Genomic DNA, 288,358 nt, shown 5'->3' on the forward strand with positions numbered 1-288,358 from the left:
CCATAGGATTGCAACTGTAGGATTCAAAACTGTACATATATCCCTTGCTCCCCTGAATCTTTAGTGCCGCAGAACCCACCTGAGTCTGTAACTTTATGCAACCAGAGGCATCTTTGCAAGCTCCTGAAGTTCAGCCTCTTTGCAGCCACACCTGCTTCTTTGTCCCTGGTGTTGCTATGGTGACTTCTCAGGTGGCAGCCATGGAATGAGGCCCCTGGGTACCTCGAGATGATAAAGAGCACAACACTTTCAGCAACAACGACACTGGTGTTGTTGTCTTTCCTTCTGGTCCTGAGTGCTTTTTAAAGATATATAGATAAACTTTTACATGCAAGGAAGGAGAAATAATAGTTGAAGACCATCTTCTCTAGACCTGGCTTATAGATTTCCTGGGATTCCCTCTGGGGCCAGCAACTACGAAATGGCGCCACGTACGGTGTGTCTCCCTTTGAAAGGGTAGGCTGAAAATCTGAGTCTAGGCATTTTCACTCTTGCAGGGATGGATCCAGAAAATCTGCATGGACTGCCTGTGAGTACAGCATGACAATTACACAGCGGGGGGTGCTATAATCAACCCAGGGCTATGTCATCTCTCAAATAAATATGTAAATAATCTGCACCAAGAAAGCCATGTTTCTACATTTTCCCCATGTAATTTATTCTGCTTTTCCTATTCATGGGGAGGGAGAATTAAGTTCTGCAGGGCTTTAATGCTTCTCATTCAGCCAATGAACGTTCTAATTGCTCTGTTCCTTTAGCTCCAGAGATTTCACCAGGCATTGCCCACACACTTTACCTGAAGGTGTGAGGGCTGTAAACTTTCTTGCTTTTTACAATCAATGCCAGATTCTATGGCTGTTTTGCACTGCGAAGCACTGTAGAGTACACACACAAGGCACTGAATATGCTATCACCATCACTTCCTCAATCTGTCTGTGATAAGTGTGTATACAGGAGGCATGACATGGAATGACATGGAATCCGTGCTTTGTATTTGAATGTGACAAGTAGGTATGTCTTTTGAATGCAGTGCATCATGAAAAAATAAATAAACATGCCTAAGTTGTAGGTATGGCAGATGGGAAAGGATGGAACACAACACAATGGAAGAGTGAAATCCTGTCTCCAGAGAAGGTGACGATGAATTTGTTGGGCAGGGGGGATATTCCAAAGAAATCAAAGGCTACTATTCACTACTGTGTGACTACAAAAGGAAAGGTATATCAGCTAGCTGATTTATATGGTGCTATAAGCAAAATAAACTATCAAAGGGAGTGGGGAGTTCAACAGCAAGCAGATCCCTGCTTCAAAGACCTTACAATCAAATTTTCAGCAAGTGAGAGACATGAAGGAAGGGAAAGCAAAGCAGCAGGGATGAACCAGAGAGGAGCAATTAATTGTTTTTAGGCTTTGTTTTAAGTTGCAGGTGAGGCCAAGGTTAAGGGGTGAGTGAGGAAAGATTTGAAAAAAGAGAGGAAGAGTCATCCTAAAAATAGTCCTGTGTATAAGAGCTCAAATGCAGAGCATTATACACAAAACTGAACGTCAATGTTGAATGAATTGCCTCCTTATTTGCATTCTGTTGCTAGGCTGGGTTTTCTAAGAAGGACTTGTTTTCAAATTCATATATCCCAAGACAATAACTTCCTCACCCACTATTCCCTTGCTCTTGACTAGAAGTTTACAGAAGCTGAAGCCATATTAAAATGAGGGTTGTTGCTCTGGGAGTTTCATAGAGCAACCTGGAATGCCTTTATTGCTTTGCTTCTTTGCTTCTTCAAGTTAACTGTACACAAAATACTGCACCTCTATATCCTGCAACAGGGCCTCCAGCTGAAATAGCTTCTCGGGGTCTGTCAGTTGTATATACGAGATATCTTCAAAATATTTGAAATGTTGCTATCCAGCTCCTCCTTCTGCTAGGCAATATTCTTCCATTCTGCATATCTCAAGTTTGTTGACCTTCCGCACAAAAAGTTTCAAAGAGATTCTCTGAAAAGTATGATTGATAAAAGCCAATAATAATCTTCCCCCAGTCCAACATAACAGCTTGGCCTCCAATATTGAGAAACAAGACATCCTTTATCTTTATTCCCTCAGGGGACTCTTCACGGTGGTCATATACCGAGACAGTAATCCATAACTGCTTATTGTTTATTCATTAATTCACATTGAAGTCCATATCTTCCAATTCCATTTCCTGTTGCTCATGGTTTTCCATCCTTTTTTTTAAAATTGGTTCCCATTTTCTCTTCTTCCATCCTTTTTTCATGAATGTTGTCAGAGACTTAGTAGCTTTGCCCTCTAATTTAACTCCAAATTCTATGCAGCTCTGTCTCTGCCGGCTCAGGATAATTAGTAATTTCTCTGCTCGTGGTTTCCTTCTCCTCCAACATCATAACTCCACCTGTCAGAGCTGCTTGAAGATCCTAGCTCACGGAGGATCACGCTAGCCAGCGATCATTAAGTAAAAGTCTTTATTGAATTACAGTTTCCATTCTCACGCTGCTGCTCGCAACTCTACGCCTAGTAGCTAGGTCGGCGAAGCTCCGTCTGAGTCTCCGCCCCGTGTGCACCAACTTAATATCCTAGCCTTGCTCCACCTTTTCCGCCTGACTGTCCTCCTCTGGGTCCCTCTACCCCCCGGGGCTTCTTCCTTCCGGGATTCTTCTGACGCTGACCCGGACCCTCCTGCCTCCTTGCGCCGGGCTTTAGGACCTGGTTCCCTTTCGGGGCTGCTTACTGCGCCGCCTTCCTCTGCATTTGAACTTGGCGCGCGCGCCCAACCTTCCACTTTCCTCTTAACCGTTTCTTCGCTCCCCGATGGAGGTGTGGCCACTCCTGACTCATGCCCTCCCTCCTGTGGTGAGCTGCCAGCGCTTCCCCCCTGGCTCCCTTCCTCTTCCCTGCTTCCTGGCGGTGACGCTGGTCCCGATTTCCAGCTGCTCCCCCCTGAGTCCCCTCTGGCTCTATCTTCCTGGGGTGCCCCCCTAGACTCCCCCCTTGCCCTGGCCACTGGTGCTCCTTTCTGTGAATCCTCTGATTCACTGGAAAGACTAGGAGATCTCGGGTCGTCGTCATCACTCATCTTTTCTTCTGCCTCCTCCCCTTCGCTCTCTGTTTCCTCCCTTGCCCGTGCCTCTGCTCCTAAACCCCTGACATCCATCCCCCCCTCGAAGCCCCCCATTCCCCCCTCCCCTCCTTCCGGTGCTGGAGCTGGGGGCTGCTGTTGCAAAGTGACGAACGTCGGATATCGGTCGCTTCCCGTGGCGGGCCTCCATCTGAACTCTCCCGGGTCTTCCTCCCTGCTCTCGTCGACGACGGTCACCTCCGCTTCCATCTCTGTGCCGCCGTGCTCGAAACCAGGGTCGTCCCCGAAAATGTCCATGTCCGTCTCTCCCTCACTTCCTCCTGGCGGCGTTGCTCGTCCTGAGCATTCCAGCCACTTTCTGCGGAACTGCTCCTCTGGCCTATCGTCCCACCAATACGAGGGTTCTGAGGCAGATCCCGAGGGTGACCCCTCCGGGGAACGGACGTCTCGTGTCGGTTCCTCGTCCGAGTCGAACCCCCGGAACGTGCTGGCCGAAAGCGTGGGCGTGAAAAGCCAGTCGTCGAAAAAGTCTGCTGGCATAGGTCTATGTGGGAAGAGGGCATGAAACTCGTCTTTGAGCAGAGGTTCGTCTAAGGCGTAGCCCGGCACCCAGCTGTTCGCACTGGCCGGGGTGCCCTCCTTGGCGAGAAAGTATTCTACCCCCTCTTCCCCCCATCTGGAGTCCAAAATCTCCGTGACTTCGTTGATGCGCTCCTTCTGTGCCACTCCCGCGTGCCCTGTTCTGTCTCTGGCCGGACTCGGCGCCGTTCCGGGTTCCTGGAACCTGTGCGGTGCCTTGTAGGGAGTGAGCACCGATCTGTGGAATACCGGATGCATTCTGGAACCCTCCGGAAGTGCCAGTCTGAAAGCTACCGGGTTGACCTGCTCTTCGACTTGGTAGGGCCCCAGTTGTTTATGCCCTAGTTTCTTCTTGGCCAACGACCTGGCCGGCACTGCGTGGGCTGCTAACCAAACCCAGTCTCCCACGTGGAGCTCTTCTCCAACCCTTCTGTGCTTGTCTGCTTGTACCTTGTATGCGTGCTTGGCCAGCTCCAGGTGGCGCCTCAGCTGATCGTGGACTTCCTGCAGCTCCGACGCGAACGCATCTGCTGTCTGCGGCTCCCCCTCCCCCATTCTTTCCAGTCCCGGGAAGGTTCTGGGGTGCCTCCCGTTGTTGGCGAAGAACGGCGTGACCCCCGTGGACACGTGCTTCGTGTTGTTGTAGGCGAACTCGGCAAGCGGCAGGTAATCCACCCACGTCGCAGGCTGTTGATTTGCATAACATCTCAGGTACTGCTGCATGATGGCATTGACCCGTTCCGCTTGCCCGTTGGTCTGCGGGTGTCTCGCCGACGCCAGGTTGATCTTGACGTTCAGGAAGCCCATCAGCTTCTGCCAGAAATTCGAGATGAACTGCCGCCCCCGGTCGGACAGAATAGACCGTGGCAGACCGTGAACCTTGAACACGTGGTCTATGAACAGTTTGGCGGTTTGCTCCGCCGTGGCCACCTTAGCACACGGAATGAAATGCGCCATCTTGGAAAACAGGTCCACCACCACCAGCACTGCCGTCTTGCCCCTTGAGCTGGGCAGATCCGTGACAAAGTCCAGGGCCACCCTTTCCCAAGGTTCGACCGGAGTTTGCAGCGGTTCCAACAGTCCGGCCGGCGGTTTGTGCACTGGTTTGGCCCTCTGGCAGGTGTCACACCTCGCCACGTAGTCTGCGACCTCCCCTCTCATTCCAGGCCACCAGAAATCCCTGGCTACTAATTCCACCGTCTTCTCCTTGCCAAAGTGCCCGGCCGTGGGCGCGTCGTGCAGCTGCTGCAGCACCTTGGCTCGAAGTTCGTCTCCCGGCACGTAGATGGCCCCTTTACGGATGAGCAATCCATCTCTTAGCTGGAAACCGTCGGCCGCTGCCTTGCCCCTTTGCACCTCTGCCATCTTTGCTTGTGCGAAGGAGTCCCCCTGCAACGCTCGTCGCACCGCCTCTAGGTCCACGGTCGCCGCGGCGCACGCCCACACTGTTGGTGCGAAGATGTGCATGGCGGCCGCTGGTGTTGCGTCCTCCAGATACTGTGGCTTACGGGAGAGAGCGTCTGCCATGATGTTGGTGTCCCCCGGGACATACTCTATTCGGAAGTCGAAGTTCGCAAAGAACTCAGCCCAACGTATCTGCCTCTGGTTCAGGAACTGTGCCGTGCGCCAGTGCTCTAGATTCTTGTGGTCCGTGCAAACCTGCACCGTGTGCTTGGCGCCGATCAGAAAGTGCCTCCACGCCTTGAACGCTGCGTGAATGGCCAGCAACTCCCTGTCCCATATGGTGTAGTTCTGCTCGGACTTGCTGAGCTTCCTGGAGTAAAACGCTCCCGGTCGCCACACCCCCTGCGGGTCTTTCTGCAGCAGGACCGCCCCCACGGCTCTGTCCGAGGCGTCTGTCTCCACCCTCATCGGCTTGCTGGGGTTGACATGAAGCAGCTGCTCTTCCGACGCGAAGAGACGCTTGAGTGCCTGAAAGGACTGCTCCGCCTGCTCTGTCCAAATGAACTTCTTTTTCTTGGAGCTAAGCGTGTCAGTGATGGCCGCCGTCTGCATCGCGAAGCCCTTGATAAACTTGCGATAGAAGTTCGCAAAGCCGACAAACCGTTGGACCTCCTTCCGGTTGCGCGGGCTCTTCCAATCCAACACCGCTCGAACCTTGGCGCTGTCCATGGCGAGCCCCTTGTCAGACAGCTTGTAGCCCAGAAAATCCACCTCCGGCACGTCAAATTGGCACTTCTCCAGCTTGGCGTAGAGCCTATGTTGCTTTAGCCTGCTCAGCACTTCCTTGACGTGTTTGTCATGCTCCTGCTGCGACTCCGAAAAGATCAGGATGTCATCTAAGAAACAGACGCACGTCTTGTAGAGAAGTCCCGCCAACACGTGATGCATAAATGCTTGAAAAACGTGGGAGCCATTTTGCAATCCAAAAGGCATAACTCTATATTCGTAGGTCCCCAGTGGCGTGAACATGGCTGTCTTCCACTCATCACCCTCCCGCATGCGAATGAGGTTGTACGCCCCCCGCAGGTCCAACTTGGTGAACACTCTGCCCTTCCGTACCTTTGCGAGGAGGTCGTCAATTCGGGGCATGGGGAAGTCCGATGGCCTAGTCACACTGTTCAAAATCCTGTAATCCACTACGAGTCTCTTTTGGGGCGTGTCCCGCTTCTTAACAAAGAATACGGGACTGCCCCCCACTGCCCTGGACTCCCGGATGAAGCCGCGCTGCAAATTATGATCAATGAACTCCTTGAGTTCTTGCAGTACGTCCTCTGACATGGAATACAGTTTCCCTTTAGGCAGCGCCGCCCCCGGCAGCAGGTCAATTTTGCAGTCATATGGTCTGTGAGGGGGTAGCCTGTCTGCCTCCTTCTCGCAGAAAACTTCCAAAAATTCAGCGTACTTGTGGGGAATCGCTTGCAGCGTGCCTAGCAGCAGCTGTGACTCCTCTTCCTCTCCTTCCTGCCTGGGCACGATGCAGTGTTCAGCACAAAAGGAAGAGCCGAAGGTCAGCTGCCTCTGGTACCAAGCCATCGTTGGGCTGTGCTTGTCCAGCCAACTCATGCCCAATACAATGGGCGTGTCAGATAGTTGAGTGACGTTGAAGCTGATGATTTCTCTGTGATTCCCAAGTCGCATCACCATTGGTGGCGTCTGCTTCACCACTTGCCCCCCGAGCAGCTCCCTGCCATCCACCGTGACAACCTGCAGGGGCAGTGTGGCCGGCAGCAACTGCACAGCGTGCCTGTCGACAAAGTCCTGCCCTATAAAGTCCGCATTGCTGCCTGAGTCAATGGTGATTGGCACGTCCATGGTGATTCCATTGGGCAGCTGGAGAGATGCTGTGAGCCTCACTACTGGTTTGGGCGGGAGGGGGTTCACGGGCTGTAAAATCTCTGGGGACTGCGTCACTAACACGTCTGGCTGGGCCCCAGTGCCTCTTCCTCCAGCCAGACAGCGTCGTTTCCCTGCTGTGGTCCTCCTTGCTGCGTTGCTGCAGTCACCATTGCTGAGGCTGCAGTGAGCTTGTGGGGCCTCTGGGGACACTCTTTTGCCATATGCCCTGGCTCCTCACAGACGTAACACTTCCTGTTCCCTCTAGGAGGCTTCGCTTTCACTGCTGCCGGTGCTAGGGCTCTGGTTGCTGACTGAGCCCTTGCACCTCCAACCTCCATAGGTTCGGCTCCTCCTCCTGGCGGAGGCGTGGATTGCGCCCGCGCTGTTTCTCTGGGAAGGAAGGAGGGGCCCCCGGCTGGTTCGCGCCCTCCACGCCCTTCGTCCCTGCTCCACGGACGTCCTTCCAGCCTCACCCCCACTGCCAGTGCCCTCTGAACGACCTCCTGGGTGGTTCGGGGTCTCTCCCCCCTCGCAATCTCATCTTTAATCGAGTTGTGCAGCCCCTCCCAAAAGAGGTCTCTTACAGGAGCCGAATCTCTGTCCCATTCCAGGGCACTGACCAAGGCGAAAAAGCGGGCATGATACTGCCTGACGCTGGCCCTCCCTTGTCTCAGCCCATGCACCTCCTTCCGTGCAAGATCCACGTCAATACTTGATAAAAAACACCCATCCATCGCTTTAATAAAGGCATCTGCATTCTGGAGCGCCGGATCCTTATCTCTCCATAAATTGCGTAGCCAGGCTTTCGCATCCCCATGCAAATGGGACATGATGAACCCCACTCTCTCTTGTTCATCTCTAAAGTCTTTATGCAGCAGTTGCAGTGCGCACAGTACGTCGGCTCTAAAGTTGGGATACTGTTGCAGGTTCCCATCGAAGTGAGAGACCAGCCCGCCTGTCCGTCCCGCCAACCCAATTCCCTCCTGCCGGGGTGTCTGCTTTGTCAGCACGTCTAACCTGACCTGGAGATCCCTGCAGGCGGCAGCTGCTTCCTCCTCTCTCTTCCTGGATGCGAGAGCCTCGGCGTTCAGTTGTGCCACTGCGTTTCTGAGTTCCTCTATCTGCTGCTCAGCCGTCATGTCGTCTGCCGTTCGTGAGCTCGCTAGTAGGCACCTGTTTCTCTCCCCTCCTCGAGGCTGTAGATGCCCACAAGAGCGAGACGGAGCTTACTGTCAGAGCTGCTTGAAGATCCTAGCTCACGGAGGATCACGCTAGCCAGCGATCATTAAGTAAAAGTCTTTATTGAATTACAGTTTCCATTCTCACGCTGCTGCTCGCAACTCTACGCCTAGTAGCTAGGTCGGCGAAGCTCCGTCTGAGTCTCCGCCCCGTGTGCACCAACTTAATATCCTAGCCTTGCTCCACCTTTTCCGCCTGACTGTCCTCCTCTGGGTCCCTCTACCCCCCGGGGCTTCTTCCTTCCGGGATTCTTCTGACGCTGACCCGGACCCTCCTGCCTCCTTGCGCCGGGCTTTAGGACCTGGTTCCCTTTCGGGGCTGCTTACTGCGCCGCCTTCCTCTGCATTTGAACTTGGCGCGCGCGCCCAACCTTCCACTTTCCTCTTAACCGTTTCTTCGCTCCCCGATGGAGGTGTGGCCACTCCTGACTCATGCCCTCCCTCCTGTGGTGAGCTGCCAGCGCTTCCCCCCTGGCTCCCTTCCTCTTCCCTGCTTCCTGGCGGTGACGCTGGTCCCGATTTCCAGCTGCTCCCCCCTGAGTCCCCTCTGGCTCTATCTTCCTGGGGTGCCCCCCTAGACTCCCCCCTTGCCCTGGCCACTGGTGCTCCTTTCTGTGAATCCTCTGATTCACTGGAAAGACTAGGAGATCTCGGGTCGTCGTCATCACTCATCTTTTCTTCTGCCTCCTCCCCTTCGCTCTCTGTTTCCTCCCTTGCCCGTGCCTCTGCTCCTAAACCCCTGACACCACCATTTGACTGTTTCACTCCTCCAGACACCTATGTGGAAGACCTCTCAATTTCATCATCTATTGCCTCCAGCTTTACCATTCCATTCGCACGTTCTGGCAATCCTCCATTAGTATTTTCCCCCAAGTACTCTTTCCCCCTCAGTCCATTTTTATTCACTGTTCTGTGCATTTCCATTCTAAGTTCTTCCAATTGATCATTCAGTAGTTGTCGCATGATACCAGCAATCAGTGGGGTGTTTTTCCAGTATTTTCACCATACTGAGTGTCCCCCCCCCCCGAGATCCACACAGTCCTTGCTTACATTCCTAACATTCAACTCTCACAGTGAGCAGCCATGTAGTTTCACATTACAGTCAGCACATTCATCAGTGAATAGGAAGATTTAAAATAAGACAAAAGAAAGTGAAAATTTCTCCTACTTGGGGAATCTCCTGTCTGTTTATAAAGTTTCTTTGCTATTTTTTTACTGGAGCTCACTTTTTGCTAGTTTTGCTTTCAGCCCCTTAATGGTTTCTCCTCTTAAGCCAGCAGCCTGGTCATATTGCAGACGGACATTTTAGCCAGCAGAGAGATGGCCTTGGTCATAATTTATAGAAGTTTTGGAAATAATTGTAGAAAGGGAAGTTAGCTTATATTTATCATAAGGACTAACCCCCAGGATGGTTATGCAGTGTTCAGGAATGATTACGGTTCTTCCACTATTGGTTGCTCACTCCATCCGTTCAGGTCCTTTGAAGATTTCTTGTTCCTGCAGCATGGGAGCAGCCCTTTTAGAGCACTGGAAGTTAATCCCCGTTATCCCTGTTCTTTAGAGGTCACTGTTTTACATGCTGCAGGTCCTTTTGTGCCATTAGAAGCACAAAGCATCAGATACTGAACAGCCCTTGATGGAGATCATTGCAGTAAGCGCTACGGCAGTGAGTCGCTCCCCTTCCTAGCTATGCCATTTTGAGAAATCGAACTGGCTTGCATTCCAGTGACCTTCTCCCAGTCTTTTTCTCGTATGTAGAACTGCACTTTGATAGGTTTGCACCCGCAAAGTTACTGAGAAGCCCCCTTCACGGCAAACACGTGTATATAAATTGGAAGTAGAGGTGGTGGGGATGTGGACGTTGAGGTTCTGCATGCAACCACCACCTACTTCTAATATGGCTTATATCTCTTCCAGTTTGTTTGTTTGTTTGTTTTGTTTTAAACTCCCTCAAGTTCCCTGTGGGAAATTCTTAGCATAGGTAAGAACTAATCTTTGTTTATGTGGGGCTGAAATGACTCTTTACTGGTTTCCAGATACATTTAAGCTGCAATCCTTAGCTATATATTTTTGGGGAGAAAGCACCGGTGTACACAGTGGAACATGTTTCCAAATCAACATGTAAAGAAATGAGTTACAAATCTGCTGCATTTTCTTTGACCTGAAAATATTGTGGCCCTTTAAAGTCAGAGAAGTTTTTCTTTAACCCCTACATACGATGGGGGGAAAATTCCTCCCAATGTCCCCAGGAGCACCAGAAACTGTCTGAAACATGGGGCTTGTGCACCATGAAGATGTGCCCAATTAAATGTTATTGGGGTTTTCGCATAATTGGGAGTTTAATTTGCTGTATTCGGGTTCAAAATAGAATTTCCCCAGGTCAGATTTGCAAGGGTGAAGCACCAACCATCTTGCATAGTATATTTTTAAATTTAAAGTCACTGCTGCATTTTTTGATTTACAGAGCAAGAATGAATACTCAGAATCTTTTTTTAAAAAATAATAAGTGATCCAGAGTATCTATAAGAACATCAGAAGAACATTTCAGCATTAGGCCCAGGTCCACTTAGCTCTGCACTTAGATCCACTTGGATCATTTCAAGGAATACTGGGAACAAGCAGGTACAGTGGTACCTCGGGTTAAGAACTTAATTCGTTCTGGAGGTCCGTTCTTAACCTGAAACTGTTCTTAACCTGAGGTACCACTTTAGCTAATGGGGGCCTTCCTCTGCTGCTGCGTGATTTCTGTTCTCATCCTGAAGCAAAGTTCTTAACCCGAGGTACTATTTCTGGGTTAGCGGAATCTGTAACTGGAAGCGTCTGTAACCTGAAGCGTCTGTAACCCGAGGTACCACTGTAATTGGTGGTCCACCAGAAATTGGCCAGTGGAACATTATGAACCTTCATCTTCTTTCTGACCACTTCTGGATTAAAATGTGGTTTAGAAGAACATGACATATATTTCATGACATACATAATTTCTGCATTGCAGAGGGTTGGACACTAAATGATCCTCAGGGCATCTTCCAACTCTACAACTCTATGATTTATAAAAGTATGAACAACGAGGAGAGAGGAGTTCCCCCTTCTCGTAAATTAGGACTTGGAGATCCCACAGTCAAGCTGATTGACAGTAGGCAAAAAAATGTACTCCTTCATATAGTCCATAATTGACTTATCCGGTTCACTAAGACAAGGTCTGGGAATGACAAGTGGCTTAGATGGCTTTTAGAAAGGATTAGACACATTCACAAAGGATAGGACTTCCAGGAGCTATTAGGTAGGCTAAGCAAACATAACTTCTGTGGGGGGAGTTGCAAATGAAAAGATGTGTATATGTGGGGAGGAAGAGAACCCCAAGCAGACAAGAGGGTCAGGGCTTTGTGGCTATCAGGACCAACGGAATTTTGAGAACAGGTGAGGATCAGCTGCAGGGATGGGGGTAGGATTGTCAAGCACAACCAACACCAACAAAGTTATAAGTACAGTAGAGAGGCCAAACTCCTCTCTCTGCATTATACATGGAGGCTTCAGGAAAGATATTATCTCTCCCCTCCTCCCCCTTGCTTCTTCCCCAACTTTCGCCATGTAGTAGGTTCTTGCTTCAAGGTGGCAGGAGCAAGGAACTGGAGCACCTTTCTTAGGGGGCGTAATATAGCAGGTCCCTCCTTCTGACTACCAAATGTAGTCAGGGGAGAAACGAAAAGGGGCGGCATTCACTCCAGTGCCCTGCTGTTGAGTACGAAGGGGCATCTGACTAGATGAGATGACCTGATCCATCAAATTGGCAGATACAGCAAATCGGTTCTTATGTTCTTAGGGGGCTGGGAGTTGTGTCTTGCAGTCCATGGCCTGGCTTGAATAATCTCAAGTTATTTGTTCCATAAGACGCTTTCTGCAGGGCACCTGCACTCTGTTGCATTATACTGCTTAATCTGAGCCCCGTCCGTCTCACTCCTCTCATATAACTGCTAATCGCTGCAGTTGCTGCCCGTATCACGTGTCTCCATGGCTTATGGGCAGGAAGACATTGAGTCCCCTTTCTTGAATTTGTCACCGGAGGCTTCTTTCAGTAACTTTCTTTGAACTTTCCTCCAGGTTATCAACAACTACCTGGATGGGGCTCAAACAGGTTCCACGGAAAGGCTCACACCTGGAGGGATGCACTTCCGAGACAGCAAGAGGAAAGTGGACTATGTTTTAGCTTATCACTATCGGAAATCTACCTCGCAGTCCAGTGGTGGTTCTCCAAGCCTCTCGCAGAGACCTCCTTCTTTGGCTATCATTTCTAATGGGGAGACGGCCAAAAGTCAATCTGAACAGCAGCCACAAGGCCAGGGAGCAGCTTCTCCAGATGCTGAGGTCATCGATCTGGGGCCATTGGAGGCTCTGGAGGAAGCGAAACACGAGCAGAGGAAAGAGTTTGAAAGCAACCTGATGGAAGCTGGTCTGGAGATAGAAAAAGATGCAGAGGTAAGAACTGCCAACAGACAGGTAGGAAAGATCTGATGGGCGAGGCCAGAAATCAGGCTGGACTGTTAGCTTTCATTTTGCAAACAAAGTAAGTACCTAAGGCAGTCATGTCCAGAGTCCGGCCTGTGTGGCAGTCAACAACAACAATTTCAATCCTAAAAAAGGTCAAAAAAAGGTCAACAACATTGGTCGGCCCTCACACATGTTCACTTCATCAAATCTGGCCCACTTTGAAAAAAAATTGGGCGCCCCCGGGCTCTTGCTCAAAAGTTGTCAGACAAAATGCGTGCTCCTCCCCCAGCCCCAAACATCAATGAAATGGGCTGCCCTGGTTGGTAGTCCCTGCCATACGGGGTTTTAGCCAGTTAAGTTAAATCAAAGCTGTGATGGGCAAGTCCCATTTTGAATATTACACAAGAGCTAGTGATTTCTAGAGCTCCCTTTTCTGCTTCGGTCTCATTGTTGCCCAATCCAAACTTTGCATGTGGGTAATAGTAGTGCCCATGTGCATGGCAGTAACTCTCCGCGGCCCATCCACTTCCTCCTCTCTCTGTGTCCTTCCAGGCATGCACATTCAACAATTTCATGGCTGATAATAAGTGTACATGCGACTTTAAATTATCGTTATTTTTGCAAAAAAAAAAAAGGATGTTATAGATTTTATCTATCAACTATTTTTGGAGAGAAATATAAAAGTGTACATTCAGTTTATGATGTCATTAAAATGTGTTGTACTTCCTTCTCAATGTTTGAATATTTTTATTTATTAGACTTATACCTCTACACCTTCTTCCAAAGGAGTCTAGAGCTATAGGAACTTTAATTTTTCCTGGGTTTATAAACAGGACAGCTTGGCCTGTTTTGAATCTGGTTTTGGTCAGCTTCCTATGCTCACTTTTCTGTGAGTTAGGCTGCAATCCTAATCCTATTTATCTGGGAGTAAACCCCATTGAGTTTAGCAGGATTTATTTTTCAGTAAATGTGGTGTGTATGTGTAGTTTTACTTACAACCTGTGAGAGTTGGTTCAGTCACCAAAGCACATGGCATGCTTACAGTATTGTGTGTGTTTGGTTTTTTTTGCCAGAGTTGGCAAGCTTTTCTCTTTCTGTTTGATATAGCTCTTGCTGTACAATAACATGGCAGTTGAAGCAAAAGCACAGTGTCCCTTTTGCAGCGATTTTATACCTCCTGCGCCTTCACAACAGCCATGTGAGATAAGTTTAGATGAAAGTTGGGGGCTAGTCCAATGAAGTGAGCACAACAATGATGAATTAAGTGACTTTTATATGTTTAAACCGTACGTTTTCAGAGAATGTATGTGCGTACCTGTACCTGCGTATCTAGTTATCAAGGCTGGAAAACTGGTTTTGCTTTTTGCCTGCTATGAAAAATGAGGAGTGGAGGGTGGGAGGTTGCCTGTTTTCCTAGGTTTGCTTGTGTTTTTATTTCCAGCGTTTCATCACCTTTTTATTCCAAATTATAAGGTTGTAGAAGTTAGTTTTTAATATATTAAGTTGCTCGGATGTTTTGGTCCTCTTGTTTTTACAATGTGGAACAGGGGAATGCTGGCGTAGAGAGAAATGTGCTTTACTTTAGGGAGTGTAGTTGTTATCCAATCTCTTGGAAAGTGTATTTCTTCTAGGGCAGGGATAGGCAAGCTAAGGCCCGGGGGCCGGATCCGGTCCAATCACCTTCTAAATCCGGCCTGTGAATGGTCCGGGAATGAGCGTGTTTTTATATGAGTAGAATGTGTGCTTTTACTTAAAATGCATCTCTGGGTTATTTGTGGGGCACAGGAATTTGTTCATTTTTTTTTTTCAAAATATAGTCCGGCCCCCCACAAGGTCTGAGGGACAGTTGACCAGCCCCCTGCTGAAAAAGTTTGCTGACCCCTGGAAATGCAGCAGTCAGATGGCGCATGGAGCGGGGGATGTTCGTTAAGTTGATTGTGACACCAATTGGCAGGAAGAGGTGATTAGCTGCTTTCCCATCCATGGGAGGAACATGGGGTTCTTAGGAGTGCGTTGGTGCTGCTGGAATAAAAACTTAAATGAATTGTTATTCAGAGAGCTTGAGGTGATGTCCATGGCTCTTTTCCTTTCCATTTTATCCTCACAAGATCCACGGAAACCAAGTGAGCTTCATGGCTGAGTGGGTATTGCAAATCCTCCGTGCTCAGAAGATCTTAAATCTTCACTGTATTCAGCATGAGCATCTGAACAGAGTCGCTGTAACTCTCAAATCGCTTTTGACCCTCCCTCTGTAAGAAATGCCATGCGCAAGATCAGCAGGTGAAAGACTGACAATAACATAACCCCTTGGCAGCTCATGAAACTTGATGTTGTGTAGGACTGCCATACGTCTGGAATTTCCCGGACACAGCCGGTATTCAGCTGTTGAAAACAGCGCATGGGTGGAAAACGATTAAATGTCCAGGAAAATCCGGACCTATGGGAACCCCTCTCAACAACTTTGGCCAAAAAAACCCTTAACACCTTTTGTGTCCAGATTTTCACTTTTTGAAATATGGCAACCCTAATGTTGTCCCTGCTGCCCTGTCCTGGTTTGGGGGTGGCATTGGAGAAGAGCAGGGTTCTCGTGCCTTAAACAGCTATACGACAAGCAGATATTAAACACAGTAAGCAGCAGAGAACTACAATTACAGTAGTGCCTGGCAAGACGAAATTAATCCGTTCCACGAGCCTCTTCATCTAGCGGTTTTTTCGTCTTGCGAAACAACCCTATTAGCGGATTAGCGGATTAGCGCTATTAGCGGTTTAGCGGCTATTAAAGGCTTAGCGGCTATTAAAGGCTTAGCGGCTATTAAAGGCTTAGCGGATTAGCGGCTAAAAGGCTATTAGCGGCTATTAAAGGCTTAGTGGATTAGCGGCTAAAAGGCTATTAGCGGCTATTAAAGGCTTAGTGGATTCGCGGCTAAAAGGCTATTAGCGGCTTAGCGGCTTAGCGGCTTAGAAAAAGGGGGGGAGCGAAAAAAAATCAGAACACTTGCAAGACGTTTTCGTCTTGCAAAGCAAGCCCATAGGGAAAATTGTCTTGCGAAGCATTAAAAACGGAAAACCCTTTCGTCTAGCGGGTTTTCCGTCTTGCGAGGCATTCGTCTTGCGGGGCACCACTGTTCATTGGTACATTACTTTTGTCTCTCTATCCTCACCTGCAAAAGAGGACACAACTTTCCTAGAAGCATAGAATTGTAGGGCTGGTTCTCTTGCATGCATGCATGCATGCACACACACACTGAGCAACATCTCTCTGACCCACCCCCCAACAATCAATTAAGCCCCTTTATATAGCTGACGGCCTCTGAGCATTGGCATCAGTCCCAGGGCACCATGGGCTCTCCTGAGGTCATGAGCGCTCAGCCAGTGCCCCACCAAGCCAGCCACTGCCCATAGCTGTCAACCGTCCCTTATTTGGTGGGAAAGTCTCTTATCCCAGTGCCGTGTCCCGCTGCTGTCCCTTATTGATGATGTCCCTTAAATTTCCTGGGTTTCAAAGGAAGCAGCTCCTCTCCCTCCCTCCCTGCCAGCCAGGGAGGAGGGAGGCTCCAACTGTGTTGCTTGGCTGCGTTGCTCACCCAATAAGGAGTCTAAGAACGACTGGGGGGTGGAGCTTGCATGCTTTGTGCCGATCAAATCGGCTGCGTTGCCTGGGGACTCGCCTTTGCTCAGCGCTTCCCAGCGGAGAGGTGACGGTGGTTTTCTTTACTGCATCCCCTTTGCCGGGTTGCTGCGCTGTGGGAACCACCGCGTGAGGCTTTGTTTGGCTGCCGATTGACTAAAATCCCTTATGTTGGCTGCTGATCCCTTATTTTTGAGGCTGCTGGTCCCTTATTTTCAAATCTGTAAGTTGACAGCCATGCCACTGCCCATGATTCTGATGTTCACGCCCATGATGCAGTCATAAGAAGTGCCTTGCTCTATCAGACCAAGGCCCACCTACCCCACATTCGCAGTCTCTACCCCTGCTCTACATGGACCATCAGTAGTTAAATGAAGCTTCAGTTGCGCTGCTCTTTAATAACCACAAATGGATCCTTTGCTGTATTCATTCATTATAGTATATGTCAAAGCCATAATAGGGCAGTCATTTGAGATGAGCTTTGGCACCTGGACAAAAAAGATTGCCTTGCAGGCTGTTGTGAATGAAATGCGGATTGAAAGGCACAAAGCATTTAGGAGATGAAGGCTATTTTTTTTTTAAAGCAGCCATTTTTTGATTCTTCTTCTAAAGGCAAGTAACCTTGCACCTCTTAGGACTTGGTCCCATAAACCCAGAGTTGTATACAACCCAGGACATCTTTTAGGCAAAACATCCCCGGTAAAGAAAGCTGAAAGGTGTCTGGTGCCTAGATGAAGATATATGGCATCAGTTTATGTTTCCTTGCTTAAAGATAGAGATGTTCTTATATTGCGATTTTACGTTGTGAATTGCCCTGAGACCTGCATGTATAGGGTGGTATATTATAATAATAATAATAATAATAATAATAATAATAATAATAATAATAATGCTCCTACTTAATCCAGGTCCATCTAATCATAAATGCTCCTCACCTCTGCCAATTTTGGCTCATTTATTGAAGAAAACTACTTGGTGAAAAGTGGAGGCAACAGGTTCCTGCACATTTATTTCCCGTAAGAAGTTGGATGCCAAATTAGAGGAAATTCTTAGATATATATTTCAGATTCTGAGATCAACAAGTCAGCTGGCATTAAGTTTCTTCAGAAATATGTCACTATTTACAAAAACAGTGTGTGGGGTTCAGCGCTGGTCCTTCTCAGAGCAGATCCATTGAAGTTAATGGACATGATTAACTTGGGGTCATGGATTTCAATGGGTCTGCTCTGCACAGGATTTAGCTGAATGCAACCCATTATGAATAGGGATAATTGATAATCTGGGATAATCTGCTAAAGAATGAATGGGACTATGAACGCCCTATTCCCACACCCCCTGGGGTGCCTTGGAGATGACCCTTTGTTGTTGTTTAGTTGTTTAGTCATGTCCGACTCTTCGTGACCCCCTGGACCAGAGCACGCCAGGCACTCCTGTCTTCCACTGCCTCCCACAGTTTGGTCAAACTCATGCTGATAGCTTCGAGAACACTGTCCAACCATCTGTCGTCCCCTTCTCCTTGTGCCCTCCATCTTTCCCAACATCAGGGTCTTTCCCAGGGAGTCTTCTCTTCTCATGAGGTGGCCAAAGTATTGGAGTCTCAGCTTCACAATCTGTCCTTCCAGTGAGCACTCAGGGCTGATTTCCTTCAGAATGGAGAGGTTTGATCTTCTTGCAGTCCATGGGACTCTCAAGAGTCTCCTCCAGCACCATAATTCAAAAGCATCAATTCTTTGGCGATCAGCCTTCTTTATGGTCCAGCTCTCACTTCCATACATCACTACTGGGAAAACCATAGCTTTTACTATACGGACCTTTGTTGGCAAGGTGATGTCTCTACTTAGGGTCCCTCTACAATTCTAGGATTCTGTGGGTTGGGTATATGGCTGGCAGGAGGAAGGAGGGGCCAAGACTAGAATAGAGACTTCATGTGATAACTGAGTGAAAGCATCACCAGAAGTACAAGGGGCTACACTACTAACCCCAAGCATAAAAGCCACATCTGGAAAACTAGCAGAATCTAGCAGACATTCCGTGTTCATTTCTATGAGATTTGCACCGGGGAAAATCTGTTTGAAGCTTTGTTAACCTAGGAAATCAGGGGGATTTTGAGCTGTAATTTCATGTGAAGAAATTTCAGGTAGTATTATGGCATACAGATATTTCCCCCTGTCATTTGAAATTTAATGCAACATGGCAGTATATCGAGTAAAAAAAAGTTACAGTTCCATAACACAACAGGTAATGCAACGTAAAAGGAAGGTTAGAATCCGGGACAGAAGTGCTAGCGTTAGAATCAGGAAAATGAACATAGCAATCTCCACTTCTGCACATCTCTCATTGCTGGTTCTTAATGGCAGCTTTCTGATGGTGCCATAGAGGCAGGATTCTAATGTCCTGTTAGCCTGTGATAGCTGTGCAGCTCAGCTTCCACCCTGCTGTCCTTCCATTAGTGATCTTTCAGCAGAGTCATCATCCATTCAAACCATTCACTCATAGGATTACAGTACATAATTAGGAAATTAAAGACAGCAGTAGCAACAGAAAAGGTGTCAGCGCTAGGGTTGCCACTCATCCTGCAATAATACAGGATTGTCCCGTACTTGGAAGAGGAAGAAACAAAGTGAGGTTTGGCCGAGGGGGTCGGCCACTTTCCCTTGGGCTTCGCCCAAACCCCAGCCGGCCATCCATTGTCCTCCCAGGCTGGGGGTGGGACGATAGCCACCCTAACCCAGGTGGGAGGCACCAGACCAGGTAAGCCCTCTCGGTGTTGCAAACCTGTTGGGAAGGGAGGGCGGAAATTCTCTTCACTCTCTCTCCTCATCCCACCCCCACAGAGGAACAAACCAGGGCAAGGCTTTCATGTTGCCGCTTCCATTCCAAGACGAAAATGTCTTGCGAGTTCCTGCGGGGGTTTTTTCCTCCCCCCCCCTTTTCTAAGCCACTAAGCCACTTATCAGCTGATCTGATAAGCTGATAAGCCGCTAAAAGCCGCTAAAAGCTGCTAATAGCGCTAATAGCACTAATCCTCTAATCCGTCAATGGGCTTGCTTCGCAAGACGAAGAAAACGCTAGACGAAGAGAATCACGGAACGGATTATTTTCGTCTTGCGAGGCACCACTGTATCAGCTTATCGGATCAGTTGATAAGCGGCTTAGCGGCTTAGAAAAAGGGGGGGCAAAGGGAAAAAACCCCGCAGGAACTCGCAAGACATTTTCGTCTTGCGAAGCAAGCCCATAGGAGATTCGTTTTGCGAAGCACCTCCAAAATGGAAAACTCTTTTGTCTAGCGAGTTTTCCGTCTTGCGAGGCATTCGTCTTGCGGGGCACCACTGTATACAACTGTAGAGGCACAGCACAATGTAAAATACTTAGCTCAATACTTCACACAGTACATTCTGCTTGACTTGTAAGAATGCAGAACCACAGAACAGAGGTTCTGAGAGAGACAGACAGACAAACAGACAGATCTGGACTCTGAATTAGCCGGTTTCAAGTAAATAAAATACTGAACCACACTTTATAAGGGAATCTGAGACCAGTAAAAGTCAGACCCTTGATAGACACAGACTGCTGTTTGGTGTGCTGATGAATTGTACTTCATATCTGAAGTCGGTGACCTCCGTAGCCCTTGAAAAATGTTGTGTTCACCTCCTTAATTACACTTTACTAACCTTACAGAAAGACTAGCCTCAACTACCTGAGATATTGTAAATAAAAGAATTAGTCTCAGAATGCATATTGGGAATAAGAGACAGGACATCAGTCAGTCACAGGCTTGAGATGATTGCAGACCTCCATGCTCAGTGCATGGGCATTGTGGAAAAGGGTCAAAATACTGCTTGACTTGCACTTGAGGAAATCCCTTCCGTGATTCATGCGCAAGCAGGAGGTTAGATATCAGGGCCTGTGGGAGCCAGTGCTGCCCACAGGATTTACAGACCCGAGAACATAGAGGAGAGAAAGAGTGAGCTGTCTCCAGAGAGCGTAGACGAAGAGACACTACAATCCAGGGAATGCTGTTTAAATGCTTTTGTAATGTTCTTAAGTGGGTCCCTTGTGCATCTACGCACATGGTCAGATTGTCAACCGAGCACCACAGCAAGATCCAAGAGAACAGCAGAACAGTGGCTTTACTAACTAAACACATGATAACAGGATTAGCCCTGAGAGCAGCTTACAAAGAACTGCCTTGGTACAGGGCCAAAACACACACACACACACAAACACGTCATAAATCTTGCCAAGTCATAGGAAGAACTATGGTTTCAGTGTTCCCAAACAGTTCTTTAGAATAGACGACCATGCCACTAGACCCCAAGATAATAATAATTAGGTAAGTAGGGCTCAAGCTTTAAAAGAACCAGGTAGGCAAGATTTGCCCCAAATTCCCTTCCTGCCATTCTTAGACAAAATGGCTTTCCAAATCTCCCTGCCTACAGAAGGGTGAATCTGTATGTTTCGGTTCTCTCAGTTTCTCATTTTTCTAATCTTAAATTCAGTTCTCCACATTTATGCAACAACTGAACACTTGGTAGCTCAGTAGGCAGAGCATGAGACTCTTCATTTCAAGATCATGGCTTTGAGCCCCGTCTTGGGCATTGCAGGGGTTCAGACTAGAAAACACTTGTGGTTCCTTCCAACTCTAGACTTCTATGATTCTCTATGAAATGCATTTTTAAAAAATCCTTTGAAAATTCACCAGCACAGGACAATTGGGGGGCTTGTTGGGAATTTGTGGATTTAAAACTTTATTATACTTTGAGCGTTTTTGCTTAGTGCTGTGGAATCAGGAAAAGAGACAGGATCATTAGTCCAGCAGAGAAAATATTTCTCCATTGATTTGTTTTGCATGCAGTTGTAGTAAAAGAGCTTAACAGACATCAGTGGATATTCATTGCTCAGCCCAGGAAAGCCCTTTGTAATTATCAATGACTTTGTTTTTAGCAGAAACTGATCTTTAAATCAAACCCAGTGGGAAAGTCAAGGCAGGAACTGGTGGATGCCTCTAGGGAACACTTAGCAGTACATAAAATACTAGAAGCAACATGCGCATAGAATCTCATGGGAAGTAGTGATTGGTGGTTGATTTGGAGTGACAAAGGTTGGTGGGGAAATGCTTAAGCGCAACTGCTTTTCAACTCAAAATAGCCCACCTCCCAATGCTTCTTTGCTTTAAGAAAAAACAGAACTCACCAACAATATAAAAAAAATCCTTCCAGTAGCACCTTAAAGACCAACTAAGTTAGTTCTTGGTATGAGCTTTCGTGTGCATGCACACTTCTTCAGATACACTGAAACAGAAGTTGCCAGATCCTTCTATATAGTGAGAAGGTGGGGAGGGGTATTACTCAGAAGGGTGGTGGGAATGGGAGATTGGCAGATAGCTGAGATGAGCCTGTTGACGACTCTTAACGACTGCAATAGGTCTTACAGGAAAAGGCAAGGGGTGAGAAGGTGAAAAGGCACCACACCAACAATATGAATATTGCAATAATCAATATGGGGAAATAAGAAGGGAATAAAGGAAAACATTGGTTGACTCTGTAGGGCAGATTTTAGAAGCATCAGTTAATTGAAACTGCCAAGACTCAACAACAGAATATGAAAACAGAAACCCTTGCATTGCAGGGGGTTGGACTAGATGATTCTTGGGGTCCCTTCCAACTCTGCAATTCTATGATTCTGTACCTGAGGTGAACAAAACGGCCATATTAGCAAGAAAAAGAGATAATGATGTTGAGCAGCAATGCAAAGCCACAAAGAAAAACGGAAGTTCAATTTTAGCACTGTAAAATTTGAGAGAATGCGTTTATGGCCTACTCTAATCGGATTATTATGAATTAAACATGTCAGATCATAGGGTCACACACTCCTTATCCCCATCTCATGCAGAAGAGCTGGATAGCAGCACTTCTTTGGAGAAAATAATAAGAACCCTTCCGAAATAGACCAAGGACCTTCATAGCCTAACACCCTGATGCCCACAGTAGTTAACTAGATGCCTCTAGGAAGCTCACAATAAGGTCATGAGGACAATAGCCTTGTCCTCGATCTTCCACCATCCAACTTCACCGGCTGATCCTTGGGAGGAGGAAAAAGGTTCCTCTCACTACTTTCTCCACACCACGCAAAATTTTCTAAACATCTCTTATATAACCTCTTACCCATCTATTGTTTCAAGGAACCTATGGGATTATCATTTGGCTAAGATTTGGGGGAAGTCAGTAGGGTTGTGGGCCCAGGTGCCTTGAGGCCGTGAGCAGCCAGGGGCTTACATGGGAAGATGGAAGAATCATGGGAGAATTGCTTTGGGATAAAATAGGTCATGATTTTATGGATTACAGATGTAAGTAGGTCTTGGCATAGGCATTGTAACCTGAATCACCCAGGGATAGCTCAGTCAGTAGAGTATGAGACTCTTAATCTCAGGATTGAGTCCCATGTTGGGCAAAAGATTCCTGCAATGCAGGGGATTGGATAAGATAACCCTAGTGGTCTCTTCCAACTCTACAATAATAATATTCTATGATATTATTCTGTGATTCTAAGTGTTAATTCCAGGTTAAGGATCATCTCAAATGTATATCGCTAGGGAGGGAGATGTCGTCGTGCCACTCCTTGGTGTGTGGAGTGCTGCAGGGCACAATCCTCTCCCCGATGCTTTTTAACATCTTCATGCACCCCCTTGCCCAGATTGCCCGGAGCTTTGGGCTGGGCTGTCACCGATATGCTGATGACACTCAGCTCTATCTGCTGATGGGTGGCCACACCGACTCGGCCCCGAACACACTGACCAGATGCTTGGAAGCTGGGGCTGGATGGTTTCGTGGGAGCCGATTGAAACTAAATCCTTCAAAGACAGAGGTCCTCTGGCTGGGTCGGGATGGTATGGGGATGAGGGACCAACTCCCTTCTCTTGCGGGGGCCCAATTGGTGTCCCCATTAAGAGTTTGGGTGTAATCCTTGATGCTTTCCTTTCCATGGAGGCGCAGGTTACAGCAACAGCCAAGGCGACATTTTTCCACCTTCGCCACATTAAGCAGTTGGTCCCTTACTTCTCCCGCCCCAATCTGGCCACAGTGTCCATCTTTTCACTAACCCTCAAGCAGAACCTCAAGCAGAAAATGAAGGGTGGCTGGCTGGGTTTGCCGAGTGCCAGCTGAGCTCCAGGCAGGAGGTGTGGCCTGGCTTTATAGTTTTCCTTTAGGTCCGCTCCAAAGCCACAGCCACCATGTCGCCCATGATCAGTCAGAATCCAGGACAAACCACCAGAGGTCTGTGCAACCACTGGGGGAAGAAATGGCATTATCCCCGGCTGTGTGGGAACACAGCGCCTGCCACCCGCCCCTGGGGCCGCTCACCGGGAGAATAGTAAACGGTTTTTTGTGAACTTCCTTTTCTTTCAAGCAGTGACTTCAAGGAACCAAACCCTCCTTTGCCCATGTTTAAGTTGGTCTTGGGAGGTGAGGTAAAAAGGTAAAGGGACCCCTGACCGTTAGGTCCAGTCACGGACAACTCTGGGGTTGCAATATAGTAAAAATAAATGACTGTTTTCCTGTTCATTTTTAAAACATAATACTTTAGGACAACACCTGTTTTCGTGTTTGGTCCCACTTTTATAATCCTTGCCGCATCTAACAAATGAATTCTATTCCCAGAGTGACAGTTAGCGTGCAATGATGTTCTGGCACAAACAATCGTGTTTTGTCCTGACAGATACTCTTAGAAGTGGAAAGATTTTGTTGTGGAAAGGCTGTGGAGCTGGTGCTGGAAAGAATGCAGAAGAGAAGCGTTCATCTTCATAAGCAGAAAGCAAACTCCTCCTCCTCCATTACTTCTAGAATTTTCTATACAAGCTGTTTTTAAAAAGCTCTGACAAAGCTGAGGATGAACATTTGTTCACTTTTATCCCTTCTTTCTTTTTCAAAAGGATTTTTCCCTGGGGTGGGCGATGAATTCAGAAGGACATTATTAAAACACACGAAAATAAATCTTTAACCAGTTGTACAAATACATAATAAAGCAATAATATACAGTACATTAAATGCAATTTAAATGGACTTAGCAGTTACATTCAACTGCCTTTCTTCACAGCTATAGGGTGTTAAAATTGAATATTATTTTCTATGGTTTTTAAACAATCTTCTCCGTCAGTTCTGATACCAGTTTTTGGGTCTATATTTTCTTTGCACAGCTTTACAGACAATATGCACACATACATATTCTCCCACACTTAACAGCCTCAAATAGATCTAAACTTTATGTCTTGGCAATAACAGGCTTCTTTTCCATTCTTTTTTAGCAGAGTACTGCTGATCAAGTTCAATGCTGTGATTATAACACTCTGGTTTGGGCAGGATTGCTTTTCCCTAAACTTTTTTGATCAGTGATCCTGTCCCTTTTTTGTGCTGTTATCACCCGTCATTTAACTGTAAAATGTATTTCCTCTGAAACAGTGATTGTAACACCAGCAGTAGTTGAAGAGTAAGGTAAGGTAAAGGGACTTCTGACCATTAGGTCCAGTCGTGACCGACTCTGGGGTTGCAGCGCTCATCTCGCTTTATTGGCCGAGGGAGCCGGCGTACATCTTCCGGGTCATGTGGCCAGCATGACTAAGCCGTTTCTGGCGAACCAGAGCAGCGCACGGAAACGCTGTTCACCTTCCCGCCGGAGCAGTACCTATTTATTTACTTGCACTTTGACGTGCTTTTGAACTGCTAGGTTGGCAGGAGCAGGGACTGAGCAACGGGAGCTCACCCCGTCGCAGGGATTCAAACTGCCAACCTTCTGATTGGCAAGTCCTAGGCTCTGTGGTTTAGACCACAGCGCCACCAGAGTACCTTGTAAAAAAAATGCATGCTAATTTTGCAGCAGTCTGTTTCAGCAGTATGTGCCTCTCCATAATCTGTACACTAGGAAAAAGAGGTGGCTAACTTTGTCCAATATCCTGTTGGCAGACTGTCTGTTCACTGCATGCTAGCGGTCATCTACATTCTCTGCTCATCTATATTCCCTTTCTTCCTTTCCATCCCAGGCCCACAGGATTTATAGGCATTATCTGGGCACGAGAGGGACAATTTCTGGGCACCCCGCTCAGCTCCTGGAAATAACAGTGATCTTCTGTGATATTATCCCAGTAATACGCTTAGCAAGCAACACTCCCATTTGAGTACAAAACAAGAACACCACTTAGGGCACAAAGACAGGCTAATGTTTGGCTCTGGGGAAATGAAATAGTTTGGGGGATAAAAGAGGGAAATCCCCAGTTCACAATGCCATGCAAAATGCAATGTTCTGTACAGGCACTCACCAGCTAAAATGCCCCTTTGCTGCCCTGCCTGTGCCTGTTTGTCATTTCCGCTGCATGTCACCTTTGCACAAGCTTAATATTTTGTCACCTGCATTTCATAAAATACATGGCAGCTCTGCCTGATCTTGGTGTTTGGGAAGACATCAATTCTTCTGTGCTGAAGATTTCACTGTTTGCCGGTCTGCTACCTTTAACCACGGCCTGTCATCAAGTCTCTGTTTATATACCCCCAGGGGTATTGTAATTTTCCTGTTTTGTGGTGTCTTGAAGTCATCCAAGGAAGTGATGGCAGTGGCAGGAAGGTAGGGAATGACGAGGACCGAGAGTTAGTACTTTCTTTTACTATTTGAGCCTAGGACTTGCTGATCAGAAGGTTGGCGGTTCGAATCCCCTTGACGGGGTGAGCTCCCGTTATTCGGTCCCTGCTCCTGCCCAGTTTGAAAGCATGTCAAAATGCAAGTAGATAAATAGGTACTACTCCGGCGGGAAGGAAAACGGCATTTCCGTGTGCTGCTCTGGTTCGCCAGAAGCGGCTTAGTCATGCTGGCCACATGACCCGGAAGCTGTATGCCGGCTCCCTCAGCCAGTAAAGCAAGATGAGCTCTACAACACCAGAGTTGTCCGTGACTGGACCTAATGGTCAGGGGTCCCCTTTACCCTTTGACCTTTACTATTTGACTATTTTTATTTTCATTATTTTTTTAAAAAAAATATTTTTATTGAATAAATTTTAACATAATCAAACATTCAAATTACCATTTACAATTTCAATTAACACCCCGCCCCCGCGCGGCTCCCCCCAACTTCCTTCCCTGGTTTATAACTTTTTAAAAAAATGTTTTCACTGTATTTTATAATTGGTGTTAGCCACCCTGAGCCGGGTCTTGGCCTGGGAGGGGTATAAATAATAGTATTATTATTATTATTACTATTATTATTATTACTACTACTATTATTATTATTATTTCTTATATTTTTATATAGCTTATGTATATTTTTACTTCATATTTTTATTTTTTATTTGCACATGTCCATTGTAAGTGTATTATTCAAATCCTGACTATTTGACTACAGTGGAACCTCGGGTTAAGAACTTAATTCGTTCTGGAGGTCCATTCTTAACCTGAAACTGTTCTTAACCTGAGGTACCGCTTTAGCTAATGGGGCTCCCGCTGCTGCTGCACAATTTCTGTTCTCATCCTGAAACAAAGTTCTTAACCTGAGGTACTATTTCTGGGTTAGCAGTGTCTGTAACCTGAAGCGTCTGCAACCTGAGGTACCACTGTATTTTTAAAGTTGATCCATTCATCAATTCTCAGTTGTGTCCTTAGCCCTAGCTGTTTTTTGTTCACTGTTTTGGTGCTGCTGACAAGTCTAACTTGTCTGTAATTGTTCAAAGGATCTGTAAAGTTTACTTTCTCTTTGAAGAAGGAGAATTCATCTTGGCCATAACTCTGCGGATTAATACTAGCTAGAAGTAGTAGCAGCAACAATATCATTTGTTTAGCTTTAAGCCATAACAAAGAAAAAATACTGTGAGGGTTGAGCCACAAATTTCCTGGCAGCCAATGGAAATAGAGAAATGTGCAAACTGACATAATTTTCTTTGTCCAGCAACAGAAAGCACACAAACTCACTTGAAACAATCATGCTGATGAACTCAGACATATATTTTTCATAAGGATCTTTATATTAAGGATAGTGAGTATGTCAGGAACCTCCAAGGGTACCATAATTTCTTATAACTCACCATAAAGGTAGAGGATAGAACACAATTCTGTAAAAGCAATTCTACGAGAAGCCAATGTTGTTTTTGGTTAGTCGTTTAGTCATGTCTGACTCTTTGTGACCCCCTGGACCAGAGCGCATCAGGCACTCCTGTCTTCCACTGCCTCCCGCAGTTTGGTCAAACTCATGTTTGTAGCTTCAAGAACACTGTCCAACCATCTCGTCCTCTGTCGTCCCCTTCTCCTTGTGCCCTCCATCTTTCCCAACATCAGGGTCTTTACCAGGGAGTCGTCTCTTCTCATGAGGTGGCCAAAGTCTTGGAGCCTCAGCTTCAGGATCTGTCCTTCCAGTGAGCACTCAGGGCTGATTTCCTTCCGAATGGACAGATTTGATCTTCTTGCAGTCCATGGGACTCTCAAGAGTCTCCTCCAGCACCATAATTCAAAAGCATCAGTTCTTTGGCCATCAGCCTTCTTTATGGTCCAGCTCTCACTTCCATACATCACGACTGGGAAAACCATAGCTTTAACTATACGGACCTTTATTGGCAAGGTGATGTATCTTCTTTTAAAAAAAGGGAAAAAAAGCCAATGTAATTACCGTTAATTCCAAGGAGTCAGTTTTCCCAATAAGGTGGGACAAATCATAGCAATGATCCTTGGAAGAATAGAAATTTCAAAAACCAGCTTGCTCTTCACACAGAATACAGTTGAAGGAGACCTACATCTTATTCTACATCTTATTAAGTAAAAAAAGTGGCATATATTTTAGAAGAGATAGCCAACAAACTGATGGACTTCTTATTCTGCAGAAAAGTGCATTTAAAAAAAAAAAAAAATAGGATAAACAACAGAAGAAGTGAACACATAAAATGGAAATTAAAACAATAAAACAATTTATTTAAAGTAAACATTTCTACAATAATGTACTCTATACGATACATCCCCATTTTTCAAAGAAACATTTCCTTTAACAAATACTGTATTTTTTGCTCTATAAGACTCACTTTTCCCTCCTAAAAAGTAAGGGGAAATGTGTGTACGTCTTATGGAGCGAATGCAGGCTGTGCAGCTATTCCAGAAGCCAGAACAGCAAGAGGGATTGCTGCTTTCACTGCGCAGCGATCCCTCTTGCTGTTCTGGCTTCTGAGGTTCAGAATATTTTTTTTCTTGTTTTCCTCCTACAAAAACTAGGTGCGTCTTATGGTCTGGTGCGTCTTATAGAGCGAAAAATACGGTAATTCTGGTTTTTTTAAGCTACTTCCTCAAAAAGAATGATTAATAATGCCTTCAGTAAGATTTACATTTTGAATAAAAGCTTACCGTATTTTTCGCCCTATAGGATGCACTTTTTCCCCTCCAAAAATGAAGGGGAAATGTGTGTGCGTCCTATGGGGCAAATGCAGGCCTTCGCTGAAGCCTGGAGAGCGAGAGGGGTCTGTGCGCACAGACCCCTCTCGCTCTCCAGGCTTCAGGAGAGCCCCAGCGCCAGCCCCACAAGGTCGGGGGACAGAGGGAGGCGGAACGCCGCCATCCCGCTGTCTCCCGATGTGGTTTGGAGGCTGACGGCGGGGAGATGCGTGCTTCTCCCTGCCGCCAGCCCCGCAAGCTCCGGGGACAGCGGGGAGGCGCAGCGCGTCTTCCCGATGTCCCCGGACCTGGTCTGAAGGTCGGCGGTGGGGAGAAGAGCGCTTCTCCCTGCTGCCTGCCCCGCAAGCTCTGGGGACAGCGGGGAGGCGCAGCGCATCTTCCGGCTGTCCCCGGACCTGGTCTGAAGGCGGGCTGCCCGGAGAAGAGCGCTTCTCCCCGCTGCTGGCCCCACAAGCGCCTGGGGGGGGGGAATAAAAATTGTTTTTCTTTATTTCCCCTCCAAAAAACTTGGTGCGTCCTATGGGCCGGTGCGTCCTATGGGGCGAAAAATACGGTACTTCTCCAAACCTTTATTAGACATTACAAGAATAGGCCCTCGTAAAACATCATAAAACATCCATGTATAAAAATTTAAAATATATACAAATAAACAGCCGTGTGAAATATAGTTTTTCATTGGGATTCTCAGCCAGCCTTGCAGTTACTTCCGGGTTAATGTCAGAGAGATAGAATCTGATATTTTCATTGTGCTGTGGTGTTAGACTACCCATAAAAATAGCATGCATTTTCGTAGCTGGTTGTACAATGGACAGTAGAAAAGAATATGTTCTATGATGTCCGGCACATTCAAAGAGCATCCAAAATGTCTATCATATCTGGGAATGTTTAAATATCTGCCTTGACCAAAGCTGATGGGGAAACATTCAGTCGTGCTCACATAAATGTCCGGTGTTGGACTAGAATTATGAATTTTGAGATATAAGTGACCCTGTTATCTGTTGCATTTAAACCATAGAACTTGGGGGAGCAAATTTTATTTACAGCTGACCCGTTGTTTTGTTTTTCAATGTCCCTGAATCTGGTTTGAATATTGCAATAGATATATTGCTCACTTGAATTATACAAGAGTTCCAAGTCAATACCGATAGATCTGATTTTGCTATGTAAGACTTGGAACCATCTGGATTTATAAGAGTCCTTAAGTATGTCGGAGAGCAGGCTCGAAGGTTGGCAACGAAAATGGCAAAGCAACCAGTGTTTTATAGTGCTAGTCCACACCCAATATTCCTTCGTGTGTATATCTAGTTCTGCACACATCGTCTCATACTTGATTTAACTTGGGAGCCCCAGGATACGTCTCAAGAAACTTGAGTTTTTAAATGAAAACATAAACTGTCAGTTCTTTGAATTTCCATCTTCTCCTCAGTGGAAAAAAGCCTGCATTTTTTTCCTCTTTGTATGAGAAATAAATGAAAAACATGATATTAAGAAGACTAAATAAAACTTGTGTAATTCACCATGACCTCAGTTTTCTTTATAAAGCTGCTCCTAGTGCCATTAAGCATCATTACCTTTTCTGCACCCTAACCACTTGCAATCCTGTCATGCAATGGGGAGGAGAGCTATATACCGGTAGGTAGGAGACAGGGTTTGGGAACATACAAATGCCTGTTAATGGCTACTGTCATCACTTCAATAAGTGATTCCCAAGAGTTCTTGCAAATATATATTTCAGTATTCAGAGCTGACAATGAACTGCATTGCACAATTATAATGGCCTGGTTCAAAAAGTTGCTAGTTGTGTTTTGTTACCTTTTCGCTGCTGCCACTAAATATCACTAATACTTGCATGAAAGCCCAATCAGCGTATAAGGTAAAGGGACCCCTGACCATTAGGTCCAGTTGTGACCGACTCTGGGGTTGCAGCACTCATCTTGCTTTATTGGCCGAGGGAGCTGGCCAGCATGACTAAGCCGCTTCTGGCGAACCAAAGCAGCGCACGGAAACGCCGTTTACCTTCCCGCCAGAGCGGTACCTATTTATCGACTTGCATTTTGACGTGCTTTCAAACTGCTAGGTTGGCAGGAGCAGGGACTGAGCAACGGGAGCTCACCCCGTCACGGGGATTCGAACCGCCAACCTTCTGATTGGCAAGTCCTAGGCTCTGTGGTTTAGACCACAGCGCCACCCACATCCCAATCAGCGTATAAATCATTGCAAATGAGAGAACAGGACTCAGCTTGCTTTGAGGTTCGACTGTTTCAAAACTCATAACCCTACTGTGGAGTGGAGTGGATTAGGTGGGGAGGAGGGAGAGAGCTCAATCCCAGCTGTTGGGGTGAAGGTCTGTCATCTTGCAGAGAAGGCCCACCTAAATGATCAAGGATCTGGAAACCATATCTTATGAGGAGCTGTTGAGCAAGTTGGGTATGTTTAGCCTGGAAAAGAGGCTGTCCCATGGAAGATGGAGCAAGCTTGTTTTCTCCTGCTCTGGAGGTTAGGACCTCCTGTGGTGCAATGGGTCAGTGCGTCTGGCTGTTAACCAGAAGGTTCGTGGTTTGAGCCCACCCAGGGATGGCTTTGGGCAGAATTCTGGCATTGCAGGGGGTTGGATTATCAGGCTCCCTCAAACTCGGCCCTCCAGATGTTTTGAGACTACAATTCCCATCATCCCTGACCACTGGTCCTGCTAGCTAACTCATGGGAGTTTTAGGCCAAAAACATCTGGCAGGCCGAGTTTGAGGAAGCCTGGACTAGATGATTCTTGGAGTCCCTTCCAGCCCTAGAATTCTATAATTCTTTGACCCAAATCAATGGCTTCAAGTTACAAGAAAGGAGATCCCGACTAAATGTTCAGGAAGAACATTAGTAAGAGCTGGTCGACAGTGTTCAGAAAGTGGTGGGCTCTCCTTCTCTGGAGGTTTTTAAACAAAGGCCATCTGTCAGGGATTGCTATGATCGCAGGGGCTAGAACTAAATAATCCTTGAGGTCTCTTCTAACCCCAAATTTCTATGATTCTGCAACATGCTATGGCTTAGCTCAAAGTAGCGGGAGAACTGGGGAAGGAGCAAAATGGCTTCTATCTCCTTTTCAGGAACCCTTGCATTTGCAGAAAGCCGTGATTTGGCTCAGTGTTCCATGTGAACCTGATCACAGAAATGGAGCCAGGAAAAAATGTTGATAAAATGTTTTTTGCTTATGTTTTAATGTAACAACATAAACATTATTATTCAATGGAATAATGATGGAGTTGTGGGGGAGGCACCAGAAATCTAAACTGAGCCCATCTGAAAATGACTCAAGCAAACTGTTATTTCAACAGCTCAAATGTCTTAGCAGCTACTAACAGGTAGGACCAGATAGTTCGAGAGATCATGAATTAATATGCGCAGGGGCATGATGAGCACAGTCTGATTGTTAATATAAGAAGCATTTTCCCCAAGCTATTAGTTCATTTCTGAATGTTCAGCCCGTGTAGAAAACTGTTTTAATGGGGTTGAACCAGAATGGGTAATCCATGATGAAAGATTATATATTTCTGCATCTTTCAACGATAGAATCATTCGTTGTCAGCTATTTTTCTAACCAAGTAAACAAATGCTGGGTTTCAGCTCTTCTGGACACATTAATTAAATTTTGCATCTTTCAACAAGGGAATATAACAATACAAAGGTTATTCAATAAACTGAAATTAAACACTGTGCCATTGTTATTGCATGCAAAAAAAATCAGGCGGGAAATATTATAAATATATTTTATTGTTCCTAACATACTTAGTGTTTTAACAAGTGGGACCTACAGTAAAACGTTGCAAACTCCCCTCACCCCTTTATAGGCATGCTCCTGTTTAGCGCGCCAGCCAGTTATGTTGTCCTTCAGGGTGGCGCTGTGGTTTAACTGAGCCTCTTGGGCTTGCCGATCAGAAGGTTGCCGGTTCAAATCTGCACAATGGGGTGAGTTCCCGTTGCTCAGTCCCAGTTCCTGCCAACCAAGCAGTTCGAAAGCACGCCAGTGCAAGTAGATAAATAGGTACCGCTATGACAGGAAGGTAAACGGCATTTCCATGCACTATGGTTTCTGTCACGGTGTTCTGTTGCACCAGAAGCGGTTTAGTCCTGCTGGCCACATGACCCAGAAAGCTGTCTGTGGACAAACACTGGCTTCCTCAGCCTGAAAGCGAGATGAGCGCTGCAACTCCATATTTGCCTTTGACTGAACTTAACCGTCCAGGGGTCTTTTACATTTACTTTACTTTATTTTACTTTAGTGGGACGCAGGTTGCGCTGTGGTCTAAACCACTGAGCCTAGGGCTTGCTGATCGGAAGGTCAGCGGTTCGAATCCCCGTGACAGGCACTGGCGGAGGAAGAGGAGTGTGGGACGAGCACACCACCCCTGGCAGCATGATCCCATTGGGGTGCTATTGTGGTTGCCCCCCACCTGCACTGGGCGCCACACCCCCAGGATGCGCACCAGCCCTGCCCCCCCTGCTCTCCGCCCCAGAGCATGAAGCACCGCCACTGGCAATGGGGTGAGCTCCTGTTGCCAGTCCCTGCTCCTGCCAACCAAGCAGTTCGAAAGCACGTCAAAGTGCAAGTAGATAAATAGGTACCACTCTGGCAGGAAGGTAAACGGTGTTTCCGTGCGCTGCTCTGGTTCGCCAGAAGCAGCTTAGTCATGCTGGCCACATGACCCGGAAAAACTGTCTGCGGACAAACGTCGGCTCCCTTGGCCAGTAAAGCGAGATGAGCACTGCAATCCCAGAGTCGTCCTCGACTGGACTTAACTGTCAGGGGTCCTTTACCTTTACCTTTATATTAAGGTGATGTTATCCTCTGAATTTTTTAACTCTTCCCCCACAATAATACTTTTACATCTCAATATTTTTTCCAAAAAATTGCTAACACTGAACTGGAATTCCTCTCAAAATGTAGATTAATCTGGGAATAATATTCATCTTGAGAGGATTAACCCTTCCCCATAGGGTACTCCCATCTATCAATATCTAAAGAAACCTCATTAATTGCAAATATTCCTATATTACTGGAAGCTATCAGTCATTATTTTTCAACCAATAAGGACACCTACATAGAGATTTCTTTTCAACGCAGTGACCCGGAATCAGGCTTTGCAGTGCAATTCCCATTAATGTTAAAATGAATTATATGATTCAAATCCCATACACAAACATGGAAAATCTGTATCTTGATGTTTGTTAATTCAATGCACATTGTGAATTGCATGGTAGCTCCCTGGGACTAGTGACGAAGCAATTTGTGTAAGCAGAGGCAGTGCCAAGTGACCCAGAAGGATTCTGTAAATACCCTAGACACCACCTCTGGGCGATAGCTGGTCTCACTTTACATCAGAACTGCAATAAATCAGCAAAAAAAAAAAAAAAAAACCCCATTTCCTTGGCTTGATCTTTTGGAGATGTATTTTTACACAACGAACAGGAGCAGTTTTATTTACAGTTTCACTTGATTACAAAGCAGCTGTGTTACCTAACTCTGTCAAATGTAGTTAACAGCTACACAGAGCCCCAGAGTGCGCTGGGTGCCTTGAGAAAAGTGCATAATAGAGCATGAGAACATAGGAAAAGACATTTCCCCTTTCCCGGGGAGATGACGTTGGAGGCTGGGAGCAAGCCCTCCCCACGCGCACAGGGCGGGATCACCCCTGCACCATTGGATGGTACTCAGCCACAGCATCCTTAGGCCTGTGGCGTTCATACGGAGCCCCCGGTTGTCTCACGGACTATTGACCCATACACCACTAATCCGCTGCCACCAACCAGGTCCTGCCTGGTAAAATCACTTCAGTCTCAGTCAGCTTTTCCATTGATAAAGAAGAATGTATTTTATTTCAGACAGAAACAAAACTTTTACGGTATTCCAAACGTTGTTGCTCTTTACTTTCTTAGTCTTATTTTCCTCACTCTATCTCTTCTACGCGTAGCGTGGGGGGTGCAGGGGGGGCCAGCCGCACCGGGCGCAACATCTGGGGGTTAGGGTTAGGGGGTGCAAATCCACAGGTTAGGGGGCGCAAATCCACAGGTTAGGGGGCGCAAATTACTTGCCTTGCCCCGGGTGCTGACAACCCACGCTACGCCACTGCCCACACTCAAGAACCCACGGTCCTAACTGTCTCTCTATTACCAACTGCCTTTCCCAACCAGCCAACCCACAATATCCAACCAACTACCCACCAACAACTCCCAACGAACTCCTCCCCAAACTCCTCCCAGAACTGGTTTTATAGTCCCACTGACTCCACCCCCTGGGTCCTGACTGTGCAACCCGTTTAACTATTTCCCCGCCAGCACTCTTTCATATATGTTAACGTCACAAGGCCGTCCAATCCAGAGGTGGATCCAGGGGTGTGGTGCAGGCTATCCGTGGCCGAGGACTTGCCCCAGGGTTTTTCTCCCTGCTCGGTCAGTTCTCCCACCCTCCCTCCCTTAGGTTAGGCTCTTCTGTTTCTTGACCTTGCTATGGACCTTGGTTGTCCAAGGGGCCTGGTAGAAATTTTTCCACTTGGCAAATTGGCACCGGCCATTTGGATTTTTCACCTAGCTTGTAGCAAATCGTTACAACTTTGTAAGGTTTAGCAGTTAGGCATCAGAGTATTAGGTTGAAGGTGAAGGGAGGTAGTGGCCATCACCTACCCCTCCTAATTTAAGGGTATTCTGTTAAAGGAATCCAGTGGGCGTGGTCTCCATCCAAAGCCCCAGAGGGGGGGCTGGGGCCGTGGCCGACCCCTAGCAGTGACCCTGGGGGAGTTTCTGGTTGATGTGCATCAGCAGGGCTCGCCCTACTGGTGGTTAACCCTTCCAAGACTCCTGCAGACAGGCAGGAGTCAGATATAGTCAAGTGGTTTCCAATGCCTAAGCCAATACCACTCACATTCTGTAACCAATACAGTTGTGGCCTTTTTTGCCCATTAACCTAAAATACTGTTCCATGTGTCTTTATTCCACATCTCAGGTTTGGGACCTTGCCACACAACTCCTTCACAATGAGTAACATGATTAATCTACGTAGCCCAAGTGTCATTTTTTCTAGCAAGATATGACATGTCACCATCCATACCAATACTAGGACTATTTAAAGTGTTGTTGTAGCGTTGATCGAAGGACAAGAATGTAGCATCGCTTGTGTTCATGTTGCATTACAGAAATAGCATAAACAAAATATGGGTCCCTGACTTGCAGGTCTCGTTATGTAAATTAAGGATAGTTATAATCTTAAATGAAGAAAAAAAAAACCCCACCCAGTCAGAGCATCTCTAACTGATTTCTATATTGCCCAAAGATTAAAAAACAACAACTCAACTCTAGTTACTATCTCTGTACGTATTTTTAAAGGAAAGAATAGGAAGGATATTTGTTGTATCATAATTATACATTGTGATTTTTTTTTTCATTTTTTCATGCAGTGTAGATACCAGTTCTCTTATTTAAGGCACTATCTCAACCACCTTCTTTGTGGTTCGGGCCATATTGATATATTGATATTGATATGCAGGCAGGAAAGTGAGGTTGAAGATGGCTTTTCCAAGATACCCAATGGAACTCCAGCTCAAGCTAAATGAGACGTGAACCCAGGATGCTTCATGCCTTTAACCCTCAAACACTTTATCCACTATAATTACTATGTTATCACTGAAACAACACTATATAAGTGTGCTCTGTTGTGAAATCGGAAAATACAAGTTAAAGGGCATTACTTTTATATAGCTTGCACCTTCTTTATCAGCTGCCCCTTTATTTTGTATGTTGCGCCTTTAGTTCCTCTAATTTAATTTGTAATTTAATTTGTATTTCAAGAAAATATGTCCTCTTTTCACCTTTCAGAATAAGACACAAGGACTGAGTTTTGTCCGGATACATGCACCATGGAATGTACTTAGCCGAGAAGCAGAGTTTCTTAAAATAAAAATGCCCACTAAAAGGGTAAGTAGTACTCAGTTCTGTTTTAATTATTTTGAAACTTGCAGAACATTACAGAGGAAAGGCAGGGAAGGCTGGTTATTTCTAATCTCTGAGTATGGCAAGGAAGAAGCCCCCCTCCCCAGTGACTACCTAGGCTATGCTCCCCTCCACTTATAAAGTTGTTGTTGTTTAGTTGTTTATTCGTGTCCGACTCTTCATGACCCCATGGACCAGAGCACGCAAGGCACTCCTGTCTTCCGCTGCCTCCCACAGTTTGGTCAAATGCATGTTAGTAGCTTCGAGAACACTGTCCAACCATCTCGTCCTCTGTCGTCCCCTTCTTCTTGTGCCCTCCATCTTTCCCAACATCAGGGTCTGTACCAGAGAGTCTTCTCTTCTCATGAGGTGGCCAAAGTATTGGAGCCTCAGCTTCAGGATCTGTCCTTCCAGTGAGCACTCAGGGCTGATTTCCTTCAGAATGGAGAGGTTTGATCTTCTTGCAGTCCATGGAATTCTCAAGAGTCTCCTCCAGCACCAGAATTCAAAAGCATCCATTCTTCATCGACCGGCCTTCTTGATGGTCCAGCTCTCACTTCCATACATCACTACTGGGAAAACCATAGCTTTAGAAGGAAATCGGCATGACACATGTTTCAACATGTTAGTTGTTTAATGGAATTGTAGTGTTGGGGGGGACCTGAAGAGTCATATAGTCCAACCCCCTGCAATGCAAGAATCACAGCTAAAGAGGCCCCAACAGATGGCCACCGAACCTCTGTTAGGAAATGTCGACTATCTGAGGTTGGGGATGCAGGTGGCGCTGTGGTGTAAACCACTGAGCTTCTTGGGCTTGCCGATCAGAAGGTTGGCGGTTCGAATCCCCGTGACGGAGTGAGCTCCCGTTGCTCGGTCCCTGCTCCTGCCAACCTAGCAGTTCTAAAGCACATCAAAGTGCAAGTAGATAAATAGGTACCGCTCCGGCGGGAAGGTAAACGGCATTTCTGTGCGCTGCTCTGGTTTGCCAGAAGCGTCTTAGTCATGCTGGCCACATGACCCGAAAGTTGTCTGTGGACAAACACCGGCTCCCTTGGCCTATAGAGCGAGATGAGTGTGCAACCACAGAGTCATCCGCGACTGGACCAAACGACCAGGGGTACCTTTACCTTTACCATCTGATGTGGTTTGTTCCATCATCAAGGAACTCTTAACCCCCAGACAGTTCTACCCAATGCTTAGTCCTTTCTTGTAATCTCTTGATTTGTAGCAGCATCCACTGGTTTGAACCATCTTCCCATCAACAGCTGATACCTTGATATTTTCCTTGTTTGATTGTTAGGTTTCTTTTCTTTCAGAACTTCTCTCCACTAGGATTGCCTTGAAATATTTCAAGCTTCTCCCTTCCTTTTCACTTGGTGCTACCTAAGCCAATGTATTGCTGTTCTGGGGGCGGGGGGGGGGGAGAATATAAACTAACCTGATGAGGAATGATTGCTTCAGCCTGCCTCTTAAAATAGATCCCTTCACATTCAAGCATTCTGTATCCTGTGCTGCGTGGGACATGGGTGACACTGTGGGTTGAACCACAGAGCCTAGGACTTGCCGATCAGAAGGTCAGCGGTTCGAATCCCCACGACGGGATGAGCTCCCATTGCTCGGTCCCAGCTCCTGCCCACCTAGCAGTTTGAAAGCATGTCAAAGTGCAAGTAGTTAAATAGGTACCGCTCTGGCGGGAAGGTAAATGGTGTTTCTGTGCGCTGCACTGGTTCGCCATAAGCGGCTTAGTCATGCTGGCCACATGACCCGGAAGCTGTATGCCGGCTCCCTCAGCCAATAAAGCCGCCACAACCCCAGAGTCGGCCACAACTGGACCTAATGGTCAGGGGTCCCTTTACCTTTATCCTGTGCTGCAGATCAGCTGAACGAATGATGGCTGAGAAACACTATTGAATGTTTATACGTTAGTAAAGCCAAAGGCAGAGACGTAATCTTTTTGTAAACCACTTTGAGGTTTTATAAAAGCAGTATATAGATAGGACCAGCCCAAAACATTTTTGCACCTGAGGCGAACCACAGAATGGTGCCTCTTCACCACCAGCGAAGAAGGGGTGAGTAAAGACCTATATCAAGAATGGGGGGGGGATAAAGATCTACTTTGGCATCTGCTGCCCCTGTGAATCCTACTGCCCAAGGCAGTTGCCTCACCTTGCCTCATGGGTGGGCCGGCCCTGACACAAATGTTGTGAAATGATAAGATAAAATAAATATTCCTAGCTAGCAGTTCAAATATTCCCAGGGTCTATTCATACACTGCAGACAACCACTTCTTTAAACAGGAGCTCATTTTCTGGAACCAAAACTGGTGGTGGAACAATACTCAGTAATTCTCCTTCAATATTGGTGCTTCACTAACTTTTCTTGGATATGGGCTCTGGGAACACTGCTGGTGAAAAGATGCCGTTTAATTATTCTAAACAAATTAATATTTGGGAAGCCACCTGCTCATTCATGCTCTCTTTGTTTCTCCAGACGTATGAAATAACAGAAGAAACGGGAATTGTCAATAAATTGTCTGAAATATGGCAGAAGTTTACAAAACCTTTGCAGCCCAAAGTGCCACAGCAAAATACCACCAGAATGAAGCATTTATCTTACCCTTTCTCCAGAGAAAAACTCTATTTGTGAGTACTTAACAAGGTGCACAGTATAATTCCCTGAGAAATATAATTCATTGAGGAATGTTGTGGTGATTGAGACTGCACATAACTTCCCATCGTATACAGTCTTCATGGGACTGTACTATTTAAGAAAACAGTTGAAATGGTTACATCTTTGAGTGCCCTCACCTACCATGTATGGTGTCAGGGATCTCAAACTGAGGATTGTAGCATCAGTGCCTACCTTACTTTCTGTGATGCTAGAGGAAGTTGACAGACACTTCCTTTTAGCTCTGCAGAAATCAGAAGATGCAAATAGATGCTTACAGAATTTGATTTCTGTGAACCCTGATGTGAACTGACCTAATCCTCTCTAAAGTTGGTATGCAGATCAGAGCGTGCTAATACATCAGATTTCTCACTTATTCTAATTTTTCTTGTGTGTGTGTGTGTGTGTGTGTGTGTGTGTGTAAAGGTGTGTGCATACATATATATTTGTTAAGTATTGTTGTTTAAAGTTGCAGATGCAATAAATCCTGTATTTTATCTTGGCTGTGTTTTTTTTTAAAAAAACCACCAGCTAGGTTTTGAATGTATAGTGTTAAGTTGTGAGTGAACATATCAGACGACACAGCAATTCTTCAAACAGCTCTTGTTTATTCAGAGGCCAGAATAGAACTGAACTGAGGAGCTCAGTCAGCCTGCTTATATAGAGCTCCAGAACAACATAACTGTTGCAACTTTCTAAAACTATCCAATCACTGAATGTCACTTTCGATCCTTCATTTGCATAACTATCTACAGTATCCCCCTGCTGGCCCAGGGTGAGAACTTCAGTACATAACATATAGATTCTTATTCCTCTTATACGAATTATGATAATGAAAAATTATGATAATGAAAAAGAAATTGTGCAGCTCAGCAGGTAGAGCATGAGACTCATGCTCTCAGAGTCTGGGTTTGAGCCCCACATTGGGCCCAAAGTCCACCACTGAGGAGTGTTTATCCCACAGCCATGCTGCAGAAACTAATGCAACATTTCTCTGTTCGGGCAAACATTTTGTCACCAGGAAGCAGTGGGGGATTTATTTATATTCAAATACGCATTGTATGATTTGTTTCTTAATGTTCTTACGCTGCCCTCAGACTTTGGCATAGGATAAGTTAATATCCAGAAACATTTTCCCAGGTGAATTTTAAAAAATCATGGGTTTAAACCTGTAAATTACATTATTGAATAGGGTTCCCTTCTCTTGAAAGCAGGGAGTGCAAGGACGTTTTGAGAGAAGGAAAACCCTGTGATTCTTACCTAACTCTACATTTGCGTGTCAAGGTCCCCAGGGCCACCCCAATAACTCACACACCACACAGAATTTTTTTGTTTAAGATTTTTGGCATAATTTTGGCCACAACTTTATTGAAATACAAATTTGTGAGTGGTTGCGTAGGCATGGGTTGCGACTATCTGCCCCCACCATGGGGGACAGACTGACATTCCGCACGATGCGAAAGTCAGAATAGGGGAATATACTTGGGGTAGCGACGGAGCAGGGAACCTGCCCTCACCCCAAATGCAACCAGGAGCTCATTGCTATGGCCCAAGCCCCCTTGACAGAGTGGACAAGCAATAGTTAACTCCCAATTCCTTTAACGGAATCCCTTGCAGCAGCAGCATTAGAGGGGCAGGCACAGCCAATCCATGCCCCTCAACCAACCAAACCATAAACCAATGCCTAACTGCGAACCTTACAAGTTGTGATGATTTGCTACGCAGTAGGCAAAAACCAAATGGCCCAGCCAATCAGCCAGATGGACAAAATTCCTACCAGGCCCCCGCTTCAAAGCAGACGACCCCATGACAGGCATAGCAAGGTCAAAGCGAACAACCCTATTCTAGGGAGGGAGGGACGGGCAATCCGATGCACGGGCGAAAAGAGGAAGCCCTGGCCTCGTGCAAGGAGTTTTAGCATTTCTGGCTGTCAATCAACAAATGGCAACATTAACTTCTTCCCAACAACAAGGGAAGCCCCTATCGCATCAGTGGCCAACGAACAATTAGCCTGCCCCCAACTTTGGCGTGTCCTGGCGACCCCCACTGCAACACGTGCTCTCCATGAAGGAGAACACGCTTTCTAGAAATTACCCTGTTAAACTTGTCAAGCAGAATCATATAAGCTGGCTAACTTTTTGAAACAAAATCTGTCACCTTTTATTTATACAATCCTTTACAGGTTTCCTCAGAGGTAAGCTCCACTACGTTTAAGGGCCTTACTCTCAGGGAAGTATCCATAGGACTGGCCTTTTTTTGCTCTTCTGGGAATTGCATAAGGCACATTTTAACTGATCTTGTCTATCACTGTTTCTCAAGGTACAACATTCAAGATAAAGACACGTTTTTTGACAATGCTACCCGCAGTCGAATAGTAAGTCAGCTGAGGGGGTGTGACACATGAGGGAACCCCCCTGTGTTTAACTGCATTCACTGTTATTGCTGATAATCACATATTTTTAAAAAAATCTATAGAAATGTTCGTGGCTCTCTACAAGTGGGAGAGGGAGTTAATGGTTTGTGGGGTTTTTGGTCCTTGTTTTTATCATGTATTTTGTGCCTTTATATTGTATTTTTACATTGTGAACCACTTGAGATCTGCAAAGGAAGGGTGGTATTCAAATTTTATCACCCTCATCATGGGTCCCTGGTTGCGTGGTGATTTATAGTCACTGAATAAGGCAGAGGCTACAAACCCTGATTATTTCCACTGCTTTTTTCTGGGGAGAGGCAGGGGGATGCATACTCCTAAACATTTTGGGAATCTTTGTACTTTTGTCCATTTACTGTATTTAGTTTTCTCGATTTGAACTATAAAATGGTGATTTTCTGGAGTCAAAATGAGAGTACCCCCTAATCATTTTTTTAGAAAAAAGCACTGCTTATTTCCATTATTTTCTGTTGGGGGGTGTATCTTATTTAATTTTTATATACTGTACGTTGTTTGAATCTTATCAAACCCTTGATGGGGGAAGCCATGACGGTCAAAGAGGAGATGGGTTCAAATATAGCCTTCTCTCTGATATGATAGTTTGCTATATACACGGGCTGTTATTGTTGTTACCGTATATAGGAGCTTCCAGTTGCTTGAGCCTTCACCTGCAGTTTGACGTAGCACAGGACTATGAAATACTGGATGAAGAAAGCTTTTTTATTTAAATATAGTTAAAAAAATATGGTATGGTGAATATCATCTTTACGTCTTACTGGCTTCATGCAGAACATCTATTTCTTGGAAAGAAGTTATCTGTTAGTTACACCATGTTTGTGTGTTTTGATGCAGGTACACGAAATTTTGAAGCGTACATATACTACAAAAGCCAAAAACAGCATGGGTAAGAAATAATTCGCTTTTTAAAAAATGTTATTTCGGAAGCTGCTTTTTAATATTCTTGAATTCTTGTTCTAAATTTCTCAGATGCTTGTTAAGATATGTTCACAGTGCATTCTGCTGTGTCTTAATAGATTAGGGCAAATCCTGGATAATCAAATAAAAAGACATGTTTCTGAATCCTGCTCTGTTGGACATCATGGAAAATAAACTATTCAAAATCGTAGATATATATATATATATATTGACAGAATAAATTGTCTAAAACCAAAGGTTAACAATCTGCATAATTTATACAGGTTACATAATTAGTTTTTGTTGGAAGAGAATGTAAAGGTTTTGTTAAATCACAGATTCCACACAGTCCTTTGAATTTTCCATTCAAAGAAAAGCATTTTCCTTGAGCCAGTATGAACAACACCTAACATTAGGGTGCAAACTGTTCTGGAAACATTCTGTAGCTGGGTGAATTCAGAATGAATTCCCTGCAAGAAAATAATATTGCTTGATTTATTTATTTTTAAAAAATGGCTAATATTGAGCCTTCAGCTTTATTGGCCTTGCCTTGAATATAATTGGAAACTTCCCTTCCCTCTTCTCCCAAATTCTCTTCTGCAGCTTCTGTTAGACGGGATAATCTCTAGTTCTACAAATATTCAGTGCATATGTTCTACAAATATTCAGTGTTGAACGTCAACACTTCATATACGATTATTTTTCAGTAGCACTCACAGCTTCAGCACTTTTTGTTAGGTATTGAAGTTCTCACCCTGGGCCAGCAGGGGGATACTGTAGATAGTTATGCAAATAAAGGATCGAAAGTGACGTTCAGTGATTGGATAGTTTGTATGCAAATGAAGGATCGAAAGTGACGTTCAGTGATTGGATAGTTTTAGAAAGTTGCTACAGTTACATTGTTCTGGAGCTCTATGTAAGCAGGCTGACTGAGCTCCTCAGTTCAGTTCTGTTCTGGCCTTTGAATAAACAAGAGCTGTTTGAAGAATCGCTGTGTCGTCTGATATGTTCGCCCACAACTTAACACTTTTGATTGGAGTGGCAGCAATATGTGAGCAGGTGACATCAAATCTTGGTCAAAATTGGTGAATGGAGATACTGCAATCCGAAAGCTAATTCGGATGTGACAAAACAAACCAGCTAGATTTCAGATTCAGATGCCAAGTTTTGATTGCAGAGTTCAAATCATTTTAAATTGCCGTATTTTTCAGTCTATAAGACGCCCCCATGTACAAGATGCCCCCTATTTTGGGGGGGACTCCGATTTAAGAAAATGGGGGGAGATGGCCCCTGTGTGTAAAACGCCCCCAAATTTTGAACATTATTTTTTAGGGGAAAAGCCTAGTCTTGTACACAGGAAAATACGGTAATTTTAATTTACTTGTGAAATGTAGATCCCACCCTGAAACATAATATTTCCACTAATCAGATTTTAACATTACATTCATAAACTGAAATATAATAATAATAATAATAATAATAATAATAATAATAATAATAATAATAATAATAATAATATATTATTATTTGTCTCCCCAGCCACTCTGGGCGGCTTCTACAAAGACAAAAAATACACTAAGATGTCACACATTAAAAACTTCCCTGAATACACATTGATTTAAGGTGGCACTGGGGGAAGAGAAGGAAGGAGTTCCATTGTGCTAGTGGTATCGCATTCTTTGGCCGAAAAGCAAATATATATGTCTGTTTAAAAATAACTATTGCTATCTTTATTTTTCTTTAGGTATTAACACATTAATAGCAAACAATGTTTATGAAGCAGCCTTTCCCCTCCATGATGTAGGTATACACTTTCTTGTCAATTTCCTAAGAACCTTGTTAAAAGTGAAAGAATGCTTAATTGATGCTACATATGAGATTCCGCTGGAGTGCAGACTTCCTGTTAAGAAGCAGTATCCTTCAAATAAATAAGGGATATTCAGTGTTATGTTGGAGGGGATGCCAGGAAACAGGGAATTATGTTCACATGTGGTGGGGGTGTAAATATGTACAAATTTTTTGGCAAAGGGTGTTTAAGGAGATAACAGAAATCACTGGGTTAAAGCTGACCAAAAGTCCAGTGGTAGCATTATTATCAATTTACAATGGGGTGGAAGGTTCACAGACTATGAAGGACTTGCTCACAATTTTTTTGACAGCTGCACGAATCATTATAGCTAGGAAGGGGAAGGGGCAAGCACAATATAAAATGGGAGAATGGTACAAAGAGGTTTGGGATATAGCTATTAATGATAAATTAACATGTGCCATTAAGGTAAGATGGGGAATATGTAGGAGAAATGATTATGAAGAAACATGGAGTGTGTTCATAGAATTTGTGCTGTTAAAACGGAAAGGGGTTAAACCAGCACAAGAAGTGATGAAATGTTGGGAGGTTGGATAGTTATAATAGAATGGTGGTGGGGCGCACATTTTTATGCTTATTTATGTATGATTAATTATTAATTTAATAATAATAATAAAGCAGTATCCTAGTTTTAGGCTTATACATAGGACTCCTTCACACAAGAAAGAAGATTCCACCTAAACATTAGGAAGAACTTCCTGACAGTAAGAGCTGTTCAACAGTGGAATTTGCTGCCAAGGAGTGTGGTGGAGTCTCTTTCTTTGGAGGTCTTTAAGCAGAGGCTTGACAACCATATGTCAGGAGTGCTCTGATGGTGTTTCCTGCTTGGCAGGGGGTTGGACTCGATGGCCCTTGTGGTCTCTTCCAACTCTATGATTCTATGATTCTCGTGGGATTTCTTGTTGGTCCATTGGTTTCAGTGGGCCAACTCCAAACACGATTTAGTTGATGACCACCCCTGGTCTTCAACATTGAATTGCATTCTAGCAGGCAGGGGAGGTCAATATTATATTTATCACCATCACCATCCTGCTTTAGCTGAGATTCCTGCATTTCAGGGGGTTGGACTAGATGACTCTTGTGTCCTTCCAAGGCTATGATGCTATGATTATATATAGCAAGGATGGGAAAACTGTGGTCCTCCAGCTGTTGTTGGAATCCAGGTCCTGGCATGGGCAGGGGTGATGGTGGATGGTAGATGCAATGTCTGGAGCACCCCAGGTGTCCCACTGTTGGTAGTGGTTAAGAGCAGTGGACTTGTAATCTGGCGAACCGGGTTCGATTCCCCGCTCCTCCACATGCAGCTGCTGGGTGACCTTTGGCTAGTCACACTTCTCTGAAGTTTCTCAGCCTCACTCACCTCACAGAGTGTTTGTTGTGGGGGAGGAAGGGAAAGGAGAATCTTAGCCACTTTGAGACTCCTTAGGGTAGTGATAAAGCGGGATATCAAATCCAAACTCCTCCTCCTCCTCCTCCTCCTCCTCCTCCTCCTCCTCCTCCTCCTCCTCCTCTTCTTCTTCTTCTTCTTCTTCTTCTTCTTCTTCTTCTTCTTCGCTGGACAGCCTCAGTGAGTTTTCAGTTTAAGGCATGGTAGTGGGGTAGAGATGGGGTTTACAGAGATGAGCAGGAGTAAAAGGAATTTTAGAAGTACAATGGTACCTCGTGTTACAAACACCTCAGATTATAAACACTTCAGGTTACAGACTCTGCTAACCCGGAAGTAGTACCTTGGGTTAAGAACTTTACCTCAGGATGGGAACAGAAATCGCCCAGCGGTGGCAGCAGGAGACCCCATTAGCTAAAGTGGTACCTCAGGTTAAAAACAGTTTCAGGTTAAGAACGGACCTCCAGAATGAATTAAGTTCGTAACCAGAGGTACCACGGTACTTAGATTTTGTGGCAGTTAGAAATGACTAGTTTCTAAAACCTCTAGGGGTTTCCTCTGAATGACAGGGAAGGCATTGATGTGGATTGTATTGACCATGTTTGGCTTAAAGCACCTTAATACTAAAAATTGTTGCTGCTGCTACTGCTGCTGTTCTTGCTACCTGCCCTTTGCTAGCAGGTGACTCCTGCTCCCTACAATATTTCTTACCAATAGCATTGTCTTTTCAGGGTGAATATGACGGCGAAAACAAAGAAATGAATGAAAGAAAGGTAAAATAATTTACATCTTCAGTTTGGTTGGCATTGGGTTTGAATGTGACGATCTGTTCATGGCAATCAAGCCTTTGTGCTGAAAATATACTGCAAACTGGGCACAGTCCAGTCTGAAGCTCTCCTGCTCTGTCACAGCTCCTGTTAATTTCAGCAGTGTTTGCACAGAGGAATTTTCCATTGGATTTGTTGCCCGCCACCCCAGTCTCCAAGCGGTGCAAGATTCCAGGGGTTCCAGGCACTTACCCAGGGTTCAGTGTCCTTGAAACAAGATACAGCCGAGATTGTGGCAGAAATTTCAGGATACGTGGCTTGTTTACACACATATTCAACCTGAGCCTACAGTGGAGGTACTCACAGCATTAACACACCAAGAGGGTCTCCCATTTGTGGTTGTTTAGTCATTTAGTCGTGTCCGACTCTTTGTGACCCCATGGACCAGAGCACGCCAGGCATTCCTGTCTTCCACTGCCTCCCGCAGTTTGGTCAAACTCATGCTGGTAGCTTCAAGAACACTGTCCAACCATCTCGTCCTCTGTCGTCCCCTTCTCCTTGTGTCCTCCATCTTTCCCAACATCAGGGTCTTTTCCAGGGAGTCTTCTCTTCTCATGAGGTGGCCAAAGTATTGGAGCCTCAGCTTCAGGATCTGTCCTTCCAGTGAGCACTCAGGGCTGATTTCCTTCAGAATGGAGAGGTTTGATCTTCTTGCAGTCCATGGGACTCTCAAGAGTCTCCTCCAGCATCATAATTCAAAAGCATCAATTCTTCGGTGATCAGCCTTCTTTATGGTCCAGCTTTCACTTCCATACATCACTACTGGGAAAACCATAGCTTTAACTATACGGACCTTCTCCCATAGTCACAGCCTGGTATTCCTGCAGAAATCAAGCATGGCTCTCCCTCTCTGGCTTCTGCCTACTTCTAGCCCAGCTCACACACATTCCACACTTGCTTTTGTCTTCCTTACTACCAGCCATGTGAGGGAGGGGGGTCATCTTCCACAGAGCATCTTCCATTCTTATACTAGCCGTACTTAGGGCCTTTAACTCAGCAAGAAACTTACCTGGCTAATTCAACAATGGAATCCTCCAGGACCCCAAGCATAGCTGTCAACCGTCCCTTATTTGGCGGGAAAGTCCCTTATCCCAGTGCCATGTCCTGCTGCTGTCCCTTATTGATGATGTCCCTTAAATTTCCCAGTTTCAAAGGAAGCAGCTCCTCTCCCTCCTTACCTCCCTGCCGGCCAGGGAGGAGGGAGGCTCCAACTGTGTTGCTTGGCTGCATTGCTCACCCAATAAGGAGTCTAAGAATGACTGGGGGGTGGAGCTTGCATGCCTTGTGCCAATCAAATCTGCTGCGTTGCCTGGGGACTCGCCTTTGCTCAGCGCTTCCCAGCGGAGAGGTGACGGTGGTTTTCCTTGCTGCATCCCCTTTGCTGGGTTGCTGCACTGTGGGAACCACCACTTGAGGCTTCATTTGGCTGCTGGCTGGGCTTTCTGCCTTTGGCTTGGAGGGGCTCAGAAGCTGAACATACCTGTGCTCTGAAAATCCCTTATTTTGGCTGCTGATCCCTTATTTCCGAGGCTACTGGTCCCTTATTTTTAAATCCGTTAGTTGACAGCTATGACCCCAAGAATTACAGGGAACGCAGGCATCATGCAGGGTGAAGCCCCCAAACTCACAACAATATTGTGTTGCTAAGACCTCTGTGCTATTCTTCCGCCAGGTGTCTTCAGTATAACTGTTTCAGAAATGGTCAAATAGATATAATTTATGAAAGCTGCCTGTAAAAAAATGAATCTCTCATAGCTAGCTTTCAGCATTATATCCCATGCTAATAAAGAAACAAAAGCAGAACTACTCGTTTGATACTTGGAGAGGAAAGGGAGTGATGCATTGATTTCAGAAGAAAGAAGAAGGGGGGTTATTGGTCATTTATATGATGCTTCTCTGACTGAGCCCAGGCCATTTAGAGAAGATGAAGTATTTGAAACAGTCTGGACAATGCCCCCAGTGCAGAAAATTGCTACTGAAAATTCCCTTAGTTGTTTACAGCAAGCACTTTGGGGGGAAGATAGCAGGGGAAGGGAGTTCAAGATGAAGCTGCCATAGTTTTAATATTTATTTGTTTTTTAACCACCCCCCCCCTATGTTTTTACCTGTACTTATTTTATATGTAAGCTGTCTTGAATCCCTGTCAGGGGAAAAGGCAGGATATAAATGAAAATATAATAATAGGGCCCTTTATCCAGATTGGGAGCATATTCCAGATCAGAGTCCCACATATGCCCCCTCCCTTAAAACCACATTAAGTACCTAAAAAAAAAACATGAACAACCTAATTTATACTTTGGCTCTCATTTTCCTCAGCTAAATGCTTTAACTTTTCCTAATATAGGAGATGGCCAATAATTTTGGATGGTCTTCTTTTAGTCTATAACATCTTACTTGAAATGGGATGGCCAGCCCCACATCTGCATATATATTTTCTAAATGTGGCCACAAGCAGTGCTTTTTTCGGGGCGGGCGGGGTAAATGTACTTTTGTCCATTTACTGTATTTATTTTTCCCAATTTGAACCATAAAATGTTGGTTCTCTTGAGTCAAAATGAGAGTACCCCTAAACATTTTTTTAGGGGGGGAAGCACTGACCACAACTATAGATTGATATAGCAACATTAGCATGCTCACTGCCATCTACTTTCCTAATAATTCCTAGCGGTCCATTTGCTTTTTTTCACTCGGGTGAAAATGCTCCACATTTCTTCGGATTGAACTTCCTCAGCAAAAGAAGCTAGGTTAGCCAGGCCACTGATTCATGTTTTAGCTGCCTTTCTGAAGTCTCAGAGCTCTTGCTTATCACTGCACCATACCATGCTATGAGTCTTCCCCTTCTTAGCCTTGCTTTCCATCCTATCTCTATTGGACTGGTGAAAGATTGCCAGTTTCCCTTAAATACTGAAAGTGCTAAATATGCCAAAGCACAGGAAAGTTTCCTGGTGGGATTGCCCCCCAAAGGAGAGTTTGGCAAGACAGCATCTGGCCACTAAGGGGTGCTGAAAATCCACAAATGGGTAACACGTTGTCAGAGATGCATAAGTCATCAGTAAATGGAGGTGCATAAAGCCTGAATAAATGGAGCGTCATTTTTATCTGTATCCGCCCCAAGGAGAGGTAGCCGAAACTTTCTTCTGGAGGGCAAAATGCTGACATAGCAGCTAATCTTGCAAGGACTCACTGGATATCACAGCAAAAAGTGGAAACGCTACTTTAAAAAGACTTAGTGCCTGGAAAAATATTCACCCCAGACGTTGGGCTGCCCTTCTCCTTAACCTGCCCATTTAGGCCCTCTTATGAAGTGTTAAGTATTAAAAACATAAAAGGTTCTTTCCAGAAATACTGCAATGATTGCTCACACATGTTCCTATGGCCCAGCCATAAGACTTGACTATAGAATTTCTACGTATAACATCATCTGTTTTCTATCTGAACCTGAATAGTTTCAGTGTTTAATTTCCTGAAATGCCCTGATCAGGTTTAAAGTGAAGGGAGACATTTTTAAAAAACGGCTTTCAGCCCTTTTGATGGTGTTTCCTTTAAGGTACATAATGCAGCTTCCATTTCCTTGCAGTGTGTGGCCCTCAGACAAAGGTAGACTGACACTAACTGGGTTTTATTTTCTTGTAAGCAAGCCTCCTTGATTAAGATTTATGTACCAACTCATAATTTTGAATTATGGTGCTGGAGGAGACTCTTGAGAGTCCCATGGACTGCAAGAAGATCAAACCTCTCCATTCTGAAGGAAATCAGCCCTGAGTGCTCACTGGAAGGACAGATCCTGAAGCTGAGACTCCAGTACTTTGGCCACCTCATGAGAAGAGAAGACTCCCTGGAAAAGACCCTGATGTTGGGAAAGATGGAGGGCACAAGGAGAAGGGGACGACAGAGGACGAGATGGTAAGATAGTGTTCTTGAAGCTACCAGCATGACTTTGACCAAACTGCGGGAGGCAGTGGAAGACAGGAGTGCCTGGTCCATGGGGTCACGAAGAGTCGGACATGACTAAACGACTAAACAACAACAAACCAAATCATAAAGCAAAGGCCAGTCCTAATCAACCACCTTCAGGTTCTTCTTGTGGGGAAAAACAAATGATGCAAATGTTCATAGAATTGTGGAGTTGGAACGGACCCTGAGGGTTATCTAGTCCAACTCCCTCCATTCATGACAGATGGTCCTCAAGCTCTGCTTGAAAACCTCCAAAGATACAGAATCCACCACCTTTCCACTGTCAAACAGATCTTGCTGTCAACAAGTTCTTCCTGATCTTTAGTCTCCTTTCTTGCAATTTGAGTCCGTTGGTTCAGGTCCTACGCTCTGTGTGAAATGACACTCCGAATTCAAGAAAACCAGTGATTTTATGAAACTTTGGTTCAGCCTCAATGGGGATATTTCCTGAAAAATGTTTTAATAGTGAGAACATTCTTATTTAATCCGTCTTGGTGCTCTTGCTCTCACTAATACTGGTTCAGATTTCTTGTTTTCTCCTGATGCCAGCAAACTAGTGAGTGTGATGGATCACAAAGATGCATGGCCAGTTAGATTTTTCTGGGTGATGATGTGCCTGAGGAGAACAATTCCCATATTAGCTGGCTGGGTGATCTCAAAAAATAAGGAATCCCATCAATGAATGCAATTCAGTTTTGGCTACATGGCCACACCATGGATAGCAAAGGAAGCCAGTTGAAAAAGAGACCGAGAGGGGAAAATATAATAATAATAATAATAATAATAATAATAATAATAATAATAATTATTATTATTATTATTATTATTATTATTATTATTATTATTATTTATTATTTGTAGCCCGCCCATCTGGCTGGGTTTCCCCAGCCACTCTGGGCGGCTTCCGTAGAAACCAAAAATACAGTAAAATATCACAGATTAAAAACTTCCCTGAACATTTTCACAGTCACTGCCAAAATAATGACAAAAGAGGCAAGCACTTTTCAACATTGCAATAATATCCCTTAAAAAGAAGAGGTAGTGAGTCATTTTCTCTCAACAATTCTCATAATAAATATACTTTAGAAAAGCTGCAACTCAAATATTTTCAGCAACATTTCCCATCTTGATAGGCGGCTATGCAGACAGCCCCCAAAAGAAACTGTTTATTACACTGGTCAACAACAAATTTGTTGTCTGCGTTTTTTCAGTTGATTTAGGATGAATCTGATGCGCTGAATCCAAAAATCACATTGGTTTTGCTCAATCAGGTCAAGTTTTTGAGCTATGGCCACATGTCAGTTTTTTTACGTTTTTGTTCACATGTACGCTTGTGTGGAGCATTTTAGAAGAAGTTGGTGGGGGTAAAATGCCATGTCGAATAATTGTTTTGATTGGAAATGATTATTTTAATGACAGGAAGTATTCAGGTCCGATAGTTCTGGGTGATTATGTCAAAAAGGGATCAGTTTGAAGTCATAAAACCTCGAAATCTTCCATAAATTGGTGCGGCAAAGCATAAAGTTGCTTACCATGCTTATTCTGGTATTAAACTTGGTGACCAGGATAAAGCTTGGGCGCCACACATGGTGTGCAAGGCATGCACCAAGACTCTACGTGGATGGACCAATGGCAAGAGGAGTCTGAACTATGGAATTCCCATGGTTTGGAGGGAACCGACAAACCATGTCACTGACTGCTACTTCTGCGCTGTTGATGTGACTGGGATCAACAGAAAGAACCGGAGCAGCCTCAAGTATCCTGATCTTCAATCAGCACGTCGTCCTGTGGCTCATTGTGATGAAATTCCAGTGCCTATCTTCAGAGAACTTCCTGACATTAGTGACAAAGATGCCTCCAGTGTTGAAGGACATGAAGAAGAAGAAGTGGTTCTTGAAGATGATGCTCCACATCCATTTTCCCAAAAGGAGTTGAATGATCTAGTTTGTGACCTCAGCTTGTCAAAGGACTCTGCCAAACTGTTGGCATCCAGATTGAAGGAAAAAAACCTCCTCTCTGACAGTGCTCGCATCAGCTTCTTCCGCAACAGACATCAAGAGTACCTCCGTTTTTTCTCGGAAGAGAAGGACTTGGTGTACTGTGCAGATATTGCGCAGCTTCTGCTCAAGCTTGGAGTGCCACAGTATGAACCCAAAGATTGGAGACTGTTCATTGACAGCAGCAAGCGATCACTGAAATGTGTTCTGCTACACAACGGCAACCAGTTCGCCTCTATACCCCTGGGTCACTCGAGTACACCGAAGGAGAACTATGAAGCGGTGAAGTATGTGCTGGAGAAAATTGGTTATGATCAGCATAAGTGGTTTACTTGTGTTGACCTGAAGATGGTGAACTTTTTGTTGGGACAACAGTCTGGCTTCACCAAGTACCCATGTTTTCTGTGCATGTGGGATAGTAGGGACCGTGCTCAGCATTACACGAAGAAGGACTGGCCTGTGCGGGAGGAATTGGTGCCTTGCAGAGAAAGAAACGTCATCAACGGCCCTCTGGTGGACAGAGACAGAATACTCTTCCCACCGCTGCACATCAAGCTCGGCTTAATCAAGCAGTTCACCAAGGCTCTGGACAAGGATCGTGACTGCTTCACTTACTTGTGCCAGGCTTTTCCAGGATTGACCATGGAGAAGTTGAAAGCTGGCATCTTTGACGGTCCTCAGATCCGTCAGCTCATCAGAGATCCAGAGTTCGGAAACTCAATGAACGAAGTGGAACTGGAAGCGTGGAAGGCATTTGTTCTGGTAGTGAAGAACTTTCTTGGCAACAATAAGGCCAGAAGCTACGCAGAACTTGTCAACAACATGCTGACTGCTTTCAGAAACCTGGGCTGCAACATGAGCGTCAAGATACACTACCTATTTTCACATATGGACTGGTTTCCTGAGAACCTGGGTTCAATGAGTGACGAGCAGGGGGAGAGATTCCATCAGGACATGAAAGAGATGGAGACCAGGTATCAGGGTCGCTGGGATGCAGTCATGATGGCTGAGTACTGTTGGACTCTGAAGAGAGACCTCCCTGCCGCTGAGCATTCCAGGAGTTCCAAGAAACGGAAGTTCAAGCCCTGAAGTTTGAAAAATGGTGAAGCAACATGCAATTTGCGTGTACTTACCTTTATCAATGCCCACCATTCAGTTTACAGTAATCGATGTTTCTATCAGGTAATCAATATATGTTGTTGGGAAAACATTTTTTTCTATTAAAAACATATTTAGGATGATATGTTTTGACAAAAATCAGCTGATAATGCCGCAAAAATGTAATTGATTTTGTCACAAGATCTTATTTTTTTTCAAATCAACATAGCGCAAAAACCTGACCTGATGGAGAGAAACGGATGCCATTTCCTGATTTAGCAGTGCAAAAATACCCTAAAGCAGTTGTAGAAATCTAGACAACATTCAAAAAGTAAAAAATTGTTGCCCAGTGTTATTTGTTTTAATATATACTAGAAATACATAATTATCTCACAATATATTATCATTCTTAGAGGTCAATAATGAACCTTACTCATTGCAGTGTGCAAAATAGTGGGCATTTGATTTGCTTTTCAGTGCAATTCTATCCATGTTTGCTGTGATGTAAGTTCCCCTGGTAATCATGTTTAAGATTGGACAAGGTTGCATCTTACTAAGAGTAGAGTAAACTCATTGAAATCCCTGCCTTGTTCATTGATTCTAGTGGATCATCTCTGGATATGACTTAGCTGGATACAGTGGCGTAGCGTGGGTTGTCAGCACCCAGGGCAAGGCAAGTAATTTGCGCCCCCTAACCCGTGGATTTTAGCAGGGGGCAGAGAGCTGCGAGTGCGAGCGCGCCCCCCCAGATGTTGCGCCCGGTGCGGCCGGCCCCCCCTGCACCCCCACGCTACGCCACTGGCTGAATATATCCCTTAGCCTGTACATAGTTGTTTTAAAGACGATATCCTGGAAAGGTCATTGAGGAGTAATGATGTGTGAGGAACAGTTGCCAGGAAACTGGAACACACATGGTACATAGGGGTGCAGCGTTCATTCAGAACTTCCACTGACACCTTGTCTGAATTTACTGTAAACCCTATTCAGTTATAGTTGTGTCCAGGGCATACAGCCCAATTCGATAATGTTTATTTGGAATGCAAGCCCCACTGCTTTCAGTTGGGTAAAAAAAAGGTAAAGGTAAAGGACCCCTGACAGTTAAGTCCAGTCGCGAATGACTCTGGGGTTGCGGCGCTCATCTCGCTTTACTGGCCGAGGGAGCTAGCGTTTGTCCACAGACAGTTTTTCCAGGTCATGTGGCCAACAGGACTAAGCCGCTTCTGACGAAACCAGAGCAGCGCATGGAAACACCATTTACCTTCCTGCCGGAGCAGTACCTATTTATCTACTTGCACTTTGACGTGTTTTTGAACTGCTAGGTTGGCAGGAGCTGGGACCAAACAACAGGAGCTCACCCCATCATGGGGATTAGAACCGCCGACCTTCCGATCGACAAGCCCTAGGCTCAGTGGTTTAGACCACAGCGCCACCTGTGTAAACTACTAGATTAATGCACATTATTTATCTAGTCCCTACTCTACCCCTTCCTGTTTAGGCCTTTTGGGTTTATTTGCTTAGATTACAACCCAAGATTGTATTGTGTAGACTTGGAATTATTTTAAGCACACTAAGTGGTAAAAAACCCCATTGCAAGACAGATGCTATAGGTCACCCCCAACCCCTGTCAAGGGCAAGGGCAAATAACCAGAACACCACACGTTGAAACAGACCAGAACTTTATTGACTGTAGAAAAGTACCGTATTTTTTGCTCTATAACACGCACCCGACCATAACACGCATGTAGTTTTTAGAGGAGGAAAATCCGTAGGCATGCCACCCGTAGGCATTCCCTCCATAACACGCACAGACATTTCCCCTTACTTTCTAGGAGGAAAAAAGTGAGTGTTATGCTGCAAAAAATACGGTAAGCAGAGTTGGTGTGGCACTGAGATAAGGCTCTGTTTTGCCAACAGACTGATCATGGGTATGTGATGAAGAGGGTGAATCAGATCAGCGTAAAATAAATTTCCTCCCCATTTCAGTGATGGAAACCTTACTGCCAGCTGACTAGCTTTGTTTGATACAACCCTCAGTGGTTAATTTTGAAAGAGGGGTGTTGGGCCTTCTTCCTCCATGTAGCAAGCATCTTCTTCCTCAGATAATCTGCATTTTAATCCAGCTGTTCATATATGTGCTACATGATACACTTTTTGTTATTATTTTGCATGTTCTGCAGCATGTTCAGGTTTCAAACTTGAGCTCACATCTCATGGGACTCAGTCATGGCTCCATTTAAGCCCCGAAACTTTATTTTATTTTATTTTTTGTCATTTAAATGCAGTATGTCAACAGTATATCTATTTTCCCCACACAGCTGCTGTATCAAGAATGGGCGCGATATGGATCGTTTTACAAGTTTCAGCCTATTGATCTTGTAAGGTAATTAATTGCACAGCAACAGCTTCTTGGCAAAATTGTAAAGTTCCTTCTTTGGCAAAACTGGCAAAGTTGCACTGATTTGCCCTAGGGGAAGATTCTGGTCAGCGGGGCCTTGCATCGAGAGGTGGGCAGTTAGCTTCTCCCTTTCCATCATACTCAATCACAGGTTTTATTGCAGAAGATTTAATGAAAGATAATATTAATGAAAGGTGATGTACCTTTCCAAAATGTCATTTAGTAGTGTTCGAAGGTTCTGAGCTAGATTCTGAGAGGCAAAGTCATTGAGAGGCTTTTGCATCTCCGTCAAATGAATTTCCTCTTTCTGTTTAGGAATTTCCCCTTTCTGTTTAGGAAAATATTTACCATCCAGTACATTAACTGCTCATTTCCATACCCTCCCACATTCCTCAGATGAAAATAGGAACATTTCTCACTTCCTTGCAACTGATCCTCCTCAACCTCCCGTCTTTTGTGACCCTGTTATTTCCACTACCACTATATCAATGGGACCAGCACACACGTCCTCCACTGTCCTGAGAAAACCCCTTAATCCTGATTTGATTTGATTCTTTGGTAGATTGAAAAACACACATCAATAAATAAATTTTAGAAAGTGGGGAAATTAGACTCAGGTGCACAAAGCATTTTTAAAAAAAAAATCAAAAGAAGAAGAAGAAGAAGAGGAGGAGGAGGAGGAGGAGGAGGAGGAGGAGTTTGGATTTGATATCCCGCCTTTCACTCCCTTTAAGGAGTCTCAAAGCGACTAACATTCTCCTTTCCCTTCCTCCCCCACAACAAACACTCTGTGAGGTGAGTGGGGCTGAGAGACTTCAAAGAAGTGTGTGACTGGCCCAAGGTCACCCAGCCGCTGCATGTGGAGGAGCGGAGACGCGAACCCAGTTCCCCAGATTACGAGACTACCGCTCTTAACCACTACACCACACTGGCTCTATGCTCCCCCTTTCTTCCCGCCCAGGAAGAAGAGCCAGTGTGCTGTAGTGGTTATGAGCAGTGGACTCGTAATCCGGTGAACCGGGTTCGATTCCCCACTCCTCCACATGCAGCTGCTGGGTGACCTTGGGTAGTCACACTTCTCTGAAGTCTCTCAGCCTCACCCACCTCACAAAGTGTTTGTTGTGGAGAAGGAAGGGAAAGGAGATTGTTAGCTGCTTTGAGACTCCTTAGGGTAGTGCTAAAGTGGGATATCAAATCCAAACTCTTCTTCTTCAGGGCATCCCTATCCTCTGCCTGCCCCTCAGAGCCAGCCCATCACACAAGACTGGGCCTTAGAAGCCATAGCCTCTCCTTCTCCTCACCTGCTCTCCAATAGCTGCTTGCTACGAGCTGCCCAAGAGAGGCGACCAGCAGCAGCAGCCATGGAGAGGCAACAGAATGTTCTCTCACAGCCACCACAGCCATCAACATCATCATCATCTTTCAAGATAAGTGCAGGCTCATCCTCCTCCATGAGCTCAGCAGCAGCAGCAACACTGGTGGGGCAAATAGGGACATTCCAGGATCAAATCAGAAACCAGGGCTGTTGTAATTTCTGGGCTGTCCCTGGAGGGTATACAGTTCATGTTGAACTCAGGTGCCAGTCTTGCGTAAGCCAGTTCCAGTTCATGGAGTGTGAGCCTTCGACATGCAACACCATTCTTGTGGAATGCCAAATAAGCAATTGCTCTTCATGCAACCATCGACATGTTTAAATAGTGTGTCAAAAGAACTTCCATGAATTCAGATGTTTGGTTATATAATCTAGAGTTGCATAACCTTTTACAAAACTGTGGGCCACAGTCCCTGTGTGCAGTGAACAGGACCAAAGGCAAACATGGAAGAGGCAGCCCCCACACCAGCCACAAACATCCATACACCCCACCTTCATACTCATCCATCCCCCCTGCCCTATTCATACACAACCCATGTTCCCCTTTCTCAGCGCTGAGCAGGGAATTGCAGGGAATGGCCAATGGAGGAAAAGAGCAATCTCTCGTTCCATCAGCTGTTCACTTCCATGCTGTAGGATCATCAGGCCTAGCTAGCAAGTTGTTGAGACTGACAGTGTAGCCTAGAACATCAATCAGTGGTGCATCATGCAGGAAGCAGAGCATCTGCAAACAGGTCAATGTGGAAAGGGTTCCCTGCAAATTGAAAGTTTGAAAAGCACAATGCGGAGGCATGCATCTCTAAGTGGAGTGAAGTTAGGAGACAGAAATTGGATTCTTCCTCCTGTGCTCAAAAACTGCTCCTGCCAGAGCTTTTTGGTTACCTTTTTGCCAGGTGTTGCAACAGATATGACTTCTGCTTGCCATTCTGTTGTGTAAGAGAGATAAGTAGCTGCACATCATATGACTCATGGTTGCGTGGATGTGGGAGATTTAGAGAGAGAGGCCGGGATGCAAGAAACCAAATAGGCATCCCAGATAAGTGACTCAGCAACATTTAGTATATTTTGTTTATCTTGCCCCTTTCTGTCCTAAAGGCATTTCAAATTCTTTCCAGTCTATGTCACACATCAAAATGCTGTTCCAGATAGCCCAGGCATGTAAAATGCACCCCCCCACATACACTTTTTATACTTCAACTCCTTCTTTATTTACATTTGGGTTACCATTCCAGTCCATCAACCCTTTCACCACTTTGCTCAACACCTCTAGGAAACTCCCCGGCAGAGTGTGCGGTCTAACCCTCTAACCCTTCCAACTCTATGATTCTATTCTATTCTAACCCTCCGCCCACGGTTTCCAACTCTATGATTCTATTCTATTCTAACCCTCCGCCCACGGTTGTCTCCAGCAATTACTATCCAATGGCATACTGCCTCCAACCTTGGATGTTAAACTTGGCTATCTTGATTTGCATGTTCAGACCCAGAAACCTCCCCCCTAAATAAATTCACACTTGACTCAAATTTTTGGTTTGGTTTTTGGCAGTATTAGGCCACAACTTGATTGATTACAGAAAGTGACTGGTTGCATAGGCTCTGGTTCGACTAGCTCCCTACACCCTTGCAGGTAGTGCTGACCCAGGACACCAGCATAGGTCAACCAAGGGTGAACACCTGGATAAGCGGAAAGCCGGGAATGGGCCAACTCCACTACCCAAATGTCCCCCTGGACTCAGGCACGGGCACAACCCCCTCTCAGAGGTTGACCAAACCACTGAGTCCCTTTAATAGAATTCCTTTAATGGAATACCCTTCACATAGGGATGGCGAGAGCGTTCTCCCATCCCTATCACCTGAACCAGTGCCTATCTGCAACCTTACAAGTTGTGATGATTTGCTACGCGGCAGGCGAAACCCAAATGGCAACAGCCAATCAGCCAAGTGGGGAAAATTCCTTCCGTGCCCCTGTCCCGACAACAGGCAACACACGACGGCATAGCAAGGTCAAGCGCAAAACCCTAAAAGTAGGGGGAGGTGGGCAGGTGTTCCGAATGCATGCGCCAAAAGAGGAAGCTCTGGGTCACGTGAAGGGGCATAAATAGGTCCCTCAAACCATTTGGACTGTGTCCCATTGGCCAGATTGCACCCAGCTTCGAGGGACCTACCAATTGGGTGTTGTGGCTGACCAATGTACCCACCCACAACACAGGGTGTCGGTTGTCCAGGTCTCACCGCAATACGTTCCCTCTTTAAGGGAGGACCCGATTAACAGGCATTGCTAGACATCTCCATGAATTTGCCTAATCCTCTTTTAAATCCAGCTACATCGCAAGAAAGCAAATTTCCTAAATTAATTATTGGTTGTATGAAGAAGCATTTCCCTTTGGTTTTCCTGAATCTATGGCCTATCAACTTAATTAAGTGACACTGAGTTCTAATGTTATGGGGAAACAAGAGCATTTTGCTCTGTATATCTTTGTAACTTTGATGCACACTGTGCCCGACTCAATTCCAACGGGTCATACATAGGAGAATTTATTATGGATTGAGCCTTAATTAACTCTCGGTAAGTATTTATACCTTCTTAAAAAACCACTTCTGACAGGATTGGGGTGTTAAAATGCTCTGCAAGTAAACTCAGCGGACTGTACTTTTGAATATATATAAGTAGGATTTTGCTGCTGATCTCCTAAAGATCTTTCCATGTTCTGTACATCTTTTTTCTGTCTCTCTGACAAATCATCTTAAATATTAATTTAAATTCTAGACAACATTGCTTGGGCTCAGAAGAGGCAGTTGCCTCCAAAATACCTTGGAACTCTTGATTTAGAAACAAAACCAATTTAACTTTATGCCACCTTTTGACATCTTTGCTCTTTTCCCTTCTGAGACTTCCTCAAAGTCCAATTTTATTTGCTTTAAAAAAAAACCAAACCAGATGTACACATTTACAGGGGAAAAGAACTCGTTGAGAGTACAAGGCACAATGATCGGAATCATGCAAATGAAAGAGAATATCTAATCCTGAGCTTTAAAAAAGAAAAGGGAAAAAAGGATGTATTGATTCTTACTGAGCTCACTCTTACAGTTTTATAAAGGTCTCTTTAGTTTTAACTTTGTGATACAGGAGGAAAAGAAATAAATGAGACAATTAATGTCCAATACATTGCAAATGAGGTGAAAATTGCTAGGGTTTAATTGTCATCCATCGTTTCTTGAGAGTAAGCATGAACTATCTAGATGATTAGCAACTAGATGCACTTGTCACTTTTTATGGCTTTATCTATGTTATCTCTCTCTCTTTCTCTGTCTGCTTCTCCATTCATGCTCATCGCTCATTCTTTTGTCTAATGCAGATTTTAAGCCTTTATTATCTGTCTGTTCTGGTTAATCTTGTATGACTAAGTGATACGTTGACAACATAACAATGTTAACAATTATGATGCTGTGTTTAATAATACATAAACATGTCCTATTTTTCCCCTCCTAAATATTTAAAGGAACTTGATTGTTTCAAACTTCTGTGTCTATAAATTTACTGCTCACTGAACAGCTGAATGTAACCTTTCCGGCAAACTCTCAGAGAAGATACTTGGCAATTGCAAAAAATAAAAAATAAATGCCAGCAATTGTGTATTGCCAAAAGGTAATAAGCAGGGCTGGCCAACTTATTTTTGCTATCCCAGGCTGCTGCATGGCATGAAATACCCTTGAACTTCCCTTGATCTTATAGTAAAGCGTTCCAGCAATGGGGGCTGAAGGATGTGCTGCCCATTTACACCAGGAAAAGAGATGATAGTCTGAGAATTAAGTCGGTAGGTCACCCATGAGAGGGTAGTGCTGGTGTAGATTTCCTTTATTGATCTGATATCTAGATGTCTACCCTGCCTTAATCGAGACCACTCAACTATAGACCCTTTTGGGTTTGGTGCAGAAGCTAAGGAGATACTACTAGATGAGGGGCAATTCCATGGTGTAGTGTTTGTGTAGCCCAGTGCATGATGTTGTCAGGAGTTCAGCCTACACTCGAGTAGGACCCTGGTAGAGAGACATGCCCAACTGGCATGTTCCCTCCCTCCTGGTTGATTGTTCGGGAGCTTCATAACCTTTCTTCAGCCCAAACATCACAGCAACCGATGCCAACCAACACTGGCACACTTAGGGATCCGCAGAGTCTGCACAGTTCGTGTGACAGACCTCAGCAACTCAGCATTTTGGCTAATCTACTTTATTTACATATAAACACACATGGAGCACTGCAACATGGCTCCCCCTCTCTCTAGCGTCAGACAGCAAAGAGAAAAAGAACAAACTATGCAGAAATAGACAAACTAACAGGAAGGATCTGAGACCGGCGCGACCAGAGGTTTACCGAAGACTAGACTAAATTTACTGAGTATTTGAAAAGTATTTGTGATGATCAGATTACGTTTGTAAGACTCCAAGAAGTTCTGTGAGGAGTAACTTAAGAAATATTGTAAAAATGAAAAGGGAGAGATGATTTGTTAGAAAAGGTAAAGGCAATATTAAGTTAAGAATTGCAGGAGAAATAATCAAGAGGGAAGGCTATCAGAGATGCTGAAGGAAGTCCAAACAAGGACATATGTATAATAATTTGTGTGGTATGTCTTATTTTTTTTTGTAAAAATAATAAAAAAATATTATAAAAAATAAAAAAGAACAAAGGCAATAGTCCCACTTCATGGAACACAGTAACACAAACATCCTGTCTTCGTCACTTCTCACTCTGTGGAGTCAAAACATATACCATCATGTGAAAGACAACAATCCCATGACTGCAATCAGGGAGCAGGAATTCTAAGATGGTAGATGAGTCCATAGCAAAAGGGAAGTTCACTTTCTTTTCATATCTTGCACATCAAAGCAGTTTTACTTATCTGTTTTACAATGGGTGGTTAACTGTACTGTTTGTAAAATACGTTGATACGGTTGAGGAAACCCTAGAAGGACTGTGACTAATCTTTTGAAATTTACATTATGTTTTCTTTCTTTAGAAAGTATTTTGGAGAAAAAATTGGAATGTATTTTGCCTGGCTGGGCTTATACACAGAGTTCCTTATTCCGTCTTCGGTAGTTGGAATCATTGTGTTCCTGTACGGATGCTTAACCATTGAAAGTGACGTTCCTAGGTAAGACTGCACATCCACAATGTGGTTTGATATCTAAGATGATGTGCTGCTCAGGTGCATTGTCGATGACTTTGTGCTGCAAAGCATCCATTTACAGAGCTGGTAAGCTGAAAAAGAATGAGGATGAGATTTTTTTTTACTCCTCCAGTTTCTTTTAAATGCTTGTCTGTCCTCCATTCATTAAAAGTACATTGCCCTGCTTGCTACCATTGCAGTGTTCTGCCATACAAGCATCTGCCCAGCACCTTCCATTGGTATGTTTTTAATAGGTATTAAAAACCAAAATTTCTGTTCTGGCATTCTCAAATATATCTCCATCCTCTGCCTTTCCCCCCCTTACTCCCCTGTCTTCATATGCCTAATCTCTGAGGGCCAAACTACCAATTAGCTTCAGTCATGTGTATTGGTTTGCTTCAACATTGACTTCTCCCTCTCCACCCCAGCAAATGCAACCATATCGGCTGCAATCGATAGTGGAAGATCAGGGAGTGTGTTTGGGTGCTTTTAACAGAGAGAATGTATACAGAAGTTGGTGCCATGCCCCTTAGATTGTAAATATGAAGGTAGGATTTGTGACTCTTTATGTCACAAATAATGGGGCACGGGTGGCGCTGTGGTCTAAACCACAGAGCCTAGGGCTTGCCAATCAGAAGGTTGGTGGTTCAAATCCCCGCGACGGGGTGAGCTCCCGTTGCTCGGTCCCTGCTCCTGCCAACCTAGCAGTTCAAAAGCACCTCAAAGTGCAAGTAGATAAATAGGTACCACTTCGGCAGGAAGGTAAACGGCGTTTCCGTGCGCTGCTCTGGTTCGCTAGAAGTGGCTTAGTCATGCTGGCCACATGACCCGGAAGCTGTACGCCGGCTCCCTTGGCAAATAAAACGAGATGAGCGCTGCAACCCCAGAGTTGTCCGCGACTAGACCTAACGGACAGGGGTCCCTTTACCTTTACCTATGTCACAAATAAAGACGCGGGTGGTGCTGTGGTCTAAACCACATAGCCTAGGGCTTGCCAATCAGAAGTTTCGTGGTTTGAATCCCTGCGACAGGGTGAGCTCCTGTTGTTCGGTCCCAGCTCCTGCCCACCTAACAGTTCCAAAGCACACCCGTGCAAGAAGATAAATAGGTACCGCTCCGGCGGGAAGGTAAACGGCGTTTCCATGCACTGCTCTGGTTTGCCAGAAGTGGCTTAGTCATGCTGGCCACATGACCCGGAAGCTGTCTGCGGACAAATGCCTGCTCCCTCGGCCTATAGAGCAAGATGAGCGCCACAACCCCAGAATCGTCTGCGACTGGACCTAATTTTCTGGGGTACCTTTACTTTTACTTTATGTTCTGTGAACAATGCCTAGCTACTGTAAGCCAAAATGATTGTGATCACAATTATTACTATTAAATAAATATCGCAGTGATTTTGCATTCTTCGTTAAAGACAAACAAACATATCAGAAGCTGTGCAGTTTCCCAGTGACACTATAAATGTGACTTCTGTTCTGTCCATTAACTCCGTATTATACATTCTGAAACTGTGCTATCATTGGGTGAGGTGTACTGAAAGTAACATTACCGTGAGTACAAAAAAGGTCCCACCTTTCCAACAAGAATGTAATTTCCTTGTCCTACAAAAATACTCTCTTATAATATCTAAAGTGGTGGAGTTTATGGCAAAACTGTATCTGTAGCACCCTCTGCTGTCTCTCTGCCATAAGAATGTGATTTTTGTATTTTAAAAGAGGGGTGATGAACTTTGGCCCTCCAGGTGTGGCCAAACTAGGTATATTGAGAGTTGTCATTCCAGAGTACGGTATTTTGAAGTCCAAGGCTTCCCCACCCTGTTTTAAAAGGTTCAATGCTAATTTTACGTTTTAAGGAGAAACCTGCTTTTATGCTCACTATATTTCAACTGCTCATGCTGTGTCAGTCTCTTTGCATTTTGCTGAGCTTCTTGTAAGTCCTGCTCAGAGAAATTGAATATCACTGGTAGATTTCTGATAGCTCAGAATGCAAAGGTCATGTTGTTCCATGGATGCAAATGGCTTCTTGGTGCAGGATGTTCTGAACAGGAAAAACCGTTCAGAGAAAGGGCTGAGGATATTTGTGAAAAGAAGCACTAGAAACTAAGTTTGAGGTGGCAAATATGATAATCGGCTGAGAGGAAGTGGAGAAACGGAGAAGGCTTGCCAGATTGTGGAGGCTTTGTAAAGGAACAGCATCTCTTTCCCCGGAATTAAGCTGTGCCTTCACCTATGTCTACCCTTTTATATTTGCAAATAAACCCAATATTCTTGAAATATCAAAATGACCTCTTTCCAATGGAAACGGCAGCTAGGTAAGCATTCCACCTAGAACCCATCACTCAGAGATGTAAAGTGTGCATAACAGTCCTATTATGGCCAAAGTGAGTGTTCATTAGAGTGGGAAGAAATAAATGATAGACAAAGGAAAAGTGCTTAGCCCTTCCCCTGCCCGTCGCTTCTTCTCCACACTAATAAATAATAATAATAATAATAAATTATTTATATCCCGCCCTCCCCAGCCGAAGCCGGGCTCAGGGCGGCTAACAACAATAAAATAGTACCACATTCTAAAATCATTCATTCTAAAATTAATTCAAAACAAATTGATGGCAGGCATTGGGCTGGAGTTCTGTGAAGATTGCCAAAGGAGGGAGTCAGGCTGTGCCCTGACCAAAGGCCTGGTGGAACAGCTCGGTCTTGCAGGCCCTAACTGCACCCCCGCAAGAGATGGGAGTTGCCCCCCCCCCCAATCCCATATCGTCCCGTCCCAGCCAAAGGACCTGTGTCTTTGAAGGATTTAACTTCAACCGGCTCCCACGTAACCATCCAGCCACAGCTTCCAAACATCGGATCAGTGTGTCTAGGGCTGAGTCAGGATGGCCATCCATCAACAGATAGAGTTGGGTGTCATCAGCATACTGGTGGCAGCCCAACCCAAAACTCCGGACAAGCTGTTTTTCTTCCACTTGCAGCAACCACTTGGATGGGAGAAATGGCTGGGGAGGGGGAGGCGGAGGGCAAGGAAAATGGTGAGCGGGGGAAGGCTCAAGCCACCTTCTCCTGCATATTTCTTGGTGCCACTAAATAGCACCCTCCTCTTAGCATTTTGTCAAGTTCCCACACCTAGAGGAGGATTCTATTTCAATTTCATTTGGCATTAAGCCCGAAGAAATGCTTCTTAGTGGTTCTTAGTGCTTTTTAAAAATTTTATTGCCTTACTGGAGCCATTTTTCATTTTCTTTTTGTAATTAAATTGTATTGATTGATTCTGCAAAGAAGTGGATAAGATCTTGGTTATCTATTGTTCCTACTGCCGCTTGTCGTCGTTTTCATTTGTAAGTCACCACGAATATTTTTTTTTAAATAGAAACATGGCCTGCAGATATTTCAAATAGATAAATAAGAAGGAAAACAACCAATGAATTTAAATAAATACTCCCTTCTCTTAGCCACCATCTGGATGTCTGAACTTCTGTTCTTGCTGAATGAAAGTCTGTGACTGTTCTGTAGCAGAAAGCAACTTCCCTCACAGATTATATGTTATTCTGACCTTTTGGATTTTGCTCTTCATAGCAAGGAGATGTGCGACCAACGTAATGCCTTCACCATGTGCCCTCTGTGTGACAAGACATGTGACTACTGGAACCTTAGTAGTGCTTGTGGCACAGCACGCGCCAGCCACTTATTTGACAACCCTGCCACCGTCTTTTTCTCCGTTTTCATGGCACTTTGGGGTAAGTTTTGCTTTGAATGTTATATGCCTCAGTTAGATAGGGCAACATTCATAAGATGATGCTCAATGGCAAAACGATGGGTTCGTTCCAGGTTTACAAAACACCACAAAAGTAGTATCAGTAAGGAAACAAGTGCCTATTGGTAGGTTAAGAGGCAAACATGTAAAGGGGTTAACTGGTGTCTTAACTAGTATGGGGAAATTATAGAATCATAGAATTGTAGACTTGACTAGATTTGTTATTGATGTAGTCTTGTTTTGGTTTATTGGGTTATACCACCACAGGTGCGGGAACTGTTGTTAGAATCCCCCACTCAATTAGTCCTAACAAGACAAGCATATTAACCTTGATGCCAGATAGTTCCCTTCTTAAGCAGTCCAAGCTCTGATTTTTTTTTCCATTAGTTTGGGCATTAAGGAGACAATGGTCTCAGAGGTAGTCATACAAATGTGCAAATCTTTCTCACTCTGCCCTATCAGTTCCTTTGGCTGTGGACTGAGCCTGTTGATTAGGGGTAGAGCTTGTGTATTCATGTTGTTATGATCCACATGTGTAATACAGTGGTACCTTGGGTTACATACGCTTCAGGTTATAGACGCTTCAGGTTATAGACTCCGCTAACCCACAAATAGTACCTCAGGTTAAGAACTTTGCTTCAGGATGAGAACAGAAATCGTGCTCCGGTAGCGCGGTGGCAGCAGGAGGCCCCATTAGCTAAAGTGGTGCTTCAGGTTAAGAACAGTTTCAGGTTAAGAACGGACCTCCGGAAAGAATTAAGTACGTAACCAGAGGTACCACTGTATAAGAATTTTCACATACTAGTGCTGGATCAGGAGACCAGTTACCCAGCTGTTCTTGGCAATGGCGGAGGAAGAGGCGTGCACCATCCCCAGCAGCACAATCCGGGCGGTGTGCCATTGCAGCTGCTCCCCTGCCCGCGCTGGGCACCACGCCCCTACGGGTGGCACACCACGCCCCCAGGGCATGCGCCACGCCCCCGGGATGTGTGGCAGCCCCGCCCCCAACTGCTCTCCGCCCCCCCAGTTCCGGAGCATGAAGATCTGCCACTGGTTCTGGTTGGAGGAGATTTGCCAACCTTCTGTTTGTTGGTTATGGTCATTAATGCTCTTTAAGGATGCAAGAGTCAATGACTCTTGGGAAGGGCCAGTGGGGTTAGCCCTTAGGGTATCTTCAGTAGCTATATGGCAGCAGTCTAGGATGGTCTTTTGTAGGAGAGGCTGGGCTGTTTTGTAGGAGAGGCTGCTCTGCTTCCTCTCCTGGGCTCTAGTTAGCACCATGGTGGATTTATTGCACGTTCATAGAATTGTAGAGTTCGAAGGGACCCCCAAAGCCAACCCTCTGCAATACAATGAAAGCATCCGTGGCAGTTGGCCACCCAACCTCTGCTTAAAAACCTTCAAGGAAGGAGAGTCCACCCAGTGGCGTAGCGTGGGGGGTGCAGGGGGGGCCAGCCACACCAGGCGCAACATCTGGGGGGGGGTGCGCTCGCACTCTCAGCTCTCTGCCCCTACCTGGCTCACTCACTCTCACTGCAGTGCTGGCTGTGCGAATCCGATCCAAGCCGCCGGGTCGCCGCCCACTGTGGAGGGGGTGGGTGCCAGGCGTGCGGTGTGGAGAGAGAGCGAGGGACTATCTGGGGGAGGGACAGTGCAGCGGCCGCCCAGCGCAGCGCTGAGCACGGGAGAGAACCACACCAGACCAGACCAGGCAGCAGCAAGAAGAAGCTGGCAGCGGCGGCAGGTTCGGGGTTAGGGGGCGCAAATTACTTGCCTTGCCCCGGGTGCTGACAACCCACGCTACGCCACTGAGTCCACCGCCTTCCTAGGGAGTCCGTTCTACTCTTAAACAGCTCCTACTGTCAGAAGGTTCTTCCTGCAATCTCCTTTCTTCCACTTAACAGGATCCAGCTGTGCAGCTGACCCTGGTTTCCATGCATCTGTCCACAGGGATGTACATGGAAGCATGGCAGCTCCCACTGAGTTCTATAAGGCAAAGTAAATCACACAGTTGGAAGGACCAGAACTGCTTCTCACATCCTGGGCCCTGGGGTCACCAGACTCAGTTAATTCCTCAGTCGCAGTGGTGTTCTGGTGGTTGCCATTCCCTTCTGTTATGTTGGGCTCCCACTAGTGGGTGGGTGGGCACCTACGGTGGGCAGGGTTATTTATTTATTTATTCATTTATTACCCAGTCTTCACCCTAAGGTCCCGGGTGAGGGAACAACAATTTAAAACACAGCATTAAAAAACAGTTTTTAAAAGTACAGAAAATGCACTCAAAGAAAATAGGGTGGATCCTGAAAATACAGACTTTCAAGTGTCAAGCACCAGGGTGAAGAGGCACATCTTCATCATAATAGAGTTCCTGCAAGGGCTCTATGATTTTTCCAGGGGTCTTTGCAAAATAAACCACCCAGACACAACTTGTCATAGCGATACTATTTGCTAGTAGAGTGTGATAGCATAGCTATAGGCCGTTTTTTAAAAAAATACAATTGTTCAGTTTTTCCTATACCCACCCAAATCAGACTGGCAGAATAAATTAAGAGAGTATGTTGAATTAGCGAGAATATCAGCAAGGCTATGAGACGTTACAGGCGATAAATTTACCAGAGAGGGAGATATTTACAGAGTTTATGTAAAAGAACATTGTCAAAATATTAATCCGTCGGCAGGCCTTGATTGAGTTTCTGCAGGTAATCGGTCAACTTTATAAATTTAAAGTAATTAGAATAACGAGGAGAAAATAAAGCCAAGTGTGTAATTAAGGTATTCCGTTTGGGAACATAATGGACCGGAGGTCATTTCAAATTCATTACAAAATGATGTACAAAACAGGTATCAATTAAGGAATGAACGTTTGTTTGTTTTTATTATTTCTTTAGCACCTGTTTAATATTTTGTTATATAGTTTTAAAACCAATCAAGCATTTTTAAAAACAAAAAACAAACAAACCTTGTTATATGTGGACTAATACACAGACATTTTCAGATATTTGGGCATTGGATATTGCACATGTGTAGCCAGTGGAAATGATTAGGGTGGTGAACGACTGTTCTTCCTGTTGTCACCCTGGTGAGGTGGGTGCAGACCCACAACCGTACAAGTGAATAGTCCTGATCTCCTTTTCTCTAGTTGCGTGTGTAGGTCCCCAGGCCACCCCTCAAATAACTTCACACATAACACGTAATTTTAGTTTTGGTTTTTGGGCACTATTTTGGCCACAACTTTATTAAAATACAAAATCAGTGAGTGGTTGTTTAGACATTGGTTATGACTATCTGTCCCCCCGCCTGGGACAGAACTGACATCCCGAGGTCCGATCGGTAGCCAGTAGAAGAGAAAGTCAAACTTGGGGGTCATTTGAGCTAAGCGTCGGTCCCACGCCGCTCACCCCAGCAGCTCCCCGAAAGCTTGCCTGCCCGGTCCTATAACAAGGATTCCCATAACAGGGATTGGGCGGCCCTGGTCCCATGACAGGGATTGGACGAAATCGTGGCAAGCCCCAGGATTCCTTTAACGGAATTCCCTTCAGCGCAATAGGAGGGGCAGGCACGGCCTAACCTGACCCCTCCACCACCAGCATATTATAACCAATGCCTAACCGCAACCTTACAAGTTGTGACGAATTGCTGAGTAGTAGGCAAAAACCAAATGGCACAGCCAATCACCAAATGGCAAAATTCCTTCTAGGCCCCTGCTCCAAAGCAGACGACCCCATGACAGGCAAAGCAAGGTCAACCGGAAAGAAGGCGGGCGGGCGGGTGATCCGATGCACTCTGCAAAGAGAAAGAGAAACCAGAGTGCACCAATATTTAAAGACTATGGTCCAACCCACCCAATTTGCAGCATACAATTTGCCCCATTACCCAATCATGATGCCAGGCAACAACTATTAACCTGCCTGGCAACAAGAGGCCTGGCCTGGTGGCCCACACAGCAACACGTGCTCTCATTTATTGGAGAACACGCTTTACCAGTCCTGACATTTTAGAAAGACTCCCTTGACTGCAATAAGGCCAATAGGTTATCATTCATGAAGACCGTACAGACTAATATTCAGTAATTTGAAGTTGGATTATCATAAATTCTACCCAAATTATTAATGTTAGCGTTTCAAGACTGAATGAGATCTGGTGTTCTATTCAAGGTATGGGAAAATATAACCTCTGGAAAGCATGTTATAAGTTTTCTCTAAAATTATATGCTGTGTTAGAATTTTAAGGTCATGCAATGAAACTGTTTGGCAACAAGTTCAAGTCAGGCAAAAAGTAGTGCTTCATTTCAGAAAAGTTCCCTGTATTGCTGATTATACTCTACCTATTCTAGGCTCTGATTTGCTGCATATCTATATTAGGAGGGTTTGAATATTCAGCATACTGGTAATCAGAATAATCAATTTTGACTCTGAAGCCCTCTTCTGATTAAAATTGGATTTTCTTTCTCAGCCACCATGTTCCTTGAAAACTGGAAGCGTTTGCAGATGAGACTAAGTTATTTCTGGGACCTAACCGGCTTGGAGGAGGAAGAAGTAAGGGTTTTTTATTATTACTTTTTTAAATAGTCCAAATAGTTTCCAATAAAAATAACATCAGGTGGAGACTTGCTATTATAAATCCATAGAGTGTGGCTGGATATGACACTGGGACAAAAAGAGGTTAAATCTAAAGTAAAATAAAGGTAAAGGACCCCGGACGGTTAAGTCCAGCCAAAGGCGACTATGGGGTGCGGCGCTCATCTCGCTTCAGGCCGAGGGAATCGGCGTTTGTCCACAGACAGCTTTCCAGGTCACGTGGCCAGCATGACTAAACTGCTTCTGGCGCAACGGGACACCGTGACAGAAACCAGAGCGCACAGAAACACCATTTACCTTCCTGCTGCAGCGGTACCTATTTATCTACTTGCACTGGAATGCTTTTGAACTGCTAGGTTGGCAGGAGCTGGGACAGAGCAATGGGAGCTCACCCCGTTGCAGGGATTTGAACCACCGACCTTCTGATTGGCAAGTCCTAGGCTCTGTGGTTTAGACCACAGTGTCAACTGTGTTTACCTTACCTCAGACTAGAATGAGATGATTGCTGTCACAGGAACAGAGAGGTATAGTAAGAGTGGATTCAGTACCAAATAAAGTCGGATTTGGTGGGAACCATCCAGCCATTCATTTGTTTAGTAATATAATATTAATAGCAAGCATAACATGGCACTGAGATTTTAAGTTTTCTTTAAACAACTTCCGTTTCTGTTATATGCTGTTGGTGGAAAATTGTTTCATAGGAAAAAGAGATAAATCGCTCAAGCCTTTTCAGCTGAGTTTATCTTTGGACTATAGTAACTCTGTCTAGAATAATATTTGGAGGAAGGTTCTCTTTTCTGTTGCTGAGCCCAGTTATCTGCAATGAAAATCTTAACGTTTTCTTGTATCCATCCCTGGTTTATCACTGACCTATATTCCGTTATTCTACCTTTTCAATATGCTTTTTTTAAGAAGGGTTAACATGATTTGCAGCCTTCTAGATTTCAACCCCTTTCCCCTTTTTCTAGTAGCTACATGTCAGAATGAGAGGTGGACAATGTAGATGAATTGTAAGATTCTGCAGATGTTGAGTGGGGAGGGAGACAGGGGAAGAGTCAGAAAGTTAATAAATGATATAAATGTGAAGATTAAATGGATAGGAAAGATGGTTAGCCTTAATCAAAAAATTAGAAAGATTACTGGAAAGAAGAAAAAGAAATAACTTGAGATTGACACAGTGAACTACCATTAGGGCAACTGAGAAAATGAAGGGAATCAGAACTGAACATTAGAGCAGGGATAAAAAGACTCCTGCATTAGCTCTGTTTCTGTCTTGGATGTTAGTCATTGATGGAATTCTTTTTCTCAGTACAGTGGTGCCCCGCAAGACGAATGCCTTTTCCGTTTTTTGAGTCGTTCCGCAAGACGAATTTCCCTATGGGCTTGCTTCGCAAGATGAAACGTCTTGCGAGTTCTTGCGAGTTTGTTTCCTTTTTCTTAAAGCCGCTAAGCCGTTAATAGCCGTTAAGCCGTTAATAGCCGCTAAGCCGCTAATAGCCGCTAAGCCGCTAATAGCCGTGCTTCGCAAGATGAAAAAACCGCAAGACGAAGAGACTCGCGGAACGGATTAATTTCGTTCAGAACCCAGTATAATTATGGTCGTTGTTTAAGATAGGGAAGGCTGTTTGATGTAGGAAAATTCTCCAGTCTCCAGACCAGGGTTGAACCTTTAATCTATCCAACTGTTAGTTATATGTAGGGGGGAAAGTATATTGTTTCAAACAGAAAACATATCAAGGGATGTCAGAACTGTTAAAAAACAAAACAGATATCCAAGTCATTTTAAAATTCCCATAGGTAACTTCCATAGTGTAAACAGTATATTTGAGTCTATTCCTTGGTCACAGAAAAGTCCTATTGACGTCAACAAAGCGTTTGCAAAAGTACAAAATTCAGGATTTTGCTTTTTGTTTCCAAGATGGGAAGTCTCAGTTTCATTTGGAGCAATTATTTTGTCTTTAGCTTGGCTCACATGGTTTTCAATAAGTGTCTGGCAGCTGGACTGGCTTGGTTCCAGCATTAGTGGATGTGTGTGATGTGGATATATATATATATTCTCCGTACATGGATATTTAGACTTCCTCAACACATCAGAGTCATTTACAATATTGTTCCAAGTCAAACCGCCTTCCCTCCCTTAAACAAAGATCTTAATTCCACTGGCTTCTGCACCGGTGTGACTCCAATAATTTCAGCTAAACCACACTGGTGAAAATAAGTTCAGAATTAAACCCAAAGATCAAAAACTTGTAAGCTTAAAGCTGTCTTTGGGTGTTTTTCATTTGAGTTAAATCAAGAAAGGGGCACAAAGATCATCGCACTACCTCTGTCCCTTTTGCTGATCTCCCCAGACTTCAAAGTTGAAAACTTTCTATGCTCACGGAGTCTCCACATATGTTTCAGAAACCTGATTCTCCAGGTTTTTTACACAAATGAGGAGACGCAATGAGCATTCTAGGTGACCAAAATGGTAGCAGGGCAGAGCTGGTGCATTCATCTGTACTCACCCCGCTTTCAAGTATCCTTATTACTCTATAGACCAGGGGTCAGCAAACCTTTTCAGCAGGGGGCCAGTCCACTGTCCCTCAGACCTTGTAGGGGGCCGGAGTATATTTTTGGGGGGAGAATGAACAAATTCCTATGCCCAGCGGCGTAGCGTGAGTTGTCAGCACCCGGGGCAAGGCAAGTAATTTGCGCCCCCTAACCCGGGGCAAGGCAAGTAATTTGCGCCCCCCCAGCCCCTAACCTGCCGATCTGAGGCGAGTTGCCGTTGGTGCTGCCGCCCAAACGACGCCGCTTGCCTGGAGGAGGAGGGGGGCAGAGAGGCGAGAAAAATGCAACATGGCCCAGCAGCTGCAGCAGCAGCGGCGGAGGCAGGGCTGTGAGGAGGGGCTGCCTGGCGCGTCCTCCGCGGCCCTGATGCGCGGGGACCGCGGCGAGCGCTGAGAGCCGCTGCCTGCCGGACACCTTCAGCCCGGGCGCGCGCACAGCTCGTCGGTTCCGTGAAACATGGGGCTCTGCTACAGCCTGTGCCGGAGGCTCTTCGGCGACTCCAGAGGCAGCGAGCGCGCCCCCAGATGTTGCGCCCGGTGCGGCCGGGCCCCCTTGCACCCCCCAAGCTACGCCACTGCCTATGCCCCACAAATGACCCAGAGATGCATTTTAAATAAAAGGGCACATGCCTGCCCATGCTATAGACGAACAACGAAAGACAACTAAACTCTCTGGTTGTGACCTATAGACCAAAACAATACACACAAAGAGTGGGTTTTCTTTTTTCCCCCTGGCAGAATCCTCAGGTATGAGTGTCATCCATTTGTTCTGGCCATGTTTGCCTGTGCTGGGGAGTCTGAAAAGAAAAAGGTGGGGAAGGAGGAGTGACAAGGATATCTCCACATGCTCAGGCCACTGCTAACTGCTGGCCAGGTGGATCTGGCAGGGTCCAGGACTGCTTCTTTTGCCCCATGCTGGGCTTGTTTTTTTTAAAGGTAAGCTAGCGAAGCAAGGAGGGGCGTGGGTGGCGCTGTGGGTTAAACCACAGAGCTTAGGGCTTGCCGTTCGAATCCCCGCGACGGGGGTGATCTCCCGTTGCTCGGTCCCTGCCCCTGCCAACCTAGCAGTTTGTTTTTTATAAGATATTTATTAAAAATTTTAAGATATTACAGTAAAAATGAAAAAATACAAGAAAAAATACAAAATAAAAACAGTTAAAAACACCTTAATTTTCCGTTGCATATTTTTCTTACACTTATTTCCCCGGACCTCCTCATACCTCCCTTTTTCGTATTCCACTTCAATTTGTTAGTTCAGCAAATCCTTACCATTAAGCTTTTACCCATTTATAAACCTTTTTTTCATGTCTCTTAAAGCATTGCAGCTGGAAACCACTTAATTTCTATCCAACATCATTCTAACATTCATTAATTTTACAATATTTCTGTAAATAATCTTTGAATTTCTTCCAATCTTCTTTCACCGACTCTTCTCCCTGGTCTCGGATTCTGCCAGTCATTTCTGCCAATTCCATGTACCAACCTAGCAGTTTGAAAGCATGTCAAAGTGCAAGTAGATAAATAGGTACCACTCTGGCGGGAAGGTAAACGGCGTTTCTGTGCGCTGCTCTGGTTCACCAGAAGCGGCTTAGTCATGCTGGTCACATGACCCGGAAGCTGTACGCCGGCTCCCTCGGCCAATAAAGCGAGATGAGCGCCGCAACTCCAGAGGCGGTCACAACTGGACCTAATGGTCAGGGGTCCCTTTACCTTTAGGGAAGCAAGGAAGGAGTTGAGGTATATTTGCAGACTCATGCCTCTGCCTCCCATCAGCTAGATGGAGTTGACGGCGAGTGCTTCCTTTGCCCCGTGGAGGGTTTTTTTCTGAATGCCTCCATATAGAACGTGTGAGAGAGATTCAGAGGTGATTTGTCTGAGAGACAACATGTATTTGTGATGTGGGAGCAGTGCTTTTTTCTGGGGGGGGGGGACCCAGGGATACGCATACCCCTAATCATTTTGTGAATCTTTGTACTTTTGTCCATTTATTGTGTCTATTTTTCCCGATTTGAACTTTAAAATGGTGGTTTTCTTGAGTCAAAATGAGAGTACCCCTAGGGGGGGAAGCACTGTGTGGGAGGGAGAGAGGGATATCATTGTGTTCTCTGTGTGTAAAAGGAAAAGGGAGGTGTATTTTATTTTATTTTATTTTATTTTATTTTATTTTATTTTATTTTATTTTATTTTATTTTATTTTATTTTATTTTATTTTATTTTATTTTATTTTATTTATTACATTTATATCCCACCTTTCCTTTAAAGAACTCAGTCTCCCCTCCCCTTTTAATTGTGAGGTAAGCTTAGGACAGGCTTCCCCAACCTCCGCCCTCTGAATGTTTTTGGCCTACAACTCCCATGATCCCTAGCTAGCAGGACCAATGGTCAGGGATGATGGGAATTGTAGTCTCAAAACATCTGGAGGACTGAGGTTAGGGAAGCCTGGCTTAGGATGAGAGACAGTGACTGGCCCAAGTTCACCCAGTGACCTTTCCAATCCCTCGCTTTATGGCTGAAGCTCCCAGGTCCTAATTCAACAGTCTAGCCTCTATACCACACTGACTCTCTGACATATGTGTGGTTGGGGAAAGATGCGCTTGGGCCGAGAGGGAGAGATCTTGGGCGAGAGAGAAAGCGAGGGAGAGAGGGATCTCCCTATCATATATTTAGTATATTGCATCAGGTATTCGTTATTGTATCAGTGGTCTGAATACTCCACATAATTTAGATTTCTGGAAAACGTTAAACCTGCTGAACTATAAATATTTATCATATTTTACATTCAGCGAAAAATTTCAAATATGGTTCGGCACCACAATGGCCATAGCTGTCAACTTACAGATTTGAAAATAAGGGACCAGCAGCCTCGAAAATAAAGGATCAGTAGCCAAAATAAGGGATTTTGCTATTGTAAAGGGTTACTTACATTGGTACGATTGACAGATGCTGTCAATCTGGCATGAGGTGGTTGAGGCGCCGTGGTGGCCGCTGAAGCACCGCCCTTCTGCGTCCCTCTCCATCCCCTCCTCTTCCTCCTCCCTCAGACCACCTCCTCAGCTGCCACCACCGCTGCCACCTCCGGGCTCGCGGGCGGGAGTCTCTCTCCCTCCCCCCCTCTCTCGGGCGGGGAAGGGCCGATGGAACTCCTTGTGCCAGGATGACGGCGCCAGCGCACGCTTTCTCTCGTGGCAGAGGACCCCGAGCTGCTGCTTCCCTCCCGAGCTGGGCGAGCATGAAACCTGGGAAATTTAAGGGACATCATCAATAAGGGACAGCAGCGGGACACGGCGCTGGGATAAGGGACGCCAAATAAGGGACAGTTGACAGCTATGCACAATGACACCCCAAATGATGTAATTGCTTCAGATGCTTTGTGTTTAAAAAGAAAGCTGGTCCTCTAAGCTGAGCATGGCCCATGAATAGCCCATCTACTGCTTGATTAGTCTCCTGTTTTTGCTGCCTGTGTTGGTTTGCACAGTATCGGAGAAGCTGTCAGGCAAAGGACACTTGGGCTTCAGCCACCGGCCACAGGATCAAGGTCTGATGCGAAGCTGCACCGCTTCTATTCAAGCAAGAACACCAGAAAGGAAGTACGAGCCTTCCTGAACTGGTTATACAATCCTGTTTACAACTCACTGCTTTGTTCTAGCACTGTCTGACTGATCTCCCTCATCTCCTCCTGCTCATTGTCATTTTAGTTTGTAAGCCTCAGGACAGGGTTTGTGGTTCATTTTCGTTTGTGAAAAGTGCCTGCCACTATAGTTTTCTACTTGATGTGAGCTGCTCCGAGAGATAATTGTTTGAGTGAGATTGAAATATAATAAATAAATAAATAAAATATACATTTGCCGGGCAGGATTTGATTTGGTTCATGAGTTGTGTAGGTCTCATCAATGTATACAGTGGTGCCCCGCAAGACGAAATTAATTCGTTCCGCAAGTTTTGTCGTCTAGCGAATTTTTCGTCTTGCGAATCACGAAATCCCATAGGAATGCATTGAAAATCAATTAATGCGTTCCTATGGTCAAAAAAAGTCCAAACAAAGCCAAATTTGGTACAACAACAGTTTATTAACTGCTCTTTAAAGTCACACATACTGTAAAGAGCAGTTCAAAAATTGAAGGGAAAATAAATTAACTTTATAAACAAAACATGTCTTTGTTTTTAGACAAAGGAAACAAAGTCGCGAGACGTTTTCATCTTGCGAAGCAAGCCCATAGGGAAATTCGTCTTGCGAGGCAAATCGAAAACGGAAAAACCTTTCGTCTAGCGAGTTTTTTGTCTTGCGAGGCATTCGTCTTGCGAGGTACCACTGTATTCATTTGAAACCAGACAACAGGCAAAGTGTGTTCTCCCTCATGGAGAGCACGTGTTGCGGTCAGGGCTGACAAGACACCTCACTGTTGCTAGGCAAAAGGTTTGGCCATTCTTTTAAGCAGGGGTGGGCTGTTACTGGAGAAATTTATATGTTGCCATTTGTTGATTGACAGCCCTATTTTTTAAATACATTGCACGCAGTGACAAACTTCCTCTTTTCGCTGCGTGCTTCGGATCACCCGCCCTCCCTTCCCTAATTTTAGGCTGTTTGCTTGACCTTGCTATGCCTGTCATGGGGTCGTCTGCTCTTGGGGCAGGGGCCCGGTAGGAATTGTGTCCATTTGGCTGATTGGCTGGTGCCATTTGGTTTTTGCCTACTGCGTAGCAAATCGTCACAACTTGTAAGGTTGCGGTTAGGCATTGGTTTGAGAATTGGTTGGTGGAGGGGTATGGATTTGGCTGTGCCTGCCCCTCCAAAATGCTGCTGCTGCTTCAAGGGTTTTCTGTTAAAGGAACCCAGGGGCTCGCCATGCTTTTGTCCGAAACCCCCTGGCAAGGGGCTAGGGCCACGCAAGCCCCTGGGAGCATTCTGGGGAGAGGTGAGGCATGGTTCCCAGTCCTGTCTCTCTCCCCAGGTGACTTACCCTTGCTGACTTCGTGGGGGGTGCGAATGTCAGAGCTGTCCCCGTGTGGGGTCAGTTAGCGCTACCAATGCCTAAGCAACCACTCACATTGCTGTAATTTGAATAAAGTTGTGGCCAAAATTATGCCAAAAACCTTAAACAAAAATTAAGTGTCATTGTGTTTTTATTTGGGGTGTCTTGGGGACCTCGACGCGCAGATGCCACATCTTATTTCAAAACCAATTATAAGGTCCAGTGCGACTATTTTAATTCAATTGTTTATTTAGTAAGTATTGCAAGGTGTTGGTTCTAAATGTGTTCTCCCTTCCTCTCCCCTGCCAAAAACGTCCCAAGGAACTAGTCAAGGTTAGACTTCTTTTTCCATTTTGATAACCATATCAGTGTTACAGTGTAACCAGATAAGTGTTTCTTATCTGATTGGTGTGTTTCTTAATTGTGAGCTACTGAATCGTGTATCAATGTGCTTTTATTCCATTTGATTATCTACGAATTTTCTGATGTTAAATTTGCCCCACATTTTTACATTTTTCTTTAGGAACATCCCAGACCAGAATATGAAACCAAATTGCTACAGAAGAAATCCCAAACCGAAAAATGCAAAAATACATGTCAAGATGAGGTATGACATTTCAGTTTTACTGTAAAACAAAATGACTGCCTTGGTTTCTTCCATCTGTCTGTCTGGTTGTTTTAACTGTATCTAGTTTTGAAATTGTTTTGTGGGTCTTTGGACTGCAATAAAGTTTTGCTTTCATTTGATTTTTACTGTATTTTTGCCTTCCATTTCTTTTCAACATGTATATTATGTTTTTCTTAAGGCCGTAACCTTTAATTGATTAAAGCCTTGGTTGAATAAACCAGGTTTTGCTCCAAAAGAGAAGTTCTTGCTTATTTTGGGGTGGGTAGGTAGGGTGCTATTTTGATTTTGTTGTGTTCCTACAATTGAAAATGAAACAGATAATTTTCCATTGATGAATGGCAGTGTTTTTTTTTAATAACTGATCCTTAAGTATTAAAAAAGACTCATTTTCATAAGATACACATTGACTGATATTTATTTCAAGTGAATTGCTTGGTTAACCAACAGCTTTGGACAATTCAGTGTTTCTGCTGCCACTGCCTAGACTCTGCAGAGTGGGACAGTCACTGCCACATCAGCAACCCGGCCATTTATGGTGGCAGTAGGAGAAGGTAGGGGAACAAGCAGATGGAGTCTGATGCCAGCCAGTGTTGGCTGTAAGAGCATCTTGAGATCTAGCAGATTCTAGGCTGGCTTCGCTCATTTCGAGACTTTCTGCTGGTAGGGATATCACAGATGTACCTTCTGGTTTCCCTCATATTCAGGAAGCAGAAGAGGTGGGTCTGTACCAATAGGAGGTCAGCTGAATAGTCCAGAGCAGGGGTGTCAACTCCTGGGGGCCCAGCCCTCCCCCACCCCAAATTTTTAAAGGAATGCCTGGGCCAGGGGTCTGCAACCCGCGGCTCTGGAGCCGCATGTGGCTCTTTTACACCTTTGCCGCGGCTCCGGGGCGGATACTAGCGAGGGGAGGAGGCGCATTGTGCGCCCGATACTCCCCACTGTGGCGGGCGCTGTACTGGCTGTGACGTCGCATGGGGGCGGTGCGTGCATTGGTCACGCACCGTCCCGACGTCACCTTCCCGCCCACCCGCTACATTGTAAAGGGCATGTACGCTGGTCACTGCATTGAAAGAGGGCATGTACGCTGGTCAGTGCATTGAAAGGGGGCATGTACGCTGGTCACTGCATTGAAAGAGGGCATGTACGCTGGTCACTGCATTGAAAGGGGGCATGTACGCTGGTCACTGCATTGAAAGGGGGCATGTACGCTGGTCACTGCATTGAAAGGGGGCATGTACGCTGGTCACTGCATTGAAAGGGGGCATGTACGCTGGTCACTGCATTGAAAGGGGGCATGTACGCTGGTCACTGCATTGAAAGGGGGCATGTACGCTGGTCACTGCATTGAAAGGGGGCATGTACGCTGGTCACTGTTTTGAAGGGGAGTGAAGAACACACACACACACACAAAGGTACCGTATTTCTTGCACCATAACACTCACTTTTTTCCTCCTAAAAAGTAAGGGGAAATGTCTGTGCGTGTTATGGAGGGAATGCCTACGGGTGGCGTGCCTACGGATTTTCCTCCTCTAAAAACTACGTGTGTGTTATGGTCGGGTGCGTGTTATAGAGCGAAAAATACGATAACTTGTTAATTTAACATTTATTTCTATGAGGAGGAGTAATTCTGAGGGGTCAAACAAAGAAATAATTTTAAAAAGTGACAAAAAAGTTATTTTTATAATGACGAGTTTTGCGGCTCCCAGTTGTTTTTTCTTTGGAAACGGGTCCAAGTGGCTCTTTTTGTCTTAAAGGTTGCAGACCCCTGGCCCTGGGCTCTTTCCTCAGAGCAAGGTGTTCTGGGCAAGGTGGCCCATGAGAGTTTCTATGCCACTGTGGCATTGTCGTGGCAGCTAAAGTTTATTTTCTGGATTTTTTTTTTAAAAAGTTAATAGTTAAACAGCTAAATTTAAAAGGGAATTTCTAACTACGATGGCAAAATCACAGCAGCACAGGCACTCCCTTTGACCACCAATTTGCCTCTTCCTAGAGCTTGCCTAGGAACGTGGGTGGCGCTGTGGTCTAAACCACAGAGCCTAGGACTCGCCGATCAGAAGGTCGGCGGTTCGAATCCCCACGACGGGGTGAGCTCCCGTTGCTCGGTCCCTGCTCCTGCCAACCTAGCAGTTCGAAAGCACACCAGTGCGAGTAGATAAATAGGTACCGCTCCGGCGGGAAGGTAAACGGCGTTTCCATGCGCTGCTCTGGTTCTCCAGAAGCAACTTAGTCATGCTGGCCACATGACCCGGAAGCTGTACGCCGGCTCCCTCAGCCAATAAAGCGAGATGAGCGCCGCAACCCCAGAGTCAGCCACGACTGGACCTAACGGTCAGGGGTCCCTTTACCTTTAGAGCTTGCCTGGATGACAGTGCTGGGTTTATGTATAAGCTAAACAAGCTATAGCTTAGGGCCCTACTCTCTTGGGGGCCCCCAAAAAATTAAAGGGAAAGAAAACTGGATGTACATTTCCAAAATATAAGATAAAAAACAAGTAAAATAAAACCTACATACAGCAACAGTGGTTTGTGTTGTGTAGGCGCCTATGATATAAGTAATGGGCCTCGTCTGCTCCCTAAAATATCACTGGTTTGCTCATTTTTATATACAGTGGTACCTTTGTTTTCAAACTGAATCCGTTCCAGAAGTCTGTTCCAAAAGCAAAGTGTTCTAAAACCAAGGCACGCTTTCCCATTGAAAGTAATTTGTTGTTGACAAAGGACAGCTGGACATATACCTTCAGTTGCTTAGGGCCTCATCAAATCTAAATCTGGCCCTGCTGGATAGTAAAGCCCAATAGGCTGGTTAGTCCCCTATATCTAACTATCTTCAAGAGAAGCGCTAAGTTTCAATGCAACCAGAACTTCTCAAGGTGTTTTCTCCACCCACCCAGTTCATCAAAGTTTACCATACTGAGATAAACCATCTGAATTTCAGCAGAAGCCAAAACAGTTTCAAAGACGTGTTCAATTTCTTGCAGGGAGGGTTTTACACAACTCAACAAAAACCACAGTGCACTTCATAGTGTCATAAATTAAGATACTATAATGGCTGCGTTTCATAACTGCTTTGGAGTAATAATTCTCCATATTCTAGTAATGCGGCTTTCATCCCAAAATGAGCATGACTTTCTCACCAGGCTGAAGTTTCCCCATAAAAGGCAAGGAACTGCAACTGAGCAAAGACTGTAGACGATAATATTAGTTCTTCCATTGCCCAGACTATCATGGTGCATTAAAATGTATGCACTGGGATAATTGTTTCCATTAATATCAGTGGCTGTCATGCATGCATAAACCCTGACAGGATAATGAGGATACGGATAAGCTTTCTGTCTTCTACAAAGCGGATGTTTTGTCCGTTTGATAGAGCTGCCAAGTTAGGAAAGTTTTAACAATATCCATATTCATCAGAGATTCGCTTTGCACGACGCTCGCTCTGCTTTGTTAAGGGGAGGTTGTAGGACAGATGTATGCATTGTGTTAACCTTTTGTGTGGACTTTGCTTTGGTCAAAACGGTGTTTGGGCTTGTTCAATGGTGTAGCTCCCATAGGAAAGCTAGTGCCAGAAACTAGAGTTTTCCTTAATTTTCACCAATATGTATTTATATGTAGACACAGAAACAAACTTGTGTACCGAGAAGAGTTTGTTGCCAGTGCTTACTGCTGTTTTCCCCTTTCCTGTATAAAGCTACCGTATTTTTCGCCCTATAGGATGCACTTTTTCCCCTCCAAAAATGAAGGGGAAATCTGGGTGCGTCCTATGGGGCGAATGCAGGCTTTTGCTGAAGCTTGGAGAGCGAGAGGGGTCGGTGCGCACCGACCCCTCTCACTCTCCAGGCTTCAGACAGACATCCACAGCGTGGGGAGCCTTGCAGGAGTTCCCCGCAAGGCTCCCCACGCTGCGGATAGCAGCCTGCTACCCAGCGCGAGGGGCGCCCTGAAGCAGAGCGCCCCCCAGGCCAGGCAGACATCCGCAGCGTGGGGAGCCTTGCAGGAGTTCCCCGCAGGGCTCCCCACGCTGCGGATAGCAGCCTGCCGCCCCGCGGGGGGGGGGGGCGCCCTGATGCAGAGCGCCCCTCGCGCAGGGCAGACATCGGCCAGCCCCACAAGCTTGGGGGACAGCAGGGAGGCGCAGCGCCGCCATCCCGCTGTTTCTCAACCTGATTCTGTTTCCCCAACCTGCTTCTGAGGGGGAAATAAAGGGAATTTTCCCCCCTTTATTTCCCCCCAAAAAAACTAGGTGCGTACTATGGGACGGAGCGTCCTATGGGATGAAAAATACGGTACCTTTGTGGAGGGAGAAAGAGAGAGAAGAGAGAAAAATAAATATGGGTGATAATAGATGCTGATGCTGGAGTCTGATGGTTTCTTGAACTCACCATATTTATGGAGCCCCCCTCCAATAGAATATTCAAATGCATTGCAATGCGCTTGTCTAATGGGTGGAACTGTGCGATTGTTAAAGCTTCCTTTTTTTAAAATACCATATATACTCAAATCTAATGCTCACCTTTTTTGGCCAAATTATGTTGTGAAAAGTAATGTGCACTTTAGATTTGCTTACACATTTACATTCGGCAGCAAATACTTTTTTTGGCTTCAAGGTTCTGGAAACTGAGGTGCGCATTAGATTCAATGGCACATGAGACTCGAATAAATATGGTACAGGTTTATTGATTTTTGAGAATGTACCAAATCAAAGGAGAATAAAAAGCCATAACTGTAGCTGTGACTGAGTGAAGTACACAGGTTGTTCATATTTTCTTCTTCTTCTTCTTCTTCTTCTTCTTCTTCTTCTTCTTCTTCTTCTTCTTCTTCTCCTTCTCCTTCTCCTTCTCCTTCTCCTTCTCCTTCTCCTTCTCCTTCTCCTTCTCCTTCTCCTTCTCCTTCTTCAATATTAATAAATAAATATGGAGGAGTGGCTCAGAATTTACATTAGAATGAAATCAGATTAAAAGCTATAAAAAGTTGGATGTTTAGCCTGGAAAAGAGATTGAGAGGAGATATGATAGACATCTTCAAATATCTAAAAGGCTGTCACGTGGCACATATAGCAAGCTTGTTTTCTCCAGCTCTGGAGGGTGGGGTTCAAGCCTCTTACAAGAAAGGAGGTTCTGGCTGACCATCAGGAATAACTTTCTGATAGTGGAATGGACTCCCTTGGGACTCTCCTTCCGTGGATGTTTTTAAGCAGAGTTTGGATGGCCACCTATCATGGATGCTTTAGCTAAGATTCCAGACTGGATGACTGGACTGTACAATTCTACGATTCGAGGCAAAAGAGGGATAGGATCAAATGGTTGGGGAAAGGGAACAGTCTCAAACATGTCAAGGCCAGGCAAAAGGAGAATCTGTTAGAGGGGAGGGGAGTCTGATGTGTGAGTCATTGGAGGTTTATATAATACACTATTTTTGGTTATAGATGTTATAAATGGAAACCATGTGACTTCAAGCCTGGCAGTGGCCAAAAGCAAAGCCCCCAAGTCCTTATGTCCTGCAGTGGCATTACAGGCAATTATTATTATTATTATTATCATCATCATCATCATCATTATTATTATTATTATTATTATTATTAATAATAATAATTTATACCCCGCCCACCTGGCCACTCTGGGCGGCTTCCAACAAAATATTGAAATACAATGGTCTGTTAAACATTAAAAGCTTCCCTAAACAGGGCTGCTTTCAGATGTCTTCTAAAAGTCTGGTAGTTCTTATCTTTGACATCTGGTGGGAGGGCGTTCCACAGGGCGGATGCCACTACCGAGAAGGCCCTCTGCCTGGTTCCCTGTAACTTGGCTTCTCGCAGCAAGGGAACTGCCAAAAGGCCCTTGGCACTGAATCCCAGTTCTGGGCTGAATGATGGGGGTGGAGACGCTCCTTCAGGTTTACTGGACTGAGGCCGTTTAGGGCTTTAAAGGTCAGCACCAACACTTTGAATTGTGCTCGGAAACATACTATGAAAGCTATGTGTTTGTGCTGTTTATGCAATATGGGAAGTCGAGTCATTTCTCATGTGGTATACAAGGGCACCTTTGTGCTCACAATGGGAATATGTCAACCCAAGCATTCGGCATTTTGGTTTGGTTTTGGTTTTCTCACCATACTTAACTCCATTTTATAAAGGCGTGTTCCACAAAATCAATAATTTATCTCCTGGGGATTATGTTGCAGTTATTAGAGGTTTTTTATTCTGTTGTAGTAGTGTTTCTGAGCATGACACATTTTGCCATCGAGGTCTCCGTGATGCAGTAAATATTTTATCTGTTAGATTGAAAGTGGGGGAAAGAGCTTGTCAGGAGTGGAACAGATACACAAGGTTGATTTATCACTCTAACAATGCCCTAAAGGTGCTAGTATTTCAAAAGGAAGCTGAAAAGGCTGGAACATTTATAATGAATGCCTAAGGTTAAGCAGCGGAACAAACAGTGAATAATTAAAAATAATTACATGCACCTGAAAACAGATGATGACAAGTTCTTTTTTTAAAAAAGTGATCCGAAAAGGCTTCGATGAGAGTCCTCACCATATTGCGTGTGAGTTATTTTATCATTGGGATACTTCTTTTTCAAAACCCATAATTATTTATTCATAAATATGGAATTATAACATAGTAAACGATGCGTAAGTATAATATTCTTACAAGCATCCACTAGCGTAAGAATTAAAGACAGTCACTGCCTCAGATGGCTTTAAAGGTGATTAGATCAGTGGTTCCCAACCTTTTTTGGGCCATGCCCCACCTAATGCCTGATGCCCCCCCCCCCCGTGACATATAATTCTTATTCTTCAAAATGTGAGCTCCTGTTCATGTGGAGGAAGCCTAAAAGGCCATTCACGTGGTCTAAACCAGCTTCCAAATTGCCCCCCTTAAAAATCAAATTGTGCCCCACGTGGGGAACCACGGGATTAGATTAAATACATAGACAGAACTGATACGGGACGCGGGTGGCGCTGTGGGTTAAACCACAGAGCCTAGGACTTGCTGATCAGAAGGTCAGTGGTTTGAATCCCCGTGACGGGGTGAGCTCCCTTTGCTCGGTCTCTGCTCCTGCCAACCTAGCAGTTCGAAAGCACATCAAAGTGCAAGTAGATAAATAGGTACCACTCCGGCGGGAAGGTAAACGGCGTTTCTGTGTGCTGCTCTGGTTCGCCAGAAGCGGCTTAGTCACACGACCCAGAAGCTGTACGCCGGCTCCCTTGGCCAATAAAATGAGATGAGCGCCGCAACCCCAGAGTCGGTCACGACTGGACCTAATGGTCAGGGGTCCCCTTTACCTTAGAACTGATACAGTCCATTGTTGAGAAGTAAACCTGTGCATACCAATTGCTGAGCAGCAAATAGTGCAGGAGGGCTCTTGTCCTCAATTGTTTCCTTCACGTCTGCCTGTGGGCATCCAGCTGGCCACTGTTAGTTACAGGATGCTGCCTAATGAGCCTTTGGTCTGATCCTGCAGGGTTCTTCTACTTCACATATCCTAAAATAGTGTATCCTAGCATTTAATGATTTTCCCCCCTTGAAGACTACAGTGGAACCTTGGGTTGCGAACGTGATCCGTGCGGGAGGCACGTTCGTAACCCGCAGCGCCGCATCTGCACATGTGCGGGTTGCGATTCACCGCTTCTGCACATGCGCAAAGAGCGATTTAGCGCTTTTGCGCATGTGCGAGCGTGAGCACCAAAACCCGGAAGCAACCCGTTCCAGTACTTCTGGGTTCGGCGTGGTGCACAACCCCAAAACGTGTAACCTGAAGCGTCTGTAACCCGAGGTACAACTGTACTCTGATTGTCTACCTGTTCAGGGAAGTTTTTAATGTGTGACATTTTAGTGTATTTTTAATCTTTGTTGGAGTGGCTGGGGAAGCCCAGCCAGATGGGCAAGGTACAAATAAATTATTATTAAAATTATTATTATTATTATTATTATTATTATTATTATTATTATTATTATTATACCTTCCCTTGGATCAGGGATGGAAAGCAAGGGATCACTCTTCCCCCAGGACTTACCTTTGTATTAAAGTTGTAAAAAAAAAAAAAAGGAGTCTAGTTCAATAAAGTAGTTCATTTTTATTTATTTACTTTGCATATTTTCTGTACCATAACACTTGGCTTCCTTTGCTTTCCTGAATTAGAACATCAGGTTTGGGGCTAGAATTTTTAAAGCATTATTGCATTTTGAGTGTCCAGGCTCCATTCAGCATAAACTGAAGCTCGGTGTGAACATGGTCATACCCTGAGGTAAATTCTGAAGGCAACCTGAGGTAAATTCTGAAGGCAACCTACTGGCTTAGGCCAGTAAGAAAACCCGACGCAGGGTTCACCCACACTTCCATTTGGTCCGCGTTTCTAGGCAAAAGTCCAGGCTTCCCAGATCTCTGTCCAAGAACTTTTATTTTCTTTCCTCCAGCAAGAAAAGCCCCACTCTTTACTGCTGAATCAGAGCAAATGACAATCTGCGGCAAACTCAAATTGCCATTTGCTCCAGTAAAGATCGGGGTTTCCTGGGGAAAGTGGCTGGACCAAAAAAAAAAATGTGCTGGGACACAGAAAGTGCAGACCTAGGCCTAGAAAACGGAGGGCCATAAGTTCATGAGGTGTTTTGAGAGCTGCACATTAACCTTCCCCCTTTGTTTTACATGAAAGCGTGTTCTCATTGATAGAGAGCACGTGTTGCGGTGGGGTCTGGAAGGCCACCCCTCTGTTGCTGGGCGGGTTAGTTTGGATGACCATCTGCAGTGTTTGGGCAGTTGGGTTGTTGGGCAAATTTTGGTGTTGCCATTTAGGGGGTTGGACCAAAGGTTATAAAATGAAGTCACCCAGCTCTGACTAGGCACTTTTGCCCACTCTCCCTAATTTTAGGAATCTTGGTTGACCTTGCTTTGCCTGTCATGGGGTCATCTGCTTTTGGGGCAGGGGCCTGGTAGGAATTTTGTCCACTTGGCTGATTGGCTGGTGCCATTTGGTTTTTGCCTACTGCGTAGCAAATCGTCACAACTTATAAGGTTGCGGTTAGGCATTGGTTTAAAAACTGGTTGGTGGAGGGGCATGGATTGGCAATGCCTGCCCCTCCAATGCTGCTGCGGAAAGGGAATTCCGTTAAAGGAATCCAGGGGCTTGCCATTCTTTCGTCCGTACCCCTGAAGGGGGCTTAGGGCCGTGCAAGCCCCAGGAAGCATGAGGGGGAGTGAGGGTCTGGTGCCCGGCCCCATGCTCTCCCCAATATTGTTTTCCCTTACTGGCTTTCGCTGGAATTCTGTCCCAGGGCAGGGACAGATAGTCATAACCAATGCCTAAGCAACCACTCACATTTATGTATTTTAATAAAGTTGTGGCCAAAATTATGCCAAAAACCTTAAACAAAAATTATGTGTGAAGTGTGAATCATTTGGGGGTGGATTGGAGGACCTTGACACACAATTAGCTCCTTGAGTTGCTACACAGTGCGGTAGCTGACATACTGAAATGGAGACAGAAATGAGGAGAATGAATGTGATGGTGTACTATTCTTCACAAGGACATTGTACATGTGAGGGATGTTATTATCATGATGAACAATCCCTCAGTGGCATTTCCAGCCCTGTTTAATAATTTGCAGGATTCACGAGAAAATAAATTAGTCCTAAGCCTCACGTTGTGCATCTTGATTGACATTTCCAACTTGGAGAAAGTAACTTAACAGACACTAAACTGAGTAATTTTAGAAAGGGATTCAGAAATAGGTTGTTGTTGTTGTTGTTCCCAATGTCTGCTCCAGGAACTCAAGCCAAGGAATGAGAGCTCTGTTCAACTGTAAAATATTTTCCTTGAGAAAAAATGTGGAATCTACCGTCTGGGTTCGATCAGGATTAAGAATTAGTGTAACGTGGTCACATTCCTCCAGCAGACAGATGGAGAGGGCAGGTAGCCGCAAAGCGAAACGACAGACTTTACCGTAACTCTGATCATCTGCTTGAATGGGCAAGCAAGTGGTGATACTAAGGAGGAGGAGTGGAGAGAGCAGCCAAGTGAGTAGCAGTGACTACTTCTTCCCATTGCTAACCATTGTTATACAGTGGTACCTCGGGTTAAGAACTTAATTCGTTCTGGACGTCTGTTCTTAACCTGAAACTGTTCTTAACCTGAAGACCACTTTAGCTAATGGGGCCTCCTGCTGCTGCCGCTGCTGCACGATTTCTGTTCTCATCCTGAAGCAAAGTTCTTAACCCGAGGTAATATTTCTGGGTTAGCGGAGTCTGTAACCTGAAGCGTATGCATAGCTGTCAACTTACAGATTTGAAAACAAGGGACCAGCAGCCTCGAAAATAAGGGATCAGCAGCCAAAATAAGGGATTTTAGTCAACCAGCAGCCAAACGAAGCCTCACGCGGTAGTTCCCACAGCGCAGCAACCCGGCAAAGGGGATGCAGCAAGGAAAACCACCGTCACCTCTCCGCTGGGAAGCGCTGAGCAAAGGCGAGTCCCCAGGCAACGCGGCCGATTTGATCGGCACAAGGCATGCAAGCTCCACCCCCCAGTCGTTCTTAGGCTCCTTATTGGGTGAGCAATGCAGCCAAGCAACACAGTTGGAGTCTCCCTCCTCCCTGGCCGGCAGGGAGGGAGGGAGGGAGAGGAGCTGCTTCCTTTGAAACCCGGGAAATTTAAGGGACATCATCATTAAGGGACAGCAGCGGGACATGGTGCTGGGATAAGGGACTGTCCCTTCAAATAAGGGACGGTTGACAGCTATGAGCATATGTAACCTGAGGGACCACCGTATTTGAATGGAATAAAGAGCAGGTGAACAAACAGTAACGCCAACAAGGAGCATCTATTGCTGTTTTCCCCCAACCCTCTGTGAGGCAGATGAAAATGAATGGCTAGTACCATAAGTGCTTCTTGGAGGGGTGGTCGCCATGGAAACCCCTGCCAAAGGCCCATCAAACCCAGGAGCAAGTATTTGGCAATGAATTTAGTTTTCAGAAGATTCAGATGCATGGGAGTGAAGATATTTGTCCCTTTCTCATAATGCACTGGCCTCGTTTACTCTCACTCGCCATTAGGGATTTCTTGGTGTGGATCAAAATGGCATCCCAGTTAAACACCCCATTCAGTTTCACTCATAGCCCTATTTGGTTCTGATTCGGGGATATTTCTTTGCTCTCATGCAGAGGTCCTTTTTTGATTCTACATGTGGGGGATTTAACCTCAGCTGCCACAGCTTATATGATTACAGAAATATTTTATGGGCTTCTGCAATTGCATCTGCTGCAAATATTTTGCTGCAAGATAACAATGGTTCTTACGAATGGGGACTTCACATTTGTGAAGCCTGGCTGAAAGTTGTATCAGCAGAATCCCTGTATGCCAGGCATAGGCAAACTCCGGCCCTCCAGATGTTTGGGACTACAATTCCCATCATCCCTAGCTAACAGGACCAGTGGTCAGGGATGATGGGAGGGCCGGAGTTTGCCTATGCCTGCTGTATGCTCACTGAGCTTGAATTTCAGGGCAACATTGAGCAAGAGCTATATTGAGTAGTGCTGTGCAGAAAATTTCTCAATAAATCTCAACAATAGTCTTCTTCCAGTCCAACATAACAAATTTACCTCCAATAAATCCTTCATCTTTATTCACACATGTGTCTCTTTGCTGTGGTCATATATTAAAGCAGTAATCCATAGTTATTTACTTATTGTATTAACTTCTTGTTTTAATTTGCACCCAGTCCCATATATTCCATTCCCATTTCCTGTTGTTCCATTTTTCTATCCTAATTTAGAAGAAAGTTCTTACATTTCCATTCTTTTTCCAGAAGTGTTGCCAGAGACTTGGTAGCTTTCCCCTCTAAATTCACTCCAAATTGTACACCGAATCCTTTCTTTCTCAGTTCTGCCTCTGCCAGATCAGAATATTTCTTATTCTCCTCCAACAACATAACTCCACTGTTTAACTTTCACTCCTCCAGACACCTGTGTGGAGGTCCTCCCCATTTCAGCATCTTGTTGTTGTTTAGTCGTGTCCGACTCTTCGTGACCCCATGGACCAGAGCACGCCAGGCACTTCTGTCTTCCACTGCTTCCCGCAGTTTAGTCAAACTCATGCTGGTAGCTTTGAGAACACTATCCAACCATCTCGTCCTCGGTCGTCCCCTTCTCCTTGTGCCCTCCACCTTTCCCAACATCAGGGTCTTTTCCAGGCAGTCTTCTCTTCTCATGAGGTGGCCAAAATATTGGAGTCTCAGCTTCAGGATCTGTCCTTCCAGTGAGCACTCAGGGCTGATTTCCTTCAGAATGGATAGGTTTGATCTTCTTGCAGTCCATGGGACTCTCAAGAGTCTCCTCCAGCACCATAATTCAAAAGCATCAATTCTTCGGCGATCAGCCTTCTTGATGGTCCAGCTCTCACTTCCATATCTACTGCCTTAGAATTCCACTCTCCTGTTCTGGCAGTTCTCCATCAATATTATTCTCCAAAGGTTCTGTGTCTTTGTTAGCCTCATCTTTCTCTGATCCATTTTCATTAACCATTTTATACATCTCTGAACTCTTCTAATTGCTAATTCAGTAGTTGCCACATGGTGCCAACAGTCAATGGGGTGTCCAACAGTATTCCCCCCCCCCCATTACTAAGTGCTCTTGGTCTTATTAACAACTCACTTGTCTGAGCCTTCACCTTATGGTCACCATAACTCAGATCACTGTATACAAATTAAAATATTTCAGTTAAAAATCGTAATATACAAGTTAATTTATCTAATAAAGCCTAGATCACTACTAGTGTTAGTCTCACATTAAAAAAAAAATGTCTTTACCTGATGTCAGGACCTGCCCAGCAGGTTGTTGCAGCTGTTGTGATTACAAAATCATACCACAATTGTTAACAATCCCCTGTTGAAGGCTATAACCTTCTCTGGAATTGTTAATCAATGAACTCCTGTTTATTTATATATCTACTATACATTATAGCTGATCACATGGCAAAATTATCACCTGATTATACATTGTAATAGTGTATCCAGTTTTCAGTCCCATTATGAGGTGCGGAAAATCACTCTAGAATTAAAAAATGACTTGGGTAAAGAAAGAGCAATTCACTTCAGGAATGGGAAGATTTAAAAGCATGATTTCTGAGATTATTCAGTTCTTGCACAGCAAGCATCTTAAAATACACTTTGTGATTGGTAGGATAGAAATGCTCCAGATAATAATATTCAATAAATGTAAGTCAAACGCTCTTGTGCTGCCACCACCAGAGGAAAGTCTTCCAGAAACCTTTCTCAGAAAGAAAGTGAGCAGGTGGTGGTGGTGACTGATTAGCTCTCTGGGCAAGTGGCAATGTGGTGACACCTCCACAGACAGTAACAACATTAAGATGGGGGATCACACTGAACCTAGAACTAGGCATTAAAGGGAAAGAAGGCAATCAGATATGGGGGTTGCCATCTCAGTGGCGGATCTTGGGGTCTCATATTTCAGTGGCACACTGTGCAATGCCAGAATTGGGTGCCCCCCGCCTCTCGCGTTCCATTTTAAATCATAGCTGGGGCATCCCTTGTGGCACTAACAAGGTTCTGCTCCCAGTGTGACTGAACCGGTCAGGCACACCTAAATGTGTCTCTGGCCATCTTTGTGGCAGGCCTGAAGAACATTTAGTTGAGGACATGAGATTCTGCTATATGGAGCCATTGATTTTTGTGTTGCTTTTTCAAAAAAAAAAAAAAAAAGAAAAGGCACATACCAAAAGAGAGAAAAGTGTCCCCCTAGAAGTTTTTTCATGTTCAAGCAAAAAAACCACCCTCCTGTGAAGGTAGCTTTTACTGAAACGTGTGCGTCTTTCTAAAGAAATTGGATAAAGGAATTGATGGGATGCTTATCAAATTCGCAGGTGACACCAAATGAGAGGGGTTGCTAATGCCCCAGATTCTAAATTACCTTAACGGATTGGAGAATTGGGCCCAAACTAACAAAATGAATTTCAGTAGGGACACCAGTTGGAAGGTTCTGCAAGTAGGCAGAAATAACAAGTGGCACAAATGTAAGGTGGGGGACACCTGGAGTACATGTGGAAAAGATCTAGGGGTCTTAGTAGACCACAAGCTAAGCATGAGTCAACAGTGTAACACAGCAGCAAACAAGCTAATGCTAGTCTTGGCTGCATCAACAGAAGTCTAGTGTCCTGATCAAGGGAAGTAATATTCTCACTCTATTCTGCCTTGGTCAGACCACACCTGGAATGCTGTGGCCAGTTCTGGGCACCACAATTTAAGAAGGATATTGACTAGCTAGAATGTGTGCAGAGGAGGGCAACCAATATGATCAAGGGTCTGGAAATCAATCCTTATGTAGAACAGTTGAGGGAGTTGGGCATGTTTAGCCTGGAAAAGAGGAGACTGACGGAAGAGATGAGGCCATCTTCAAGTATCTCAAGGGTTGTCAAAGGGAAGATGGAGGAAGCTTTTTTTCACCTGCTCCAGAGGCTAGGACCCGAACCAATAGCTTCAAGCTCCAAGAAAGGAGATTCAAACTAAACACCAGGAAAAAATTTCTGACAGTAAGAGCTGTTTGACAGTGGAAGGGATTCATAGAATCATATAATCATAGAGTTGGAAGAGACCACAAGGGCCATTGAGTCCAACCCCCTGCCAAGCAGGAAACACCATCAGAGCACTCCTGACATATGGTTGTCAAGCCTCTGCTTAAAGACCTCCAAAGAAGGAGACTCCACCACACTCCTTGGCAGCAAATTCCACTGTCGAACAGCTCTTACTGTCAGGAAGTTCTTCCTAATGTTTAGGTGGAATCTTCTTTCGTATAGTTTGGATCCATTGCTCCGTGTCCGCTTCTCTGGAGCAGCAGAAAACAACCTTTCTCCCTCCTCTATGTGACATCCTTTTATATATTTGAACATGGCTATCATATCACCCCTTAACCTCCTCTTCTCCAGGCTAAACATGCCCAGCTCCCTTAGCCGTTCCTCATAAGGCATCGTTTCCAGGCCTTTGACAATTTTGGTTGCCCTCCTCTGGACACATTCCAGTTTGTCAGTGTCCTTCTTGAACTGTGGTGCCCAGAACTGGACACAGTACTCCAGGTGAGGTCTGACCAGAGCAGAATACAGTGGCACTATTACTTCCCTTGATCTAGATGCTATACTCCTATTGATGCAGCCCAGAATTGCATTGGCTTTTTTAGCTGCCGCGTCACACTGTTGGCTCATGTCAACATGTCAGGAGGTGGTGAACTCTCCTGCCTTGGTGGTTTTTAAGCAGAGTTTGGGTAGCCATCTGTCATGGGTGTTTTTTGAGATTCCCACATTGCAGCGGAGTTAGACTGGATGATCTTCAAGGTCACTTCCAATTCTACATTTCTATGATTCTATGAAATTCAATATTCTGTTTACCTCAGTGGAAACGACACATTGATATGCGTGGTTTACTCATTTCAAACAGAAGAAAACATATGGCTATTGAGAGTCAGTGATAATCTCCAACTTTAACGGTTAGTTTCAAAACATTGAGACTCAATTGTCAGAAAAATCTAATATAGATTGTGTATCCACTATCCACTGACCCCAGTTCAATTCTTTGGAATTCAGCAAAGTTCAATACAGCAGAGTATGGAAACAGCATGTTCTTCTGTTGCCGTACATGAAATAGTCCTCACCCCACCCCCTTTATGGAACAGGGAGGAAATGCCCATGGGGGGGGGGCATATTTAAGTGGGAATGAACTATCCTGAACTTGCATTTTGAAATATCACATTGTCTCTCCAGTGTGTACACTGAACTAATTACACTATCAAAAGTTGACAGAGCATTCCCATGGCCAATTAATGATATATTTTTCTTGTTAAAACAGTAATAGCATCTAGATTTAATTGCACCGATTTCCACTTATGTCACTATGTTGCAGTGACACTGATGCATATTTGTTTTATGTGGTAAGAAAGAATGTTTTACAGAGAATGTGAAGAGCTTCTATGGAATGAAGAGACATTCCTTAATTGGACTCTATATCATCAAGAAGGCCAAGCTAGAATCACTCTTGTGACCAGTCATGAGTAAGGATAGACAAAAGTGGTTCAGTTGGTTCTGACATTCATTCACACTTATGTCTGGTGTTTTCCATTCTGCAGCAATTGCTTTATTTGCTCAAGTTTCTCTTTACTTCCATTGGCCATTAGTGCAGAAATATACACATTTTTATATACTGTATATCATTGCACACAATAGACATTAATGTCTTAGCATGAACAAATACAAACGAATTAGTTTCTCTGTGTGTTGCCTTTCAAGGTTAATGAATTTCCGGAGGCTAACTCTGTTAGTCTTTAGCACCAAAAACAACAAAACCTTGTGGCAGCTTAAAGACAAAGTTAATTAATCAGCTAATGGCCTGTCAGAAAGCTGTCCATGCCTGAAGTTCTACCCCGTGTCTACTCAGAAGTAAGTCCCATTCAGTTCAATGGGGCTTACTCCCAGGTAAGTGGGGTTAGGACTGTAGTCTATCACATTAGCACAACCACAAAGAAGTATTTTTATTGCAATGTTTATTTCATAAATGCATACTTCATACAGAAAATAGCTGTGTCTCCTGAAATATAACACTCAAACTAATTTATGTTTTAGATGTTTGCAGTAAACATGATTTTGTGTTTGACAGCTTTGAATCATTTATTGTGACAATGTATATTCCTGCCATGTGGAAAAGAATAATAATTATGTGCTCAGTTTGTTTTCAAATTCAATTGGAATTCGTCTGGATTACAGCAAGGAAACAAAAATTGCAAAACCAAGATTTAGGAGTTGGGTGGATGGTAAAAAATGAGCTGTCAAATCCAGATGGTTCTCCCAACTGTAACAAAGAGGCTTGGTCTTTTAACCAAGGAGCACAGATGAAGTCTACAGGTTACAAAATAGGCAGGTTTTAAAAGATAACGAGAAAGAGAATGCAGTAAGACCTAATTCATATGCATTTCATGAGAGCTGCATGTCTTTTGAATATTATTCTCCCTTCAGTCAATGCTGAGAAGATGACATGGTGAAGGGTTGTACCAATGAGAGAGGACTGTAACAACAACAACAAAATGCAGTTCTAGGCTGGAGAAGAATTGGGGCAAAAAGTCAAATGAATGGATTGGTAGACAGCAGCTAAGTACCAGCCAGGATGAGTCACAACTGGGCAAGATAAAATAGGGGCTACTTCGGCTGGTACATTGTACATGTGAAGCAGAATAGGTGATGGGGATCAGTTGCACCAAGAAAGGGAAGGAGCTGTTGAGAGTGACTATCCTCCATTCTGGGCCATTTTCATAACAAGTTTGACTAAAGGATTGATTCCAACTCTACATCATTTTTGGGGTTGCTGCTGCTTGATGCTAGTTGCAGTCAAACACCTGTTCCTCCAGGAAGGGGACAGTTTAGCATGAATAACTGAGACCTCCCTAGACAAGACAGGGTGTCCTATTCCATCTCAGGTATGTCCTCCTAAGTTCTCAGCACAGCATCGATGAAGGGCAGAAGGGGGAAGAGTTGCTGTAGGATTTCCATAATGTTTACTTATTTCCCCATTCATCAGACTACCTTTAATGAGTGCATGGGCCTAACACTGATCTTTAGGAGCAACTTGGCAATTCTGTAAGTATAGTGACATAACTGCGGAAGCATATTTACTGATAGAGTTGGTCTCAACTAGTTGGGGTTCTTCTGGCTTTTGTTGTTTGTGGGGTTTATGTGTCCACATTAGGACCCCTCTATTTTGGCGATAGCAAAACACCATGACAACAATGAGGCTGCGCTGTTATATTTTAGATCCATCACATGTTTGGGTATTCTACTCAGTTTAGCGTATGACTGCTCAGTGGAGACCACTGCATCCCTAAACAAAGGTAGAGGGGGTAAGTTGTGTGATCCATCTAGGCAGCTGGCAGATTCAGATGTATTTCAAAATGCTCGGACCCTGCTCCTGCCCACCTAGCAGTTCGAAAGCACGTCAAAGTGCAAGTAGAAAAATAGGTACCACTCTGGCAGGAAGGTAAACGGTGTTTCCATGCGCTTCTCTGGCTTCACCAGAAGCAGCTTAGTCATGCTGGCCACATGACCCGGAAAAACTGTCTGCGGACAAATGTCGGCTCCCTCGGCCTGTAAAGCGAGATGAGCGCTGCAACCCCAGAGTCGTTCACGACTGGACTTAACTGTCAGGGGTACTTTTACCTTTATCCTTTCCAACAGACTTGAGCCCATCAAGGTCCTTAGTAGTGGTACCTTGGTTCTTGAACTTAATCCATTCCAGGAGTCCGTTTGAGTACTGGCACCGTTCAAAAACCAAGGCATGGCTTCCGATTGACTGCAGGAGCTTCCTGCACTCCATCGTAAGCCGCGTCGGGCGTTCAATTTCTGGAAAACGTTTGCAAACTGGAACACTTACTTCCGGGTTTGCGGCATTCGGAAGCCAATTTGTTCAACAACTAAGGCGTTCAGGAACCAAGGTACCACTGTATCATGAACAAATAAGCCAAGATTATGCAAATGGAGAAAACATAGAACAAAGAACATAGGCTAGAGTCCGCTTTAGAGCAGACTCCATGATGGCAGTTTTTTATTGCATCTATATATCAGGTGCCACCGTTGCATAGTAAAGCTTTTCTGGATGATAAATCTTCAAAACTAGAGCTCTCTTCAGGGACCAAAGATTGTCTGTTAGTATGCTGGGGCATGTTTATCAAGCATCTGCTGATGAAATATTTAACATCTGCTGCCCCTACCTGCCTGTACTCCAAAATAATTTGTGGTTTTCTACTGTTGGACACTTAAAAAAAACCCCCAACAATTTCTGAATGAGGCCATTGTGTGGTCACCGCTAATCAAGCTGTTCCTTTAACCTTTAGACTGAAGTAATTATAGGCCTGTCTTCAATATAAGTGGCTGGTTAGGTCAAGGTTCTCTTAGATGAGACAGTTTATTTACAGCCATTTTAACTTGGTTTCAGCTCTGGCTTTGGAACGGAAGCTGACCTTTGCTGAGAGAAAGATGGGAGAGTATGTTCTTTCCAATATTCTTGGGCTTCTCAGGCCTTCAGCATCATACACAATAGTACCGTTTTGTACATGTCAGGCAAATTTGAGAAGGGTTGCTGTTGCTCCATTTCACAAGGATGAGAGAGGTAGTTTCTTTTAACCTATATGCTCACGTCCTTTAGAATATGGGGGGAATGGGCAAAGGTTTTAGCCCCAGGACCGTCACCTATAATTCTGATACAACATCATCCTTTATTTCAAAACGAAAACACCATATAATGCAAATGTGTGGAAAGAACAGCAGTTACATTATTCGAAATATTATTATCGCAAGGGACAACCTCTTACGGCAGCAGAGATGCATTTAGAAAATAATCAAATTTCAGGGTGGTTAGGATATCACTTGAGATCATTTCTTACAAATATACAAATTAAACATGAAAATTACACGAAAATTAACAGAATATGAAAATATAGTAATAAGAGATAGTATAATGACTAAGGGATTAGTTTCCCTTTTATATAAAATGTTTATTGAGAACCAATTTTGCCCCTAACAAAATCTAAAAAGCTGGTGGGGATTACCGGTAAATTGAGATATAAACACTGAAGGGGATAAATGGAACAATTTATGGACAAAAGTGACTACTAGGGAACATTGACTAAAAATTGTGCATGGATAGTATTTAACACCAAGGTGCCTAAAGCCCAATCTTTCCCTCTTATGCTGGAGAGGATGCCAAATTGCAGGTACATACCTATGTATGTGGTGGGAATGTCCACAAATAGAACAATTTTGGAAGGAAACTTTGAAAGAGATATCTCCAATTACAGCTCAGACAATCTGCATACCCAGTTTTTTAGCCTTGCTTAATTTATATACTCCAGATATGGACAAACTGAGAAGTAAGGAATTTACATTTACAAGCACATTTACAAGTACATTTATAAACAGCAGCCAGAATGGTAGTAGCCAGAACTTGAAGAACTTTGCAATTAATTAATATTGTTAGGCAAACAGCCGTAATGCAAAGATTCTCACAAAAATAGAATGTGGGAAGGGGAGAGCAAAACCAAGAATTTTTTATGCTGTATGGTATGATTTGATTAAATGTACAGATGAAACAAAACATGGACAAGAAGTACCTGTTTATAAACATCTGCAACCTTTTAGATTTTTGCATTGCAGTGGTTGGACTAGATGACCCCTGTGGTCCCTTCCAACTCTACAAGTCTATCTATATTGCAATAATAAACAGGCAATACTCTTTAGCTCACTCATATACCTCTGCATTTTCCAAGTCGATTTGCTGAAGAATCCATTGAACTGGTTTATGTAATCAACCTCATTATTATGTACTGTAAAATAATGTGTTTCATATTTACCCCCCAGTGACTCATTTTTATTTTTTTTTGTCAGTCATGTCATGGTTTATGTGCTGTTTCATGATTTATGTTTGTACAGTTTTGTAACAGAAACTTTATTATTATTATTATTATTATTTACTGCTTCTTTGAAGAAGTGATTGGTCTCAACCACCGTGCAAGAGGTGGCTGAGAGGCTATTCCTGAAGAAGCTTAGAGCTCTTCCAAAACCTGTCTCCCTATTTATTGGAGAATTTCTTCTCCTGCAAAACAAGCTTATGTTTTTCTGTCTCACTTGTGGAGAACTGTATAATTCGTTTAGAATCTCAGTGGGTGCTGCATGGAACTTACTTTATTGTTGAGAGAGAACTGGTGGAGATGGTGGCGTGTGTGTTTGTTTCATTAAGCATTTTCCTAGCTGGCTGCAATTCTTGATCTGAATAAGTCCCAAGAGGAGAAGGTAACTCATGGCATCTTCCCTTGGGCTTTAGCAGAATGGTAGGAAGCTGAAGAGGCTCAGTACGGAACACCTGGTCTAAGTGCACTTTGATGATAATGTTTTTAAGTTCTTCCTCTTAACCTTTTAAAAAGTTGGCTTGCAGGATGATGGGAGATAAAGATCTGGCCCCATAGCCCAAAAAGTTGAACCCCCGCCCCAATCTATAACCATTACCAGACTGACTCAGTAAAGTTTTAATGGGGTCCAAGAAAGAAGGTTGTTTCTCCTTCTGAGGCATTGAAAATAGAAACATCAGAGAATGAGTTGTGCTAATGACCGAAGGAAATTTTGTCTACGTGAAGCTTGTTGGTTTAGTTTTGGAGCTTCGGCTGACGGCCATATATGGAAGTGTACACATCAACGCTCTAGGTGGTGTTTGGTTTTTATTTTTTCCATGCAGATGTATGTGGCAGAGAAAAGAAATTTAGTCCTGCGTGCATAATGGGCTTTTACAGTTGTATGACAAAGGGAATATTTTAAACGGCTTTGTTTCTGGAGATTTGATTCTTGGTCAACAACTTGCGAGAGTGCTCAGTTCAGTCCCTGAAGATACGTATAAACGCCCTCCACCCACCCCAAAAGAGAAAAACTCTAATGTCAAAATCTCGGTTTCCATTTGCATCCTATGAATTGTGTGAGAGAATCTGCAGGCTAAAAAAGCAAAGTGTGTTAATGTGAGGTGGCGCACCCAGCACCACTCGCCTGTCACCAAATTGGGCACTTCAGACAGGCCTGAAACTCATAATTTTGGAACAGGATTTATAAAAGCTCTATGTGATTTCATCATATCCTTCACCAAACAATAAGGGATTTATCAAAGGCAACAGGAATGAAGTGCCAGAAATGACTGGCAAAAAAAAGGAAGAGCAGGGCTCTCATCTTTGAAGTGGATTTCTTTCTTTTCTTTTCGTTTTACCTTGAATATCCCAATTAATCCCAGGGGCCTTTTACACGCGATTAAAGATATATGCATAAGTGATTTTAAAGGAGTGATGCATGGAATTCATATGAATATATACTTACTCTTTGTTCTATTTCCAGGAACTGAACTATTGCCTAATGCATTTTCCTTTCGATATGAGTAAAATAAGTATGTAGGGCTGCCTGAAAAATTGCAGTATGCATTTTTGTGCTGTAAGAAACATTACGAAGTCTGGAGGGCTGTTTTTGTGTTACGGTGCTATCTGGCAATTTTCTTTTTCCTAAAAGCATTGGACTAAATCAAGAAAACTAATGATTGCTACTTCAGTGATACCCAATCTGTGTGTCAGGGAACACTAGTATTGCCATGAGAGGGGACTGAAATGTTCTTTGCAAAATTAATCCACACTGTGCATGGTGAAAACACTTTGTGAAGTATTGACCCACCACTGCCAAATCAATATCTCAGGGGAGAGATGAGCGGCAGCATCTCAAGGGACTCTCTGATGCTTAGGATTACCACCTTGGTTTTTTGTTTTTTTTTACAGCCCCTGCTCCACTGCCTCCACAGCACCTTAAAAGTAAAAAAAACCTCAGTAGGTGAAACTGGTTGCTGCATCTCCATGCCAGGCAAAGCTACACCTGCTTAGTATCTGCATGCCAGCCTGCAGCTAAATGCATAGGTTGCCTGAAGATAAAAAGGTAAAGGGACCCCTGACCATTAGGTCCAGTCGTGACCGACTCTGGGGTTGCGGCGCTCATCTCGCTTTATTGGCCGAGGGAGCCAGTGTACAGCTTCCGGGTCATGTGGCCAGCATGACTAGCCACTTCTGGCGAACACCAGAAACACCGTTTACCTTCCCGCCGGAGCGATACCTATTTATCTACTTGCACTTTGACGTGCTTTCGAACTGCTAGGTTGGCAGGAGCTGGGACCGAGCAACGGGAGCTCACCCCATCAAGGGGATTCGAACTGCCGACCTTCTGATTGGCAAGTCCTAGGCTCTGTGGTTTAACCCACAGCGCCACCCCCGTCCCTACCTGAAGTTCCTTAACTAGTTTGACTAAAATCATTTAATAATAATACCTCTATTGTCATTGTACAACTTGTGTACAATGAAATTAAACGAGTCTCCCCCCACACACCCAAACACTCAATCTCTTATCGAACAACGCACCACCTCGCAAGTCAATTGCGCTATGTTATTTTCCATTCAACAGCCCATGGATAGAAGCTATTTGTTAGCCTGTTGGTATGGCTGATTATACTTCTAGATCTCCTGCCCGAGGGTAGAAGATTGAAGAGGTGCTGGCTGGGGTGTGAGCCATCTCTGAGAATTTTTCTTGCTCTCCTAAGGCAACGATCCCTTGTGATGTCATCTAGCAGACTCAAGGGACAGCCCATGATATCATGGGCTGTATTCACCACCCTCTATAGAGACTTTCTATCCGTGGCTGTCAGGCCAGCATACCACACCGTGATACAATATGAAAGGACACTTTCTATTGTGGACCGGCAAAAGGGGTTCGTCAGTTGTTGTTTATCATTGTTCTTTCGCAAGACCCTGAGGAAATAGAGTCTCTGTTGGGCCTTTCTGACCACCTGAGTTATGTTGATTTTCCAAGTGAAGTCCTCACTAAGGTAAACTCCCAGGAATTTAAAGGAGGAGACTCTCTCCACACAGCCCCCCCCCCCGATATGCAATGGGGCAGGTTCCCCTCTCTTCCTCCAGAAGTCCAACACCATCTCCTTTGTCTTACCCAAGCAGGTGCTTCCAAATACACCTAGAATTTTGCTGGGAGAGACAGGGGGAAAGGGCCAGTCTCACTAATGCCCATCTAACATTACGTGGCGATGCAGACTTTTGAACCCTTTCTGCATGTCTACGAACTTGCCAGAGAAATCTGGCAAACAGAGGCAGGCACAAAGCAAAAGCAAATGCTAGTGCAGGGCCAGTAATTGTGGCCTCCAGGACCAAAAGTGACTCCCGTAACCAGGAATATTATCCAGCTTCCCAGCTGGCAGTGCAGAGAAAGTGGGTGCATTGGTAGGGAGAGGCACTTGGGATTGGTTGCCTTTTGAGAGTGAAATGCAACTTTATCCCTCCAGCAGAGCTGCTTCAACATTCAGCAGAAACGAGAAGGAAGCAGGAATTCAGAAGGTGAAAAGGTAACAATTAGGCAGATTGATGGGCAAGTATATAGGGAGGTTGGAAGAACCATGTTTCCTTCTCTATTAACATTTTGCTGATGTTACACTTTTTCCCTGTGTCAGGCATTAAGCAGGGGGCGCACCTTTCATTAATGAAAGTGTTATCAAACTATAACCACAGATGAGGTTTTGCTATAGACAGGGTATGACATCATAGCACCTTTCTTGAAGGGCAAGTCACAGATAAAGTATTGCAGTGCGTTTAAAATCTTCAGCAGTTAATTGTCCCTCTTGGCTATTTCTTATGCTTAACTCTTTACCATGTTGGAAAAGGGAAGAGAGGCATTTAAATGAACACAAGTGTGGCAATCGCACACAGGGCCCCCGGACGTTTGACAGTCTGTTGACCCTGTGCCACCACTGCGATTGCTTTTTCCGCTGCCACCAACCCGCTTCTCACGGGGACATACGGAGTCCAGTCAGTTATTAACATAAACAAATAATCAAGTTTATTTTTAAATGCAGGAACAAGCTTATGGTTTCAGTTAGTTTTTCTTGACAGTTTCTTATTCTTAGTTCCTAACAACTCCAAACTGATTATTCCAACTGTCTGACTCCACCTAACAATTCCTCTCACTCTCTCACAATACAACTCTACCAACCCACACCTAAACCTCCCTCTTCCTTCTTCAACTCCCGAACCTCAACCCTCAACTCAACTGACTTTCAAAACCTCCCACTCTTTTATTCCCCCCCTTGCCAATCACATCACACCTATTTTAACCCTTTCCTTATGACCCATCCTAGGAGTCAAACGCCACAACAAATAACTCAGAGCTTGATATTCAAGCCAAACGGAGGGCTTGGCCTGTGACTAGAGTCAGAGTGCTTTTCGCCTTTGCACTGCTCCTTAGCACTCTTCAATGCTAAATTGGAGCAAACATCAATTCAGAGAAAACCTGAATAGCTGTTTGCTCCAATTGAGTGCTAAAAAGTGATTTTCCGGGACAGCTGGACAAGAGGAAGCAGTGTGGATAAGCCCTGAGTTGTGCAGGCTCAGGGAAGTTTGGCTTTTTACTCAACAGAAGGTGTGCTTTGACATGGCACAAAAGCTGGTCCTGCAGTCTATTTTATGCTGCATTCACTCATTAAGTACTGAGCAAATTATAAAAAGCAATAAAGAACCTGCCTTAGAATTTGGATGTCACCTGTGACTAGTGTCTTAGCAAACTGGGCAGTGTCTTGGTGACAGCCAGCGTAACTTGTGATCCAAAGCCACCAAGCTGAATTGCAGCCTGTCAGCCATGGAGAAGGGTTTACCAAGTGTTTCCCCTTTCCTTTATTTATTTTTTATTGCTTTGGTTTTCACAGAGAGCAAAAACATGAGGTTTATCAAGCTCCCGATCACCTGCTATACAAAACCGATGGGCTGCAATTGGCTTAATTGGCCACCGGCAGGACTGTCACCTAAACAGAAAAAAGCCCAAACTGCCCTTTTGCTTTCTTTCCGGACGGTTTCCAGAAAATCATTTCAGGACTATTCCACTCCCCCTTTAGCCTTTTTTTCAAATGTTCCACCACAAGCCCTGTTCAAATAGCACTTTTTAAAAGAGTTGGCAATCCTACTCACATGTGTTCCAGCATGCCAGCCTGCTTTGGGGCTAAACCTGTCAAGGAAGCACGACACACATGCATATCTCATATTCATACCAGTTTTTCTCGTACTGCCCCACTCCCCATGTTTTGGATATTTTCCCACATCTCCTGCCTTGCCTTATACTCTCTCCATTTGCAGGTGGTATTACTTGCATTGTCAAAATTCAGCATGAAAACAAGATAATATAAAACACAGAGCAAGTTTTAGAATCTGTTTCATTTATAATAATAATTATTATAATTATAATAAATTTCATTTAGGTAGGATTTGCTGAAACAAATTGGGAAATTGGGATGCAGAAAGGGGAGGTATGGGGAAGTCGGTGAAGTAAGGTTTAAGAAAAAAGGATTCGGAATTATACATGTTTGTTTATGTGTTTGTTTGTTTGTATTGTGTAATGTTTGTGTTTATAAAAATTGTGAAAAACCAATAAAAAAATTTATTAAAAAAATTAATAAATTTCATTTATACCCCACCCTCCCCGGCCAGAGCTGGACTCTGGGTGGCTAACACCAGTAAAACTACAGTAAAATCATAATGGGGGGGGGGGAACCAATTTAAAATACAGGTTAAAATGCAATTTAAAATGCAGCCTCATTTTAAAAGTAGCCCATAGATCAAAACCATAAGGGGAGGGAAACATAAGGGTCAGACTGAATCCAAACCAAAGGCCAGGCGAAACAGCTCTGTCTTGCAGGCTCTGCGGAAAGATGTCAAGTCCCGCAGGGCCCTAGTCTCTTGTGACAGAGCGTTCCACCAAGTCGGGGCCAGTACTGAAAAGGCCCTGGCCCTAGTTGCGACCAAGAACTACGAGACTGAAATTTGCTTCCTTCCCACTGGGAGAGTGCCATTTTGTCGACTGCTTTCGGAACTACCTGACCTTGGTAATCTTTACACCAGATTTGTAAGGCAGGCCAGTGTTGTTGTCTTTCTCATATTGGAGATGGGAGCTGAGAGCGAGAGGCAAGGATGTGAAAATCCAGTTACCTTCATTGCCAGCAATTTAAAAATTGGGTCTGGCGAGTGTCAGCTGGGCTGCTGAGGACAGCAAGAAACCTCTTTCTGTTGCCCCAATACGAGCTGCTATGTGTGGGACCTGGCTGGCATCTCCTTATAATAATAGCAACATGCATATAGTGCTTCTCTCTCGCCCCAGAGTAATTACAAACATCAACCACTAATTGGCGGAAGGGCTCCCAAGTCAGACTTAGCTGTGGAATGCATTTGGCTCCAATTCTGTCAGCACTCAACACCCGAGTTTGCAAATAGGAGAACTGATGATAGATAAAACGATTAGTTAGATATCTTCTCCATTAGCAATGCAGATTGAGGAGTTCTAAAATTTCCCAAACAGTGTGTGCATAAGGCAATATTTCACCTCGCTGACAGCAAGCCGTTCTGAAATGTGCTAGCCTGCCTGACTGCTGGTATACCTTAACCTGTCCTCTTCTATGAGTGCCTGAGGCCAGGGGTCAGGAAACTTTTTCAGCAGGGAGCCGGTCCACTGTCCCTCAGACCTTGTTGGGGGATGGACTATATTTTTGGGGGGGAAATGAACAAATTCCTATGCCTCACAAATAACCCAGAGATGCATTTTAAATAAGAGCACACATTCTACTCATGTAAAAACACCAGGCAGGGACGCGGGTGGCGCTGTGGGTAAAACCTCAGCGCCTAGGGCTTGCCGGTCGCATAGTCGGCTGTTCGAATCCCCACGGCGGGGTGAGCTCCCACTGGTCCCAGCTCCTGCCCACCTAGCAGTTCGAAAGCACCCCTAAGTGCAAGTAGATAAATAGGTACCGCTTTATAGCGGGAAGGTAAACGGCGTTTCCGTGTGCTGCGCTGGTGCTGGCTCGCCAGAACAGCTTCGTCACGCTAGCCACGTGACCCGGAAGTGTCTCCGGACAGCGCTGGTCCCCAGCCTCTTAAGTGAGATGGGCGCACAACCCTAGAGTCGGACACGACTGGCCCGTACGGGCAGGGGTACCTTTACCTTTAAAAACACCAGGCAGGCCCCACAAATAACCCAGAGATGCATTTTAAATAAAAGGGCACATTCTACTCATGTAGAAACATGCTGATTCCCAGACCATCCGTGGGCCGGATTGAGAAGGCGATTGGGCTGGATCCGGCCCCTGGGCCTTAGTTTGCCTACCCATGCCTGAGGCCCATACCTGAAGCAGGTAGCATCCGGTGAAGTCAGATCAGAGGCAGGTGAAGCAAATCAAGCCCAGTCAACATTTGCAAAATCAAACCATAGCAAACAAGGTGCAATCAGAGGTTGTCTTGCACAGAGGGCAGAGAAAAGCAACACCCTTGTTTAGCTGGATGAAGTTGTTGCCCCAGCAAGGAGCTGAAGCTCTTATGTAATGTGGTCAGCTCTGCCTGCCTAGAGGAACTGTCAAGGTTGTTACCTGACCCTCGTTTTGCAGTCTTCGACTTCCACAAGGCTGGTAGATCGGGGGGTCATGTTCTTCGGTAAGGCTGTGTCATCTGGTTGGGAGAGTCCCAAATGGCATATGAATGGTTCTCCCCACAGAAGAAGCCTGAGCTTCATCCTCATCAGAGTCCTCTGCCGCACATTGCAGGTCCCAGGGTGATGCCATATCCTAACTTTACATAGCAAAAGCATGTTGAGACACAACATACATAGGACTGGGCTATAGAAATATGCTTGTCATTTTATATCACTTCAGGACAGTGTGAACTTGCTCATTGAGCACATTTGCACATCTTGAAAACTGTGTGTGTGTGTGCATGTAATGTGTTGCCATGAAGTTTTCCACATCAAATATTGAGAATCTAGTATTAGGTACTCATTGGGAAAGCAGAAAAGCCATGGGGTCAAGTAGGTTCTGCCTGGCTTGAACTTTATCCATCAGGAACAGAACATTTCCTGCCCTTAGTAAAGCAGATTGCCAAATTCAGCTGGTTTTGTCGCTACTGTCATACCCTGAAGTTAATGCCATTCTGAATTTCACCTTTTAAAAATGTAAAACAAACTTGTTTCCTTGCACAAACAAGTAACTTGTTCTTTGTTTAGATTTCTCCTATCTGATCAAGCTCATTTGTGGTGAACAAAACATTAAGGAATGATGCCCGGCAGAAGAAAAACAAATCTTTTCCTAATAACGATGCACGTTTTGTTAAAAGTTTCCAGATGCCTAATCTGTTGCTGATTTGGTCGTCCTTGCTTGGGCACAAATGAAACGGTATTAGGATGATTCCATTTTGCAGCCACTTTGATGCTTTTAAGTTTAAGAGGTTTTTTTCATTAGCACCATTGAGTTCTGTTGGATTGTATGTACCAATATAAGTGATTTGTGTGGTGCAGACTTGTTTTTTTTATAGCAAAATTAATATAAAAAAGAATAATAATGTGGATAGCACTCTATGTCTGAGATCCACATCAATCATAGGATCAGACTTGGGGTGAGGATGTCTGTGCTAATGGAGAGATATGCAGGTCTTCCCTGGATATTTTTTAAATTTAAATTATTTCTTATTCCCTCAAAATTAAGTTTTGTTGTCGTTTAGTTGTGTCCGACTCTTCGTGACCCCATGGACCAGAGCACGCCAGGCACTCCTGTCTTCCACTGCCTCCCGCAGTTTGGTCAGACTCATGTTTGTAGCTTCGAGAACACCGTCCCACCATCTCGTCCTCTGTCGTCCCCTTCTCCTTGTGCCCTCCATCTTTCCCAACATCAGGGTCTTTTCCAGGGAGTCTTCTCTTCTCATGAGGTGGCCAAAGTATTGGAGCCTCAGCTTCACGATCTGTCCTTCGAGTGAGCACAACAAAATTAAGTTTAGGGGGAAACAATTGGCAACTTTGGTCCCAGGTTTTGCAGCCATTGCACACTTAGTGTAACTTATTCAGTAACCTTGGACCTCGTCCCCCAGGTCTCTGGTGATGATGGGATGCACACACAAAACAGCTTGTCTTATGGTCTCCATTCAGGTCCTCCATGAATCACGGTTCAGGATGTGCAAACTGCCCCTCCCATCCAATATATGCTGCTGGTCTCTCAAGTGCCTCAGATTCCTCCTGCCCCCCAAACATAATGTTCTACATTCGCCATGAAAATTTGTATTTTGGTGACATTTGGTGTAAATGCTAGTAGGGCCCCAATTCTTACGTTGCTGTAAAGAGGAACAAAAACTCAGTGCTCCCAAAGGGGTGCCCAGATAGCATTTGAAGTCTTATTCTCGTCAGGTCTCCTTGATTAGAATCTGAGCCAACTGTATCTTTCGTCCGTGATCCTTGCTGTTACTCCTTTTTAATAATATTTTATAGTTCATCTATTTTTATGGGACGTTAATAGTTGCACATTGTATAGGAGTTAATATAAGGAGTGTTAGCATGTCATCTAAACTGAAAATTATATCATGTTGTAGATCCTGTAGAAAGAAAAATACACTCAGAGGAGTTACAGGGAAAGTATCAGACATATGAAGGGCAGCCCAGGACGCAAGGCCTCTGGAGAGAAGGAGGAGGCAGGGAATGTGGGAAGGCCTAGAATCATAGAATCATAGAATCATAGAGTTGGAAGAGACCACAAGGGCCATCGAGTCCAACCCCCTGCCAAGCAGGAAACACCATCAGAGCACTCCTGACATATGGTTGTCAAGCCTCTGCTTAAAGACCTCCAAAGGAGGAGACTCCACCACACTCCTTGGCAGCAAATTCCACTGTCGAACAGCTCTTACTGTCAGGAAGGTCTTCCTAATGTTTAGGTGGAATCTTCTTTCTTGTAGTTTGGATCCATTGCTCCGTGTCCGCTTCTCTGGAGCAGCAGAAAACAACCTTTCTCCCTCCTCTATATGACATCCTTTTATATATTTGAACATGGCTATCATATCACCCCTTAACCTCCTCTTCTCCAGGCTAAACATGCCCAGCTCCCTTAGCCGTTCCTCATAAGGCATCGTTTCCAGGCCTTTGACCATTTTGGTTGCCCTCCTCTGGACACGTTCCAGTTTGTCAGTGTCCTTCTTGAACTGTGGTGCCCAGCGCCCTCCTCTCGATTGTCACTTTTAATCACTGTCAATAACTTTTTTGTGGCTGAGTCACATTCTCGGAGTTGAGCCTGCCAGCCAGAGTCCCACAGTTGTTAACTGCGGTGATTCCAGGAGAAGGTTTGGGAAGGTGGTATTGGGAGAATGTTGTTCCTCACTGTGGGAATTATCCTCCCGAGTTTCTCAGGACTGTAGTATCATATCCTATATAATGGCTGGATCTAGACACATGAAAGAAGCATTTCAGTTAAAAGCGTGGTAAACTTCGTAAAGGGAAATCAAATTGGCGAAAGAACCATATGGTGCCGCCATATGCATGTTATGATGCAGGTCCAGTATACCTGAAGGAGCGTCTCCACCTCCATCGTTCTGCCCGGACACTGAGGTCCAGCGCAGAGGGCCTTCTGGCAGTTCCCTTGCTGTGAGAAGCCAAGATACAGGGAACCAGGCAGAGGACCTTTTCGGTAGTGGCACCCGCCCTGTGGAATGCCCTCCCACCAGTTGTCAAAGAGAAAAATAATTACCAAACTTTTAGAAGACATCTGAAGGCAGCCCTGTTTAGGGAAGCTTTTAATATTTAATAGGTTATTGTATTTTAGTGTTTTGTTGGAAGCTGCCCAGAGTGGCTGGGGGGACCCAGCCAGATGGGCGGGGTATAAATTGTTGTTGTTGTTGTTGTTGTTGTTATGCATACAAAATGGCTTTTCTTTACTAATGTAGCTGAGGCCAACATCTGGCCAGTTGCAACCAGTTCAGTGGTTTGCTGGGTAAAATCAGTGAGTGCCATTATGTGTCGAAAGAGCAGGAAAAGTGTGTATCTCATGTAAGAGTATTGTGTGTTGGATAGGGAAGGAAGGATTTGGCAAGACAGTGAATTATTCTCTAGGTACCGTTTCAACACTTTTCCCCTGTTAGGTTCCTCCAATACTACTGAGGAAAATATCTGTAACCTAGAGGCAGGTGAAAGGACCATTAAGTGCTGCTAAGAGACTTCAGCATAACATTGTAATTTGAGCAATACAAATTGCGAAGTAAATTTGCCAACTGGCTTATTTCCATTAGGCCAAAGTTGATTTTATTATAGCAAATAATGTTGGTTGAATGGGTAATTTTTGCAATAGATTTGTGATAAAATACTTTCTGTCAAGAGATGTAAAAGCTTAGACAGGTGGAACCTGTTTAGCAAGGCATTTTATTTTTTTTAATTTTAGCAGGAAAAGCATCGTGAAGGCAGCAGAATAATTGTGATTTTATTTGACAGTTTGTGGAAGAGCAGATGTAGGCACATGACATTAATCTTAAAGCTGTATGTTAGTAACTTTAATGACTATCCAGTTCAAATACTGCTATGGTACTGGAGTAATTAAAATGAAATTATAGTCTTAAAAATTGCTCTGTCTCTTTGGTATCTGTTTATTGTTCCAATAATTAACCTAGTAAAAATGCTCCTTTCATAAGTAAAATATGTAGGGAGGGTGATATTTTATTGATTTTGTGACACAGAAAAACCCCACAGAAACAAAATTGAACTTTTCAAATGAAGTTCAAAAGTTAATCTGTTTTTATGGGCTTTGCAACGTACCAACCAAAGCTTACTTAGCTTTGCTTGGTTGGACCGTTTAATTAATTTGAAATATATCCTCTTAGTTTCAGTCAACTTTAAGTAATTGTGCTTGGTTGGCTTGCTTGCTTAAATATAAGAAGTAGATAAGTTAAAATGAATCAGTTAAAAAGAAAATTAAATGTTGTTACAATGGCACATGATTTCTCATATAAAACCTCTGGAGTTCCAGTAGCCAGAGCAATGCTCAGTAGCAGCCATTCTACGGTGAATATTCTAGCAATATGGGAAGTGGCAGGGAACATAAAGTTCCTGAGTCAATCCCTTGTATATTCTCTTTAAGACATCTGTTTTCTTGGGATTTTAAAACTATTTTAAAAAATGGTGTAAAAAAAAAAAACAGTCAGCAGTTCAATCATATATTGGACTCACTGAGTTCAGGGTAACTTTTTCCTGGGTAGGTCTGGATATTTAGGATTGTAGCTTGAAATTTCTATATAGAAGGCTGTGTTATATCTACAAAGCTTGTGTTAAAATGAACAGCCCAAATCACAAAGAAGGAAACTTAAGTCGCCAGAGCTAGGAAGGGCGTTTTCCTGAGCCACTGCCAGATGGTATAAGCATCATTGGCCCAGCTGAATCAGTGGCCTAACTTTTTCCAAGACATCTTTATGCATTCAGTGCTTCTTTGACTTTCTGTACTATTCATACATTCATATGTACATAGGCCTTGCATCCACACACTACCCACCCCCCTCAAAATAAGGTGGAGGGGAGGTTGGGAGAAGAAGAATCATAGCAGCTGAGTTTTGTCCTCATCCAGTTTTCTTATATGCAAGCAGTCCTGAGTCATCATGACACATACAAGATTTCCAGAGGGTGATAACGCAGGTCCCCTTAGTTTGTCTTCTGACCATAAAGGTAAAGGGACCCCAGACCATTAAGTCCAGTTGTGACCAACTCTGGGGTTGTGACGCTTTATTGGCCGAGGGAGCTGGCGTACAGCTTCCGAGTCATGTGGCCAGCATGACTAAGCCGCTTCTGGCGAACCAGAGCAGCGCACGGAAACGCCGTTTACCTTCCCGCCGGAGCGGTACCTATTTATCTACTTGCACTTTGAGGTGCTTTTGAACTGCTAGGTTGGCAGGAGCAGGGACCGAGCAATGGGAGCTCACCCCGTCACGGGGATTCGAACCACCGATCTTCTGATCGACAAGTCCTAGGCTCAGTGGTTTAACCCACAGCGCCGCCCGTGTCCCCTTCTGACCATAGTTGCATTATAAAAATGAATACCTGTAGCTCTTCTTTGGCCGCTTGTGCTGATGGTTTCTTTTGGGGGGGCAGGGAGAGATTGGGATTTGCAAAAGCAGATGTGTTCTTAAGAAATAGGTGCACCCTTTTGGTGGAAAAAGTCTTCGATTCAGCCAGCCACATGACTTAGATCAGGCCTGTCCAACAGATAGATCGTGATCTACCGGTAGATCACTGGACGTCTTTCTTAGATTACTGGTAGATCACTGGCTCCCCCCAATGAAGCTCAACAAGTTTGGGTCCCCTAAAAAAAGATCAACAACAACTTTGACCTGAACCCCCCAAAAGGCAGCCAATCACTGCCAGTTTTTAACTCTATGAGTAGATTGCAGTCTCTTGGGAGTTGGCCCCCCCTGACTTAGATGTAACAGCTACTCTTCTGTTTCAGAAGTCATGGCATAGCCATATTTAGGAAAATAATATAAGCAGCTGTGAATATGTGTGTTTCTTTGTGTGGTGTGGGAATTGGAGGGACATATTTTGTTGGTCACAAGGGCAACTTTATTTACTGATGCTGTTACATGACATGAAAGGCGTGTTAGTGATATAATGTGTAGAAGGTAGACCATAATAGATTTGCTTGCTGACAGGATGAGTAAGCCAGAGAAAACAATGAAATAAGACAAATAGTAGTTCTTAATTTCTAATTTAAAAAATTGAGGGGGGGGGGACCTTAGGGAAGAAATGTCTACAGTAAAAATTCAGTCTGCTTTTTCAATTATAGATCGTATGAGAGTAATGTGTCTTCATATATTGGATAAAATTTGGGATGAACAAGAAATTTGGTTCAGTTTTCATTATAATGTATGAATCTACCCAATTTGCACTTCCCAAAATAATATGGGAATGAGAGCACCGAAATGTGCACTTCTCCAAATATCGCAATGACACACTGAAACACTGATAAATTTTCACGCGCACTTTTAAAAATCACAAAAATCGTGTGGAGATGTGAAGGACTGAATTTAAGAGTGGGAAAACAAAAAACTAAGAAAAACCCAGAGTAACAGATGAAATCTAATTGAAGGCAAGGAAGGGGGGCATAGTATCAACTAAGGCAGAAATCATTTACACACTTATTAGGGACTAAGATCTACTGGAATCCATCAGTGATAGTGAACTAAGTTTTACTCAGAGTAAACCCATTGAAATTAAGAAACTTGATTAAGGTATTTAAAACTTAGTTGAATAACACCCAATGGGACTTCTGAATAAACTGTTTATGATTGCACTGTATTTCATCACACTGATTCCAAATTGCGCTTAACTTTTCACCTTATTTATTTACTTAGTATCATAACTGATGTTTTCCCTATTATGGCTTGTACTAGGATGAGAAGGAAAAACTGACCTGGAAAGACCGTACCCCTGGCTATCTAGTGAACTTTGCATCTATCTTATTTATGGTAATTTTGCATTTTATCTCCTTGCTTTTTTTAACAGTGGCTTATATTAAATTTGCCCTGACTGCATGGATCTTCAGACTGAATCAATATTCTCTAACATATGCATTACCTTTGCGGTTTTCCCTCAGTGTATCCTTCTTTTAGACTGAATTGGGGATGGACTAAGAATTGCAAAAGTTTAAAACGCCAATTGCACCACAAAGTCCAGATTCAGTGCTTGGTGCAGGATTGGTTCACTTAACAGCTCCTTTGCCAGATCATGGCTGCCCCTCCCAGAACATCTCAGACCGTGGATGTTGGAGCACAGTGGTGACATTGTTCTTGCTCTTTGCCTGAGCCACTCCCCAATAACCATCTTCCTGAGCTGCTACCCAGGCACTGGCAAAACTTGCTTTTTGCTCCCTGGACTGCCTGGTTGTCTTATCTAGTCACCTTCTCCCAATGCATCACAAAAAGCATCACTGGGAAAGACCCTAACTGAGCTACCAGGCAGAGAGAGAGACAGTCCAGGCCACAAACTCCAGCAGATATTGCACATATACATGTGCTGCTTTACTCATGTCCTGTGCACTGGTGCCACAAGTGTTGCATTGCAGCATTTGAGCAGGTGCCAAGGAGGTGCCAGGCAGAGTGGCATGTGGCTGGTCTGTGTCAGTCAACTAGCCTGTTGCCTTCCAGTGCAGTCGAAGATGATGTTCCCTTGCCAGTGTTGGAGTAAGAGTCAGCTTCTGATTGGCAATCAGAAGGTTGGCAGTTCAAATCCCCACTACGGAGTGAGCTCCCGTTGCTCGGTCCCTGCTCCTGCCCACCTAGCAGTTCGAAAGCACGTCAAGTGCAAGTAGATAAATAGGTACCACTCTGGCGGGAAGGTCAACGGCGTTTCCATGCGCTGCTCTGGTTCACCAGAAGCGGCTTAGTCATGCTGGCCACATGACCTGGAAGCTGTACGCCGGCTCCCTTGGCCAATAAAGCAAGATGAGCACCGCAACCCCAGAGTTATCTGCGACTGGACCTAATGGTCAGGGATCCCTTTTCCTTTAAAGATGCTAATAGCAGTCATCCTTTACAGAGCCAACAAGGAGAATAATAGTTCTCTGAGCAAAGGCATAGACTGTCAATCATGGAGATGCAGACTCACCAGAAGACCCTAGCGTGTGGGTCACCAAAAGAGTCCTTGAAGGACAGCATGCCCTCAACAGGATAAGCAGCCACATTTCTTCATGTGTTCTGGGGGCACATTTAGATGGACATGCAAAATTGAGGCTTGGTAGTTCTAGCCAGGACTGAATATCCTAGAATTAGTGGTGCTCCTATGCCCATGTAGTTCAGAATTGAGATCAGCAAACTGGATGATGCTGTGGTGGCATAAGCAGGGACAGCCCCGCACCAGTACTATTTAATCCAAACCTAAAAGGTCAATGGAGAAAACCCATTGGCCAGCCATGTGCAGAGCATTTCCTTTCAAAGACGAAGCTGCTTAATATGTGGGCTAACGCCACTCAAGCTCATTAGCTGCGGCAAGTAGATTTACATGCAAAAATGCATGAATGTATCCATTTCTATGAATACCTGTATGTCTCTTTTCAGATTTCACTGACGTTTTCCTTGGTCTTTGGTGTGATTGTGTACCGGATAACTACAGCGGCAGCACTATCCATGAGTCCCAACGAGTCAACCAAGTCTAACGTCCGAGTGACGGTGACAGCAACGGCTGTCATCATTAACCTTGTTGTGATCCTTATCCTAGATGAGATTTATGGAATGGTTGCCAAATGGTTGACAGAAATGGGTAATGCTTTTTCACCTTTCATAAGTGCATATGTTCTGCTTCTTGCCAATAATGTACAGTAACTGTTTTTGTCCCACAAAGTAGGACTTTTCATTCATTCTATAATATTCAAACCTTCTTCAATCTAGAGCAGGAGTTTTATACTGTACTATATTTTGCAAAATGCTGAAATTCCCCAGAAGCTTATAAGGGATTCCTCAACAATAGTAATGTGGCACAATGGGTTAGTTCATCTGGCTTTTAACCAGAAGGTTGGTGGTTCAATTATTCAGTTATTGACTAAAGAAGAAGAAGGGACAGGGACATAGAAGGATCATAGCTGAGTGCAACATCCCGGATAATGTAGCAAGTCAGTTACAATTTGCTTCCAGTTACAGTAACTACAAAAGGAGGGACGCGGGTGGTGCTGTGGCTTAAACCACAGAGCCTAGGACTTGCCGATCAGAAGGTCGGTGGTTCGAATCCCCTCAACGGGGTGAGCTCCCGTTGCTCGGTCCCTGCTCCTGCCAACCTAGCAGTTCAAAAGCACATCAAAGTGCAAGTAGATAAATAGGTACCGCTGCGGTGGGAAGGTAAACGGCGTTTCCGTGCGCTGCTCTGGTTCTCCAGAAGCGGCTTAGTCATGCTGGCCACATGACCCAGAAGCTGTACACTGGCTCCCTTGGCCAATAAAGCAAGATGAGCACCGCAACCCCAGAGTTGGTCATGACTGGACCTAATGATCAGGGATCCCTTTACCTTTACCTTTAACTACAAAAGAACAGTTATTAGCCACCAACCTAGAAGCACCCTTATTGACTAGAATTCAGAAAAGAGTTCTAGATATAAACAGTTGCAAGCACCTGTCTGCCAAGGGCAGATTCACACAGTTAGTTAATGTATTACACTTTTGTGATTTGTTCCACTTCCATTCAGAAGATCCACAGAAGGGAGACTGCCAATAGACAAGTGATAAGGCTTTGACACAATTTCCTATCCATCTCATGGCTAACTGCTAATGGCTACTGCCCACTCCCTGACTTTTTGCATTTCTTCATTCTTCCACTGCTTGCTGAATCTGAATCTTGGAAGTTGTGCAAAAGCAAGCCCAAAGCTGTGGGGAAACCCCAACACCATTGCAAGGCAACTGAGACATGGTCTCTGGCCTCATGGAAGAGCCTGCCACATATTTAGGTAAAGGGACCCCTGACCGTACAGCGTACAGCTTCCGAGTCATGTGGCCAGCATGACTAAGCGACTTCTGGTGAACCAGAGCAGCGCACGGAAACGCCATTTACCTTCCCGCTGGAGTGGTACCTATTCATCTACTTGCACTCTGACTGCTAGGTTGGCAGGAGCTGGGACAGAGCAACGGGAGCTCACCCCGTCACGGGGATTCGAACCGCTGACCTTCTGATCAGCAAGTCCTAGGCTCTGTGGTTTAACCCACAGCACCACCTGCGTCCCTTCACATATTTACTTCCATGTAATTTTTTATATTGCTAAATCAAGCAAGGAGGGTTTCAAAACAGTGTGCGTAAAATCAAAACACAACAGGCAAATATCAGAAAAACATGACACAGAGTTGAAAGACGGGGTAAGCTTGTGTAAATAAAATTGTTTTGGGGCTGCCGTCTAAAACTAGGCACAGGATGTCTGCCTAATATACGAAGGCAATGAATTCCGCAATGTAGGTGCTGCTAGACTAAAGGCCCAATTCCTTGTGGATGCCATAAGGAAGAGTAATCAGTGCTTCTCCAGCAGATATCAAAGAATGCACAGGAATGTATGAAGAAAGGCTTGTCCCAAGTGTAACAGTCACACCTGAAATCTGGCCTGTGACATATTGGCAACCAGTGCAGATTCTTCAGCAGTGGGGTCACATGCTGTCAATAAGAAGCTCCAATCAACAGCCAGACCGCAGCACATTCTGCAACTTCCACAACAGCCTTAAGAGCAGCTCTGCGTAGAGTGTCTTGCAATAATCAAGTCATGAGCCCGGACACTGAAGTCCAGCTCTGAGGGTCTTCTGGGGGTTCCTTCACTGAGAGAAATGAAGTTACAGGAGATGAGGCAGAGGACCTTCTTGGTAGTGGCGCCCGCCCTGTGGAACGCCCTCCCATCAGATGTCAAAGAAATAAATAACTACAACTTTTAGAAGAGATCTGAAGACAGCCCTGTATAGGGAAGTTTTTGATGCTTGATGTTCTTTGTGTTTTTATATTTTGCTGGAAGCTGCCCAGACTTACTGGGGCAACCAAGTCAGGTGGACAGCATATAAATAATGAAATTATTATTACTACTACTATTATCATCTGGAGAGGAAGTATGAAGTAAGCATCAGTAGGACAGAAACAAAATGTGGGTTTTGGCTACCCATGCTTGACTCAGTACCTGAAAGCTGAGGATGAAACCCAAGTCAGAGAGAAAGTGTATTAACTTCCTTCCCTCTCTCTGAGGCCAGCATGGAAGCTAAGAACCCTGTACTCCCAAACAGGTCTTCACCCTTCTTTCAGATGTAAATATGACATTTTGCAAACTTATCAGCATCCCCTTTGATCACGGAATATGGCTTATTGGTTTATTATGTGTCACATAAATTATCAGTTGTTTCCACTCATCTGTTTTTCTGCTTTCTTCATGACAGAGATACCCAAAACAGAAAAAACCTTTGAGGAGCATTTAATTATGAAAGCTTTCCTTCTGAAATTTGTGAACTCCTATGCACCAATTTTTTACGTGGCATTTTTTAAAGGAAGGTGGGTTGAATATGATTCTTTAGCAGAAAGTCGATATTTGTTGTTGTTGTTGTTGTTGTTGTTGTTGTTGTTGTTGTTGTTTAGTCATTTAGTCGTTTAATTGTGTCCGACTCTTCGTGACCCCATGGACCAGAGCACGCCAGGCACTCCTGGCCTCCACTGCCTCCCGCATTTTGTTCAAACTCATGTTTGTAGCTTCAAGAACACCGTCCAACTATCTCGTCCTCTGTCATCCCCTTCTCCTTGTGCCCTTCATCTTTCCCAACATCAGGGTCTTTTCCAGGGAGTCTTCTCTTCTCATGAGTTGGCCAAAGTATTGGAGCCTCAGCTTCACGATCTGTCCTTCCAGTGAGCACTCTTAGTTGATTTCCTTCAGAATGGATAGGTTTGATCTTCTTGCAGTCAATGGGACTCTCTAGAGTCTCCTCCAGCACATTTGATATTTACACATTGCAAAATTCAATATACATATGTTCTGCTTATGACACCTCACTGCATGGATTGGGGGCGGCTGGAAACAGATGGAGAGAATGGAACTGCTCCTGGCTATCTCCAGAAAGCCCACTGGGAAGTGAGAAGTGAGAATTCTCCCTCATGTGAATTCTCCGTATGGACAGGACAGGGTGTGGGTTGTGCTTAGCCTGCTCGGCACATGTTGAGAGACCTCTGGGCTCTTTGTGACATGTGGGGTTCCTGCATTCGTGCCTCGTGTCTTGGGAACGGACTGTTGCAGAGGGAGTATAGCAGATGCCAGCACCTCCCCTCTTATAAGTTAAGGGGGCACGCAGGTGTTTTTCTCAAGAACACCCACAGGCAGCACACGGAGACTGCTCCAGAAGGGGGTTGTGACAGACATTGGTGAAGGATTCTCCAACACATCACTCTGATTTACTACAGATGCATATATGCAGCTTTCCTGTACCTGCTGAGTAGACCAGGCATAGGCAAACTCAGCCCTCCAGATGTTTTGAGACTACAGTTCCTATCATCCCTGACCACTGGTCCTGTTATTTAGGGATGATGGGAGTTGTAGTCCCAAAACATCTGGAGGGCCGAGTTTGCCTATGCCTGGAGGAGACACTATCCTTCTACAAGAGATGGAAAGACAGCCATGTGTGAATATTTAAAAATTCTCAGTTACGCAATATTAACTGAAATGGAAGACTTACTGTTCTCTGTAGGGCTGGATCGAGAAGTGAGAGTCACAACAATTTTCAAAGAATAATATTATTATTTTATATAACAAAAACTTTTAAAATTTCAAATGGCAAAATCTGCAACTATATATGTGTTTGTAAATTTTTTTATATATTTATCACCGGAGAGATTGGCTAAAATGAACAAATCGCTTAGTAGTAAGTGTTGAAGATGCACAAAGCAGATTGGAACCTTCTACCATATGTGGTGGACATGTCCAGAGATCATGATCCATGAAGAAATAAAAAAGTTACTAAGAATTTCACATAGCAAAAGACCAGAAACATATCTTTTGGGAACATTGAATAGTGATATTCCAAAAGAAAATACTAAATTATTTCTGTATGCGACATCAGCGGCAAGAATGCTGTTGGCTAAGTACTGGAAGGGTAACCAGGTACTGACCAAAGAGGAATGGTTATATAAATTATGTGAATATTTGGAACTGGCCAAATTGACAGATATAATAAGCCCAAAGCCAATGAATACAGTCAAGAAGGAATGGAATTGCTTGAATGATTATTTAGAAAGACAAGGTTCTAATGTAAAAATTTGGCTGTGTCTAGAATGACCTCGTGAATGGAAAAGGAGAAACATACATATATACATATCTATATATGAAGATGAAAATAATGCTGAAATACAGATAAAATGTGAAATGTGAAAGGAAGTGTTGTGAGAGTGATGGAAGTCTATTATTCCTATTATTTTGTAAAGTTGTGTTTATCGTCTTGAAATATTATACTTTTCTTTATTCTTTTACTGTCTATTTTTCTTTGCATTTCCCCCCTTTTTCTTCTCTACTTTTTCTTTCTCTATATTATTCTTTATGTGTGGTTTTGTATTGATGTATTCACTTTGCAAGAAAACAAATTTTAAAAATTAAAAATTTAATTTTTTATATTAATATAAAAATATAATATAACATCTGAAACTGAGGGGAGGGGGAAAGGGTGTGTGTGTGTGTGTGTGTGTGTGTGTGTGTGTGTGCCTAAGGCTGCAATCTTAAATAGATTGGATCCTCTCTCAGAGTTTGGTAGGGCCCCCCAGGGGGATGTTTCTGAGACATTCCAGGGAGAGACCGCGAAGGGGTGGATACAAAGCTTTCTTGGTCCCCTCACACACACTCAAGCTGGGGGGGGGGAGATTTAGACATGCTCAGGAGTCTATCCGCATCTCTCCTCTCACCTCACCAGTTTCCAGTGGAAAGCAGGGGAACTGGGTGGAGTCACTCTTCCACCCAAACTTCTGCCCTGCTGGCTCAGGCCTCCCAGGACATTGGAAATGGTGGACTAGCTGTCTTTGGGTTTCACACACAATCCTAAGTATTGCACCTTTAAAAGGTAAAGGGACCCCTGACCATTAAGTCCAGTCGTGGACGACTCTGGGGTTGCAGCGCTCATCTCGCTTTACTGGCTGAGGGAGCCGGTGTACAGCTTCTGGGTCATGTGGCCAGCATGACTGAGCTGCTTCTGGCGAACCAGAGCAGCACACAGAAACACCGTTTACCTTCCTGCCGGAGTGGTACCTATTTATCTACTTGCACTTTGACATGCTTTCAAACTGCTAGGTTGGCAGGAGCTGGGACCGAGCAAAGGGAGCTCACCCTGTTGCTGGGATTCGAACTGGCAATCTTCTGATCAGCAAGCCCTAGGCTCAGTGCTTTAGACCACAGCGCCACCCGCGTCCCACTATTGCAGCCTTAAAAAGGTAAAGGGACCCCTGACCATTAGGTCCAGTCGTGACCGACTCTGGGGTTGCGGCGCTCATCTTGCTCTATAGGCCGAGGGAGCCGGCGTTTGTCCGCAGACAGCTTCCGGGTCATGTGGCCAGCATGACTAAGCTGCTTCTGGCGAACCAGAGCAGCGCACGGAAACACCGTTTACCTTCCCACTGGAGCAGTACCTATTTATCTACTTGCACTTTGTGCTTTCGAACTGCTAGGTTGGCAGGAGCAGGGACCGAGCAACGGGAGCTCACTCCGTCACGGGGATTCAAACTGCCGACCTTCTGATCGGCAAGCCCTAGGCTCTGTGGTTTAACCCACAGCGCCACCCGCGTCCCACTATTGCAGCCTTAGTTAGTTATAAAATATAATGGTCCTCTATTTATTTTAAAACCGTATTCATCATTTGGCTGCACAAAGTAAGCTATTTTAATTAATCATTCTGATACTGATTTAATCCATATATGTGTGCTTGTTCTCAGGTTTGTAGGCCGACCTGGACATTATGTGTATGTATTTGCTGGTTATCGAATGGAAGAGGTAAGTATCCAGTTTTAAATCTTACTTTGTAATAGAGAAGGGAGAGGGATTCAGTTTGCTTTGCACTTTAATGCGAATCTAACTGAATTCACGCATCCAAAATAATATGGGAACACAGCTGTCCTTCAAAATATGCTCTTCTCTGAGTTTTGCTGTGTAGTTCACTAACCAAGAAACATACACAGAAGTATGTATTAGGAGAAAGTGTGCATAAAAATGTAAATATATATGCATTCTATTACAGATAATTGCTTGTACAATGTGTTACATTAGGTAAAATGGCATACAAAAATGTGCACAAGGAGAAACATAGACTAAAAGGCTGCTGAATTTTCATTAAATACACACACACACAACTCAAACTGGTATAGAAATGGGACGAACTGGATTTAAGATGGGGGGGGATGAGTAAAAGGGAGAAGCTGGACAGATTCCTGAATCGCCAAAATAGATATTTCATAAATCTGCTGTGCTGCTTGAAAGTATGTAATATTCTAATTCTGATTATCAGCAAGCAAAAACATATAAGGGTATCATTATTATAAGCTGGGTTTCCTAAAGCTGCCGTTTTCCTGAAGCTCAGATTGATGCTTGGCAAATACCGTATTTTTCGCTCAATAGGACGCACGTTTTCCGCTCCAAAAATGAAGGGGAAATGTGTGTGCGTCCTATGGAGCGAATGCAGGCTTTCGCTGAAGCCTGGAGAGGGAGAGGGATCGGTGCGCACCGACCCCTCTCGCTCTCCAGGCTTCAGGAAGCTATCTGCAAGCCTTCGAACCCTGGCACCCCACTGCCCTGCGGAGGCTTGAAAGGCTGTCCCCGAAGCCAAAACAACGAGATGGGACGCTGCGCAGCCCTCCGTCTCGCTGTTCTAGCTTCGGGATGGCTGCTCAAAGCCTCCGCAGGGCAGTGGGGTGAAGGCATCCCGCTGTCCTGCGGAGGCTTGAAAGGCTGTCCCCGAAGCCTCAAGCCTTTGGAGTGCAGCTGCCCTCCAAAGGCTTCAGGGATCTTTGAGGCTGGTGGTGGGGGAAAGCAGCGCCTTTGCGCTGTTCCCCGACCTGCTCTTGAACGCACCTTGTTTTAGAGGGGGAGAACAAGGGGGGGGAAATCCCTGTTCTCCCCCTCCTATGGTCCGGTGTGTCCTATGGTCCGGTGCGACCTATAAAGCGAAAAATACGGTATGTGGGAATGCCCAGTTGCTTGCATGCCCTGCAGCAGTGACAAGCAATAGCACTGCGGGTGTTGCCCCCCGCATTACCCACTCTCCGGAAACCTCTACTTAGTGGTGTTGTGTCTCCCCCTTGCCCTTTCTCTTGCCCTTTAGTGTGCTCCTGGAGGCTGCTTGATGGAGCTTTGCATTCAGCTGAGCATTATCATGCTGGGGAAGCAGCTGATCCAAAATAACATCTTTGAAATTGGAGTTCCGTATGTATTTCATTCACATTCATGCTCTTGTTTCTGTAAGGTATCATGTCATGACTTGTGGTTTGCGTGGCAAGACCCCTAAGCCGACCCCCCTCCCCCCAATAAGAATAAAGAAATTCACACAGACACGGATATTTTGTTTAAGGTTTGCGGGCAAAAATTTGGCCGCAGCTTTATTGATTACAGGAATGAGAGCGGTATTGGCTTAGGCATTGGCAAGACTATATCTGACTCCTGCCCCCTTTGCAGGAAGTCTGTAAGGGTAAACCACCCAAAGGAAAATTGCTTCGGGGGAACCCGCCTGCATCTCCCCTGGTGTTCCCAGAGGCCTGGCATGGCCCTCACCCTTCAAGCGGACTTCGGACAGGCCCCGGCTTCCTTTAACGGAATACCCTTGAAACTGGAGGGGCAGGCGATGGCTGACATCTCCTCCCCCATTCACCATAAGCCAATGCCTAACCGCCAAACTTTACAAAGTTGTGACGATTGCTAAGAGGTAGGCAAAAACCAAGTGGCCCGTGCCAATTTGCCAAATGGAAAAAATTCCTATGCAGCCCCTAACTCAAGCCGGGCAACCAACCAAAGTCTAAAGCAAGGCCAAAGGATCTAAATTAAAGGGAGGGTGGGAGGGTGTTTGGCAGCGCAAAGCAGGAGCCTGGCACACGTCACGCGGCTGCTTTTATACTTCCCCCCACTATCACCCTTTGACATGATTGGGCAATAGCCCTGGGTGATTGTGGTGCCACCCCGGCGTGAGGGCGACAGCTCCACCCACGCTGGGGGGAGGGCCAGTTTGAGGGTCTGCCCGCAACCAGGACCATCTATTAAGATGATCCCATTTGCCAAAGCCTACTGAAATATTATCATTGCTTGCATACATTATTATTATTGTTTAAACGTATTAGTTGCTTGCCACCCAAAGGTCTCACGACAAAGAAAAATATACAATACATGATACTATATGGGGGGGGAGCGGGGTGAGGGTGGAGAGAATCATATAATACATTAGTATTTGATATAACATCCATGGTGGGGGGGGGGGAACCAGCTGTATAAATAGTAGTAAGCAAAATTAGCAATACTCAAATAATCAAACAAACAAATGAATGAATGAGTGAATTCAACCGAGGTCACACTTAATTAGCATAAGAGAAAAGGTGCCGTAACAAATTAGTTCCTTATGAGTAAAATGATTAACATAAATTACTTGCAACACATTTAAAAACAAGAGTGATATTGCAATTTTTTAGGAACACATGTGTGAAAAAGGAGTTTGATACAGTACTGGGAGGAGCCTTCTGCCATAAACAAGGTTGCCTCTCAGTGCTATCTGTAGCAGGAATGCAAGGCAAGTATTTCGGAATGCTTTGGCAAAGACGTCTGAGCAAAAGTGAGGGAAGTCAAGAGAGTTTCCATAAGACGGTGAAATCTGTCTCGCCAGAGTGGTGCATGCTCTAGTTATCTCTCGCTTGGATTACTGCAATGTGCTCTATGTGGGGCTACCTTTGCAGGTGACCTTGAAACTGCAACTAATCCAGAATGCTGCAGCTAGATTGGTGACTGGGAGCAGCCGCCGAGACCACATAATACCGGTCTTGAAAGACCTACATTGGCTCCCAGTATGTTTCCAAGCACAATTCAAAGTGTTGGTGCTGACCTTTAAAGCCCTAAACGGCCTCGGTCCAGTATACCTGAAGGAGCGTCTCCACCCCCATCATTCTGCTGGGACACTGAGGTTCAGCACTGAGGGCCTTCTGGCAGTTCCCTCACTGCGAGAAGCCAAGTTACAGGGAACCAGGAAGAGGGCCTTCTCGGTAGTGGCACCCACCCTATGGAACACCCTCCCACCAGATGTCAGAGAGAACAACAATTACCAGACTTTTAGAAGACATCTGAAGGCAGCCCTGTTTAGGGAAGCTTTTAATGTTTAACAGACCACTGTATTTTAATACTTTGTTGGAAGCCGTCCAGAGTGGCTGGGGAAACCCAGCCAGATGGGTGGGGTATAAATATAATGATAATGATAATGGTAATATCTCTTAGTAGCAGGGGTACCACCGCATTTTGCTGCTTGAGGCGAAACGGGCAAGGCCACTGCTTCTGACCCCTCCTGCCATGGCAGTGATCACAGCCAATTTTGGGCTAGGTCACACCAATTTTGGGTGAAATCTTGCCTCAAATCATGTGAGGTCTTGCACACTCCACAACATCTCTTTCTCACAGTTTTGATTGAGATCTCGCTCAAAATGGGTCTGATCAAAATGGCCTCGGCCCAGTATACCTGAAGGAGCATCTCCACCTCCATCGTTCAGCCCGGACACTGAGGTCCAGCTCCGAGGGCCTTCTGGCAGTTCCCTCACTGTGAGAAGCCAAGTTACAGGGAACCAGGCAGAGGGCCTTCTCGGCGATGGCACCTGCCCTGTGGAACGCCCTCCCATCAGATGTCACAGTGATAAATAACTACCTGACATTTAGAAGACATCTGTTTAGGAAAGTTTTTAATGTTTGATTTTTATTCTGTTTTGAATCTGTTGGGAGCTGCCCAGAGTGACTGGCGAAACCCAGCCGGATGGGCGGGGTATAATTACTAAATTAGGATGATGATGATCTTGTCCAAATTTGGCACCGATCAAGGTGGCTCTTCACCACTGGGGGAGGTGGCAAGGCAGGCAAGGCAACCGCTGGGCATTCTGCCTGGGGGCCTCTGCCACCTGAGGCAGCAGCCTCAGCCTGCCTAATGACTGGGCCAGCTCTGCTTAGTAGTACTTTGACAGAATATCTACAAACTATTCTCCACCACTTTTTGTGGTGTGTGCCACCCAACAAAGAACCCCAAACAACACTCCAGCCCAAGAGTCTATCCAGCAGTCTCAGCTTTTGTAGCTGGAGTCAGTCCAGCCCCTGGCCAGGTGGAAAAAGGCCTGCAAGGCAGGGAGCAGGGCTTCCAGGACACACGGTCAAGAATGTACTCATGGGGTTATTTGTTAATCATACTGTATTTTAGGTCTGCACAGTGATGATCTGTACTGGCTCACACTATAGTTACTTTAGGCAGCCTACCAGAGGGAGATAAGAATGAAACAGAACGTTAGTGGCACCAGTAATGGCCAGAAAAGCAAAAATGAAAAGTGAACCTCAGACTGGTAATGGCAAATGCATTATACTGGATGGAAGTAGCCAGTGCTCCCCCCCCCTTCCTCCCTTTTTTGACAAATATGCTTTCCTCAGATGTGATCCCAGATGTGATCTGAAAGCAACCTGAGAACTAAAACTGGCAAAGCACCTTGTAGCAACAGGGGAAGGGATTGAATCATCAACCTCAATGAAGACATATTAGTCAAAGCACACTGAACATTTTTCTTCGCTTTATTCAATTCTCCATATGGCACCAGTTTGAGGTCCAACTCTCTTTTTTTCCATTCTTAACAAAACTAAGAATATGGGGGCTGCAATCCACACACATTATTATTATTATTATTATTATTATTATTATTATTATTATTATTTTATTTGCAAAGTTAACAAGGAAAGGGCGGGGGAGAGAAAAAACAAAACAATAACAACCACCACCAAATACCATTACTAATAATGGTATAATAATAGCCATTTTTCACCTTCTCACCCCTTGCCTTTTCCTGTAAGACCTATTGCAGTCGTTAAGAGTCGTCAACAGGCTCATCTCAGCTATCTGCCAATCTCCCATTCCCACCACCCTTCTGAGTAATACCCCTCCCCACCTTCTCTCTATATAGAAGGATCTGGCAACTTCTGTTTCAGTGTATCTGAAGAAGTGTGCATGCACACGAAAGCTCATACCAAGAACTAACTTAGTTGGTCTTTAAGGTGCTACTGGAAGGATTTTTTTTTTAATTTTTGACTATGGCAGACCAACATGGCTACCTATCTGTAACCATTACTAATAATAGACCACCATCAGACACGCTTATCTGAGAGTAAGAAATGGATCTTACTTCTGAGTTGACATCCATAGGATTGCACCAGAGTCCGTTTCGGGGGCCTAATCTGGCCCGCCGGTCGGTTTAATCCGGCCCCTGTGGCAGTTTATTTCGTGGGGTAAAATCCTAACAAAACCTGAACAACTTCAATCCTAAAAAAAAGCTTAACAACTTTGGTCGGCCCTTTGGTCAGCCCTCGTGGCCCTTCACTTCATCAAATCTGGTCCTCTTTGCAAAAAGTTTGGACACCACTGGCATTGCACTGTAAGTCCAGCTCCCCACCCTCAAAAGATTTCAAATGATGGTTTTTTATTACAAATACCTGCCATTACTTCCCCACTTTGGTTAGGTGTAAAAGAAAACTTTTTTGTTTGAACAGGTAGCTAATAAATAGACCTATCACTCCATCATAATCTCTTTTGCATAGCACGCATACTTCAGGTTCAAGGGATTTATTGCAGACTGCAGGGAGGAAGGTTTAGCGTGGCCCTTTGTTAAGATCCTGGCGGCATAGGATTAACCTGGATTTTTACTCATAGGTATGGTGCATGCGAAACATTCTTTGAGCATCTTTTCTCATGTGTGTCCTTAAGCTGGTATCTCTGGTGTCATTCCTGGAGAATACTTGATTATTATACTACAAAGTTTATTTTGCAGACAATGCTTTATGTGTTTATTTAAGTAAGTTCAGGCAGTGGGGCAGAGAGAGCTCTTACCTCACGTCCCTGGTAAATAGCTGCCAATTTTTCCCTTTTCTTGTGAGGAATCCTATTCGGAATAAGGGAATTTCCCTTAAAAAAAGGGAAACATTGACAGCTATGCCCTGGTGAACTGCCAGAAAGCTCCTTGGTTTGTTGTCATCTCAGCCTCAAGATGGTTTTGAGGATGAAATGGAAGGACCCAGTGAGGCCTGAGCGTCTTCCACACACACACATTTATGTTTGCTACATAAAACAAAAAAATAATGCTTTTCTTTTAAGCTGCTTCCCTGGGCAACTAGCGAGGCTGTTAAAAGTTTTGTTTGAGATCCCCAACCTGTTTTAATTAAATTTATTGCCTTCATATTTTTTTTATTCCCCAGTAAGTTAAAAAAACTGTTCCGGAAGCTAAAGGATGAGAGGCCTGAGACAAAGACAAATGAGTCTGATCCTTCCAAGCCACCTCAGCAATGGGAATTGGACCACGCCTTGGAACCTTTCACTGGGCTGACACCAGAATACATGGAAATGAGTAAGGCTTTTGAAATATCTCTTTTCATCTGCTAGTATCAAAGCAGTCTTTTTTCTAAAAAGCTTATAGAACTTTTATAAAGCATGCAGAACTTACTCCTGTTCTTTAAAAACATTAAAAAAAAAAACCTACTAAGATATGGTTACCAGATGTCCCCGTTTCCCGGGGACAGTCCCCGGATTTACAAATCTGTTCCTGGACAAAATCCGTCCCCGGAATGTCCCCGGATTTCATTTAATGTCCCCGGATTTGTATTTTAAGTGTTGTAGATTTATTAGTAGGGAATGAATGTTCCATGATGGGTTCAACGGCACAAGACACATCATATGGGGACTTCTGGCGAGGCAAAATGGCGGGCGCCACGGCAGTGAGCAGCTCCTGAAGCCAGCCAGAGCCAACTGCGCTACCAGGCTGGCTCCGGGCTGCTGAGGCTGCCACTGCCGCTGCCGCTGCCAAGGGGGAACTGGGGATGCCCGAAATGTCAACTGGGGGAACCGCTGACACACACATCCCTGCGACTCAAATCAAGCCGGGCACGAGAGCGTGCGGCCACCCAGCCAACTGCCCAGCAGCACTCCAGGACCAGGAAAACCCCAGAGCTGAAGCAGGGAGAAGGAGAGAGGAGAAGGAGAAGGAAGAGAAAGAGGAAGGAGAAAAAAGAGGGGAGCCCCGACCTTGCCACGCTGCTGCTGCCACTGCCACTGAGGAGGAGAGGTAGAAGAAGAAGAAGAAGAGTTTGGATTTGATATCCCGCCTTTCACTCCCCTTCAGGAGTCTCAAAGCGGCTAACATTCTCCTTTCCCTTCCTCCCTCACAACAAACACTCTGTGAAGTGAGTGGGGCTGAGAGACTTCAAAGAAGTGTGACTGGCCCAAGGTCACCCAGCAGCTGCATGTGAAGGAGCGGGGAATCGAACCCGGTTCCCCAGATTACGTGACTACTGCTCTTAACCACTACACCACACTGGCTCTCCAGTGGAGAGCACTGGGAGGGCAAGGACAGATGGCTGAGCCCAGGACTGACCCGAGCCTATTCCATCGCTGCTAGCGCTCCAAGAGAATAGGCTGTGGCCCAGAGGAAGGCCGCGCAACAGAGAAGACTACAGAAGAGAAGATATTGCTTCTTTTTTAAAAAAACAAACAAGCTTTTTTTATAACTTTTTTTTTCTCTTTTCCAAAAAAAAAAAAAAAGTGTCCCTGGATTCCTTGAACAAAAATCTGGTAACCTTATACTAGGAACAATTAGAAATACTCATGATGTCAATAAGTAAATGCAAAAAAATTAAAATAAAAAAATATCCATACGGCATTGCATAAAACAATCAGAATAAACTAACCTAATTTAACAGCTTGAAATTAAGCAGGAGAGAGAATAACGCCTAACGGTAGTATATGCAAATGAGGAGGCGCCATTGCAAATAGGCCTTCCACAGAGACCCACTCAAACCACACTTTCAGAGTCGTGGGGCTTGGGGAAATGGGTGCCAGGTGAGTCTCCCTTAATCAACAGATGAGGAGAATTTGGATTTGATATCCCGCTTTATCACTCCCCTTCAGGAGTCTCAAAGCGGCTAACAATCTCCTTTCCCTTCCTCCCCCACAACAAACACCCTGTGAGGTGAGTGGGGCTGAGAGACTTCAAAGAAGTGTGACTGGCCCAAGGTCACCCAGCAGCTGCATGTGGAGGAGCCGAGACGCGAACCCAGTTCCCCAGATTACGAGTCTTATCGCTCTTAACCACTACACCACACACACTCAGGAAAACCCATTACTTGTGCTTGGGGCAGAGTTTGGCAAGGCTACCCCGGCCTCAACCTATGCTTGCACAGCGATTCAGGTTCTTGCTGCAATCTATTGTTAAATAAAAGCCCTCAACCCAATATCAGTGGCCTCCCTCTTTATTTCTGGCTTCAGGTACAATTCAAATATTTTTATTCCAATTACATATATATATACAGTGGTGCCCCGCAAGACGAATACCTCGCAAGACGGAAAACTCACTAGATGAAAGAGTTTTCCGTTTTGGAGGTGCTTCGCAAAACGAATCTCCTATGGGCTTGCTTTGCAAGACGAAAATGTCTTGCGAGTTCCTGCGGGGGTTTTTTCCTCCCCCCCTTTTTCTAAGACGCTAAGCCGCTTATCAGCTGATCCGATAAGGTGATAAGCCGCTAAAAGCCGCTAATAGCGCTAATCTGCTAATCTGTCAATGGGCTTGCTTCGCAAGACGAAAAAACCGCTAGACGAAGAGAATCACAGAACGGATTCTTTTCGTCTTGCGAGGCACCACTGTGTGTGTGTGTGTACATATATATATATATTCCAGCAGGTGAATCTGATTATCTTTAATATTAATGGCTCACCATCTTTGTAATTTTACCATGCGGCACAAGATGCTGAGTGCTGGCTATGAGATTCAAGAAAGATGGAAAGCTAGAGTAAAATTAAACCACCTTCTCCCTGTGGTGCACAGTACGTATCACTAAATTCAGCTGTCAGATTCACTGCTGATTGACGCAGACCACCCACATGGAGCGGAAGTTCTTTGAGATGCTCAGCACTGAAGCTGTCAGTTGAGATTGTTCTGAAAGGGCATCAGGCAGAAATGAAGATGAAAGGAGCACTTCAGTGGAGAATGTTTGCATACTTTCAAAACTGGGTAAAAGAACAGGACTCGCAGAGAGAGTCACTGAATTCAGAAAGGAAATTTTTAACTGCAAGAAAAAATAATGTTGTGGTTAAATGCAGCTACATGCCCATGAGAAGGAATGGAAATACTGATGTAGCCTAATCCCAAAATACCACCTTGATTGGATTCACTTTTGAAATCTGTGTAGCTTTGTGTGATTGTCCGTCTTCACCTGTTCTGGTCCTTTTTGGCCATACAAACTGAGAGATAGCAGGGCAATTCTACCTGTCTGTATGTTAGGGGGAGATATTCTGAAACAGTACATGGGAACCCCTAGATTAGAGTCACATGTAAGGTCCTCCAAAGGCAAAAGTCTTCTTCTTCTTTGGCGATCACTCATAGCTGAGTAAGATTGTCTTCCATAAACACGGTTTTAACAATGAGTCCGTAAGTGACTGTGGAGGCCAATTCTGGACCCACACATCCTTCCACAGTAGGGACATTGGTTCCCAGGCGGGAATTGATCGCAGTGTGGATTTGCCAAGCGTGCCTTCCTCTTAGCACGTTTTGAGTTCGAGTGTCTTCAAAGTCCATGACACCTTTGGTAAAGGCTGTTCTCCAACTGGAGCGCTCGCAGGCCAGTGTTTCCCAGTTGTCGGTGTTTATACTACATTTTTTAAGATTTGCCTTGAGACAGTCTTTAAACCTCTTTTGTTGACCACCAGCATTACGCTTTCCACTTTTAAGTTCAGAATAGAACTTATATGATCCAGAGAGCAAGAAAGGCAAAAATATGTGTAATAAGAAACACAGACCTGCCAACAAAAATGGCAGGCCCATATCAGATACCTGCCTCCACTTCTATAGTACAAGTCACTCTGGAACTGATGTCATTATCTTGAACGCCTTTCCTTCCACATCATTAAATGGAGCAAGAGCAATGAAACATACAACATAATGAGATCTATGCCCAAAGGAAGTTGCATTATGGAGGCGAGGCCCAACAAGGGCCAGTTTCTCAGCACTATCCCCTCTGTTTCTTGCAATGTGCAGTTCTACCCCTGGTAGGAAATGCTGATTGAGGTGTTTTGTTTTGTGAAATCTGCCCAGAATGCTTGCTAGAATAAGCAGTGCCCTGTCTCTAGTTAGCATGATGCTTTATACATTTCACTAAAGGTAAAGGTAAAGGTACTCCTGACCATTAGGTCCAGTCGTGGCCAACTCTGGGGTTGTGGCGCTCATCTCACTTTATTGGCCGAGGGAGCCAGTATACATCTTCCGGGTCATGCAGCTAGCATGAATAAGCAGCTTCTGGCAAAGCAGAGCAGTTTACCTTCCCGCTGGAGCGGTACCTATTTATCTATTTGCACTTCGTGCTTTCGAACTGCAAGGTTGGCAGGAGCAGGGACCGAGCAACGGGATCCCCGTCGCAGGGATTCGAACAACGGGATCCCCGTCGCGGGGATTCGAACCACTGACCTTCTGCTTGGCAAGCCCTAGGCTCTGTGGTTTAACCCACAGTGCCACCCGCATCCCTTATATATTTCACTAGCTGACTTCAAACCCGAAATGAAATATAACTTAAACAGAAACTAAATGGGTGACACCTGGCTTGAGAGCAGTACATGTGAAAAGGATCTAGGAGTCTTGGTTGACCACAAACTTGACATGAGTCAACAGTGTGACGCGGCAGCTAAAAAAGCCAATGCAATTCTGGGCTGCATCAATAGGAGTATAGCATCTAGATCAAGGGAAGCAATAGTGCCACTGTATTGTGCTCTGGTCAGACCTCACCTGGAGTACTGTGTCCAGTTCTGGGCACCACAGTTCAAGAAGGACACTGACAAACTGGAACGTGTCCAGAGGAGGGCAACCAAAATGGTCAAAGGCCTGGAAACGATGCCTTATGAGGAACGGCTATGGGAGCTGGGCATGTTTAGCCTGGAGAAGAGGAGGTTAAGGGGTGATATGATAGCCATGTTCAAATATATAAAAGGATGTCACATAGAGGAGGGAGAAAGGTTGTTTTCTGCTGTTCCAGAGAAGCGGACACGGAGCAATGGATCCAAACTACAAGAAAGAAGATTCCACCTAAACATTAGGAAGAACTTCCTGACAGTAAGAGCTGTTGGACAGTGGAATTTGCTGCCAAGGAGTGTGGTGGAGTCTCCTACTTTGGAGGTCTTTAAGCAGAGGCTTGACAACCATATGTCAGGAGTGCTCTGATGGTGTTTCCTGCTTGGCAGGGGGTTGGACTCGATGGCCCTTGTGGTCTCTTCCAACTCTATGATTCTATGATTCTAAATGTGCTGTAGTAAGGAATGCTGCATGCCAGAACACTAATACTGCTGCAATAATAACTTGATCTTGATAACGTGAGAGGTTTTTTGAAAGCCAAAAATCAATAATAATACACTCTCTTATAATTAGCTGAAGACTTTGTGAGCTTTGAAAACGAGCTGCACCTTGACTGCATCTGGGCCTAGTTTGTATCTGCCATCATGGGAACACTGTTCGAAGAGACTGCACAGGGCAAATGTTGAGACTTCAGGCAACCTAGCAGGATATTTACAGTGTAATTGCTATGCAGCAGTCAGGGGTGATGGCTGGTTCCTCAACAGAAAGCGAAGATTAAAATCAGAAAGTCAAACTTAAGAACAATGACCCTAAGCTCCAGCCCAGCTTCATGTCCCAAGAATTTTTTTAAGGGTGGGACACAGGTGGTGCTGTGGGTTAAACCACAGAGCCTAGGACTTGCCGATCAGAAGGTCGGCAGTTCGAATCCCCGCAACGGAGTGAGCTCCCGTTGCTCAGTCCCTGCTCCTGCCAACCTAGCAGTTCGAAAGCACGTCAAAGTGCAAGTAGATAAATAGATACCGCTCTGGCGGGAAGGTAACGGCGTTTCCATGCGCTGCTCTGGTTTGCCAGAAGCGGCTTAGTCATGCTGGCCACATGACCTGGAAAAACTGTCTGCAGACAAACGTTGGCTCCCTCGGCCAGTAAAGCGAGATGAGCGCCGCAACCCCAGAGTCGGTCACGACTGGACCTAATGGTCAGGGGTCCCTTTACCTTTACCTTTATACATTCCTTTGCCAAATAAACGTTCTAAGGATATGCAGGGCACCACCCCACAAGCAGATTTTCTGTCCTGCATCCAGCTGGCATGTTTGTCACTGAACTTCTGTTTAGATTGCAATGAACGTATTTTGCTATCCAATTTTTTTCCTCCCCTTCTACTAAGCGTGAGTGCGTGAACCAAGGTTTTCTGTGGTACTTCATTGGAAAGTTTCCAAAAAGCCAATATAACAGAATTAATTATTTTCCTGCTGAAGGCAGTCAGAAGTCTAGCATCCATATAAAGCGAGGCAGAAAGAGGTTCATGGTCTCTAAGCCTTCCAGGATTAATTCTGAAGATTTAGAAGAATTCCCCCTAAAGCAGGAGAATCCATCAAAACAAAAGAAATATTGCCACATTCTTCTGTAATCTCCATGATGTAGCAGGATTTGAAAGTGTCATCTTGGAGCATCTTGTGGAGGCATGTTGTATACATCAATTATGTGAGAAATCATTAGCGGCTATTGCAGACACACAATAGTCAGACTCTTTCTTTGTAGCGCTGCCTCAATTTTTTGTCAGTTTTGGTTTTTGCTGTGGAAGTCAACAAATGTTCATAAACAAACCCACATGCCAGTCCTCTGTGCTTTTGCACACATTTTCCCTGCTCGCTTGCTCTTTAGGGGGGAAGAAATAACATTCCCATTACAAGAATCAGTGATTCAAATGTGCATCCTTTTAAAAGTAACAAAGTGCTAATGTGTAGAATTCCCTGCAGATGCACATCTGAATGTGAATCTTGTTCCTCTGCACTGCCTTATTTTTACTGCATCACAATGTGACAGAGCATTGGTTCAGTTATGTCAACAACAAGCAAGGTGTTCCCCCTTTCCCCTCACCTCACTGCCTTGCAAACAGTTTTCCATCTTTTCACAAATGCTGCAAATAATTGCCAAAAAGGAGGAGTTTAGTGGAAAGGAAGTCTGTTTCAGAAGGGGCAAAATGTCCACAAAGCAAACACCACTATTCCCTTCCATAGCCTGCACCAAAGCAGTCAGTTTGGCTGCATAGCCCTGGTTGAGCCTTCTAACTTGAAGATTTCTATGATACAACTTTGGAGAGCTATGTTACAGGTGAGAGCTAGTGTAGCATAGGGTAGAGATGAAACTATGGACTAATAGTATGCACATAATAGTGCAAGACAAAATCAAAGGCAGAAGGAAAGGAACCCATGGCCAGCAAGGAGCAATGTCACCTAGTTGCTTAGGTAAAGGTAAAGGGACCCCTGACCATTAGGTCCAGTTGTGGACGACTCTGGGGTTACGGCGCTCATCTCGCTTTATTGGCCAAGGGAGCTGGTGTACAGCTTCCGGGTCATGTGGCCAGCATGACTAAGCCACTTCTGGCGAACCAGAGCAGCGCACGGAAACACCGTTTACCTTCCCACTGGAGTGGTACCTATTTATCTACTTGTATTTTGACATGCTTTCAAACTCCTAGGTTGGCAGGAGCAGGGACCAAGCAATGGGAGCTCACCCCGTTGTGGGGATTCGAACCGCCAACCTTCTGATCAGCAAGCCCTAGGCTCTGTGGTTTAACCCACAGCGCCACCCGCATCCCTTAGAGCAGCATGCAAACCTAATCCAGAAGTTTCCTCTTGCAAAGGTCAGAAAAGACCATCCATTCTGCATCACTCTTTAGTTTTCTTGTTGGTGTGACAGATTTCCTTGCAATTCCCTCTTGTGACCAAAAGTGGATGATAGCGTTCAGGCTGAATTTCCTGCTTCACGTCCCACGGCTCACCAATTCAAGACCCATTAGAAGGGGCATGCGGTCCCTCAGTCCTATCCAAAAAAGTTCCATGCACACACCTGAAAAATTTCTGCACACATGAAGGCTTTGCTGATGTGGATGCCACTCTAGAGCATCCAGAAATTTAATTTGCATTTCATTGGGCATTATGACATTATGGTGTTTTAAGTCATGAAAAAGGCTGTCTCCCTTCTGTTGCCATGCTTTCTAATGTATAAGAAAAATGTAGGCAATGGTATTATTTAAATACATAATAGATATACACAGACTTGCAAGAATGCCTGGAATAGTGAGAGTCTACAAGTTGAGATTAAACCCTCAAAAAATGAGATGCTTTGTGTAGGGAAATCATCTACTCCATATGAAGGTTTACAACTGGTGTAAACCACTCAACCACAGCGTCTCCATCTTGCTGTGATCCAAGCTCAGTAATAAAGATGAATTCATGCACGCTCAGACTGCAAACCTGCCCATTGAAGGAGAATGTAACTCCCACCTGAACTGGTTGACACCATCTTCCTGAACGGACAAACTACCGCACCCACCAGCAGCATATCCATCTGAGTTTCACTTCAGTGGCCCTCATCTATTCCATTACTGCTCCCAAATACTGCTTCTGCACTTCAGCTAGAAAAGACAGGTAGCTGGATGTCATCACCATTTTGAAAACACCCAACTCCAAACCCTTCCACCACTTCACTCAGCAGTTTCTTGTACTTCTTAAACCACCATGGGCGGTGTCATTCTGTGAAGCTGAACGTTCGGAGATTCAGGACAGAAGAAAGGAATGACTTCTTCACACAATGCATAATTAAACTATGGAAATGGCTGCTAGCTGCTGTAGACCACAGGTGGGAGAGTTCTAATGGGCTCATGTGCTCTTTGTGGGCTTTCCATAGGCATCTGGTTGGCCACTGTGAGAACAGAATGCTAGACTGGATAGACCTTTGGTCTCCCACAACACAGTTCTTCAAACATGAAGGCCAAAGAAAAGTCTGATAATGCCAGCTCCTGGAACTGGTTCTTTGGGGAGGAATGGATCCCCTGAATAAAAATGCCCTCAATCCCCAGTTTAGAGAGCCTAAGCAGAGGGATCCTGTGATCAGTTGCGTTGAATGCGACAATCAATAGTGTGTGTGTGTGTGTGTGTGTGTGTGTGTGTGTGTATATAATTGATTTTAACATATAAATTATAAAATGTACCACAAAACTTATCACTTATACAGTCTTTTTAGACTTCCATCAGCACCTCTGATGATCCACTGTTTTAACCACTTCTTATGTATTTCTTAACTTTATATTGCCTTTACATCTCTTAACAAATCATCCTTTCCCCTTCTCCATTTTTGCAATACTTCCAATAAATACTTCCTCACAAAACTTCTTGCAAACCTACAAACGTCGTCTGATCTTCACAAATACTTTTTAAATAGTCCATAAATTTACTCCAGTCTTTCGTGAATTTCTGGTCCCGCCGGTTTCAAATCCTTCCTGTTAGTTTATCTAGTTCTGCATAGTCCAATAACTTCATCCTCCATTCTTCAATCGTCGGTAATTCTTCTTGCTTCCATTTTTGGGCCAATAATATTCTTGCTGCTGTTACTGCATATAAAAAGAGCTTACATTCATTTCTATTTATATCACTCCCAACAATGCCCAGTAAAAATGTTTCTGATTTCTTTATAAATGTATATTTCAACATTTTTTTTCATCTCATTTTATATCATCTCCCAGAAGCTTTTCACCTTTTTACATTCCCACCACATGTCATAAGCAACATGTACTATCAGCAAGATTCAATGAGGCTTTCTCACAGCTACCTCCTTCAAGGTGGCTGAAACAAGCCCTCTGCCAAAGAGGCGTGTATAACCTTGTGGACTTAAGTGGTGTGCACCATGACTTTAAAAGTTTATATATATTATATAAGCATAGCACTGTATGTCATGGCTTTGCAAGTGATTGCAGACTTGGTTTTTCAGGCCTTAGGAACAATGTTTTTCTGTCTTCTAGTTATACAGTTTGGATTCGTCACGCTCTTTGTCGCTTCCTTTCCTCTGGCTCCTGTGTTTGCCCTGCTCAACAATGTCATTGAAGTTCGCCTGGATGCCAAAAAGTTTGTCACTGAGCTAAGGAGGCCAGATACAGTGAGAGCAAAAGATATAGGTACGTTTTTGAAATTTAAAATTATGATAAATATGGTGTATAGAAAGGCGGGAGAGAAAAATATGAGGTCTGGAATTTGGTTTGCAATGAGAACAGGAATGGAAATTGCACAGCTTAACAAATCTTTCTTCTCTCTTACAGGGATTTGGTATAACATTCTGAGTGGCATTGGAAAATTTTCAGTAATAATTAATGTGAGTATTGGCTTCTTGCTTACGTATGCTATGGTAAGAGGGGATTTTACTTAAATTGTCAAGAATTTCAGGCTTTTCTTATTTAAACATCAATTTATTTGTTTATAAAAATGTATACCACTTAATACAATAAAATTATTTAAGCAGTTTACATAAAAAATGATAAAAATGCAACAACATACCTTAAAAATTTCCTAAAACCTAGATTAAAACAAAATGAAATTATACATCACAAATTAAACTGAGCAGTGTGCTAAACGAGAGAGTCTGAGTCCAGGAAAGCTAAATATAAAAGTTGGTTTTTTTAAGTGTTTGAAGGTCATTACTGTCTCCACCTCACTTTATTTCCTGGGAAAAGGCATTCCAGATGGTGAGTGCTTTCGCTGAGAAGACCCACTTCCAAGTTGTTGCCAACAACCAACAGGGGCTCCTCAGTAGACCTCAAAAATCAGTTTGGTCTGTTCATTGTTTGAGGCTTTGAATATTGAACAACAAAGCCTTCACATTGGCTTGGTAGCTAACAGGTAGCTAGTACAGCTCTTTCAGCAATAGTGTAAAATGTGTAAAGCTGGATGTCCCACTAAGCACCATAGCAGCTGCATTTTATGCTAACATTGTAGCATAGAAAGGGTAGTTCCATATACACTGTGCTACTGTTGTCTAATTGTGCAATTGTGTTGTCTAATTGTGTCATGGCTAAAATGGCCGCTGTTTCTTTAATGCTTAAAAAGCTGGGTCAGCATGAGTCAGCGGTCTGCACCGAGTTGTATATATAGAGTGAGAAATGTTAGTTTGTTGTTGGTTGGTTAATGAAAGCTGGTAGTGTTGGTGTGTACAGCTGGTCAGTTGCTTTTGCACAAAGACTTTTAAGAATAAAAGCAGAAAGCACTCTGCAAGGATATTCTTGTGGACTCTTTTATGCCGACAAGGGTCTGAGGACCAGACTGAGGAGACAAAAGGAGGTCAGAACCCTTTCCTGTTTTACAAACACTGACATAACCAATATATGGAGCACCATGGCAAGGTTATCCCTGTTTGACACACCAACCAAAGGTGGTAATGGTCATCAAGAGGTCACCTTGGCCTCAAGTGAAAGTAGTGGATCTAAGAGCACCCCGCAAATTCTGCACCTGCTCCTCCAGAGGGAGTACAACTGCCCTGTTGTACAGAACCCAGTTCTTGGGACCTGGGAACTGCCCTGTTGATTCTCAGGCCTGAATCCAGACTGGGATACATTAAGATAATAAGCTTCACCAAAAGACAAATTCATGTCTACTGGCCGCGATAGCTATGGTCTACCTCCAGTACATCTCTGAAGACATTGCTCTGAATCTCAGGTAGGGAGGGCTATGCTCAGGTTCTACTTGCAGGCTTCCTGTGGGCATCTGGTTGGACATTGTGAGATCCAGTAGGTCTCTTCTTGTGTTTTGATTGCAGCTGAATCACCACCACCTTCTAGACTGCCTTGACCAAGGTGTATTGGACCTGTGGGTCCACAGTGGGCTTCTTCAGTTATGGTTGCACATTGCTGCCTCCTTCGAGACAACAGGAACCATTCTATTATGCAAAAAGGCATTAAGCAGGTTCATCCATAAATTTGAACTGAATCAAATTTCTCCCACATCCCCATCTCACAGTGGGCAGTCATGTGCTTAGGGGTAATCTGAATGCAGAGATTAAGTGCAACCACACACTCTCCATGTGTGATTCCTGACAACTGATGTGCTGCCTCCGACACAGCAAGTGTCATGGTGGCTAGAAGCCATCAATAAGCCATCTGTAACCTTATGCTCCATTGCTGCTTTATTTTGAGTTCACATCGCAGTCCCAAAACTCTGCTTCAGATTCAGGCTTTATCCTTCTCACTATCTGGCTCACAGCCACTTCCTTTGTTCCCTTAACAACTCTTACTTAGCGGGCCATTACCAGGCTGGTCTGGCTATTCCAGCAATTGAATCCATGTTGGATCCAGGAATTGGGGGGGGGCAGCTCAGGCATGCAACCTGCCCCCCCAATAACTCATAACAATATGTTCAATTTCAATTGCGTAAATTGCCACAAGGCTCATCCTTCTATTATCATCCTTCTTTGTTCACTCATCTTTTAAACAAATAAACTGTTATCTAACATCAAACTGATGGCAGTAAAAATCTATCCAAGATTTATATTAAAAAGGCATAAAAGGACCCCTATGCAAAGCTCTTGAACAAATGCCAGACTCCTTGGCCTCTCAGCCACTGCACATCTATTTTTATTAAACAGCCGGATTACAGGTCAGTCTGGTAGGATGCTCTTCCACACTGCTGTGGAGACAAATAATACTTGAAAGTCCAACTAGTTCTTGTCCTCAAGTCACAAAGCAGCTTCTCTGGGGATTTCTGGTTATCTTTTGGATCACTGTCCTCATCCATAAATTGACTCCAAAGTACACTATGCATATCTGTGCTGATATGGTAAAGGTTTTTCTTTTCTCCCAGGCCTTTGTCATATCCGTTACTTCTGATTTCATTCCGCGCCTTGTCTATCAATATGCATATAGTCACAATGGAACCATGCATGGCTTCATCAATCACACTCTCTCGTACTTCAACGTCAGCGATTTCAAGGCTGGAACCCAGCCAGAAGCCTCGAGTTTCGAAGAGGATGTTTCCCTTTGCAGGTAAAGCAGCCTTACCAATCACTGGCTATTGTATTTAAGACTTATGGTAGGAGCAATTTTGGTAGGTGGTTCCACTAACTTTCGTGGGTTAAAATCAGAGTAAGACTGATCTCTGTCATTGAAGGCAAAAGGTAAATTTTCCAGCTACATTTGCCCTTTCTGTAAGCTCCTCACATTTTTTAAAGCTCAGTGTGCCCAAGACTTGACTCCCTAGGAAACACACACAATATTTCTTCTTTAATCATTTGGAAACAAATATGAGAACAAAAAGTAGTATCCAATAGGTATCCCTGTTTTCTAGGGGCAGCCCCTATTTCTGGTCCCTGGCCCATATAAATCACTGTCCTTGTTTTGCATTCTGTGGATGCCTTCTTAAAATATTGTTAGTGTATGTACATGTTCAGTGGAGTTGCCATTATTGAGGTTCACCCCTCTTCCTCAAGTCTCTAGAAGTCAAATCTCAATGTGGATGAATGTGCCTTGACTGAATGGATACAGTATGTTTTCCCCACAGGTGGAAAAGAATTTTGGGGTTGAGATTTTGATCAGAAAAACATGGGGAAAGACTGGTCAGCCCCTTTCTCTTCCCCCTGCTCTTATCAAATTTAGAGCCCTCAGTAGAGGCATTTAAGTAAAACCAAAAACTGTCAGGGAGGCTTCACACCTAGTTGGGTTCTTAACATAGAGGGAGGCTATGAGCTTTGTATTTTAGCTCAATTAAACACATAGATGCAGACATTTCATTTCTGAAAAAAAATTGGGGAGAAAGTTGACCTGATACAAGTCAATGGAAGCAGGAATTTCCCATTATGGGCTTCACTTGATATTAAGGTATCTTTAACTGAATCCATAACAAATTCAAACACTCCCCAGTGACGCATTCTTAGAATAGGTAGGGCAACATTTTTATCCACTACTCTGAAATATCTGGTATTCGTTCTAAATGAACATTGCAACAGTGGCAATAATCTGTCAACAATCTGTGACATATAATTAGCCATAATTTTTTTTTTCTTGCAGAGTACAAGGGTTATTTTTTTTTTTATTCTGCTCAAGGCAAAATGAAAATGACACCTTACTCAGTTAAACACTCCTTTCGTATAGATCATGAGGATGAATTTATCGGACCCTAACATCAAGTTTGTCACTAAAATCTTATCCACACGACACTAGAGTAAACCTGAGTTTGCAACCAGGTGTGCATTTGACAAATACTGCAGGCAATCCCATCACTTTGTGAAGTACCACTGTCTGATACAAAGATTTGTGTGTTTCATTCACAGACTATATTTTTAAGATACAGACTTTTAACAGGGAAGGTCCAGCCTTTGGTTCTAAATCTCTGTCTGCAAAATGGTAATAACCACCAACACCTAATTCCTCCTTCTTCAAAGCAAAAGCAACAATATTTTAATGCAAAGTGATTTCAACATAAATGGGAAAAGGTGTGTTCAGTTACGTATCATTTTTGGACTGAAAGCGACAAGTGTTCGCTGGATAGATTTTTTTATTCCAAACATGGGATGAATTAGCAAATATTGACAACTTACACTTCCATTTCTGTTTTTGCTGGAATTCTCAGACATCCCTCATCCAAATAAGTTACAATATTGGCCAGATAATGTTGATCAGCTTGCCAGTATAATATCAGAATTGCACACTGCCATTATGTGCACATTTAAGCGTGTTCTCCTTCATGGAGAGCACGTGTTGCGGTGGGGACTGCCAGGACACGCCAAAGTTGGGGGCAAGCTAATTGATCGTTGGCCACTGATGCGATTGGGGCTTCCTTTGTTGTTAGGAAGAAGTTAATGTTGCCATTTGTTGATTGACAGCCAGAAATGATAAAACTCCTTGCACGAGGCCAGGGCTTCCTCTTTTCGCCCATGCATCGGATTGCCCGTCCCCCCTCCCTAGAATTAGGGTTGTTCGCTTTGACCTTGCTATGCCTGTCATGGGCTCGTCTGCTCTTGGGGCAGGGGCCCGGTAGGAATTTTGTCCATCTGGCTGATTGGTTTTTGCCTACTGCATAGCAAATCATCACAACTTGTAATGTTGTGTAATGCATTGGTTTATGGTTTGGTTAGTTGAGGGGCATGGATTGGCTGTGCCTGCCCCTCCAATGCTGCTGCTGCAAGGGATTCCGTTAAAGGAATCGGGGGCTAACTATTGCTTGTCCACTCTGTCAAGGGGGCTCGGGCCATAGCAATGAGCTCCTGGTTGCATTTGGGGAGGGCTGAGGGCAGGTTTCCTGCTCCGACGCTACCCCCAAGTGTATTCCCCTTTTCTGACTTTCGCATCGTGCAGAATGTCAATCTGTCCCCCATGGTGGGGGCAGATAGTCGCAACCAATGCCTAAGCAACCACTCACATTTTTGTATTTTAATAACGTTGTGGCCAAAATTATGCCAAAAACCTTAAACAAAAAATTCTGTGTGATGTGTGAGTTATTGGGGTGGTCCTGGGGACCTCGACACGCAACAGGTGGAAATGCAGCCATTTGCCACTGGACAGATACTTCCATATGATGCTTTAGTCAGAGAAGTGGTCCATTTCATCAGGGCTGTCACTTCCAGTTGGTAGCAAGTCTCCAGGCTCCAAACTCAGCCCCTTTCCCAGTTCTGTTATATGAGAGCATTCTCAAGTCCAGGGTGTAGGAAGGCAGCCTGCTCCAGGGAGGGTTGCACCCCGCTGAAAGCAATCATTTCTCTTTTTTTATTTTTTTATCATTAATACACATATACAAGCATACAAACATACATTTAATACATTTCATACAATCTTTAAAAATGTTCAAACATACTTACACTCAATCCCACAAATAGTTCCTTTCCCCATCACCATCCACCACCCCTCACCCCACCTTTGTGTTTGACTTCCAATCTACTCAATTACAATTTCTTTCCACTTCTATTACTTTCCTTCACACAACTTTACCATAATTTCATACTTCTTTTTCTATTACACATTGTTTTCCATCTTATTTGATATTTCAGTATTTGAAACGGAACTTGTTTATTCTAATACGAGTTCTGATTTTTCGATATGATTTTGCAAGTATCTTTTAAACACCTTCCAGTCCCTATCTATCTTTTCTTTTGAAATCCTTCCAATTTCTTCCATTGTTTTGGATATATTGTAATACTCCAATAATTTGGCAAGCCACTCTGTTTTTGTCGGTATTATACCACTTTTCCAGTTTTTTGCAATCAATAGCCTTGCTGCTACTGTTGCGTATAAATATAAGGTCTTATCTTCTTCCTTTAGGCTTCCTGGTACTATTCCCAATAGAAAACCTTCTGGTGTTTTCCTAAATGAGTATCTGTCAGAGCTGCTTGAAGATCCTAGCTCACAGAGGATCACGCTAGCCAGCGATCATTAAGTAAAAGTCTTTATTGAATTACAGTTTCCATTCTCACGCTGCTGTGCGCAACTCTACGTCTAGTAGCTAGATCGGCGAAGCTCCGTCTGAGTCTCCGCCCCGTGTGCACCAACTTAATATCCTAGCCTTGCTCCACCTTTTCCGCCTGACTGTCCTCCTCTGGGTCCCTCTACCCCCCGGGGCTTCTTCCTTCCGGGATTCTTCTGACGCTGACCCGGACCCTCTTGCCTCCTTGCGCCGGGCTTTAGGACCTGGTTCCCTTTCGGGGCTGCTTACTGCGCCGCCTTCCTCTGCATTTGAACTTGGCGCGCGCGCCCAACCTTCCACTTTCCTCTTAACCGTTTCTTCGCTCCCCGATGGAGGTGTGGCCACTCCTGACTCATGCCCTCCCTCCTGTGGTGAGCTGCCAGCGCTTCCCCCCTGGCTCCCTTCCTCTTCCCTGCTTCCTGGCGGTGACGCTGGTCCCGATTTCCAGCTGCTCCCCCCTGAGTCCCCTCTGGCTCTATCTTCCTGGGGTGCCCCCCTAGACTCCCCCCTTGCCCTGGCCACTGGTGCTCCTTTCTGTGAATCCTCTGATTCACTGGAAAGACTAGGAGATCTCGGGTCGTCGTCATCACTCATCTTTTCTTCTGCCTCCTCCCCTTCGCTCTCTGTTTCCTCCCTTGCCCGTGCCTCTGCTCCTAAACCCCTGACATCCATCCCCCCCTCGAAGCCCCCCATTCCCCCCTCCCCTCCTTCCGGTGCTGGAGCTGGGGGCTGCTGTTGCAAAGGGACGAACGTCGGATATCGGTCGCTTCCCGTGGCGGGTCTCCATCTGAAGTCTCGCGGGTCTTCCTCCCTGCTCTCGTCGACAACGGTCACCTCCGCTTCCATCTCTGTGCCGCCGTGCTCGAAACCAGGGTCGTCCCCGAAAACGTCCATGTCCGTCTCTCCCTCACTTCCTCCTGGCGGTGTTGCTCGTCCTGGGCCTTCCAGCCACCGTCTGCGGAACTGCTCCTCTGGTCTATCGTCCCACCAATACGAGGGTTCTGATGCAGATCCCGAGGGTGACCCCTCCGGGGAACGGACGTCTTGTGTCGGGTCCTCGTCCGAGTCGAACCCCCGGAAAGTGCTGGCCGAAAGCGTGGGCGTGAAAAGCCAGTCGTCGAAAAATTCTGCTGGCATAGGTCTATGGGGGAAGAGGGCATGAAACTCGTCTTTGAGGAGAGGTTCGTCCAAGGCGTAGCCCGGCACCCAGCTGTTCGCACTGGCCGGGGTGCCCTCCTTGGCGAGAAAGTATTCTACCCCCTCTTCCCCCCATCTGGAGTCCAAAATCTCCGTGACTTCGTTGATGCGCTCCTTCTGTGCCACTCCCGCGTGCCCTGTTCTGTCTCTGACCGGACTCGGCGCCGTTCCGGGTTCCTGGAACCTGTGCGGTGCCTTGTAGGGAGTGAGCACCGATCTGTGGAATACCGGATGCATTCTGGAACCCTCCGGAAGTGCCATTCTGAAAGCTACCGGGTTGACCTGCTCTTCGACTTGGTAGGGCCCCAGTTGTTTATGCCCTAGTTTCTTCTTGGCCAACGACCTGGCCGGCACTGCGTGGGCTGCTAACCAAACCCAGTCTCCCACGTGGAGCTCTTCGCCAACCCTTCTGTGCTTGTCCGCTTGTACCTTGTATGCGTGCTTGGCCAGCTCCAGGTGGCGCCTCAGCTGATCGTGGACTTCCTGCAGCTCCGACGCGAACGCATCTGCTGTCTGCGGCTCCCCCTCCCCCATTCTTTCCAGTCCCGGGAAGGTTCTGGGGTGCCTCCCGTTGTTGGCGAAGAACGGCGTGACCCCCGTGGACACGTGCTTCGTGTTGTTGTAGGCGAACTCGGCAAGCGGCAGGTAATCCACCCACGTCGCAGGCTGTTGATTTGCATAACATCTCAGGTACTGCTGCATGATGGCATTGACCCGTTCCGCTTGCCCGTTGGTCTGCGGGTGTCTCGCCGACGCCAGGTTGATCTTGACGTTCAGGAAGCCCATCAGCTTCTGCCAGAAATTCGAGATGAACTGCCGCCCCCGGTCGGACAGAATAGACCGTGGCAGACCGTGAACCTTGAACACGTGGTCTATGAACAGTTTGGCGGTTTGCTCCGCCGTGGCCACCTTAGCACACGGAATGAAATGCGCCATCTTGGAAAACAGGTCCACCACCACCAGCACTGCCGTCTTGCCCCTCGAGCTGGGCAGATCCGTGACAAAGTCCAGGGCCACCCTTTCCCAAGGTTCGACCGGAGTTTGCAGCGGTTCCAACAGTCCGGCCGGCGGTTTGTGCACTGGTTTGGCCCTCTGGCAGGTGTCACACCTCGCCGCGTAGTCTGCGACCTCCCCTCTCATTCCAGGCCACCAGAAATCCCTGGCTACTAATTCCACCGTCTTCTCCTTGCCAAAGTGCCCGGCCGTGGGCGCGTCGTGCAGCTGCTGCAGCACCTTGGCGCGAAGGTCGTCTCCCGGCACGTAGATGGCCCCTTTACGGATGAGCAATCCATCTCGTAGCTGGAAACCGTCGGCCGCAGCCGTGCCCCTTTGCACCTCTGCCATCTTTGCTTGCGCGAAGGAGTCATCCTGCAACGCTCGTCGCACCGCCTCCAGGTCCACGGTGGCCGCGGCGCACGCCCATACTGTTGGTGCGAAGATGTGCATGGCGGCCGCTGGCGTTGCGTCCTCCAGATACTGTGGCTTACGGGAGAGGGCGTCCGCCATGATGTTAGTGTCCCCCGGGACATACTCTATGCGGAAGTCGAAGTTCGCAAAAAACTCAGCCCAACGTATCTGCCTCTGGTTTAGGAACTGTGCCGTGCGCCAGTGCTCCAGATTCTTGTGGTCCGTGCAAACCTGCACCGTGTGCTTGGCGCCGATCAGGAAGTGCCTCCACGCTTTGAACGCTGCATGAATGGCCAGCAACTCCCTGTCCCAGATGGTGTAGTTCTGCTCGGACTTGCTGAGCTTCCTGGAGTAAAACGCTGCCGGTCGCCACACCCCCTGCTGGTCCTTTTGCAGCAGGACCGCCCCCACGGCTCTGTCCGAGGCGTCTGTCTCCACCCTCATCGGCCTGCTGGGGTTGACGTGAAGCAGCTGCTCTTCCGACGCGAAGAGACGCTTGAGTGCCTGAAAGGACTGCTCCGCCTCCTCTGTCCAAACGAACTTCTTTTTCTTGGAGCTAAGCGTGTCTGTGATGGCCGCTGTTTGCATAGCGAAGCCCTTGATAAACTTGCGATAGAAGTTCGCAAAGCCGACAAACCTCTGGACCTCCTTCCGGTTGCGTGGACTCTTCCAATCCAATACCGCGCGAACCTTGGCGCTGTCCATGGCGAGCCCCTTGTCAGACAACTTGTAGCCCAGAAAATCCACCTCCGTCACGTCAAATTGGCACTTCTCCAGCTTGGCGTAGAGCCTATGTTGCTTTAGTCTGGTCAGCACTTCCTTGACGTGTCTGTCATGCTCCTGCTGCGATTCCGAAAAGATCAGGATGTCATCTAAGAAACAGACGCACGTCTTGTAGAGAAGTCCCGCCAACACGTGATGCATGAAAGCTTGAAAAACGTGGGAGCCATTTTGCAATCCAAAGGGCATAACTCTGTATTCGTAGGTACCCAGTGGCGTGAACATGGCCGTCTTCCACTCATCTCCCTCCCGCATACGAATGAGGTTGTACGCCCCTCGCAGGTCTAACTTGGTGAACACTTTCCCCTTCCGCACCTTCGCCAGGAGGTCGTCGATTCGGGGCATGGGGAAGTCCGACGGCTTGGTCCCATTGTTTAAAATGCGATAGTCCACGACCAGTCTTTTTTGGGGCGTGTCTCGCTTTTTAACAAAGAATACTGGACTGCCCCCCGCTGCCTTGGACTCTCGGATGAAATCGCGCTCCAAATTATGATCTATGAACTGTTTGAGTTCCTGCAGCTCGTCCTCTGACATGGAATACAGTTTCCCCTTAGGCAGCGCCACCCCCGGCAGCAGGTCAATCTTGCAGTCATATGGTCTGTGAGGGGGTAGCCTGTCTGCCTCCTTCTCGCAGAAAACTTCCAAAAATTCTGCGTACTTGTGGGGAATCGCTTGCAGCGTGCCTAGCAGCAGCTGTGACTCCTCTTCCTCTCCTTCCTGCCGGGGCACGATGCAGTGTTCAGCACAAAAGGAAGAGCCGAAGATCAGCTGCCTCTGGTACCAAGCCAGCGTTGGGCTGTGCTTGTCTAGCCAACTCATTCCCAATACAATGGGCGTATCCGATAGTTGAGTGACATTGAAGCTGATGATTTCTTTGTGATTTCCAAGTCGCATCGCCATGGGCGGCGTCTGCTTCACCACTTGCCCCCCTAACAACTCCCTGCCATCCACCGTGACAACCTGCAGGGGCAGTGTGGCCGGCAGCAACTGTATAGCGTGCTTGTCGACAAAGTCCTGCCCTATAAAGTCCGCGTTGCTGCCCGAGTCAACTGTGATGGGCACGTCAGTGGTGATTCCATTGGGCAGCTGGAGAGATGCGGTGAGCCTCACCACTGGTTTGGGCGGGAGGGGGTTCACGGGCTGTAAAACCTCTGGGGACTGCGTCACTAACACGTCTGGCTGGGCCCCAGGGCCTCTTCCTCCAGCCAGACTGCGTCGTTTCCCTGCTGTGGTCCCCCTTGCTGCGTTGCTGCAGTCACCATTGCCGAGGCTGCAGTAAGCTTGTGGAGCCTCTGGGGACACTCTTTTGCCATATGCCCTGGCTCCTCACAGACGTAACACTTCCTGTTCCCTCTAGGAGGCTTCGCTTTCACTGCTGCCGGTGCTAGGGCTCTGGTTGCTGACTGAGCCCTTGCACCTCCAACCTCCATAGGTTCGGCTCCTCCTCCTGGCGGAGGCGTGGATTGCGCCCGCGCTGCTTCTCTGGGAAGGAAGGAGGGGCCCCTGGCTGGTTCGCGCCCTCCACGCCCTTCGTCCCTGCTCCACGGACGTTCTTCCAGCCTCACCCCCACTGCCAGTGCCCTCTGAACGACCTCCTGGGTGGTTCGGGGTCTCTCCCCCCTCGCGATCTCATCTTTAATCGAGTTGTGCAGCCCCTCCCAAAAGAGGTCTCTTACAGGAGCCGAATCTCTGTCCCATTCCAGGGCACTGACCAAGGCGAAAAAGCGGGCATGATACTGCCTGACGCTGGCCCTCCCTTGTCTCAGCCCATGCACCTCCTTCCGTGCAAGATCCACGTCAATACTTGATAAAAAACACCCATCCATCGCTTTAATAAAGGCATCTGCATTCTGGAGCGCCGGATCCTTATCTCTCCATAAATTGCGTAGCCATGCTTTAGCATCCCCATGCAGATGGGACATGATGAATCCCACTCTCTCTTGCTCATCTCTAAAGTCTTTATGCAGCAGTTGCAGTGCGCACAGTACGTCGGCTCTAAAGTTGGGATACTGTTGCAGGTTCCCATCGAAGTGAGAGACCAGCCCGCCTGTCCGTCTCGCCAACCCAATTCCCTCCTGCCGGGGTGTCTGCTTTGTCAGCACGTCTAACCTGACCTGGAGATCCCTGCAGGCGGCAGCTGCCTCCTCCTCTCTCTTCCTGGATGCGAGAGCCTCGGCATTCAGTTGTGCCACTGCTTTTCTGAGTTCCTCTATCTGCTGCTCAGCCGTCATGTCGTCTGCCGTTCGTGAGCTCGCTAGTAGGCACCTGTTTCTCTCCCCTCCTCGAGGCTGTAGATGCCCACAATCGTGAGACGGAGCTTACTGTCAGAGCTGCTTGAAGATCCTAGCTCACAGAGGATCACGCTAGCCAGCGATCATTAAGTAAAAGTCTTTATTGAATTACAGTTTCCATTCTCACGCTGCTGCGCGCAACTCTACGTCTAGTAGCTAGATCGGCGAAGCTCCGTCTGAGTCTCCGCCCCGTGTGCACCAACTTAATATCCTAGCCTTGCTCCACCTTTTCCGCCTGACTGTCCTCCTCTGGGTCCCTCTACCCCCCGGGGCTTCTTCCTTCCGGGATTCTTCTGACGCTGACCCGGACCCTCCTGCCTCCTTGCGCCGGGCTTTAGGACCTGGTTCCCTTTCGGGGCTGCTTACTGCGCCGCCTTCCTCTGCATTTGAACTTGGCGCGCGCGCCCAACCTTCCACTTTCCTCTTAACCATTTCTTCGCTCCCCGATGGAGGTGTGGCCACTCCTGACTCATGCCCTCCCTCCTGTGGTGAGCTGCCAGCGCTTCCCCCCTGGCTCCCTTCCTCTTCCCTGCTTCCTGGCGGTGACGCTGGTCCCGATTTCCAGCTGCTCCCCCCTGAGTCCCCTCTGGCTCTATCTTCCTGGGGTGCCCCCCTAGACTCCCCCCTTGCCCTGGCCACTGATGCTCCTTTCTGTGAATCCTCTGATTCACTGGAAAGACTAGGAGATCTCGGGTCGTCGTCATCACTCATCTTTTCTTCTGCCTCCTCCCCTTCGCTCTCTGTTTCCTCCCTTGCCCGTGCCTCTGCTCCTAAACCCCTGACAGTATCTAAACATTTTTTTCATTTCATTATATATTATTTCCCAAAATTGTTAAAAGCAATCATTTCTCATTTATGCTGCTATTATAAATAACTTAGTCTCATTGCTGGAAATACTTTCACGCTCATTTGTGTGCAGATAATTCAGAAACTCCAAAGTGCAGCACCCCAGATTACTGTGCTGGGCTTCAAATTAGAGCTCAAATAACTCCTATTTTAAAACAGCTACACTGGATGCCAGCTCATTTCTGGGCGCAGTTTAAGCTGCTCACATTAAATGTTTAAAGCCCCAAATATATGAAAAACTGTTTACACCCCTATTCACCTTATCGGGGGCTTTCTTGGTCCTTTGGCCACCCTCAGAGGTGTTGGGGAAAGGTGGCTCAGGAAAGGGCTTTCTCTGTGTCAGCCCCTAAATTGTGGCACTCGCCCCGTCCCGTCCCGTCCCCAGAAGCACCTAGCATCTTCATTGTTGCAGACGCACCTCTTTGCAACAGTTAAAATATTTTGTTTTTGTGGGACTCATCTCTCCTGCTTAATTTATACTGTTCTGGTTCATTTGGAATGGCTCGTTGGTTTTATAACTGTGGTGGTTTTATCTGTTTTTGCAATTGTTGTAACACGGCCTGGGATCTTAGGGTGAAGATCTTTTGTAATAAATAGAATAAAAGAACTGAAATTGAACCTGGGAACTTCAGCATGTCCAACTCTTCCTTCCTTCCATATTTTGTCTCCCACTCTCTCTCAGCCTTAAATTATCCCACTATACTAAATATAGGCCAGACCTTGCATGCTTCTCTTTTCAAACTCTCCACTGTGGGAACCTAAGTTGAACGTTCTAAAACTGTGCCTTCTATACAAATAAATATCTCTCTATCCTTTTGTATTATTTCTAAGAACAAAATTGGCATATTTACATGCCTAACAACCATTCTCCTTTGTATGCTTTCTCAGAAGTAAGTCCTACTGAGCTCAAGGGGATCACAGCTCAACAAAACAGTTTATTATATTTATCTTCATTAAAAGTGTATAGTTGTTCACTATTAAGCCTATTTACTTGCTGGTAGAAAGTGAGCTCCATGGGTACTAGTCACAAAATGGCTACCATGGGGATCATGGCATAACACAGGCATAGGCAAACTCAACCCTCCAGATGTTTTGAGACTAGAGTCCCCATCATCCCTGACCACTGGTCCTGTTAGCTAAGGATGATGGGAGTTGTAGTCCCAAAACATCTGGAGGGCCGAGTTTGCCTATGCCTGGCAAAACACAAAAAGGTTGCCATGTGGGAAGTGACATGACACAAAATGGTTGCTGCATCTAAAAAAAGCAGAAAAAGAGAGAGCGCCACAATGTGTTGCAAGCATGCCTGCACTTCCGCCTCCCATCTCCTGCCCATCAACTAAGAAAAGGCGCCTACATCTGCCACTGCTGGGCACAGAAAAAAGCTCTTTGCATCTCTCCTCTGTTCAGAACCACTTAGGGAGGACTCATGTGCAATCTGGCATCCAGTGAAATGTGGGCAAGTTTGTTTATTTATTGGATTCCATTTATCAGTCACTTCAGTCACTAAAATATCTCACATTTATTTATCAGTCACTAAAATATCTCAAAGCAAATGTGTTGCTTGATTTATCAGAGTCAACCCATGTCAGTCAAAATTGTTAAAGCAATTCATGACTGCAGCCCGACACATGGGGCTGTGGTTGGTGGGTGTGAAAAAGAAATATTGAAGCATAATCGGAGAACCCAAACACTGTTGCTGGAAATGAAGGGTACGAATTGCACAACTGCTGAGGAACTTTCTAGCTGGAAAATTGAACTGATCCGTGTTATGTGTAGCAGATAAGGCTCCAAAATGTGCAGTTTAAAGCAATGGCTCCATTTTACAGGTTTAAGGATTACAGAGAACCGCCATGGTCTGAAAACCAGTATGAATTTTCTAAGCAGTACTGGACTGTTTTATCTGCCCGTTTGGCCTTTGTCATTATCTTTCAGGTAAACCCTTTCTGTGTTATATTACTTCACTGCCACATGTAATGCATTGATTGCTGCTTGCAGTACTTGTTTGTCCATTGATTTTTATTCACGCTTGTTCACTAACCCTTTCAAATTCCCTTGCCCTTGTGGAACAGTCTCAGCTAAACTAGAAGAGAATTAAAACACCTTGATGTATTGGTGTCTGTTCAGCTAACAGTATACAGTGGTACCTCGCAAGACGAATGCCTCGCAAGACAAAAAACTCGCTAGACGAAAGGTTTTTCCGTTTTCGATTTGCCTCGCAAGACGAATTTCCCTATGGGCTTGTTTCGCAAGACGAAAACGTCTCGCGACTTTGTTTCCTTTGTCTAAAAACAAAGACATGTTTTGTTTATAAAGTTAATTTATTTTCCCTTCAATTTTTGAACTGCTCTTTACAGTATGTGTGACTTTAAAGAGCAGTTAATAAACTGTTGTTGTACCAAATTTGGCTTTGTTTGGACTTTTTTTGACCATAGGAACGCATTAATTGATTTTCAATGCATTCCTATGGGATTTCGTGATTCGCAAGACGAAAAATTCGCTAGACGACAAAACTTGTGGAACGAATTAATTTCGTCTTGCGGGGCACCACTGTACAGTGGTACCTCAGGTTACATACGCTTCAGGTTACAGACTCCGCTAACCCAGAAATCGTGCTCCAGGTTAAGAACTTTGCTTCAGGATGAGAACAGAAATCGTGCTCCAGCAGCGAGGTGGCAGCAGGAGGCCCCATTAGCTAAAGTGGTGCTTCAGGTTAAGAACAGTTTCAGGTTAAGTACAGACCTCCGGAACGAATTAAGTACTTAAGCTGAGGTACCACTGTATTGCTGATGGAGTATTGGAAGCAGCCCAGAGACTATTATATTATTGAGCACCCTCCATGCCTGCTGTGCCTTGTCCCCGCCCATCATGCGAGAGTGGCGAGGTCTGGGTTAGCGCGCTCGGTCCACACTTGGGGGTATGCGTGCATGCACCCCTGGCACCGGCAGACAGTGCTACACACCTGGCTATACCTCCCCAAAACGAGTGCTTTAGGGATCTTTTCAATGCTGTAAGGAACACGTCTTCCTCCTGCTTATTTAATTTATTTCTCCTGCAGAACCTGGTAATGTTCCTCAGCGTGCTTGTTGACTGGATGATCCCAGACATACCCAAGGATATCAGTGAGCAGATCAAGAAAGAAAAGAGCGTGCTGGTTGATTTCTTCTTGAAGGAAGAGCACGAGAAACTGAAACTGATAGAAAACTTTATCAGGCGAGACAAGCAAAGGAGCAAGAATGAGACAAGAGGAAAGAGAATTCGAGCGGCAAGTTTCTGCCAGTTCAACCGAAGTCAACGGGGCAGCTTAACATCCTTCAGCTCACACCACACTGATGTATGATTCCTTGAGGGCACATCTACATCACTTGTAATCGCTCTGTCCCCAGAGAACTGTAGTAGTGAAAGACGCTTATCTTCTTCAGTTGAATATTCTCATCATCACTCTAGCCCTGCTACAGTTCCCAAGATTTGGAGAGGAATACATGACAGCTGAGCTAGCATGATGCACATATAGGTTTGTAGTGCAAGAAACAACAGCCAGTACGAAACATATCGAATAATAATTTACCTATTGTCTGGTTAGATCTTGAGGGGGGAAGTGATTGAGTCTAGAATGGATATTGTTTCGGACAAATAGATTATACTGGTTTTCAGAAGCTTCATATTTAAACTTCTCTGCAGTATTCTTAATCAGATGTCCTACGTGAAAACACGCTGTATATTTATGTTACAAACTCATGTAATTTTATACCAATTTGCCTGCATTTGTTCTTCTACCCCATCCCAAATCCTGAGAATTATAGTTTGGTGAGAGTTCTAATACCTCTCTTAGAAATCCCCCCCCTCCTTCACAGAACTACCTTAAGAGTACACCAGTCCATATTGATGGGCCTTGTTTTGAGTGGCTGGACTGAAAGCTGCAGAACCGTAATAGCAAAATATTTACGGTCAAAGAGCACTTTGACATTTAGCAATGTTTCTCTCTCATTAACAGCAGAGTCCTGTACCTACCAACTCAGAAGTAAGTCACATAGAGTTTAGCAGGGCTTACCCTCAGGTAAGTGAGTATAGGATTGCAATCTAAAAGTATGAAAAGGCCAAGAGAGACCACAGCATGCATATCTGATAGAGAGTGAGAAGAGTGAGAAGAACACTTTGCTTAGAGCGCCTGATTTTCTCCTCTTTCCAGTCCATCATCACATTTTGTATCAGTTTCCACATACAGAAGTACATGTGCCTAGCACCATTCATGAAGTGTATCCACAAGAACCCCCTCCCCCCAAAAAAAACATTGCATGGCAGGGGGGTTGGACTAGATGGCCCTCATGGTCCCTTCCAACTCCTCAATTCTATGATTTTAAGAGGAAATTATACTTTTCCAACCTAGGCAACCCACTTGTGATTTAGACAGTACCAAGCTTGTGTTCTTGTCCCATGGCTCAGTCCCATCCGATGAGCAAGTGGGACATAAATGATTGCCTTCATCTGGGCAGGGAGCAGGAGACATAATGAGGAAGGTGGTGCAACAGTGGCAACCTGTCCTTTGGTACCAGCACCATTTAGAGTACAGGTAGGTTGTCTAGGTTGTGAGCAGCAACTCTTTCCTTCTCTGCTACCTTGTCTCCTTCTTGCCCCCTTTTGTCGTCTTCCCCATTGTCAACCTGCTCCATCGGTTCAGAGACCTGTCTGTTTTTGCTTTTGAAACTATGTAAAGCATCATGTACACTGATGTTATGAATAAAAATAAAAAATAGTAGTTTAAATCATGGATTTTGCTCAACACCCACACAAACAACAGGGGAAAGCCCAATCCTGCTCTTCCTAAATGTGCACATTTGGAAATTCGGACTGAGTACAAGAATCCATGAAACATCACTTAAACTAGCTTTGATGGGGAAAATGTCCATTTTAGAATACTGAAGTTATCATTGAAGTTACGGTGCTGTAAATGGCTGGCTGATACAAGCATATCTATAAGTGATAACCTGTAGCTTCATCTTCAGTTGAAGCACAGCATTTTAGTTCACTGATATCCCTAAGAGGGATATAACGTAATTTTATGCATTAACTTAGTCCTTGATCACACTTATGACTTGCTGCTGTACAATGACAGTAAATCAAGATGTTCCTATGTAAAATTCAGAAAGTTACCACTTAGGCATGCCATCTAAATGTATTTAAAGAATATTGTTATGAGGGGATTTTTGGATTTTTTTGCCCCTCTTATTCCTTGATCAACTTTCTATTAGTTAGAAAGACAAATGGCCAGAGTGGAGATTTGAGAAGCTGGATGAAAAAGCGTCAGGCTGAGAAGCCAAAGAGAAAAAGACTCTGCTGGAATCTAAGGCTGTAGCTATGGGAGAAGACACCCTTGAGTGTTGATGCTTTGAACCCCTCCATCATAGGCTCAGGTTGTACATATGTGTAAATAAACCATACATCATAAAGACACCACAGTCTCCGCTGTTCCTCATTCCCAAAGGAAACACAAACCCGAGTAAGTTGCTGAAACTCCTGGAATCTTACACTACTAAGAGATAGCAATGGTGGCATGCAACAATAATTTTATTTCTATCAAGATTGGCCTTGCACCAGGGGGCAAAAAGTTAAAACACCCCCCTGTGGTGAGCCTCACTCCCTAGACCCTATAACCACCACATGTTATCTTATGGGTTTTTGTGTGAGGTCAAACTTTGGTACTTGGAGACTTCAGGCAGAAGTTGAGCAAATAACAGTGATTTATTATACAGAAGAAAGGTGTTAAAGCAAATGAAGTGTCAGGAGATAAAGTTCTTTCAGGAAACAGTTCACTCATTAATAATTATAGTAAACCAAGCGGATGTTACAGACTTCTAGACTAGTTGGTTAAGTGTTCAGCTTGTTTCTAGTTTGGTTACTTCAGCTTCTTCAAACTTCATTGCATAGGTGTTAGAGCTTAACACTTTGGTTCTCAGACAAGGTGGGACTTTCTGTCAGTTTCCCAACCTCTTAACAACCCCACTCCTGCGGTATTTCCAAATAGTAGAACACACCCAGGGGATCACCACCCCCTCCTAAACTGGTTTGGGAGTCTTCTCTCTGGAAAATCTCTCCCCTCGACTGGAATGAGACCTGAGGAGACTTTATCCTCACAGCTTCCACAGCTCAGACTCAGCCCTCCAGAAAACTCCTGTCTGAATACTTTCACAAGACACTAAACACTGTCTTGCTATCTAAGCTCAGAGACTCCTTTCTCTGGCTGTAGATATTTTCCTCAGAGTGGATGTTATACACAGAGATCAGATCCAATTCTCCAACTCTCCCTCCAGCTATTTCCCTTAAACTATATGCCAAACTATCTGAACCCTCCCTCAGAAACGGCTCCTTTCCTTTCCCCTCCAAAAACTGCTGGCTCCACCCCCCTCTGTCTGTCTGTCTGTCTGTCTGTCTGTCTGTCTTGGTAACCAATCAGAGAGAGGCTCTGGCCTTCTGGTGGAATTTTGAAGCACTATATCACCACATTCTGGTCTGGCTCAGCTGTCCATCACAGCCCCATGCCAGGATCTCGATTCTGATTTTGGGCCCTTGGCCAGTTATTTATGAAGGAAAATCCTGCTCTTAAGAGGGCAACCCACATGGTGCAAATCTTGTGCACAATGCTCCATGATATGCACAAATGGGGGCACCCAGAATTACTTAGCATGATCATTGGAATGTCTTGGACGGTTGTGTTCTCGTTTGTTCATAGATCGTTCAGAGCACCTCAAGGAGAAACTTTCCCAATGTTTAATGCATTTTCATTGTATATAGCCTCCATTGTTCCACAGAATCTGAGAAAGTTGAGCCACTGGGGGGAGGAGAAAGAGGGAGAGAGAGAGAAGGAGCAGGTGGCTGTGGTTAAATTGCATCTAGAATTTCATCCTTTTTCTGTGAAAGTTAATGTATCTTAGTCTACTGGACAGTCCCTGGAGTCTTGCATAGTTCCCCACCCCACCCCTCCACCCCATCCCCAAGCTCCAGCAAGGCTGGGAAAAGTAAAGGCTGGCTTGCTGGGTTATCAAAGCCTTGACTGACAGCTTCCCTGTCTGCATATGTGATACACTATCTATTTTTATCTTGATCCTGAAAGCTCAGTTTAATAGAAACTTGGCAGGTTGGTTCTGAGCGCGGGTTCGGTCCCCAGGGATTAACATTCCCACAGAAACCTTTGACTTCTCTTCCCATCCCCCAGGTCGCAAATGAAAGCCTCTCCTAAATGCCTATAACTGGAGATCTGCCGATTGCCCAACTCCCCGTTCCATTGTTGAACTCACCATTTTCTCACAGTGCAGTCCTTCCTTATCAGCCTGAAACTTGTAAGGCTACCCGTAAAGTGACTGCCATTGTACTTTCACCTCTCTGAAGGTTCCCTTTCCCCTCTCTTTCTCCAGCACAGTCGCCCAAACAGCTTTATTCAATAGAAACCTAAAAGCATATGGAAATATAAAGTAAACCCAAACAATAAGCAGTGCCCAATCCATTAAAAATGATGAAAAAATGTTCCTGGGGTATGATGGAAAATGATGGAAAGGCCTCAGCCAACAGGATTCTGCAAAGCTAATACTGAAATCAGTGGGTTCAATTACACTTTCATACGCAGTGGGAAATATGAGGAACTACCTCTAGGACAAAAATGCTTTTCAAAACCAAATACGAAAAGGGCTTCGTTCATCTTCTAGTACCAGAAAGAGATGCAGTCACATTAGTTCCTCTGGTGCCACAGCTGAAGTGGGGGAAGCACACATGAAGAAAAAGAAGAGTTTTGTGTGTGGGAAGCGAGGCAGAGAGAATGCAGAGGGGGAAATAAACTAAGAGAAAATTATGGCAGATGAAGGTGATAGACTATATGGAATTGGCAGAAATGACTGGCAGAATCCGGGACCAGGAAGAAGAGTCGGTGGAATAAGATTGGAAGAAATTTAAAGATTATTTACAGAAATATTGTAAAATTAATGAATGATAGAATGATGTTGGATAGAAATTAAGTGGTTTCTAGCTGTAATGCTTTAAGAGAATATGAAAAAAGGCTTATAAATGGGTAAAAGCTTAATGGTAAGGATTTGCTGAACTAATAAATCTAAGTGGAATACAAAAAAGGGAGGTATGAGGAGGTCCGGGGAAATAAGCTTAAGGGAAATAAGAAACGGAAAATTAACGTGTTTTTAACTGTTTTTATTTTGTATTTTTCTTTTTCCATTTTTATTGTAATATGTTAAAAAATCTCAATAAATATCTTTTAAAAAAATAAACTAAGAGAAAATTACTAAAGTTAGGCATTTCTATTGCACTTTGAACTGCAGCTTAAGAGAAGCTGAGCCTTAGTACATTTTGCTCAGATGAAAAATGCTGTAATTAGGGTTAATGCCACAGGAAATGCCTGTGTGACGTAGAGGAAAATACGGAAGATTTAATACACTGGTCTCCCTTCACATCTGCAGCAGCACCAAGTATGGAAACAGATTTTTGCTCATGGGTCTTCTTCACCTTTGAGTTGGCTGCTATCATATGCACACTATTCATACTGTTCCTGCTGCTGCTGCTACTACCCCGACCTTATACTATCCTGTCTCAAAGGCAAACTGAGGGTGGTGTATATGATGCCTTCCTTTGCTTATCTTCACAATAGACATGTGAGACACATCAGACTGAGAGTTACTAGCCAGCCATGACCCAGTTAGCTTCACAGTTGAGTGGGGACTTTGAACTTGGCTAGTTCAGGCTTGCTGCCTCTTCAGCTTAGTCAGAAAGTTGCTTCTTCCTGTCAGGGACTCTGGTAACCTCTGACTGCAAAATGACAGCTGTGTGAGCTACCTAAGGCTTGTCAGGCCCGGTCTGAAAGGAAAGGGAATGTGTCCCCTAAGGTGCCCGGTACCAGCAAACAATATATCACTTTTGACATTTTTTTAAGCACGGGTGGGGGCAAAAAGTATTCATTCAGAAACAGGGCAGTTCCAATCAAGGAGAAAGACCTTCCATTTTTTACTTTCAAACTGAACACGCACAGAGGGCTTTAGTAACACCACCAAACCAACAGCTGGTTCTGAGCTATGACTCATATTGTGTCTTAGTTCGTGGTCATTATCTAGTTCATGGCTTATGGTTGTGAACCATACTGTTTTCCTGCAACATGCTTGCACTTGTGTCAGCCAAGTCAACCTCAATCTGGTTGGCTTCTCGGGAGTTCACCCAGCCTCCTCTTTTGCTGTCTACAAAGGGATTGCAAAAGCAGGGGAGAGGTTAGGAATCAGACAGCCCACAATTCGGGCCAGGAGGCCCAAGCTGTACCTTGCATGACATACCTTGCATGTTCAGTCTCCAGCTTAAAGGATATGAGGCAACCAAGCCGGAAAGGACCTCCATGAAAGCCTTTGCTGGCTCATACATTGTGTAAGTGTGTCCTACAGTAAGTGGCTAATAACAGAATGTGCAATCATAATAAGAGAATACTTGCTTTTTAGATACATATTATATGAGGAAAAATAAGTCCCATATGTTTACATGACTTCCTTTTTATGATACAGTACTTTCTTTTATCCTTAATGGAACACAATTCCATTAATAGAGTGCCTTGTGGGAATTTTCTGCTTCAGTTACATGGCTTCATAAAACAGTCTTCTTCTTCTTAATAATAATAAAAAATAATTTATAGTTTACAAGCCTGATTTATTCCAATCTCAGCTCAAGTGTACATTTTTCATAGGAGTATTTCATAGTGTATTGTATAAAGTGCTTTTTTAAAAATAGGACATGTATTTGCTTTCCCCTTAGTCAGTGAGGTTACTTTCCATATGGGCTAAGGTGCGTATAAAAAAAGGATACACACACACACAAAGACACACACACACACACACCAGTCAATGGTGTAGATGTTCAAAGACAGATTGGGCAGAAAGGTCTCTTGCTGAAATGAATAGTAATAATATAATAATAATTTATTATTTATACCCCGCCCATCTGGCTGGGTTTCCCCAGCCACTCTGGGCGGCTTCCAAAAGAATATTAAAATACTGTGATACATCAAACATTAAAAGCTTCCCTAAACAGGGCTGCCTTCAGATGTCTTCTAAAAGTCTGGTAGTTGTTGTTCTCTTTGACATCTAGTGGGAGGGCGTTCCACAGGGAGGGCGCCACTACCGAGAAGGCCCTCTGCCTGGTTCCCTGTAACTTGGCTTCTCGCAGTGAGGGAACCGCCAGAAGGCCCTCGGTGCTGGACCTCAGTGTCCGGGTAGTACGATGGAGGTGGAGACGCTCCTTCAGGTATACTGGACCAAGGCCGTTTAGGGCTTTAAAGGTCAGCACCAACACTTTGAATAGGCACCGTGCAAGACCATAGTCCTTGAAACAAGAGCATGCTAGACTTTCTGTGGTTCTTGGATAGTTTAATAATGAATAAGCAATGGTGCTTTTTTTTTAACTACCCATGTTCTTTTCATATTATTGGTTTAACTGTTCCGGGAACAGTTTGTTTAAAAATAATGAACTATGTCAACATTCTGCGGGAAATGAAGCCATAAGGAGAAACAGTCTTTCTTCTTCCTGAGTATCCTTCTCTACCATGCCAGCATTGTATTAACATTCGGAGTTCTTATTTTTAATTCATAGGAAAACTTACAACATCCGTAACCAAGAAGCAAACAATGTGTAAGAGAGTGACTGTGATTAGATCCATCCATGGACATCTGTTGTCTTATATGACAGGGAGAAATTACGTATGCAAGTCATGAAATAGACTCCTGGCCATGGTGAATTTCCAGAAGCTCTGCAGAATTTCTGACCCAGCACAGCTCCTCAGGTGGTGCCACTGTTCATCTCCCTTTCTGACGATTTGTGGGGCAGACTCTCCCAAGTGTCCCTATTCAGTTCATGTCCAGAGACCTCACTGCTCAAGACTGTCACTTTCCCAGCTCCCCTATTTGTAGCTTAAGGCCTCAGTTGCAGCAACTGACTTCAGAGACCTTGGGCTGGAGAGCAGACCACCTTCCAGGTAGATTTGGGTAGAGCACTCAGTGGCCTACACTGCATGTGGACTGACTGTCCCTTGTGAATTTGAAGCAACGTCGTCAAAATTGCAGCCCTTCTCTTTGATTGCCCAGAAGGTGGCGTTTTGTTTCATCGTGGCAAATAGAAACATAATAATCACGCCTATGCAAATCCTGAAACCACACGCACAAAGCCACAACCTTACCTTATAATTAATGGAGCAGCCAGATTGATCCTGTTACGGAATATTGTGTGACACCTTCAGACAGCATTTTTGCCCAGGCAGAAACCTGAGTGAGGAATTGAGGGGTGAGGGAGGTGGGGGGCATAAAAGGATTTCAGTGACACTAGTAAAATCCCTCTGCAGGGTTTTACACATTCTTTGCATTCCACCAGATACCAAGATGCACAAGAATAAGATTCAATAGTGTAATAACATTTTTTAAAAACATCAACAAAACTTCACAACGTTCCTCACAACATTGTGTCCTCAGCCATCGTCTGTAATCGACACTTTTGGTTACAGAACATAATTGAAGATGCAGAGCAGTGCATCTCAATGGACCTGATTATTATTATTATTATTTTAATGCATAAATAAAGCCATTACACCTTTAATCTTGTGCACCTTTGAGACTCTGTCTCCTCCTGTGACTGGTGCCTTCCCTCCTTCTCTTTTTCCGCTGGAATCCACCAAAAGCAAAATGTTAGGCAAGGCTGGAGATTCCCCACTCAGGTGAAACTTCTGAGGGCTTGCCAAAAGTAGAATGGGTTTCATTGTAGCAGCAATAACAGCAAGTGGCTTAAACATGTTTCTGCTGAAGGCAACACATGTTTTTATAAGCAGAGGCTGCGGAGGATTTAAATACCTGAATTCTCTTTTCAGTGCATTCTTGCCATCCTCCCAGGAGAGCTTCACCTATTCCTCATGCCGTCACCAGGCAGGAGTAAACTGCAGATGTGAAGCCCAGCGAGATGAGAGGCCCAGGCGAAAAAACCTGTTCATACATGCAGCCCTCAAACATCCGCTGCCACTGGCTGCTACTGCATTTTATTTCAGAAGAATTTAACCATTTTTTCAGGAAAAGCAAAGAAGAGTGGAAGGGAAGAGGGTGAGCAAAACAAGGGAAGACTTTTTCATTAAAAAAAAAATTTTACGGTGGTCCTGATTTTGCAAGTTTGGATTATGGCCATTTATTTTTAAGCCACAAGTGTTACTCAAACAATTAAGAAACATCTTTTCCATAATATTTGGCTGGTGATCTGTTTTGATTTTTGTGTGGTATTTATTGCATTATAATTGTAAATGGCTTTGATATTTTATATGAAATAGCAGTACACAAATATTTTTAATAACATGGACACATAATAAAAGGTTAGCTTATCAATAATGGTTACTATCTTCTTTATTTGACAGAGGCTCTATGTGCAGGCAGAAATTCAAATGATGCACATTTTCATAACAGAGGAAAGCAGTAGCTGTTGAATTTCACTCCCTTGGTCAGCTTCTATCAGTTTAAATATATGACAATTTTTTTCTATGTTAAAAATGCCATTTTCATTTTCTATGTTAAAAACCCAGCTACCTTTAGGAATCAGTCTTACATATACAAACCATGACGATCTCTTGCATTTTTAGAGGTGTTTTTAAATTCTAATTTTCTTTTAAGTCGCAGAGTTACATTCCCCAAGTTTGCAGAAGGCATCCCCTTATTTTGGGGTGGTCTCATTTGCGTGTTCAGACCCAGAGACCTCTCCCCTAAATAAATTCAGACAAGACTCAAATTTTAGTTTTGGTTTTTGGCAGAATTTAGGCCACAACTTTATTGATTAAGTGAGTGGTTGCATAGGCTCTGGTTCAACTAGCTCCAAACACCCTTGCAGGTAGCGCTGACCCAGAGCTCTATCATAGGTCAGCCAAGGGTGAAAACCTAAGGTAGCCGAAAAGCTGGGAACAGACTATGTTCACTCCCCAGATGCTCCCCTAGACTCAGGCACGGGCACAAGCCCCTCTCGGGGTTGACCAAACCACTTGAGTCCCTGGATTCCTTTAATGCAATATCCTTCAAAGAGGGATGGCGAGAGCGTTCTCTCATCCCTGTCACCTTGAACCAGTGCCTATCCGCAACCTTACAAGTTGTAACGATTTGCTATGCGGCAGGCGAAACTCAAATGGCAACAGCCAGTCAGCCAAGTGGGGGAAATTCCTGCTGTGCCCTTGTTCCAACGACAGACGACACACGACGGCATAGCAAGGTCAAGCGCAAAGCCCTAAAAGTAGGGAGAGGTGGGCGAGTGTTCCGATGTACATGCTGAAAGAAGAAGCTCTGGGTCACGTGCATGGGTTTATATAGGTCCCTTGATCCATTTAGACTGCACCCCATTGGCCAGATTGAACCCAACATTGAGGGACCTACCAATCGGGTGTTGTGGCTGTCCAATATACCCACCCACAACACAGGAGGCCAGTCTCCAGGTCTCACCGCAACACATGCCCTCTTTTAGGGAGGACACAATTTCACTTATAAACTAGTTCATCAGTCGAATATTTGTAACAATGACTATCTGCTAAGTGCTCAGCCTCGTTCTTAGTGGCGTCTTGCATTGCATCTTTGCTTGTCTCTGGAGCTGAAGGAGGGGAGGACAGTGACTGAAGAAAGAACTGTGAGTGCAGGGGGCCGCTTTCCCCATTCTTTGGACCCCCGGGGAAACCCAACATATCTGCTGCACCTGGAACAGGGTGTGGAGAGTGCAGCTGAATGGGACACAGCTGTGGGCAGCCTGAGGATGGACCATCCACTTGCACATAAAAAGCAGGTCTAGAGGGAGAGACTAGAGTGACGTCCGCTGTTTAGAGAGACTCTTCTCATTGAGAGCTGAGAGTTTGTTTGGACTCTGGTTAGCCTGGAGAAGAGGAGGTTAAGGGGTGATATGATAGCCATGTTCAAATATATAAAAGAATGTCACATAGAGGAGGGAGAAAGGTTGTTTTCTGCTGCTCCAGAGAAGCTGACACGGAGCAATGGATCCAAGCTACAAGAAAGAAGATTCCACCTAAACATTAGGAAGAACTTCCTGACAGTAAGAGCTGTTTGACAGTGGAATTTGCTGCCAGGGAGTGTGGTGGAGTCTCCTTCTTTGGAGGTCTTTAAACAGAGGCTTGACAACCATATGTCAGGAGTGCTCTGATGGTGTTTCCTGCTTGGCAGGGGGTTGGACTCGATGGCCCTTGTGGTCTCTTCCAACTCTATGATTCTATGATTCTATGAGAACCCGTAAACTCAGAGGAAGGTTATGTCAGAAGGGAAATGAACTGATACTGATAACTTTGTATTCATGTCACATTTTTATATGCAACTGTGTATTGTTGTAATATTTTTGTTTTGTCAGTTGTTGCTTCAGTTTTCCACACACCGCTTTTAGAGATATTTTTAAATATTAAACAGAATAGAAATCAAATAACCCATCAATCAATTAGTTGCTATCCTTGTATCGCTCTTGTATTGACATATGCTTGGAAAGATTTGCACTACAATCGTAAATCAATTTTAGAACTGTTTTTTTATGGTGTTCCTGAAAGAGTTAAAGAAATGATCGTTTTAGGAGAGGATTCTGTGTCACTCAGCCACAATTTCCATGACTCCTTGGCAATTAAATTGTTTTAAGGCTGCAGTGCAGATGTGAGTCAAAGAAGCATCAGCTGGCCATCTCTTGATTAATGGTGTGTGTTTTGGAAGTCCGATGGCAATTACAATCATCATCAAAGTATAATTTTAAAAGAATTAATAGTACATCTGCAGGGTATTAGCATAATGAACAGTCAGAGATCATATCCTCCAGTTTGGAAATCTACTATATTCCTGCCCTGTCATGGGCTCAGTCCAAATGGAAAGCAGCTTACAACAGCCCTTCAGTGTAGTCTGATATTATCCTGGGCCTGTTGTTGTTCAACATCTTTAAAAACAACCTGGATGAGGGAACTAAGGGGACGCTTATCAAATCTGCAGATGCCACCAAACTGGGAGGGGTAGCTAATGCCCCAGAAGACAGAATTGGGATACAAAATGACCTTCACAGATTGGAGAACTGGGCCCAAGCTAAAAAATGAATTTCTATAGGGACAAATATACTTCTACAATTAGGCAGGAATAATCAACTGCACTAACATATGATTGGAGAGACCTGACTTACCAGTAGTACATGTGGAAAAGATCTAGGGGTCTTAGTAGACCACATGAGTCAACAGTAGCAAACAAGCTAATGCTATTCTAGGCTATATTAGCAGAAGTCTAGTGTCCCGATTAAGGGAAGTAATAGTCTCACTCTATTCTGCCTTGGTCAGACCACACCTGGAATACTGTGACCAATTCTCGGCACCAAAATTTGGACAAGCTGGAATGTGTGCAGAGGAGGGCAACCAAGATGATCAAGGGTATGTTTAGCCTGGAAAAGAGGAGACAAGAGAGGAAGAGGAGATGATGATGATGATGATGATGATGATGATGATGATGATGATAAATTATTTATTTGCTCCCCAACTGACTGGGTTACCCCAGCCATTCTGGGCGGCTTCCACACTGATAAGATAGCCATCGTCAAATATCTCAAGGGCAAGAAGGAGCAAGCTTGTTTCTCTTGCTCTGGAGGGTAGGACTCAAACCAATGGGTTCAAGTTACAATAAAGGAGATTCCAACTAAACATCAGGAAGAACTTTCTGACAGTAAGAGCTGTTCGACAGTGGAATGGATCTATTTCTCCTGCCTGAAATACAAGCCTGTGGTTTCTTCTTGGAAGGAAAGATTTCTGAGTAACATTTTGATGAGACAGGCTTTGTATTCACCCTAACAATGGGACATAAACTACACAAGCACCATAAGGAATGAATTGGAATATGAATTCCTAGAAGCACTGGATAACTTGCCATGAAGGCATTGCGGAAAATACATAAAGAGAAGGAGGTGATGTGAGAAGACAGCCGTGTGCATAATCTTCTGCAGTCATGCAAAGACCACCTGGGAGAGCTCATCTCCTTTGGTGAACCTCTTCTTACAAATGGAGTGGGAAAAATCCAAATTCAACTTCATCATCCTTGCGGAAAAGGGATTTTGCTGAAACAAATACAGTGGTACCTCGGGTTAAGAACTTAATTCGTTCTGGAGTCCGTTCTTAACCTGAAACTGTTCTTAACCTGAGGTATCACTTTAGCTAATGGGGCCTCCTGCTGCTGCCGCTGCGCCGCTGCTGCACGATTTCTGTTCTCATCCTGAAGCAAAGTTCTTAACCCAAGGTACTATTTTTGGGTTAGCGGAGTCTGTAACCTGAAGCGTCTGTAACCCGAGGTACCACTGTATTAGACCCAAACCTCCTTGCCAAGACTGTTGAGTCCTGGGCCTTTTTAGTCATTTCCATAGTCCACCTCCCCTGCTTGGGGGCCAATTAGCACCCAGGTGAGACAGCTGAGTAAACTGGTATTTTTTTGGGGGGGGGACATTTCTGGACCTCCTCAGTGGTATGATTTATTAGGGGATCTTTAGTTTTGCTTCTGGAGCAATGTTGACATATCTACCTGGGCAAGGGAAGAGTTGAGCTCTACCTCTCCTTTAAATCAGAACCAGTGAAGGCAGTGAAGGTCCTGTGTGAGTGCCTGGAGGCGGTTGGAGGATGGATGGCGGCTAACAGATTGAGGTTGAATCTTGACAAGACAGAAGTACTGTTTTGGGGGGACAGGAGGCGGGTGGGTGTGGGGGACTCCCTGGTCTTGAATGGGGTAACTGTGCCCCTGAAGGACCAGGTGTGCAGCCTGGGAGTCATTTTGGACTCACAGCTGTCCATGGAGGCGCAGGTTAACTCTGTGTCCAGGACAGCTGTCTACCAGCTCCACCTGGTACGCAGGCTAAGACCCTACCTGCCCGCGAACTGTCTCGCCAGAGTGGTGCATGCTCTAGTTATCTCCCGCTTGGACTACTGCAATGCTCTCTACGTGGGGCTACCTTTGAAGGTGACCCGGAAACTGCAATTAATCCAGAATGCGGCAGCTAGACTGGTGACTGGGAGTGGCCGCTGGGACCACATAACACTGGTTCTGAGAGATCTGCATTGGCTCCCAGTACGTTTCCGAGCACGATTCAAAGTGTTGGTGCTGACCTTTAAAGCCCTAAATGGCCTCGGTCCTGTATACCTGAAGGAGCGTCTCCACCCCCATCGTTCAGCCCGGACACTGAGATCCAGCACCGAGGGCCTTCTGGCGGTTCCCTCATTGCGAGGCTACAGGGAACCAGGCAGAGGGCCTTCTCGGTAGTGGCGCCCGCCCTGTGGAACGCCCTCCCATCAGATGTCAAAGAGATAAATAATTACCTGACATTCAGAAGACATCTTAAGACAGCCCTGTTCAGGGACATTTTTAATATGTAACGTTGTACTATTTTTAACACTTGATTGGGAGCTGCCCAGAGTGGCTGGGGAAACTCAGCCAGATGGGCAGGGTATAAATAAATTATTATTATTATTATTATTGAGGCTGCTTCTTCATCCTCATCCCTGTACATTTTTGAGCACTACATAAATCAGTGCCGTAGCTGGGGGGGGGGCAGGGGGCTAGCTGGGTTTTTTTGCCCCAGGTGAAGCCTCCAGAGGGGCGCTATTGAACCAGGTGAAATAAAGCCCAGTTTTGCCCCTGCAGAAATCTCAGGCCTTCCTCTGCTCTGAGCCTTCTTCCTCTTATTCCAGGTTTATGGCATTCAGCACATTAGTTACAGGTAGGATCCATAGTTGAAACTGTGTGTGGTGGCTGAGGGGGGAAAGCCGAATTCCATGCTAGGGATCATAAGGAAAGGGATTGAAAATAAAACCATCAATATCATAATGCAATTGCAGTCATACCTCGGGTTGAAGCAGCTTCGGGATGCATATTTTTGAGTTGTGCTTTGCAACGACCCGGAAGTAACAGAGCATTTTACTTCCGGGTTTCGCCGCTCGCGCATGCGCAGAGGCTCAAAATGATGTCACACGCATGCGGGGAAGCGCCAAATCGTGACCCGCAGATGCGCAGATGTGGGTTCGTTTGCTTCTGGATGCGAACTGGGCTCCGGAACGGATCCCGTTCACATCCAGAGGTACCACTGTATGCAAATCTATGGTGTGACTGCATTTGGATTACTGTAGTTCTGGTCACCTCACCCCAGTATGGTATTATGGCATTGGAAAGGCTTTAGAAAAGGGAATGGAGCAGCTCTCTTATGAGGAAAGGTTGCACTGTTTTGAGACAGTTTAGAGAAGCGACGTGATAGAAGTCTATACAAACGCATGGCTTGGAGTAAGTGGAAATGAAGGAATGGGTTTCCCAAAACCCAAAACTGACTGTGCAGGCAGTTTGAAACTGCACCAAAATCCCTATTTTTCCTTAGCTAAAATCCATTAACTTGATCTCTGAGTCAATGTATAAACAGAAACCCAGCCATGCTCAGAGCCCTCTCCTTTATCAGTTTGTGACGGCAGGGATGACCCTGACTGCACCAGTAGAACAGAGAAGACACATCTGTACCTTATCTTATGTGCTGACCACAAATGACGCACAGACCTAAGTCCGGAACAACGCCAAAAGCGTGTTCTCGGAGATGACACCTTTTCCTCCAAGATAAGAGTAGGAAGGGGAAGATCCTTTTATGGTCAGAAGTACAGGAAGGAATTCCCTTTTATGGTTAAGAATACCAGAGCAAGAACATATGTGATGTCAACCTGCATACATAGGCTGACGTGGATGGATTTATATGGGAAGGAGGGAGAGGTGGCCTGGAGGATACATATACTGCATGAATCATAGAATCATAGAGTTGGAAGAGACCACAAGGGCCATGGAGTCCAACCCCCTGCCAAGCAGGAAACACCATCAGAGCACTCCTGACATATGGTTGTCAAGCCTCTGCTTAAAGACCTCCAAAGTAGGAGACTCCACCACACTCCTTGGCAGCAAATTCCACTGTCAAACAGCTCTTACTGTCAGGAAGTTCTTCCTAATGTTTAGGTGGAATCTTCTTTCTTGTAGTTTGGATCCATTGCTCCGTGTCCGCTTCTCTGGAGCAGCAGAAAACAACCTTTCTCCCTCCTCTATGTGACATCCTTTTATATATTTGAACATGGCTATCATATCACCCCTTAACCTCCTCTTCTCCAGGCTAAACATGCCCAGCTCCCTTAGCCGTTCCTCATAAGGCATCGTTTCCAGGCCTTCGACCATTTTGGTTGCCCTCCCCTGGACACGTTCCAGTTTGTCAGTGTCCTTCTTGAACTGTGGTACCCAGAACTGGACACAGTACTCCAGGTGAGGTCTGACCAGAGCAGAATACAGTGGCACTATTACTTCCCTTGATCTAGATGCTATACTCCTATTGATGCAGCCCATGGAACTTGTCATTTCTTTGGACTGGCTGTGGACTTGATCACGCAAATGCCTTCTGCTATCCGGAGAGCAGAATAAACTCTTTCTTTGAATCAACCTCGGTGTCATTTGACTTCCTTCCTCCTGTCCCAGAGCAACGCAGACCCAATCGGTGAACTCCAATAAGGCTATAGAAAGAGAAAAGTTTTTCTCCCTCTAACACTAGAACTCACGGACATGCCATGAAGCTGACCCTTAAAAGAGGATTAGACAAATGCATGGAGAAGAGGGATAGAAATGGCTAGTACCATCAGAACCAACTCCTAGAGGCCCAGGTCCCTTCACCCCCTGCAATAAAATATTTGTGGGGCCTTGCTGCCTTTCATTCTCCTCCACCTTTGGATTTTGTTTTCCAACAAGTCATGCAAAGGAACTTGTAAAAGGGTTGCTAGATGACAAGAGAGCTGGGATTGGGCAAAAGCCTCTGGCATCATTTCTTATGGCCTTTGCAATTGGAGGAAAGAGAGAATGCAAACTGCATACTCTGTGTGCAGGTTCACTGCACTCTGCTAGGAGAAGAGAGCAAGCAGCTTCCAGTTGCATATCATTAAAAAAAATTACGGTAAACTAATTCAGACAACTTGGAGGGTAAAACTCCCCACCTATGAATCATCATTAATTTGCCGTTTACCCCAAGGTCCCTGGGTGCATTATGACAATTTAAACACAATATTTAAAAGCAATTTAAAAGAACTTACTGTCACAGAAATAAGGTGGGTACTAAAAATATGCCCAAGCAGGCAAATGCATCATTTTGCAGCCAGCCCTTGTTGATTTTGTGGGGGGAGGGGCAGAGGAGGCTGGGGAGAAACTTGGGGAGAGTTGAGTTCAAGTCCCTTTTTAGCGTTAAGAATTCAGAGTAGCGTTGTTTCTGAGACCTGTCAGCCCCACAGAGCTGTTTTGTGTATAAAAAGTGGTGTGAGGGGGGAGTAACTGTTTCACCAACACAAGGTACCTCTGTTGCTAGGATTGGGGGCAGGAGCTTATCTGTTCATCCGTCCCCTGTCCCCCCCCCAATAATATTTTGTTCACATTGGTGTCCTGGCTACCCAAAACGTGTACTAAAAAGAGTGTCTATGTTCAGGAAATTGCATACATATTTTTGTTGTGTGTTTAAAGAACAACAGTCAAATACTTTGTACAATGGGGTGGACTTTTAATATTGGAGAAACGGAGAAAAACCAAAACTGACAGATTTGTCTATTTTTACCTATATTGCAGGTCAAAATGTGAGAACTTTTTGTTCAATTTAGTATTGTTTTAAAAATCACTTCTTTGAATTTATAGCATATCAGTGCAATATTCAAATATTGACCAATGAAGAGTTCTTCTGTCTTATCCAGATTTATATGAGTATCACTGTGGGCAAAATTGCCATAACTTTTTTTTGAAAGGAGCATCCCACCTGATCAGAGATAGCTGGCCATCCACATTCCAGACAGTTCACGGCGCAGGGCTCAGTTACAGGAAGTATGTCTGAAGCCTAATGTAGCTTGTCCCCCACAACGCCTGTGGGAGAGCAAAGTATGTTGGTCAACTTGATGCACATAGAGACCTATAAGCTCAGCTTACCAGCCAGGCTAGAGGCCTTGTGCCTGTTGTTTCTTTGTAAGTGCCTTAAAGGTAAAGGGTAAAGGGACCCCTGACCATTAGGTCCAGTCGTGGCCAACTCTGGGGTTGTGGCCCTCATCTCGCTTTACTGGCCAAGGGAGCCAGCATACAGCTTCCGGGTCATGTGGCCAGCATGACTAAGCCACTTCTAGCAAACCAGAGCAGCGCACGGAAACACCGTTTACCTTCCCACCCAAGCGGTACCTATTTATCTACTTGCACTTTGACGTGCTTTCAAACTGCTAGGTTGGCAGGAATAGAGACCAAGCAACGGGAGCTCACCCCATTGCGGGGATTCGAACCACCGTCCTTCTGATCAGCAAGTCATAGGCTCTGTGGTTTAACCCACAGCACCACCCTAGGAGCAGCTTTACTCCCAAGGTTGTAAACACATTCCGAAGCATCTACATATGAAAGGAGACGTGTCTTGCTGTTCTGAGATGTACCTTCACGTGTTCTAACCCCCTCAGGTAGAAAGGAATGCAAAGAGATCACATGCAGCAGGGGGGCTGCTTAGAGAGAGAGTTCTTTGTTCCCTAGCTCAATGATAATGAAGGAAAGACCATACATTGTATAGTTAGTATTGTGTTGTAACTTTAGATTGGAGGACGTTTATGCATATGTATTGCTTTAATAGATAACAGCTATGTATATAAGGTGCTGGAGGAGACTCTCGAGAGTCCCATGGACTGCAAGAAGATCAAACCTCTCCATTCTGAAGGAAATCAGCCCTGAGTGCTCACTGGAAGGACAGATCCTGAAGCTGAGGCTCCAGTACTTTGGCCACCTCATGAGAAGAGAAGACTCCCTGGAAAAGACCCTGATGTTGGGAAAGATGGAGGGCACAAGGAGAATGGGACAACAGAGATGGTTGGACAGTGTTCTTGAAGCTACCAGCATGAGTTTGACCAAACTGCAGGAGGCAGTGGAAGACAGGAGTGCCTGGGGTGCTCTGGTCCGTGGGTCACGAAGAGTCGGACACGACTAAACAACAACAAATGTATATAAGGAGGCCCCACCCTTTTGGTGCTTTGCTCAGCTTTTAGAGCAGTGTTTCCCAACCGGTGTTCCGCGGCACACGTGTGTGCCGTGAGACATCGGCTGGTGTGCCGCGAGATGCCTGGAGGGAGGCGGGCGAGTCGGGCGGCGAGAGGCGGGGCGGCGGCGGCGAGGAGAGGCCGCGCCTCCTGCTGCTGCCTGGCGCTCCTCCTCGCAGCCGGCAGCGCTGCCTGGGCGCCTCCGTGCGACTCTGCCTCGCTGGGTTTGGTCTCCCAGCAGAGACGGGTCACACGCGCCCCTCCCTCCCTCCCTCAGCCTGCGCGGAGGGAGAGCCAGAGAGAGGCATCGCTCCTGCGCGGCGGGAGAGGGAGCAGCCGGAGCGATGCCCCAAACGAGCTGAATTCCGAGCGAGGGACTGAGGGGGGAGGGAAAAAACTTTTACTTTCGTGCGTCCCTCCCGGCGTGACGCTGCGCGCTGACGTCACGGGGCGGGGCTTTAATGGTGGTGTGCCGCGAGATTTTTTTTCAGTAGACAGGTGTGCCGCTGCCCAAAAAAGTTTGGGAAACACTGTTTTAGAGAGTGATCCCATTGAGCCTTTATTGCTAGCAATAAACACCCTTTTGTTATTCCTCAACACTGCTGGAGTTTTTCCTTTCAACCCAGACATTTATTTTGCTACAAACTTTGTTACTTTCTGATGGCCCCATGCATACCTTACGGGATAAGCAGCTCCTTTGTTCATAATTAAAAATAAGTCATGCAATAACAGGAGCTGAGCTGAGATCTTCGTTGTTGTTTAAGAAAATGCAGAAACGGCACATATTCAGATGCACGATAGAGAGTGGTTTGTTCCTGTTGCCATGTGCTCGGTCCCAGCTCCTGCCAACCTAGCAGTTTGAAAGCACATCAAAGTGCAAGTAGATAAATAGGTACTACTCTGGCAGGAAGGTAAACGGCGTTTCTGTGTCCTGCTCTGGTTCACTTAGTCATGCTGGCCACGTGACCCGGAAGCTGTACGCCAGCTCCCTTGGCCAATAAAGTGAGATGAGCGCCGCAACCCCAGAGTCGGCCACGACTGGACCTAACGGTCAGGGTTCCCTTTAGTCTTAGGTGTAGGTGGGGGGGGGGGTTGCTACCCTGCTTAGGAAAGCAGATGCAGTGAAGCTTAACCAACCACCAGCCTACCTGCATCTCAGACTATTACAGTGGTACCTCAGGTTAAGTACTTAATTCGTTCTGGAGGTCTGTACTTAACCTGAAACTGTTCTTAACCTGAAGCACCACTTTAGCTAATGGGGCCGCCTGCTGCCGCTGCCCCGCCGCTGCACGATTTCTGTTCTCAGCCTGAAGCAAAGTTCTTAACCTGAAGCACTATTTCTGGGTTAGCAGAGTCTGTAACCTGGAGCGTATGTAACCCAAGGTACCACCGTAGAGGGAATGGAGCTGGTCAACAAATGGACCATCTCTGAAGGCAGAGAAGGGTTTTATTTATTTATTTAAAATAGGGAGAAGACTTCTGCAGACTAAAATTAGATTGCACAATATATATATATATATATTTAAGCTGAAAAGAACAAGGATTCCCTTCCCCCACCCGCAACTTCTGCAGCCATTTGGAAGAAGCCTGGGGTGCCATGACTTATAAGGCAGGGTGGAGGTCCTGTTGTGAGGCAACCACAAACAGCAGCTCTGTCGACAGCAAGCGAAGAAAGAAAAAGGTTGGGTGGGGGGGTGGGAGTTGCTGCCTTCATCCCTCCACATCTGTAAGAGGGATTTAGGACGCCTTTCACTAACCCAATATTTGAGATGAATTTTCTCATTGGAGAAATGCTGGCTGAATTCCACAGAAGGTCCATATGAATCTGTCTTTCTCTTCAATTCAGAAACCAATAATGAGTGATAGGGGCTGGTTGATGGTTGATAGGGGATCAAATACTTATTTCACTCATTATAATGCACATCAATCTCTGACTTTTGTCTTCTGGGTTTCTGGGGGGGGGGGTTTCCTGTTGTTATTCTGTCTCTCACTGCTGCCATTAAAATTATGGACTGGTCATTTCTTCGTCAGAGGGCAAACCGGCAAATTTAGCAGGGGATCAAATACTTCCCCCCCGCCTCACTGTAAGTGAGCCTCCTGGCTCAGCTAGACTGCCCCCCTCCCGTCACAGTCTGGGATGATGTTGACAGTTTTAAAAACTAAAACTAAAAAATAAAATAAAAAATTGCCCTTATGAAATTGTTTCTTTGCTTCTGTAAAGAAGCAATCCCACGAGGGACTTTGTTTTTGTTTTTTTTTACTTTCGCATGCCAGGATATCCAAGGCAGGCAAACAACAAAACAAAACAAAAAACAGAACCACCTCCCTCCGTTGCAGTGGAGTCCTGACTGTATTTTGAGACTGGCTCAGTCTCCTCTGGAGACCAAGCAGGCTTTGCAGCCATTCCCTAAATGCCTCCACCCCCACCGGAAACAGTGATTCCGGCTCAGATTCCAAAGGGGGTGGAATTCTCCCTGTTTGCTGCGCTCTGGTTCAGAGTTTGGGGCTGTGGGAGAAATTGTGCTAGATTATCAAGTGGAGTTGATAAGGCCTGGCTTGCCATCGGATTCCATGTCAAGTGAAAATTCAGGGTTTTTCTAGGAGCTTTCTGCTGGGGTTGGCGCGGGGAGATATGAAGCGAATAAAACATTTCAATTGCCAACTTTTTTCAGGGAATGTGGGTCCATGCATTCTGTATCTGTGTACTGTATGTATGTGTAAATACCGTGTATACATTGATTATAGTCTATACTGTATTTATTGTGGCCTATGGTGGAAGTTTTTAATTTTGAAATTTATTTCATAAAATTGTTGTGTTTTGGTGTTTTATAATTCCCCCTCTGTGATCTGCCTTGTGAAGGCTGTGTGTGTGTGTGTGTGTGTGTGTGTGTACAACAGCTTTGGACAGAATCCTTTATTTAAACTGTTTCCAGTTGAAACAGGAATAAATTGCTTCTGTTAAATCATTTAGGACGGTGACATTTTCCTGGTATTAATTTCCAAAGCATCAAAATCCCAGCTAAGAAGGTGAAGGTGAAAAGATAGTCTTTAAAACTAGGAGCTACAGCTAATTTGTATGGCTTGTCCTGCAGTGGCCACTGAATACCCCCCAAAAATGGTTTTAGCCATTTCTGTTCAGGCAGGAAAACTGGTGCGTTAGTTTGCTACTTGCCCTTTCCTGCTTTCTTAAAAAACAGGGTACCATTCAGAAAGGAACGGGCATATATGTTATCATGCATGCATGACCTCAGGCTCAGAACCCTACTTTGCAATTTTTACTTCATTCTTCTACATGTGTTTATAGTAGGTTAATATAACCTATAGCCTCTTTGCCCTGGGCAACCCTATTCTTCTGATTGTAAATTGTTTTAAATGGTTTCAGTATTGCATTTTTATATGTGCTTGTATCCTGCTGCCCTGGAGCCTTAAGGTGACAGATGGGTAAGAAATCCAGCTAATATTATTAACCACCACCACAAGTATTAATTAATTAATTAATTAATTAAGTAAGTAATTAATAGCTAATTAATATACCACTGCTGAAATGGCTCCTAAGCAGCTAACCACTATAAAATCACCCCATAATTAAAATACACAACATTAAAACATCCTTTCTTAAAATATATAATAAAACAAACAATTTTAAAAAAAATAAGTGTTAAACATAGTTTTAAAAATAAAACCACAAATTCAATTCAGCGGAATGCTTGTCTGAATAATTGTGTATTAAGGAGCCAGTAGGGTGCCAACACTAATGGGGCCTCCTCTTTTGTTTCAGCAGGGAGGGGCATTCTGCACTACTAGTGCCAACAAGGGAAAAAGCCCACCTCATGTTACCATGTGGAGAAGGAGGATGAGGAGGCCCCCTAGGAAGTCCATTAGAAAATGAGTTTCAGGCATCAGCATGTTTAAAAAAGCATCCTTGCAGATCAGTTGTATGCAGAATGACAAAAAGATGTTGACAAGAAAATGACTCTGAATATCCTCTTCAGTGTCATATATCATTGCACGGAACAGGTTAGGTTATGAATTCTGAAACTAATGAACTTATATGAGTTTACCAAACACCATAATGAAGTTAAGAAACTATGCTACCAAACATATAATACCAGTGGAAGCCTATCTTTGACCAGCATAGTGCTATGAGGACAGAAAACCACCAGAAATTATGGCCATTGGAACAATCACTCACATCTATTTCAAACCTATTTATTACCATAGCTGTCAACTTTTCCCTTTATTTGCGAGGAATCCTATTCGGAATAAGGGAATTTCCCTTTAAAAAGGGGAAACCTTGACAGCTGTGTTTATTACATATATGGTAGCCAACTCATTTCCTATACAGTGGCACCTCGGGTTGAGTGCTTAATTTGTTCTGGAGGTCCGTTCTTAACCTGAAACTGTTCTTAACCTGAAGCACCACTTTAGCTAATGGGGCCTCCTGCTGCCGCCGCGCCGCCGGAGCCCGATTTCTGTTCTCATCCTGAAGCAAAGTTCTTAACCTGAAGCACTATTTCTGGGTTTGCGGAGTCTGTAACCTGAAGTGTATGTAACCCGATTTACCACTGTATTATGACTGTAAATGGGAGGCACAGCCATGCCCCTGAGGGAGGTACAATATGAAAAGCACATACTATAAAAAAGCACATACATACAAATTTGGGCTACGTACAAACATTCATCTTCAGTTATGCAAAGAAGAATTATTCTGATCTGCAGAATAAATCAGCACCTGGTTATCACTTGCATAAGAAATCGAAGAAAGGCAGTCATGTCAACCCATTAAGAAAAATTCCAAAATACATATTAGGGCAATACCTTTATTAGGCCAACCTAAGTGTTCCAAAATAGCATGGAACATTTTGAGTTCACAAAATCGTAGAGTTGGAAGGGTTATTGAGTGTCATCTTGTCCAACTCTGCAATGCAGGAATCTCAACTAAAGCATCCATGACAGATGGCCACCCGACCTCTGCTTAGAAGCCTCTAGTGAAGGAGAAGCCACCACCTTCCAATGGAGTCCATTCCACTCTCAGAAGATGGGACCCAATGGCTTCAAATTACAAGAAAGGGGATTCTGACTAAAGACTAAAGATCAAGAAGAACTTTTTGGCAGTAAATCCATGATTCTATGATTTGGCCAATCATTTTCAAACTGTTCCTTACATACCTTATACCAAGTCAGACCATTTGTGCATCTAGCTCAGTATTGTCCACGTTGACTGGTGGTAGCTCTCCATGGTTTCAGACGGGGAATTCTCCCGGCCTGATCTGGAGATGCTGGGGATTGCACTTGGGACCTCCTGTATGCAAAGCCGATGCTCTACTAGGGAGCTACAGCTCTTCCTGGGAAGCTCATGAGGAATTACTCCATAAGATGGTCAGTAGTGACAGACGAGATTTTCCGAGACAGTGTGCCATCCAATACTCATCTTTCCCTACAATGGAGAGCACAAGACAATGTTGGATGTGTTCTTTGTCACACTGTCTTGGCTAACGTCCCTTTGAGAGGAGCATAAACCCTTCTATATTCACTAGAATCATTTGTGATATACTGCATGCACTGAGCCTTGGGCTTGCCGGTTAGAAGGTTGGCGGTTCGAATCCCCGCAATGGGGTGAGCTCCCTTTGTTAGGTCCCAGCTCCTGCCAACCTAGCAGTTCAAAAACACGCCAAAGTGCAAGTAGATAAATAGCTACCACTCCGGCGGGAAGGTAAATGGTTTTCTGAGTGCTGCTCTGGTTTCGCCAGAAGCGGCTTAGTCATGCTGGTCACATGACCCGGAAAAACTGCCTGCAGACAAACGTTGGCTCCCTTGGCCAGTAAAGCGAGATGAGCGCCACAACCCCAGAGTCGTCCACGATTGGACTTAACTGTCAGGGGTCCTTTACCTTTTTACAGTTGCAATGCCTTTTGACAGATAAGTCAATATGGGGAGGGGAGTTTTTTTGGGGGTAGAAAGTTTGGAAACCACCGCCTCCAGAAACATACTTCCTTTAAATCTTTTCTAATCTGAGTAATGGTACCCAATTTATACTTCACAGTTACTTTTGAGAAATTCTAATAGCACAACATGTCTGAGAGGATAAGCTGATCCTTAAAAAAGAAAAAGAAAAAAGAGGATTTTTAAAAAATCTGGCTCTTATTAACTAATGCGCTTGCCAAAGAAAACTAAGTGTTCTCATTTTCTGAGAACAACTGGAAAACATTCTTTCTCCTGCTGCCTTTTTGCAGTTCAGCTGCTTTTGTTGGGGAAGGTATTGTTTTTATTATTTTGCGCAGTAATGCTAAATATATTTCCTTGATAGACTAGCCTCGAGGTCTGTGTCAAAATTCATCAGCACCTCTGCGTGTGTGTGCGTGCGTGTAAAGGCTACACCTTTCTGGAGACTGCTCAGGTGTGGCAAATAAGAGTGTTAGACTGGAGATACTTTAAATTTCCACTCAGGCTGGGACTACGTGAGCTCCACGCCATGGGGGGAAAGGGCAATTCTGTGCCATGTTATTTCCTTGTACCTCCCCCTGCCAGCAGCAAGGGATTTGGAACATGCTGGGGATGTCGTGGGGACTGCGTAAGCAGACAAAAGACAGTGCCATTCCCCCAGACATGCATAATGTTTTCTTTGTAGATGCAAAGCCCTCTTTCTAGTTCCAGAAGGAAATGCCCCAAACACTTTACACCCAGGAAGCCAATTAAACAATGAAAACATTAGGAAATCAACAACAGAGGCTGCTTCCACATTTGCAGTGTTCTGGAAGTGTTCCAGGCACTCATTTTTGGGTCCATATCCATATGGCATTGTGCTGGATTTCAGCATGCCTCCAGCTTCTCCCTTAAGATTATTCTTGTTTCCCCTAGCTGGGGGGGGGGGACCCCTGATAGGCACAGTAGAGGCGTGAAACGTGTTTGTTTTAAAATAGATTCAAACAAAACCATTCAATATTTGGAGTTGTTACTTGTCTGGCATCTTAAAGTAAAGCTTCTTGTTGTGGGTGTGTTATCCCATCCCAACTCGCCTGTTCCTTAAAAAAAATAATTGTTTAATTAAGTTTTCCATTTTAATAATCCAGTAAAAACCACATTAAAACATTCCAAGTTACAATACAATCAAAATAGCCAAATATAAAAGCCTAATTATATATCTTTGGGTGACGTTCCATGCTCTGAATTTCGCGGAGTGCTGATCATCTAATATCACATTGTATTTCTTAGTTAGTCAACAAACCGTTCTGATGTTTATCCTTCGTTTAATTTTCATTTATGTTTGTTTTTATATATATAAATTTTTTATTAGTTTTTCACAATTTTTATAAACACAAACATAACACAATACAAAACAAAACAAACAAACACATAAACAAACATGTATAATTTCAGATCCTTTTTTCTTAAACCTTACTTCACCGACTTCCCCATACCTCCCCTTTCTGCATCCCAATTCCCAAATTTATTTCCACAAATCCTATCCCTTGTTTTTATCAAATTTTCCCTTGTTGTTTTTTTCCTTTACTTAACCTTCTACAGCTGTAATCCCCTTTTGTCTAAAACCTCAACATTTTAACATTCATTAATTTTACAATGTTTCTTAAGATAAATTCTAAATTTCTTCCAATCTTCTTCTGCCGTCTCTTTCCCCTGGTCACGGATTCTGCCAGTCATTTCAGCCAATCCCATGTAGTCTATCACCTTCATCTGCCATTCTTCCAGAGTGGGTAGATCTTGTGTCTTCCAATACTTTGCGATGAGTATTCTTGCTGCTGTTGTAGCGTACATAAAAAAGATTCTGTCTTTCTTTGACACCAATTGGCCGACAATGCCCAAGAGAAAGGCCTCTGGTTTCTTAGGGAAGGTACATTTAAGTACCTTTTTCATTTCATTATATATCATTTCCCAAAAAGCCTTAATCTTCGGGCACGTCCACCAAAGGTGGTAGAAAGTACCTTCAGTTTCTTAATTTTCATTTATGTTTGCAACCACTGGTCTGCACTACATTCGCCTTCGTAGTTCTGTATGAAATATTTTTCCCTGTTTAAACTCACCTGTTCCATTTTGGTACAGCACAGCAGACCCGGCCCACTTCAATTAGGGAGCAGCCATAAAAGTCTGCCTGTTGCTTTCACCTGGACTAACAACAACTAAAAAGAAGCAGTGGTTGCACTGACAGCGGCAGGAGACCCTTGATAACAAATATCAGTTGGGGGGGGGACAAAAATCCAGGAGCAGCTCAGCAGCCGTCACAGATATTTTGATTATTTCATAGAATCATAGAATCATAGAGTTGGAAGAGACCACAAGGGCCATCGAGTCCAACCCCCTGCCAAGCAGGAAACACCATCAGAGCACTCCTGACATATGGTTGTCAAGCCTCTGCTTAAAGACCTCCAAAGTAGGAGACTCCACCACACTCCGTGGCAGCAAATTCCACTGTCGAACAGCTCTTACTGTCAGGAAGTTCTTCCTAATGTTTAGGTGGAATCTTCTTTCTTGTAGTTTGGATCCATTGCTCCGTGTCCACTTCTCTGGAGCAGCAGAAAACAACCTTTGTTTAGAGCACCTTATTCAATATTTGTTTGCATGGCAGCACAAAGCGGACAGCAGGAGTGCCACAAGAAAAGTAAGAAAGGGGAAGGACTCTGCGTGTACAAAATAGTGACATTCAAATAGTGGCAGGATATAGCAAATGCCAAAATATAAAATTTGGAAAGGTGTGGAAGAGGCTGTGCTAGTCCAGACTCTGATTAAAATGGGATAAGGGGGGAGAGGAAAGCAAAATAAAGGTAAAGGGACCCCTGACCATTAGGTCCAGACGTGACCGACTCTGGGGTTGCAGCGCTCATCTCGCTTTATTGGCCGAGGGAGCCGGCGTACAGCTTTTGGGTCATGTGGCCAGCATGACTAAGCTGCTTCTGGCGTACCAGAGCAGCGCACGGAAACGCCGTTTACCTTCCCGTCGGAGCGGTACCTATTTATCTACGTGCACTTTGTTTGCCTATGCCTACAACTCCCATGATCCCTAGCTAACAGGACCAGTGGTACCTATTTATCTACTCGCACTTTGTGCTTTCGAACTGCCAGGTGGGCAGTAGCAGGGACCGAGCAACGGGAGCTCACCCCGTCGCGGGGATTCGAACCACCGACCTTCTGATTGGCAAGTCTGTGGTTTAACCCACAGTGCCACCAGTTTATGTAAAAAAAATTAAAAAAAAGCCTACTGGCAAAATGGGAGCCAAAAGAATCTCCTGGGGCAGAGAGTTCCATGTTTGTTCATTCTGGGCAAGTCACACTGAGAGTTAAATACCCCATGCAGTTGCTGAGAGGACAAAATGGAATAACTTCAAGAAGGAAAAGGAACTGTGTAAGAAAAGGAAGTGCCATATATTTCAAGTAAAACTTATTTTCATAGGAAATAGTCTTTACAAACAAGTAGGGTCATTACATCCACTCACCAAAATTGTAGAAATCAAGAGCTATATAGCTGCACCGGCAGCATATCTCTTTTTTCTCATATCCAAAAATGCAAGAAGGGCTTTTACACTTGCCAGAAGCTCGGCTCTGCCCTCGCCGGTCTTGGAAGGATCCTTTAAAAAAGTCCCATATGCCCAGAGACTTTGCGCCTGCCCACTGGGGGAAATAGGAAGCTCCGAATACATATTTTTTAGATGTTCCTTTTACCATGAGGCATGTAGAGAAACCAATGACCCCCTGCTGGTGAGGCTTGCTGACTTCCCGGTAAAGCAAAAATTTGATCTTCTTCTGTTAGGCAAAGATCACAAGACGACCCGGACGGTCGCCAGATTCTGCGCACAGATCTGTAGGCACAGAACATCCCCTGATTCAAACTAGATTGTTAAGAAAATTCCCAAACTCGGATCCACAGGCGACTCTGGGTCAATTCTCTATGGCAGTCTATCTTAAAGTTTTTATGTGATTATATGCCTACCGCATTTTTAAATTTAAAATCCACTGTTGTATATTGTTTTAAATGTTTGTTTTGCTTTTGGGATTGTAGTTCCATTTGCGTTTTACAAGCTGGTCTCTGACCGTAATAATAAACTACCGGTATGTTATCCACTCACATTTGCAACATTCATCCCCCCCCCCCTTTTCCATTGCTAAGTCTCTGAAAGAAAGGCAGTGGGCTACCTCAAACCTTTGTTTAAGAATGGTGACAGGCTTAAACAACTGCTTTAAGAGTCATTTCCCTTGAAAATCATTTTCATTTGAAAGGCATCAAAAATAAAGGGTAACAGCTTATCATCATCATCATCTTCCCCCCTCCCTGCATATTGTACAGCTGTTTTGATCCTTGTTGTCTTGTCTACTGATGCAGCTAAGTAATTTTAGACCATGGACTCAACGATCTTATGGAGTCCCTACTACTTACTTCAAATGCGACCTGCACAATTATTCCTGGTCTTGCCATCTTTATTCAGAAATTCCACTGTGTTCATGACAACTCATTCCATCTAAACGAATTCCTCTTAAATTAATTTATTTCTCCAAATTAATGTTCTGCACAGACGATATATTTTCTCAAATTCATTACCCACTTAGATCGTGCCTCAAATCAATTCTCCCTCAATTAACCTGCAGTCCACTCACGTCCCTTTCCTGACCCCAACTCCAGGCATGGTGAGATTAAACACTGTTAAAGTGTTTTTTCTTTGTTATAGGAAGGACAAAGAGCAGGCCAGCAAGGCTCTGTATTCAGGAAATGCTGCAAAGAGCTGTCTTGCTGCATGTCTGAATGCTTCCTGACACAGAAAAATAACATAAAAAGCCCCCTATATTGAACTCTTCACCTTGGCATAGTTTTATACAGTGGTACCTCGGGTTAAGTACTTAATTCATTCTGGAGGTTCGTACTTAACCTGAAACTGTTCTTAACCTGAAGCACCACTTTACCTAATGGGGCCTCCTGCTGCCACCGCGCCGCCGGAGCACGATTTCTGTTTTCATCCTGAAGCAAAGTTCTTAACCTGAAGCACTATTTCTGGGTTTGCGGAGTCTGTAACCTGAAGCGTATGTAACCTGAAGCATATGTAACCTGAGGTACCACTGTATTTGCAGAAGCCGGGTAAAAAAAAAGTTCCACCTGGAACTTAAAAAGTTAAAAACTTTTGCAAAAAATTTAAAAAGGGTATCAGCAAATTCTGATGGAAAGGGGAGCAGAAATTGCTGGCCTTTACTTATTTATCCCATGTCAGGAATAGAAATCAGCCCGGTGGCATTTCCTGCTGTTTGGTCTGTCCACATAGAATAGGAATCGGGACTTCAGTGTTGCAGCACCCACCCTTTAAATATTAGACATTTTGGTGCCTCCTGGAGACCTTCGTCTTTCAATGAGCTTTTCAAATTCAGATCTCTCCCAGTCTGCATTTGTACTATACAGTATTTTCTTTTTAACATTCTGCTGTTTATGTGTTTACCATCCTGGACTCACCTGGAAGGATAGGCAGCATATAACTTTGAAAATGATGGTGATGATAACTCTGGACCTTCTGGAAATTTTGTGTCCTGCTGCACAATGTCTGGAGGCAGGTAGGCTTTGTAGGCAGGTAGAATGCGGCAGCTAGACTGGTGACTGGGGGCAGCTGCCGAGACCACATAACACTGGTCTTGAAAGACCTACACTGACTCCCAGTACGTTTCCGAGCACAATTCAAAGTGTTGGTGTTGACCTTTAAAGCCCTAAACAGCCTCGGCCCAGTATACCTGAAGGAGCATCTCCACCCCCATCGTTCAGCCCGGACGCTGAGGTCCAGCGCCAAGGGCCTTCTGGCGGCTCCCTCATTGCAAGAAGCAAAGCTACAGGGAACCAGGCAGAGGGCCTTCTCAGTAGTGGCGCCCGCCCTGTGGAACGCCCTCCCATCAGATGTCAAAGAGATAAACAACTACCTGATATTCAGAAGACATCTTAAGGCAGCCCTGTTCAGGGAAGTTTTTAATGTGTGACATCTTAGTGTATTTTTGGTCTTTGTGGAAGCCGCCCAGAGTGGCTGGGGAAACCCAGCCAGATGGGCGAGGTACAAATAAATTAATAATAATAATAATAATAATAATAATAATAATAATAATAATAATAATAAATTGTTGTTGTTGTTGTTGAAGGTGTGAAGTCTGTGAGCTTTGCTGCTGATCAAACAGACATAAACCAGTACTAAAAGCCAACTTGGGGTAGGATAGGGGCAGGGACATCGTACTTGCATGCTACTGCGTGCTTCTACTTCCTGTTCCAGCCCCCTCATCCTCTTGGCGGAAGCAGCCCAGCAAAGTGATCCTCCTCACCCCTTTCCCCTCCCATCCACTTCATTCCAAAAAGAAGCAGCTTCCCAGGTTGCTGTCGAGCTGTCGCTCAGCAAAACCACTGCTTTGAGCTGAGACTTGTATTCCCACCCCCTCAGTGTCGCCCTCTGCTTGCTGTACTCAAACCTCTGACATTGTTTTAAAATCACCACCTTCCCCCCTCTCAGTGTTACTCCACCCCTACTTTATTTAAACCTATGACATGTAATAATAATAATAATAATAATAATAATAATTTATTATTTATACCCCGCCCATCTGGCTGGGTTTCCCCAGCCACTCTGGGCGGCTTCCAACAAAGTATTAAAATAGTGTTTTCTCTCAGTGTCTCTCCACCCCACTTTACTAAAACTTCTGCCAGTCTTTTAAACCACCACTTTCCCCTATCAGTGTGCCTCCCTTCCATGCCGCAGCCACTGATATTGTGCAACTTTGCCTTCAATTTTTATTATATAGAGAGATGTCAAGCACATTTGTATTCATGACTCTATCAGCTGCATGGCTGGCAAAATTTATTTTATATGTGGTAGTCCTCTCAACCACTCCATCATCTAACCCAGGTTTCCTCAACCTCGGCCCTCCAGATGTTTTTGGCCTACAACTCCCATGATCCCTAGCTAGCAGGACCAGTGGTCAGGGATGATGGGAAGTGTAGTCTCAAAACATCTGGAGGGCCGAGGTTGAGGAAGCCTGACCTAACCATTGGTATACACATGCAGCAGTAGAATCTGGAGGCGGTAGAATGAAATATATTATTTCAAGGTCGAAGGTCACATCTTGAATTCTTCCCTACAAAAGTCCCTGCAAATAGAAAATTACAGCAGGGAATTGTTTTCTGCTTGTGATGAGTTTTTGATTGATTTGGTGGTTTGTTTGTTTGTTTGTTTTTTAATGGTATCTCTACCTGTATCTGAACTGGTACAATTCTCTCCATCACTTTAGGATTCCACCAGCTCATTGCATTGCTAACTGGAGTAATAAAGAGGGGAGAGTCTGAAAAAGGAGTGAAATTTTGGAGAGGTATATATAACTAGCAGCTTCAGAGGTGGAAAATTAGTGTTACTATGAAGTGAACAGACAAACTTTCTTTTTTCAGATTATTATTATTATTATTATTATTATTATTATTATTATTCTCTTGGCATTGAACTGATCTTCAAAAATCCTGACTGAAGGCTGCTGGAGTAACATTTTTTTCAAGAGAGAAACGTGTAAGTTGAAGTTGAAGTTTCTTGTTGGCTTGAAAACAAGGCTCCTCTTCAGTAGCAATGTGTACAGGGCTCCAGCCTTAGTTTACAAACTCACCTCGTTCATTTACATCTCCTCCCCCCCTTGCTTAGACTAATGCATTTGTTATATTTTTGACAAACAAATGCATTTTCCATCACCCTTTCTCTCCGCTTCATCTACACTGGTGGTCGATTTGATGTTGGCTTTGAAAATTCCATCTGCTGAGCAGTTTATGCAGATTGATGTCCAGCAGCCGTCAGCCGTATGGTATCAAATTGCCATTTTAAAAGGTCTTTGGGCTGCTCAGAAAAGCAGGTGTGGCTCTGGGTAGAGGTGGGGAGAAATACAAAGCTCGGCCAACTATTTCTTTATGTCTGGCTCTATAGATTATGCTTTACTTACCCCGCCCCACGATTTCCAGAATCTGACCGGAGCAGGCCTTCAGGCGTTTAGAAAGGGTCTGTATCTGGGTCTTAACTCCACATGTTCATCCCAGCTCTATGACATCAAAATAGTAGTGGTTCATTCCTGCTCAGGAGAACTATTTATTAATAAAATAATAACTTATCTATATTCTGAGAACTCCTCTTCCCGCTTCAGTTCATTTTAACCTGCTGCCCTGGTCGTTCACTGTTTCTAAAAAAAATTATATATATATATGGTCCCATCATACATTTTCACTTCAGTGATCATATCCATTTGCAAATTGCTGCAGCGGATATATCTAACAATTGTTACTTCTTTTTGTAAATTTATTATTAAAGAGCATTTATATCTCTTTCCTCTTTATAAGGCTGGCTTATAAATTTACATGTTACAGCAGCCTAAAGCCATGGAGTCGGAATAATAGCAGCCGTGATCCAGCATCTCAAGGGCAACAGATGAAAAATACTTGGATGCACTTTCATTGTCATTGCATCAATGTACACATGGCTTCATAAAATAACACCTGCATGGAATCATAGAACTTGGAAGGGACCCCAAGGGTCATCTAGTCCAATCCCCTGTAATGCAGGGATCATAGCTATAGCTTCCATGTCCAAACTCTGCTTAAAAACCTCCAGTGAAGGAGGGTCCACACCTTCTGAAGAAGCGTTTGGATTTGATATCCCACTTTATCACTACCCTAAGGAGTCTCAAAGGGGACGCGGGTGGCGCTGTGGGTTAAACCACAGAGCCTAGGGCTTGCCGATCAGAAGGTCGGCGGTTCGAATCCCCGGAACGGGGTGAGCGCCCATTGCTCTGTCCCAGCTCCTGCCAACCTAGCACTTCGAAAGAACGTCAAAGTGCAAGTAGATAAATAGGTACCACTCCAGCGGGAAGGTAAACGGCGTTTCCGTGCACTGCTTTGGTTCACCAGAAGGGGCTTAGTCCTGCTGGCCACATGACCCAGAAGCTGTACGCCAGCTCCCTCAGCCAATAAAGCGAGATGAGCACCACAACCCCAGAGTCGGTCACGACTGGGCCTAATGGTCAGGGGTCCCTTTACCTTTACCTTTAAGGAGTCTCAAAGCGGCTAACAATCTCCTTTCTCTTCCTCCCCCACAACAAACACTCTGTGAGGTGAGTGAGGCTGAGAGACTTCAGAGAAGTGTGACTGGCCCAAGGCCACCCAGCAGCTGCATGTGGAGGAGCGGGGAAGCGAACCCGATTCACCAGATTACGAGTCCACTGCTCATAACCACTACACCACACTGGCTCTCAGAGGGAGACCGTTCCACTGTCAAACAACTCTTACTGTCAGAAAGTTCCTCCTGATGTTGAGTGGGAGTCTCCCCTCCTGTAACTTGAATCCATTGGTTCGAGTCCTACCCACCAGAGCAGGAGAAGGCAAGTTTGCTCCATATTCCCTGTGACACCCTTGAGATATTTGAAGATGGCTATCATATTTCCTCTTAAAGGTAAAGGTAAAGGTACCCCTGCCCGTACGGGCCAGTTGTGTCCGACTCTAGGGTTGTGCGTCCATCTCACTTAAGAGGCCGGGGGCCAGCGCTGTCCGGAGACACTTCCGGGTCACGTGGCCAGCGTGACGAAGCTGCTCTGGCGAGCCAGCACCAGCGCAGCACACGGAAACGCTGTTTACCTTCCCGCTATAAAGCTGTACCTATTTATCTACTTGCACTTAGGGGTGCTTTTGAACTGCTAGGTGGTCAGGAGCTGGGACCGAAAGACGTGAGCTCACCCCGCTGCGGGGATTCGAACCGCCAACCATACGATCGGCAAGTCCTAGGCACTGAGGTTTTACCCACAGCGCCACCCGCGTCCCTCATATCTCCTCTTAGTCTCCTCTTTTTTCAGGTTAAACATACCCAGCTCCTTCAACCGTTCCTCATAAGGCTTGGTTTTCAGATCCTTGATCATCCTGGCTGCCCTCCTTTGTACACATTCTAGCTTGTCAATATCCTTCTTAAACTGTGGTGCCTCATTCAAATCCCATCCCCAAAGCTACCTTTGCCACAAAGCACAACTCATTCATTCCTTTGCCATACGGCAACTAACAAAGGAATCCTAAGTAGAGCTGGGAGGAGAAGAGCAATGTATCTACCACCACATCCTAAGCCCTGTTTCTTTGGTTCTGTTTTCTCATGACACCAGTTCTAGGCTGTTGTGCCTGAGAGATCCAAGGTGTGGGCTTCTTGTGAGACCCAGAGGCTTTGAATCTAGTGGATCCAATCTCACCAAGTCTGGGTGAGAGGGAAAGCAAGCAGACCCTCACTGGCAGTGCTCCTCTCTGCTGAGAAAGGGTGGCAGAGAGGCACCTCTATGTGTGATCCTACTATCTGCCGCCATCATCTGTGTGCTCGCCAGCAAGAGTGCATTTCACTAAGCCTAAGTGTGAGCAGAAAGCAATGACAAACCTAGACAGCATCTTAAAAAGCAGAGACATCACCTTGCCAACAAAGGTCCGTATAGTAAAAGCTACGGTTTTCCCAGTAGTGATGTATGGAAGTGAGAGCTGGACCATAAAGAAGGCTGATCGCCGAAGAACTGATGCTTTTGAATTATGGTGCTGGAGGAGACTCTTGAGAGTCCCATGGACCGCAAGAAGATCAAACCTCTCCATTCTGAAGGAAATCAGCCCTGAGTGCTCACTGGAAGGACAGATCCTGAAGCTGAGGCTCCAATACTTTGGCCACCTCAGGAGAAGAGAAGACTCCCTGGAAAAGACCCTGATGTTGGGAAAGATGGAGGGCACAAGGAGAATGGGATGACAGAGGACAAGATGGTTGGATAGTGTTCTCGAAGCTATGAATTTGACCAAACTGTGGGAGGCAGTGGAAGACAGAAGTGCCTGGCGTGCTCTGGTCCATGGGGTCACGAAAGAGTCAGACACGACTAAATGACTAAACAACAACAACAACAAATGTGAGCAGAGAAACGAATTTACCCTTGTGCCTCCTTTTCCTCTGTCATCCACCCGTGTCAAATTCCCAGCCTCTGTCCTTCCTCTATCACCAGCCCTCCACACAAAACCAGGTAACCTTCCTAGGGAAGGGCCTGTCCTATTGCACTCTGCAAAGTAGCAGAGATATGGATGGCTTCTTGCACAATACCAATAATAGCATAAGCAAGAAAATGGTCCTTTCCCTGAGAAGCAGGGAGATGGTGATAGATGAAGGAAAGGAGCTGGAAAGGAGCAAACCCTGGATCGATTCCAGAAATATTTCCGCCCCACCTGCAACCTGCGGTTCCAGCCTGGATTCCTGTCAGGGCGGAACTCAACCCCATGCCGACAGAGAATTGTGCTTATCACAACATCTGTAAAACAAAAAACCAACCACGAACCTCCAGCCTTCTGTATGCATTTTGAATGTTTGGAATTAATTATTAGGGGAATACACACACACACACACACACACACACACACACAAACTGACAGAAACATACAGTCTGAACATTATATTATGATATGCCTCCCTTCGGGCTGTACCAAACTTTAAGCTGAGGGAGGGAGTGGAGCTTGTGCAAGAGAATGTCACCCACTGATTTCAGTAGAGCAACTCTTCACTTGCAGGAGAATTACTGTATTTTTTGCTCTATAAGACTCACTTTTTCCCTCCTAAAAAGTAAGGGGAAATGTGTGTGCATCTTATGGAGCGAATGCAGGCTGCGCAGCTATCCCAGAAGCCAGAACAGCAAGAGGGATCGCTGCTTTCGCTGCACAGCTATCCCTCTTGCTGTTCTGGCTTCTGAGATTCAGAATATTTTTCTTCTTGTTTTCCTCCTCCAAAAACGAGGTGCGTCTTGTGGTCTGGTGCGTCTTATAGAGCGAAAAATACGGTATGTGTTTAAGGATGTTGAATGGCCCCCGCTTCTGACAGCGGGGAAGACACGTGAGTAAACACAATTCTTTGCACTTTAGCCTTAATAATATCTTAAATTGAACCCACCCCGAATACTTGTTCCTGAAGAGCTAGCCTCTAAACCCACCCCCTCACACTTGGCTGGACTGAGTGGGAATACAGGTTTGCGTGAGGAATTTGCTAGGAGAGGTGTTGTCCTGATCGTAGACAGAGACTTACATAGCATCATATGCATGCAAATCTCACCAACAGTAGACTCACTGGTTGGAGTAATTATTACTCTTTCTCTTGCACAGCAAGGTAACAGGTTTAACAGGTCCATAATCTGGGAAGGGTAAAGCCTGTTGACAAAAGCCAAATAAAAAGACTGCAAATATCAGACTAATTTAAAAAGATGAAAGGCTTCCCATTGCTGACCTTCACCTTTGCTTGGGGCTCCTTAGAGTGGGTGGTGATTTCTGCTGAGCTTTCAAAAGCAATTCACACTTCCTAATTCTCCTGCCCAGTGGAACCTGCCTTTCACATCTGTATGGATCAGACTGAGCTGACAAAATGTTCCATGATGCTTTAGTAGGTCTTACACTCACTTATTCTAGACTAACCTCCACTGAACTCAATGGGACTTGTTTCTAAGTAGGCATGTATAGCATTGTACCTTGAGTTCAAGGACAAAGTATTTTCCCCCGACATTTGTTTATTTTTTGCACAAATTTAACAAAATAATTAATTTGGACAATATTGTACAGTACCAGAGGGGCACCTGCACTTACCTATTTCAGCAAAAAAGCAGCAATAAATTTTGTGGCACATTCAAAAAGTGAACAATTTGTTATGCTTGAGATCTCATAGACTAAAGTCCACTTCACCTGATAAATGATCCCCATTTCATTTCCCCGATTCTGCTCCTAACAATTCTTCTCACCCTTTGCAAACATGTGCATAGACTCTGCAATTGAAGATTAGGCTTCACGCCTCTGATGGTGGTGTGGCCTTCATAGTCTATGAAAGGTGATGCCATAATATGGTGATGCCGTGATGTGATATTACCAGGCCAGTGCTCATAGGCATTTGCTCAGCCCAAATCACTGGCCAGTTGAAGAAACATGACAACCCTTTAAATATTTGAGGAGATAGGACAGCCATCTTCAGATATATAAAGGGTGGACTGTCCCATGGAGGATAATAATAATAATAATAATAATAATAATAATAATAATAATAATTTTTATTTATATCCCGCCCTCCCCAGCCGAGGCCGGGATCAGGGCAGCTAACAACAATAAAATAATACAACATTCTAAAATCATTTCATTATAAAATTAATTCAAATCAAATTTATGGCAACCATTGGGCTAGAGTTCGGTGAAGATTGCCAAAGGAGGAAGTCAGGCTGTGCCCCGGCCAAAGGCTTGGTGGAACAGCTCTGTCTTGCAGGCCCTGTGGAAAGATGTCAAGTCCCGCAGGGCCCATGTCTCTTGTGACAGAGCGTTCCACCAGATCGGAGCCACAGCCGAAAAAGCCCTGGTTCTGGTTGAGGCCTCTCTGTGGTCCGGGGTCTCCAAGATGTTTTTATTTGAAGAACGTAAGGTCCTCCGTGGGACATACCAGGAGAGGCGGCCCCGTAGGTACGAGGGTCCTAGGCTGTATAGGGCTTTAAATGTGGAGCAATCTTGCTTTCTCCTGCTCTGGAGGGTAGGACCCAAGCCAATGGATTCAAGTTACAAGAAATGAGATTCTGACAAAACATCACAAAGAACTTTCTGACAGAAAGAGATTTTCAACAGAGGAACAGACTCCCTCAGAAGGTGGTGGACTCTCCTTCACTTGAGGTTTTCAATGCTTTAGTTGAGATTCCTGCATTCCTGGATTGGACTAGGTGCCTCCTGGGGTCCCTTCCAACTCTTCAGTTTTGTGTTTCTACGAAATGGGCAGTCCCACTCTGGCTAATGTTTAGCATGTGCACTCGGCTGGGAGTGAGAGAAGGGCTAGGCTTATTCCCATGTATATCCCATGCACTTGCCCTGGAACAGCACACAAAACACAATGTTGCTTACTTTTTCTTCGGGGAGGGGTGATTTCGGGTAGGTTACTTTCTTAGTTCCAACCTGAGCTAAACCTTCCAGATCTTGCAACCACCCTTGGACTGGCTTGGAAGTCGATGAGGCTGGGCGTGAGATCCAAGAGATCTCATGCTCTTCTCTGTCACTTCAGTTTAAGATTCCTGGAAGAGAGTTTGTGTCCCACACTCTCAGTAACAGATTCAGGATTCAGCAACACACATTCATAGTCCTCTTCCTCATGGCTTTGGGGAGATTTTGACCCTTTGGGGGATGTCAGTAGTGAAGTGATTTACTTCTGCTCCCTCCCCCTTAGTGTTCACTCACATATGCAGTAACTTTCTTCTTGGAGGTTGGGAATTTCTGGCTAGGTTCTGAAAATTATGAGAACACCTCACAACTTTCAAAGTCCCAACAAGCTCCTCTTGTTTACCAGCTTCCCTCTTCTCTTCCTTCCCACACATGCCTAAAGGTGCCAAGGAATCAAGCAAGCGGTGGGGGCGAGGGGAGCAGCTGAGAGGGGTGGTGGTAAAAGCTTTTCCTAGACTTCCACCCACCTGCAACTGACAACAACAGCTGTTTTTGTTTTTGTTTTGCTTGGTCAATGAGTCAGGTGGACTCAACAACGGCAGCAGCAGCAAACTTGCAGAACTGACAGTAGTGGAACAGATTAAAACAGGATTGGGCAAACTCGGCCCTCCAGATGTTTTGGGACTACAACTCCCACCATCCCTGACCACTGGTCCTGTTAGCTAGGGATGGTGGGAGTTGTAGTCCCAAAACATCTGGCGGGCCGAGTTTGCCTATGCCTGGATTAGAAAGAGGCCCTTAGTGATAATGGCCTTGGCTGCCATTATCCCTCCTCTCCAACTTGCAACTTGGTAAATGTGTGACTGTGTGGGAAATGGGGTGGGGGTGGAGGCAAATGAGAGTGCTGGTAGCAGTGCTCCCCCCCCCCCTCATTTTTGTGGAGTGTTTTCGATACAGAATGGAATCATTATTTTATCCCTAATGGGATCCCTTGCCTTCACTGGGTCCCCATGGCTCTCTGCCATGCCTCCCTGTACCAGGCTGTGGGCAACCAGCTTTCCTTATGTAGTTTGCCTGCTCCAATCCCCTCATGCTATATCATGGGCAAGGTCTCTCTTCAGCTAGTTTGCCCCTCACACACCCTCCCTCCTGTCATTCAGAGTCTCCCACCATAAACCAAGGGATCCAGTTCCCTTGGGGCAAGTGCTTTAAATCATGCCTCAGAATTGACTATACAACTCATCTGCCCATGTACTGAAACCAAAGCCACACATTGTTTGCCAGATGTGAAATATATTGGCATCATTTTCAGCTCTTACCCCACTACTATGGATAGCTAGCTATAGCATCTACATATATATAAGAAGCAATTACAATGGCTAGGGAGGCATAGATTGTGGAATTGTAGATGGAAGGGTCCATAAGGCTCACGAAGTCCAACCCCTACAATATGGTTTTATCAGACGTCCCTGTTTCCCTGGGACAGTCCCCGGATTCACAAATCTGTCCCCGGATAAAATCCATCCCCGGATTTCATTTAATGTCCCCGGATATATATTTTAAGTGTTGTAGATTTATTAGTAGGAAATGAATGTTGCATGATTGGTTCAACAGCACAAGACACATCATATGGGGACTTTCGGTGAGGCAAAATGGTGGGCAGCTCCTGAAGCCAGCCAGAGCCAACTGCGCTACCAGGCTGGCTCTGGCCTGCTGAGAATGCCGCTGCTGAGGGGGAACAGGGGACGCCCGGCGCATCAACCCCGGAGCCGACGCAGGGAGGAGAGAGGAGAAGGAAAAGGAAAAGAGAGAAAGAGGAAGGAGAAAAAAAGAGGAGACTACAGAAGAGATTACTTCTTTTTTATAAAACAACAACTTTTTTTAATAACTTTTTTTTCTCTTAAAAAAGAAAAGTGTCCCCGGATTCTTTGAAAAAAATCTGGTAACCTTACCCTACAAGGCAGGAATATTTCATGCAACATGGGGCTCAAATCCGGAGATTAAGAGTCTCATGCTCTACGGACTAAGCTGTCCCACTATGACATGACTCTGAGGCCACAGCCCTGACAAAGGGAGCAATGACTGAACTTGCATTAACCATTCCACGTTGATGCCAAGAGGAAAGAGAATTCAGATTAGCCTTGTGCTGGCCCTTCTCCACTTGCGTAGCTGTGGCTGTCAAAGATGTGGCGCCTTTTGTAGATACTGAAGGAATTAGAATTAGAAGAGGATGGTCCTCCCCACAGCTGCGGTTGATTAATCTTCCAATTAAGATGATTCATGGTTACAGCTCTGCTTAAAAGGGATTAACTGTTTAAGAATACAAAGCTCAGAACCCCAGGCTTATAGAATGCCCAGTTCTCAGAAGACTTTTTGGAAACCCTTGTGTTTGTTTACTATTGTACAGGCATCTGGGCTTCCTTCAACCTCCTGCCATCCGCATTAACCAAATACAGGCAAAGTATTTCAGAAAACAAATTCCCTCACAACTAGCTCTTTACCCTTTCCTCCTCATTTCTCAGGCTCGAGGACCGATTCCCGTGCTCTTTCGCTCTCCCTGCCACATCCGTGATGAATTGCATTTGCAAAGTGCGCAGAAAGAACACAGGATCCCATTGATTTTATTTTGCTCCAAAATGTTTCTAATAAATAAAATGGGTGGTTCTATATATTTCAGGCTATCATTAAAAAATACATTTGCTGAAAGGTCACGATATAAATAACAGGACTGAAAGGTCAAGATATAAATGGAACTTCAAATAAAACCAATTTCCTGTGTCAAGAAGTGTCTCCTGCCTGTGGTGAATTGGGGCATTTGTGTTATTTCTCAAGTCCTGTTGCTCCTCAGTCCCATCTTCCTTCTTACCATCCCTCAGTTTACCTCCTTTGTTTATACTGTTGCTTAGCCTTATTGGCCATAGCAATCCATGAGTTCTTTGTCAGCAATATGTACGACTTGATGATGCCATAGGCGCAATTTCAGAACTGTTAGCTGATTGAAAGAAGCAGCTTAGTTTTTGTACTTGTTCAAAGCAACTAGCCTCCACCTGGCTGCGCACAACAGAAGAGTCTTGCTGGATCAGACCAAGAGTCCAATTAGTTTCCAGCGATGTCTAGCAAGATGCCCTAGGAAGCACAGGTCAGCACAAAGGAAACATTTATCTACAGACCTGTTAGATAAATTAATGGAAGATAAAGAGTATCAATATCACACACACATAGCTCTAATGCGGTCCACAGACCCAAAACAGACAGTATCAATATCTATCCACCCACTATATGCTACCTCCAAGATCAGAGGCACCCAGCCTTTGAATATCTCCTGTGAGCTTCCTATAGACATCTAGCCAGATGGTGACAATGCGAGAAAATGCTAGGCTATATAGAGCAGGCATAGGCAAACTCCGGCCCTCCAGATGTTTGGGACTACAATTCCCATCATCCCTGGCCACTGGTCCTGTCAGCTAGGGATGATGGGAATTGTAGTCCCAAACATCTGGGGGGGGGCGAAGTTTGCCTATGCCTGATATAAAGCTTTGGTCCGTTCCAGCAGGTCTGTTGTCTGAAAGGATCCTTTGCATATCAGAAACTCTACCAAGTTCCTCTTGGAAAATTTCACATAAAGAACCAAGGTTATCCCACAGAAAATGCAAAGAAATAATGGAACAGTTAAGAAATATATAGGATATGAGGAGTATCTTTCTGGGTTAGCTTGAAGTGTTAATTTCTAAGGAAGGTGTATGTTATAGAATTCAGGGTATGCCCCCCCCCACAAGGGAAAAAAAACCCCAGCCATTGATTTGAATATGTGAATTTAATATGAAGAATGATCCCAAAGAGCACTAGATTCTAAAGATTTTAAGCACGCAATGTAGTTGAGTGGTCCATTTCTTCCAGCACTAGAAAGCTACAAGAGAAGGTGCTGGTGGTTGTTGTTGATGCGTTAAAACAGCATTTGAAGTGAGTATTATGGGTTACTGAAATTTTCTGTGGGGTTGTTTGAAAATTCAACTTACTCACCTGTTGGCTTCTCCCTGGACGAACTGTTACACACCTTGGCTGCTTCATTTCACAGTACTTCAGAGCTACATTCCATACCAATTGGCTATTGTGAATTAATACTTTGGGGCTATTCAATGCAAAATGCTAGAACTAAGAACATTTTGTCCTTCACATATGTTTTCCTGATTGATTTGTTATGCCTAGTAGTTCACCTTTTGCTTTACTGCAACTTTAGCCAATAATGAGTATGGTAGAATACCAGAGATGTGAACTTCAGATTGTATACTGAACACAAACATGCAATCATGGTTAAAATTAAGGAATGTGAGTTTACATCAATCCTTAAAAAGGTAAAGGTAAAGGACCCCTGACAGGTAAGTCCAGTCACAGACGACTCTGGGGTTGTGGTGCTCATCTCGCTTTATTGGCTGAGGGATCCGGCGTACAGCTTCCGGGTCATGTGGCCAGCATGACTAAGCCGCTTCTGGTGAAACCAGAGCAGCGCACGGAAATGCCATTTACCTTCCCGCCGGAGCGGTACCTATTTATCTACAGTGGTACCTCGGGTTAAGAACTTAATTCGTTCTGGAGGTCCATTCTTAACCTGAAACTGTTCTTAACCTGAAGCACCACTTTAGCTAATGGGGCCTCCCACTGCTGCCGCGCCGCCACCACACGAATTCTGTTCTCGTCCTGAAGCAAAGTTCTTAACCCAAGGTACTATTTCTGGGTTAGCGGAGTCTGTAACCTGAAGCGTCTGTAACCCAAGGCACCACTGTACTTGCACTTTGACGTGCTTTCGAACTGCTAGGTTGGCAGGAGCTGGGACTGAGCAACGGGAGCTCACCCCATCGAGGGGATTCAAACCGCCAGCCTTCTGATCAGCAAGCCCTAGGCTCTGTGGTTTAGACCACAGCGCTACCTGCGTCCCATACATCAATCCTTAAGTAGCATTAAATATTATGTGTCAGCTTGTCTCTTAGCTCTTCTGTTTGCCTTCCCTTTGGGGATGTTTGTCTTATGGAACCATATACAAATACTTGACAATTAAAGGTAAAAGTAAAGGGACCCCTGACCATTAGGTGCAGTCGCGGACGGCTCTGGGGTTGCGGCACTCATCTCGCTTTACTGGCCGAGGGAGCCGGTGTACAGCTTCCGGGTCATGTGACCAGCATGACTGAGCCATTTCTGGCGAACCGGAGCAGCGCACGGAAACGCCGTTTACCTTCCCAACGGAGCGGTACCTATTCATCTACTTGCACTTTTGAGTGTGCTTTTGAACTGCTAGGTTGGCAGGAGCAGGGACCGAGCAATGGGAGCTCACCCTGTCGCAGGAATTCGAACCGCCGACCTTCTGATCGGCAAGCCCTAGGCTCTGTGGTTTAACCTATCTAGACAATTACTAAATCACGTAATATTAGCAGCCTCGAGCCCTGCATTGCTTGGGAATTCTAACAAACAAAATCAGTGCAGATTTGAAAATAATGGTTAAATCAGTGCAGTTTTTAAAGGTTCAGTACCCCATATTGATTCAAAATGACATCTGGTCGTATCCAAGCATAGATGAAAGCCTGCTCCTTGACCTCAGGAACCACCAAGCAAAATTTGGTTATGATGTCTTTGGTTATGCCCAACTGCATAGTGAACAAACAAGTTTCCAAACTACATAGCGGTTTTTCTTTTAGTTTGTAAACTGAATTAAACCATTTTTCCAGCCTCTGCAGCTCCTCCTTAGAAGTAGATGAACATTCAGATGTTCCTTCTCAGGAACATAATGACGGGCAAGGACAGAAGGTTATGTAAGGTAGCATCGCTGGATCTCTTCATTGGTCCTGTCAGTGGCGTAGTGTGGGGGGTGCAGGGGGAGCCGGCCGCACCGGGTGCAACATCTGGGGGGGGGGCGCGCTCGCACTCGCAGCTCTCTGCCCCTACCTCTCTGCCCCTACCTCACTCACTCTCTCTCACTGCAGTGCTGGCTGTGCGAATCCGATCCGAGCCGCCAGGTCGCCGCCCACTGTGGAGGGGTGGGTGCCAGGCGTGCGGTGCGGAGAGAGAGCGAGGGACTATCTGGGGGAGGGACAGTGCAGTGGCCGCCCAGCGCAGCGCTGAGCGCGGGAGAGAACCACACCACACCAGGCAGCAGCAAAAAGAAGCTGGCAGCGGCGGCAGGTTAGGGGTTAGGGGGCGCAAATTACTTGTCTTGCCCCGGGTTAGGGGGAGCAAATTATTTGCCTTGCCCTGGGTTAGGGGGCACAAATTACTTGCCTTGCCCCGGGTTAGGGGGCGCAAATTACTTTCCTTGCCCCGGGTGCTGACAACCCACGCTATGCCACTGGGTCCTGTTTCCAGACTAACACAGTAAAACATATTTTGCCACTGAATTCTGATGGAACAGAAGGAGGAAGTAGAGACAGATTTCAAAATGAAAGAGCAACTCCTCTTAGGGTGTGTGCAGAACTGGGAATCTGACCCGAGTGCAGAAAAACGTGAGAGTTTTTTCCCCTTAATGATATAGAAATCTATGTATAACTAAGGGATAAAATAGAAATGACTAGCTACAGGCACCTGTTTCTTCATTCACAGTCCTTCTTTCTTATTGCTGAATTGCTATTAAACCAATATAGTTACAATGAAAACAAACATGAAAACCCAGGAAGGGCTGGAAGGGGGGTGAATGGAAGTGTGGGAGCTGTGTTGCAAACACACATGTCCAGACACATCTGCACGCTAATCCAGAAAGAAAGACCGACAGACAGAATCGGGATTGATCAACCAGCTATTCCATATGACCAGCTATGCAAAATTGAAGGTGGGCTGCATTGAGACTTGGAAGACTTACGAGTGCTCGGTTCCACACAAAAGGGGTTTTGCTCAATTTTCAGTATGTCTTTTTCCATTAAAAGGTCTCCAAAACCATTTCAGCAGCTTTGAACGGATCTGGCTTTGATGCCTATTCCAGAAATATATCGTCTTCTATATCTGAACACTGTAGCAACTAAAATCTGAACCGGATTTTCCCCTACTGTACCAATAAACACATAAATGCAATGAAACATCAGGAGTAAAACAGCTTATTCCAAACGGAAGAAAGCTGCTCACATTTTTTTTAAAAGTGCTCATTTTGAGGAATCCCATCTTTTATATATTATATTAATGATCCACTTGGATTGTTTCTTGGCTTTGGTAAGTTTCTAGGACAAATATTTTAGATATTTCTCCTAGCCTTCTAAAAGACAAATTGGCAGCACTAAAAACAGTTACAAAACAAATGTATTTTTTAAAAAAAAGAAAAGAAAAACAAGCCTAAACTTAAATTGCAGGCTTATTAGCAGTGGGTCTGGAACAGTGACACAGGGACAGGATGGGGGGGGGGGAGATAAATGATAACTCTAATGGTTAAGCTGGCAGAACATACAGAAAATGAATATTATTACTAGTCAATGCTGGCTATAGCCTACATTGATTAATTTTGTTTTTGGGAGGAAGGGATACAGTTAAACACTCTATATTTAATCTTATCATCAAGGAATGGAAAAGCATGTACAGAAGTCTCGGCAACTTGATCTAATTTCTTTTAACAGGTTTACTCCATGAAAGTCAGTGGATTGACAGTTCTGGGCGAAAAAATACCAATGTTACACAAAGATTTTACAGGCAACTTATGGAAGGCTGAAGAGGAACAGAAGTCACAAGCAGTCATGAAAACTGGTGTAGCCAATTGTAGATATCCATACTTTACTGTTTTTTAATTGGTGGTGTTTATGTGCATGCATATATATATGTATATATGTATATACATACATACACATATACATACACACATGGCAGTTTTCTGGAATTTAATAAATAAGGACAACTTATAATATATAAAACAATATAAACATTTATATGCTACATGCATATCATATAATTTAGACATAATAATTTATACGAGGGAGAGTCACAGACCTATGTTCGTCCAATTTTTCTGGATAATGCACACACACAAGAAGTGTCTATTCTTATCCATCGCCAGGCTACAAGTTTATTGTTTTCTGAAGTCAATGCTCGTACAAATGTTTGGGATGTTTTGCACTGGGAGTTCCAGTGCTTATCATCTATACCACGGCAGCCACTTTTGGCAGGTTTGGCTTGTTTACACTTTGTTTCATAAAAATATTGCTTGACTGGGGAAGGCCCTGTTCTGATTTCTCCCAGCACAGTAACCTGGTGTCCTCTAATGTCAATAGCAGAAGATTTGTCAGTGACCCATCGGCTCTCACTGTCACACACAGAATACTCCCCACGGTGACTCTTGTTTTCAGCAAACCTCTTCTGCCGAGACGTCTGGTTTGCCGCCACAGAACTGCCAATGTAATCCTCCGTAAGGTATAATGGTGGGGGTTCCAATGGGGTATTGTCACTCAGGAGGACCCTGGGGGAGCTGTAGCGTTTCTGGTGTTTTAGTAGTTCTGTATCCATTGCGATAACCGGTTGGAAATCCAGTTTCACACTTTCATTGCCATCCATATCAGGCTCAGCAGTCTCTGTTTTCTTCATTGTGTCTTGAACACTATCCTTTATATCTGTGATTTGCTTGGAGATCTTATTTCTTAAGATGTCTGCTTGAATAAGTTTTATAATGAGAGAATTTATTGAATCTTCTGGTAAACTCCCTTGGTCCATGTTGGTAGACTGGATGCCACGGAGATAAGCAAGGAATATCACATAAAACAAGATGGACATCACCTTGTTCACGTGTAAGATCTGAAAAAAACAACACCAAGAGTCAACTTGGAGACAAACAAATGAGCTTACATAGTTAACTGGTTGGTGGTGGTTGTTTTTCTTTCCATCATTTTCTTTTCAATATTTTGCAGGTGGAAAGTTTTACAAACTGTGTGTGCAATACCAAACGGCCAATAAATTCATGCAAGCTTTCCCCCAAATTCATATGGTCATATGAAGCTTCTTTAGACAAACCATTGGCTCTTTATGCTCAATATTATCTACTGTGACTGGCCGTAACCCTTTCCAGCCCAGCTGTTCTGGACCCCTATAGCTGGAGGTGCCAGGAATTAACACTGGGCTTTTTGCCTGCTTTCTGATTGAGCTAGGGGGAAAAAAAATCTATGAATCTGCCTTATACTGTACTGAATAAGAGCATATTGTCTGCTATGAATGGCAGGAACTCTCCAGAATCTCACATGGAAATCTCTCATATCCCTACTCTCTGAGATTCATTTAACTGGAGAGGCCAGGGATTGAATTTGGAACATGCATGTAGACATGAATGGCAAGCATATCATTCCTATTTTTTAAACTCTCAGAAAAATCTGACCTGCACCCTGATCTCAGGAGTTCTTGCTGTAAGGTTCTAATTCACACATACATTCCACTGATACCAGCTGAATTTTTACATGGCAAAACTGAATCCATGCACGATCCATAAGCCTGTGTATTCACAGTATCCCTCGTGGTGGTCACAGAGAAGAGCAAAGATGTGTGTGTTTATTACTAAGTGTACGGTCGGAATCAAATACAGTGGTGCCCTGCAAGATGAATGCCTCGCAAGACGGAAAACTCGCTAGACGAAAGAGTTTTCAGTTTTGGAGGTGCTTCGCAAAACAAATCTCCTATGGGCTTGCTTCGCAAGAGGACAATGTCTTGCGAATTCCTGCTGGTTTCCCCCCCCCCTTTTTCTAAGCCGATAAGCGGCTTATCAGCTGATCCGATCAGCAGATAAACCGCTAAATGCTGTTAATAGCGCTAATAGCGCTAAGCCGCTTATCAGCTGATCCGATCAGCAGATAAGCTGCTAAAAGCTGCTAATCGCATTAATAGCGCTAAGCCGCTTATCAGCTGATCCGATCAGCAGATAAGCCGCTAAAAGCCTCTAAAAGCCGCTTATAGCGCTAATAGTGCTAATCCTTCAATGAGCTTGCTTCACAAGACAAAAAAACCCGCTAGACGAAGAGAATCACAGAACGGATTCTTTTCATCTTGCGAGGCACCACTGTATTACAGCAGACTTACGACTACCATTAAAAACAAGAATCTCACACCATCTTCTTCCACTCTGCCTTTGTAACATCACGCAAGTTTCTCACTCCTGCAAATAGCAGCCAATGAAGAGGAGTGGGAAAATCATGTGTGATTATATAACGCATTAAGTATTTCAATATCAGGAGTGAGCAGAAGATAAAACCATTGGTGGGACACCAGTGGACCAGCAGATAGAGACTGCTGGTTGCTGGGATCTTGCAAAGAAGTCAGAGAATAGTAGACTGACCACTTCCAACACAGCAGATGTTCTAAGCTGAGCATCTCAAGATGCCATATCCCGTATTAGTTATGCCTTAATAATGCCGAGACCCTGACTATGCACTTTTGCTCTGTAAATATAAAACTCATTTTTCTTTCTAGCAAAAGAAAAAAGGGGGGGGTGAAGTAGCCTGTTAGCCCACAGTTGCCCTCATGTTTTTCGTAGCATCACTACTTTTAGTTGTAGACTCTGCTCCACAAAACTGTACAATATAGTAACAGTGCAATTTTAAGTATACTTATTCAGATGTCAGTCATACAGCGCTCCATACCAGTGCGTTCCCTACCAAGTGCGTTGAGAATTTCAGCCTTAATGTGTTAGCTTTTTGCAACTTGCATCTGTGGACCAGTTAGTAGCAGCTTTCTGCTCTGGATGGGGGAGGAAGAAATGACTGTCAACGTGCAGGCTGCCCTTTTATGGTCAAGAAATGTGTTTTCCTCATTCCCATATTTTGTTATGAAATGAGCTCACCTAAGTCTAGACTACGTTTTCCTTAATACTTAAATGACAATTTCTTGCTGTTCTGTAAAAACAGAGGTCTGTGGAGAAAACATTGGGGTTTCTAACAGTAGATCACTAGAACGGAAGGACCGGCACTCTTGCTGAAGCAAGCTGCTTGTAAAATGGTAACCCAGATCTCACAAAGGTGGGAGGAAAGAGTGGTTAGAGCTTCTAGCATGGCTGATATCAACTGGAGAATGAAAATTGTCCAGCTGCTGTACTCCACCAAACTAAGCTTGTCCAACAGAAGGCATGGAACCATCAGATATCAACAGTTATGTCAAGTGTTGTAGAAAAAGGTCAGGTGACCAGGCTTTGGTTGGAGTAAAACTGTTCCTCAACTATACAACATCAAATTTATCAGATTGCACTTTTTTTTACAAAGTCCTTAAAAAAAGGCATTTATGTACATGCTTTTTATGAATGCTTTACCCCCCCAAATATACACTCTTGTGCAGCTTTTGGCTGCCACAAAATTTGGAGAAGTGCAAATTTTGAAGGGCAGCTGCATTTCAGTGTGCAGTCTGCCTCAGGAAGCGTGAATTAGGTAAAATGCAAAGTGGACCAAGTTTCTCCTTATCCCAAGCTGCAGTCTGTTGCTTTCTATGTACAGGAATTTTTCTTTTTCCCTGTGGCGAACCATTTCCCAATGCGGTCAAGTCCAGGGTCAGTTTTACTGCTTCAACCCCTGTCTGTGGCCTCATTTCTCAAATCTTTGCACTCCACAGATAAGTGAATGCAAATAACTAATTAGGGATGAGCTTAATAGTCCAGTAGTAGAGGTCAGACTTTTCCACTCTTGGCTGGATTGACCACAGGCTCAAAAGATTGGGAAGATACTTTGTTGTCATCGTCCCGTCCCGCCGTCCCCCATTACAGAGAAAATGCTATTGCTGTTTCACTACTTTTGGGGATGTGTGTGTTGCGTGTGTAGGTCCCCAGGCCACCCCTCAAATAACTTCACACATAACACGTAATTTAGTTTTGGTTTTTGGGCACTATTTTGGCCACAACTTTATTAAAATACAAAATCAGTGAGTGGTTGTTTAGACATTGGTTATGACTATCTGTCCCCCCGCCTGGGACAGAACTAACATCCCGAGGTCCGATCGGTAGCCAGTAGAAGAGAAAGTCAAACTTGGGGGTCATTTGAGCTAAGCGTCGGACCCACGCCGCTCACCCCAGCAGCTCCCCGAAAGCTTGCCTGCCCGGTCCTATAACAAGGATTCCCATAACAGGGATTGGGCGGCCCTGGTCCCATAACAGGGATTGGACGAAATCATGGCAAGCCCCAGGATTCCTTTAACGGAATTCCCTTCAGCGCAATAGGAGGGGCCGGCACAGCCTATCCTGACCCCTCCACCACCAGCATATTATAACCAATGCCTAACCGCAACCTTACAAGTTGTGACGAATTGCTGAGTAGTAGGCAAAAACCAAATGGCACAGCCAATCACCAAATGGCAAAATTCCTACTAGGCCCTTGCACCAAGGCAGACGACCCCATGACAGGCAAAGCAAGGTCAACCGGAAAAGAGGGCGGGCGGGCGGGTGATCCGATGCACTCTGCAAAGAGAAAGAGAAACCAGAGTGCACCAATATTTAAAGACTATGGTCCCACCCACCCAATTTGCAACATACAATTTGCCCCAGCAACCCGGTTATCCAATCGCAATGCCAGGCAACAACTATTAACCTGCCTGGCAACAAGAGGCCTGGCCCGGCGGCCCACACCGCAACATGTGCTCTCATTTATTGGAGAACACGCTTTAGTAACCTTCTCTTTTCTACTATAAATTAAGTTATTAAAATTTTACTGCTACTTTACAACTAGTATGGACACTTACTTCTCTGTAGAAAGAAGGAAGAAGGACATGGCAAGAGAAGATTCCCCCTTTCCGCCTATCCCCTGCCTCCATGGAAGAACAGCCATTGGATCCCCATTCCCAACCTCTAAGGAAGCTGCCTAGCTTGAGCAGAGGCGAGTTTATGAACTGGTTGCATAGTACAAAAACCAAGTGAGGTTGCTTCTGTTGCAGCACCTCTGCTACTGCTAGGAAGAGTCTGCCAGAAGCAGAAGGGCAGCTGTAGATGTAACGGTCTTCTGCCTTCCATGGAGCCAAATCCAGTAGAAGCTGTCCAGCACCAATGGTGCCCTTAGGGCCGGAAAGAAAAGCTTGTCCACTCTTTTGGACTTCTTCCACCAATCTGCTGAGCAGCATCCAGGGGGAGGGGAGCTCACTGGACGGCTGCATGTAGCATTTGCGAGATTACAAAGAAGCCGCAGAGACTGGATTAGAAGGAACAAACTTTACTCTGGAAGAATGGCAGATGAAGGTGATAGACTACATGGAATTGGCAGAAATGACTGGCAGAATCCGAGACCAGGGAGAAGAGATGGTGAAAGAAGACTGGAAGAAATTTAAAGACTATTTACAGAAATATTGTAAAATTAATGAATGTTGGAAGAATGTTGGATAGAAACTAAGGGGTTTCCAGCTGTAATGCTTTAGGGGATAGGGAAAAAAAAAAGGTTTACAAATGGGTAAAAGCTTAATGGTAAGGATTTGCTGAACTAACAAATTGAAGTGGAATACAAAGAAGGGAGGTATGAGGAGGTCTGGGGAAATAAGTGTAAGGAAGATATGTTATGGAAAACTATTTGTTTTTTAACTTTTTTTATGTTGTATTTTGTTTCTTTTTATTTTTCATTTTCATTGTTATATTTTAAAAAAACTTTAATAAATATCTTTTTTTTTAAAAAAAGGAACAAATTTTACTTAGCGGTGTGCTGCTAGCAAACTTAGCTTTCTTTTCCTGCTGGTGACACCCAGAACTGATTCCTGCCTCCCTCCCCCCCTCAATACAACCATTTCTAAATCAGTTTAGTTCCTGCTCACACTACAGCTGAAAGCTCCTCTGCAGGAGCTGTTACATTTGTGCAGCCCCAGTAAGCCCTAGTTTGGTTTATCACTAAAACAAACCAGTGTTTTCCAATCAAACACAAATTGCAATAAGGAAAGTAAAAAGCCTGTCGGAAAAGCCACTTACTGATTGCAGTATCGCCATTTTGATTTAGCACCAGGCATGTCTTGTGCTTCCTTTAGGAGCAGAATGTCCAAACCGCAAGTTGGCAACTGATTAAGGACCATCTGCACAGGCCAGTAGGTCCGGAGTGAGACAATATTAAGAGCCTGGAAAAGGCTAAGGCCTTTGGCAGAAACAGTGGCGTAGCGTGGGTTGTCAGCACCCGGGGCAAGGCAAGTAATTTGCGCCCCCTACCCCGTGGATTTGCGCCCCCTACCCCGTGGATTTGCGCCCCCCAACCCCGTGGATTTGCGCCCCCTACCCCGTGGATTTGCGCCCCCTACCCCGTGGATTTGCGCCCCCTAACCCGTGGATTTGCGCCCCCTAACCCTAACCCCCAGATGTTGCGCCCGGTGCGGCCGGCCCCCCCTGCACCCCCCACGCTACGCCACTGGGCAGAAAATAAAGTGAGAGTCTACTAAGTGAGAGTCAACGTAAACACTGAAAGCTGATGCATCTGGAGATTCATTATCCTGAGCTTGAGATATTAAAAGGAAGGGAGAATGTTAGGAAGTAGTGATATCTAACCAGACCCCTGGGGATCTAAAACCTTTGCTTACACACATTTTATTAAAGTTAAACAAACATATATTGGGTGGGAAACGGATATGAACCTGAAACAGGAAATGGTCCAAAATGCAGAAATGCACACAGAGAGATAGGAAGCACTCTCCTCTCTCCATGAAGAATTCTCAAACTGCGTGAACACAAGAAACAAATAATTAAACACACCCAAGGTTCTTATCCATGGGGGGGGGGGTTCTTATCCTACCATATTTTTGCATAATTTGTTGTCTGGACTTGGCCCCTTCCAATCAACCTCTTCTGGAGAGTGATCATTCACTTGCATCAGGTGTGATTGATTGATTGATTGATTGATTGATTGAGTTATTCCCAATGCAGAGATGCAGCAGGACCCACATTAAGAGGAAGCTGCTGCTATTTTCAGGAAAGGCTACAAAAGTAATGGATTTAGTAACCTCTGCTTGAATCACCTCCTTCGAATCAAGAGGAATGCTCAGATCAGTGAACTGGGTGGATACAAAGAAACCAGACAATTCTTACTCTTTGACTGAGCAAGAGCAAACTTTGGGGGGGGGGTATAAGAATGATGCGTCTTCATATGTAACTGCTAAAAAGTCTGCCCCAGCTATCAAAAGGAAAACAGCACTCTGCATGCTTCCAGACACGTCCAATGACTTATTTGGGTAAGGTCTTTTTTTAGGAAAACCTTCTTTCCAAATAGAAACGATCAAATCTCCCACCCAGCCCTTGCATTGTACACAAAATGTTCCTGCTATGCTTTATTCTTTGCTTTGCATGAAATTTAGTTAACAAATGAACATTGGCCCATATTTTACAGATGCAATATTCACTGTGAGCCATGGCTAAATGCTAGTGAAATGCCATGGTTTAACTATGGCTTGAGATGATTTGTAAGCAGGGCCGATGAAATTAATGGACAACAGGCCGAAGAAGGACAAAAGTGCTACAAACAACCCATTGTTATGGAATTCACTGCTGTAAGACATACTGCAGGGATCCTTAATGTAGGCGACTCTTTTTAAAAGTTCAGACTCATTCATGTAGGAAAGAGAATATTTGGGAGGAAAGTCCTATCGAAGACTATTCACTATCAGCTGAATGGGACCCTCCATGTGAAGCAGTTTACCTAAATATCATCTGTTTCTGTTATGTACTGAAGTTCTCACCCTGGGCCAGCAGGGGGATACTGTAGATAGTTATGCAAATAAGGGATCGAAAGTGACGTTCAGTGATTGGATAGTTTTAGAAAATTGTTACAGTTACGTTGTACTATATAAGCAGGCTGGCTGAACCCTTCAGTTCAGTTCTGTTCTGGCCTGTGAATAAACAAGAGCTGTTTGAAGAGTCTCTGTGTTGTCTGCTATGTCTACCCACAACTTAACAGTTTCCATATCAAACAGTCGGTGCCTATCAACATTTTTGCAGCATGTTCTCCTCCGCAGAGACTTCGGAGGCGATCCCTGTCACATGGATTGGTGCTGAACAGAGATTACTGTAGTTGCACAGTGCATTGCCCTACAACTAGCTCCAATAACAGTTCCCTTGTCATCATATTGATGCCTTTGGAGAACTAAGGGGAATCCTGTTCCCACAGCGGCCAGGCAGAATCCCATGGAAAGCCAGAGAAGCCTCCAAACAGCAGCAATCTCCTGCTCATGCAGACATATCATGGAGTGTAAAATCAGTGAGCAATCAAGAAAATAAAACCGGGTTCTATGGTAAGCCTTCTTGGAAGGGTTTTCTCAAAGTCAGCATATAAATGTTTTAAATGAATTAAAATAACACCATAGCTGTCAACTTACAGATTTGAAAATAAGGGGCCAGCAGCCTTGAAAATAAGGGATCAACAATTACTTTGATAAAATACATATTTTGTTGCGTGCAAATGGCTTTAGATACCTATTAGGTCCATAAATTACTATATCACACATATTCAACACAAAAAGGCAACAATTTGTTGTTGGCAAAGGACAGCTGGAAATAGAAAGGGCCCCATTACCTTCAGTGGCTTATTTAAGGGACATCATCAATAAGGGACAGCAGCGGGACATGGCGCTGGAATAAGGGACTGTCCCGCCAAATAAGGGACACTTGACAGCTATGAATAACACAACCTTAACATATTTAAACACCAGAATTTCTTACCCTATCTCAAGATTCAGAGGTGTTCACAATGGCAAGGCTCTTGTTAACCTGCACCTGGCTGGAAGAAAAACTTAGCTAGTGAATAGGAATCGAGTCTCACACTAGGAAAACGGCACAAATGGTACTGCATAGCAACAATATCAACCCTGATTTATGCAACTGCGTAGATTTCAAAATACTGTTATGGGCTACCATGCCTGAATTCCTTCTAACACTGTATGACTTTGCAATTAAGAATGAATGCTAATTTACGGAAAATCACTGGCCATTTGAGAGATCAAATCATACCAGCAAGAGGGTGGGATGAAGTTATGAAATTTGTCTGTCTTAGTCTGAGTAGGGACCAAGATTCTTGGAATGGCGACTATGAATCTGGCCAGAAAATGATAGAATAGTTCTGGCTTTAAGGGTCTCAGCAAGCTACTGACTGCTGGTGGGTTAGACAACCAACACAGTATGAGACATCTCTGCTAGAATATACACACCGGCTCCCATATGCTTCTGGCTCAGATTGGTATATAAAGCCCTGAAGAACTAGGGTCCCACAAATCTTAAAGACCAATTGAATGCTTACATCACAGCTCAGTCCCTGAGAGCATCCAGATTTTCCCCATATCACAGAAGCTAAACTGGCTTCAAGTAGATACCGGGTATTTAATTTTGTTGCTCCCTTGCTACAGAATACTTTTCCAGCAGAAATTCGGCAGGCATTCTTGATTTTGACGCTGAGGCGTCTCTCAGTTATTTTTTTATTCCGCCTGCAACTGCTTAAAACATTCTGAATTAGCAAGTCATTTTTCCGATTATGTTGTACTATTTCAAATGCAGTTTTATGTTTTATTGTTGCACACCACACTGATGTTTTACGACCTGGTGGCATATAAATACTTTTATAAATGAAAGAAACAAAGCACTACAGAAGAAACAGTGGGCAATATTTAATCATTCTCAGCAAATTTCAATGGGGCTGCTCCAAATATGACTTAGTTGTATATCACCCACTCAGTAAAGCAACATCTGCCTCCCATCCCAAATACCAACTTGGAACAAAAAGTTTCTGGAGGATAAGAAGAGAACCAGCATGGCAAGCTTCCCTAGGGAGTGCATTCTGAAGAACGGATCCCATTGCATCTTCATACCACTCCGAAACTTATGTAGGGTTTTTAATTGGAGCAGGTATTCTTCTGAAGATCTCGGTGAATGGGTTTCATTTTATTCTTCTTCCTGTAGTCAATCACTGCCACCAGACATCTGTTCTCAATTACCACTTCCTCACCCAGGCCTGGCAGAAAAAAGTAGAGCTGGGTCTAATCAACTTATTGGTGCCATTTTATCTATAGGCAGCTTTTTGCCACCCAAGTGGTGGTACGATCACGCCAGATCTCCAAATACACTGCTCCTAGAAGTTTCATGTACACTGCTCCTAGAAGATTCATGTAAATATTGAAGAATGTTGTGGACAAGATCAGATCTTGAGGAGCTCCACTAGACAAGTTCCACAAAGCTGTGCAAAGCATAAATGCACCAAGATTACTTTCTGGGATCTTCCTAACAAGGAGATTGCACATTGCAATGCCTCAAAAGGTCACAATGGTAGCAACAGAGATCCAAGAAAATCAGCCTGCTTGGATAGGCCCCTATATATCTCTTGACATAGATCCAGTTTTTTTAAAAAAAAGTGTTTAGGGGAACTCTCATTTTCCTACTCATTGAAATACTGCCCCTCAATGAGGCCAAACTTAGATTCACAAAATGTTTATGGGTATGCGTACCCCTGCGTCCCCCCAGAAAAAAAGCACTGCATAGATCAGGGGTCAGCAAACTTTTTCAGCAGGGGGCCGGTCCACTGTCCCTCAGACCTTGTGGCGGGCCAGACTATATTTTGAAAGAAAAAAAAATAAGAACGAATTCCTATGCCCCGCAAATAACCCAGAGATGCATTTTAAATAAAAGGACACATTCTACTCATGTAAAAACACCATCCGCAGGCCGGACTGAGAAGATGATTGGGCCGGATCCAGCCCCCGGGCCTTAGTTTGCCTACCCATGGCATAGATCCACCAGTTAACCCACACAGTTGCCAACCAAAACTTAGCCTGAAGTCAGATTGATAACGATCTATATGATCATTTCCCTCCTGAATGTCCCAGAGCCATACAGCTACCACCCCATCCTTTCAGAGGAAGGGTAAGGTAGAAATTTAACAAACAAACAAATAAACTTTGCCCATAAAACTGACCAGATTAGTTAGATTCAGGGGATAACTTCTAAAGTAGAAAACACACAATTGCCTCCTTCAAGAGAGGAGGATAGGAGCCCCTCCCTAAGAGAGGAAACCATCACAGAATGGACCAAAATGAGTAGCTCAACTTGACTAGCTACAGTCAGCCAAGAGTGTGTGTGAAACTGGCTAGAGACCCCCAAGAACTCTGTTAATGTCCTCTGGGAAAATCACTCAAATTCAGCCAAGCAACTGCAGCCAGTGGAGGTCAATATGGCATTCGAGTTGTAAACTCAGGCCCCAAGATGTGGGGGAAGATCCAAAAGGCAAAGGGAAACACAATGAATTATATCAATCAATCAAAATGTTTATTCAGCTTTACGCCCATCAACAATGAATTATATTTTTCATAAAATGTATATACTGCTTGACTATCAAAATAGAAACAAATTATGCTTGGCAGGTGAACTGCCATTTAGGCAAAAATAAGGGTGCATACAAAAAAGCAAAAGGATACAAACAGCAATACATAATTATCAAAATCCCAAAGGCAGCCTGCGCATAGTAACTAATGACACAACTAATGGGCCATTTCAATTGGGGTTTAGGCCCAGCTTTGGCACCTAAACTGCTTTGGTTGCCCTGTATGATGACCTCTGCCAGGAGAGAAAGAAATGTGTCCCTCTTAATTCTTCTTGACCTCTCAGTGGCTTTTGATACCATCAACCACGGTATCCTTCTGGAGCAGACGTCCGAGTTAGGCACCGCTTTGCAGTAGTTCTAGTTCTACTTGGGTGATCATTCCCAAAGGTGATGCTTGAGGAGTACTCTTTAGGCCCCTGAAGCCTTCAATGTGGAGTTCCCCAGGGTTCAGTTTTATCCCCCATACTGTTCAACATCTACATCAGGGGTCAGTAAGGTTTACCGTATATACTCGAGAATAAGCCGACTTTCTCAGCATATTTTTAATCCTGAAAAAGCCCCCCTCGGCTTATACTCGGGTGAGGTGGGCGGTGGCGGCGGAGGGATGAGCGGCCCAAAAGGAGCCCTTTCTCGCCGCTGGTCCCACCGCCACCCGCCTCTCACAAGGGCAGGCACAGGAGCAGCGCCTCTCCCAACCGCGGCTCCTATGCCTGCTCTTTTGAGCAGCAGAGGCGGTGGCGGAGGGACGAGCGGCGCAAAAGGAGCCCCTTCAGGCTGTTCCTTCCTCCTTCGCCACCCTTGCCGCCGTCTGCGATGGCGGCGGAGGAACAAGCAGCCCAAAAGCAGCCGTTTGGGGCTGCTTGTTCTTCCTCCACCGCTGCCGCTACCACCAGGTTAATGGTGTGGTGAACCGGCTTATACTTGAGTGAATAAGTTTCCCCAGTTTTTTGTGCTAAAATTAGGTGCCTCGGCTTATATTCGGGTCGGCTAATACTCAAGTATATACGGTATCTTGCCTGGGCCGGATCGGTCCTGCGGAGATCCCTCCGTGGGCCGGATCGCAGGGCCGCCTGTGATTTTCAGCACCTGCATCTACACAGACATGATTTTTTGCGCCGCGGAAGCGAGTCCCTACGCCACACCGCACTGGTTTAGCGCAGCTTGTGAGTGGGCAGTTCAGTTCGGGAGCGGTTCATGGGCCGGTCAAATGACCTCTGCAAGCTGCTTCCAGCCCATGGGCCTTAAATTGCTGACCCCTGATCTACATGAAACCGCTGAGTGGGGTTATCCTTAATTCTGGAGTACATTGTCAGCAGTATGCTGATGGCACACCACTCTACTTCTCTTTACATCTGCAGGTGAGGCAGTGGAAGTGCTGGACCAGTGTCTTGCCTCAGTAATGGGTTGGATGAGAGTCAATAAACTGACGCTCAATCCAGATTAAGACTGGGGCACTGATAGGCGGCAGTTCTCTAGACTGGATGGCTGGCAGGTTTCCTGCTCTTGATGGGGTTACACTTCCTCTGAAGGAGTGGGTATATAGCTTCAGGTTTCTTCTGGATCCATGGCTGCTCTTGAAACTTGGGTGGCCTCCGTGGCACTGAGTTCCTTCCATCAGTTCCAGCAGGTGGCCCAGCTGTGCCCCTATCTAGAGAAAGGTAAAGGTAAAGGGACCCCTGACCATCAGGTCCAGTCGTGGCCGACTCTGGGTTGCGGCACTCATCTCGCTTTATTGGCCGAGGGAGCCGGCGTACAGCTTCCAGGTCATGTGGCCAGCATGACTAAGCCACTTCTGGTGAACCAGAGCAGCGCACGGAAATGCCGTTTACCTCCCCGCTGGAGGGGTACCTATTTATCTACTTGCACTTGGACGTGCTTTCGAACTGCTAGGTTGGCAGGAGAAGGGACCGAGCAATGGGAGCTCACCCCGTCACGGGGATTCGAACCGCCAACCTTCTGATCATCAAGCCCTAGGCTCTGTGGTTTAACCCACAGCGCCACCCACATCCCGCCCCTATCTGGAGAGGGATAGCCTAACGTCTGCCGTCTATGCTCTGGTAGCCACTAGGTTAGATTACTTCAAAATATTAGACGTGGGGCTGCCACAGAAGACATTTCAGAAACTTCAGCTGCTGCAAGATTCAGCAGCCAGGTTACTCATTGGGGCAAGACGGTTTGAGCATATACAGTGGTACCTTGGGTTAAGTACTTAATGCATTCCGGAGGTCCGTTCTTAACCTGAAACTGTTCTTAACCTGAAGCACCACTTTAGCTAATGGGGCCTCCTGCTGCTGCCATGCTGCTGGAGCACAATTTCTGTTCTCATCCTGAAGCAAAGATCTTAACCCGAGATACTATTTCTGGGTTAGCGGAGTCTGTAATCTGAAGCGTATGTAACCTGAGGTACCACTGTAATGCCAATCCTCGCCCAACTGCACTTACTGCCAATCAGTTTCTGTTCCGAATTCAAAGTGCTGGTCTTGACCATATAAGGAGAGCCGATTTAGATTTAGCAAGTTTATTTCTATTATATACGGTAAACCATTTAAGTCAGTGATGGCCAAACTTGGCCCTCCAGCTGTTTTGGGACTACAATTCCCATCATCCCTGACCACTGGTCCTGTTAGCTAGGGGTAATGGGAGTTGTAGTCCCAAAACAGCAGGAGTTTGGCCATCACTGATTTAAGTTGTTTTAGCTGTTTTAATAAACTAAATTTGGCTTACTTTTATGTGGAGTTTAGAAATATTTTCTATATTGCCATAAACAAAAATGAAAACTTTTGCCATATTAATTTTACATGCCATCCAAATGTCTCAACGGTCTAATCCAGTGGTTCCCAAACTTTTTCAGCCCCCACCCCACCCTGGCTTGGTTACATAAACTCTCCCCCTGCGCCACCCTAAGAAAACCATTGTTTTGAACAGTAGTTTGCCTGACCCACTAAGGAAGATTATAACACAATAAACTTCAGAACAGTGACAATTAATTGCACATTTGTTCAAAACCCAAATAAAACTATGTTGTTTAATTAATTAAACATCAGTGAACAAGACTACACCAGTGTGTCAGAACATTTGTGGTAATTTTATTGAGTATCCAAAACATTAGATCAGTGGAGGATGAATAATAATAAAGCCTTGAAGGGAAGGCAGAAATTGCATAAACACAAATTAAAGAACAAACAGCAGCAACAGAGGTTGCAGCCAGTGTTGGAAACTCAGATATACAAGCTAGGTGCAACACCTCTAACTATCCTTAGCAACAGCACTCGGTGTCTTCTGTTTAGCTATTAAAGTCACAAAAACTCGCCGCCCCCTCCTCCTGGATCCTACATAGGTTGCCACATCCCATTCACAGCCTTCCCATTAATAAACGTATTTTAAAGACATCGACAGCACATCTGGCTTTAGGATGGGCTTTGGATTGCTGTTCACCGTATTTTTCTGTGTGTAACACGCCCCCGTGTATAAGACAACCCCTATTTTGGGGGACACCAAATTAGGGAAATGGGGGGATTGCCCAGAGTTCCTGAGCTTTTTGGGGGGGGGGATTGCCAACAATCGCTCACCCGCCTGACCGCCGCTGCCAATTGCATGCCTTGCTGAAGCCACCAATCGTCCGCCCAATCGCCACTGACAATCTCCCGCTCGTGGCTGCCACCAATCGCCTGTTCCCCCATGCACTATCTGTGTATAAGATGACTCCCAATTTATTTCCTTACAATAAAAAAAAATAATTGGAAAAATACAGAACTCTGCAACAATCCAAGCTCTGCTTAGCTGAGAGCAAGTGTCACTGAATTCAATCGTACTTTCTTCTGCTAGACTTCTAATGTCAATTCTGGGACACGTTATATCACCCCACCAATCCTAGCATGAAACAGCAGTGGGTGAAATAATTTTGTGCGAGCACCTCTGCCCACCACTGAAGAGCACACTGAGCCCCAGAAAGCACCATACCTTTTAGAAAGTGGTAGGAGATATTCAAAAGCTTGGGAGAAATCCCAGATCACAGGAACCCTGGAGAAGGCAGAACAGCAACTGCCTCAAGGGATCACAAAGGCACCACCCATCTTATATATGTTCGCTCACAGAAGTAAGTTTTGCTGTGTTTTTTGGTGCTTGCACCCAAAAACAGGATCCAAGAATGGGAGTTGTTTTTGTGTGCCCTTGGGGCACACAATTCGCATTTGCAGGGAGATCTTTTTGGCTGGAATTGTAAAAATCAACACCAGAATTGAGTTCACTGTTGACATTCCAGGCTGAGGAATGAGACCATACTGGTGCAACAAGCTTAGCGTCATCGTGGACTGAGCAACTGTGACACAAACTTGGAACACAAACCCAGTTAAGAAAAGTCTTGGAGTCCCATCCCTATTCATCCCCAAGGGGAAATAAGCCCCAAACTTACACACACACAAACACACACACACACACACACAAACATACCACAATGTGATCCTTGGATGAAAGGCAGTAGATTGTATTATATTATTATATTATATTATATTATATTATATTATATTATTATATTATATTATTAGTTGTTGTTGTTGTTAACACCTATTGGTTAGTGCCTAGTGTATTACTAGGGCTAAGTAGTACCCTTCACCCCACTGCAACTATTTTTAAAGGGGGATGAATAATATTTGTTTGGTGAAATGCTATATACCGTAACTAATAACAAGAGCAGACAATACAATTGAGGCTCTTTAAAAAGGTGGAAACTATGCCAGTTCATTGATTTTGCAACACAGCAACGTGCCACCAGTTTCAGATTAATTTTCTTAAACATCACGTTCTTCATTAAGCAGAATATATCTGTCTCCTTCTAGCAACAGATCTAACATTGCCCGAGTTGTTAAAACTTTCAAAAATGGTGACAGATTTGACTTGCCTACAAGCAGGGAAAGCTTCCCTTCACCTGAAACATCTTCATTATGTTTGTACGATTATCAGACTATGGACATCCTGGACTGAGTCATTTGCATCAGCCATGGGGACTCGCTCTGAAAACCCTACATCTCACATCTTTTCTGCAGCTATTACAATGAACTGTTACGAATTTTAATAGCCAAAAAGTGGAAAACACAAGAACTACCAACTGTGGAAGAATTGCAGATGAAGATGATGGACTTTATGGAGCCGGCTGACCTCACTGGAAGAATCCGCGACCAGAAAGAAGAGGAATATCAAGAAGATTGGAAGAAATTTAAAGACTATTCCTTCTAACCATTACGCCACGCTGGCTCTCCAGTGATTGAGCGGGAAATTCCGACAGGAGCTGAGAAGAGTCAGAACGAATCTTTCCCTGGGGGTGAAGGTGATAAAACTGATGTACACTTAATTACAGGAGGCACAGAACTAGGCATTGCAAATAAAAGGTCGCAGGAGAGCAACTGAGAGACAACTGCAAGCAAAGACCTAAGTGCTGCATGCAAGTGCTTATAAAAAGGTAAAGGTAAAGGTAAAGGGACCCCTGACCATTAGGTCCAGTCATGACCGACTCTAGGGTTGCGGCGCTCATCTCGCTTTATTGGCCGAGGGAGCCGGCATACAGCTTCCGGGTCATGTGGCCAGCATGACTAAGCCGCTTCTGGCGAACCAGAGCAGCGCACGGAAATGCCGTTTACCTTCCCGCCAGAGCGGTACCTATTTATCTACTTGCAATTTGAAGTGCTTTCCAACTGCTAGGTTTGCAGGAGCAGGGACCAAGCAACGGGAGCTCACCCCATCGCGGGGATTCGAATCACCGACCTTCTGATCAGCAAGTCCTAGGCTCTGTGGTTTAACCCACAGCACCACCTGCGTCCCTCGCAAGTGCTTATACACTAATGCTAAAAGCCTCTGAACCATGATAGGTGAACTAGAGTGCTTGGTCTTACAGGGTGGCATCTAATGGGAACAATGGGAATGTGGTGGAGCACAGAAAACCAGTGGGACACAGTTGTGTCTGTGGACACAAAATCTACTGGAAGGGCCTATTGGAGGTGGTGTCACTATGTACATCATAGAGAGCAGTGAGTCCAGCAAACTGGAAACCCCCAAAGGGACAGATGACTCCACATAATCATTGTGGGCACTGGTGCCAGGACCCGTGAGCAATTTAGCACTGGAAACATGCTCTCATCCCCCTGTAAGGCTTAGGAAGATCTTATACAAGGGTAGGCAAACCAAGGCCCGGGGGCCGGATCCGGTGCAATCGCCTTCTAAATCCGGCCCGCGTGTTTTTACATGAGTAGAATGTGTCCTTTTATTTAAAATGCATCTCTGGGTTATTTGTGGGGCATAGGAATCCGTTCGTTTTTTCCCCTTCAAAATATAGTCTGGCCCTCAACAAGGTCTGAGGGACAGTGGACCGGCCCCCTGCTGAAAAAGTTTGCTGACCCCTGATCTTACAGAAGGCACCCCGAGAGTCATCTAGTCCACTTTCTGTAATGCAAGAATCACAGCTAAAAAATCCCTGACAGATGTTGGATCACAGGCTTTGGAAAGCAGTGGCAAACACATGTGGCAGCAGCTTCAGAGGGAGGGAAGGTATAACTTGAGATTTCTTGGAGACACTCCAACTCTGCTCTCTGAGTGCGCAAGGTGCATACAACCTCATTTGGCAACACAACTGAACCACCTATTTCAACACCCTGTTACAAGAACAATGCTTCCAGCTGCAACCATACTGCAACTAGGGATGGGCATTATCTGTCAAATCTGCTTTCTTATTTATGTGCATTTTTTTTCTTTAAAAAAAGATCTCTACCCCTTTAATTAAAAATAAACAGCTATTTATTTGGTGTGGTTTTTTTAAGGGTTTCTCATTTTCCAGTCTTTCCAAAGTTCTGTTCTCCACATTAAAAAATCATCATCATCACAAACTGGTATCAAAAAGTTCTCATGAAAATTCAGCAAGATTTTAGTGCAACTTTTAAATATTCACAATTTTGTATGCAGTTTTTCAAATCCGGTGTATTTTTGTTCTTACTTCCACTAATATACATATTTATATGCACTCTTCCCCCTGCTACATGCATATTTGTACACATTACTAGGCTGGAAAACTGCACTGAAAAATTAGGAAACGTGTGAATTTTGACGGCTGGCTGTGTTACAGTTTGCAGATCGTTTCTGAAAGTGTGAGTTGGGTATGTTTGCCTTTAAACGCAAACTGAATCAAATTTATCCTCCATTCCTAGCTGCAGCCTCCACAGAGAAACAGCAACTGGAATTTAAGAGACACCCCCCCCCGACTTGTTTGCTTGTCAGGGGCCTATAAATCTTCTACACGCTTCCAAAGCACTGTGGCTTTCCTTCAAGTTTTTATTCTGCCTTTGAAAAGTGATTGAAATTTTGCCAGATTATTTTATACGTTTGTGCATTCAAAACATTCCCACCATGTTGAGTCGAAAGCTCTCGAGAGGAACAGCTGCTCCTGTGAGAGTTCAGTAACTGGATAATTCACCCTTTCCACATTTGGCTCCTAGCCAGGCTTCAAGACTGCGCATTTTTCATTTGGTTCTGGGGGATTCAGATTTTGAACCTGCAACCATGTTACTGAAACCTGAAGAGGTCTGAGCTCAGACTGCGCTTTAAGATCCAATCTGCTTATGTAAGCAGAAATACACAGAACGGCTGGACAGACACCTTGTCACAGGGCAGAGAAGACTTCTCAACAAGGCAAGCCCATTCAAATTTCCTTGGGACTTTCCATTCACCCGCTGCTAAGTAAGCCCTTCTTCCTCTCTCTCTGTGGCCGGCCACCTAGTTCAGCCTATTTTATTGCTCTTCATACACAGTTTCAAGAGCTCTGGCTAATGATAGCACAAAGTCTCATTCAGAATCAAGATCCAGTCCATGCCATCAATCATGGATGTCAGTGCACATTACGTTTCAGGCAGAAAATGTTGGATTTGAAACACAATGCCAAATTCAGGAATGTGTCTTGTTCCCTACTAGGAAACACAGCTCCAGGCTTTTCAATTTGGGACGGAGGAAAGGAGACTAAGGTGTCTTCTTCGGTGGAAACATGATATGCTTATAAAATTATTAATGTCACAAGGAGAGTGTATAAAGAAATTTTTACTACCTCTCCTGAAAACAACTGAACTCAGGGTCACCAAATTAAACATACTGGCAATGGGTTCAGGACAGACAAAATAAAGTATTTCCTCATGCAATACACAGCTAAGTTTTGTAATTCAATGTTACGACATGCGGTGATGGCCACTGGTTTAAATTACTAGAAGAAGCACAGACAAATTACTTATAAGAATAAATGCTGGTCATTGACCATAACAGGGAAAAATGATTTTGACTTGTAATATTTTTTTTATAAACTGCCAACTCATAAAAAAAACCTTGAGGCAGTGTACAATAAAATCATTAAACCATACAATGATAAAATACAAAATAAAGGACCAATCAAATTGCTTCTTGCAATGCAATTTTTAGGATTTTAAGTGTTTGTTTGATTTCCAGTATTCCAAATTACTGGTGCCATAACACTAAAGGCCTTGGTTCGTGGAGAAACGAAACCAATTTGAGGCATCTGTGAGAGGCCCCTTCTGCATTATACATTTTTTAAAAGTATCACACACCACAGTTATGGCTTCCCCAAAGAATACTGGGAAGTCCCTTAAGGGTGCTTAAGTTAAGAAACCCTCAGAGATCTTCAATTCTTAGAGTTGCCTGGGAAGAGGGAAGATTGCTGAACCACTGAGAATTGCAGCTTTGTGAGGGCAATGCACACCAGGTTGGCCTCCTCATCCAACAAGGCCTAATTATGGACCAAGCTGCATTCAATAACAATACCACAAAATTTAGGGGGCACAGTGGAAGAGCAACCAGAGTCCTGTGGACGAGGGGAAAATGGCGTGCAAGCAGCCATACCCTCATCAACCACAATTATCCTTCATTCCCTCACGGAGGGTGGCTCAATGAACAAGTAGTAGCTATGATAGCTACACGGAACTTATTGGAAGCAACCAACAGAAGATTTTATCACATGTGGTGGGAATGTAAAAAAGTGAAAAGCTTCTGGGAAATGATATATAACGAGATGAAAAAAATGTTGAAAGAAACCAGAAGCATTTTTACTGAGCATTGTAGGAAGTGATATAAATAGAAAAGACTGTAAGCTGTTTTTATATGCAGCGACGGCAGCAAGAATATTATTGGCACAAAAATGGAAGCAAGAAGAATTACCGATGAAAGAAGAATGGAGGATGAAATTAATGGATATGCAGAACTAGACAAACTAACAGGAAGGATTCGAAATCTGCGGAACCAGAAATTCACAGAAGACTGGTGTAAATTTACAGACTATTTGAAAAGCAATTGTGATGATCAGACTACGTTTGTAGGTTTGCAAGAAGTTTTGTGAGGTGAATTATTGGAACTATTGCAAAAATGGATAAAGGGGAGGATGCTTAGTTAAGATAATTAAAGGCAATATGAATTTAAGAAATGCATATCATCAGAGGTGCTGATGGAAGTCCAAAAAAGATTGTATAAGTGGTGAAGTTTTGTGGTATGTATTATAATTTATATATTAAAATTAATAAAAAATATTATTTAAAAAAGGAAGCAGCCAACAGACAAAGGCCACGAAATCCATGTTGTGCTCATAGGCTTCCCAGAGTTATATTGTTGACCACCAAAGGAGACAGAATGCTGGGTTTTTTGGTCACAAAATCACAGAACCGAAGAATGCATTATAAGCTATCTATGATTAATACAGAAAATCCAGACCCAAGGCATCTCCAACAGATGGTTGCCTGGCCTCTGCTTGAAGACAGGGAACTGGTTCCACTGTCTAACTTCTCTTACTGTCGAGAGGGTTCTCCATGCAGAACTTTGCATTTGTCTCTGCTGAATTTCATTTTGTCATTCATCCAAGTTCTCCACCCTGTTAACTTCATTTTGAAAATATATTTCTGTTCTTCCGAGGTGCCAAATTAGTCCTCCAAGCTTTATGCCATCTGCAAAAGTTTGTGCCATCTGCAGACTTTATGAAGATTCCTTCCACCTCTTCATCCAAGATAAAAATGTTAAAGAACATCAGGCATGACAGAGCGCTGCAGCACTCCACTCAAAATCTGCCTGCAGAATGAAGATGAGCCATTAATGAGCAGTCCGTGTGTAGTTTTCCAACCAAAAGTGAATTCACCTGATGGTACTATCGCCTATCCCAGGCAGAAGCAAACTCAGCCCTCCAGATGTTTTGGGACTACAATTCCCATCATCCCTGACCACTGATCCTGTTAGCTAGGGATCATGGGAGTTGTAGTCCCAAAACATCTGGAGGGCCGAGTTTGCTCATGCCTGGCCTATTCTGTATTTAACGAGTTTGCTAACAAAATATCATGAAGGGCTTTCATTTCAAAGAAACCCCATAATTCAAGATGGCGACCAAGTTGGTGTCTTGAACTAATGCTTTCTATGGCTGTACAGTGGTACCTCGAGTTAAGTACTTAATTCATTCCGGAGGTCCGTTCTTAACCAGAAATAGTTCTTAACCTGAAGCACCACTTTAGCTAATGGGGCCTCCCGCTGCCGCACGATTTCTGTTCTCATCTTGAAGCAAAGTTCTTAACCTGAATTTTAATATTTCTGGGTTAGCAAAGTCTGTAACCTGAAGTTTATGTAACCTGAGGCAGTGGCGTAGCGTGGGTTGTCAGCACCCGGGGCAAGGCAAGTAATTTGCGCCCCTAACCCGTGGATTTGCTCCCCCTAACCCTAACCCCCAGATGTTGCGCCCGGTGCGGCCGGCCCCCCTGCACCCCCCACGCTACGCCACTGACGACCTGAGGTACCACTGGACAGTCAAACAATTGAATTCTGGCCTGAATAACAAGAAAACCGCTCTCAAAGAAGAGTTCTATATTGGAATCAAAGAGAAAAAGCAAGGGGGAAATAGAGGCATTGGGTCCAACCTCTGAGGGTGCTCTGAATGGGTAAATACGAGGCAGCTGCTGAAGGAGAATTTCAAGGAATCACATCACTATAAAGTATTTATATACACCATGTTTGTGTTATTGAGTTTAGTAGGATAGAACCACTGGTAATCCTTCTGTTGACAGAAGATGGAAAAACCCAAGCCAGCAAATGAAAGGAAGCCTTCAACTTTTAGCCTCAGAAACTTGAATAAAGTGAAAATGCTGAAGATAATGAAGAAAGCAATGCAGGCCGACAGGGACATTCTACAGCATAAAGCTTTACAAGGCCAGTAGAGACGCAAACACTTGAGGATTTGCAGGATCAGTGCTCAAGTGAGCTGATATTGCATTTGACAGAAACCAAGAAAAACAGAAACACATGCAGATTCACATCAGTGCAACAAATGACGGACAGCAACCATAGAGACGTCTTGGCAATGCCTGAGAAAGATCTTGCTTGCTCCCTTTTTATCACCGGATCTCACATTCATACCAGAACCTTGAAGTTGTTGTTGTTTAAAGAATTTATCCATGGCTTAAGTACAATAATCTCTAAGCGGTGTACAAGAAATAAGATGCAGGAAAGGTAAAAACTGGTTAAAACTACAAAACTCCAAGCTGCAATTAAAATGCTTCCGTGAGCACTGGGAATCCCACAAGGAATTTCTGTCTGACCTCAGCTGGGCCCGTTATTGTTCAACATCTTTATAAACGACTTGGACAAAGGGTGTTCATCAAATATATCATCACTGTCTTGATACCATAAGATTGAATATCAGCCCTTACATTAGAGCTGTAAGAAAGCGTGCAGTGTGGAAAACCAAGCAGGAACAGGCAGAGCGCCACACCTAATTTTATACTATATTGCTTTCAGACCAAACTTCCCCTTAACCATTATGCCTTCCTACTGAGATATATGGGAACAAAGACAGCCCCATCAGCCCTACCAGCCTTTGCTATGTCCAGTGGCGTAGCGTGGGGGGTGCAGGGGGGGCGGCCGCACCGGGCGCAACATCTGGGGTGGGGCGCGCTCGCATTCACAGAGCGAAAATCGAGTGCTAAAATCCACGGGTTAGGGGGCGCAAATTACTTGCCTTGCCCCGGGTGCTGACAACCCACGCTACGCCACTGGCTATGTCTTATAAAATTGTTATAATATTTGACTTCTATTATTTTGAATAATTTTATCATTTTGAAGTAATTAATACATTAGATTTGTTTTTTATGCATATATGAAATATGGACTGTAGAATTGACACACACACACACACACCCAAGTGAAAATGCACTTAATTTTAAATCTTACAGTCACATCTTAATCTTATTTAGAAAATGTATTCATTTTTCTAGTGAGCTACGGCTGATTAAAAAGCGACCATCTGGAGCTCAACACCGCAGACGAAAGGCAGAAAAGGCTATGGAGCAAGCAAAGCCAGAGTTTTTCCTGAAATACCTATAAGAATATGCCTATATACTCTTGTTGAAACCAGCACTGAAGGAGCTGCCATGGTGCTATACTACAAATGACACAAACTCTAAGGCAAAAAAATTGTCCAGTAGCACCTTAGAGGCCAAATAAGTTTGTTGTTGGTGTAAACTTTCTGTGTATCACAGGGGGTTGGCAACCTAAGGCCCATGGGCCACAAGTGGCCCACGGGAGTTGTTTAACTGGCCCCCAAGCCGAGCCGCCCGCTTGGCGAGTCCCCGCACACTGCACTAAACCGGCGCAGCGCAGCGACTCGCTTCTGTGGCGCCGGAAATCGTGTCTGCACATGAACAGGTGCCGGAAATTGCGTCTGCGCAAACGCAGATGCCGGAAGTCGCGGGTGAGTGCGCGATCCAGCCCACGGGGATCTCCACTGGAGTGAACCGGCCCAGGCGAGGTAAACCTTGCCAACCTGTGGTGTATCTGAAGAAGTGTGCATGCATACGAAAGCTTATACCAAGAACAAACTTAGTTGGTCTCTAAGGTGCTACGTGGTGGGACACGGGTGGTGCTGTGGGTTAAACCACAGAGCCTAGGACTTGCGGATCAGAAGGTTGGCAGTTCAAATCCCCACGACGGGGTGAGCTCCCGTTGCTCGGTCCCTGCTCCTGCCAACCTAGCAGTTCAAAAGCATGTCAAACGGCGTTTCCGTGCGCTGCTCTGGTTCGCCAGAAGCGGTTTAGCCATGCTGGCCACATGACCCGGAAGCTGTACACTGGCTCCCTCTGCCAATAAAGCGAGATGAGCACCACAGCCCCAGAGTCGGTCATGACTGGACCTGATGGTCAGGGGTCCCTTTACCTTTACCTAAGGTGCTACTGGACAATTTTTTATATGTTTCGACTGCGGAAGATCAACACAGCTAACTACCTGAATCTAAGGCAGAAGTTTCACACATTAGACATATTTCTGGAAAACACACACAAGAGGAAAAAGAGGATGCAAAGCAAAATGAGAGTACTGAAAAGTCTGCAAAATAAGATTTTATTGTGCCTGACGGTGGCAGGCTACCGATAGGAGTTGCGTAGCTGCTGGCTCAACCCCAGCCAGGTCTGTAACTCAGTTCAAGCAGCAGCCACACACACACACACACACACACACACACACGCACACTTTGCCTCTTCCACCACTCCCTTTGGGTTGCTTCTGTTTGCCCAATGGGTTTCTTACTTGTGCTCTCCCTTGGAAATCATACATAACGTAAATACCACCAGAGAGGCTGAAAGGCAATTTTAGTCTCATATGCAGTATTAACTACCGTATTTTTTGCATCATAACACTCACTTTTTTCCTCCTAGAAAGGGGAAATGTCTGTGCGTGTTATGGAGGAAATGCCTACGGGTGGCGGGGGGATCTGCTGCAGTCGTGAGCAGAGGATCCATGGTTCCCCTTCCTTCCCTCCTCCGTGGCTCGCTTTGAAACAGCAAAGCGGGAGAAGAGCCGCTGAGTGGGGAGGAGAGAGGGACAGAGAGCCTGCTTCTTTAAAGGAGCAAAGCGGGAGAGGAGAGGATCCGCTTACACGAGTGTAAGCGGCTCCTGTCCGGTTAGTTCCTTTAAAGCAAGCAGGCTCTCTGTCCCTCTCTCCTCCCCACTCAGCTCACTACATAGCAGCAAAGTTTTTCAGCTCGCTAAGCCGGGGATGAGCGGGGAGGAGAGAGAAAAGCAGAGCCTGCTTGCTTTAAAGGAGCAAAGCAGGAGAGGAGAGGAGACTTCTCCCCTTATACCCCTCTTCTTCATTATTAGCAGCATCCTTCTCCACACACCTCACGCATGTTCCTTCTCCCCTTAAACCCCTCTTCTGCATTATTAGCAGCATCCTTCTCCACACACCCCACGTGTGCTCCTTGTCCCTTGAGTGCTTTTCCTTCCCTCCCCACTTAAAACGTGGTTACAAAGCAAGGATCCACATGGATCCTCAGGATTTTTGCACTGGGTCACCCCAAATCCACCATCAGATCACATAGCATGCCCATGGCTACATCTTGCACCAAAAAAATCACGCACCCACTGTTGCCTGGGGCCGCAGAGGTGCAAAAACGTGGTTACAAAGCATGGATCCACATGGATCCTCAGGATTTTTGCATTGGGCTACTCCAAACTCACTGTCAGATCACATGTCTGTGGCCACAGCATGAACCACAAAAATCATACATCCACTGTTTCATTTAGAATATTTTTTTCCTTGTTTTCCTCCTCTAAAAACTATGTGTGTGTTATGGTCGGGTGCGTGTTATAGAGTGAAAAATACGGTAACAGCCTTGCCAACTTAAACACTGCTCTCACAACTGCAGAAATGGTCTTAACCCCAGTTAAACTTTCATATATGCATAAACATACTTCATCAGTGGTGGGGGACACAGGCATCTATAGGCACTTGTGGTGGACATGACTGACTGACGGTAAATTTGAGGGAACAAGCGTTTAATGAGATAAGTAAAGTCACTCATCAGTATATCAAAAAGCCTCCAGAGCTTGCATTACTGAAACTGTATTTAAATGGGACTTGGGACTTGGGGGGGGGGGACCACTACAGTCGTACCCTGGAAGCTGAACGCCTTGGCTCCCAAACAAATCGGCTTCCGAACGATGGAATCCCGGAAGTGAGTGTTCCGGTTTTCGAACAACTTTCAGAAGCTGAATGTCCGGCACGGCTTCCAATTGACTGCAGGACACTCCTGCAGCCAATCAGAAGCCATACTTTGGTTTTCAAACAGTTCCGGGAGTCGAACGGACTCCCGGAACGTGTTCTGTTCAAAAACCAAAGTACCACTGTACTTGGATTTCTCCTAGTGGCAGCATTTTAGTTATACAGACACCCTGGAAAGACTTAAAGGTGCAAACTTGAACACTTGGTACAAGAGAGTATGGTTATTGCCCTTACAGAAGAACAAGCACAAACTGAGACTAGGAAGAGGAACACAGCATAAATACACCTTTGCAGGAGAATGGTGGACCTTTATTTCATGCACAAATATTCCAGAAAACCAAGTATCAGTTCCAGAGGTGAATCACTTACTAAGAATGTGTTTTACTGATGTATACTGTTACAAGTTGTGGTGAGTGTATTTTCTGGGGTCCCTGGGGAAATTTCATTGGTTTTGTTGGCTATGGGTTACCTTTATTTCCAGGATGTATATGTGATGATTCTGAAAATAATGCAAATAATTTTCTTTTAAAACCCAGCCTTACTGACTCATTGAAGTCGCCGAGTGATAAGGGATGACCTCTAAGTCACTGGTTTTCAACCGGTTGGTCAGGACTCCCTAGCGGGTTGCGGCCTGATCCAAAGTGGGTCATTAGAGGCATCAGCCCCAAATGTTTGTGATGTTAGAAAGGATCGTAGTTTCCTGTTCCATAATAAAATATGAAAGGGGGAAAGGACTTAGGTTGGTAGAAAATGAAATCACTATTAAACTATTGAAGAAGAAGAAGAAGAAGAAGAAGAAGAAGAAGAAGAAGAAGAAGAAGAAGAAGAATGCTCCTACTGGTCTGTGTCTTGGAAAAGGAAAGGAAATAAATCCCTTATTCCTCAAACAAAAAATGGCTAGGCATATATAGCTGCATTTGTGCAAGTCACTGCCTGTCACTCGTTTCTCTTTTTGCCTCGTTTCCCTTCCCTCCCAAAGGAACGAGATGTAGGAATGAAAAATCACAGGAGACGAGAGGCAGGTGTAACATGAGGCGTCTGTCTGGGCGGACCATGAAAAGCCTCTTTTATTGAATATTACAAACATTGCCACAGGTGGGCCTGTGGCTGATTGGTTGATACACAAAGAAACTTGTTGCTGATTGGTTAACATAAGTACTAAGGCGGGAATTACATGTGAGAGGTGGGGATTACATGTGATCATTTATCATAGATGGAGTAAAGGCTGGGAATCGGAGCTAGAACTAGACAGGCATGAAGCCTCCTAATTAAATTGTAACTAGAGATTAATATGGCACGAAACAATATAACAATCAAGTTCTGTAGATGTGGTCAGCTAGGCATGGAGAGCAGGTCATGTTGTTTTCCATGCGCTTAGGATGACTGAACAAGGAAAAGAATGTCCTGGTGTTTGGAACAGTTTTGTACAGTTTGTGCAGAAGCAGATTGTAAGCAAGACTTTCCCAGAATGCAAGAGAAAAGAGGAGCAAGGCTTCCCCATAATGGAGCAGTTTTGTGCAGAAGGAGAACTAACAGTTATGTGCAGAAAGAGGACTTCCCTTTAACGAGACCTTGGGGTCATAATGGATAGCTTAATGAAGAGCTTTACCCAGCTTGTAGCAGCCACCCAAAAGGCGCATTCCATGCTAGGGATCGTTAGGAAAGGAACTTAAAACAAAACTGTCAGTATTGTACTGCCATGATACAAATCTATGGTGTAACCACACTTGGGATGCTGTGTACAACTGTGGTTGACTCCTGTGAAGGATATTGATGGGGTGGAAAAGATTCAGATAAGGGCATCCAAAATGATAATGAAAGGGCAACTTCCTACTGAACTCAATGGGACTTACTGCTGAATATATTGAGATATATAGGACTGTGCGCTTAACCATCCTGCCATTCCTGTCTAGGCAGAGCAGCAACTCCATCAATCAATATCTGAACTCAAAACAAACTGTCTTTCGCACTTAGGGAAGAGAGATCTACAAGAGGCACTTTTAACAGTTGTGTAGAGAAGGCCATTTCAGCAAGTATGACAAACTATACCTGCAGAAGATCCCTTATAACTTTCAAAGATGCAGGAGCCCCGATCGCTTCAGCCTCAACACTGAACATGTGAAAAAAGAGAATAATGTAATCCTTGCATGTGAGAATGGATTCTACAGGAAACTGGTCTGCCAACCAAAGCCATATTTTATATCTGTTTTGTTTGTTTTAAAATTGGCAGCTTGCTTCGTTGATTTTCAGTGCCATTATACCAAAGTGGTTTGAGGATTACGGTCAACATTTGTGAAAGCAAAATAATAAACTCAGTCCACATGAGAAAAATATTGAAGACAGAAATGTCGGGGGGGAGGGGAATTGCATTAATTTGGAACACATGAGGACAAATGAGAAGGAATTCAAAAATGCAGAGCAAAAGAAAGAAACGGGAACGAGTAAACAATGCAAGGAAGGAAAGAAAAAGAAGGAAACACACATATCAGATGCAAACTTGAATATATGCAATAAAGACTTTTGGAAGGAAACTGAGCAATGAAATGATGCTACAGGGTGAAAAATGGGCAGCTCTTAGAACAGGGGACCTTTTCCCTATTGAGGACAGAATTCCTTCAAGAGGAAAGCAGTTGGGACCACAAGCCCCAAGTGGCCAAGGCCAGCCCCAAACAGGCCAGGGGCCAAATCACCCCCACCCACCCCCATTCTTACATACACAATTTGTCACCACACATACACTTCTCATTCACACACATCTTACAGGGAAGGGTCACGTATTTTTCCTTCTGCGCTGAGAAAGGGCACGGAAAGCAAAACCATGGATCTGCCCACCCAGGATTTTTCCCGCATGGGCAGGTTGCTTCAGGGGCCAGGCTGCAGAGGGGAGATGTTGCCTGCTACCACCTGAAATGATAAAGCTATGGGAACAAAGCCTCACAAGCACATTGTAGTTCTCAAAGTTACATCAGCACCACATCCTGTAAGACAGAGTTGTTCCGCCTGGCCTTTGGCTTGGAATCAATTTGATTCCCTCCCCCTCTTCCTTTTTTCCTTTCTCCTCCTGTGATGAGGCTGCATTTTCATGTTTTCATGTTGTATTGCAATCAACTTGTTTGTATTATTGGTTGTTAGCCACCCTGAGCCCGGTCTTGGCTGGGGAGGGCGGGGTATAAATAAAATTTATTATTATTTGTTATATATCCAATAAGGGACGTGGATGGCACTGTGGGTTAAACCACAGAGCCTAGGACTCGCCTATCAGAAGGTTGGCGGTTCGAATCCCCGCGATGGGGTGAGCTCCTGTTGCTCGGTCCCTGCTCCTGCCAACCTAGCAGTTTGAAAGCATGTCAAAGTGCAAGTAGATAAATAGGTACCGCTCCGGCAGGAAGGTAAACGGTGTTTCTGTGCACTGCTCTGGTTCGCCAGAAGAGGCTGAGGGATGCTGGCCACATGACCTGGAAGCTGTATGCCGGCTCCCTTCGCCAATATAGCAAGATGAGTGCCGCAACCCCAGAGTCATCCACGACCGAACCTATTGGTCAAGGGTCCTTTAATAAAGTAACTTCTGTGCAAATCAGCATTTGTACAAAGAAAGACGCTGCTCTCATTCCATGGGTGTTTTCCTGCCAGTGGGGAAGGTACTTAGAAGGGGAGTGGGTGAAGCACAGCCTAAAGACTCTGGGGGTCTCGTTTGGGGCCCAATCACCCCTCCCAAAGCGTGCTCCCTTATCCTGGGTCGTGGCAACAGCTGACGTCGCCAGCACTGCCCTCCTCCTCCTCCTCCTACATCTGCTTGGGCAGCGGCAGAGCTCCAGGCTGACTGAGAAGGAGGAAAGTGGTTAGAATCAGCACCAGTTGCCTGGGACTCTAGATCCTGGGCATAGGGGCTCCAGGGCTGGAAGCGAAGCAGCTACTCTTGGGGTTTCTGCAGCCTGTGCTGGCTGGCCCTCCACAGCTCACCCAGTGTGCCCACCCACTGCCTCTCACCCCACTGAGGTCAGCAGCAGCAGCCCCTGTCTGCAGCCAAGCAAACTTGCATCATGACGACACGACTGCACATTGATTTAATGCAAAAAATAAAAGCCAGTTTTCTCTCCCCCCCCCATTTTATTGTTCTCTTTATTTAGCGTACAATCTTGACAACAAAAGACTTCACATCCAAAATCAAATCATATATTGCAAAACCTTGAGTCTCATGTTTTCATTTATACTAATCTCTTCTCAGATTCCATTACTTTAATATTCCTTCATGTTTGTCTCCTTGTTGTAATTCCTTATTTTCAATCCCTTCAATCCTATATATATCTTTGACAATTTTTCAATTAGCACCCTCATCTTCCACCCTCCCCCAAGATCCATTGCTTCCCTCCACCCGGGTGCGATCTTCTTTACATACTGTAATTTTGTTGTTGTTGCATTACCTGCTGTTTATATTTGTTGTTTCATCTTTGTTATGATATTATCCTATCTCCTTGCACCCTTTAAGCTATTGCATATAAATTTTTTAAGCTCCAAAACCAACTCTTTTTATGTAAACCTTTACACATTCCCTGTCTTTATAGATTTTTTGATTAGGACAACCTCTAATTGATGCTATTAACCTTGCCATTTCCACAAATTCAAAAATTTTGGCTCTCCATTCTAGTAATTCTGGTATTTTGTCTGTTTTCCAATTTTTTGTCACTAATATTCTGGCCACAGCTGTTGTGTAAAGGAATACATTCCTTCTAAAAGACAGTTTTCAATATGTTTTCCGGATGTATGGCAACCTTACCATACAAACTTTTTTCTCCACGCTCTAGCATGACTCAAGAGCCTAAACTGGAAAAGTTGAAGTCCTTTATATAGAAGTCTTTGGGGGCCAACGGCTGAGACCGCAACTCTTCCAGTATTTTCACTGAAAAAAATTACAGATTTCAACAAGTAATTATTCTGAGAGAAAAGACAGTGTGGGGAATTAAGAGAGAATATGGTGCTCAAATTGTAGCAGCTGTTAATGGAACATGCTCACAACTGGGAACATCAGTAGTTGGAATACAGACTTAGGTTAGCAAATAAGGGAAGAAATCGGAATATTTGTTCATGGAAATGTGTGATGTAGTGAACTAGGACCTTAGAGACCAGGGTTCAAGCCTCCCTGGGTGAGCTTGGGTCAGTCACTCACCATCTCTCAGCATAGTCCACACTACAGAGTTGTGGAGAAAATGTCGAACATTCATGTAATAAAAGGCAAATAAATAAATAACAGATAAGAAGAGAACCTCTATTCCTCATTGGGCCTTCAAATGGAGGGCAAATGTTACAGTGCATGTGGCCATTTTAAAAGTACAGTGGTACCTCGGGTTACAAACACTTTGGGTTACAAACTCCGCTAACCCGGAAGTAGTACCTCAGATTGAGAACTTTGCCCCAGGATGAGAACGGAAATCGCACACTGGGGGCACGGCAGCAGCGAGAGGCCCCATTAGCAAAAGCGCACCTCAGATTAAGAACAGTTTCAGGTTAAGAATGGACGTCCAAAACGAATTAAGTTCGTAACCCGAGGTACCACCGTATCTCCCCACCCCCCAGGCATCTGATTGATACTCCAAGATTAGGACTTTTAAGCAAAATATTCTGGGCCTTACAGGAATCTAGTCACTGTATTAATTGGTAGCATGTTCAGCTTCTGCCCTAGGAATGTCCAGGAATGAACAGGTCTCCCAAGAAAGGGAGTGGAGAAGTAAAATACTGCACTTGTCCACACAGTCAACTGCCTAACCCCAGTGATTTGGCAGTCCAGCCCACATTAGGGACAATCACACATTTTATTATTTATTTAATGTACACGTCTCCTCCCTTGAAACATCCTGAAGTGCTTTACAATCCAACAATCCAATGTCTCACCTGCACACAGAGACGTCCTGCATCCCTTCTCCATCCCAGAGTGCCTTCACACTCCAGATGACGTACAGTCATACCTTGGTTCTCAAACGGCTTAGTTGTCAAACAAATTGGTTCCTGAACGCCGAAAACCCAGAAGTAAGTGTCCCGGTTTTCAAACATTTTTCGGAAGCCAAACTTCCAACACGGCTTCTGCAGCCAATCAGAAGCCGCACCTTGGTTTCCGAACAGTTTCGGAAGTCGAATGGACTTCCGAAACGAATTAAGTTTGAGAACCAAGGTTCCACTGTATCTATGTTGGGCTTTTCAGGCAGGAAATGTAATAGTTGACCTCGCTTTCAACTGTGTAAAAATGTAATGGATCAACTAAACTTTAAAATTTGCCCAAGATTTCTAGGAGACGTTTTGTAAAGGGGAAGTAAGTGTCAGCAATTGTGTGTAATGTTTGAAAATTATATAGTGCACTAAAAGGGAAGCTTTTATATTTTCTCCTTTTGTTTCTTTTCTTTTTGTACAGTTGCACGCTAGAATGAACATACAAAGGTGCATGAGGCACTAGCTGATGTGGTCGAAGTAGAACTCAATGCCGTTTAGCTGCTATGAAGTGGAAGCTGACTGTTAAGTCATTTGTGGTGGAAGTACAATTGCAGTAAGACATTTATTCAGGCCAGAAATCAAAGGAAAAACACTTGGATTACCCAAACACCCCTTTCAGCCCTTATTTGACTGGTTTCCTAAACTGGATGAACACAAAAAGGAACAAACACCCCACTTTCATCTAGACATACAGTCTTCCCATATGTACTATTATGATTTCTACATATGCCAACGTTTACGAAAACTCATATAGTGGAAGCACACTCCCTTCCCTTTTTTTGACCAAAATATTTATAAAAGACAATTTCTCCAATATCAATAATAGGATCCAAACGATCACAAAGCAGGGGGCGAAAGAGACAAAGGGGAAATGTTTAAAAGTACAAAAACTGTATTTTTATACAGTTATAAAACTATAAACTGATGTCTGTTTACAGACCCATTTCCAAGATGGAGATTGCAAATTTTTAAAAGTCCCCTTTGTCTACAGACAGAAGCTTACAAACCTAGGGTCCTGTGTAGCTACATTCTGATGGGAAGGGAGCAGTGTGTTTTTGGGGGGGATACTCAAAGATACACAGTACCAGATCCTTTTTTTCTTTAAAAAAAGCACTGGTTAGGAAGACAGGTCGTTTATCTGAGTGCCACAGATGTCAAAAGTGAGTTTGGTGGGAACACAAAAGAGCCTTTTCAAGTCGTCACACCCAGATTTTGGAATTCTTTACCTTCGCTGCTTGGCCTCACACCTTTTGATGGCATTCGAGTATCTGACTGATTTTAATTCTATGTTTTCTGCTGCTTAAAGATATGATGAGGGGCTGTCTTTATTTTGGTTGGTTTCCTTGACTGTGATGTTTATGGTATATTTTAACTGATGTTTTTATAGCCACCTTGAGCAATGTTTTGTTGGAAAGGCAAGATATAAATATTCCAAACAAACAAATAATTGCAATTCCTCTTAATTTAAATAAGGGTGGTTTTCTCCTAGTTTCTATGCATACTACCTCACCGTCCTCATGCTTAGAAGGAAGAATATGATTGATTTTGACATAAAATGTAAGTGACAAAAACTAATTTAAAAACATTCCCAAAAGACAGTCCAACATAAAAACTATTATTGGACCCCAATAAGTTATTTCAGTCCCAAAAGGGCACATACAGGAGATCCTTGTGTGCTGAGCATTTCTGTCACTATATATCCGAGTGCCTACTAGAGACAAATCTGTGGCTGCAGGTGGCTGCAGAAGAGATAAAACCCATCAATCCAGAAATTTTCATTGGGTTATCAAGGAGCCCTAGAGGGAAAAAAGAAATCAGGAGCCAAGAACAACCTAGATAAAATACTGGGCTCATAGCGAATATTGGAAGGGATCCGATAGAGTGGACCCTCTGGATATGAATTTAATTCGTTCCAGGGGTCTGCGTGCACTCCAAAAAATCTGCACCCAGAGGCCTGCGCAAGGCAAGCGGCAAAACCCAGAAGTATACTTCCAGGTTTGTTGCTTTCACAACCCAAAGTTTACATTACTCGAGGGTAATGTAACCCAAAGGTCTACTGTATACCGTATTTTTCTGTGTATAACATGCCCCCTATTTTTTGGAATGCAACAAAGATTTTTGGGGTAGAAACTGCCCCAAGTTGTTGAGTTTTTTTCGGGGGGGAGATTGCCCAGAGTTGTTGAGCTTTTACTGAGGGGATCACCCCTGCCAATCACCAGCATGCCGATGGAAGTTGCATGCTTCGCTGCTGACTATCTCTTGCTGGCTGCTGCTACCAACTACCCGTCCCCCCTCTGCTATCCATGTATAAGATGAGCCAGAATTTTTGCCTATTATTTCTAAGGAAAAAATATCGTCTTATGCATGGGAAAATACGGTACCCCAATAGCCTAACAGGGTTCTCTCTTTTCAGAAGAACACAGCAATTAAGATGTAATAAATGTGAATTGTAAGAGCACTAAGTCCCCTCTTGGAGCAGAACGTGGCTCCAATATACCATGCCCATTGCAATTGGTCTCTGAAGCCATCTGTCCATGCAGGAGAAGGCGTACATGGACCGATATCCATGCTCTTTCTCATCCCCTACCTGAGATGCAGACATGTCGGCCTCCACCTGCCGCCTGAACCGATGTAGCTCCAACACACAGGCTTACATCCTCAGAACTAGGCTTTAATAATATTAAGGACTGTTCTGTGTGCCTTAGTAATTTCAGTGGAATTAAGCGCGCACACAGCCAACTGTGCTGGTATTCTTTTGGGAAATAATCATAGCATAACTATGTTTGATAGTGTAGCACAAGATAAAACAATTGGAACTTGCATTCCATTTTTTAATAGGAATATTAACAGTGCTGATATACAGAAGTTCCAGTTTTAGGCAGTTTATAAAGTCAAAAACTACACAGGCATATTAACAACAGCTGCTACTGCATGTGGGATCAAGTGTTTTCACCGCGCCCGGGGTAAGCGACACTGGTGGGAAGCGCTTACAATAAGCAGGGCTTACTTGCCACTAATATGAGGGCATCACCAATAAGATTAATTCTGTAACACTCAAGGGCTTATTGCTATAGATAGAAATAAAATCTGCCTTTTATTGAGCTCTCAAAAGTAACCAATAGTATGGGCACACTGTATCGAAATAAAAAAGCAATAAAAGAAACAGAAAAGAGCAACAACCTTGCAGCAGGAAAAGTTGTCTTATATGAATTAATGCACATTTATATGCATGCTTTTTTTTAGAAAAACACCTTACTTTTTGCATATTTTGTTCTGGTTTTGCTGCTCATGGAAAGAGGTGGGGCACTGAAATCTGGAAACGGAAATCTTACTTAGCAAGTCCTCTAGCTTCTGAGATTTTAACAAACATAATTTTTTTAAAAAAACTACAGATGCAAGAAAGTTTCTGGCTTATTTTTTCATGACAATGCTGAGTTTTCAGAAGCCAAATTATCTCCTCCCCCCGATAATTCAGTGGAATTACAGTCCCCATACTAACGCAGTGCAGATCCCCATCCCCAGCTTTCAAAATAAACCTTTGCTCTCCACACTTTCAAGGGGACCACAGAAAATTTGGTGAAACTGCAGGAGGGAGAAGGAGGTTGTACTTTTATTCTTAAATACAGATGGAAGAACTGTATGTTTCCCTTTTTGAAAACTCACTGCAAGACCTCTCTGTGGTTCAGGGCTTTTCTCACAAAAGATTATCTGCTGGCGGCATTTTCTACACTTTCTGTAATGACTATATGGCCAGGCAACGTCATGTAGTCACACGGTCATTACAGAAGTACAGCTGGGAGGTGATGCTTTGTGCCACAGGGAACGTGTCTGGGGAGTTTCTCAGCATTGTAAAAAGGAAGAAAAAGAGCACTCTGCCACCTCATAAAGTTTAAGAATGCAAGCATTGCCCCCCACCCGGCAAAAAAACCTCCAAAGTTCTCCCCTCACCCCACTGGCCTCTTTCCAGGGCACTTCTATTTGCCCCCACCCCACTGAACTATGGAAAAGAATGGAAAGAAAGCTTTGGCAGAGCCTTGGGCTAAATGTGCTCCTTGCTTACCACTTCTGATGCTCAAGACCATGTTCAGAACAAAATGGAAGAAGAGTTCCTTCTTCAGATTTCTCTAATTTCACCCACTACAGCAGAATTCTAACTACACTGCCTACAAGTTTGAGCTATAGATAAATGCCATATGAGGGGCAGAAAAAAATTGATCCATTGGCTGCCTGCAGGAAGAATGGTGTGGCAGGATTTGTCCTGCCTTCTTGGCCTGACAGCAGCCACGAAATTAAAAGACGCCTGCTTCTTGGGAGAAAAGCAATGACAAACCTAGACAACATCTTAAAAAGTAGAGACATCACCTTGCCAACAAAGGTCCGTATAGTTAAAGCCATGGTTTTCCCACTAGTGATGTATGGAAGTGAAAGCTGGACCATAAAGAAGGCTGATCGCTGAAGAATTGATGCTTTTGAATTATAGTGCTGGAGGAGACTCTTGAGAGTCCCATGGACTGCAAGAAGATCAAACCTCTCCATTCTTAAGGAAATCAGCCCTGAATGCTCACTGGAAGGACAGATCGTGAAGCTGAGGCTCCAATACTTTGGCCACCTCATGAGAAGAGAAGACTCCCTGGAAAAGACCCTGATGCTGGGAAAGATTGAGGGCACAAGGAGAAGGGGACGACAGAGGACGAGATGGTTGGATAGTGTTCTCGGAGCTACCAGCATGAGTTTGACCAAACTGCGGGCAGCAGTGGAAGACAGGAGTGCCTGGTGTGGTCTGGTCCATGGGGTCACGAAGAGTCGGACACGACTAAACGACTAAATAACAACAACAACTTGGCCTGAACGTTGTCACTTGCTCTGCTCCCGGATCCGATCAGGGACGATGGCGGCTCTCCAGAGGAGGGACCACTCTCCAAGCCATAACTAGACATAACTACAGGCTAGTCCCCAGTTACATGGGGGTTAAGTTTCAAGGCACCACATGCGCCAGCAGGAGACGCATAAGCCTGCCCCATTCTGTTCTGCCCTGCCCCCTTCCGGTGTTGAACATAATGCACATGTCAGCGGTCTCACACAAACGGGGTGTTGCCTGTATTCAGATGCATTGAGAGCCAGTGTGGTGTAGTGGTTAAAAGCAGTAGTCTTGTAATCTGGGGAACCAAGTTGGCGTCTCCGCTCCTCCACATGCAGCTGCTGGGTGACCTTGGGCCAGTCACACTTCTCTGAAGTCTCTCAGCCCCACTTACCTCACAGAGTGTTTGTTGTGGGGGAGGAAGAGAAAGGAGAATGTTAGCCGCTTTGAGACTCCTTAAAGGGAGTGAAAGGCGGGATATCAAACCCAAACTCTTCTTCATTGCAAGAATGGTAACTTTTAAGAACTGTTGCCTGAGATTCCCTCCCCAACTCCTTTCTTCCAATCTCTTTTATATGTCATTTTTTTCAGGCCAGTAAGTCTGGCAACAGGGACTGCTGTACTACTGGTTTCTGCAAGCAACTCTAAAGAACAGAGTAGAAATCCTTTAAATTAATAAAAACACAGAGCAGTCCAGAATTTGCCAATCTTAATTCTCCCGATGGAGATGGTGGGGATAGTTTAGCAGATTGCACACTTGGACAGAGTACATTTCTCCTAGGGGATCTGAGGGTACAGCGTTAGAAACTGATAGGAAAGCTAGGAGCTAAATGGCACCTTAAAACCTAAGTTAGGGGCACAACAACTGAATGTCTAGGCGTGCTTCTTTATGACAAGAATACAAAGCTGAAAAGGAATGAACTGCAGCTAAAATATTATGTTCATTTTTCACATGGTCTAGTCCTTCCCCTGCCCACCCCACTAATATTCTTAAGGGTGTCTCTTCTCCAGTCTTCAGAGAGTAGCTGGAAGTGGGGAGACAGAAAAAGGTCCTCCTTTCCTTCCACTCTGCAGTTTTAATATGAAATCTTAGGCACAGTACTGCACCCAGAGCACAGAAACTGTTCGCCTTAATTTAATTCCCTGTTGCAAAATGCGCCTAGAACAATGGGAGTTTTGAACGCTGTGAGGGTATGGTCTGAACTCTAGATGGATGATTGCCCAGGAACCATGTGCACGCAGTGGCGTAGCGTGGGTTGTCAGCACCCGGGGCAAGTAATTTGCGCCCCCTAACCCGTGGATTTGCGCACCCTAACCCCCCCCCCAGATGTTGCGCCCGGTGCGGCCGGCCCCCCCTGCACCCCCCCACGCTACGCCACTGTGTGCACGTTACCTTGGATTCAGCCATGACAGAAAAAATTGAAATATAAATGCAAGAAAAGGGGGCAGGGACTATGGGGATAAATGTCCACTTACTGTTGCTGTCTGTGAAGAGCAACTCAAGGATGCTAGTGTCATAGCTATGCAAAAACATCAGGGAGCTCTAACAGTTGAATTTTTTGCTCAATGAAACAGTGTGGAAAAGGACAAACCAGTTTCCTGCGTTGCTCTCTTTCCTCTAAGACATGGGTAGGCAAACTAAGGCCCGGGGGGCTGGATGCGACCCAATCGCCTTCTAAATCCGGCCCGTGGACCATCCGGGAATCAGTGTGTTTTTACATGAGTAGAATGTGTCCTTTTATTTAAAATGCATATCTGGGTTATTTGTGGGGCATAGGAATTTTTTTAAAAAATAGTCCAGCCCCCCACAAGGTCTGAGGGACAGTGGACCGGCCCCCTGCTGACCCCTGCTCTAAGAGCATTCCTCCTCTGTCCTTCCTCCAGTCACCCTACTCGGCTGCTTATCCATAGACGCTCAAAAGTATGCTCATATTAAACTCCAGCAGAAACCCATCTCCTTTCCAGTTCTCGGAAATCCTTGGTAACTTAGCTCCTGGCTGCAGAAGGGGCGTCGCCCCCTCCCCCTCCCCGTCTCCCAAATCCATTTCTCACAGAAACTCCCGACCGATTATTTTGCACCATAGTACTGAGAAGCATGACTGCATGTGCATGTGTGACAAAGGAAAAGAAAGCACTTTATGGATGCCAGATGTTTTGCATCACAAGAAAGGACCCCTATTCCAGACCACAGCGCAGTCCATAGAACATAATTGGATACACATTCCCATGGCATCCGCTCTGCCCCCAGCATTCCAAGACCTGTTCCCCATTCACAGTATTTTATCAGACACAATGAAGTGACCGTTCCTCAGCTCCGGATAACAAGAGTTCGGAGGGAATCCCCGTCTTCACAGACTTCTGTAAGGCAGCCCCTACAATTTGCATGTACAGTCCCACATAAGCAGAGTATTCTGGATGTGAAAAGGAGGGAAAAAATGATTGTCTCCCCCCCAACAAAATTACACTCCAATGCAGCATTCACTATCCAAGGACAAACTATTAATGTGAATAAAAAATTATTTGCACAGAACCCTGGGATATATAGATAAAAAACACCCGTTTCTATGGTGGTGCCCTGGATTCTAAATACCCTCCCCTAAAATATTTCTCTGACGCCAACCTTGACTCCTTTTCAACACCAGGTAAGACCTGGTCACGTTCCTTAGGGATTTGTGAATTGTGAAGTCTGCAATGCAATAAAATGGCAGTCAGCTCCTCCTTGCTTTAATATTGTTGTTGTTTGTTTTCTGTTGTTTATTTATTGTTGAGAATGAAATTACTGTTTTAAATAAATTCTTGAGCTCAATTTGACATCAGACAAGTTATATATAATTTTAAATAATCAAAATACTGATCATTAAGTGGTAGAATTTAGCATTTAGTCCGGGTGGAGAATACTTTAGAGACAACTTCCTTCATCAGACCAGAGCCAGCGCTATAATTAGGCAAAGCAAGGCCACTCACCCCAGGCAGAGGATATTGTGATAGAATTAAGGAGCAGCAAAATGCAAACTATTTGGTTTATTCTTATATTTTTACTAAGGAGGGCATAATGCATGTTATGCTGCAGGCAGTAAAATGTTTTCAGTCCCCACTGCATCAAACAAGGTTCAGCGCAGAGACTGCTGCTCTCCCAAGAAGCAGGGATTTTCCAACTGGTAGCATCCACTCTGTGGGACTCACTGCCTAGAGAGGAAAGTCTCACCATGCCTGTTTGCATGGAATAATAATAATAATAAATAAATAATAATATCAATAATAATAATAATAATAATAATAATAATAATTTATTTGTACCCCGCCCATCTGGCTGGGTTTCCCCAGCCACTCTGGGCGGCTTCCAACAAAGATGAAAAATACACTAAAATGTCACATATTAAAAACTTCCCTGAACAGGGCTGCCTTCAGATGTCTTCTGAATGTCAGGTAGTTGTTTATCGCTTTGACATCTGATGGGAGGGCGTTCCACAGGGCGGGCGCCACCACCGAGAAGGCCCTCTGCCTGGTTCCCTGTAACTTGGCCTCTCACAGTGAGGGAACCACCAGAAGGGCCTCAGAGCTGGACCTCAGTGTCCGGGCAGAACGATGGGGGTGGAGACGCTCCTTCAGATATACTGGACCGAGGCCGTAGAGTCCTTTTTTTAAATTCCGGAGGACTTCAGGGACACAAAGCTGACTGCTAGATCTTATGGCTCTGTTTTGAGCTCTTTAAATTCCCCTCATTATGACAGACCAGGTTTCTCTGTAGGGAGGACCTGTGCATAATAATAATAATAATAATAATAATAATAATAATAATAATGTATTATTTATACCCTGCCCATATGGCTGGGTTTCCCCAGCCACTCCGGTCAGCTCCCAACAGATTAATAACAATAAAGCATTAAAAACTTCCCTAAACAGGGCTGCCCTCAGATGTCTTCTAAAAGTCAGATATTTCCTTCACATCTGATGGGAGGGTGTTCCACAGGGCCACCACCGAGAAGGCCCTCTGCCTGGTTCCCTGTAACCTCACTTCTTGGGGGGAGGGAACCGCCAGAAGGCCCTCGGAGCTGGACCTCAGTGTTTGGGCTGGACGATGGGGGTGAAGACTCTCCTTCAGGTATACAGGGCTGAGGCTGTTTAGGGCTTTAAAGGTCAGCACCAACACTTTGAATTGTGCTCGGAAACGTACTGGGAGCCAATGTAGGTCTTTCAGAACTGGTGTTATATGGCCTTGGCGGCCACTTTGTATATTTTGAGGATATCTTGAGAGTATGACAGCCCTCAAGCTGGGGAAAATTGTCGTCAGGGAAAACTTGGCCCTTACCTCAACAGTGTCCCCAAGTGAAGCATTTTACTTTGTGACATAGAAGTGAATAGTAACTTCAGTTGAGATTTCATTGCTGGGGGTTAGACTAGATGGCCAAGGGGTCCTTTCCAACTCTTCCATCACTGCACCTCTATTTGTTTTAAATGAAATTGTCCCTCATGCCCTTTTGGCAATTAGCATTGTGTTGCATCCCTCCTAGTCACTGCATGATTCCATGTCATGGGGCAATGGTGACCATAAGCGCTGAGGAAGGGTGATGTGGTTCCACACCTTCTCTCCTTCCCTCATATAAACACGGGTGACCATGGACACCTGTGCAGGTGGTTCCCTCCACAGGGCATTGTGAAGTTGGTGTCACTACAGCCTCTTCCAGGAACAGCCTCTGCCTTCCCCCTTATATTGCAGTGGCATGAGATACTGAGGTCTGGGGCTTGCTCTTGAACTCTGTTCTTCTGGGTCCTCCAAACACACAAACCGTCTCCCGGTGTCTCCATGGCACAGCTTGATATCTGAGAGTCCAGCCTGAGCCTTCTCCAAAGTTCTGCATGGCTATACACACGTCACACATTTTTTAAGTCCTTGCAGTTGCTCGCCTTAGTGCTTGCATGCAAGTATCAGAAATAAGGAAGACTGTTTTGAAATTAGGGCTGACCATTTAAACGGCCGGCTGAGAAATGGGGGGCGGGGGGGCGGGAGTCACCTGCTTCCCAGAGCTGCATCTTGCCCTAAAGGCAAAAAGGAAAAGCACCAAACAGGTCCATCCAGCTACCACCACCACTCCCATGTTCAAAGGTAACCGTGGCATGTTGTTCACACTGCAATCACCTGCGCAAAAATAGCACCAAAGTAAACAGTCCTACACCAGCTTTTAAAAAGCGAAAACAACATAGCAGGTTGAATATTGCACACGAGTGTGGCTTACAAGTGAGGAAGACATTAAAGCCCTCCAGCTGCTGGGCTGTAACTACAGTGGTAAAGGGAAAGGTAAAGGTACCCCTGCCCGTACGGGCCAGTCTTGCCAGACTCTAGGGTTGTGCGCTCATCTCACTCTCTAGGCCGGGAGCCAGCGCTGTCCGCAGACACTTCCGGGTCACGTGGCCAGCGTGACAAGCTGTATCTGGCGAGCCAGCGCAGCACACGGAACGCCGTTTACCTTCCCGCTGGTAAGCGGTCCCTATTTATCTACTTGCACCCGGGGGTGCTTTCGAACTGCTAGGTTGGCAGGCGCTGGGACCGAACGACGGGAGCGCACCCCGCCGCAGGGATTCGAACCGCCGACCATACGATCAGCAAGTCCTAGGCGCTGAGGTTTTACCCACAGCGCCAACCACGTCCCTAACTACAGTGGTACCTTGGGTTAAGTACTTAATTTGTTCCGGAGGTCCGTTCTTAACCTGAAACTGTTCTTAACCTGGAGCACCACTTTACTTAATGGGGCGTCTTCCTGCCACCGTGCCACCGGAGCCTGATTTCTGTTCTTATCCTGAAGCAAAGTTCTTAACCCGAAGCACTATTTCTCGGTTAGCAGAGTGTGTAACCTGAAGCGTATGTAACCTGAAGCGTATGTAACCCGAGGTACCACTGTTCTGTACTATCAGCCTCAGTCAGGGGGGAAGGGGGCTGTTTTCCAGCAATGTCTGAGGGACCATGGGCTTCCCTACACTTGCAGGAATGCAATCAACTAAGCTCAGCCTGGATAGCTCAGTTGGTTAGAACATGGTGCTAATAACACCAAGGTTGCAGGTTCAATCCCCAAATGGGACAGCTGTATATTCCTACATTGCGCTAGATGATTCTCAGGGTCCCTTCCAACTCTATGAAAGACTTGTTAATTTTATTATTAACAGAAGTATTTGCATACTACTAACCTACGTAAAATATCACATTCACAGCACAAAAAGAAAAAAACGCACAGCAGCAACAAAACAGAACAAAAATCATCTTTTAAAAGCTGCATAGTCCCATCAACATAAGAGGTCTTCAAGAGACATGTCAAAGTCAGTAGCCTGCCAAACTTCTGCCGGAAGAGTGCTCCACAACATGGGACCGTCAGTGCTAACTGCCTGGCTTCCAATTGAGGCCACTTGGGCTGCTGTGACATGGGGAACAGCTGGCAGCACTCTTCCAGATAATCATGATCAATATGGTGCATAAGGGTTCGTCACAGCAGTGAGGCACTGGTCCACAGCTTGCAACCACTCCTGGTTCAGATGTTATGGAGAAACAGAGTGCTGCAAAACTCCGAAGGACCACTCCCAATGGGCTTTATGGCATTGGGGATGAAATTTTGCTTGTGGAACATCATGACACAAATGTCAAGGGGAACAGAACACTCCACTAGTCCTCTCGTCTAGATTCAATCGTAAGAACACAACCACTGGAATGTTGAGCCTTCACCCAGGCAATCCAGGAGAACACCTAGGACCCTCGTACTTACGGGACCGCCTCTCCTGGTATGTCCTGCAGAGGACCCTAAGGTCCATGAATAATAATAGCTTAAAGGTCCCAGGCTCCAAGGAAGCCAGACTATCCTCCACCAGGGCCAGGGCTTTTTCAGTGACAGCTCTGACCTGGTGGAATGCTCTGTCCCACGAGACTAGGGCCCTGCAGGACTTGATCTCCTTCCGCAGGTTCTGTAAGACAGAGCTATTCTGCCTGGCCTTCAATCTGAATTAGCCTGATCCTCTATCCCCTTTTCCCTTCCCTTTCCTATGAAGAAATCCTTTCTGGGACCCCACATTTAAATTCTTCCCTGGTCTCCTTGCTGGTCCTAGTAGGACCAACTTGGTCAGTTAGCCCTGTCCCCCCCCCCCCATGGCCTCTGAATTTTTGAATTTTATTCATATTGATGCTGCATTTTATGTTGTATTTTATGCTGTTTTTAAGTCGCATTTTAATCAATGTTTTATATTTGCTGTTAGCTGCCCTGAGCCCGGTTTTTAAACAGGGAAGGGCGGGGTATAAATAAAAATTTGTTTGTTTGTTTGTTTGTTTGTTTGTTTGTTTGTTTATTTATTTATTTATTAATTATTATTCCATGGCCAAAGGCCACTGAGAGAATGAGAAAGAGTTAATAGGTCACAATTCCTCATCCCTCTCTGAATGAAGGACACTCGCCAGAGCCACCAAGGCTGATTCAGTCCTGAAACCAATCTTGAACCCAGACTGAAGTGGATCCAGCTATTTAGTGTTATCCAGAAAGTTACCCTGTTCATAGAATTACAGAATCACAGAACTGTAGAGTTGAAAGGGACCTCCAGGAGCATCTAGTCCAACCCTCTGCAAGGCAATGTCTGCAGTACAATTACAGTTGCATCCTATCTTGAGTCTCTTGATAATGCTATATAGAGATGAAGTGTTGTGAGCCACCGTACGTGTACACACACACACACCACCTTTCTAGGCAAGAAATCTACTCAAAGCCCACTAGGTCATGATGGTGAAGTACTAAGTTTGAAAAAATTAATAAAATAAATATACCGTATTTTTTGCACCATAACACTCACTTTTTTCCTCCTAGAAAGTAAGGGGAAATGTCTGTGCGTGTTATGGAGCGAATGCCTGTGGGTGGCGGGGGGGATCTGCTGCAGTTGTGAGCAGAGGATCCATGGTTCCCCTTCCTTCCCTCCTCCGTGGTTACATAGCATGGATCCACATGGATTTTTGCATTGGGCTACTCCAAACTCACTGTCAGATCACATGTCTGTGGCCACAGCATGAACCACAAAAATCATATATCCACTATTTCATGTAGAATATTTTTTTCTTGTTTTCCTCCTCTAAAAACTATGTGCATGTTATGGTCTGGTGCGTGTTATAGAGCGAAAAATACGGTAAGTTATTTACTTATATACCACCTCTCAAAACATACTTTCCCAAACTGAAAGAGGACATTTTATAGAACAGTTATTCAAACAGACCCATTGCACACATGGGCAACAGAGCAACGAAGGGGTCAGCCACTTCTAAAGGCTTACAAAGATACAGAGGTGTTAACATCTGCGCCAAGCATAGAAGCCTGAACTGTTACAAGCTTGTGGCATGAGGTCTGAGGCAGTAGAGGGGAACTGGGAGCTGATGGAGGAATTCAAAAAAGGGGAAATGACATGACCATACCCAAAGGCAAGAAAAAATGATCTCAGTTTACAACAGCTTTTGTCTGGAGGGAAGAGGAGGCAATGTGGGTGCATGGAAGCTGTTAAAGTAATAAAATGCAGCTTTCAGACAAATGCAACAGCAGACACAATTAATGCTGCAAGGCACCCACCCACCCACTCAGCACTCAAATGATGGGCAGCACTAAAGCATTCGCAGTAATGAAAAACAATAACGTCCCAAGACAGGGAGAGTGGTTGGGGGTACACCACAAGTATCAGAAGTTCCACTGGTATTTGTTTTAACAAGATGCTGAATTATTTCAATGTGACGAGGGTCAGTGGAACATAGCTAAAATTTACAGACTGCATTAATCTGGGACACGTCGTAAACAATAGGGCAATAACCAGAAGAACAACAAGACAAACGGATCAGGGAAGGTTAAAAAAATATGGCTGAAAATCAAACATTCTAGGCTGGAAAAAATTCCAAACAAATACATATGAGAGAAAATAATATAAAACATAACCAGGCAAAATCTGTATGGCGGTATGGCAAAAAAAAATAAAAAAATGTAGTGGGGAATAGTTGTCCTGGTTATGATTCTGGGAAATGAATACTAGAAATGAGTTTCTAATGTGAAAATGGTTTGGAGGGAAAAAACCTCTGGCTCAAACTGTACGTTATGATAAATGAACAGGTGCCATCAGAACTGAAAGTTGCAAATCTATTTACTGTTCAAAGGATCTTAATAGATCTGTTGGGTCTCTGGACCATAATAAAGATTGTTGTTGTTGTTGTAAAAGACTTGATCCCTCACAAAGTTCTCCAACATTGCATATTTACCTAACAACATTTTGTCCTTGCTTCTTAGGAATCTCTCAAAGTAGCCTATCATTATATCAATTAAGCAATATTCAAGTGACATAAAATCAAAAGCAACACAATTTAAACATTCTAGAAATATATACTGCTGAACCTGGCCTCTTGTGCAGCTGCTGTTCATTTCAACAAATCTTGCACAGAACAACTTCAAAGGGGTCAATAGACCATTGCTGATGCACAATAAAGATGGGATATTGTAAGTGCAATGCTTAAATATAGACTTTTATAAATGTAAATTGCAGGCATTTCCTAGAAGAGAAACCAGGAGGGAATGGCTTATAAGGAAAAATTAGATGGTTACTGAATAACTTGGAACCAAAAATGTGGATAACCAGAGAGGAGAACTGTTGCAAAATAGTAAACACCAATGTAGGAAATAAACTGTTTAGGATAACTAGTAAGCTACATGAAGTAACAAGACCACTGTTGATTAAACAAATGCTCATTTATTTCAGCAGTGATAGTGGGTGGAAATCTAATAACAAATGCTGAAATAATTAAGAGTTGCAAAAAAAGAGAGCATTTTTAGTAATAAAGGTAAAGGTAAAGGTACCCCTGCCCGTACGGGCCAGTCGTGTCCGACTCTGGGGTTGCACGCCCATCTCGCTTAAGAGGCCAGGGGCCAGTGCTGTCCGGAGACACTTCCGGGTCACGTGGCCAGCATGACGAAGGTGCTCTGGCGAGCCTGCACCAGCGCAGCGCACGGAAACGCCGTTTACCTTCCCGCTATAAAGCGGTATCTACTTGCACTTAAGGGTGCTTTCGAACTGCTAGGTGGGCAGGAGCTGGGACCGAACGACGGGAGCTCACCCCGCCGCGGGGATTCGAACTGCCAACCATACAATCGGCAAGTCCTAGGCACTGAGGTTTTACCCACAGCGCCACCCGCGTCCCCCAATTACCTTCTACCAAAATACATTTGCCACACGTACAAGCCGCAGATGTAGTACTGTCCTGCTTATTGAAATGCAGAGAAACCATTGGTCCACAGGTTGAATGTGGCCCATGACACCTTCCCGTCTTGCTCACAGCAAGAAGATGGACCAAGCTTGTTTTCTCCTGCTCCGGAGGCTAGGACCCGAATCAATGGTTTCAAGTTACAAGAAAGGAGATTCTGACTAAACATCAGGAAGAACTTTCTGAGAGTAAGAGCTGTTTGACATTGCAACAGACTCCCTCGAGAGATTGTGGACCTTCCTTGGAGATTTTTAAGCAGAGGTTGGATGGTCATCTTTCATGGATGCTTTAGCTGAGATTCCTCCAGCTCTCCAGGTCTATGATTCTATGAACCGCTCCTCAAGATGAAGAAGCAAATGTCCGCCTTCCCCTCCCGCTTCGCTGCGTGCACACACCCCGAAACTGCCCTCACACTGCAATTAGGCTTGGGAGAAATAGTCATCCGCTGGTTCCCGGAGTCTAATTTGTTCACGCCTAATTGTGGGGGTGGGTGGAATGTTCTTCCTGGAAAGTGCAGCTGGAGGGGGAAGGAATAACCCTCCTCCCCCAGCTGCAAGCTCCAGGAAGATCACATGCCACCACGTGAGCAAATAGGCTTCAAAATGTGAAATATGTTTTTCAACCCGAAGTGCTGGGTGGGGAGAGAGAGGGCACGTTTGTGCACATGTGTGGGTGCACATGGTTTGTGGGTGGGTAACCATGTCTTATGGGACGTGGGTGGCGCTGTGGGTTAAACCACAGAGCCTCCTGGGCTTGCTGATCAGAAGGTTGGCGGTTCAAATCCCCGTGACGGGGTGAGCTCCCGTTGCTCGGTTCCTGCTCCTGCCAACCTAGCAGTTCGAAATCACGTCAAAGTGCAAGTAGATAAATAGGTACCACTCCAGCGGGAAGGTAAACGGAGTTTCCATGCACTGCTCTGGTTCGCCCAAAGCGGCTTAGTCATGCTGGCTCCCTCGCCCAATAAAGCGAAATGAGTGCCGTAACCCCAGAGTCGGTCACGACTGGACCTAATGGTCAGGGGTGCCTTTACCTTTAACCATGTCCTACTTTTGTCTTGGCTACCTTCCTATTGGCAGGTTCCCCCAGTGGTCGAGAGAGAATGTGGCCCTCGGCTTGCAATAGGGCCCCCACCTCTGCTGCAATGTGATACACGTGACCCCAGCCTTGGGATGAGAAGGAGACTTCTTTGCAGTTTTATGGGTTTCCTTCTCAGCAAATTCCACTGTCTAGGGGCTCTACGGGCCAGGAGTCAATGGAGGGGAGATGGGCCCTTCAGGATGGCGGGTGACAAACCCTTTGTTTTTTGCCTTGATTTGATGTGGAATGACCCCTGAGGAACTTTGCAATATTCTTGTCCCTCCACTCTCTCAACATCTGCCCCCTGCCCCAGGGAATAGCTATTAACAGTAACAGCATTTTTTAACATTAGAGCTAAGGCTGGAGACAGAATTGTTAATATGCGCAGTATCTATCTTTCTATCTGTAACTTTAAATTCGATTTTTAAAAAAATAGCTTAAATGTGACATTTTGTCGGTGGGTAAGACAACAAGGGACATGGGTGGCGCTGTGGGTTAAACCACAGAGCCTAGAGCTTGCTGATCAGAAGGTCGGCAGTTTGAATCCCCGTGACGGGGTGAGCTCCCATTGCTCGGTCCCTGCTCCTGCCAACCTAGCAGTTCAAAAGCACATCAAAGTGCAAGTAGATAAATAGGTACCACTCTGGCGGGAAGGTAAACGGCATTTCCGTGTGCTGCTCTGATTCACCAGAAGCGGCTTAGTCATGCTGGCCACATGACCCGGAAGCTGTACGCCAGCTCCCTCGGCCAATAAAGCGAGATGAGCACCGCAACCCCAGAGTCGGTCACGACTGGACCTAATGGTCAGGGGTCCCTTTACCTTTACAACAACAAGAGTTCAAGGTAGTATGCTAGAGTCATAATTACCCCCCAATATATGTATTTGAAGCACCACAAAATACCTGCAAAAATCATTTAATCATAGACCACAGTGGAAGAAGCATTAAGAAAAAGAGGCAGGAATCAGACAGTATATATGTGGACTGTTACTGGATAAAGTGACTTTTCTTCTTTAAGTTCTCCAAGTTCTTAACTTAGCTGAAGGTTGTCACCTAAACATCTACTCAGTCCATCATTTGGAAAATAAATCTTTAGAGCCGAATTGCCCCAAAATGGCAACTAGACATTCTGTTTTGGCGACTTTAACCCTGGTTTAAGGACCTATTTGGCACCTAGCTTATATATCTGAGTTTCTGACACTGCTAAGTGGTACACAAGAAGATCAATGCAATGAAAACAAAAAATGAGTTAAACTATTAAAAACAGGGAAAACCAGCAGGACCAGACTTTCCTAAAGGAATGGAAGAAGTTTTCAACATATCTGGAAAGCAACTGTAATAAATTGACATCGTTTGTAGGGTTTTAAAGAAGTTTTGTAAGGAGTAATTTATAAATTATTGTGAAGAGAATTAAGAATAGATGTATTGGAAATCTGAGTTTATAGCAATAACTATAATAACAAAATGCATAATTAGAAAGACTTTAGAAAACCATCAGTCAAGGTTGAAGGAAGTCTCAGGCTGTGATAGCCAAAAAATTCAAAATGATGTTTAAAAGGATGTTATGCTGGAAAATATGTGTAAAAACTAATAAAAAATTATTTGTAAAACTATTAAAATCAGAATGCCTGCTGGAAAAAAAAAATTAAGCCTTCAGTAGTAGTGAAGTGCTAAAGTGCTCTAGGAAAGAACAGTCCAACCATATTACCTAGCATAGAATTGTGGGTTGCTTCAAAAATAGAGCCCTTTAGTGCACCACGAAGAAGAAAGTCAAACTAAATTCTGTTGCTCTGAGAAAAAGACCTACTTTGCCATTAGGTCTACTTGTATTTAAAGATCACATAAAGCAGGAGAGGCCACAGCCTTGCCTGTTCCACTCCCAATCTTTGCATGGTCAGCATAAAGGTCTAAGGAGGGATTCTGAACATCTTCAGTGCTTAGAATACCCCTTCAGGTCTTCACATTCAGTATGCAGAGATCTGAAGTGGAGCCTGTTATGTACTGAAGTTCTCACCCTGGGCCAGCAGGGGGATACTGTAGACAGTTATGCAAATAAGGGATTGAAAGTGACATGCAGTGATTGGATAGTTTTTGAAAATTGTTACAGTTACGTTGTACTGGAGCTCTATATAAGCAGGCTGACTGAACCCTTCAGTTCAGTTCTGTTCTGGCCTGTGAATAAACAAGAGCTGTTTGAAGAATCGCTGTGTCGTCTGATATCTTCACCCACAACTTAACAGAGCCAGTGGGAATGTTTGTGGCAAGGACAGGATCTGTGCCCCTACTTTCCCTCCATGCATTTGCCGAGCATCAGGAGACCAATGACTGGACAGAGCTGACAAAATATAAACCAAGACTTACCAAAAAAAAATTTAAAAAAACCTTAGACAAAAGCACATACCAAAGGAAGGTATTTTGACGGCACTAAGGAAGTGGTTGATTCTGATTAACAGGCAAGCAAATAAATTTAATTTACAGCGAAGTTTCAGGATGCAATCCTGTATGCCATTTGGCACACTGAAGTCCTACTGAACTATTTCCAGATCTAAAATGACTAACCAAAATGCTGTTTTGCTGGTAGGAAATAAAACCAAGAAGAGCATCTCATAAGGAGAAAAAACAATTGTCCAGACCAATAATGATATCTAATATTTTAATAATAATAATTTATTATTTCTACCCTGCCCATCTAGCTGGGTTTCCCCAGCCACTCTGGGCGGCTTCCAGCAGAAGGCTAAAAATACATTAAAACATCAACCATTAAAAACTTCCCTAGACCATCCAAACCATCAATACTTACAAAACCCTGCAGATGTAGGACTGAGGCTGAAGGAGTGGTAACATGCCTAATGTCACCTTGTGAGCACATGGCAAAAGAAATATGAACTTGAGATTTGTTTACCATCCAGTCTTTCCCAACCCTACCGCACAATCTGAAGAATAATAGCTTTCTAAGTGATACACATTTTAGACCTTATCAAGGGTGGGTGGAAACTATTGACAAAATAAGGTGGCACAATCACAGAATAATATTTGATTTTTTTTCCCTCCAGGATTACAATCTTTAGAGAGAGAGAGAGAGAGAGAGAGAGAGAGAGAGAGAGCACTTACTGGATGCTGAGTACAACGCCTACTCCTTTGGGAATAGGATAGCGGGGGCAGCGGCTCAACAAACGTTTGAGGCATACGGGCAAATTTGGAAACTACACAATAAAATCTGCACCCCAAAATACCCTACCCAGCCCCTACACACTAAACAAAGCCAAGTATTTCCATAAATTTCCTTAAAAAACAACAACTAAAAAACCCAACGAACAAAAAACACTGCCAATTTCAGATGAGCCTTAAGCGTCTCTCATGTTGGCTCAAGCCAATTCTTTCCACAAAGCTGGAAAACTGGAAGCCAAGCATGCTTCTACCATCCATGGGTCCACCTTCCCCTCGGTCTTTCAGGGCCAAATGTATGTGGGAATGATGAAGTGTCTGGGACTAGCAGACATGACCCCATATTATCCCGGTCCTGTAGTTCCTTATGGAACCTCCAGACCTTACTGTTTTGCTAGAGCAGGGATATGGGACATTTTTCTCAGCTCCTGTCCCTTATTTGGCGGGAAACTCCCTTATCCCAGCGCCGTGTCCCGCTGCTGTCCCTTATTGATGATGTCCCTTAAATTTCCCGCGTTTCAAAGGAAGCAGTTCCTCTCCTTCCCTGCCTGCCAGCCAGGGAGGAGGGAGGCTCCAACTGTGTTGCTTGGCTGCGTTGCTCACCCAATAAGGAGTCTAAGAACGACTGGGGGGTGGAGCTTGCATGCCTTGTGCCGATCAAATCGGCCGCGTTGCCTGGGGATTCGCCTTTGCTCAGCGCTTCCCAGCGGAGAGGTGACGGTGGTTTTCCTTGCTGCATCCCCTTTGCTGGGTTGCTGCGCTGTGGAAACCACCGCTTGAGGCTTCGTTTGGCTGCTGGCTGGGCTTTCTGCCTTTGGCTCAGAGGGGCTCAGAAGTTGAACATACCTGTGCCTGGAAAATCCATTATTTTGGCTGCTGATCCCTTATTTTCGAGGCTACTGGTCCCTTATTTTTAAATCTGTAAGTTGACAGCTATGCGCATAACCAACCTTCCAGGTGGGGGAAATTACATGTCAGGGGTAAAGGTAAAGGGACCCCTGACCATTAGGTCCAGTCGTGGCCGACTCTGGGGTTGCGGCCCTCATCTCACTTTACTGGCTGAGGGAGCCGGCGTACAGTTTCCGGGTCATGTGGCCAGCATGACTAAGCCACTTCTGGCGAACCAGAGCAGCGCACGGAAACGCCATTTAGCTTCCCATCGGAACGGTACCTATTTATCTACTTGCACTTGATGTGCTTTCAAACTGCTAGGTTGGCAGGAGCAGGGACCAAGCAATGGGAGCTCACCCTGTCGCGGGGTTTCAAACCGCCGACCTTCTGATTGGCAAGTCCTAGGCTCAGTGGTTTAACCCACAGCGCCACCTGTGTCCCATATGTCTGGGGTAAGTGGAGCCAAAGGCAAAACTGGGCAGAGAAACAGGTGTGAGTCTTACATTTGTATAGTACCTATATACCTATATTGGGATGCAGGTGGCGCCTTGGTCTAAACCACTTAGCCTTGGCGATCAAAAGGTCAGCGGTTCGATTCCCCATGATGGCGTGAGCTCCCGTTGCTCGGTCCCTGCTCCTGCCAACCTAGCAGTTCGAAAGCATGCCAAAAAGTGCAAGTAGATTAATAGGTACCACTTCGGCAGGAAGGTAAACAGCATTTCCGTGCACTGCTCTGGTTCACCAGAAGCAGCTTAGTCATGCTGGCCACATGACCCAGAAAAACTGTCTGCAGAGCGGACAAATGTCGGCTCCCTATGCCTGTAAAGCAAGATGAGCGCCGCAACCCCAGAGTCGTTTGCAACTGGACTTAACTGCCAGGGGTCCCTTTACCTTTATATACCTATATAAAGGACAAAGGTTTCAAAAGTTTCTGAAACCCAGACCAGACATATTTACCCATCTCCATCTAAACAAGTTAGAGTCATTATCATCGTTCAAGAACACATCCCTGCCAGGCAAGGGTACTTGTGGAGCAAAACCATTAACGGGAGATCATTATCAGGATTTTTAAATGCTATAAAATGTTTTTATTTTATTTTACACATTGAATTCTTAATGAGCACCTGAACTTTAGCTCCTGCACAACAGGGAACGTGTATAAATCTCTGGCAGATAATTTACACTTTGATTTGCTTTTGAGTGGGGAGGTTCTTTAACATCCATCCGAACTTAATGTGTAGTAGTTTCTGCAGAAAATAGCTTCTAGTGAGCACCTGATTTCAGACAAGCCCACCACAGGAAAGACACATCTTGCTTGCTAGCAAGGGAGGGAGGACAAACTACAGTACAGATTTTGCAAGGATTATAAGAGGAATTGGAAGCAGGGGAAAAAATGCACTAGAAGGAAGGAAGAAAAAGCAACACTTTAGCGCCCCAGGGAGGGATTCCTATAACCCAGTGTCTAAAAAACTCACTTGTCAATCACAACTCTGCTTTCACTCATTGGCCGAAAGCACCAAAAGGGGTGGGTGGGGAACAGCCAGGCTGACTCATCACATAGCTGCCTGCACATTTTGTTTCATAACAGGGGTGGGGATCCTTTTTGGCTCCACAGACCAGATCCTTATCAAGACCGGCCTCTCGGGCCAAATTTGACAGGTGGAAGGCCCCGCCCACCTCTCAAAATCCCTTGCGCAGGTTTTCCAGCTGGCTTTTGGGCGCTTGGGAACCTGCAGTTCCTTCAAGGTTAGACAGCGCTCGCACCCCTGTGTCAGCCTCTGGAGCTTCAAACAGGAGCGGGAGTGCAGGGGAAAGCCCTTTGCAAAATCACTGTCTGAAAGCCCTTTGCAAAATCACTGTTTGAAGCAGCCTCCCCCTCCCTCCTGTAAACATTGCTCAAGCAATGTGTACAGAAGGGAGGCTGCTTCAAAGAATGCTTCTGCAAAGCTCTTCGAGACAATCTACGCACTCTCATCTGAGCAATGGGGTTCTCTGAAAGCGTTTGGCAAAAGTGCTATCTGAAGCAGCTCCAGGCTCCTGCTTTAAGCGGGTGGCGGGGAGGGAAGGAAGGAGTAAGAAGCTTGCATTATACAGACTACTTTGTCCTCTCACCTGCCTGCTTACAGGAGAAGTTGACATTGCCAGCCATGACAGCAAGTGGACATGATTTGGGAGCGGGGGGTGTTATTTATTCTTTCATGTGATTGTAAAAAACCTCAAAGTGGTGTTAGAGACTTGAATTATATATTTAAAAAGCTCAGCATCTGGGGCCCCTTGCAGATGTGGGTTTTGGTAGAATTCCTCCAAATGAACCATTATTATCTGGCTATGCCCCTTGAGCTACTTTCCTGTAGGGATGGGGCTGGTAGGAGTGGAACCACTATTGCATCATGCCTCAAAATTCCCAACCACCTGCGTCATTCCACTGTCAATGGTGACAAAAGTTGCTGAGATATCAAGGGAAACCAACAGGATTCCACTCCCTGCATCTCTCTTCCGATAAAGGTTATAACCTATATCTTCCGATAAAGGTTATAAAGGTTATCAATCAAGGTAACCAAAGCTGTTTCGGTGCTAAAACTAGGCCTGAAACCAAGTGATGATGCGTCTGGATAAACTGTTTCCTCCATGCACGCCTGCAGCTGGCTGCCCACCACCCACCCCCTCATTTTACCCAGAAAGGGAACATTAAAGACTGGGTAGTAGTTTTCTAAAACCTCTGGGCCCAGGGAGGGGTGGGCATAAATCCCTCCCATAGAAAGGCATTAATTAAACCAGGCAGAGGCCAACTCTGCCCTCCAGATGTTTTGGGACTACAACTCCCATCATGCCTAGCTAACAGGACCAGTGGTCAGGGATGATGGGAACTGTAGTCCCAAAACATCTGAAGGGCCGAGTTTGCTATGCCTGAACTAAACCACAGACCCATCCATTCAGTCAGCTCCAACTAGATTTCATCTACCATTGTGGGAAAGGATCAAGAGGGCTTCTATCTGACCTTACTTCTGCAAGCATCCACAACAACTGAAACTGATACCACAGACTGTAACTAGTCAGTGTTCTAAGGACATCTATTAGCTGTGGCTTCCAGTTTGGCACAGATCTGGGGAATTTTGCCCTCAAAATACGTTGCAAATCTCTCCCAGCAGCCTATTAAGTGGTCTGTTGTTAATAACGCCACGCTGGTCTGAACTAGCAGGTTCCAAGCATAAATCTGCGGGTTAACTGGACCATAAAGAAGGCTGATCGCCGAAGAATGGATGCTTTTGAATTATGGTGCTGGAGGAGACTCTTGACATTCCCATGGACTGCAAGAAGATCAAACCTCTCAATTCTTAAGGAAATCAGCCCTGAATGCTCACTGGAAGGACAGATTGTGAAGCTGAGGCTCCAATACTTTGGCCACCTCATGAGAAGAGAAGACTCCCTGGAAAAGACCCTGATGTTGGGAAAGATGGAGGGCACAAGGAGAAGGGGACGACTGAGGACAAGATGGCTGGACAGTGTTCTCGAAGCTACGAACATGGGTTTGACCAAGCTGTGGGAAGCAGTGGAAGACAGGAGTGCCTGGCATGCTCTGGTCCATGGGGTCACAAAGAATCAGACACGACTAAGTGACTAAATCAAGAAACAGAGTTGCACATTTTCACTTGGGTGGTTTGGATTCTTGTTCCTGATAACACATGGTGAACTCTTACAGTATTATGCTCTGCCCCAACCTCACCCCACCCTGGAAATAGGCAGTCATTCTCCTTGCATCTTCAAGACAGCTCACGTAATATTGTCTCTTAATGTCCTGCTCTCCCTTCCATTCAATCCAAGCTCAAGTGCTTTTGGAAAAGTGAGGATGCTTCTGGGACTCCACTGCACCAGTCAGCTGCAACACAAACTGCCTCACAAAATACCATGGCTCCCTTGGGACAGGACAACATCACTGCAAGGAGAGCGAGGATCAATGCTGCTCTGGGGTTCCCCATTCTGACCAGCAGCAGAGTGGAAATATGCAAGATGGTGGCAGACCTTTAGGCCAGACCCTTCAGTTATTACTGCCTTAGCTTCGTGCCTCAAACCCAGGACCTGCTCCTCCTGAACAGAACTATGGCTGCCAATGAAGCAAGTTCTGATATGAACTGCAGGGAGTGGATTCAAGCAAAGCAACTGAAGGGATTTTGAGGGGAGCCTGGGGCATTTTAACAGGATGAGCAAAACTTCTCAAGTGGGCTTTGTGCATCTTTCCATGAAATTTGACTCCTTTTGCCTACAAAACATTCCTGTCCTGTCAGGGAACTGCCATCAGCTCAGAGGTGGGAGGTGGAAGGGCAGTTGGGTTACAGGGAGCCACTGAAGATCATGAGAAGCAGCTCATCCTCGGGGGAGGAGGGAAGCCACGCCTCCAGTGGGGAAGGGATACAGGGCTCGGAAGATGCAAGGGAGAGCTGCAACACCGAACCTGAGCAAAGTGGGGCAGAGGCAGGTCCCCCTTTGCCCACGCCCTCTCTGCACAGTAGGCTTACGTACAGAGAGGGGAGGCGTAGGATGGGGGTCAAAAGACTGCTATGCTGGGGGGAAATTCAGGACCGCCCACTCCCAGATTCTGCTAGCGACTGAGCAGACATGGAATTGAGACGATCTGCATTGTGAATGTTTTGGACAGATAATAAAGCCTTGAAAAGACCAGGGAGAGTCTTGCCTGTTTGCTCTCGAGCAACCACGCTGGCATTCATAACATGTCTCTCCAATTTCAGCTGGCTGAGATAGTAAATATATCGTCTAGCTATTAGCTTCTAGTTCACCGTCTACTATCCAGGCTACCAAATGCCAAATTTGTTTTTATTACGTTTGTATGCAGCATACATGGTTGTCCCTACCTCATAGGGACAACAACCCTGTGAGGTAGATGAAGCTGACAGAGAGAGTAACAGACGCATACTCACACCCTGTGAACATCACTGGCCAGTGGAGGGCAACCAAAATGGTCAAAGGCCAGGAAACGCTGCCTTATGAGGAACGGCTAAGGGAGCTGGGCATGTTTAGCCTGGAGAAGAGGAGGTTAAGGGGTGATATGATAGCCATGTTCAAATATATAAAAGGATGTCACATAGAGGAGGGAGAAAGGTTGTTTTCTGTTGCTCCAGAGAAGCGGACACGGAGCAATGGATGCAAACTACAAGAAAGAAGATTCTACCTAAACATTAGGAAGAACTTCCTGACAGTAAGAGCTGTTTGACAGTGGAATTTGCTGCCAAGGAGTGTGGTGGAGTCTCCTACTTTGGAGGTCTTTAAGCAGAGGCTTCACAACCATATGTCAGGAGTCCTCTGATGGTGTTTCCTGCTTGGCAGGGGGTTGGACTCGATGGCCCTTGTGGTCTCTTCCAACTCTATGATTCTATGATTCTATGATTCTATGATTCTATGAAATTTGAACTGTGTCTCCCCAGTCCTAGTCCAACACACCAATCACTACTTTGAGCTATTTTGTATACAGATGATAGATGTGTTAAAGGCTCGATGAAGCACACTGCAGTGAAATTTTAATATTCTACTTTATCACTCACACAAATCTGTCATGAAAAAGACTAGATTTGGGGCAATTCATATGTTACCAACAACAGCGTACAAGCTGCTTCCATTCAGATCTCTGTGGCGCAATGGATCAGTGGGTCCGGCTGTTAACCTGAAACTTGGTAGTTTTGAGCTCACCCAGGGACAGCTGTGGACCGGATTTCTGCATTGCAGAAGGTTGGACTAGATGACCCTCAGGGTCCCTCTCAACTCTACAATTCTATGATGATCTACGATGATGGCTTCAACTAGTGATCCTGTTGGGAACATGGTTCCTTACCATCTTAACTGTCAGACAGATGATTTCTGCTTTGAATGGCCTTACAAAAAGAACGGGACAAAATTCACGGAAGACGCAACTTTCATTGATAACTCTGATACCTAACTCTGAATCTCCATGTTCCGAAGCAGTGGTCTTCTTTTGAGTACCAGATGCAGGGGGTAAAATGGCAATCATCTTCCTTGAAGCATCTGACTGGTCAGTGTTAGAAACAGAATGCTCAGCTAAATGGACAGGCTGTTCCATCAAGGCAGTTCTTTGCACTTAAACATCACAGTTTTTTCTACCTTCACATTTTGATGGGGAAATATTCTGACATCATAGCCAGTTTACCTCATGTTTTCTTCCTTATTAAATACCAGCCCAAGTTCCCATTTGGCCCTTTGTTCCTTCTTCTCCAGTATTAGTGATTGTTTATCACCAAACAAGCTTCCTTCACAAATATATTAAAATATACTTCCATGGTGAAGCAATACATTATTCCTTGTTCTATTACCACACTTTGCCAGAGTTCACCATCTATAAAAGCAACTGCAGCTGGCCTATATCCTCAGATATCAACTACAGTACCACCATATCCTTTTATTACACCCTGTATTATTACCACAAACATCTTACAACACAATGCCATTTGCAGCCTTGTGTGTCCCTCTAAACACAGGTCACCTGCAAATAGCCTCTTGTCCATCATTTCTCCAGAGAATCCATTACAGTCATACCTCTGGTTGCAAACATGATCTGTGCGGGAGGCACGTTCACAACCCACAGCGTTCACAGCCTGAAGCGCCGCATCTGCGCACGCGTGTGACACAATTCGGCGCTTCTGCGCATGCGCCGAAACCTGGAAGTAACCCCTTCTGGTACTTCCAGGTTTGGCGTGGTCCACAACCTGAAAACGTGCAACCCACAGCGTTCATAACCTGAGGCATGACTATATAACAATATTATGAGGCAGGTTAGCCTGAGAAATAGCAACCTGCCTAAGTCATCCAGTAAGCTTGGTAGCTAACTGGAAATTTGGACCCAGATCTCTGCCATTCAAGTCTTCAGATACCATACCACACAGGCTCTCAGACTGATGCAGCAATGTTGCCATTAGGATTAGCAGTGAGGCGCATTGCAGGCCTCTAACTTCAAGATTACTCCTTAACTGGTTTTATCCTCCAGCAAACCCCAACTCAAGTCTGCAAATCAATTCACTGCAATTTGAATATAATGGAATTACCTGATGAAATAGGTCACTGCCTGAAAGAATAAAATATGCCTATTATTTTCCAAGGTACCATGACACTTTTCCCCCAGGGTTTTCCATATCTTCAGGAAAAAGACTATGCCACTTCAGAATTCCAGGGCCTTACTTAAGTGAGAGAATCACAAGAATGAACATTTTCCTACATACAAAATAATGTCCTGCTTCTGGAAAACTAATGTCATGTCAGGGAGACATGACAGTCTGTCAATTTATCTAGTGCAGTCTTTTTTACTAGCTTTGTGTGGAGTTGGGGCTACAAACACACACACACACACACACACACACACACACACACTGCTGCAGTCCCAAAAGGCTACACTGGGCTTTTCTGTAAGCATAAATTGGGTCTTGAAGGCTTTCTTTTTGCTGGCTACTAAAAGCTATCATATTATTTAAATAGTAATAAATAACTTTTATTATTTGCATATTTATATTATTGTGTGCATATATAGCTACATACACCCAAGAAACTTAAAATTCAAGTTAATATCTAAATGTTACTATGCCTATGCAGCCACAGAAAGTATTAACTCATACCTGCTTTGACCACACTGTTGAAATGCAATCAGGATAATAACCGGTTTATATGCTTCCAGAGCATACTCAAGGAACAAGGGGAGATTATTCTGCATATTAGTGGGGAACAAAGGATTATCGAGTGAGTGTTTATAAACAAAAAAGGTATTTTCAGTACTAGAACCTAACACTATATATCACGCGAGCAACCTTTGTTCCCCAATTGCCTTTACTTTCTCTTTCCATTCAATGTTTTCTTCCACTTACAAGCGTGGACCATTCCTTTCATTGTTCGTTCCCCACGCCTAGGGGAAATTTGCACAGATCTTTTAAGTGCTTTTACTACAAAGAAGACCACCCTTCCTCCGTATCCTAGCCTTCCCACACCCCCACCTTCCCTCCTGCTCTCAGAACTAATGCCCAGGGAAAGCTGTCCCTCATTAGCAAACAACTGTGGCTTGTCTTCGCACTGAACATTAAGGAGGGACATTAAGATACGCTCCGCGCAGGACTGAGCCCCAAGAAGCTCCCTTGGTAGCATTCTCAGCAGTGTCAAAACATTCGAGTCTGAAAGTGTGTCCCTCCTGTATGTTGGATGCCAGTGAGCACACCTGCTCACTTTAACCTCCAGACCATAGCTGTCAAGCGTCCCATATTTGGCGGGACAGTCCCTTATCCCAGCGCCATGTCCCACTGCTGTCCCTTATTGATGATGTCCCTTAAATAAGCTACAGAAGGTAATGGGGCCCTTTCTATGTCCAGCTGTCCTTTGCCAACAACAGATTGTTGCTGTTTTTTGTGTTGAATATATGCTATATGGTGATTTATGGACCTAATAGGTATCTAAAGCCATTTGCATGCAACAAAATGTGTATTTTATCAAATTGTTGATCCCTTATTTTGGCTGCTGATCCCTTATTTTCGAGGCTGCTGGTCCCATATTTTCAAATCTGTAAGTTGACAGCTATGCTCCAGACCAGATTTGCACCATACCTCTCCAATTTCACTTTGCTTGCATGTCAGCCCCAACTACAGCAAGAATCGGTCCCACCTGTAGTTTCCTGCCACTGTCTTCCTGTCTTTAGGCTACCATCAGCTGGGGCAGACACCACAACCCAACCTTATTTACTTTCTGCAGGTAGTATAATGATAATGAGGTCAGTAGACTCCAGTGGCAAAGCTTCCCCGGAGTCGGGACCGCACCGCTCCAGACAGGAAGCAAAAGCTTGCCAGAAACAAGAAAACCAGACCTGTACACACACAAAAACGTGTGTGGGAGAGAAAGAAAAGGAGCAGGTGAGGGAACAGGATTCAGCCTAATCTTTTCCCAGGTGTGCCATTTTTTTTATGTGCAGAGAATTTTGATTTATTTTGGAAGCGGGAAAGAGATTCAACATACAGACACACATACGCATATACCCTGAAATACTCCAGGCTATAAAAGGGTTTACTGCTCTTCCAAATTGCCGCTTCTTCCCTAAGAGGCGTGTTCAGAGATTACAGATTACGTTGCATTATTGTGGTTTTGCAACAGTGCAGCTGGATCCCTGGAATGTGGTGTTTTTATATATATATTAAAAATTGTTTTTGCAAAGCTTGCATTTTCTTGCACGCACGTGGTTCCCCCAACTGCCTGGATGCTGGGGGCGGTGGGGGGGGGGTGTGGAAGACTTATCTGGAGATACAGGCTACCTAAGATCCCCCATCGAGTCCGACTCTCCCGCACGCGCCTCGCCCCTGCTATACCGCGAGGGAGCTCGCGGGCGCAGCGCGCAGCCTCCGCATCGCAGGCGCTGGGACCCCCGCTCGCCTCTCCAAATAGCTGCGCGCAAAGTGACCGAAGAAGCCGCCCGCCAGCAAACTTCATTCAAACCCAAATCCTGCCGTCCGTCTGTCCGTCCCCGTCCCCCCCGCTCTCCTCTCCATCTCCCGGTTATTTCGAGATCCAGACCAACTTTCGCCCTTTCCTAGTTTTATTTAAACGGGGAGGATTAAAGGGCTGGATCTGAAAAATATCCAAACCATGTCAGGATTGCGCTCGCCTCTCGCCGCCTCTCCCTGCCCGCAAGCCATCGGGCTGAGCGTCTCCCGAAGAAGCTCCCGAGAAACTCGGCGACTTTTGCAGTAGGAGGAGGAGGAAGGCGGAGGCTCCTCTCGCGCGCTTTCCCTCGGGCGCCCCGACGGGGGGCTCTTCCCCCTCCGCACCCGCGCAGAGGACGGGGCGCACTCCGCCGACCAGCGGCCGCGCAAAGCCTGCCTTTGATTTCCCGGAGAGGAGAATGATTTGCGCCATGCGGGACTGGTTTTTTTTTTTTTGGGGGGGGGTGTCCCCGCCTTCAAAAAAGGGGAGGGAGGAGACGACCCACACCTGGAAGGGGCCGCGGGAATCGGAGTTACCTGGAGTAACAGAGACGGGGAGGGGGGTGGCCGGGGGGGAATCCCCCGCGCGCGTCTTCCCCGCCTGCTTTTGTTAGGAACCGAGCTTGCTCGAGGTCTCCTCCAAAGCTGGGGGGGGGGGGAGAGAATCCAGGGGACCCCCCCACCCAGACTTCCTCGCGCACATCCCGCTTTCCCTCGGAAGAGGACCCAGCTCCCCAACTTGGGCAGCTCCGCGCGCGGGGGCTGCGAGTCCAGCGTGGCTTTTACTCGCGAGTAAGCAATCCCGGTGCCCGAGGGAGGGAGGCCCAACCTCATCGGGCCGAGGGAATGGGATGGGGGGATGTTTCGGCCCCCTCCTCGCCTCCCTCCCTCCCTCCCGCGACCCCCGTCCCCTTACCGTGGCAGAAGTGAGCATGGCATCCGCGGGGCCGTTTGCAGGGAAGCCGACATGAAGAGAGCGAGCTGGCTGCGCAGGATCCGGCCCTTGGAGAGGCGCGCTCGCCCGCCGGCGGCAGCAGCAGGGGCCCCCCCGCAACTTGCACGACTCCGAGAGCCGAGAGACGAGCTGCAACCTCTGCGCCCGCGAACCTGAATCTGCGCGGCTATAAGAAACCCGCTCCGCCAGATGGCTCGCCGCCTTAACCCCTTGGCTGCCGCGCACTCCTCCGGCGCCGGCCCCTTGCAAATCCGGGCCGGGAAACACCAGCAAGAACCTCTCGGGGCGAAATTTTCTTTCTCAGGCTGCTTTTTTTAGGGGGGGGAGGGAGGGGCAGCATTTGGATGCTCCTCTTGCGCTCCCGGGCATTAAAAGTAATTTCAAGCCCTCGACTGGCATGTTTTACAAGGATGGGAAGTGGAGTTGGCAGGAGCAAAGCTTGGCCGGGGAAAAAACGTGCGGTGCGCTTCCTCGGAAGTAATCCCCACTGTGTCCCAGGAGACTTGCACCTAGGTAAGTGCGTGCAGGATGGCAGCATAGAGGCCCGTCTCCCGCGCGTGCAAGGCTACCAGGAAATGACTTGCACTGCACCTGGAATTATTAGCATGGCTTTCAAGCGCTGAGGCTGCAATCCTGAGCCCGTTTACCTGGCAGAAAGCCCTACCGAATTGTCAGTAGACATGCTTAGATTTGCACTGTTAATTCTCAGAAGAGATGCCACTGACAGCCCCAGTCTACTCAAAACGGTCCCATCAGATTAAATGGAGTTTACGTCCATTTTAGTGGGTATAGGATTGCAGCCTTAACATCTCTATATTGACAATGACCTACCTGCAGCTACAAAAATGCACAGGGAGGCTGCAAACTGGTAGATTCTGTACATATCATATAAAGGCATTCAAAATATTGGAGGTGAGGGGTGAGAGGAATACTGGAAACTTTCTCACTCTCTCTTACAAATCAGATTTCAGCTTTTGGTGCCTTGCTTTTTCTCCTCTTTTGTTAATGCCTATAAGTCAAATGAATTCTACTGATACATATTTCACCAAAACTAGGCAAATGTTCAAGGTTTTACATGTAGGTGAACCCATTATGAAAATAGTGTGTGCAAAAGGAGTGAATTCCTCAGCATCAATAGCAAAGGCCACTTTGCACCTCATTTTTCCTTGAATTTATCTCACTAGCTCACTAAGAATGGAGATGGTAATTTTAGCTTGCATGCCTCTTTAATTCTCCCTCTAAATTTATACATGCTTAAATCATCGGGTATGAGTGTGTGTGTGTGTGTGTGTGTGCGTGCGTGCTCTTTCCTCAGTCAGATTAAAATAGAACGTGAAGAGCAAGTTACAACCAACATCTTTGAGGTCACAGAGGACGATTTGTTCTGAGCAAACTTTCCCACCCAAATGTTGATGCTACAGAAAGTTTGTGCGGTTTGCATCCTTACAGAATAATGTGGATCAGTATACTTTCCTTCCTTCTTCCATGAAAAACTTTTATCCATTTCTTTACCATTTAGATTGTAGACTCCTCATGAGAGAGATCAGTCTTTTTGTCTTACCTCTGCCCTTTCAAGTACACTGAGAGTGCTATGGCTATTGCAATAATATATTGTCTAAGCAAACCGTCGGTAGATCTTTTCTGTCTCCCCTTCCGTTTAATTTCCTTGCCTATACTTTTGCACTTTTCATAAGCAACAGGCTTAAAATAGTTTCGCTTAGATGGTTGTTCACATCTGCACATGCAGGGGATTATGAGATGGTAAAAAGGACTCCACCAGTTCAGATGGAGGACTTTTTTATTATTATTATTGTTTCCCTATGCTACAAACACCATGGAAACAAACACCAGCACAGCAGGCAGACATCTGGGCTAAAAGCTTTATGCCAGTTTTCTATTGTCAGGGAAATTCTTTATATAGGGAACATTTGAAAATGCCACCCCAAATCTGTAGCATGACACCGTAGCTCATTCTACTGCTGAGCATTATATCAGTCCACTTTGCTTCATGTGCAGCCCCAGCTTCTCAGCACCCCCCCCCCCATATGGATATCAAACAGGTGAATGTTGGTTCATCCTTAAGGTTTTAGGATGCCCAGTGTCAGAAATGACTCTGTCACAAGAGTTACCGTATTTTTTGCACCATAACACTCACTTTTTTCCTCCTAGAAAGTAAGGGGAAATGTCTGTGCGTGTTATGGAGGGAATGCCTACGGGTGGCATGCCTACGGATTTTCCTCCTCTAAAAACTACGTGCGTGTTATGGTCAGGTGCGTGTTATGGAGCGAAAAATACGGTATTTCTCATTTCTGCAGCCCAAGGTGTGACAAATGTCCTTTGAAAATGAAGATCACACTCTGACAATCACCATCTTTGAGACTTTGCAAAACACACACGGAATATAATTCATATATCAATCAGAAATGGCACACACATATAATAAATCATGCATATATCTATTTCCCCCTATTAATGAATTAATGTTTACGCTCCATATTTTTACACATTGTACCTGCCTCATCATCATCATCATCTTCACTGCTTGGGTTGACTTTCACGGAGGAGGAAATCTTCCTTCGCTGATGCTTCTTAAGTAAACTTATTCTTCTGTCGTTCTCTGCTTATCCTCCAGTCTGTACAGAAATTTATCCACTCAACACTTTGCATCTTCCATCCAGAATGTAGTCATCATCATAATAATATTAATAACAACTTTTTTAAAAAAATGGTTCGCTTGGAGCAAAAATGTAATGCTCGCAACAGCTCACTCCTGCATTTAAACTCCTGCAGGAAATGCTAGAATTAAAAGCAGCTCTTGTCCTGAGAAATATGGACAGCCAAAAGGTTAGCCATTTGACATGTGCTCACAGCCTGGGAAACTGTGGCCGCCAGTGCACTCTCAGTCCAAGCGTAAGGGAAGGCAGTAAAGAGAAGATCCTAAATCAATGAGCCTGCAGAGAAGCTGGCTACCAGCAACTTGCATTGTTCACAACTGGAAAGGTTCCTGCCATTCTCCACTGGTGCCTGTGGCCTCCTGCGATCAACGCCTTGTAATCTGAGACGCAACACCTAATCTTGCCAAATATGCATCCCTGGGTGGGGGTGGGGGGAGGCAGGGTCTCTCCTCACAACTCTGCAAAAGGGAGACAACCTGTGTTTCCTGTTTCCTCGGCTATAAATGAAAAGAAATGGCTTACAGCTTGGGTTCCTCCCAAAAGTTCCTCTCACTAAGAATCTTTCATTTTATTTTGTTTTACAAACAGTTTTGAAATGTGTGGGTCTATAGCATTTTGAAAGATTGCTTTGCAAGCTGCAGAAATACTTGAAGCAAGACCAACATTTTAATAAGATGGTAAAAAAATCAATTGCAAGAATGGGGCGGCAGGTGCCAGGACAGGGATCTAAAGATAGGAGCAGACTCCACTGTTTGGGTAACTAAGGGCAGGCTGCTTGTTTAGCATGCTTCTTCTTCTTCTTTGGCAATCACTCGTAGCCGAGTAAGATTGTCTTCCATAAACACAGTTTTAACAATGAGTCCATAAGTGACTGTGGAGGCAAAATTCTGGACCCACACGTCCTTCCACAGTGGGGACATTGGTTTCTGGGCGGGAGTTGATCACGGTGTGGATTTGCCAAGCGTGCCTTCCTCTTAGCACGTTTCTCCCTTGCATTCTGAGTTCGAGTTTTCTTCAAAGTCCATGATGCTTCTGGTAAAAGTTGTTCTCCAACTGGAGCTCTCGCAGGCCAGTGTTTCCCCGTCGTCGGTGTTTATACTACATTTTTAAAGATTTGCCTCGAGGCAGTCTTTAAACCTCTTTTGTTGACCACCAGCATTACGCTTTCCATTTTTAAGTTCAGAATATAGTAGCTGCTTTGGAAGACGATCATCAGGCATCCGCACAACATGACCAGTCCAACGAAGTTGATGTTGAAGAATCATTGCTTCCACACATGGAGTCCCTAGATGCACCTGTTTCAAATTCACCCATAAAATTGAATAGTTGTCCTTGACTTCGGGGGGGGGGGGAGTAAAGTGCTGCTCTTGGCGCTGCTGCAGTGAGGGCAATACCTGTCCCCAACCTAGCCTCCTAACCTAGGTGACCTAGCCGCCAATGACCATGAAACTGATGTACAAAGCAGTGTTCATCTTTCCCCTTCTGAAGGCAGATAAGAGTTGGGGGATTTAGTGCTGGTGGGGAGTTGCTTTAGGAAAACGACAAAAACTCGCCATCCCTCCATTCCTCTTGCCCTGGAACTTAGTGGGCTTTTGTTTGCATTTCAATTTTTTCCTGGATAGTGAATTGTAAGAAATATCTTCCACATCTTCTGTTATAGCTATTGATTTTGATACACAGTCATCTGATTGTGTATCATTCATATATATATATATATATATATATATATATATATATATCCTATGGCTTAAGATGAGGACATACAGGAGAAATAGTATAAATAGAAATCTTGAGGGCAGTTGCCAGAGATTCCCCCTGATATGGAACCAACTGGAAATCTAAACAGCGTGGCTTCCGAATGACAGAGGATCAGATAGTGAGAATTTGAGGTTAGGAAAATGGACGCCACCAAGTATTTAAATTAATTGGTAATTAAAAGTTGTTGAAATAATGTGATGTGGCAATGTCGCAATGTAACACTAGGTGTCTGAAGTGTTGAGGTGGTGAGTGGTTGGCTAGAATGAAACTGTTTGGGTTTATATATGTAGCCCTGATGCTTACAAGAACAATCACAATTCTCTTTTTGGTAATTGTTAGCTTTCACAATAGCACCGCTTTGTGGTTGAAATATTGCATAGAAACTGAAAAGTGGGGAATGATCTGGGTGTTGTGAGCATGTTATGAGTACAAGTTAAACAAGTCTGTTGTGTTTCCATGGCGGTTGGCACTGATACAGACAAGCAGGCAAAACATACACAGCTGCAATGGAAATTCTTTCATGAGAAGGGGGCTGCTGAATGATGAACAAACAGAAGAAAAGTGTGATGATTGTGACTGATTGGGGAAGGAGAGGAGAGGAGCAGAGAATAGTTCAGGAACAGTTTTTTGGCTCTTCAATCATAATCAGTTTGAAGGATGGCTCTCAAACACTGACAGAAGAAATAGAAACCGTTGCAGAAGCTTAAAAGTAAAAAATGAAAAATAGTAAGTTAGCCATGAACCTTTGAATATTAACCAGGGATAATTGCTCCATGAAGGTATCCAACCACATCCCATGGTTATTTTTTAGTTGAAGATATACCTGGGTCAAGTCTGCCTAGGAACTCTAATCCTCTAACCTAAGAGACCTTTCTCATCTTTTTTTGTGATTATTTAGTGGCGAGGCAAATGTACTTTGCATTTGTTCAGGGATGTTTTCATGCATTCTTATTACATACGTTGCAGTGTGGAATCTTAGTACTGAAAACAAATACAGGGTTTGAACTTTCCACTACTTTAACTCAGTAGGGATGGATACATCCCCTCAAATCCCAAATTAGCTGCATTCTGCCTAAGAAATAGATTTGAGGTTCTTGGCACTTGCATTCAATAATATTCCAAATCTGAGATCCTCAGTTGTGGTGTCTGCCAGTTCAATCACACCCCTGAAGATTGGTAAAAACTCTGAGCTCTCCCTGCTCAATCAGTCTCCCTGTTAAGAGATAGCTGCTTTCCCTGTCTTGAAAAGTGCATACAGCGGAAAGAGCAAGTTTATCAATGGGCCTAAAAAGATCATATGATTCAAAGAGCCGAGGATCCCAATTCCAAGCAGCAAGAAAATTAGGCCACTTATTTTCCTGGCACAACAATTAATCTCCATGTTAGAAGAAGTGGTATATGCATGAATTTATCTCCTACCAGGAAGCTAGTTAGACAAAGTTCATTTACTCAGCAGACAGAGTTTCCCAGGAAGGTAAGCCATTCTCCAAGATCATTTACAGGTAACCGGCTAAAAATAAGTTTATTGGGGAATAACAACAAAAAGAGCTGTAGCTGCAAGGGAAGGGATGTGGGGCAGATACAGTGGTGCCTCAGGTTACATACGCTTCAGGTTACAGACTCTGCTAACCCAGAAATAGTGCCTCAGGTTAAGAACTTTGCTTCAGGATGAGAACATAAATTGTGCTCCGGCGGCGCAGCAGCAGCAGGAGACCCCATTAGCTAAAGTGGTGCTTCAGGTTAACAGTTTCAGGTTAAGTACGGACCTCTGGAATGAATTACAGTAGTACCTCGGGTTAAGTACCTAATTCGTTCCGGACGTCTGTACTTAACCTGAAACTGTTCTTAACCTGAAGCACCACTTTAACTAATGGGGCCTCCCTCTGCCGCCGTGCCGCCGGAGCACGATTTCTGTTCTCATCCTGAAACAAAGTTCTTAACCTGAAGCATTATTTCTGGGTTAGCGGAGTGTGTAACCTGAAGTGTATGTAACCTGAAGAGTATGTTATCCGAGGTAGCACTGTAAGTACTTAACCCGAGGTACCACTATATAGCTGGAGAGGCCACTCTCTGAAACCCTGGAAAGCAATTGCTAATCAGTGGAGACAGAATCATAGAGTTGGAAGGTACCACGAGGGTCATCTCGTCCAACCCCCTGCAACGCAGGAATCTTTTGCCCAATGTGGGGCTCGAACCCCACGACCCTGAGATTAAGAGTCTCGTGCTCTACAGACCTGTTCATGAGCCAGTTGGATAAATGGCCTGACTCAGTGTGGGGCATCTTTCTACATTCCTACAGGTGCCAAGAACATGCCCATGCCTTGCTCTTCCAGCTGTTTAAAGTTATTATATGGAAAACATTTTCGCTGCAGTTTTACCACTGTTGGTGATGCATATTTTTGGTTGCCAATTTTTAATCTCAAAAAGAATCTGATCCCTGGATGGAATGCTGGGATTTTTAAGAGCTTGAGTTAGGACCAAACTGGACATTACATGCTGTTACATGCATCTCCCCCCCCCCCCAGTTTTGTTGCTATTTTTAAGAACCCCAAACAGATTCCAAAAGTAGCCTTAGAAAGTCGCTGGTTTGAGTGGAAGAACAACTGAGAGGGTGGGGTTAAGGGGTGCTTTGCTGTGTCACTGGGACCATTTTCTCACCGAAAGCAGCTTCGGGCAGACGCTGTTTTGTGTGGGAAAACGGCAAGCAAGAACAGCTACAGCAGACTCACTTTCTCTCACTCCTACCCTGGCTGTTCCTCCACTCACAAGGTCCAAACCTCCTTTTGCTTACCGTATTTTTCGCTCTATAACACGCACCAGACCATAACACGCACATACCGTATTTTTTGCACCATAACACTCACTTTTTTCCTCCTAGAAAGTAAGGGGAAATGTCTGTGCGTGTTATGGAGGGAATGCCTACGGGTGGCATTCCTATGGATTTTCCTCCTCTAAAAACTATGTTATGGTCAGGTGCGTGTTATAGAGCGAAAAATAGTTTTTAGAGCAGGAAAACAAGAAGAAGAAAAAATTCTAAACGAAATAGTGGATATATGATTTTTGTGGTTCATGCTGTGGCCACAGACATGTGATCTGACAGTGAGTTTGGAGTAGCCCAGTGCAAAAATCCTGAGGATCCATGAGGATCCATGCTTTGTAACCACGGAGGAGGGAAGGAAGGGGAACCATGGATCCTCTGCTCACAATTGCAGCAGATCCCCCCCGCCACCCGCAGGCATTCGCTCCGTAACACGCACAGACATTTCCCCTTACTTTCTAGGAGGAAAAAAGTGAGTGTTATGGTGCAAAAAATAGGGTAAATAGGAAAACACTGCAGGAAAGTTACAACTGAGTAGCTTTATTCGGCATTCAAAATGGCAAAAATTATCACATGAGGCAGGAGAGCAGGCCATGCTTGCTCACCTCATGGCAGCCCGTCCCCAATCCTGCCCAACCATCATCAGCAGAGCAGCTGACCAACATGCCTAGGCTGGCCCTCCCCTCAGCGCTCAGAGCTCCAGCTCACAGGGACAGCCTAGGCAGGTTGCCCCACTGCTGACATGCTCCCAGATGTGCAGGCAGCCTTGGGAAGTGGCTGCTGCAGGGTGAATCCTAAAATTGTGGAGTTGGAAGGGAACCTGAGGGCCATCTAGTCCAACCCCTTGCAGTGCAGGAATCTCAACTAGATCACACATGACAGGTGGCCACCCAACCTCTCCTTAAAAACCTCCAAGGAAGGAGAGAGTCAACCACCTCTTGTGGGAGTCTGTGCCACTGTCAAACAGCTCTTGTTGTCAGAAAGTTCTTCCTGATGTTTAATAATAATAATAATAATAATAATAATAATAATTTTTATTTATACCCCGCCCTCCCCAGCCAAGGCCGGGCTCAGGGCGGCTAACAAGCAATAATAAAAACAAGTTGAATGAATACAACTTAAAAACAAGATTAAAATACAACATTAAAACATTGAAACATTAAAATGCAGCCTCATCACAGGAGGAGAAAGGGAAAAAGAAAGAGGGGGGGGGAATCAAATTGACTCCAAGCCAAAGGCCAGGTGGAACAACTCTGTCTTGCAGGCCCTGTGGAAAGAAATCAGATCCTGCAGGGCCCTGGTCTCATGAGGCAGAGCGTTCAACCAGACCGGAGCCAGAGTTGAAAAGGCCCTGGCTCTGGTTGAGGCTAATCTAACTTCCTTAGGGCCCGGGACCTTTAGGGTGTTGCTATTTATGGACCTCCATGGGGCATACCAGGAGAGGCGGTCCTGGAGGTATGAGGGTCCTAGGCCATGAAGGGCTTTAAAGGTTAAAACCTGGTCCATGGGGTCACGAAAAGTCCAACACAACTAAACGACTAAGCAACACCAACAAAAAATAATTAAATGCATCAACAAAAACAACGATATGCAGCATGCAACTTTCAATTTCCTTACTACACTTGGTTGGGACAGTAGGGTATATACGGGAGAAAGCAATATTTTTGGAAAACTGGCTCCCAGACATTACAGGCGTTAAAGGTTAAAACCAACACTTTCAAATTGTGCCCAGAAATGGCCCCAGTTAATTATTCATTCTTGTTTTGGTACATCTGTAGTCCAGACCTCCTTAAAAGCAGTTGCATGGACAATACGTTGCCATATGCTAAGTGCCACGGACAACTAAGGCCAAGCAATCACCACCCCGGTATGGGCACAGCTGGTGTATCAGCAAAGGTAAAGGTAAAGGGATCCCTGACCATTAGGTCCAGTCGCAGACGACTCTGGGGTTGCGGCGCTCATCTCGCTTTATTGGCCGAGGGAGCCGGCGTACAGCTTCTGGGTCATGTGGCTAGCATGACTAAGCCGCTTCTGGTGAACCAGAGCAGCGCACGGAAACGCCGTTTACCTTCCCACCGGAGCGGTACCTATTTATCTACGTGCACTTTGATGTGCTTTTGAACTGCTAGGTTGGCAGGAGCAGGGACCGAGCAACGGGAGCTCACCCCGTCGCAGGGATTCGAACCGCCGACCTTCTGATCGGCAAGTCCTAGGGTCTGTGGTTTAACCCACAGCGCCACCTGCGTCCCATCAGCAAAGGTAAAGGGACCCCTGGCCATTAGGTCGAGTCGTGGACGACTCTGGGGTTGCGGCGCTCATCTCGCTTTATTGGCCGAGGGAGCTGGCGTATCAGCAAAAGCTGCATGCAAAAGGGGACTTTAAGCTACAGGAGCCACTTGGACCTCCATTTGGCCCTTTCATAACAAGTTGAATACCACTCAACTTTGGACAGTTGAGGCTCAGGAGAAGCAGGTTTTGTCCAGTGAAAGCAAGGCAAGGCAAGGCACATACAGCCAGGTCACAGGGAACACAGTCAAGTCATGGCAAGTGAAGGCAAATCAAGGCAAGTCCAATCAGAGGCTGCCTTAGGCAAAGGTCAGGCAAAAATAAGACCTTGGACAGCTCCAAGTAAAGCCAACTGAAGCTGCACATAGGCTGATGAGACCCATAGTGTGGTTGACTCCAGCTTCACTTCCCTGGAAGCGCTAGCTGGGTTATTAAATGGTTTTCACATGATTTTGCAATGTGGGGTTTCTGCAAGGCTGAGGAGGTGGAAGGACTCATCCTCCAAATCTGAGGGTGGTGGTAGGGCTGGATCCTCTGAACCAATGGTTGTGCCCCTGAGGAAGTGGCTTGAACCTCATAAGGGTCCTCTGTTGCACACCATGGTTTCCAGGGTTAGGGGTCATGGCACCAGTTGATTGAATCACCCACCAATTGTATTCCCAGCTGGTCTGGCTTGAATGTCAAGTTTGTTCACCCTCAACCAGGCTGTTACTGGATTACAGTCCAGCAGTAGCCCACAGCATCACCTTCTGAAGCTGACCCTCCAAGTCTTGCCTCCCACATCTCCACCAGAGTGCATATTCAAGGGAATATGGTGGTTAATGGTACTGAAAGCTGCTGAGAGGTCCACTAGAATCAGCAGGCTCACATCTTCCCATCTCTCTTTCATCAAAAGCCTTCCCACAGGGCTCCCTAGGCAGCTTTGATCCCAAAAACCAAGCCTGCAACTTGATCAAAATCTGTTTCCTCCTTAAAAGTGGAGTTGACCATGGCCTGACCAACACTCTTTTGAATATCTAGCCCAGATCTATTGGCAATAGATCTATGGTTGTTAAGATCATGGTTGTCCAGGTTACGTTTCTTCAGAAGTAGTCAATTTTATAATTCCTTTAAAGAAATCTGGGGCCATCCTGCACCCAACCAATTTCCCTTCCTCACTAGATTTAAGCCATGACAGGCAAAAGTGAAGAACACAAGTCACACAAAATCAACAAAGCTGGACTCCATGCAGGAGGGCCAGCTTGGCTCCGCAACCGTGGACGCCCAAGGCTGTGGCTGCCATTCAGCAACGCATGGCCCTGGTGCTGAAATGGGGACAGGCCCCTTCATGGGGAATTTTGTGGAACCCAGGGAGCTGACACTGATTCCATGGACTAACTACGGAGCCCAAATCATGACATCAAAAACATCTTCCATGTATGCGACAACGGCCGCGAGAGTTTTAAAAGCACAAGGATGGAAGACTGAAGAAACCCCAACTAAAGAATCATGGCAAGAAAAATTGATGGACTATGCAGAACTGGCAAAATGGACATACAAGCTACGGGACAAGGATAACTGTGACTTTAAAGATGAATGGGAACCCTTTACAAAATATTTGAAGACGCAACAAAGCGAACTGGACTCCTTGGCTGGTTTCGAATCAACATTCACAAACTTTTTATTGATAACAATCAGCTAAATAGTTTGAGGATCTATACAACTGTGTAACATGCAGAAAACAGCATTTTTAGAGAAATCAAAGACTGGAACTGAGAGAAGTCGGGGGTTGGGGTGGGGTGGGTGGGTTTTGTGGGGGGAGGGAGGGGGAGGAAAAATGGGGGGGATAAGGATGACATATTTCTGGATAATATGTTTTGTTTTAATTTTGAATAAAAACTTATTTAAAAAAAACTTTATCCTCAAAGTGTCTTCCACATATGTCACAACTCGCTACCAAGGATTCTACAAAATCTCACATTGATACTGTTCATAGGCATCTTCAGCCAGATTTTCATATTTAACAATGCACTGCTTCACCCTTCTCTATACCCTGGAACTGTTTCCCCTGGTTTTGAGCATGTTGGGTGAGCTTATTTAATTTCTTTATCCTGAGCCCTAAGTGTTGGCATTGTGGTCAAGAGTTAGGGGCATATGCACATATGTGGTGGGAGTGTATTTGTGTAAAGGAATATTGGCAAAAGATTATAAAGGTTATCTCTGATGTATTTCAGGTTAAGATAGAAGTCAATAGAGAAATGCTTATCTCAGGAATACTGAGGAATAGTAAAATAGAAAGAAAAGAGCAAGATTGGTATAAAATTATGATCTTAGCTGGTATGCTTGTTATTGCATTAGGATGGAAAGGAAAGGAAAAATGGACAATGGAAAAATGGAATGACTATGTTTTTGAATATATTCAATCTGATATTTTTGAACAGGTAATGACGGAGGATACATGGGGAAACAAATGTCAAAAGATTTTGAATAAATGGACAAGTTATAGGAACTGGACAGCCAAGCATCCAAATTAGAATGAATAATCTGTGCACATGGTTAAAGATCTGAAGAGAGAACAAGTTTTGGGGGGAGTGGTTAAAGAGGAGGGAGGAAGGGGGAAGGATAAATGAGTAGGGACAAAAGTATATATTGTTATGTATAACTAATAGGAGGATGATTTTGATGCATGGTATTGTTAGATTTTCGACTGAATGATTTTTATTTTATTTTTGTAAGTTATTTGACATCCCTGGATGAAAGTGTGATCATAAAGAATGGGAAAAGAAGGAAGGAAGGAAGGAAGGAAGGAAGGAAGGAAGGAAGGAAGGAAGGAAGGAAAGAAAGAAAGAAAGAAAGAAAGAAAGAAAGAAAGAAAGAAAGAAAGAAAGAGAAATTAATTTCATTATCCAGGATAATAAAGAACAGAATAGTAACTGAGGTTAGCATCTTATGGAGGAATGGGAAGGGGCTGTGGTGTTCTGCAGGGTATTAAACACAACAAGCATAAGATAGTGATGCATAGCTGACAAGTAGCAAAGCCCAGCACATGAGTCATGAACATTTGTAACAAATAACAGTAGAAAATAGTATTGGTCCTCTGATGCACACACAGCTGTCTTAATTGAATGGACTTTCCATAATAGTTATTTTGGGATTTTCTTTTTCCCGTTAACAGGAAACAAAGCTGGCTTTCCCTTTCTTATTTTGAAATGCATTGTAGCAAAGTAGTCACAGCTGTTAACATATATAGATGTCTACTCAAAAGAAAGCCCATATGAGTTCAATGTATGTGTATAGGATTGTAGCCTGAAGTTGCGAATGTGAATCCGTTTTTTCTCATGAAATGCCAGTGCTTCCACCTCAGCCTTGTCTGCTACAAACTGATACCCCAATAGATAAAGGTAAAGGTAAAGGGATCCATGATCATTAAGTCCAGTCACGGACGACTCTGGGGTTGCGGTGCTCATCTCGCTTTACTGGCTGAGGGAGCTGGTGTACAGCTTCCAGGTCATGTGGCCAGCATGACTAAGCCGCTTCTGGCGAACCAGAGCAGAGCACGGAAACGCCATTTACCTTCCCGACGGAGCCGTACCTATTTATCTACTTGCACTGGTGTGCTTTCAGACTGCTAGGTTGGCAGGAGCAGAGACCGAGCAACCGGAGCTCACCCCATCGCAGGGATTCAAACCGCCGACCTTCTGATCGGCAAGCCCAAGAGGCTCAGTGGTTGAGACCACAGCACCACTTTGCGCCACCCAATTGATAGGCATGCTAAATGCAGTGGGACATAGTGGATCACTTGCATCAGTCCTCAGAGAAGGGGCCATGGGAGACTAAACCTGAACTTGTTTTTGAGGATACGTGCTCCAGCAAAAGGACCCTGAAAGCTGGAACTTGATATGCCATAAGCAGAAAATGCGGCTCTTCTATAAAACCTCATCAATAAGTCCTGACTGGTTTTGTACCAGGGTGAGGAACCTTTTTAGCCTGAGGGCAGCATTCCATTTTGGGCAACTTTCCAAGGTGGGTGCAGCAGACTCACCCCACGAACTGTCCCCAATTAAATATATATAGAGGATCCACCTCATGGTGTGCCAGTGAAAGGAATGCCCACAATTTACCACAGTCTATCTGGTGGGGGTCATGTGTGAGGGAAACTTTGATTCAGGGAGTCTCAGGCAGGAATTGAACAGTAAAGGTTTTATTTACAAAAAGAAGTTGGTAAAACAATGTTGGGTCAGGAGGTACGTTCTTTCAGGTAGAAGTTAACTTATTACTTAAACCAAATATAAAGAGGTCACGGGCTTAAACACAGTAGTATGTGCAGCACAGCTTTTCTTAAACTTCAGTTACTCAGGATTCAGCCACTACACTTCACTTTCTGTCCCTTCTCTAGGTCCTTTCACTTACCATATTTTTCGCCCCATAGGACGCACCGGCCCATAGGATGCATCAAGTTTTTTGGGGGGGAAATAAAGGGGGGGAATTATTTCACCCCTGGCGCTTGTGGGGCCGGCAGCGGGGAGAAGCGCTCTTCTCCCCGCAGCCCGCCTTCAGATCAGGTCCGGGGACAGTGGGAAGACGCGCTGCGCCTCCCCACTGTCCCCGGAGCTTGCGGGGCTGGCGGCGGGGTCTCCCCGCCGCCAGCCGCCAAACCACTTCGGGAGACAGCGGGATGGCGGTGTTCCGCCTCCCTCTGTCCCCCGACCTTGTGGGGCTGGCGCTGGGGCTCTCCTGAAGCCTGGAGAGCGAGAGGGGTCGGTGCGCACCGACCCCTCTCGCTCTCCAGGCTTCAGCGAAAGCCTGCATTCGCCCCATAGGACGCACACACATTTCCCCTTCATTTTTGGAGGGGAAAAAGTGCGTCCTATAGGGCGAAAAATACGGTAGTTACGGTCAGACCAATATTTATGTATGCAACTACGGCAGCAAGGTTATTGATTGCCAAAAATTGGAACAGCAGCAGTGTTCCAACTAAAACAGACTGGTTATCTAAAATGATATTGCCGAACTAACAGGGAGGATAAGATGAGATATGGTACAAAAAGTGAATAAGCAGTGGGCTACCATTAAGGAATACATCAAAATTTATGTGGGAAAAGTAGAATTTCTGACAAATACTGAGTGAATCCAGAAAATCATTAGAGTGAAAGAAGAGTAAAGTTAAGATAAAAGAAGAGATTAAAGAAATAATGAAATGCATTTAAGCTAGTTGGAAAAATAAAGTAGCGTAACAAGAACGGCGGGAAATCAAGTCACTTGGTGGGTGTCTGTGTGGGGTAGGTGTGTAGGTATGTTGATATGTATAGTATAGGTAGGTATTATATAGAGCAATGTAGGTATGTTTTATGTCATGAAAATTAGGTAGTGTGTTGTGTACGTGTATTGTGTAAATGTATATGTATGTGTTTTATATATTAATAAAATAAATAAATAAATAAAAACAAACTACTACACTTCAGTTTCTGCCACTTCTCTCTAGGTCCTTTTGCTGAGTTATGGCAGATGTTCCACGTGAATTCTTTTTTTTTTAATCAAAGCACCAGTTCCTTCAGTGTTTATTAGTTTGGTTCATGAGCAAGGGGCACTTTTCATCAGTTACCCTGTCCCTTAGCAGTCCCACCCCTGAGATATTCCAGTTACAGACCCAAGGGATCACCTCAGCCCTTGTTACTGGCTTGGGAGTCTTTTCCTAGAAAAACTCTCCCCTCTTGACCGGAATGAGACCCAGGTAGACTTTATCCTAACAGCTTCTACCTTTCCTGGCTCAGACTCAGCCCTCCAGTTAACTCCTAGTCATGGACTGCTTACTATGGGTTTTGCAGCTCCCTGGATTGACGTCTATTCAGTGCAAACACAACCTATTCATGTAAAACAAACTTAACCGAAACATAGATTTTATGCAAACTGCCATCATCAAGTCTGCTGATGCCTTTTAAAACAAACAAACTACAGCAGGCACAAGCAAACTCGGCCCTCCATATGTTTTGAGACTACAATTCCCATCATCCCTGACCACTGGTCCTGTTAACTAGGGATGATGGGAGTTGTAGTCCCAAAACATCTGGAGGGCCAGGTTTGCCTATGCCTGAACTACAGTATCAGCTTAGTTATAACTTAAAAGTGTAACTATTCCAAGGAACACCATTTGGTTTGTTTTAAACCAGATATAGGCAAACTCGGCCCTCCAGATGTTTTGGGACTACAACTCCCATCATCCCTAGCTAACAGGACCAGTGGTCAGGGATGATGGGAGTTGTAGTCCCAAAACATCTGGAGGGCCAGGTTTGCCTATGCCTGGTCTATATACTTTCTCCAGACCCTCAACCCCCTCTTCCTATCTAAGCTGTGAGGCTCCTTCCTCTTGCTACAGATATTCTCCTCAGGTAAAGGTAAAGGGACCCCTGACCATTAGGTCCAGTCGTGGCCAACTTTGGGGTTGTGGCGCTCATCTCGTTTTATTGGCCAAGGGAGCCGGTGTACAGCTTCTGGGTCATGTGGCCAGCATGACTAAGCCGCTTCTGGCGAACCAGAGCAGCACACAGAAACGCTGTTTACCTTCCCGCTGGAGCGGAGTTCACATTAATGGTTCCAAATGTGATGGGATATGGCAAGAGTGCAACCTAAAATCCCAGGCGTGTGTGAACTGGCCCTTCAGCTATTAGAACAGATCTACTCCACAGACTTTAGGAGAAGACATGCGATAACTAGAGTGAAATTGATATAACCTGTAGATGAGATTCTGCTCCACAAGTTACGTGGATCATATGAATGAACATATATATATATTTAACAACAACAGCAACAATAATACTTTGAATAATATAATATTAATATAATGATAATATAATGATATGGATGGATATGATGGCAGGATTGTGGAATCCAAGCAGAAAGAAATTTCAAATATCCCACCAGAAAGAAAATACCTAATAATAATAATAATAATAATAAAATTTATTTGTATCCCGCTCTCCCCAGCCAAAGCCAGGCTCAGAGTGGCTAACATCATATAAATAAGACAATATGCATAATACAATATACAATATGCAAATAATATGTATATTAATATGCATTATATTAATATAATTGTTTTGCTTCATTTGTAAGACTACGTGTAAACAGATACCAGTTGCGTAAGAAAGGCGTCTGGAATAGACAAGGCAGCTTATTTGTTTCAGCATTGCACACAAACGTGATGCAGTTATAAACTGCCCTTCAAATATAGCTATTGGGGTGGGTGTTATAACCTTTCCTATTGCTTTGGGCTGAAAACTGTTCAAATCCCGTTTTCGCATGTAAACACACAGCATATATTTGCTTTAAAAATGCTTTGATCACCCATTGAAACTAAAAAATAATCATGTGAAGCTTAGAGAGCTTCACATCTTCATATGCGTTAGGGAGAAAGGATGCTCACAAATATGATAATTTGACTTTAATTTTTTTGAGAGATTGAAAAGTTTACATTTTTCTTTTGTTTCTATCCCTGTGTAATGTTTGTCACTTTACCATGATATGCCTCTTAAAAAACCAGCTATAAATCTAATAAATCTATCAATTAAAAAGAACTCATCTGGTGCTGATAATCAATCTATTTGAACCATCTAGCTGTGGTCACTACAGGTAAAGGGACCCCTGACCATTAGGTCCAGTCGTGGCCGACTCTGGGGTTCATCTCACTTTATTGGCCGAGGGAGCCGGCGTACAGCTTCTGGGTCATGTGACCAGCATGCCTAAACCGCTTCTGGCGAACCAGAGCAGCACACAGAAACGCCGTTTACCTTCCCGCCAGAGCGGTACCTATTTATCTACTTGCACTTTGATGAGCTTTCGAACTGCTAGGTTGGCAGGAGCAGAGACCGAGCAACGGGAGCTCACTGCTTTGAGGGATTCGAACCGCCGACCTTCTGATCGGCAAGCCCAAGAGGCTCAGTGGTTTAATCCACAGGGCCACCCGCGTCCCTAAGGTGATAGCAAATATGACCATGTCAATTTCCCCTGAACTGAATATGTAAAGCAATGGTTGCGTTTTGGATTTTTAGCTTGAATTACTCTAAGGGCCATCAGAATTTAACAGCGGAAGTTAAACATAATCCCATTAGAAAAAAAACCCAGGGATTAGACACAGCTAAAGAATTGCAAGATGTTTCAACTTCCTTATTTCCCTATTCCATTTTGCACAAGAAGCCAAATTTGATAATTTCTCCGCAGCTCCCTTGTGTCGACTGATGTCATGCACAAAACAGGCAACGCTAGTTCTCAGTATTAGGGGGTCAGTGAAACAGTAGCAGCAGGAGGCCTCAGTTTGGTCCCAGAGGAAGAGAAGAATGTGACCCCGAGATGGAAGGCAGCCATCGTTTTGTTGAGACAGTTTCCTGCTGTTGCTTTAGGATTGCTAGGAAGAATTGCTTGGCAAGGCAAACGCCTCATTTGGCCTAATTAATACAAATAGAAGAAGAATCCTTAATTCCAAGCCATGTGTTGTGTCGTGATCAATATTTCAGCATTAACCTGTTCACGTTGTCAGACGTGAGACACTTCAGAAACGCTTTAACCCAGAGGCTCCCAAGCTTCCGACAGGTAGCCGTTTTATTTTTAATGGATTAAAATTAGAGGCTCACTTCATACCTAAAAAAGGTTTACTTTCGTATGCCACAACTGCTGCAAGGATTTTATTAGCCAAAAAATGGAAAACACAAGAACTACCAATGGTAGAAGAATAGCAGATGAAGATGATGGAATGTGTGGAGCTGGCTGATCTCACTGGGACCAGAAAGAAGAGGAAGATCAAGAAGACGGGAAGAAATTTAAAGACTACTTGAATAAATATTGTAATATTAAAGATATTAAAGATATGTAATCACTTGAACTGTAACCACAGTTTAAGAAGGACACTGACAAACTGGAACGTGTCCAGAGGAGGGCAACCAAAATGGTCAAAGGCCTGGAAGCGATGCCTTATGAGGAACGGCTAAGGGAGCTGGGCATGTTTAGCCTGGAGAAGAGGAGGTTAAGGGGTGATATGATAGCCATGTTCAAATATATAAAAGGATGTCACATAGAGGAGGGAGAAAGGTTGTTTTCTGCTGCTCCAGAGAAGCGGACACGGAGCAATGGATCCAAACTACAAGAAAGAAGATTCCACCTAAACATTAGGAAGAACTTCCTGACAGTAAGAGCTGTTTGACAGTGGAATTTGCTGCCAAGGAGTGTGGTGGAGTCTCCTCCTTTGGAGGTCTTTAAGCAGAGGCTTGACAATCATATGTCAGGAGTGCTCTGATGGTGTTTCCTGCTTGGCAGGGGGTTGGACTCGATGGCCCTTGTGGTCTCTTCCAACTCTATGATTCTATGAAAGAAACAATTAGGCCTAGGATTAAAATGGAATTAAATTTATAAATAAGAAAATGTATGATAAGGAAAGTCATGTAATATGATTAGGACTGTGATATGGTCTTTTGAAACACAGATATTGGAAACTGCTACATATAATTACTAAGAAATTCGGATGGAAGAGATTCGAGGAAGTCAAATACTATGTTTATGAAGATGGATGGTACTTAATTTTAATTAATTAAGTGGTAATATGTTGTATGTATCTTTGTTCTTCTTTTCTTTTTCTTTTCTTTTTTGTCTTTATTATTGTTAATCTTTTCTTTCTTTACTATGTTTATTTACTGAAAATAATAAATATTATTTGGGGGAAAATTAAAAATAAAAAAGGTTTACTTTCAGTGTGAGAATAAGAATTACCCACACATAGTGGAGCCGACTCCCTGGGTTTCAGTGCGAGTCGCTTTTCTGAGTTTCCCTCCCGACCGGAGAAAGGCAAGCCCAATGCAGAGACCCGTGAAGAAATGCAGAATGCTTTAAAATATACATCTTCTCAATGTGGTGGAAATTTTTGTTGCACCTCAGCATTAAGAGTAACAGAATCATCCCATCAGACCCGAAGCAGAGATGTGGTATACAGTGGTACCTCAGGTTAAGTACTTGATTTGTTCCAGAGGTTTGTTCTTAACCTGAAACTGTTCTTAACCTGAAGCATCACTTTAGCTAATGGGGCCTTCCTGCTGCTGCCGCGCCATCAGAGCACAATTTCTGTTCTTATCCTGAAGCAAAGTTCTTAACCTGAAACCTATTTCTGGGTTAGCGGAGTGTGTAACCTGAAGCGTATGTAACCTGAAGCGTATGCAACCCGAGGTACCACTGTTATTGCCTGATACCTTCTTCTCTGCATGCAAGTACAGTCATGCCTCGGGTTGAATGCGCTTCGGCTTGAGTGCGTTCGAGTTGCGCTCTGCGGCAACCCAGAAGTAACGGAGCGCGTTACTTCCAGATTTTGCCACTTGCGCATGCGCATATGCTCAAAACGACGTCGCGCGCATGCGCAGAAGCGGTGAAAAGCGCCGCATGTGCAGACGTGCTGTCGCTAGTTTCATTTGCTTCTGGATGCGAACGGGGCTCCGGAACGGATCCCGTTCGTATCCAGAGGTACCACTGTACTGGCCTACCTCGGAGATATTGCTGGTTCAGTTCCAGGCTGCTGCAGTAAAGCGAATATCACAACCATTATTTAATTATTTGTTTTGTTTCCCAGCGCATATATAAAAGTTATATTTACACTGTACTTTAACCGGCTGCAGCCCTAGCCAGATCCACTCCCGTGGCCAGAAGAGAGGCAGGGGCAGCGAGGGGCTTTCTTCTCCTGCAAGCAGCCAGGCTCCTTGTGAGGAGCAATATCTGCAAAGCACAATAAAATGAGGTGTGCCTGTACTTTGCACTCACAGGAACACTTCAGTGATTTAGTCTGTTTCTTGCAGTACACTGGCAGTTCTCCCACAACACACAGCTTGGGTATTACTGTGCTAGTATATTCCTGTTGTTGTTGTTTAGTCGTTTAGTCATGTCCGACTCTTCATGACCCCATGGACCAGAGCACGCCAGGCACTCCTGTCTTCCACTGCCTCCCGCAGTTTGGTCAAACTCATGCTGGTAGCTTCAAGAACACTGTCCAACCATCTCGTCCTCTGTCGTCCCCTTCTCCTTGTGCCCTCCATCTTTCCCAACATCAGGGTCTTTTCCAGGGAGTCTTCTCTTCTCATGAGGTGGCCAAAGTATTGGAGCCTCAGCTTCAGGATCTGTCCTTCCAGTGAGCACTCAGGGCTGATTTCCTTCAGAATGGAGAGGTTTGATCTTCTTGCAGTCCATGGGACTCTCAAGAGTCTCCTCCAGCACCAGAATTCAAAAGCATCAATTCTTCGGCGATCAGCCTTCTTTATGGTCCAGCTTTCAGTTCCATACATCACTACTGGGAAAACCATAGCTTTTATTATACGGATCTTTGTTAGCAAGGTGATGTCTCAACTTTTTAAGATGCTGTCTAGGTTTGTCATTGCTTTTCTCCCAAGGAGCAGGCGTCTTTTAATTTCGTGGCTGCTGTCACCATCTGCAGTGATCATGGAGCCCAAGAAAGTAATATGCAGCATTGCAATTATTTAGGCAAACTAATGGAATGTGCAGGTGAAGACCTTATGCGTCTTTGAGCCATACCATTTAAAGAAGGAAATATTAAATTGGATAGCTTGGTTTTTAAACCCTTTCTTGAAGCACACTCTACAGGTATGGCAAAAGTGGGGGGAAATCATTGCATCGGAACAATCACTGTTATCCCCTATTCAAAATAAAAAAATTCCTTCCAGTAGCACCTTAAAGTCCAACTAAGTTATTTCTTGGTATGAGCTTTCGTGTGCATGCACACTTCTTCAGATACACTGAAACAGAAGTTGCCAGATCCTTCTATATAGTGAGAAGGTGGGGAGGGGTATTACTCAGAAGGGTGGTGGGAATGGGTGATTGGCAGATAGCTGAGATGAGCCTGTTGACGACTCTTAACGACTGCAATAGGTCTTACAGGAAAAGGCAAGGGGTGAGAAGGTGAAAAATGGCTTAGTCATGTATAATGAGAATATAATGAGAATATAATGTTATCCCCTATAATATTCCACCCGTTGTTCTATGCAGTGCTATTTTTCTAGAAAAAGCGGTTCTGGAACTCACCATTAACAAGTCCTCTTATAATGCCAATTGCACCTACCCAAGAGGTGCCAGAACTGAGTTCTGGCAAGTTCCAGCTAAAAAAAGCCCTGGTTCTATGGAAATTATAATATACGGCAATTTAAACAATGGGGGTCTAGAGGCCTTCCTGGGGTGAGAGGGCTAGTCAATGGGTTGGACTCTTAAAATTGGGGAAGAACCAAAACATCAGCTCCAAAACGCACAAATGCCATGGTTCCAACTACATCATAGTTTACATTTTAACAATAATAAGATGGTATCAACTAAAAGCACTAAGCCCAACTAAAATGGAAAAATTATTATCAGACTATTCTTCAAGTCTTAACAGAACAACTTCTTTCATCTACAGGATCCTTATCAATCACTCAAAATGATTCCAGTTCTAAAAAAGATTTGGAAACAGATTTCAATATTAACATTTCAGATACACAATGGAATGTCCTATTGAGTAAAAAACTACGGAAATTTGTTTCTGCATGCACGCATGAAAACACACCAAAACTGATCTATAGGTGGTACTTGACACCTGTTCCATTGAACCACCACAACAAATTGATGTGCAAACACTAAGGAACCTTCTATCATATGTGGTGGAATTATGTGGTAATAAATCAATTTTGGGGAAAAGTCTTGGAAGAAATGGGTAAAATAGTAGATTGCAAGCGTCAGTGTATTCCTCAGTGTTGTTGTCCATATTTTTGATAGTGTTGGCTTGTCAGATGGTATCCGGGTGGTATACAAACATTTGACAAATTGCTTTAGTTGAAAAGTTAACCGGAAGATTGAAAGCTATGAAATATATATATATATATATATATAGACGACTTTGACACAGTTTTGTTTTATTTCACATATCTACACAACTAGCTGTCTTTAAATATGCCCTGCGTTTGAAAACAATGTTCACCTTTAACAACAAAATAAATGAATATTTGTTAAAGACGGCTGGTGCTCACATAGAAAGCAACCATCTTCCCAGGCTAACAATTGAGTGAACAGCTGCAGAGCTCGCTTTCACATTCAATTATTACAGAATTCTCCACCATCCTTCTGCTTGACACTGAGATTTTGCTTCAATAAAATATATGCTAATATTTCGGGGGGGGGGAGATTTTGTACCAAGAGAATGTAAACTTCCTGAGCAGATCCTATTACAACACCAGAACTTTACTGACCCCTAATCTGTACTCTGCTACTGCGTAAACCATGAAGAAAAGAATGTGCAGCCTGCCTTCGTGTTGGCAGAGATCCATCCTACTCATTGCCTGTTGCCTGAATTAATTTGCCCCTTTTCTTTGCAGAAGCAAATTATGCTATTGCTCTTGGCATATGGAGTGGAAATTGAAACCAACGTGCGGTTTTTGTAATCACCACTTGAAGATTTCACCCTTCCTTTAAATAAACCGCTAGCTCTTTCCATTTGAATAGGTAAGTATCTCTCATTTGCTTCTGGCTTGACAAAGATCTCCCTCCGCATAATGTGCACAGTATACGTCTATCTACTGATCTAACTAACTGGAATTATTATTGCCCAAATAGGAATTTGCTTGTTTAACCTCTTAAAAGCATTATACTCAGGGATGTGCAGAAGCTTGCCTGAGTACTCATAAATCCCAGGTTGTGCCACCTGGCGGACCTGATTCCAAACTTTCATTGTTATGGTTGTTGTTAAAAAGGGAGTGAATGTGCAGGTAATAAAAAGTAATCTTGACCCCATCTTGCACCCACGGAATGGAAGTTCCTGTAATGATTGCCTTTGAGTACTGCAGTGCCAAAAGCAGAAATTATATGTGGCAAATGATTAGATACAAAACTGTTGCTGTACCCGACTTGTCAGAATCTTAAAATGGAAGGAAAATTCAGTAATTGACATGAGTCAATTTTCCTCTGGATTATTTTGCTGGCATCTTTCACCCGTTACATTTCCTAGTTATCTTTGCAGAACTTCAAGAAAAAGGCAAGAAAAAGACACATACTGCTTCTTTCACCTGTGGTGGAACTGACCTAAAGCAGTCAGGTATTTGAAGAAATCCAACAGGTTACCCACTCTGGTGATTTTGAACATCTGGGGTGGTCAAAATTTCAATAGTAAAAACAAATGACTAATTGGCTACATGCTAATGGCAGCTAGACTGGCGATTACACACTTCTGAAAGAGCATTGGTAAACTCACAGCGGAAATTTGTTATGGTAAACTCATGTCTCTGCCTATTTCAGAAAAGCAAAGGCAAAAAGTTCATTTATACAATAAAATATATCAAGTAAAGAAATCTTTTATCTAGTCCGGTTTGACTTATAAATGAGGGAGCAGGCATCCCAAATATACCAGCAAGATAATGCAAATTTTTTTACATATGCCAGGTGCAAGGGTTTTCTTTTTTTAAGGTGGGGTGGCCAAATTAAACTAAACTCAACTAAAAATCTAAATTAAAGCAACTTTCCTTTCCTTTTCCTTTTCTACAGGCTGGTCTGAAATACTGGGTTTTGCTGGAATTTCATATCATCCTGACCATCTTAGGTGATCAAGTGAGCAATTCCTTTGTGAGTAATGTGTTTAATGGCTCTGTGATTGCAACTTACCTTGGAAGTATATCACAGGTTCTATATATTTATCTGCCTAAAATAACAATAGGAAAATGCCTTTATTAGAAACC

General features: G+C 44.7%; 2 protein-coding genes across 5 annotated transcripts; one reads left to right on the forward strand and one right to left on the reverse strand.

Moving 5' to 3' along the window:
• The first annotated feature begins 268 nt into the window (after window positions 1-268).
• ANO2 (anoctamin 2) lies at window positions 269-155,433 on the forward strand. The gene is made up of 24 exons (XM_083503337.1): window positions 269-529; window positions 12,307-12,681; window positions 36,584-36,682; window positions 39,188-39,339; window positions 41,684-41,738; window positions 42,648-42,699; window positions 44,455-44,510; window positions 46,693-46,734; window positions 56,153-56,217; window positions 62,620-62,754; window positions 66,342-66,502; window positions 70,972-71,054; window positions 79,142-79,225; window positions 114,056-114,130; window positions 115,718-115,919; window positions 118,546-118,657; window positions 122,063-122,120; window positions 123,445-123,545; window positions 128,583-128,731; window positions 138,234-138,386; window positions 138,528-138,580; window positions 141,058-141,239; window positions 152,996-153,101; window positions 154,225-155,433. The coding sequence occupies exons 1-24, from the start codon at window positions 500-502 to the stop codon at window positions 154,504-154,506; spliced, it is 2,862 nt and encodes a 953-aa protein (XP_083359463.1). The 5' UTR covers window positions 269-499; the 3' UTR covers window positions 154,507-155,433.
• A 45,311-nt stretch (window positions 155,434-200,744) lies between these two features.
• NTF3 (neurotrophin 3) lies at window positions 200,745-267,212 on the reverse strand. Of its 4 annotated transcripts, none has more exons than XM_083503579.1 (2): window positions 266,623-267,212; window positions 200,745-201,922 (listed from the first exon to the last, which is right to left on the reverse strand). In XM_083503579.1, exons 1-2 carry the CDS (start codon window positions 266,641-266,643, stop codon window positions 201,125-201,127), a joined length of 819 nt encoding a protein of 272 aa, XP_083359705.1. In that variant the 5' UTR covers window positions 266,644-267,212; the 3' UTR covers window positions 200,745-201,124. The 4 variants fall into 4 exon arrangements, with proteins under 4 accessions (XP_083359705.1, XP_083359706.1, XP_083359708.1 ...); XM_083503580.1 differs by lacking the exon at window positions 266,623-267,212 and adding an exon at window positions 264,072-264,710; XM_083503582.1 differs by lacking the exon at window positions 266,623-267,212 and adding an exon at window positions 248,499-248,897.
• Between the last annotated feature and the right edge of the window lie 21,146 nt (window positions 267,213-288,358).

The sequence above is a fragment of the Podarcis liolepis genome, assembly GCF_965112155.1.
Source record: "Podarcis liolepis genome assembly, chromosome: 5".
NCBI classification, from domain to species: Eukaryota; Metazoa; Chordata; class Lepidosauria; order Squamata; family Lacertidae; genus Podarcis; species Podarcis liolepis.

Coding starts and splice junctions, on each gene's coding strand:
- ANO2 (XM_083503337.1), top strand. CDS start 500: ATGGATCCAGAAAATCTGCATGGACTGCCT. Junction 46,735..56,152: donor AAGAAATGAATGAAAGAAAG/GTAAAATAATTT, acceptor TTCCCCACACAG/CTGCTGTATCAAGAATGGGC. Junction 114,131..115,717: donor TTGCATCTATCTTATTTATG/GTAATTTTGCAT, acceptor GTCTCTTTTCAG/ATTTCACTGACGTTTTCCTT.
- NTF3 (XM_083503579.1), bottom strand. CDS start 266,643: ATGATGATGATGATGAGGCAG. Junction 201,923..266,622: donor TGATGATGATGATGAGGCAG/GTACAATGTGTA, acceptor TGTTTTTTTCAG/ATCTTACACGTGAACAAGGT.